Raw genomic sequence first — 288,358 nt, 5'->3', positions numbered from 1 at the left:
CATTTTATTATTACAAAACATAATTTTAGAACTGAAAATGAGTATTAGAATTAGTCAAGCCTTTTTATTGAAATCGAAATTAAAACTTAGAGTCAATGATTTGTTCAAAATACACATCTACTTATTCATAGAATGAACACAGAGAGGGATAAATAAGACTAAGCTGAAAGTCATTAAATATAGGGCTAATACTGAATAAATAAATATACCCATGTTGGCATATGTGTTAGCATTAAATGGTTATATTTGATTTTCTTTTTCTTTTCTGTTTCTTTTTTCTTTGTCTTTATCTTTATTGTTCCTTCTACCCGCTCTTTTCAGTTCTCCTCCCCATCTCACCCATTCCTTTCTTTTCTTTGGAGGCACTGTACTGTGTGGCCTAGGTTACATTTGACATCCTTTGAACATCAGAGAAAAGAATATGTAAGGATTGTTAAAAAATAACAGATTTCATTATTTCATTTTCATACTTGTATACTATGTTCTTCAAACATGACCCCTGTAACCTCTTTCTCTTTCTCATTCCCTGTTTAAACCTATAAAGTTATATAAAAATGATATTTTTGTAATTTATAACCCCTAAAAAAATAACAAAACAGTAACTCCAAGAATATTCTCATAATACAACTTTTTTTGTTCTATTCTTTTTTTTTTCTTTTTGTCGATCTTGGGGCTTGAACGCTGTCCCTGCGCTCTTCAGCTCAAGGCAAACACTCTATCACTTGAGCCACAGCGCCACTTCCAGTAATATTTTATACTGCCTTCACAATCACATTTAGGAGTACACATTATCTTTACACTCAATTGTTTTAAAGATCGAATAGAGACAAACAACCTCATACCTACAGAGGGGAAATCTACAGAGGGGAAAGAGACAACTAGATTTGTTTGCAATAACTTCAGTTATAAGACATATAATCATAAACAATGGAATCACATCTAGGAAATTATAGAGAAATGAACCATAGCCTCTTTTTCAAGTTTATGTTTCATGTATTCAGTATTACTCTTGAACCATTGTTCATTTCACAGACAGCAGAGGGCATCCATTCTTTTCTCATCTTTTTGCTTGAAGATGTTCTGGATCTGTGCTGATGCTGTTTGTCTCTTGAAAACATTTTGTACCCAGTTTTGGAAATTCTTGAATAGTTTGGGCTCAAAGAGGGCAAAAGGTAACAATAATTTTATGTATGAAATGTGTGATAAATTCTTAGATAAGTATTATATTTAAAATTCTAATAGATAAATCTTGATGTTACTGAGTTTCATGTTTAATGAGAATGAAAAAAATAGATACACCTACAATAAAATGTTATGTGTTTTTCAATTAGAATAGTAGAGAATATGGTATTTTGAATCAATAAGATTTATTGGAATAATTTTTTGCAGCTGGTCTAAAGAAAATTATTTCCTGTTTGATATTTTTCACATTGCTAGAAATAGATATTCAGAGATTTTAAGTCTTAGACACATATTACTGTATTTTGTATTAAGGAATCCAGAAGTAAATTAGAAGTAATAAAAGTCACAGTTTGTTCATTTAGAATATATATATATATATATATATATACAGATATATATGTATATATATTAAAGATTTGGTCGACTTTAGAAATAGGACCATAAAGTCTTTTAAAAAATTATGGAAGACTGGAAATTTCATCATTTCTGTTTTCTATCTGTGCCAGTAGCTCACTGTTCTCGATAGGCCTTTTCTGGCTGAAGTCAACTATGACTACCTCCTGTTTTTCCTCCAAGTGCCTCCCATGGAAATTCTTGAAAAATAAGGCAACATTTCAACCCACACTTTAGTGAGTGGACTGGAATCCCTATCCCATTAGCTGTTTCACAAGTGACTCACAGAATTGTCTAGCCCTTGCTTCTCTAACATTTTCCATTCACTGTAAGTTATTTCTTCATCTTACTGTTCAAAATGCTTTTCATGTTTTCCAGCTGAAAAACTGAAGATAAATGAGACATATAGTTTCCAAGTTTAATATAGCCCTAGAGATCTGGTGTTTGGCAGAAGAACAATCTGAAAATGAGTAGTTTGGATACAACTATAAGCTGTTTGGCTATAATTAACTGGATGTGAGGCTAATCTGTGCCAATAAGTGCTCTCTTGTCTTAATTCATTTTTTTTTTACCTCTTGTGAGCTTTTGTGAAGGCAACCCAGAATGTAGATATTTAATTTCAAAATATAATTAAGGGGTTGCTCAGCAGAATAAGGGAATATCTGAAATATTTATTAAATGGAATAGTATAAAATTGGGTTCAATTGGATAACTTGAAGAGATGGGAAATAGTCTAACTAAATAATCTATGCAACCATAACTATTCCTAGTATAGGTTATCATTCATTTGTTTAATGGAGAGATTACCTGTTTATAATTCATAGGAGAGAAATAAACAAAAATTCATAGAAGACAATAAAACAGAACTCTAGGGAACATTGTATTTTTATCAGATATTTCATTAAACATATATACTTATAAAACATATCGCTTTTTAACATTCCACTTTACCAGTAAGTCAGAAACTATGTCTGTGACATAGTAGAAAGATATCCAGAAGATGATTCAGGATCTTGCTAGTGTTGCAGTGGTAGTTGTGGTATGTGACCTTCTGGAAATCCATTATTTCATCTCAACTTCAGAGATTTCTTTCTATAAGCATCAAAGTGACCCACATAAGAAATTCTCCCTGATTTATTATTGGTCAGAATTCAAGAGATATTTTCACATTGTTTTAGCTTATTCTGAAGATGCAGACCTTGGAGTTTTGGACTATTAATAGCTCATTAGGGACCAAGGACTTTACTAGATAAACATAGAGCTGTCAATTTTCAAGTCTTGAGGATATGGTCCAGCATTGGTAGGTCCAGTTTTAACCATAGTCACTGATCTCAAATGCCTGATGTTTACATTCTAGGATAACAACTAGCAGCAAGTTCACTCTGCCTTAAACACTAAAACTAATGTGCCTTGTAAATTCTTGCTATCTAAGCATAACTTATATTTCTGTTAATGATTGGGCTTGAAATAACAGGATATGTTTTGCTTCCATACCAAAATATGAAATGTTCAGGTATTAAAAATAGATTTAAAAGATTGATAACTCATATGAGTCAGCAATACCATTCCTGGGCATTTCTCCAACAGAGCACAAACAAAGCTATGGTAAAGCTACCAGCACAACCATGTTTATTGCAGCACTGTTTACCATAGCCAAGACATGGAATCAGCCCAGATACCCCTCAGTGGATGAATGGATCAAGAAAATGTGGTATAGATTCACAGTGGATTTTTTCTCATCTATTAGAAAGAATCTATTAGTAAAAGAAATGGAGAAAGACTTGAAAAAGTTATATTAACTGAAGTAAGCCAGACTCAGAGATGCAAAGTTTACATTTTCCCTCATTTTTTTGTGTGGATAGAATACCTATTAATCTGTAGTGAACACTTTGGGTGGTATGGAAGTGGTTACAAATGAATGAAATATAATAGATTCTATGGAGAGCTCAAATATTAGAATTACTCTTAAAGTTGAGTTTTGAGTTGACAAGCTAGTCTATGCTTAATAAATCTAAAGGTTTTTTGTACTGCAAATATTTATATTTTGCAATGCTGTTTTCATTGTTAGTCAACATCAGAGCCTTACTCATTAGTGCTACTCAGGGACTAAGGCTGGTACTGTGGACAGCCATCTTTCTAGATGGCTTATCAGAGCAAAGGACTCCATATGAGCTTGTATTAGTATGGAAGTGACATGTATCACTTTGACTCATAATCCTAAACCAGAATAAGTCATATTTCCTACCTTACCAGAAGGGCATCAGAAAATGAAGGTTATCACAAACTTGAAATGGAAGTACAATCAGAAGTATTTTACCAAATACTATTTTACCAAATATAATTGTTCTACTTGACTACAAGTGACAACAGATTTAACAGGAATTAAAAATCTGCCTTATTTTTTGAGGACTAATTATATATCAAATCCTGTTTTAAATGATTTGTACTCAATTTCTGAGTAAATAAATAAGAAAATATAAATAATTTAACAACAGAACATATTTTGCATAGGGTTAAGTGAGATTTCTCTGATTCTAGAGGCCATGTTTTACTTTTTAAAAAGTTCACAGTTGTCAATATTGAGATTAATACGAAGTATATAAAGATGAATATCAAGTATACAAAACAAGTATATCCATATGAATATCTACACATATCCTGTGTTAAATAGGATGCTACTTCAGTCTTCTACTCATTAAAAGAGCTGATAAGAAAATATCAACCCATTAGCAGAAGATGTGTATCTGTAGGTTGCCATATATTATAAGAACCTTGATTCTGGTTCTAATTAGTTAGCATTATTCTTTGTTAACTTGCAGTTGTAACACATATTTAGATAAATGGTGAATGTAATTAGATTAGCCATCAACTCTAGATACTTGTACCATTTGTAGAATGAATTTTAGGCTTGTTTAAAAAATAAACTTCAGAATGATTTTGTTTTATTAACAAAAATTATAAAACTAATATGGAGATGTTTCATATACACTATACATAATTTCCTATTTTGTTTAATGTTTTTACATTAGCCTGGCACATTTATCACAATGAAGAAATGGAAACTGATATACTATAATTAAGACAAGCACTTAATTTATTCAGATTTCCTTACAGTTTACCTCAGATCTTTTTTATTGTTCCAGGAATTCATTTGTGTGTTTATGTTATATATAATAATTCCTGTTGATAACAGTGTTTCATAGTATAGGGTGTCAATTTCTGTTTCTGTTGTAGGAAGAACTCTTAGTTGAGAGAACACCATAATCATTAGTGACTCTTGCTGATTAACTTTTTACTTTAGACTGATAATGCTTTTCATCATAATCTTCAATGCTTCTGATTTCATTTAAATTTTTTAAATTATTATCTTTAAGTAGTTGTATAAAGGAGTTGCCATTTAATGAAGCACTTTATAAATGTACTATATCTTGAACAACATTCTTATCCACCCCTCCCTTCCCACCCCTCACTTTTCTTAATTATGTAGGAAGATTACATTGAGTTTTTGTCTGGGTTCCCCCCATTTTTCCCTCTTCATTCATCTTCCCCTTTGTCATTGACCCCATCCCACCCCTTTTGAGTACTGGCTTCCTGGTGTTTATTATGCTGAACTTTGATTTTGGCTTTCTAAAGGATTATACTTTTTGAGTTTCCTTGACTCTACTGTATTTCAGTTAAAACATTTGTATACACTTGATACAACCCAAAGTATTTACTTATGAGTTTGTAAGCAAAGTCTAACTTCCACATGTAAGGCAAAACCTGGATCCTTTGTCTTTCTGGGCCTGACTTACTTTACCTAAGTTTTTATTTTCTTGGTCTTTCCATTTCTTTGAGAGATACTGAACTTTCTGAATATTTGGGACTAATGCATGTCTGGCCACTGAGAAATATGGATGAGTAATAGCATTTTATTCAGGTTCAACTGGGGATTTGGGGAAGATTTTTCTTTCTTGGCATGGGGAGCTAGATGTGGGATAGACTTTTTGTGACCTTAAGCAATGGGAGATAAAGATTATGCTGTACAGTTTGTTGTGGTGTGCAAGATTGCAAACCTCAAAGCAAAAGCAAGACAAGCACATTTTTTATATCACACCACTTGGATTTTGAGAATGTATTGAAATGTATTAAGCATAGCACTTCCCACTGGTGGTAAAATCATGGCAATGGACAGTCTGCACTCTGGAACATCTTGAAATTTGGCAGGTGGTGTGTGAATGAAATTTGAATATTGAAATTCAAAGGTGGAGAGGAAACCTCCAACTTGTGTCTTGACTACAGTCAGTTTCTTTAATATCTGCTGTGAACTTTGACCCTTTGGACATTCATGGAACTTTCTTATTTTACATTTCTCTCACTCTACTTAACTCTGTCCAGTTTTTTTGTCCTTTGCTTGTTCAGCCTTGCTTCATATGCCTAGAGTACTCCTATCTCAGAACCTTTGTGGTCAGCTGTGGATTCTCTGTCCAAATTATCTCTGCCAACTCATCAGACTTTCTGGCCATATTTGATCTTTATTCTTCTTAATAGCAACTACCCAATTATCAGTTTATTTCCCTTTCTTATTTTCAGGAGAGAAATTACAAAAGATTTGGGACTTTATACATAATTACGTATTTTTGAAAGTATTGTAGGTAGCATAAACTCAGACAATACTTGTCAAATGGATGAATTATTTCTAGACAGTTGAAATGGCCATTTTCATAGATAGTACTTCTGTTACAGAAAATACAATTGTTAATTAAAATTGAATATGAATCTGACATTCATTTTTTAAAAGATATTCTTTACATTATAAAGGAAACTTAGAGACAACTGCCTTTTAATCCTTCTTCAGTCACTATTTGTAGTCTGGGTTTTGGGGACCCTTAAATATTTGGCAAAATCACAGAGCCATTCATTGCAACTTTGGAGTGTGCAGGTCATAAAGCTGTCATTCTTTCTTAGTTATATGTGTGTGTGTGTGTGTGTGTGTGTGTGTGTGTGTGTGTGTGTGTGTGTGTGTGTGTGTGTGTGTGTGTGTATCACTTGGGGCTAGTGGTTTGATGTATAAAGCTTAAGGTTCTAAGCTGCTAGAACAATGTTTTGATTTTCTACATAATTTCTGTTCAGATAGCTTACCCAGTTGTAACACTTACTACTCACATGCTAGTGACATATCACTAAAAGTAACTGTAACTTTGGTATATCTTTGTGAAAAATAGTAGTAATGATAAAAACAAAAACAACAGTACAATCCTGAAAATCTTAGAGTTAGAATTAGTGGTTAATCATAAATTATTGCTTGCTTTAAAAATTATTTTAGTTTTGAATGAGCATATGTTTGTAATATGAGAGTGTTCCATGTGATATTTCCAATCATGCACATAGTGGATTTTGTACAAATTCATCCATCAACTATATCCTCAGTCCCCTTCTCCAACTATCCCTCTTTTCCAATTAGCATTTGATGGACTTAATTTTACTGTATTCATAAACACATATATACAACAGCTTTCTATATGCTGTATTCACATACACATCCATTTATCAGTTGTTGGATGAGGATTCATTTGTCTTGTGAACAGAACTACTATGTATATACATATGTGGGTATGCAGATATCTTTCTTGTATTTTCCTTAGGATAAACCTCTGGAGTCTCAGAGTTGTATGGAGAATGATAAATAGGTGGATGCAGATAGATCTCATGTGTATTATTTGCGTCTTCCTGACTGGCAACAATATTCTTCTTGTAAAACTGCTTGGGTTTTATTCCTAAGACATGTGGAAATCTTGAAGGCTTTAACTTATTCAATATAGGAATATTGTACTTACCAAAATATATAATATATATACTTTCTTAAAATAAAAATAGACAAGATTGAAACATTGTCTTGAGATGTTGCTTTTGAAACTATAATGAATTATAAAAATGCCCTGAAACAAGGAAACTACCCTCTAGGTATGCATTCTGATAGTTTTTGTTTTGTTTTGCAATGCTAAAGATCAAGTCCACGACTTTGTACATGATGAACAAGTTCCTTACACTTTCCTTCCTTCATTCCTTCGTTCCTTTGTTGGTTCGTTCCTTCCTTCCTCTACAGACTCAGCCAATTTATTTATTTATTAATTTATTATATATTTTATTATAAAAATACTGTACAGAGGGGTTACAGTTACATGAATACATTCCTTATTGAGCATTGTTGCCTTCTCCTTGGTTTTGTCCCTACCATCCCTTCCTTCCCCACCTCCCCAACCACTCTCCCCCATCCCCCGATCCCTCCCAAAGTTGTAAAGTTTATTTTCAACATAGTGTCTTGTACATCTCATTATTACAATGGGTCAGCCAATTTAAACTTAAAAAATAATGTCTTATAATATGCTAGTTTCAAAAAATAAACCCCTAAGTTTTAAATTTTGTTTGTATTAGTTTTTAAATTGGTGTTGGTATCTATTTTAAAAATGTTAGTGGTTGAGTTACATGAAAGAAATATATAAAATGTCCATATATAGATATAGGATTACCTGGAGTTGGGAGGTAGGGTACAGTAGCAAGACAAGTAGCCTAAAGAATAAATAGAAATAAGTGACTATTATTGATGATCTGATTATAATGATTATGTGATTATATTGCTATATATGATTATATTATATGATTTTTTCTTTTAGTCCTGGAAAATATGAATCCAAGTCCACAACCTTGCTCTACCACACTAATCCTTTACTTTTTATTTTGTTCCTGAGATAAACTCTTCTATTTTTGCCTGGACTTGCTTCAGCATCATGTTTCTAAGTAACTGGGATTACAGACTTGTACCATTATATCTGGTTTGGAATTTCAATTTTGGGTGATGAAAATATTGTAAATTTGATTTTGGTAAAATTACTCAAACTGTGGATAAACCACAAGCCTCTAGGAGAAGGTTATCTGCCATCCTCTGTCAAACTTTTCTAAAATATAAAACTAAGTAGATAAAACACTGTATTGTTACTGAGAAATGACTTCACTATCAATATTCCAGAAATTTAAAAAGTTTTATTTTTAGTAAATCTAGCTACTACTGCTTTAATATCTTGTCAGATGTAAGATACCCACCCATTCACTTTACAAAGAAGAGGACTGAAGTAAAAGCAGTGTCACTGTTGTTATAAATGAAATGTGCAAGTAATTCTAAAATGGTTTTGTATTTATTCAGCATAAATTTTGTTGATTTAAATATAATTATTATTTTGCACACACACAATTCAACTTTTATTTTCCTGGTAACACCCAAGTGTTCCAGTCTCATTTCTGAATACAGTCCTACAAAGGTTATTTGCATAGCAGTTCTTGATTAAATCTGTTTATAAGAAACTAGGGACCCTCAGGTTTCAAAGGCTGAAAGATACATTGAATTGGAGCCAAAGAATGTGCTGGTAAAATATTTGAGGTGAAATCTATCCAACATTAACATGGATATAAATATGAACTTACATTAACTTTCCTAAAAAATTGTATCAATTTAGTTATTATTATCTAAAATCAAGGTCCCAAATAACCCTTTAGTTCTTACTCTTGAATCTTTTTGGTCTTCTGGGAAATTCAAGCCAAGGCTGCTTGCATGGTCTCTCAGATGTGTGCACATAGCTTTAAGTAAGCAATCTACTTGGAGTCAAGTATAATGTCAGACACAGGTTTTGTTTGCTACCCTGCAATGTTGTAACAGAAACACTAGCTTTTGACCAAGCAATTTTCTTGTATTCTCATTCATTTTCAGTATTGACTATCCTTTTTGTTTGGTTTACTAAGAATGGAAACTGAATATCCTATTTCTCCAGGAGATCATCCTTTAGCAACATACCTCAGATTCAATTCCATCACCTTTCCCATAGGTCATTTTTCATATAGATCATCATGAATACACTGATTAAAGTTGCCAAGACTACCTGATCAGGGAAGCTTAATATGTTAGCTTATCCTATTTATTGTCTTTATGACCAGACTGTTATTGAGGGACAAACCAAGCAAGCCTGTAGTTTTACTTGGTTAGTGGACTTAATAATCATGAATTATGTAGGTAATACATTTAGACAATAAATTGTTGGTCACTAGATTTTCTGTAAATAGCACCTCTGACATAAATTATGATAATAGTTGACTAGGTTACCAGTCTGGGACCTGAAGCCATTTTTGCTGAAAACATAGACCCATTTCTGGGCTTTCAGATGTCTACTGGATGAGTAGAACAGGGTATAAACACTTGGCATTTTTTTATACTATGTTTTTATACTGGACCAGGTTCTATTTAACTTTGCATATAGGCATGTTTGTTTTTTGGGGGAGGTCCGGTTGCGGGGCCTGAACTCTGGGCCTGGGCACTGTCCCTCAGCTCTTCAGCTCAAGGCTAGCACTCTACCACTTGAGCCACAGCTCTACTTCCGGCTTTTTTTCTTTTTTCTTATGTGGTGCTGAGGAATCGAACCCAGGGCCTCAGGCATGCAAGGCAAGCGCTCTACCACTGAGCCACCTTCCCAGCCCTATAGGTATGTTTGTTAAAAGTGCATTAAGTGTTTACTCTATCCTGCTGTTCTTTCAGCAGCTGCAGCAGCACCTAAAACCTTCCGTCCTATCATAAAATCTAGACAGAACCAAAAGGCCAGAAAGCTGTGAATATGGTGTTGATGTGGAGTGAAAGAGAAATTAAGCAGTTTCTGGAATAATCTGATGGTCTGTTAGCCAGCCAACAACGAAGCCAGGATGTTTGCACGCATGTAGTACATCTTTTAAAATTTTGTTTGTTTCCAATGGAAGGCTATCATGCTTTAATGTACCCTAGCAAGTTAATAAATGCTTGACTCTCCCTGTTTTGAGGGGGCCAATGGTCACTCTTCATCAGTGATTTCTTCCTTCTGTTGGAACTGAAATCCCATTAAAAAACTCCCCTTTATAATAATTGCTCCTGGCTCATTTGGGAGACTGAGATCTCATGTTTATAAATCCTTCCTCTGTAACACTGTCCATGCCATATTACATCTGTATAATTTCTATAATTTTCTGTTCTTTTTAATTTATTTTTATTGGGAAAATACTGTACAGAGGGGTTACAATTACATGGGCAAGGTAATGAGTACATTTCTTATCAAGCATTGTAGCCTCCTCCTTTGTTTCCTCTTTAATTTTCTGTTCTTATCTGAACTTTTCTCATGTCTCTGCTACTGATATTCTTAGGGAGGGGCTACCTTTTTCCTGTGTTAAAGCACCTGGTTTTTAGTAGTAAAGGAAATTTTTTGAGGCCCCCACCTTCCTATTTTTTTTATTGTCAAGGTGATGCACAGAGGGGTTAATTATGTAAGGTAATAAGTACATTTTTTGTCAAACTTGTTACCCCTTCCCTCATTTCTCTCTCACTTTCCCTCCCCCACCCTCTTATATCTTGTGTATATCGCTGTTGCATTGGTTCTTTGTCTCACCATTCTGTTGTTCTACTTCTCTTCCCTCATTCAAATAAACCTATATACAATACCAGGGTACCAAAATCAAATACAGTGACAACAGGGGATATATCATAGGGGGAAGAAAATACAAAAGAAACAAAAAAATCACATAGAACATTAAAAATATCAACCACAAAGGAAAACCTCTGTGTCCATGTCTTGGAGTTCATTTTGCTTAGCATCATTTTATATGGTCATATGTACATAGCTATTGAGCTATTCTGCTCGTCTGCTAAGATTATCCTAGAAGTATACCAACTATTGCAAATAAGGGAAACCATGGGACCTATATTTCTTTGGAAGTGGTGCTGGGGCTTAAGTGGTAGAGCACTAGCTTTGAGCACAAAGAGGCTCAAGGACAGCACCCAGGCCCAGAGTTCAAGCCCCACAACTGACAAATAACAAAAACTAAAAACAAAAATACAGTTCTACTCATGGAATTCACCCTCTATTTTTTTTAAGGTGAAGCAGATTTACCAATCCCATATTCAAATACAAGATTGTCACAGTTTTTCTGTCATGTATTTAATCAATGTATAGTTAGAAACATTGACAACTGGCTATTCTTTTAGTGTGTTTTTACTCTGCTAAAAAAGATAATTGGTCTATGAGGATTTGTATGGTGGTGACAACACGGTACATTATACTTTTATTTAAAAATACATCCTGTTAAATAGAATGTGTCTAGACTTTTTGGCTATCAAAGTTCTTTTTATTTCTGAAACCTAATGTTATACTGAGCTATGGCCTGTGAAGTCTCCTATAAAAGATGGTTAAAGAGACCTTTGAAATGACTTTTTTCTGTTTTTAAAGGATGTAGACAGTGGTAAGGGTTTATGCTGATTGCAGGCAATAATTAACACAGCTCTTGTGTTTTCAACCTGTTATTCAACTAAACAAGCCATTCTTGTTCTTTCTTATTTATCTTAATTTTGTGAAGTGCTTCAGTGAGTCTAAGGTCATACTGAGAGCATTCTTTTGACACATTCACATATGTAGATAGAATTTAGTTAAAGTATTTTTGACTAGAAGGTTTTTGTCTGGTTTATCAAGTAAATAATATTAATATGTATTACTTTTATTCATTAATATATCAGTCACTACATTGTATATTTTATATTTGTTACTTTGTTTTATTTCTAAATATGTCCTGTATTATCATCTTTAAAATGGAAATGCAGAGTAAAGTCAAAATAGTGTCACTGAAGTTTTAGAGTGGTGCATAGCAAATCTTAGATTCAAATTTATACCTACTTTACATAGTAAGTGAAACGGCAATCATGAACATTATGGTAACTATTTTATATACTAAAAAAATGGAAAGGTAATAGGTCAAGAATTTGATTTCTAGGTATACTGTGGCAACTGAACAAAAAATTTAAGTCATGGATGCAACAGAAATATAAGTGAAAAAGTATTAAACCACCAATAAGCATGGAAAGAGAAGATACATCATAGAAAACTATTTTAAAGATGCATTGAATATAAGTATTGATTCAGTTTCCCAGAAATTGTATCATAACATGATGTCTTCTATTTAAATACATTTTAGAGTAATTTTCTAAAATTCTATAGAGACTTAAGTGGGTGAAATTGTGTAACCTGACTCATAAATGAGCAATTCCTGAGGAAAAATATCCTGTGGCAATCAAATAATAATTGTATTCAATGTGGTAAGTGTGTATTTTAGAATGACAGTACACATTTAGCAGTCATTTAGAAATCTGATGTCATTCATCAAACCGGGAAAAAATTCCCAAGTTTTCTATCCTTAACCACAGAGGAGGCAATTTACCATAAGTAAGGGATAGGGGATAAGACATCTTACCAGCCACACAATCCAGTAAATAGCATGTGGTGGTCATTACACATACTGAATAAAGTTCCAACACTCATTCAACCCCAGAATTTCCCACAGGATAGAGACTGAGTAATTTGGAGAAAAAATATACAAAAGGTGTTTTGGGCTTCCATTAAAATGTAAAATTCTAAGTGAGCTATGGATGTATAGGACATACATCCTCACAATCCCTAGCAGCTTTGTTAGTAACTGATAGAAGGAATGTTCATTAATATTTTCCTTCAGGAACAGAGAGGTAGTTATTAGGTAATATTTGAAATTGCTGGTATTCCACCAGTTTTGACCAAAACAGACTTATTTTCATAATATTCAAACAATGCAAACACTGAATCAATTGTTCTGTCATGTTGGCATGTTATAAACAATTAAAACGAATATTGTTATTTAGAGACTAAATAGCCCCTATGTTCTGATGTTTTTCATTTAATGTATATTACTGATAGGTTTTGAGAGAAAGATTTAAACTGAAAACCAGATTATTTTTAATATATAAAATTTGCCTTCAAATTACAGAAAGTGGCATTAACTTAAAGAGATTGGATTTTAGATTGGATTTTCTTTTTGTTTAAAAGTATATAATCAAAGCATTATTTAGCATAGCTAAGATATGGATACAACCCAGATGCCCCTCAGTAGATGAATGGATCAAGAAAATGCGGTATATATACACAATGGAATTCTATGCCTCCATCAGAAAGAATGACATTGCCCCATTTGTTAGGAAATGGAAAGACTTGGAAAAAATTATATTGTGAGGTAAGCCAGGCCCACAGAAACATAGGTTCCATGGTTTCCCTTATTTGCAATAACTAGTGTATGTCTGAGACAAGCAGAAACAGTCAGATAAGTTGATGTTAGGTGAAATGAACCCCATGATAAGTAATCAAATGTTTTTTCTTTCATATGATTGTTTCTAACATATTTATAAGATGATTTCTTTGTTGTTTTGTATGTCCCTCCCCCACAGTATAACCCCTGCTTTCACTGTATTTGATGTTGGTATAATTTGTGGAGGGGAAGGGAAAAAAGCAACTTGTTTAAATAGGGATACAGGTGGACCCATTGCAACAATGAGATGTACAAGTTGATATGTTGAAAAACAAACTTTATAACTTTGGCGGGGGGGGGGGGGGGGGGGGGGGGAAGGGAGGGTAGAGGGAGGAGGGAGTGGGGGAGGGGGGGAAGATGAGAAGAGATGGGAAGGGGAAACAAAGGAGGAGGCAACAATGCTTGATAAGAAATGTACTCATTATCTTGCCCATGTAATTGTAACCCCTCTGTACGGTATTTTCACAATTAAAAAAATGTCAAATTAGGAAATGAGGCTTCATATATTTTGAAAAACAGTATTTTCCTTTTATGAAAATAATTTAACACTCATATTTTGCTTATATTTAAAATTACTTATCTAGGAAACATATAAAATTTTAAATCTCCTAGGCAAAATATATATAGTAATAGAAAATAGTAAACCAAAATATAATTAAAAATGGTAAATCAAAGATTATTTTCTGTTTAGGGTGCCAGTGAGGTTTACTGCTTTATGGCCAATACTTGCTTTACTATAGCCAAAAGTATTAATATCTTAGAAGAGCTTATACAACTCAGGGTTAATTTTGCAGGATTATGTACTTCAACCAAAAGAGTAAAAATAGTATATGATGAATAAAGAAATGACATGAATTATGTAAATACAAAAATAATTATACACAAATGCACAAAATAAAAATAATGCCTAAAAACTACTTCCCACAGATCTTGCTTTGCAGAATATGGATGTGTTTGAGTTACATTGTTAGATAGTTTGGCATCTTTCGTGATTCCTACTGCTCTTCTTCACTCACTTTTGAATACAATCTGTGTTCTGTTATATTGTCTCTTCATTTTCCGAGTCACAGGGAGAAAAACATCCATCATACCATCTTACATTGAGTCTAATTTTTATTAATGTTGTGAATGGATCAGAGAGTAATGTACATTTTGGTTATACGTTAACTATTTTTTAGAATTTCACAATAATTCCATAATTTTGTTGGCAAAATGCTTGTGTATATTTGTAGTGTAGTAAAGGTAGCTTGAAATATCTATATATTGTGGATCAGTTAAGTCAAGAATTATTTCTTCCCAATTTCTTGAGTGATTCATACTGATCATGGAAAAGAATTGTTATTCAAAAAGTGTTCCTAATTTCTATAGTTTCTTTTATTTTTGATATATAATGTTATTCAATATAATTGAAATATCTCTGTTTGAATAGTGCTCTCCCTTACCCTCCACCAAACAGATAAACTTGCATGAAACAACTTACATATGATAAAAGGTTCAGAAAAAAAAAATAGCAAAGGAGGAAAAAAAAGTCAAACCAAAAAATGAAAAGACAAAAAACAAAATAACAAAAAACTTCTTGTTTCCATTTCATTTTGATAAACAACATGATCATTACTTGATTTATATAAAATATCCCCTCTGAATTACAAAATGTCATGTCAAAGCAAGCTTTACAATGTCGGTGTGGGGGGGGGGAGGGGGGTATGATTGGGTGGGGGGGAGGGGGGAGGCTGGGAAAGGAGGTGAAGGGTAAACAAAGGAGGAGGCTGCAATGCTTGGTAAGAAATGTATGCATTATCCTGCCAATGTAATTGTAACCCCTCTGTACAGTATGTTCTCAAATAAAATAAAATAAAATTAAAAAAAATATCCCCTCTGTACATTACAGTAACATTAAAATATACTAAAAATATTCTAAAAATAAACACCCTACATCTAATGACCATTCATACTCTCAATGAGCAAACTTTCAAACTGTCTTATCACAAATGACAAGATTTCTTTTTTTTCTTGGTCGTAGGTCCTGAACTCTAGGCCTGGGCGCTGTCTCTGAGCTCTTCAGCTCAGTGCTAATGCCCTACCACTTGAGCCACAGCGCCAGTTCGGCTTCGGCTTCATTTTTGGCTTATGTAGTGCTGAGGAATCAAACCCAGGGACTCATACAGGCAAGGCAAAGGCTCTACCACAGAGCCACCTTCCCAGCCCGGATTTCTTACTTTTTGACATATGCCACATTTTATTTATCCATTGATGGACACTTAAGGCATTTCCATCGTGGCTCATCCGAATACTGTTGTAACGAATATGGAGTAACGTCTCTTCAACATTGCATTTCTGCTTCTATCGTGGTTCATTTTAATTTCTTTTTGCATTTTTTCCACAAAAGAAGAACTACTTTAAATTCTCACAAGTAGTGTAATCAGGGCTTTCTTTGCTACACATGTTTGATAATATCTGTTATTTTTTTTGTCTTGTGGATAATGGACATTATAATAGCTTTAAGTTGACAGTTCATTATTTATAATCACTTTTGTGAAAACTAATGTCTAGAAAAAATTAATGGAAAGCACATAGCTTGTCAAGAAGTAGTAAGTGATAATTTTTGAGTTAGATCTCCAAATGTTCTATGCTTTCTGTCATTCTAATGACTTCCAGGGACAAGAACATAAATATAGTTACATCACTTTGTACAAAATCAGAACACAGCCAGTGTTTTGATCCACCTACTTTGAAATCTAACTTTCCTTGGAATACTAAAAAGAAGAGTTATTTGTGCCTTCTTTGGGTTTGTGGATGGCAGAGGAGAACCACCCAGTCATTTAAAATGACATTGTAGGCATAAAGTTATAATCATTTCACAAAATTGTTGGTCATGATATACATGGAGTATAGATTTTTTTTTAGTTCCTGAAACATCTATGTTATTTGCCCAAGTACTCAGATTAGTACTCAGCTCTCTCTGGATACTTCCTGGATTTTGTTTCAAAACTCTTATTTAAAATCTTGTGTTAAAAATCTAGAAAACTTGGAACAGAGTCACAGGAAAGCCATTATATGGGTAAATTGTGGAAATTTGAATTTTTATAGGAAAATTTTTGTCCTTTCAGTGTAGAGGAGAAAATGTTAGGTGTGATTTATTAGCTCAATTCAAGTATGGAATTGTTTTCCATCCAAGGGAAGGTAATCATCTGCTTTTTAGCCACATTATAGAAAAAATATTGTAGTACTTAAGATGTAGGTTAGCCAAGAATTTCTTTACTATGGAACTGGTTAAGTATTGGAATTGGTAGTCAACCTAATTTATGGAATCTCCTATTGTAGTCTATTAAGACTAAACCTTAGTTTCAGAGCAGAACAAAGTTTTGGGATATGAATAAACACCTTATTTAATATACTTACTTTACAAAGGCTTTTAGAGTTCCTGAATTGAACTACTGAATAGTAAATCTAGATATACTAACAGAATCTTATTTATATAAGATCATAACCAAAAGCTACAAAATTTCTCAATTTTGTCAAGTATGAACATGTGTTTCAATGAAGAATTGTGTGTGTACAGAAGCCACCAAATAGTGGTATTTCCCCTATTTTTTTCTGTTAAAAAGAGGAGATTCATCTTTCCTACTGGCAAGATGTTTTTGAATACTCATTGCAGTTTATTCACAGAGAGAGTATATTATTTTCTGGACATTTTCTTACACTTAAGAAGTTCATTTATCAAAAATATACTTGTCAAACAAATGAATTTTTTGGAATCTCTAGCATGCCAATTCTTATTGTTTCTTACTTCTCAGAGGTAGGATATTTGCCTTAGAAATTGTTTCTATGTGAAGAGTGTGCTGAACAGAATTTTGTCTGATGACTAATGTAAAAATAGCATGCTGTCTGGAAACAATTTAAACTTCTACCACATATTTCTTAAGCAAGAGAATTTACTGGTGCTGGAACTACAGACAACTTTCGGCAACAAAATGAAGTTTGATCCATAGAGAAAAAGGATAGGATATCTTAGAAATAAAAAACCATTTTCTAGTGAAACTAATGCCAATTTTCTTGGGATTCTGTTTGGTGATTATAATTCTGACTAAAGAAAAAAGACAATAACAATGAAGTGATTCCTTCCAAATTTGTTTTTAAAATGTTTTAATCCAAAGAGTGTGGGGAAAAGCAAAACTAGACAGTATCTGAGTAATATTCAGATATGGAAAAAATAGTGATGTGGGATGTTAATGTCAGTTTGGGGTAGGGCGAAAAAATCCCTGATATGTAAAGATAAATTGCACACCAAATAGTCAATAAAAATGAAGGAATCATAGTCAGGAAAGTATTTTTAAAGGATAGACAGATTGATTAAAAACTATGATAATAAAAATATATACAATAGGGGCTGGGAAGGTGGCTCAGTGGTAGAGCGCTTGCCTTATATGCATGAGACCCTGGGTTCAATTCCTCAGCACCACATAAGCAAGAAGAAAAAAGCTGGAAGTGGTGTTGTGGCTCAAGTGGTAGAGCGCTAGCCTTGAGCTGAAGAGCTGAGGGACAGCGCCTAGTCCCAGAGTTCAGGTCCCATGATTGGACCCCCCCCAAAATATACAATAACAATATTGCTATGATGGGTTTGATTGGCCAACTTGATCTGAAAGAGTCTTTGTCATAGTTGGCCAAATGACTGTTAGTAATCTCTTATTTTTGATGTTAATGAAAATTATATTTTCTAAATATAAATTTAGCATAAAACATGCATTGTCTGTATTTCAACTAGCTTTGGTCTATTAAATGAAGTCAGCTTGCTCCTGTAAATCATGTTTATAGGAGTATATAAAACAATTAAGACTTAAGTATCAAATCCATTTTGCTCAGCATTTTAGATTCTTGTTCCCAGTTCTCTGGTATTCTTATTTTATTGCTCTTTAAAAATGATCAATAAATGACAGAAATTAATTACCTTCCTTTCGTTCTTTTCTGTGTTGATCCTGTTTTCTTCCTTACCTATGTCCATATCTCTTCATTTGCAATGTGTTGTTGGAAAAATGAGTATTTTTGTGTACATGTTTTTTGCTAAACATGTGGCACATTAATTGGCTCCATAATATTCTGTTGTATGAATATATTACATGAAATTATGTCCATCCAGCAGATGAACATTTTATTTTTCACCTTTTGATCTTTTTTTTTTAGTATCAGGGGTTTGATCTCAGTATGTGCATGTGGTTAGCTTGCTTGTTTACTGGCTGGTGCACTGTCAAATGATCCCTGCCTTCAGCCTTACATTTCAGTGGTTATTTTGGAAATAGAGCCATGAGTAGTTTTCTGTCTGTACTAATTTCAAATTGTGATTTTGAAATTCAGCCTCCTAGTGGCTAGGATTACAGGTAGACACCATTGTGCCTGTCTTACATTTGGACTATGCTTACAAGTGGTAGTATGAACACTAATGCACCATTTTCTTATATAAACATGTGTTTTCAATTCATATAAGACTTGAATTGTTGGGTCAGATGTTATTCTGTGTTTAACCATTTTTAGGATCCAAAAAATGTGAGACTGTAAGTGGCTCATCATTTTCTCTGCCACTAACATGAGTTTCTCCACCTTCCCACAAACAGGTATCTATCCTCTGATCCCTGCCATGGTGTTGCATGTAAAGTAGTATTATTATATCCTGATTGACTTCTTCATAGCTAAAGACAGTTACCATTTTTTTCATCTGTGTATTAGCTATTTGCATATTTTCTTTAGGAAGATATAAAATTGGATGGTTATGAGTTGAATTGTGTCCTTTAAAATTATTTGCTTAAATTTTAACCCTTGAAACATTTCAGTGTGACCCCTTTACAAAATAGATGGTTCTTTTTAACATATAGTTAAGATGAGTTCACACTGGATTAGAATGGCCTCTAATCCAGTGCCACAGTGATTAATACAATGAATGATTAATTTTCTATGTCTATGTTTGGTCTTTCACCTTCTATTTCATAAAATTTAGGTAAGTACTGAATTCTCTTTGGACATTATTTTTTTTTGTAAGCAATATTCTTTATAGGTTACCTGCCTTTTTGTTTTAAAGATAGCTTTGTTTGGTGCCTCTCTCTCTCTCTCTCTCTCTCTCTCTCTCTCTGTGAGTGAACAAGTAAGGGAGAGAAAGGGAGAGACGGAGAGACAGACGGACAGAGTCACAGTCAGCATCAAAGAGGGAATGGGAAGACTAAGTAATAATTTTCAGAAAAAAACTGAAAGTTGTATTTGGATTGTGTATTTCTTTTTTGACTTATCTTGATTTTTTTTTCTTTTTCATTTGAAGGCTAAGTGGGAACATCTTCAAAGGAACATGATAGTTTTAAATTATTTAAGTATTCAATATTTGAAAACTGTGGATTGAGGCTATTATCTTGAACTTATTCCTTGAATTAATTATTAACTAAATACTTAAAAAGTAATATTGTGGGATGGTAGTGATCTTAAAGAATTACACTGTTAGAGATCTCCCTTGAATCCACCATATTTTGGTCCATATATTTATTTGTGTACACTTGCATACCACTCCAAAGTGTTTACTACACTACAAAGTGTTTACTTATATATGTATATATGAATTAAACCTTCCACATATGAGAGAAACATACATCATTTGTCTCTAGCCTGACTTACTTTATTTAACATGATTTTTTCCAGGTCCTACCATTTCTTTGCAAAGGGTGCAATATCATTCTTTCAAATGGATGTAAAATTTCATTGTGTATATAAAATATACTTTTGATCCATTTGTCCAGGCAAGGGGATGGGTAGTAAATAAAGAGAAGACTGAAAGGAGAATTCAGTCATAAAATTCAATGCATATCCTACAGACTTAAGAAAATTAAGGGAAGGAATAAAGTTGGGAGGATGATAAAAGGGACCCATTAATCACGATACATTGCATTGATCAACTGCTTTGTTGAACGGACACTCCTTTGTTCAACTTCTTGAAGATAATAAAAATAAATTTAAAAAGTAATATGATTAAAAATCTAAAAGAAAATATTACATTTTTCCTGAGATTATCTAGAATATGTATGTTCTTGGTGTTTTTTTGCGTGCTGTTTGGTTTTGAGTACTTTTTTCCTTTTATACCTCCTTCTACTTGGAACTACTTGCCTTTCCCTCTAAAGCTGACTTTTAGGAAGTCTGTTTAGTCTGTTACTATAGCAGTCACTACTGTAATCCTAACACTTGGCTAGAAGTCTAGGGTGATAGACATGGCAGTTTTACCCCAGCAAGTGGCCAAAGTAAAGGATACTGTGAATAGATGGGAGGATGGTTGCCATTTTTTCCCAGAGTCTGTGAGTGTGAGTTACTCTTCAAACGAGTTAAAAGGAAAGGAAATGTAAACTGGTTCATGAAGCCAAATATATAAAGTAGTATTTACTTGAATTTGAGACCAAGACCCAGCTTGTTGACATCTGATTCATATGCATTGTATGATGAAGAAGAGGGTGATTTTATGACTCATATTTTCTCCTGAATAACTGCCAAATTTTCTCCTTATGACTGACCAAATGTCAAATATCCTTTGGAGATTTTCTTTCTTTTTTTTTTTTTTTAGTCAATCTGTAAATCTCATTACTTTTCTAACAGTCTTTCTGGAACTGTATTTGTGTTCACTGTCTCTGATTTTCTCTATTTTCCAGAATATATCTTATTAAGATATTTTTATTATGTATATATTGGTATCCATCATTTTATTTTAAAGTATAATTTTAGCAGACATATATGATTTTACTGTGATAGCCTTTTTTAACCATTGATTCTTACTACCAATTAATGATAAATTGATTGGCATTCATAAGATACATAATGGATTCTTGATGGTTTTAGTGATTGTAAATTATTCTTAGTTAATTTCATCAACAAAAGTTAGAGTAAAGGATCAGATGATAGAAATTCAATGAATTTTTAAAATAATTATAAAAATTATTATAATGAAATAAATGACATATATAGATATATAGATATAGACATGTCAGTTTTTCAAAAAAAAGTTGAATAACTCACATATGTTTGACCTGAATTTTCTCTCTTAAACTTACATTCAAGCCCAGAAAACACAAAAATATCTTTCCTATTTTTAAATATTTCATAGAAAGAGAATAAAAATGTCCATCAGTAAGTAGTTCTCAGGCTTTACAAAGTTCATTGGATGGAAGATTTTCCTTTCATATAACCTGAATTCCTACTACTGTAATGTAATTTCCTATTTTAAGATTCTAAGTAGAGAACATCTGTTCACCATCTTTCTTTCTTTTACCTTTTGCCAAATGTCATTAGCAGAGCACTCTCCTTTGACCATTATTATTCAAGTCTGACCCTTAACAAAATCCTGCATATTTTTGTCTGTGTTGCAGGATGTAGTTCACAAAACAGTAGATTCTTTCTTTATCTAATCCTCCTTATTTACATCATTGTTGGATGTGAAAAGTGGATACATTCTTAGATCACAATATTAAGGCCTAACTTACCTATAAAACTGAGCAGAATACTCTGAAGGTGATAATAAACAGCTTCAGCACAGTTTGGAAGCTGATTCTATTAGTGATCCCCTCATTTCTAGATGGCAAAGCCTCCCTCTGATCATTGGGATACCTGAACAGTTCTATTGCCAACCAGAGACCATACGGTCAAGCTTTTCAGCTGAAGGAACTGGTCAAGGTTTGGCAAGTTGTGCGCCCTGGTCAGCTGGCTGTCGGAACTCAGGTTGGCACCCAGTTTTTTCCATCCTGGATCCATGTAAGCCTTGTTTCACCATATTGCTTCCTGCCCACTTAGCTGTTTTCTGAACAGCTCCAGTTCCTTGTTCTTCATTTTCCAGGAAAAAGAGAACTATGAATGATAAAATAATTTAGAATTACAAGTCTCCCTTTCTATATACAGACACAACTACGTCACCTTTCTCATAATCTTTCATATTTAGTTATAAAAAGGTGTATTGTGTCATCTAGGATATACAATAATTGTTATCTCATAGTGGATACAACAATAATTCTGTGACCAGAATTATTATTTAAACAAATATGGATATTTTCAGGTTACTTTGAATCAATTATCATCTACTGTTAACAATAAAGTAATCTGGTAGATTTATGTCAAACATCTTTTTGTGAAAGAACAGTTATTTAAAATCATGGAAAATATTAAAATTCATATAAATTATTTTTGAATCATATTGAAACATTGTGGGGTAAGTACCAGCTTAAATATTTGAGTTTTGTGGCCCATTGGATGAAAATATGACACGATCACCCTAGTTTAATTATAACTTACAGTGATGAAAATTAAAATTTCAATATAGCAATTACTCCAATTGTACACAGCTTTTTACAATACATGTATATATACTTATTTTGCAGACAAATGGATTAGGCACTTTTTTTTTTGCAGGTCCTAGGGCTTGAACTCTGGGTTTGGGTGCTGTCTCTGAGCTTTTGTGCTCAAGGCTAGCATTCTACCTCTTTTTTTTTTTTTTTTTTTTTTTTTTTTTTTTTTTTTTTTTTTTTTTTAGCATTCTACCTCTTGAGCTACATCACTTACTTGGTGGTAAGAGTCTCTCAGACTTTCTCACCCAGGTTGGCTTTAAACTGTGATCCTCAAATTTCAGCCTCTTTAGTAGCTAGGAATACAGGTGTGAGCACCAGCACCCACCTGGTGTATTTTATTAGTAGAAGCTATGGATGGTATTGCTAGTGGTGGTCATTCTGATAGAATGAAGAAAGCAGCAAGGGTTGGATCAAATTTCTTCATACCCATCTTCCTAGTTCTAAATTTTGTTTCTTAATCCACCTTCTGGAAATTTTAGATTGGAAATCAAGACTGATCTCTTCCTCACTGAGTCCTCAGTACTCAGGGGCCTGAGATACCACAATAACACACTGAAAACATTTGAGAGTATAGAAAATTGCTCATATATAAACACTGAAGGTCATATTCTTTCTCTAACTGTATTTAAAGCTCCATCTGCCCACCCTCTCTATGTTCCGCCGTTCCTCACTAAGTCTGTCCTGTATCCTCCTTGTACTTTTAAGGTATGATATTCCACGTAATGAAATTCTTCCATCTCTCATCTATCACAGTCTTACTCATCTTTCAAATTACTTGCATGCTATTTCGTTTTCATTATGAAAAATTCCTTGATTTGTGTTATAAAAAATGAACAGTACCATTTACATTATCAACTTTTTAAGGGACTTACTTTAATTATATTTATTTTCTATCTATAGCAAGAATAAGTAGCAAATCATGCCCAAATTTTAAAAATTATTTTAGATAGTGATGAATTTTTGGTGCAAAAATATTTTATCATGATTAATATAAATTAATATAATTTAATTTGCTTTATAAAAGTATCACTATTTTCAGAGTTGCCTAAATAATAGCACATTTCAGAAAAAAACCAGTAACCCATCCACTAGATTTTGGATGTTGAGGTTGGGAAACAAATGTTACCAGATGGGTAGAAAAAAGAAATACTACACTTGGTATTAAAATTAGTCTATAAATTTTATTGTACATTGGAAAGAATGTTAAATAACTATACAGATTTTACTCTTAAATAATTAATTGGAGGCATGAAACTTACTTTCATGAAAATCATATTTGAATTAGTCTTTTCACATGTTTGGATTTTATCTTTAAAAAGTTAACATAATCATTTATTCTATTAATCAGTGTTTGAAACTGATGCTTAGATACCACAGCCTTTGGATCAGAGGCACATCTTTTTAATACATGAATAAGAATAGGGATAGACTATTTTCTGGTTGACAGAAGGAGAAGTTATGCTTCACTTTTGTCTTCGATGTCCCAACAGCCATATCCGTGGCAAGGAATGGGGTTTTAGATATCTTTTCTTTTCTGTGGTTTTGGTGAATAAAAATAGCAACTTTCTGTAAGTATCAGAACTAAAGAGAGAAGACAATGTGATTGTTGAGTCTCTGGAAGAAAAAAAGGTTGCATTGATGCTTTCAAAAAACAGGAGTTTTGTTGCTAGGTTGAGCAAGAATATGTGAGGTGATTTACTTCTCAAACTGGCACTGGGTTTACAGTTTTCCTGGCATCTCTTAGCAGTGGAATCCTGTCTCTTGGCTCCTAGTGACGGACAGAGACAGTCTGTTTCTGGTTTAATGTCAAAGGAAATTCTCAGTACTACAGAACCTGGACTGGCATAGTCAGGATGTTAGGATGATAAAGCTGCCAGCAGTCTAGAATATCTGATTGGAATCCAGAAGTAGCTATAGTGCAGCCATCAGCCCTGAGCATGCTCAGACAGGTTTCACCTATTACACCCCATACACACTTGGAAATCTGGGTGGCACAGGCATTTGGCTGGCTGCCGTACAAGGACATATTAAGGGCCTACCCAAGTTCTTGTAGTGAAGCAGTGCTGCTGTTTTAGATCATTGGCCAAGCTGCCTTGAATTTCTAAACTAAGTTAAGCCAACCAATATTTATACCCTTCATAACTGCTGTTTTGGAAACATTCAGATGTCTGCCTACAATGAAATGTAATGCAGCACAAACAGAATAAACAACCATCATCTCTGTAAAATTATAGCAGGGCATGTTCTTGAAAGTTATGATTAAGTTAATTAAAAAGATTTGAGTTTTATATTTTGGGAAGAGTTTGTGAGAATAATGAAAAGTTCAACAATAATACAATAAATTGTATGAACTTAGGATGAGTTAATGTGTACCACTCAGACTACTCCACTGTAATGGGGCTCAAGAAGAAATGCGGACTCCAAGTTCAGTTCGTTTATGGAAGTGAAGAGTTTAAAATAAAGTTTGATGGCTTTCATTTGAATAATTTTCCACTAGGCGAGTGAATCCCCAAATGCTGTATATTGAATTTATTCTTTACAGATACAATTTTGATCCTGTATAAAGCACTAGAAGCATTTCAGAATGATGAAACCCATGAAGAATAAAGGGGAAAAGTGGTTACATACACTACATCTTCACATATGAGCAAGTATGTGATAAGAGTCAAGAATGATTTAAAAAGCAAGTCCTATCAGGAGAGGGAGGGAATAAAGAGGGCGAAACTGAGCCAAGTGCTTTATAAACATTCATAAAAATACAATAATGAAAGTTATTAAAGTTATTTTAAAAGATGGGAAGAGAAGATGAGAAAGTAAAAGAGAGGGTTAAACTTGATCAAAGTTTAAACTTGATCATATGCATGTATGTATCACATGAGACCTCTTGAAAAATTTATACATATGCATGTACACGTGTGTGTGTGTGTGTGTGTGTGTGTGTGTGAACTTTGGAAACAGGGAAATATGTTTGGCAAAGTTTTTAGAGACTTCTGATGAACTTCCATTAAAATGTAAACTATACTAAGTACTCAAAATTCAAGGATGATTAAAATACGTACTTTGAGGTTTTGCTAGGCTTTGGCCAATTGAAATAAGAATGGAAGATGTGCCATGAAAGAAAGAGTACATCAGTAGAAGTAAAAATGTAGTATTTATATACTATGTGGAACACATAATGTATGTGTACTTAACATTTGACTAACTACCTAATTCCACATTTTAAGGCTACAATTTATGGCTAACATTTATAGAATACTTAAGCCAGCATAAGTGGCAAAAACTTGTTTAGTTCTTACCATAGCTTTCATGGGAGGTATGTTGATTGGGTCACTAAAAATGAGAAAATGAATCTAAGGAAAGTAAGATAACTTAAAATCATAATCTGGTAAGTGGGGAAGCCATTTGCAGCTGGGAGTAGATTTCAGAGCCACAGAGCTATTAAATTATTTTGTTAAATTGCTTCTGCTTGGTGATGATAATGCTGAATATTTCCTAGGACTGAGATCTTTTATGTATTAGCTTATTCTGCATTATTCATTTAGCGATTGCCATGTCTCATCATGCTGGTTAAACTCTCTTAACTTCCTGTCATTAAGTTCACCCTAGCCGGGTGCCAGTGGTCATGCCTGTAATCCTAGCTACTCAAGAAGCTGAGATCTGAGGATTGCAGTTCAAAGCCAGTCTGGGCAAGAAAGTCCGTGAGACTCTTATTTCTAATTAACCACCAGAAAACCAGAAGTGGCACTGTGGCTCAAGTGGTAGAGCGCTTACCTTGATCTGAAGGGCCCAGGGACAGGGCCTAGGCCCAAAGTTCAAGCCCCAGGACAACCAAAAATAAATAAATTTACCTAATAATGCTCCCAGAATTACCCTTTGAAAACAAAAGTTTAACTGCTTATATCACTATAAAACAATGATCAGTGTCTGTAAAACAGTGATCAGTTATATTTAAGAATGAACCTAGTGTTATTAGAGTTCTTGATTATAGCCATTCTAACTGGGGTGAGGTGGAATCTCAATGTTGTTTTGATTTGCATTTTTTATGGCCTGAGAAGTTAGCATAACAACAGATGCTGGAGGGATGTGGCCAAAAGGGAACCCTACTGCACTGTTGGTGGGAATGTAAATTTGTTCAACCACTCTGAAAAGAAGTATGGAGGTTCTACACATGGAGCTCCCCTATGACCCAGAAATTCCACTCTAGGCATTTATATAAACAAAGCCACACTAAAAGCTACCAACACAACTATGTTTATCACAGCATTATTCACCATAGCTAAGATATGGAACCACACCAGTGCCCCTTAGTAGATGAATGGATCAAGAAATGTATGTGTGAGTGAGTGTGTGTATGTGTGTATGTATGCATGTATGCACACACACACACACACACACACACACACACACACATATAATGGAATTCTATGCTTTTATCAGAAAGAATGATACTGCCCCATTTATAAGGAAATGGAAAGATTTGGAAAAAATAATATTAAGTGTAGTAAGACAGATCATATATATATATATATATATATATATATATATATATATATATATATATATACACTATTTGCAATAGTATACATCTAGGATAATCTTAGCAGATGAGCAAAATAGCTCAATAGCTATGTACATATGACCATATAAGATGATGCTAAGCAAAATGAACTCCAAGACATGGATACCAGAGGTTTTTCTTTGTTGTTGATGTTTTTAATTTACTATTTAACATTTTTTGTTTCCTTTGTATGTTTTTCCTTCTATTCTGTATCCCGCGTTGTGACTGTATTTGGTTTTGGCACCCTGGTATTGTATTGAGTTAGGGAAGGGAAGGGGAACAACAGAATGGTGAGACAAAGGACAAGGTAGGAACCAATGCAACAGAGACATACATAAGACAGCATGTTGGAAATGATCTGTACAACTTGGTGGGGAGGTTGGGGGGTGGGAAAGTAGGAGAAAAAAATGAGGGAAGAGGCTTATTACCTTACATGTAACTGTAACCCTTCTGTACATTACCTTGACAAAAAAAAAAAGAATGAACCTAGTCTTCTCACTAAATCTTATCCTGTCCATGATAATCTGACTTGAGTCCTTTCTTTACAGCATTGCTCCTGTGTCTCTAGTTTTTTAAACCTCATAAATGTCGTATCTACAATCAAATATGATTGACTCCAAATATCTGGAGGAGTTCTAGAGTCCCTTTAAGAGTGTTATTTTTTATGCCTCTTGAGAATTCCTACAGAGTAAGAGTTGAAATAGTAAGGAAGTAGCCTGAAAAATGATTGAAGTTAAAAACTATTTAAAATTTGAATGTCAGGTGAAGGAGTTTGAAATTTATTAAGTAAGCAATAAAGAACTATTGGCTACTTTTTTTTGTTGGCTGTGGGGCTTGAACTCAGGGCTTGGGCTCTATCCCTCAGCTTTTCAGCTTAATGTGAATGCTCTACCACTTGAGCCACAGCACCACTTCTGGTTTTCTAGTGCTTTATTGGAGATAAGAGCCTCATGGACTTTTCTGCCAGGGCTGGCTTTGAACTGTGATCCTCATATCTCAGGCTCCTGAGTAGCTAGGATTATAGGTGTGAGCCACTGGTACCCAGCTTTTTAAATATGGAAATTCCTCCAGATAGATCTTTGAAAGGATTATGACAGTAAGCCAATTCAAATTCTGTCTGCTTAGTTCATTATGAATTGTCACAGGTGCCTTGAGTACTGGAAATATATATTTAGTGAATGAATAAGTTCTAGACTACCTCAGGTATAAATGCTTTCATGTTATTCTCTTTGCATATTGATTTGATTCTCTTCTTCACACAGTACACTCTTCGTTTTCATTCATTCTGATCAGTCCTTGATTATTAATTGATAATATTTTATCTCTCAGAACAATCATAACTCCTATTCAAGAAATTTATTGCTGTTATTTGTTCTTTAAATTAAATTTGGAATCTCTCTAAATTTGATCACATTTAATCCTTACAAGAACCATTCCTGATAGGTGTCGTTATTCCATTTTGCACCATTGGTGTGCAGAATTCACACCATGAAGCAGGATAGACTTGTGGCTCATTAAAACATACTGATTAAGACATTCATGTGAAGATTATATTTTAATCTCTGATTAAAATGTGATGGCTTACTTTGTCCCATGTCAGCTGCTTTTTCTTAAAATCAAAAGAGTTTGGATAAAGAAGATTCAATAATAGATCTAAAGAAGATCAGGGTTGTGGAGAGATTTATGTCACAAAGGAGGAAGAGATAGGAATACTTGGATAGAGGAGTAAATATTCTGCAAAAGTGTGAGGCTAGTTATGAATCACGATCACTTAAAGGGTAGGAAACAGAGGTATCTACTAAGCTAGAGCTCCCATTACGGTTAGAAAGGAAGAAAGGGATTTTTACACCCTACTGAAGAAAGAAAGGCAAAAAGCAGTAGAAGCTGAAGTTTTTAATTAGAGAAGGGAAGTGGGTGTAGAAAATCTTGTCAGTAAATTAAACTGCTCTTTCCATTTCTAGCTCAAGCCTCTCCAAATTGTCTGATTACAGCTAATGTGGAGCAATCTTCTGTACTTTTCTAGAAATGCAAAATAACCTCCTACACTTGCTACTTTGTCATCTCTTATGAAGCCAAACTACGTTTTAATCCTGGCTCTTTCATTTATTGATTTCATGACGTTGGAAGGTTGGTTAAACTCTTGGTACTTCAATCTTCATCTAACCATCACATACTAAGAATAACCTCATTAGATTTGTGTCAAAAATTAATTGAGTTAATATATCCAAAGCTCTAGAGTTGTGTTGTGTACAGAAATATCAATATCTTCAGTTTACTCATTTGTTTAATGAATTCTTAACCAAGAGTACTAAACAAATGAGTACCCTGGCTCTAACTCAATTGACAGCATGTAATCAAATAGTGCTTCTACTATTTAAATTGATTTATTTCTAAAATAAACAATAGTGCAAGGATACTCGGCTAAGGATGAAACCAGATACAGTAAATAGTTTTAAATTCTTAATTTGGAACTATGGAACACAGTGACAAAGACAATTTATTGTACCTCAATTATGCTCAAATTATTTTTTTGAATAAAGCAATTTGAGATCCTGAATTACCTTAGAAAACTACAACTCACTTCTCATAAATTAGTCAGCTATTGGACTTAGGCCATAACACACACAGTAAGTTCTATACTTCAAGGCTAACTGAAGAGGCAATTCAACCTTTCATTAGTGATAGGCTCATTGGCTTGAAACCTATTACCTTCTTACAATGTGACATGTAAACCACATGAATTTTGATAATATGTAGGCTACCTACTTTGAGTTGTGCTTGAAAATATTAATAATTACTAGTTTAAATTTCAGCAGCCATTGAATTTTATCAAAAGTAAAAATAATCCTGAGATAATATATGCCTACTCTCTCTATATTACTAACTTCATTTCCTGAAAGTTTGTTTTAATAAAACCTTTTTTAGTTTGCCAAAGAAAACTACAAAATTGGCTATTCTTCCTACAGATGGTTAAAAAAGTCAGTACAATTTTAAGTTAAGCCAACTAGTGATTTTTTTCCAACTTCTTTGGAATATTATAATAACCTCCTGTTTTATTGAAACCATCTTTTAATCTATCCGCCAAAATTGCTGTAGGCATGCTTTAAATTATTTTAATGATCTAGAAACATAGCTGCCCAGAAATAAAATGAATATAATATAAAATGGCCAGATATGCCTAGAAACTTAAATTAATACTCAAATGGGAAGAATTTTCCAGAAACTATTGTAAAAGAATATTAGATCATGAATCTATTTCATAAAGTAAAAGTTAAAAAGCTATAACTGACATTAAAAGGTAAGAAAAATGATAATATCATCAGGACTAATTTATAAAAATCACAGATTATAGAAGCAAAATGAACTTGAATATTTTTCAACATTAATATGTAAGTAGATGCTTTAGAAAATTTTTAAGAGACTCAAAATTATGATGGAATCCCTATCAACTATAAACTTTTTCATGTTAATAAATGGTTACATGATAGTAATATTCATCATTTTAAATCATTTTTATTTCATGAAAATGCTTGTAAAATAGATTTGCAATGTTTAGAGAAGTTCTTACACTAACACTCCTGTAATTACTGCCAAATATTGCGGTAGTAAAATACATTTAGAAAAAAAACATATTTTCCTAAGTGTATTTTACTACTTAACATCTCTTTCTTCTCTAATGTTTTCAAATATGGAAAAAGATACAGAGCAGGAAAATTTCTCTAAAATGCCAGACTTCATTGTATAAATAAAACTATCTATTCTTATCTTGGGAAAAGATTAATTATTTATAACATTGAAAATATACTTGCTGTTATGGTAGTGTGATATTTTGTAGATTGAATATTTATTACACTTTTTTTATTAATACTTTAGATTTAGTAGCAAGAAATACATTTCTAAAAGAATAGCTCAGGGACTCCACAGATTCAATAGCAACTCCCACAAAAGTCAGATTAAAAGGTACACATTGCTCATAAAAGGACATTGAAGTGGCCAAAAAGGCTTAGCATTAGTAAAAACCAGAGATATGTAAATGTTAACTCATAAGCAGATGTCACCTTACTTCTGTAAGAATAGCTAATACTAAAAGACTAACTAGAACATTCTCATCAGGATATGGAGGAAAGTAAACTCATGACCACTCTTTGGGAGAATCTAAATTAAGCAGCCATTAGAAGAAAACTTGGAGAATCTTTAAAAAATTAAAAATACAGCACCATATAATACATCAATCCTTCAACTGGTATATATACTAGGGAAATAATAGCAGTATGTCAAAGACATGTCAATAATTCTTTATCCATTGCAGCATAGTTCACAAAATAGTCAAGAAAGGGACAACTTATATGTGCATCACATGAAGAATGGATTAATAAAATGTGGCACTTATATGCCATGCAGTAATATTTTCATCACCACAAAAAGAACAAAGTCCTATCTTTTGCAGCAACATGTATGGAATTAGAGAATATGATAAGAGAAGTAGGCTAGACATAGAAAGGCAGGCAAGTGTAATCGCACTTATTGTGGAAATTATTGATCTCATAGAATTTGAGATCAGTATTTGAGAATGTTGAAATGAGTGACACTGATAAAGATATATTGCATTCATAAATTGTTAAATGGAACTCCTTTGTACAACTTATTAGAAATTATAATGAAAATAAATAAAAATAAACAAAATATTTGAGAGATAATATTTATTAGTAGAGGCTAGCATTAGGGTTGAGGACTAAGTTGAGTTCTAAAATGCAGTTGTATGGAAGCAAAAAGCTCTGGGGTAATATTGCCCAATATAGTGATTATTAGTAACACTCATGATCATTTCAAAAAGCTAAAGGATTTTGAATTTTCATCCTGAAAAATGTCATAAGTGTTTTGAGGAGCAGGCAGGCATTTTTAAACATGTTTATCCTGATTTAAACATATGTGCCTCAGTTATTATGTGGTGTTCATTAATATTTCTAATTTTATATATCTGTTAAAATAAAAATGAGTGTATAATATACCTTTTATTTAGTGAAAAATTCCAATTTTATAATTTTATTTCTAGGTAAATTCCAGTGTATATTGATTTTAAAGTTTGAATGTAAAATATTTCTTCAGATCATATCATTGCTCAATGTATTGCATTAGTATAACATAGTAATTGTATAGATTGTCTAGAGAAAATCTTTCTAAACTGACATGTCATTTGGTCTGCTCATCTGTATGACAAGAATATGCTTGAAGTAAAAGTATCTTATAGGCAAACAAATGTGTTTACATACTGTGTTTTGGTCATTTACAGAGTCTAATATGCATTGTGAAAATAAAAGGAAGCTTAAAGGAAATGTATGTGTGCATGCGTCACAAATCAATGTAACCATAGAGCTTGCTTTGGGTAGAGAGTATATGGTGTATATGCTTATGAAAGTGTATATAAATATGGATATATCTCTACTGATTTGTGGACCTTAATTAAAACAGCTGGGAAAATAGCCATTAATTTCAGATAATGCTTTGTCTTTTTATATTGCTCTTTGGAATTTCCCCCAAATATTTTCATTTCCTATTTCCTATTTCTTCTTTAATTCACTCCATAGCCCTACGCACCTTGATTTTTGTACTTTTCTCTTCTTGAGAAGTTATTTGTCTCTCTGGAAGTGGTGCTGTGGCTCAAGTGGTAGAGTGCTTGCCTTGAGCTGATGAGCACAGGGATAGGTCCCAGGCCCAGAGTTCAAGCCCCATGCCCGACAAAAAAAAAAAAAAAAATCACACAGGGCATACTTCATTCCCCCCAGCATCAACTTGTTACAATACAAGTAGTGAAGTACTGTCTATCAGGGAAAGTTTCTAAGAGACCCAGAGTTTTTATTGACTGATGGTCAAGTATGTAGCTTCTGTTTGGTGTGAATTAAAATTCCAGAATGTATAAGAAAATTTGGTATGCAGCATAAACCATATTTTTTTATAAACTATTTGGGCATGATAGACTATTTTTACTAGCTTGAAAATTCAAGCAAGTTCTCACATGTCAGTCTGGAAAGCAGTAGGAACAGGCCTGTCTATGGGCAGCAACCAAGTCTACTATATTGAAATTTTTTTCACAATTTCCTAACTGCAAATGCTGCTTAATATCATTTCAGTCAATGAGAGACTATATATACATATATATGTCATACATATACATATATATGTCATACATATATATCTATGTCATACACAGTTTAGAGATAGAGAAGATTAAACATCACAATACTGTAGTGCTGGACATTATCTGCAGATATTATTAGATCTTAATTTTGAGTACATGTTCTTTTTGTAAATATCTTTTGGGTCAATTACAAAATGTGCCTTTTCTGTTTTTGTTTCTAGTTCATTGAAAAGTAAAAACATTTTGCTGCTATAAACAGTAAAATTAGGAGGTGGCACTGTGGCTCAAGTGGTAGAGTGCTCGCCTTGAGCTGAAGAACTGAGGGACAGTGCCCAGGCCCAGAGTTCAAGCCCCATGACCAACAACAACAACAAAAAAGAAACAGTAAAATTATAGTTGTATAGAAGAAAGAGAGAATATAGAAAAGTAGAGTTTTTCTGATGATTGTATATTAAAATGAAGCAATAATATTATCAACAAATAGGTGAATGTATATGCATGTCTCTTGACTTACTAATATCATGTAGCTTTGCATACATATAGTACCTCTTGAGCACTTGGGAAATGGCAGCTCCAAACTGATGCCCACTAAGTGTACATGCAATAACTATATTCTAGAGTCACGTGCTGTAAGTGCAAGATAGATGCCCGACTTAGACTTTTAGTATTAAACAAAAATGTAATATATTTTGTTAGTTCTACATTTTTGAGATAGTAGGTATTATCGAACATATTAACATATATATAGTGTTTAAATGAATTCATTTTCTTTTTAACTCTTTTATTGTGACCACAGGAAAAATGTTTTATATGTGGATCATGTTGTATTTTCCTCAGCATGAATACAGATCATGTCATAAATTCAATGATAAGAGACTATTAGTTTCATTTTACAGATAAGAACATTCAGGTTTTGATAAAAAAGGCAAATATTATGTAAGTTGTAGAGGTTTCATAGACAATTATTAGCATAGCTAAAACGAAGCATGTACAGTATATGATTTTAGGTCACATGCTTTTTGCTACCCCTCTACTTTCAGAAGACTGGAAAACATAATCTGTTAGATGTTTAGTGAGTAAGTTTCATCCAAGAGTTCTGCGTTAACTAAGCACTTATTCCCACATAACTCAACAGGAAAAATTTTTCTTGTGTATCTAGGGAGCTAGAGAATTAATGCTTATATATCTTCCCTACTTAAATTTCTACTTAAGTATGCAATCTATAGAAAACAGGATTCTTTTTATTGTAAAGTGATGTTCAGAGGGATTACAGTTGCATAAGTCAGGTAATGAATATAATTTGTTAACAGTGTCACCCCTCCCTCATTTTCTACTAGTCTTTACCCTCCTGACCCTCTTTCCCCCAAGTTATATAGTTTGTATAGTTCATTTCCAACACAGTGTCTAGTATCACAGTTGAATTGGTTCACCCTTTGTCGCACTGTTTCTGTGCTTCTCCTTTCCTTACCCAAATCACATAAACCTATATAAGACAAAGGGTACAGAAAGCACAAATAAAAGGGAAGAAAACAGAAAAATAAAAGAACCACAAAAAGTATAAACAAAGAAACAAAACCCAAAACACTTGATTCCACGTTTTGGAGTTAATTTCAATAAGCATCATTTTATATGATCATATATGATCACATATATGAGTCCTTGTGATCCTCTCTTAAGAATATCCTCCTTTGGTCTCCTTGTGTGAATGTTTAGAGTCCTGTTTATCATATAATTGGTTCAAAGACCTCAATGTAAGAGCAGATACTCTGCAAATATTACAGAAAGGGAGAGAGAAAACATTAAGGCTCCTTGGCACTTGAAACTTCCTTAGTAAAGATCTAAAATCACAATAAATCAAAGAAAGACTGGATAAATGGCATTGCATCAATCTGAGGAGTTTCTGCATGGCAAAGGACATAGCTATCAAGATAAATAGAAAGTCCACAGAATGGGAGAAGATCATTACTAGCTATGCATCAGACAAGAGCCTCATAACTAAAATATGCTCAAAAAATTAAGCCCACCTCCCAGAAAACAAATTCTCAAAGAAACAACAATCCAATTAATAAATAGGCTAGAAACTTAAAATGAGACTTTTCCAAAGAAGAAGTAGGAATTGTTCAATATCTCTGGCCATAAAAGAAATGTAAATCAAAACAACATTGTGATTCCACCTTACCACAGTTAGAATGGCCATGTTAGAAAACTAACAATAGCAGATGCTAATAGCAATGTGGCCAAAAGGGAACTCTACTACACAGCTGGTAGGAATCTAAACTTGGTCAAACACTCTGAAAAGCAGTACAGTATGGAGATTCCTCAAAAGACTAAACATAGAGCTTCCCTATGACCCAGTAATCCCATTCCTGGGCATTTATCCAAAAAGCCACCAGCACAACCGTGATGTTCATTAAAGCATTGTATACCATAGCTAAGATATGGGATCAACCCACATGTCCCTCAGTGGATTAATGGCTCAAGAAAATGTGGTATATATACACAATGGAATTCTGTGCTTCTATCAGAAAGAAAGACATTGCCCCATTCATAAGGAAATGGACAGACTTGGAAAAATTATATTAAGTGAAGTAAGCCAAAGAAACATAGGCTACATGGTTTCCCTCATTTGTAATAATTAGTATGTAACTATAAATCTACAAGTAGATTTATAGTTCAAAGCCAGCCAGGGCAGGAAAGTTCTTGAAACTAATAAACCACTCAGAAAACCAGAAGTGGTGCTGTGGCTCAAGTGGTAGAGCCTTGAGCCTTGAGCTGAGGGACAGCGCCCAGGCCCAAAGTTCAAGCCCCATGACCGATAAAAACAAAAACAAAAACAAAAAACAAGAAACTACAAGTAAACCCAATAGACAGTAAAATATATAAAATAAAACATTATTGAATGATGAATCTTGGTTGGTAGAAAATGATAAACTTTCAAGATGTGTAAACATGGAATTGGGTCTTAAGTAGAATTTTAAAGAAGAAATATATTACCTTTTAAATTGCAATGAAATAATAGAATAGTAATCATATATGTATATGTATTTTTTTTTTTGGTCGGTTGTGGGGGCTGAACTCTGGGCCTGGGTGCTGTCCCTCAGCTCTTCAGCTCAAGGCTAGTGCCCTACCACTTGATTCACAGCGACACTTCTGGCTTTTTTCTGCTTATGTGGTGCTGCAAGCACTCTACCAACTACACCAACTTCCCAGCCCAGAATAGTAATCTTAAAAGTGTAGAACACAAATATAAAAACTTAATTTAAGGGCTGGGAAGGTGGCTCAGTGGTAGAGCGCTTGCCTTGCCTGCAAAGGCCCTGGGTTTGATTCCTTAGAACCACATAAGCAGAAAAAGCTAGAAGTGGTGCTCTGGCTCAAGTGGTAGAGCGCTAGCCTTGAGCTGGAGAGCTGAGGGACAGCGTCTAGGCCCCAGAGTTTAAGCCCCACAACTGACAAAAACAAACAAACAAACAAAACTGGGTGTATAGATATATGGAGCTAAGTGAAAAATTTGTATGGTTCAGTAATTCTTTTATATACCTTAGGAAAAAAGCAATAATTCAGTTTTGAACTTGAGAAACTGACAACTATGTGTTTAATATTATTAAAGGATGACAATGTAAGCACAAGTGATACTGAAAGCATGACATAGATTTTGCAATATACATAGAGTTTACAGAAACCTAGACCATTAAAAAGAGAAAAAAAGCCAGAAAGCAGAAATAAAACAGTACTTTTTCAATAAGTATACTGAAAGGAGGTCAGATACAGTTCATCAAACAGTAACAGAAAGTTGAATGGACCAAATTAAAAGAGAATAATGAGCCAAAAGGAAAATACATTAAGAATAGAAATATAATTAGGCACATTTTCCATTTTCTAAATATAAAAGTAGTTCCATAGTAGCAAAGCTGTGCAGAATGACTCAAGTATCAAATTCTATATGCTTTTCTAGTGATGTCATTTAGGCTTCTTAGGGTCTCAGCCTCTGGTAACTATTTAAAATGTCCATGAACAAGTAGCCATATGGATTATAAATGTTAAATCTGCTTTTATATTATCACTGTTTGCCTCATCATGTGGCTGCATGCAGTTTTACTTTAGGAAGCAATTATTCTTCAATGGAAACATTTGAAACATTATTTATCTTTCCTGAATTTAATTACCTAGCAACAGCCTCTAATAACCTGGAAACAAAATGGAGGCAGCCAGAAGAACAATAGGATTCAGGTGGACCTGTTGCAACAATGAGAAGTACAAAATGTCATGTCAAAACCAGCTTTACAATGTCGGTGTGGGGGGGGGGAGGGGGGTATAATTGGGTGGGGGGAGGGGGGTAAAATTGGGTGGGGGGAGGGGGGAGGCGGGGAAGGGAAGTGAAGGGTAAACAAAGGAGGAGGCTGCAATGCTTGGTAAGAAATGTATGCATTATCCTGCCCATGTAATTGTAGCCCCTCTGTACAGTATGTTCTCAAATAAAATAAAATACAATTAAAAAAAAAATAACTCTATGTATCCTTGTTGCTGAGACTAGGGCTGCTACCAGGTTGATTTTTTTTGGGGGGGTAGTGTCTGGTTGTGGGGCCTGAACTCTGAGTCTGCATGCTGTCCCTCAGCTCTTCAGCTCAAGGCTACTGCTCTACCACTTGAGCCACAGCGCCACTTCCGGCTTTTTTTTTTTTCTTTTTGCTTATGTGGTGCTGAGGAATCAAACCCAGGGCCTCATACATGGAAGGCAAGCGCTCTACCACTGAGCCACCTTCCCAGCCCCTATCAGGTTGATTTTAAGTGAAAGTTTCATTCTGAATTTTGCGACAACTCCGAAATAGAAAATTCACTGTACTGGGAGTCTGTATTGATATAGCATGTGTATATAGACTATCACAATCTTGAAGTTAAACTAAGTCTCAATATTTGTCAGAAACAGAGCATGTTTTCCTCAAGTGTGTTCCTACCCATTCTCAGGAGTGCCAAACAACCCTCTTCTACTTTATCCCTCTTTGTTCAGCAGGTATTTTTCTTTTACTCCAGGGATGTACTCACATATCCTATTATCAGCTGATAGATAACAGCTGTTCTTTTATTTCCTGCTTTACCTAATCATGATAATGTTTCCTGTTGTTCAAAGAACTTGGTCACTCATGCTCACTCAGAAAATTGCTATAGATACTGTGGAAGTGGTTTGCTATTGCTTTTCTAGATTCAATGATGCCTTCATCTATGGCAACATCATAAACTTTGCTACTGATTTTGCTGTAGTCTGCAAACTGCTGCTCAGGTCTGATGTTAAGAGCACTGATGTCTGAATGATCCATTTCTTCTACTGCAACCAAAGCCCTGTCTTCATTTCCAACCTATGCTAAAGCTATTAGAACTAATGTACTCTTGTCTTGCATTGCCAGGGCCTTGCTATAATACTACAATCCTTCCTCTTGGGTTTTTACTCATTCTTTTATTCATCGTCTTCTCTTAAGATGCTCAGAACCCCCGTTCTTTACGTTGCTAGGCATATCATTGAATCACAATTCAGATATCTTAACTTATTCTTCCATTATAGATCAGTTCTTTCTTAAAAGGCTCCTCTTAAAAGGCTGTTAGATAAAATATAGAGCATCTAGCTTTATTTGAATTCTAAGTAAACTGTATTCCTGTATTTCACCAACTGCAACCAAAACATCTTAGACTGAAGTGTTTCTTGGTTTTGCAAGCTGGGATTTAGTACTTGGTGTAACTGACTCTTGGTTATATTTAAGGATTTAATTCAGTTTTTTAGTTTTTGTTTTTGTTAATGATGTCTAATCAGGGTCACATTTGATTTGTTGGCTAATGATATTCAGATTTTCTGGCACCAATTTTTGAGGGCACTGTCTTTATTATACTGTGTGTTCTTGGTGCCCTTTTTATTGATAATTGGTTACATATATGTCATTTTGTATTTGAGCTCTCTGTTACTATCATTGTCAGCAATATTCTGGTTTGTTATTGTAACTTTGTGATATGTTTTGAAATCAGACTGTGGGAAGTCTTCAGCATTTTTTTTCTGTTTCAAGATTGTTTTGGCCATTTGGGGTCAGTGACGTTTCCATAGGAGGTTTTAGGAATATTAGCAGTGGACATTGCATCAAATATTTTTACAACTTCAGGTAGTGTTAATGTTTAAAAATGTTAATTATTTCAATCCATCTTTCCATTTGTGCTTATTTAATTTTATTCATCAACATTTTATAGTTTTTATAGCAAAACTTTTGCCTAAGTCTTAAGGACATTTTTTCTTTTTGATGCTGTTATGAATATAATTATTTTCCTAATTTCCTTTTTGTTTATTTCTAATGTATAGAAAAATATTGTTGTATGCTTATTTTTGCATCTTGAAAATTAATTGAGTTATTATCTGTTCTATTTTTATGTACAGGATTTGGGGGTTCAGATATTTAAAGTTATGTCTTCACAGTAATTTGAGATTTTCATCATCATATTTTTTGCTTCTTTTATATTTTTAACTTAAAATCTATAAAGTCTAATATTGCTTTTCAATTTTGAGTGCATGTGTCAATGGAATCTTTATGTACTAAACAGTATAGTGTTCTAAATCTAAAATGAGCCTTTTTCACACCATAAATAGTTGGATCTTGTTTGAATTTTAATTCATGTATCATTCTATGTATTTTAATTGTGAAATTCAATCAAATTAAATTAAAAGTACTGATATGGAAGAGCTTACTCTTGACATTAATTTCTTCATATATTATTTTCTTGGACTATTTTAGACACTATAGGGTTATTTTCAATATTGTATTATGTCATTCATATGTATTTCCTTTATTTCATTGTTACTTCAGACTATTGCATTTATGAGTTCAAGTTCCTTATAACTATATGTTTGTGCCTGAATACTTGAAAAAAACTCAACTATCACTCCTAGTCTTTATGAACTAAGCTAGAAAAAATCTTTTTCAATCAGCTCAAGTAGAGATTCTAGAAGACCTCTCAAACTCTTTCTTGGATATGTTTGTTTTCTGTGTGCTTGTACATATAGATTACTAATGAGAGGTAATTGCTAGTTTTATTTTAAGAAAATATTACTCTTATTTATTACTCTTGTTCTCTCTCTGACATTTATTTGTATAGAGCAGCAGCATAACACAGAGATCTTTCTTATTTTTGCTGACTTTTAGACATCAAAGTATGTTGTATCCCATCTGTACTAACAGAAATTCAAGACAGAAATCAGCCCCTTGGTAGTCCCGTAAATGTTGGACTGTTGAATATATATTCCTGACTTTATGTTCCTATTGGATTTTTGTTCCTGGATTTATGTTCATCTCTCCTTCCAGAGGAGTGGACACTAGCTGTACTGATGTGGTCACTAGCTGTACTGATCTCTATCTTCTATACTATGGGTCCTTTGGGACAGCAGGTCTAGTTGTCTAGCTCTTCTGTATTCTCAATAGGTCCTGGGAGCCCAATGTATAACGGGGTCTTAACAGTGGTCCAAGACAGAACTCAAAAGTCCACCAACAAGTCAGAACATTGTGTATGAGGTCTAGTCTTATCTTTCCCTCCCCATGGAGAAGCCAGGAATTGGAAGAATCTTCCCAATCACATGTTGTCATGCTAGGCAGAGGGATTATGGTGAGAGGATACCACAGATTTTATTACCTGTTTCAGTGTAGCTGATTTTTCACTCTCCTGGGGTGTAGGTGCCTCTTCTCTTTGTTTTCCATTTCTCAAAAAGGGAACCATAGCTGAGTGCCAGTGGCTCACATCTGTAATTCCAGCTACTCAGGAAGCTGAGATCTGAGGATCGTGGTGCAAAGCCAGCCCAAAGAGGAAAGCTTGTGAGACTCTCATCTCCACCCAAAAGCCAGAAATACAGCTGTGGCTCAAGTGGCAGAACATTATAGACTTACACAAAAAAGCTGAGGGACAGTGCTCAGGCCAAGCATTCAAGTCCCAGGACTCTTAAACAATAAAGGGAGGAGCTGGTTCCTATAATAAATTGTTGCTTCTGTGGGGACAATGAGAGTCTGAGCTTCCTGGTCATTTGTTTGGTGATGTAACTATTCTTCTGTTCAGTATTATATTTTATTTAATGCTTTAAAATGTTTCTTATAGAGGTGTTAAATGTGATAGGCTTTTTAAAGTTGAGCTTTTCATTGAAGTATGATATGTATACAGAAAGTACATATGAGTTTTATTTAACTTAAATAGTAATTTTTCTCTAGCTAAGATCTGTGTAACTAGAACACACATATATGAATAGAATTTTCTGAACAACCCAGAAAGTTTTGTTATTTACTCTCATCAGTGTCATCTCCTCTCTAAATTAATCATTCTTGGGATTTTGAACACCAAAGATGATTTTTTTACTCCAGAAATAAACAGAAATACACAGTATGAAACAATAACACAAACTTCTTTTATTATTCAGTATAATATTTGAAAGATTTTTAATAAGTAACTAGACTTTTAGATTATTGCCATTGATTTATTATTATTACTGCAGGTTTTATAAATTATGTTGTTGATGTACATTTAAGTGGTTGCTGGTTTATTTGCTATTAAGATTAATTCTTCAATGAATTTTCTTGTATATTTCTTTCCTTGAAAACACACACACGTGCGCACGCACATGCACGCACACACACAATGTAACAACTTTTTCTAGACTTCCTGATATAGCTTGGTATAGTATTCACAGAGACTCTAAATGAATTATTTGAATTTGAATACACAGTAAGGAACTATGTATAAGGCAAGCATAGGCCTGAATTATTATTTGCCTAACATCGTGTTCAGACATATGTTGTACTAAATCTTGTATGTGAGATGATTTGGAAGAAAAATCAACTCTAAATCTGTATTGGAATGATACATTTTCCAGCTGGCTTCACTCAAAAGTTATTTGTATGTCATTAATTTCTTATATTTTTATTTGTGGTCCTGGGGTTTGAACTCAGTGATCCACACTTGCTGAGCAAGTGATCTACCACTTCAGGCACACTCCTACCCCCTTAGTTATTTTTCAGTTGGGATCTCTATTTTGCTGAGGGTTGGCCCCAGACTGTGATCTTCCTACTATGACCTCCCATGTAGTTGAGATTACAGGCACATACCACTGTACTAAACACATTGATTGAGATATTGTGTCTATAATATTTTGTCCATGCTGGCCTCAAATTGAATTTCCTCTGACCTCTGCCTCCCAAGTAGCCCTGATTATAAACATAAGCTACTGCTCCCAGCCTGCATAAGTAATTTAAAAAAAAATTTGTTTAGTGAACACTAATGAGATATTTTAGTATAAAACTAACTTATACAAGAATATCGTTTTAGCTAGATTCGCACAAAAGTTAGGTGCTTGGCCTTCAAAATTGATATTTGGGATTTATTTATAGGTCTTAGAGGATATTCATAAATGATCTGGCATGTACTCACACATACTTCCTCAGAATATTTGTGGTGGGTGAGAATTTCTCAGTATAGGAAATTGTACCAGTTTAACAAGAAAACAGCTCACAGGACTAAGGCTGACTTATGCGGTCCTGAGATGTATTTTTCATATGTTCAGTGATGCTCTGCATTCAGCCTGTAACAGAATTACACTGTTAGGATTCTGGAAGCTCTCTCTGCGGGCATAAGTTATTTCCTTTCCTAAACTACAAACATGACTGCTCCTTCTGAGGAGGAAAACAGGCAGGTTTGCCTTGGCAAAAGCCAGATGGCCTGCAGTCAGGCCCTTAAGTGGTTTTTCAAGTGCCTAGACTAGTCTCTTTGAGGATCAGACTTTGGTGGCCGAAGAAGGAAATTCCCAATCATTTCTGTTCTGGCATTTATTCGTACACAGATGTTTCTTTTGCTGTAGCCTTTCCTTTTGTAGGAGAGTGAACTTGAACTGGCACCTTTCCTGGATATAAACAGTAGAAGACAGAAAATACATTTCATTGATTTACAAAGGATTGAAAACTATATTATGAAAAACCACACATGATAATAGTTTTATCACTAAGTATTCCTTATCTATGCTACATAATAATGTTTCTAAAAATATTTCTAATACTATTTTGAAGTGTTTGAAATGCACTTGTACTCTAATATTTCTTAATATGTAGATTATACTTATTAGTCCAAATGAATATAAATCTTAGGAGAAATTGGCTAAACATTTTTATTTCTGTCAGTTATGTCAGGTGAACTCAGATGTAAAATAACATTTTGAGCATCTGATTTAAACTTGAAAGCATGTATTCCTGAGTTCATTCTACTGGTTAGCATTCCTTTTAAAAGAAGAGAAACTTCAGTATCAAAATGGCAATGCCTTATTTAAAGCAATTAAGATAAAGTTGTGTATTATTATTTTACTACTACTACTACTACTACTATTATTATTATTATTTTGTGCTGGATGTGGGGCTTGAACAGGTCTGGATGATGTCCCTGAGTTCTTTTGCTCAAGGCTAGCACTCAACCACTTGAGCATCACACTTCTGGTTTTTTTTTCTGTGTAGTTTATTGAAGGTAAGAGTCTCACAAACTTTCCTGCCAGGGCTGGCTTTGAACCCATTATCCTACTGGGTAGCTACAATTACAGGTATGAGCCAACAGCATCTGGCTTAATGGTGTATTATTTTAAGTGCATAATTCTAGTAATACTGTAGGGCTTTTACAAGGTTTCAAGGCCTACGAGTCACAGGGTTGGTTTATGTGATGATGCAAGTGTCTTATGAACACATTCATATTTCAGAACATAAAAGTTCTCAGGTTTGAGTGCTAAATTGATCTACATCAGAGAAAGACTCCATTCTTCAGAAATGAAGTTGTAGTGTGATTCTAGAGTCATTAATTCATGAAAATTTAACCTAACTTTTTATACCATTAACATATGCCATTTTACATTGTTACTATCTATGAGATAAGATTAGGAGAGAAATGAATTTATCTTAGGTGCGTGATAAATTACAAGAAATGTCTTTTTTCTTTTTCTTTCTGGTAAGTTGTGGGACTTGAACTCTGGGCCTGGGTGCTGTCCCTCAGCTCTTTAGCTCAAGGCTAGTGCTCTACCACTTAAACCACAGTACGGCTTCTAGTTTCTGATGGTTAATTGGAGGTGAGAGTCTCACAGAGTTTCCTGCCAGGGCTGGCTTTGTACCTAGATACTCAGATCTCAGCCTCTTGAGTAGCTAGGATTACAGGTGTGAGCTATTGGTGCCTGGCAGAAATGGCTATTTATAAGACTCATAAATGCTTTTTTCTAAGCTCCATGCTACTTCTTTTTACCTCTTTAAGTTCAACTAGATTTTTATTCTTGAATAAATACATTTTGTCTAATGAAGGTATAATGTTGGCTGCAGACTTTATAACAAACCTGAGCTTTCTGTGTTAATTTTAGCATTACTATTGACCCATTTCTTCCCACCAACCCATTCTCACTCCTAAAAATTTAAGCTTCCATACTTGAGAATCATATCCAGAGCAGTAAAATGAAAATGACATTTTAATATTAGAACATGATACTAATCTCTAGGTTCTCTCTAATAGAAAGGAATTTGAATAATAGCTTTTTAAAAACTTTCATTTATTTTTGTTATATATATTTGTTTTTGTTATATATTTTGAAAGTATGAAAATTAAAAGCTTTGTTGATATCTTTGAGACATAGCTTAGTAGCTGTTAGCCTTTACTCATTAGGCTGATGTGAAAATATAGGTAATATATTTTCAACCTGAATTCGAGGAAGATTTTTATAAAATTCTTTGGATTTATTCTTTCATTCATTTATTCAAGAACTGATTTTTCAAGTACTCATCATAAGCCACCCAGTCTTCTTTATACTGCTCATACAACAGTGAACAAAGCCATTAAAAAAAACCCTGGCTTCAACAGAGCTCATGTTACATAGGAAACAGACAATGATTATAACAAATGAGAATAGTAAGTTAGAGAGAAATAAAGTATATGGAAAGAATAATCAAGCCAAGAGGGGTGGGAAGGACTGAAGGATATTCCTGTACTTTGACCTTATTACATACAACAGATCATCTTGAAGAATACTGGGATGATAACAATTCTTTGATTTGGGCTGTTCACTTATGTATAGAAGATGCCTTGCTGTTTTGTAATTTATAGTGAAGATTGCTTATATGTTTCAACATCTAAATTCAAGATCTTCCTATGTTGGAAATAATGTATTTGTAATGCATAACAGACTAAGTGATATTTGCTTTAAAAAGCACAAATAGCAAATCTTCTCTTCACATTAGCTAACATAGGGATGATAGGATATTCAAACCTAAGAAGAAAATAATTTGTCAGAGCAGTAAATTAGTCATGCAAGTAGAATAATTCTGAAGAAATATTTTTCATATTCATTTTAATTCAAGGAATTTTCTTACTCTAAAATTAACTTAGGAAAATGACACCTACATACAAAACCTTTTAATGAAAATGGAGAACATTGAGTAATTAAAATTGTTTATGAAGTTCCCTGACACAAGATTTTAACACCCAAAGAATAAGTGAGCATTAAGCTGGTGGTAGACTGAGATATTCAGTTCATATTGCATCCAGGAGAAAATCTGTTGTCCAAACATCAGCTTCTTTAGGATGGGTTCATCTGCAATTTCTCTTCACCTGGAATCAAGCTTTTCTTATGGCAATTGTACCTCATTTCAGGCCTTCATTTCAGTCAAACAAGGGTCAATATACTTGGCCACAGATTAGGTGTGCATTCCAGAACTGGCTATATCATTTGCAGGGGTTATTGTAAAATTAAAAGGTAAACTCTGGTTTAAAATTTATTAAGAACTTCCAGAAGCTGATCACATGTAATTGAGCTAAGTACAGACTATTTCTAAGAATGTAGCCTCTTCTTCCATAGGTTGTATGTCTGTGAAGCTGTTGTGGCTCCCTTGTCCTCAAGTGCTTCACTGAAGCTGTTAGGTTTATACTGCCACTTAATCTAGTAACATGGTCCTCTTTCTGAGAGTAGTGTATCCTGAACAAATTTCTTATTTATTCTAAATTTTAAATAAATGATGTAATTAAAAACTTGAAGTTATGCTTTACAGATTGATTAACAGTTCCAGGAACCATGGCATTTCACTTGGTATCAATCACCACTTTACCTCTCCAAGTTACATCAAATGTTTTAGAATTTTCTCCCCCATCTTACCTAAATCACTAATGGGATGGGAGAAAATGGATGGAGAGGATGAAGGAGAGTGACTATGTTCAAAATACTTTATAGACATGTGCACAAATAGAACAATGAAGCTTGCTGAGATTTGCTTGGGAAATAGAGAGGTGTGTGGAAGACAGTAAAGGAAGGAGTGAATCTGATCAAGGTGCACTGATTATACATACAGACATGTCAAATGAAACTTCTAGTACAATTAATTGATGTCAATAAAAAAGTGAAATTCTAGATATTTGGTTTAAAAATGTGACAAAGACCATAAACTTAGTGAGTTATATTTTAAGTATTTCCATTTTCTTATGAATAGTACAGTATCATTCTTTCTGATGGATGAGTGGAATTCCATTGTGTATATATACTACATTTTCTTATTTCATTTGTCCACTAAGGGGCATCTGGGCTGATTTCCTATCTTGCTAGGGTAAACAATGCTGCAATAAACATGGTTGTGCTGGTAGAGTTAGTGTGGCGTTGTTTGTGTGCTATTGGATAAATTCCTGAGTGGAACTTCTGGGTCATCAGGAAGCTCTATGATTAGTCTTTTAAATTTCTTTATTGTCAAGGTGATGTATAGAGGGGTTACAATTACATAAGTAAGGTAATAAACACATTTCTTGTCAAACTTGTTACCACTTCCTTCATTTTTCTCCTACTTACCCTCTCCCACCCCTTCCCAAGTTGTACAGATCATTTCCAACATATTGTTCTGTGTATATTGCTGTTGCATTGGTTCCCCCCTTGTCCTTTGTCTCATCATTCTGTTGTTCTCCTTCTCTTCCCTAATTCAGATAAATGTATATACAATACCAGGGTACCCAAAATCAAATACAATGGCAACAGGGGATATACCATAGGGGAAAGAACATACAAAAGAAACAGAAAATCACATAGTGCATTATAAACAACAACAACAAAGAAAAACCGCGTGTCCATGCTTTGGATTTCATTTCACTTAGCATCATCTTATATGGTCATATGTACATAGCTATTGAGCTATTCTGCTTATCTGCTAAGATTATCCTAGACATACTAATTATTGCAAATAAGGGAAATCATGGGAACTATGTTTCTTTGGGTATGGCTTACTTCACTTAATGATTTTTCCAAGTCTTTCCATTTCCCAACAAATGGGGTGGGGTCATTCTTTCTAATGGAAGCATAGAATTCCACTACATACATACATATGTATATATATATATATATATATATATATATATGCTTGAATATATATAATGCAGCATACAAATATATATATATGTATATATATATATATATATATATATAAATTCTGCAATAAACATAGTTGTGCTGGTAGCTTTAGTATGGCCTTATTTGTGATCATTTGGGTAAATGCCCAGGAGTGGGATTGCAGTGTAATAGGGGGGCTCTCTGTGTATGTTTTTAGGAAATTCCATAGTGCTTTCCAGAATGGTTGATCAAGTTCACACTCCCACCAACAGTGTGGTAATGTTCTCTCATGGCCACATCCCCTCCAGCATCTGTTGTTATTAGAGTTCTTGATTATAGCCATTCTAACTGGGGTGAAGTGGAATCTGGAGTGAGGTGTTGTTTTGATTTGCATTTCTTTTATTGCCAGAGAAGTTAAGCATTTCTTCATGTGTCTATTGGCCATTCTTATTTCCTCTTCAGAGAAGTCTCTCTTTAAGTCTTTAGCCCACTCATTAATGGAGGACAGTTCATTTATTTCTTTGAGGATTTGTATTGGGGGATTTACTTTTTTTGAGTTCTAAGTATATTTCAATATGAGGCCATTGTCTGTTGTATGGCTAGTGAAGATCTTCTCCCCTCATCCCAAAGCCAGACAGGGACACTTCAAGGAAAGAGAACTATAGACCCATTTCTTTGATGAACATCAGTGCAGAATTTCTCAACAAAATTCTGGCCAATCAACTTCAACAATTCAAAAAAAAAATCATACACTATGATCAAACAGGAGGGAGGCAAAGCTGGTTCAAAATAGACAAATCAATTAATGTAATTCATCACATCAACAAGAGCAAAGATAAGAACCACATGATTATCTCAGTCGATGCAGAAAAATTATTTGACAGGATTCAACATCTCTTTATTATGAAGCTCTGGAGAAACTAGGAATCATGGAACATTCCTCAATAAAATAAAGGCTGTGTATGACAACAAAAGAGTCAGCATTATACTTAATGTTAGTCTTTTGAAGAATCTCCATATTGTTTTGGTTGAACAAGTTTACATTCCTACCAACAGTGTAGTAGTCTTCCCTTTTGGCACCATCCCTGCCAGCATTTGTTATCATTAGTTTTCTTAATAATGGCTATTCTAACTGGGGTGAAGTGGAATCTCAATGTTGGTTTGATTTACATTTGCTTTACAGCCAGAGATGTTAAACAGTTCTTAGTGTCTATTGGCCATTCTTACTTCTTCCTGTAACTGAATGCAACTGAATACAAAGTCTACATGTAACTCTTTTATATACTCTATAACTGATATATCTGCATTATGAAATAATGAAGCAAGCACTAGTGGCTTCATTTCTTCAGAACTGTTTTACGAAATCAGATATTCTGGTTACAACATAGTTGCATAAATGCTACTTATCATTTCTTACTCTTTCCTTTTTACCCTCTTTCAGTGCTTACCTTCATCAAATTTTGTTCATTCTTTGTTTTTACTGCTCAGGGGAGTACCTAGTATCCAGTATCTTCTCATGCCTTTCCCTTTAGAAAAGTTAGGTGTTATTAGTTCCACTCAAAAATGATTTTAAAAATTTAGTATAGGAAATGCTACTAAGGCTCAAGAATATTACTGAGTTTACTTAATCCTCAGTAGTATCTTGACATTATGTTACTGTTTTCCCTAATTGAAGGAATGAAGAAGGAATGAGAAGCCTAGATACTTTACCCAAGTTTACACAGCTAATAAGGGACAGAAATAGATTTGCTTGAATCCAGAGTTCGTGATCTTGTTAGACTGTGTTACTATTATTATTAAATAATATTATTGATTTTCCAATGAAGTTGCTATTTAGTCTGATTAATTCACATTACTAACATACAGAACTTCTATTGTGGTACTTCTATTGTGGTGCATTATAGAAATTTTGTTTACATACTAGATTTCAAAGTTGGTCACAAGGCAGCAGATATTTTTATTTTTCATTTCTGAATTCTCATCTCCTATCCTGTAGAGAAATTTGTACCAAGTGAATGAACAAGTTAATGAGTTGCTGAATTGATCTAACAGTAACCAATAGAGATTAGAGATTAGTGACTTGACCCAAAGGACAAATTTCAGGATAGAAATTTCTGATTAAATTGGGAAGTATTTCCAGGCAGATGGAATGTTAAGGCACCACTGTAATTCTTGAGGTCACCCATGTAGCTCAATATTTGAACGTGGGAATTCTCCAGGGAATCTGCATAGCTATATTGCCATCTCTCCTCCCCCTCATATAATTTGAAAGTCTCAATTTTGATTGAGATAGAGAATATGGGTTCCACATGATAACAGTGAGATGTACAAGACACTATGTTGAAAACGAAATTTACAACTTTGGGGGGGGAGAAGTTGGGGAGGTAGGGAGGGAAGGGATGGTAGGGGAAAAACGAAGGAGGGAGTAACAATGCTTGACAGGAAATCTATCTATCTATCTATCTGTCTATCTATCTATCTATCTATCTATCTATCTATCTATCTATCTATCTATCTATCTATCTATCTATCTATCTATCTATCTATCTATCTATAGAGAGAGAGACTGGGTTCCAAACTCTGACCTGCTATATACTAATTACATATGAAAAAGAAATTCCTGTAGTTTTTTCTGAGCCTCAGCTCATTACAATGTTAAAACAAAGATAATGGTATTTAATTGAAAGGAATGTCTTGAGAGCTGTAATAAAATTACACAGGAAAACTTCCCCAGATCTGTTCCTGGTTAAAACTGATAACAGTAGGTGTAAGTACAACACAGATTGAAGCATGAAATCTACCTAAAACATCTCTTTACCTTATTATGCATGTAATAGCATAGTACCTTTCACAAAATTCCAAACTATCATAGGAAATTTCATGTTCACTTTTGAGGATTGGCTGCATTGCTCCATCTTGCACGGCCTCCTGTGGCTTTGTGAAAAAGGGAGGAGAGCCTTGTAAGTCACAGCATTTGTTTTTGCTAAGAACACATGTAATGCATTTCCATCCCTACTAATTTTCACATAAAAATGTTACACTGTTAGTGAATTAATTTCTCAACTTTTTTTTTCCTATAGGGTTTTAGGCTACATTTAGAAGTATACTAACCTGATTATTGAAGAGTTTGCTAACTTTTACTGATGAACATTATTATTTAATTAATGTCATTACAAATGAAACAGAATAAAAATCTTATAAAACATCATTCCTGAAGGATCCCGCACATCCATCCCAGGGGACTATGCAGAGACAGGCGGGCACAGGAGAAAGATTATTATAAGGTTTATTAGAGGAGCTGCATTTTCCCCAAGAGGAAGAACATGGCATCCTTCCCCATCCAGGTAGCAGGAGGGGTCTGAGAGAAGGAAATGAGGTAATGGGATTTCAGGTGCGTCTGGGTGGAGAGAGGCCAGATGTATGTTGGGAACTCCTGGGATGGGAGGGGCTCAGGTCTGAGTGGAGCTGAGGACCAAAGGTGAGCATAATACTGACATTCCCCACTCTGTTGTTTAATAAAAATAGGGTCTACCAGGCTGGGGGGTATGGGCGGAGCTTGTTTCTTCTGGAGCTACTTCCTGCTGTAAAGGGGTGAAGTATTGCTTGGTCAGGTACTGTCCAAGAAGCATCTGTTTGACAGTGGTTGGTAAAGGTCCTCCTTTTTGTATGACAAGTTATCTAAAATGTAAGGCACAATAAAAGGCAAAAAATTGTTAGTAACCCAAGAAAGGAATATGTCATGGAGGAATTGATTTCCAGAAGGAGCTATCAAAGACCTGAAATTGCCTTTTTTCTTTTTGTCTCAGACTGGAGGCACAACATGGTTCCTGACTCCTGGCATCCTGGAGGAGGGGGAGTAAGACTTTTTCTGCTTTGTGATTACAGTAACCTGAGGAGGGGGTAGCAGAAATATTTAAAGGTACCAGAGCCAATGGGTGTCTTGGACTCTTTTGATTACTTCCTGTTGGCCTGGGGGCATCAAGGAATCCCTGGAGCTGGGGTCTTTAGGATCCAGGTCCTGTTGAAGGAGACTTTTGGGAAGATCAGGCAAAAAGCTGATAAGGTGAGAAGGTCAGTTAACATGAATGACATAGAAAAACACACATTGGCCATGGGCTGGAAAAGTTAAGCCCATTATGACCCATAACAATTGTGGCCCATTACAGGAAAGGAGGAATAACTGGACTCAGGGCAGGAAGGCAGGAAGGGGGTGTCTAGGGTCTTTTGGGCAACTGGGTAGGGGAGAGCATAATGGACTGGTTGGGAGTACCAGTCAGAAGCTACTATAAATACAAATAGCAGGTAACAAAGGCAAGACTGTAATTTTCTGTTCAGTTAGAAGGTAGACAGGTATGGACATTAGGTGGGCATGCAACTATTTCTCTTGATCTCCCTGCTCTGAATAATTTTGAAAGGGTAAGCATAAAGTGACTCCATTGAGATTGTCATCTCCTCTTAGTCCTCTCCATGGTTTTCCATTGTCAGGACTGACATTGTCCTGGCGGTGTCTCAGCATCCGTTTCTGGGATGGCTCATCCCAGTTGGCATTTACGGTTTGGACTCAAGGCCTGGGCACTGTCCCTGAGCACTTTTGCTTGAGGCTGGTGCTCTACCACTGAAAGTCACAATGCCACTTTTAGACTTCGGCTGGATACTTAGAGGCCTCCAGCCTGGTTCCTTGCTGATTAGCTGGGAGATGGAGTTTTAGAGGGATTTTTTTTTATGCCTGGGATGGCTATGAACTGTGGCAATAGGAGTCTCTGTCACAAAAGCCCTTTTTATTTCCAATGAAATCAACAAAGAGATCAATGAGATAGAGGTTACCAATAACTTGTTAACAATTGGATAACAATTACTTGCTAGAATTTTCTAATAAAACCCAGTAGATGTTTTTAACCTGTGACTGATTGGCACTCTAAGTACTGCCCACTGCCTCTGGGCAGCCTGTTTAAAGTGGCTTATATACAACATTTAACCCTTAACAAATGTACAGGCCTTGTCTTGGGCTACAGCAGCATATCCTGTTTCACACTCTGGTTTATAAAAGCATTTTCTGGCTGGCAGAAGAACCTGATTTCTAGTGGACCCAACAATGACTATCTGCGTAGGCCTTTAGACAGATGTCAATAAGGACATAATCTCAGCTCTATAGGGTTTGGGATTTATTTTTTACAACCCTAGCTTTTACTGGGAAGTTTAGTCCAGTTAGACCAACATGGCCATTAGGCATGTTTACAAACTATCTTTCCATGACCTCTTGGCTCTGATCAATTTTTGGAGGGCCAAGCTCAAGTAACTCAGGATCTGACACCATTTTTGTCATCCAAGCAATTGCTTGGAATTGCCTTTGGATGTTTTAACATTGCTGGGGTCCCCAGAGTGCCTCCTTCCATGCTGGGATAAATGTAACTTTGACATTTTCCTTGATTAGTTGCTGGGCTTGAACTCAGAGTTTGAGTACTGTCCCTCAGCTCTCCATCTGAAGGCGAGTACTCTGTCACTTTGAACTCCAAAGCAACTAGGCTTTTGAACACTTTGCTGGCAGATTAGAGATGACAATCTCATAGGGACCTTTCTCTGCCTGGGCTGGCTTGTTTCAGATTAACAAGTTTTTACAAATGGCCACTTTTATTCCAATTAAAAGCAACAAAGATGGTCATTGGAAGTAGTTTTATAAGCTTGGTCTTACCTGGAACTTACTAAGTTACATTCAACAAACTTGTCCTGTATTTTACTGTGGGCCTGTTGGAAATTGTTACAAAAACCTATAAGGGCAAACTGGAATAGCAATCAAACAATCGTTTTGGAAATTTTAATTTATCTTTTTGAACTTTTAAAGAAACCTTTAGGACAATTTTAATTTTAAATCTTTTTTTTGTCTGGGAGGCCAGCCACTCCCCACAACTTCCCAAATTTTTACAAAGAGGATGTCATATTAAATCCCTTTTTCAAAAGTTACTTTAATTTGTATTTAAAAATACTTTATTGAAACACTTGGCTATACCCTTCACCTCTTGGCCCAAGGTTTAAATTGGTCACTTTTTCTCTGCAGTCTCAGTTGCTTTTAGGAAATTAGCAGTTTTTTTTTTTTTTAATGTACCAGTACTGTACCAAGAATCTAGACTTAGCATCTATTTTTCTTTTTTTTTCTTTTTCTTTTTTATTGTGAACATACTGTACAGAGGGGTTACAATTACATGGGCAAGATAATGAGTACATTTCCTATCAAGCATTGTAGATTCCTCCTTTGTTTACCCTTCACATCCCTTCCCAGTCTCCTCCTGCCCTCCCCACCCAATCCTCCCCGGACTCCCCCTCCCCCTCCCCCCCACCAAAGTTGTAAAGTTCATTTTCGACATAACGACTTGTACATCTCATTGTTGCAATGAGTCCACCTGTATCCCTATTTAAACGATTTGTTTTTCCCCTTCCCCTCCACAAACTATACAGCCATCAAATACAGTGAAAGCAGGGGTTATACTGTGGGTGAGGGACATACAAAGCAACAAAGAAATAATCTTATAATTGCGTTAGAAACAAATGCATGAAAGAAAAAAAACATTTAAATACATATCTTAGGGTTCATTTTCCTAACATCACCTTATCTGACCTTTTCTGCTTGACTCATACATATACTAGATATTGCAAATAAGGGAAACCATGGGACCTATGTTTCTTTGGGCTTGGCTTACTTCACTTAATATAATTTTTTCCAAGTCTTTCCATTTCCTAACAAATGTGGCAATGTCATTCTTTCTGATGGGACCATAGAATTCCATTGTGTATATATACCACATTTTCTTGATCCATTCATCTACTGAGGGGCATCTGGGTTGGTTCCATATCTTAGCTATGGTAAATAATGCTGCAATAAACATAGTTGTGCTGGTAGCTTTAGAATGGTCTTGTTTGTTTGTTTGTTTGTTTGTTTGTTTGTTTTGGGTCCAGTCATGGGGCCTGAACTCTGGGTCTGGGCGCTGTCCCTCAGCTCTTCAGCTCAAGGCTAGAGCTCTAAGTATGGTCTTGTTTGTAAACATTTGGGTAAATGCCCGAAAGTGGGATTGCTGGGTCTTAGGGGAGCTCTATGTGGAGTCTTTTGAGGAACCTCCATACTACTTTCCAAAGTGATTGAACAAGTTTACACTCCCACCAACAATGCAGTAGGGTTCCCTTCTGTCCACATCCCCTCCAGCATCTGTTGTTATTAGATTTCTTGATTATAGCCATTCTAACTGGGGTGAGGTGTTATCTCAGTGTTGTTTTGATTGGCATTTCTTTTATGGCTAGAGAGGTTGAGCATTTCTTCATGTGTCTATTGGCCTTCCTTCTTTCCTTTTCAGAGAAGTTTCTCTTTAAGTCTTTAGCCCACTTATTTATTGGGCAGTTGTTTGTTTGAGGATTTGTTGTTAGGGGATTTAATTTTTTGAGTTCCAGGTATATGAGACCCTTTTAACTCCTTTCCTAAGGCCTTTTAAAATGATCCATTGCAACAATGAGATGTACAAGACGTTTTGTCAAAAAACAAACTCTACAACTTTGTCTGGGGAGGGGATGGGAAGGCAGGGCTTGTAAGGGAAAACAAAGGAGGAGGCAACAATGCTTGATAAGAAATGTACTCATTTCCTTGCTCATTTAATTGTAACCCCTCTGTTCAGTATTTTCACAATAAAAAGAAACTTTATTAATAAAAAAAAACTAACTACCCATTTTTACTTTGGCTTATAATCAGTTCACAAAGTTTAAAGCAATTTAGATTAAATCACAGCTTCCATTAACAAAGATCTTTTAGTAAGCAGACCACTTGGTAATCTTGAAACCATAACTGTTTACATATAGACAAACAGACAGACAGACATGTATATGCACAGATTATAGAGCTCACTTAGATTTTTAAAATCGACTGTGCAAAGTTTTGGAGTTTTTTGTTTGTTTTTTGTCAGTCGTGTGGCTTGAACTCTGGGCTTGGGCACTGTCCCTGCGCTCTTCAGCTCAAGGCGAGTGCTCTACCACTTGAGCCAAAGCACCACTTCCAGTTGTCTAGTGGTTAATTGGAGATAAGAGTCTCACAGATTTTCCTACGTGGGCTGGCTTTGAACCATGATCCTCAGATCTCAGCCTCCTGAGTAGCTAGGATTACAGGCGTGAGCCACTGGCGCTCAGCAAGGTTTGGAGTTTTAATGGTATTACTTTGCCTAATTATGATGGAACCACATGGTCAGTTTAAAATATAAAACTTTGCCAACAACAAGAAACTTTTAGTAAACAGGAGACAAGACATGAACAGACACGTGGCATAGCATAATGGTGCTGCTGGTCAGGTCAGGGGGAAGGGTCACAGAATCAAGTTGAGTTGGCACTGACTTACCAGGATGCCAAGATGGCTTATCCACCATATGCTCAATGCTAGAAAGAAGAATTAACAGATTTAATAATCTCCATGCTTACCAAGATTGGAAAACCTTTTATCTAAATTTTTTTTGAAAACATTGTAATAATTTTTTACACTCTTGGTAATATCCAAACTTGTTGATCTTTTCTTGTGGGGGAGTTTAAACTTAAACACATCCATTTTTTAAAATCTCAACAAGTATAAACAAGATATTTCTGGGCTACATTTTCCAAGGCTTTACCAAGGCATTTAGCATACCTATCAATCGACCTTTGAATACCTTTAGTTGGAAGAAGGGAGAGGTTACCAGAAGCTAATTTTAGCCCTTAATGCAAGCAGTAGAGTTTAAGGGAAGATGGGGGGTGGAGAGGGAAAGAGAGAAGGGGGGGAGAAGGAGAGAAAGAGAGAGAGGGAGAGAGAGGGAGAGAGAGGGAGAGAGGGAGAGAGGGAGAGAGGGAGTGAGTTTTACCTGCCCCAGCGCTCATAGAGGTGGAGTTTTAAATGGGGCCAAATTTGACTCTGATGGGGCTTCAGCAGCAACCCAAGGCCCAGGTGGCCTTAATGTAAAGAAATTTAGGGGGCTGGGAAGGTGGCTCAGTGGTAGAGCGCTTGCCTTGCATGCTCGAGGCCCTGGGTTCGATTCCTCAGCACCACATAAGCAAAAAGAAAAAAAGCCCGAAGTGGTGCTGTGGCTCAAGTGGTAGAGTGCTAGCCTTGAGCTGAAGAGCTGAGGGACAGCCCCCAGGCCCAGAGTTCAGGCCCCACGACCCGACCCCCCCCCCCAAAAAAAAAAAAGAAATTTAGTGGTGCCCTTTCCACCAAGAGCTCACCACAGAGCATCCCCTGTGGTGCTATTTGGCTCATAATAGAGGTGTGGGGGGGAGGGGGGGCAGGGGCCCTTGTCCATGGTAGGCCATAGCGTGGTGTTAGCTCATAAAGGCCCAGGTAGCCTTACTTTAGAAACATAGAAATAGGAAACCCAGAACTCGAGTACTGGTTGGTCACCTGGGGGAAGGACTTAATTAGCGGTGTTTGTTGGGCAGCAGGTAGGGTGCTTGGTCAGGAGAAAGCTTGGTGGTCCTCTGGCGACCAGAGTGTAGGATCTCAGAATAGGTCCTGGGGCAGCTGGTCGGACCCCCTTCCGATGTGGAGGGAGGAGCAAATCCACCAGGGAGTCTATCCCCATGCCGGCCACCACAAATGAAGGATCTTACACATCCATCCCAAGGGACCAAGCAGAAGCAGGCCGGCACAGGAGAAAGATTATTATAAGGTTTATTAGGGGAACCACACTTCCCCCAAGAGGGAGCACATAGCATCCTTCACCATCCAGGTAGCAAGAAGGGTCCAAGAGAAGAAAGTGAGGTAATGGGATTTCAGGTGCGTCTGGGTGGAGAGACCCACCTGGAGAGAGGGGAGAGCTGAATGCTGGAATGGGAGGGGTTCAGGTCTGGGTGGAGCTGAGGAGGAAAGGTAAGCATAATACTATGCCTTCTTAATTTGAAATGAGACTGGGGACATTTCTGTTTGTAGATGATGATCATATCTCCCACCTGATAAACAAATAAAAAAGTTTCCACAGTATCTCACCACTTAAATATTTCTTTCACTTACATGATTTTAAGTCTTATAGTATTTCATATAACTTAGGAAAATAAGTGTTCAAAGCCAGCAGCTATCAGGTCCTTTTCCAAGTGAAGTCATGTAATTATACATCTCTGTTGTTGCTTAGGGATCTAAAGATCATTTAGCAGCCACAGTTTAAAATAATCAGGGGAAAATCAGTTAAAGACCTTCGCCAGGAAACAGATTGTTGGCAGATTACTTGGCATAGATTCCTCAAAAGAATCTTCCCTTCACCCTGCTCTTCCTGCCTGCTCTGTGCAAAAGAAACAAATCCTTAGATAAATTTGGACCACTGAAACCAGTAGTTTATGCTAATTTGAACAAATTAATTAATAAATCCATTGCCTGTTTGTTTTCTGACAGTTGCCAAGATCTTTAATTTTATCCTTTGAAAAATAATTGCAGAAGATCACCCTGTTTTGGACTAAATCTCTTTGGTAAAAGAACAATGTGATTTGGTAAATTCTTTCTTGAGATGGATTTTTAAAAACTTTAAATGTGAGTTATTAATGTCTATGATGTTGCAACTGTGGTGAGTCAGAAACTCACCATATTTGGATATTCAGTTTTCTGCTTTCAATGGCTTCCTCTGTCTCCCTTTCAAGCTCAATAAATGTAAAATATTTTAACCAAGTGAAAACAGAAGAAAATGTGACTCATTAACTTCTGCTTGGGATTGGTTTGTTGATGTCACCCCAGGCTCCGTGGCCAAATGGTTCTAAGGAGCATAATGAATTCAGGGAATCCTGCATTTCAGTGAGGAACTAAGGCATTTTGTTCTCTGTCTTTGCTTTCCTCCTCCTTTTCAGTTTCCTTCCAAAAAGGAAAAAAAAACCCATCTTGAATAGTTTCATACTTTTCTTGTGTGTCATACCACATACATTTCCTTTTATTCCTCCTCCTTCATATCCCATTTCTCTGCTTAATATATATTTCTTCTGAAGACTGCTATTCTTTCTGGTGGAAAAAGGAACCACAAAAACTTATACTTCACAACTTACAAACTCTGCTCACTCTAGCCTCTTAATTGCAGGCATTATTATCTATATACTCAAAGCTTTATCTGGCTTTATTCTGAGGGCTCTGAAATCTTTATCTCCAATGTCAACTTAATAAAAGACCTAACTCAAATTCAACTGACATCATGCTCCAGATGTCCTTTAAATATCCTGAGTTTAAAATATTTGAAGTTCGGGGCTGGGAAGGTGGCTCAGTGGTAGAGCGTTTGCCTTGCATGCCTGAGGCCCTGGGTTCGATTCCTCAGCACCACATAAGCAAAAAGAAAAAGCCAGAAGTGGTGCTGTGGTTCAAGTGGTAGAGCGCTAGCCTTGAGCTGAAGAGCTGAGAGACAGCGCCCAGGCCCAGAGTTCAGGCCCCACGACCGGACCCCCCCCAAAAAAAATAATAAAAAAATATTTGATGTTCATTTTGCTACCTGCCAGACAGGCAAATGTGAGATTTTTTTCATTGTAATGAAAAGCCATATATATCATTCATCAGACATTGTATCATCAGTCATCCAAACTGAGTCTGTAAGTTGATTTTTACTTCTTGCCCAGGAATATTTCCGGTAATTAGTGGCCGAATACTATTGCTTCATTCTCAGAAAGAGCTCAAGAAGTCAATTCCTCTCTAACTGTTGAAAGAAAAGACTTTGAGAAGACTGGGGTTCAAATCCTGTCTCTGCCACTATAATTTGTGTGATGGGGGGGGTCTATTACTTCAACTCTCTCTTACCCTCAGTAAGATGTATAAGTATAGTAAGATGTATAAGTATAGAAAGTATGTCATAGTTACTATGGCCATAAAACAGTATGTTTTAAGTGGCTCACAAATTTTAATTATTATTATTGTTATTATCATTACTCCAATGGCTGCTGACTCACTTGAATGAAGAAACTCTCAACTCAAACAGTTCCCTGTTCCCTACTGAGCTCTTCCCCTGCTGGCTTTATGTAGTATATGTGACACATGTACTAACTATTGGGATTTTGTTGTAGAATCAAGGGGTGGTAGGAACACTTTGTAAGAAGGAGGGGAGGGGAGCAATTGTCCTTCTTTGAATAGTTCATTCTAGGAAATAAAGATTTAATTAGTAAGAAATTAGTCCTATGATTGCTTAAATTTTCTATAAAATTTTCTATTAAATGTGATATATATTACATAATGTTTTACTAACTTGTAATTCATAAAATATGTTTTTCAGGATAGATCTGGAACAATATCATCTTAAGTGAAGTAAACCAGACTCAGAGATACAAAGAACTTTGGTTTCTCACATACACTGAAGTTAGACTTAACACATATACATCTATGAAAACACATACAAGGTAATATGCATATTTACACAATCAAACTGACTGTGATATACAAAGGGGTAGGTTTCTATGATGAACACATTTAAGAAAATGAATGGTAGGAAGTCTAAACGTGTCTTGTATGGGGGGAGTGAAGGCTAAGAGGAGGAGGTACACAAATGAAGAGATAAATGGTGGGTGAATACAATAATAGTACATATGTGAAATGGCACTAGGAAAATTGAGGAGATGGATGGGGATAGGATAGATAGGAGGGGAAAGGCGCATGATGGAGGGTGACACTGATCAAGATACATTATACAAATAAATGGACACCTTAAATCAAAACCCCTTTATACACCTAAAGATAATGCTTGACAAGAAATGTACTCATTACCTTACTCATGTAACTGTAACTCCTCTGTACAGCATCTTTACAATAAAATAAAATTTAAAAAAAGATTTCAGGAAAATAATTTTTATAAAGTGACTCATAGTGTGGTGGTTAGCTAACAAATCATTTCAAAATGACCAAAGAAATCAAATCCAAAGTTCACTGCAGACTTTGCTGTTGCTGAATTTTACATTCAGTTCATTTATTTTAAGACTGTGGGATTTGGAGCCAGATTTCTTAGGTTCATAGCTCTTTTCTAGTACAGCTGCTCACCCACACTGAAACCTTGATCATGATGCAAGCACCCGCATGCATAATGTCAGTACTAACTGAGATAATCCACATAAAGCACATGCTGCAATGACTGGTACATTTTAAAGACAAAAATCACACCATTAGCTAAACATTTTGCCCTTTAGAATTAGATTTATTTGGGTTAACAAAACAGCAGACAGATAAAGCTAAGCTCAAAGGCAGTGTTCTACAAACTTCTGTGAAAAGGAATTTTGTTTCCTTATGTTATTAGTGTTGTTTCAACATAAAGGTGAGAGGTAAGGATGACTATCAATAAAATCTTTAAGTAATGTGAGGATGTAGTGGCACTTTTGTTATGTCAACAGTGTCATGATACTCTTTTCATGTGAAATTATAATAAAATCACAGTGAGCACAACTGATACAGAAAGATTTATAGTAGTTTTAATTAGCATTAAGATCTAACAACAGATCCTAAGACCTGGCAATTATTCTAACAATTTTCATCTACAAGTCTAAGCTATTAGCCAATACAAGAGTTTCAATCAAGTGTAATTGTTCTTCAAGTGTAGTGTGCTTCAAGTACATCAAGTGTAGTTGTTCTAATTGTTTTTATAATTTTTTTTTTGTTGTTGTTGGTTGTGGGGCTTAAACTCAGGGCCCGGCGCTGTCCCAGAGCCTCTTTGTGCTGAAGGCTAGAACTCTACCACTTGAACAACAGTGGTACTTCTGGTTTTTGAGTGGTTTATTGGAAATAAGAGTCTCACGGGAACTTTTCTCTGGGTTGGCTTTGACCTGCAATCCACAGATCTCAGGCTCCTAAGTAGCTAGGATTACAGGCATGAGGCACTAGCGTCAGGCTTTATACTCTTTAAAGTAAAATGCTTTTGGAAATCAAGAATTAGTGAGGAGTTAGCCTACAGAATGAAATGTACTTCTAATCTTTGATTAAAAATTCATTAAAAATTTTAGGATAGAATCTGAAGGTAACTGACTAATGCTAATATTAAAATTCTGAATAACCAAATAAACCTAACAATTATTGAATCGTGTTTCTAAAATGCTGAACTAATAGGGCATTAGAGAAACATGAACTCATAATAGATTATGATTACTTTTCTAAACTTAAATGTAAGATATTGCATTTTATTGAAATTGCTGTGCCTATGTAACTCATAAATAATTGTATTTTAGGCTACAGGTCACCAGCTTCTCTGAAGTTCAGATATACTTATGGGAAAGAAAATTCCAACCTAAGAAGAGAAATAGAACTATAGAAGTTATATGTAACCTTATAATGAAGCTAAAGTATTATATTACAACTAACAACGTGACATATGTTTTTAGTACAGATATATTACCCTATAAGTTGTTTTAAAATATCAAAATGGCACTTGGTTCCTTAAACTTGCTGGTACATTGCAATGTTGAGTATTCCTTTATATCTAACTCAGCAGTTTTACAAACTCTAAAATATTCTCCTACATCTGTGTTCCTACTTGCATAGACTTTACATCTGCCAAAGCAAATACTGGTCTGCTCCCTGTAATTCTACTACTCCACCAGAGTTCCTCCTGTATTTATGGAATGGGTGTGTTGATTATAAGCTAGAGTTCTGGTGTTTGGTTCTTGACTACATTGTACTTAAGTTCATTCTATATTTTTTTTTGGTTAGAACTTGAAAGCAGTGCCACTTTTAGATTTGGGAGAGTGCAAAGAAATAAGGCAAGGCAATTACATTATGGTCATGATGTATCCTCATTATATGTCCTTGACCTGTATGCATAGTTTAAGTACTCATTCTTTTTCTTGATTCCAAATTTTTATGTTAAAAATCTCCATTACACACTGAGACATGGTAAATTACACAGGACTCTAGGCATTCACACACTGCGAGTCCAAAGGCAGATACTCTTAGGAGAAGAACACCAAGGCACAATGCTTATGTGCATCTGATCATATAAAATAATATTTATTGAAATGAACTCCAGGAAATGGAAACCAGAGGGGCTTTTATTTGTTATTTTTGTTTTTATTTCTTTATGTCTTGACAGAAATGGAGAGAGAGAGGGTGAAAGAATGAAGCAGTGGTACTATCTATACACTGTGAAAATAAACTATAATATGTGGTTGGAGAGAGTGAGGGAAGGGGTGTCACTGTCCAAAAAGAAATATACTATTTACTTGACATGTAATTGTAACTCCTCTGTACATAACCTTTATAATAACAATAGAAAATTAAAAATCTCTTACAGTTTTAAATTTCTATATTAATAGAAATTATAGAATGGTATTCATTTTGACATGTTTCTGTTTCTAGAAAAAATATTTAGCAGAAGAGGGATTTGACATATAATAGTGATAATATATTTTTGAAAACTGGACCATTAAGAACACCTCTTTTGCCGGGTGCCAGTGGCTCATGCCTGTAATCCTAGCTACTCAGGAGGCTGAGATCTGAGGATTGAGGTTCAAAGCCAGCCCAGGGAAGAAAAGTCCATGAGACTCTTATCTCCAATAAAGCACTAGAAAACTGGAAGTGGTGCTGTGGCTCAAGTAGTACAAAGCTCCCCTTGAGCTGAAGAGCTGAGGGACAGCGCCCAGGCCCAGAGTTAAAAAACAACAACAAAAAAAAAACACAACAAAAAAACAACAAAAAACAACAAAACACCTCTTTTGAAGAATAATGAATTTCACTTTAAGATTCGTAAATTCAAGTGTTAAGTGGTGAAAAATAAATGATCGAGGATGTCATTTATCTAGGACAGGTTAGTACAGGAGTTTTTTTTTTTCCTTTTTTGAAGATTAAAAAGATTAATTGTAAACTCTTATTTATTCTTTTTCCAGAAATTAGTTTTCCTCATGCTTTGTTGTGTTCTAGTTTTAATACAAGAAGCCTATTAGTCAATTATCTTGGTTATATTTTTCCTTTTACTGTTTTTTATATCTTTAATGATAACTATATGTGTGTGTGTGTGTGTGTGTGTGTGCGCGCGCGTGTGTGCGTGTGTGTGTGTGTGTGTGTGTGTGTGTTTGTCAGTTATGGGGCCTGAACTGTGGGACTGGGCGCTGTCCCTCAGCTCTTCAGCTCAAGGCTAGCACTCTACCACTTGAGCCAAGTGCCACTTCGGGCTTTTTCTGCTTATTTTGTGCTGAGGAATCAAACCCAGGGCCTCATGCATGCAAGGTAAGCACTCTACCACTGAGCCACCTTCCTAGCCTGATAACAATAATTTTTAACATGGAAGAATTATTAAAAATTAAAAAGTATTTATTTAAAATAACAATAACAACCACTGCATGTTAATCTGAATAATATCTTTTATGAAAATAATTATAGTAACTAAAAAAATAATGAGAAGAGTAACTTTACCATGTTTTATAGATCTCTTTAATATCTGCCTGCTCAGAATTCTCGTGTTGACATCAGATTTTAATTTATTGCCATGTTATTATGGTTATATTATATGAAAAATTCTAGCCTCATATTTAGTTGGAAGACAGAAAATCTCCCACACTTAACATTATGCCCCTAAAGAAAGTATTGGAGCTATCTGGGAGTGCTTAGGCCTTTCTGTGGAGTAGAGGGAGAGTTGTAAGTCAGATTTGTTTTTGAGTCACAAATGATTTAGCACTAGTTGTATAATTTTTGCATACTTTTAATCTCATCAAGCAAATGTTCATTACTTATAAAAGAAGCTTTGCTGGGGCTGAGAAGGTGGCTCAGTGGTAGAGTGCTGCCTTGCATGCTTGAGGCCCTGGGTTCGATTTCTCAGGACCACATAAGCAGAAAAAAAAAAGCCGGAGTGGTGCTGTGGCTCAAGTGGTAGAGCACTAGCCTTGAGCTGAAGAGCTGAGGGACAGCACCCAGGCCCAGAGTTCAGGCCCCATGACTGGACCAAAAATAAATAAATAAATAAATAAAAATAAAAGATGCTTTGCTTCTTAATAAGTGAGAAAATTTAATGGGATACTCTGAATGGTCTTTGTGGTTTCAACACAAATACTTGGGATACAACTGTCATTTGGGGATGTTCTCCATTTAATCAAAATGATGTTTTTTGATACAGTTTCACTATAATAGTTCAGGCTTGCCAAAAACTCACATTGTGCCCAGACTTGCTCAAACTTGGGATTCTTCTGCTTCAGGTGTGTGCCACAATGCCATGCTGAGAATGATCTGTACAGAGTTGTTATATTTGAATAGAAAATGAAAAATCTGGTTCTTTCTTTTTTTCCACCAGGATATCAGATGGTCTCTCTCTTGTTCTTTATTTACAATTCCAAACTCATGCTCTTTGCCCATCCTGGTACAGATGAATGTTCAGTTTGGAGGTTCTTTCTTTCTATGGAAGGGAACTCTTCCAAGTCAAGAAACATTTCAATGCTTGCTGTCCTTGTCTTTTTACCCAGTGGAAATGCACTGCCACTGGCCAAAAATAACTTCAAAACTCCACACTTTATTCTGAAGTAAACAATCAAATATGAGTTAGCAATAAAAGAATAAGACAAATGATAGTTTGCATTTTATTAATGTTTAGAATTTACAATTTCATTCTGAATATAGGTCCTATGCTAACACATGGGACTATGAAGGTACTTTCACTGTACCAAGTTTCAAATAAGAAATTGAACACAAAGGATCTATGGTACCTTCTTCATGTATAATGGTTAGTGAGACACTATCTCAGAGCCAGATCTCATTTCCCCAGGGCCTTACTGACAGAGACAATATTCTGCAGAATGGTCTTTTATGAGATATTGTGCTTCAAGTTTTTAGTGATATAAGCTTTCCTTTCATTATTTCACTTAATATTACTTTGCTTGTACTAGGTATTTTTCTTGCCTTTTCAGTATTTTGAATTTGGAACTGCATTTTTCCTTCCTAAATATTTTAAAATGCTAGTAGCATCATATATTTATATAGGACTGGAACAACATATGTGTTTTAGGCCTCTCTCAGCTATGTGATTTTCGCTTCTAAAAAGGATGACCATGTTAGAATGAGCTTGGAAGATGGGTTGAGAGTACAATATAAAAAGTGGAATTTAAACCTATACGTGTTTGCTGATTCATTTACACACTTTTTCATGTTTGTATCTCCTTTTGTAGCCAAAGACATGTCTTTGATTTTACACCAAAAAAGCCAAGAAGAGTAGTAGAAATGCTGCAGTGTTTTTACTAGAAGAATAATGATGTGAGGCATTATTGATAGCTTTTTGTGCCTTCTTAGTGACAGAGCATTCTAGAGACTTTAGTTCAGTGGCCTATCAATTTAATGAAATAATAAAAATAGACCTCTAATATACAATAATGAATATAGACGTTATCTTGGAACACTGAGCTGAATGCTCAAAGATGAAAGTGTTGATAAGGTTGGGATTTATTAAAGATGGCTCTTAGAAATTTTCTCTGATCATTCACAAATGAATGCACGAATTAATACAATTCTCACGTTGAAAAAAAGTGTATATAAATATAACTCTAGTTGATTACCAAGAAGATAAATTGGCAAATGTTCTTCAAATCTTTTGTTTTAGTTCTGTCTTTTACTTATGGAAAAGAGATTTCAAATGTTTTAATGATAATTTTCAAAATTCTTCTCATTCAAAAAATTGTGCAGGTAAAGATGATGATAAAAGGGAAATTTATAAAATCTCATTCATCCAAAAATATCCTGTGATTGCAATTATTCCAGAGAAAACAAAAGAAGCCTTTTTAAAGACACACAATGTGATCCACATGTTCCTCCATATCCCAAAAGATGATCCCACTCACACAGGAAAGGTAAAACAGCACATTCCCTGGCTGGTGAGTGAAATCTGTGTTAGAATTTACTCTGTGTTAGGAATGATCCATTTATATTTGTAATAAATGATCATATGTACATTTGACACCTTTATCCTTGGGAAGGACTAAGTTTTATATGGGGACTATAATTTAAGGTAATACTTCAAATTAAATGTATACATTGTTTTTTTGCCATTTTTGTGTGTATAGGTTTTTGTTTATGTATATGCTTTAATTAAATAGTAATTAGGAATAAGTGAATAGAATATCTCTAAACATTAAGTGACTGTCCTTTGCATACTTAGAAATGGAAACATTGGCTACATAGTGAATACATTTTAAAATATAACTGCAATTTCAATTACTGCAGTTTACACTTGCTTTAAGGAACATTTGTTAGTTTTATACTAAAATGAAGATTACATGAAGATATTTAAGTAGAAATTTTAATTTAATATTTTTTATTTTAAATCAAGAATGCCATTTTAACTCCTTTATGATTATTAAAAATTATTATGAAAAATAGTATTGATAGGATCCTAATCAGACATTTCTATTTTTTAAAAAAAATTTTGGGTCCAGTCATGGGGTCTGAACTCTGGCCTGGGTGCTGTCCCTCAGCTCTTCAGCTCAAGACTAGCGCTCTACCACTTGAGCCACAGGGCCACTTCTGGCTTTTTTTTTCAGCTTATGTGGTGCTGAGGAATTGAACCCAGGGCCTCATGCATGAGGGGCAAGCACTCTACCACTGAGCCCTCTATTTTTTTATATTAACCAAGGACTGGTGACTATTCCATGTTTGGTGTATCCACAACAGGGAGAAGAATGGATGAATCTTTTTATTACTCATACATTATCTAAAAACTATTTCCATAAAGTTTAGTACTGCATGGTTCAGACATATTGATATCTAGCCTAGTTATTGTTATTCAAACTTTATAACATGTAAACGATAACATGTAAAACAAAAACACGATAGGAATGGTAATTAAAATGGCTAGGGCTGGGAAGGTGGCTCAGTGGTAGGGTGCTTGCCTTGCATGTATGAAGCCCTGGGTTCGATTCCTCACACCACATAAGCAGAAAAAGCTAAAAGTGGTGCTGTGGCTCAAGTGGTAGAGCGCTCATCTTAAGCTGAAGAGCTGAGGGACAGCACCCAGGCCCAGTGTTCAGTTCCCATGACTCAAAAATAAATAAATAAATAAATAAAAAGACTAGTTTGGATACAATTCTTTCTCAAGAGTCAACTTACAGGAACTCCTGCAACTTTTTGCAAAAGCAGAGAATTCCATACTGGAGTTACTGAAGGGGCTGGAGAAGTACTTTTCTCCAACGTATTTAAGTATCTAACACAATGCCAATGGATTTAGAAAATATGCCAAAGCACACCTCATAATCTTCTTGTCCTCTCTATCCCAAGAAAAAAACACAAGTCCTAGGCCATTGCTGCCATATAATTGTCAGTTGTACAATGCAAGAACTCAGAGCCTAATTGGTTGAATGACTTCATATTTTGTTAAGAAACTCTTGAGACTTTTAGAACTTTAATTCTTTTAGGAAGATCTGAAGCAGAGCACAGTTTTTTGGTATGAATGGCCTTTGGTGTCAGTAAGCTTCTAGACAACTTGCCCTTTGTAGCCTGAGTCTCATCCTGCCATCTACATTGCTCCCTTAGGGGAAGCCCTGACTCACCAGTCTCATTTTAGCCACAGAGAATTGTCTATTCCAATACAAATATTAATTCATGTTTCAAGATTTATTAGACTTAAAAATAAATAGTAATGTAATGGTTAAGAATAAAGGAAAGCATTGTAAACATACAGATATAGAAGTGAAGAAAATGAACCTCTTTTACAATAGCATGGATACCATGAACAACATGGATAAATCTAGTAATCAGACACAGAAAACTAAAGAAGTGTGATTCCATTTATCCAACATTTACCTAAAATGGTAAAACTGTGGAGCTGGAAATCAGATGACTGAAGGAAGGAGGGCTTAGGATGAGAGGGAAGGACTGACTCCAAATGAAGGAACATTTTATGGTTAAGATAATGTCCTACAGATTGTGATGGTTGCCTTGATGCACACATTTTCAGAACTGAAAAGACAGCATGTAAAGGACTGTTCATCTAAAAGGGGAATTTTTCTTTATTAGGCATGCCACAATAAAGGTAATATGATAAATAAGTAGAGATACTTAGAGTTATGGTATTTTGAAATTAGGATTTTAATAATGAAATTTTAAGCTGCCAACAACTAAGTGCTCTTTTAAAAAAACACTATTACACTTATTTTGTTGAATCAGTATTACTATAATATTTTATCTATATCAGAAAACTTTCTAATTTTTGACATTTATTAGCTCATTTAATCTTCATAACAATCCAGTGAGTTAGGTAATTGTATATCTATAATGCAGATGAGGAAACAGCAAAAGAGAATGCTTGTAGTGTCTCTAAGAGTGCCCATTTGGTGGATAATAGAGCCAGCACTTGGACTTTGTCAGTTAGGTTCCTGGATTTAAGTTCATAACCAATTTATTTCTCCAGCCTTTTTTCTAACTACCTTTTTAGTAACATTAGGTTACTAAATGTTAGGTTACTAACATTTTAATGATCAAAAACAGTAGAGAGAGAAAGACTAGGATCTGAAAACATTTCATAACCATTCTTTGCATTATATGATCTCTAACAAGTCAATATCTGAATATCAATATAAATGACAATGACAGTAAAACCTATATTATTTCCCTCAGTTATTATGAGTCTCAATGAGTATGTGTTAACTTGAATAGAACATGAATGGTGTGATGCTACAATTGCCAACACTACTTATGACCTTGGCCCACAGGATTCCCCATGATCTCTAATTGTAATTGCATTTTGCCTTAAGGGATACCACAGTATATAAAAGGTAAAATTACAAACATTTATCAAAATATAAAATAACTAAAACATAACTAAATAGATTGTTGAATATTCACATTTTGAATGTTGAGATCAATTTAAAAATTTCTAATATAAAAATAAAGTATGTCTAATTATGTTTATGTGTATAAAATGTATATATATATAAACACTAAGACAGAGCAACATATTTATAAAGTTTAAATATAAACAGCACTTATAATAAATCAGTAGGCATGTGTGTTTATTTACTTTGTAAGATTCGATGACATATGATCATATAAAATACTATTTTACAAAATGAACTCCAAGAAATGGTAGCAAGAAATTTTTGTTTCTGTTGTCTTTTCCTTTTACCTTGTTGGTTAGCTTGTTTGTCTTTGGAAGGATAAGGGGGCACAGAAAAAGTGGAAGAAAGGGTGAACAAATATACCAATGTTACTCGCTAAACACTGTAAGAAAAATGAACTGTACATCTTGTGAGAGGAGATGGGAGGGAAAAACTGGGAGAGAGAAAGGGGAGGGGTTACAAGGTTCCAAAAGAAATGTACTCATTACCTGACTTATATAACTGTTATTCCTCTGTAGATCGCCTCTAAAATAACAGTAAAATATATGTACAATTTATGGGAATATTTTGCATAATTCTGTTTTGCTTCCAATTGTTTAAAAATGAATGAAAAATTTTAAACTAATAAGCGTTACGTAGTACTCTGATCATCAACCACTTGTCAGGAAAAAAGATTGGATTTAGTTAAGGCTCCAAACCTGGATCTAGTCCTTCCTTGATGTATATCTAAATGTGAGTTATTTAGTCTCTTCTAACAGCGTCACATCTATAAAACACATAGCAGAGCAGATCGACATGCAGAGATCCATCTAATCAGTTACATGGTCTCCTTCTGCTCTATTACTAGGTTACCTTCCTTCATTTACCAGGACTATCATTTTCCCCATCCTCAGAGTTAACATATGACATAATTATTGTGCTCACTGCTGAATCTTTCATGTTGGCATGTTTTAAAATTTTTATCAAATAATATGTATTCCACAATAAATACTGGCCATAAATATTGAAATACTGTCTTAAATGTAGGGAGCTTTCAAGAAGGCAGGAGAAACAGATGTGGACAGATGGTGTGATGCTAGAGACATTTGCAGACATGCCAGTCATTTTTACTCAGGAGCAAGATAATTTATCAGGGAGGCAGTGCTTAGCTGTGTCACCCACTTAGTTGGAAGAGATGTTTTTCTTAGTTTTCTCCCTTTTTTATAGCATTCTCAGTCCATCTGCAATTTTATTTTCACAATATATCCTAGATCCCACTGTGCTTCCTCTAGTCTGCCATAATAATCTCTTATTGAACTACAAGGGCTAACTAGCTACTATTTCCCCTTCTTTCTTTTGCTTCTTTATAATTATTTCTCACCAAACTATAAGGTTTTAATAATAAGCCCTCTGTTCAGTCATATATAATACTAGGTATAATGGCTTTCTTTCTACTTATTCAGATGTTTTTAAAGACCTCATGATAAAAGAAAAGATCTTAGATTATTTAGGAGGGATCAATCTATCCATTTTCATCCTCAAAGAAGAAGGTATTTTCTTCAGGCTGTGGCAGCAAGATCATATATGAGAAATGCCATGTTGCTAGCTTGAAGAGGAAGAGCTCATGAGACAAGAAGTAGAGAGGACCTCCTAAAGCTCAAATCAAGGAAACAAATTCTCTCCTAGAGTATTTTTTAAAGGCCTGATGACACTGGTTTTCACTTGGTAAAAGCCATGCTAGATTTCTGGTGTATAGAACTATGAGAAAATACATTTTGTTTTAAGTCACAAAGCCGGTAGTAATTTTTATGGCAACAATAGAAGGCTAAATGCATCACTCCAGGCCATTCACATTTATTGTTTCTTTTGCTCAGAAGGCTTTTTTATTTCAGTTCTACAGTGACAAATAGTCTCTTAAATTTTACATTTCAGCTTTACTGTTACTTCTTTAAATTAGTGTTTTCTTCCTGCCACTAACTCGAAAGCAACAGATGGCTTGTTTTTCATTTTGAAGTTTCCTTTCTTGCAAGTTTGCTTATTTATTTATTGCTGTTTATCTACTCAAGTTTTAAACTTCTTTTTTTTATCAGGAAATTTGCCTGTGTCAGCCACAGGGACATCATTAGTATCCTAAGGAGAGAGGGAAGATAAATAACACTCAGCAGATATTTATGTGAGGAAAGGGAGGTGGTTATTGCAGCCAAAGGTCCCAGTCTGAGTAAAACTGTGAAGCTGCTTTAACATAGCTGGGGGAAAAAAATCTATTCTCTATAGATGAGATAAGAGAAAAGACAAATGAGATGGGAGTCAAATAGTAGGCATCTATTATTTTAAATATATCATTTTTTGTGTTTATTGGATAACTGGGACTCTCATGTATACCTCATACTTAGCCAGAAAATTCTCTACTACTCAGCTGTATCCCCAGTCCCAATCATCCAATGACAAGTATTTGGAATTTATTTTTTATCTGAAAGGCAAGTGTAGCAATTGAGTTGGTGACCAATTAAATGTGGGTGGAGAGAGAAGGAGGAGTCTCTTCTCATGTTTCTCAAGAGGAGAGATTAGAGACTAGGAGCCTGATGGTAGTGGTAATTGGCATAAAGAATAATGGGACCTGAGTCCAATGGACCTGTCAAAGGAAGATGTTCAAAGTAGGCCCTTTAAAATAGAGATGTGCAAGTTCAAAAGGGGAGTTTTGACTAAAGTCATTAAGCTATAGATAGAATAAGGCAATGGAATCCAATAGTGAATATAGCACAGAATAATGGGCAAAAAAAATGGGGAGTGGGGGAAGTCAGATGGTACCACAAATAGGACACCAGAGAGCATGGATAACTTTCTGAAAGGAATTAGCAAAGGAGGTTTGATGAGTGCGGGTCACAGAGGGTGATTTGGGGCCTGGGAAGCCATGGGATGAAAGGGTCTTGGTAAGAAGAAAATAGAATATCAGACCATATGGAAAGGAAAGGAAGGTTTTTGCAGATTGCTCTGAGTGTGGAATTTACAGTACAAGGAAGGTGGGAGAGGGGGGAGTGGGGTGGGGTGTAGTTGTGGAGGTGGGAGGGAAGGGATGGTAGGAGGAAAACAAAGGAGGAGGCAACAATGTCCCATAGGAAATGGACTCATTACCTTACTCATGTAACTGTAACCCCTCTGTACAGCATTTTTACAATTAAAAAATGTACAAAGAAAAGAAATAGTATCATCCTTTGCCATCACCTCTGCTGAATGGGCACACCTGGCAAGCACTTGTGTACATTTTCATTTTCTTAGTTTATAATGCAGGATCCTAAAATCAAACTTGGAATAAAAGCTCAAGATGGAAAGTATTTCACTACTCCTGACTTGTTTGCAAAAGATTTCAAAAGCTCAATGGGGAAGGACGATAGAGATGCTAAAATATCTAAGATTTAATTCAAGCATTTTCTGTGGCCTTATCATACCACAGACTCCTGTTAAAATGAGAAGATATGATAGGAGAGAACTAGGAGAACTGCATTTCTTCTTTCCTTCTTGCTTTCTTGCTTTTCTTTTCTTTCTTTCTTTTTTTTTGGTTGTTGGTCATGGGGCCCGAACTTTGGGCCTGGGCGCTGTCCCTCAGCTCTTCAGCTCAAGGCTCCAGCTCTACCTGGAGCCACAGCACCACCTCTGGCCTTTTCTGCTTTTAAGGTGCTGAGGAATCGAGCCACCTTCCCAACCCGAGAACTGCATTTTAATCTTCCCCAGCTAAACTGTATTTAAATTAAGTCTAGAATAACTGTATTAGTAGACTAATAGTAACTGTTACGATAGTTGATTGTTAGATGATGGTCCAAGCATGCCCTGAGGGTTGTGTATGCTGACTGAGCTACAAATCCACAGTCTTACCTTATTCTCCTCTGCACCTCCAGCGTGGAAATAGTTTCCAAGTTGCAGATTCTATTAATATCTGTTATCTTTTTACATATGTAGAGATTCCTCATAAAATGCTTGAACAATGTGTCAACCCCTTGGTAGATGGTGATGCTGGGTATCTAATGTAGTGTTATAGTAAAAGAGAACTGAAAAATTCATATACTCACTATTGTTTTCCTGAATTCATTTATTGTACCAACACTCGCTTTGAATATTGAACAAGATGGAATTCATGTCCTGGCCTTCCTCAGATATGTACAAGCCATCAGTCAATTGATTTTTTCAGTCCTTATACTGCCCATTCATTTAGTGGGAATAAGGCAGCCTTGTGAACATCAGTGTGGTGGTGAGAAAAGTCACTGAAATGAGACATATTTCAGTGACAACTTATGGTTTATGATACAGGGTTAGAAGGTTAAAAATGATCGGATAGTTGAACACTTCCCTGAACACTTCTCAAGGGACTTTAGTTGCAAATATAAAACATAAAGTATTTCATTCCAATAAGTAATGCCTTACTTAAATGATTTTCACTTTTAAGTTCCTTTTGTCTAAACTCACAGTGGATCTTGATATTGTGGTTTATATTTCTTAGTTTCAGGTAAATTAATTTTTCTCAGCATCTCCATTTATTCCTTAAAGATGATGGTCTTGCTTTTTTATTTCTTTGTGCTATCCTTTCTCTCCAGTATGTAGAGTAGTGCAAGGTACCTGATCAGTGCTAAATAATTATGAACTGTCCAGTCACCCTTGCTGTATAGACAGACAATCCATTCTGATTCTAGAGGATGAAAGGTAATCAATATAATAAATTATTTTGGGTGCACTGAGCTCATTAAAGAGCTTGGCAAACATAACTATGCATAAAGTTCGTGAGTATTTCTCCTAAAGGCATTCACACTGGGACTTTCACATCCCCTGTAGGGTTAATAACACCACAACCTCTACTTTTATGTAGCTCTTTGCAATTTGGAGCTTAGTTAATAGTATATTACTCATTTTAGTGTCACCAAAACCCATACACTAGTCACAGCAAAGCCCTTTTTTAAACAAGAAAATTGGAGTGCACAGAGATAAAGCACTATGTGTATATTTACAAAATTGGTGAGTGGCAGATCTAGGGTTGAACAGAACCTTTGTGCATCCAAGTGCAGTGTGCTTATTTCTCTACATATAAAACTCTCTGGGCCCAAAGGAATCTGTAGATATGGTCCCTTAGCAGGGATGTGGAAAGAAATACCAAAAGTTCTTTTTCTTACTATAGTTTTCTCACCTGAATTGTTACCTGATCTCCTCAGTTTCCTCCAGTGTATGGGGGGGGGGGGGAAAGAACCACCTGAGAAGTGAGACCAGAATCTTCTCTTTGTGATCAAAAGAAAGGGTTAAAATGTGACCCTTCAAGGGATTAAGATGGAGAAGAGAGTCCTGAATTAACCTAAATGCCAAAAACTAGGCTAAAAGGCTGTATTTCCTTCCTAATGTCTTTTCCTAAACTGAATGGTGGAAAAGTTAAGGGGAGTGTGTCTGGGGGAAGGGTTAGGGAGGGGAGAATAGGACTCTCCCTCTAACAGAATTTCTTTTTTAAAAAAAATGAAAAGAAAGTGAAATAAAAGTTTGTGTCTGTTTTTAAGCTCTATCTACGCTTGAAACATACATGACATAGGGAAAGTTCAAGGCACAGAGACTCGTGTTCTGATTTGGTTGTTTACCATCAATCAGACCGTTGCTTGGCAGACACTGGATGGTTATGAGCCTGAACAAGCTGAAAGGGGCAGGAAAAGAAGTGGAGGCAGCATTCTTCCTATTTAAAGCTGCATCGCTTGAAAAAAGTTTCCGCAGACTGTGGTGGAGCTGGTGCTGAAAAGGGGGCTTTGCAGAGGCTGCCCTGGGGCTGGTGCTGAAAGAGGAACCCCCAGCTGACTTCATGGTGCTACAATAACCTTAGAATCTACTTTTCACTCCCAGGAGGAGCCACATGTCTAATATTTAGATATGATGGCAAACTGGGTGGAAGCAAGACCTCTCCTCATTCTCACTGTTTTATTAGGGCAATCTGTCTCAATAACAGCCCAGGAAGAAGGCGACAATGGTGAGTTTGCCTTTTTCCCCCCCCTTTTTTTCTTTTTCTTTTTTTCTTTGCTTCTGGTGTTTACTGTACGGTTTGGGAACTAGGTGGAATGTTAAGTTTAAGGAAGAGCGTGAAGAGGAGGCTCTGGTTTGAAGTTTGAGAAGGGGCTGTCGGATTTGCACCTGGGAAATGGCTCCTTAACACACCCGGGCTGTTTGCAAATCCTGAGATTCTACATCTGGGCTTGAGAGCTACTTTCTGGGAAAGTGGAACATCCGTACTTGCCTGAATGTGAGAGTGGGAAGTTGAAAAGTAAAGAGGACTGCTTAAAACGGAGCCCTAAAGGCACTTTTAATTAGATGAGGTCTGCTCTGTGGGCTGGAGCTCTCAGAGCAAGGAAAGTCTGCAGAAGCTGGGTTAGGGTGGGGTCTTTCTTGTGCGGGAACTTCAGCTGCTTCATAAAATTCTTTGTTTAGCAAAACTTCTACAGCCCCTCTGATAGCTCTGATTTTTCTTTGTCTCTGGGTCCTCTTTCTTGTCTCATCTCAGACTTTAACTATTGTTTCTTTTACCGTTTTCTTTGGCAATGTTTTGCTTACTGAGAAGGAGTCAAGTTTATTTCTCCATGACAGAGGCTGATGGAAGCCAGATTTCTTAAACATTGGTATTTTCCCACCCTGCTGACTTGATTATCAAGACAGTGGTGGTTCCTGGTTGGGTGGAGGGGGATGTAACTTTTTCAGCATGAAGTATTTTAATGGGCATTTCCCCTTAGACACAAGGATTTTTTGGTCTTCTTATTTTTTTTGAGACAAATCTTGCCTAGTTTCTGAATTTTTATTCCATGTAATTTGCATAGTTTAGTGAGCTATATGATTAAGTATAACTGCATAGCTGCTATAGATGAACCATTTGAATTGACTTCACTGATTTTAAATCCTTACTCTTGAGGGTTGGAATTTCAAATACAGACTGCTGCACTTTACTAATAAACCATTATAGATATTTTAGTAACAAGCCTTTAAAGCATAGCACATTCACTAACTTTTATTGTCTTCCATATCTCTTTATCTATACATACATATATATGCATATTTAACCCAGTCTTTGTACTTTTTCAATGAAGATATTTGTAAGATGAATCTGAGACCAAAACTTCTAAAAACTTTTAAAGGGTGAAAATAAGAATCTGGAGATGAATGCTTAAGAATCTTCAGGAATCCCATAGAGGGAGCACTTTCTAAAATCTTGCAACTTTTTGTTATTTTTTGGTTTTTAGAAAATGAGACAATTTATAAGAGCTAAAGTCTCTTGAGTTTCCTTATAATGGCATGGAAAGTAGGTATTGTTTGAAAAGTGGGGAAGATAATGGAACAGGAATTAGAAGTTAGGAAAAAGGTGAACAATGGCAGACAATTATAATACAGAGAATTTACATTCCTCCCCTATTCACAGTGCCAACTTTAAAACTTTCAATACCACTTTTCTCAATTTATAACTGATGACTTATATTTTTAAACTAGGGAAATAATTGGATTATATTAATAAGTTAAAGAAATATTTCAAAAGATTTATAGGATAGGCCATATATTGGGATTTTTAAAAAATGACTCTATTATACTCTAGATATTTCTGAAAAAACAAGAAGAGTTTACTTTTCTTTGATATTGACTTATATAAACATCAGGAATGGGATGTTGTATTCTCCATCTCTGAACAAGCCTTTCTCCCCCAGGATATTAAGCAGCACAGAAGTCAGAATCCCATACTTCAGGTTTTTGAAAGTATAATTTCCTTCACAAGTATTATAAATAATAAATTTCTCAACAAATTCATCTATATAAGAGAATGTGTGTGATAAAAATTCAATAGCAATAAGACTGTATGGCCTAAATTAAGGATAATACAATCAAGAATTCCAGCTATTTAGTGCATTCAGAGCTTTCTAACTTATAGTCTACTTACTTACTTCTGGTTTACATTCATATTGCATGGAAACTTGGAATACTTTATTACCCCTGCTCTGGAATATCACAAGCTCAAAGAAGTGTTAGAATTGAGAAATTCTATGTGGTTTGGTATTTGAGAAAAGTAAACTAGATAGATGCTTTAAAGTAAAGAAATAGCTAAGGTACAAATGCCAAGCAAGTATTTTTTTTTAAAGCTATAACTCACAGACTGTTAAGGTTTCCTTTGTGTGCAAAAATGTTCCTTTGAAAATGTAGAAACCTGTCATTGTATGTAATGTATATTATGCTTTTCCTTTTTATGACTTCAATGTATATTTTCCTTTCTTTTGACTGTGATTTTATCTGAAATGCAAAACATAAGCTTGGTCTCTGTATGAATGATAAAAGTAAGTAAAGTTTCTGGCATTTGGTGCCAAAACAATACTACTTTCCATTGAATGTTCAGAAGTAATTATTATTTATTTATTTTTTTAGTTAATGAGAAACTGAAAAGAGAAAGTAAGGAAATTATGTTTCATTGTAGTTGAACCTAGAAAAAAACAGGGATTCAAGATGACATAAACACATTGTAAGGCATCTCTCTCTTTCTTTCTGTGGTGTGGTGTAGTGTGGTGTGGTGTGATGTGGTGTGGTGTGTGTGTGTGTGTGTGTGTTACAGGTTTTGGAAGGGCCCACTTTCGTTTGTTATATGAGAAAGTACTTGACCATTTACAGTAACTTTTATATTCATAAAGTCTAACATCTAATTATACTTGTTATGAGAAATCATACTTAATCTTAGAAAATAATCTTTGGCATGAATTGTATTTGACACCAGATGGACAATGGAGAGAAGGGAAAATGCAACCAGGTACTGTAAATGTCAGTGTTTCCAGCAGCCAGGCAGGAAACATAAACAAGTAAAGGAAGAGAGCATTTGTACTGGAGATAGTGGGGAATGATGGGACTTGTGGGGACTGAAGATGCCTTTTCACTTTAAGGACACAAACTTATGTTTTCAGAATGTATAGCAAGAGCCAAGTAAAATAGATTTTAGGGCCACATTTGGCTCATGGACCATAAATTTGCAGTACCCACGTTGCAACATGTCACTCTATTCTGGTACCAAGCCAACTTCTGGTTACTAAAAAAGGCTCAGAGTGCATTCTATAATATGGTTTCTTGCATTTTTATGATGTAATATTTGTCATCTATCTTGCTGTAATAAAACAAATTTAAAGAAGCAGATACTTAACACTCAGCACTACTTGGATGCCATCATTTTAAAAGAGACACAGAATGTGAATAACTTATTTATCCATAAATTGTTTTAAAATTGGTACTATTGAAGTAGATACTCTGGATCATGTTGACATATAATTTCTCTTCGCAGATATTTTAATTTAATTCAGGATGCATATAGTTTAAACTAAAAAATCATATGAAAAAACTTTTTTCCTTATGCAAAAGATGCTTTTAAGTAGGCAGTAAAATTTGTACATTGGAAGTCATCAAAGACCCCAAATTTGCATTTCTCTACTTCTATCTCTAGGATATGGACTTTGATGTCATAATTTTACGTAGCTGCTGGAGGCCCCATTCTACATATGCTTTCCATGCACCTGGAATAAGAGACAAAGGTTTTGACACTTCAATTTTTGGGGCACTTTCCTAACTACTATGTAGAATCCTTTTTCATGTTATTACTATACAGGACAGCATTATTCTAAATGATCCAAGGCTCAAGTCACTCCCCATAATGATCATGGTCTTAACACTCTTTATTTTCAAACAGACCTTTATGCTTTGTAATTTTAAGTTTATTTATTGCTGGCTAGAATTTAGTTTTATGGCCGTACAAATCTTCAAGAGAGTATAGGATATTTAACTTTTACTTAGGCAATAGTTGGAATGTATTTTACTCACTGGAGTCTGGAAATGGCTTTGTTGCTCTTTCTATACATACATACAATACAAAATGGTAGGCAAATAAGGAAGAACGAATTTTATGTTTGAGATGGTGCTAATTAGAAAACTGGGATCATGAGAACTATGGTGACAAAATGAGATCTTTCTCAATTATACAGTTGGCTCTGGGTTGAGTGATGCTTCATATGCCATTACTTGGCCTATGTTTCAAGTAAAGTGTTTGAGCATGAAAATTTCGGTCTCATGTTCTTTTCTTTGAGACCACAACACTGAAATATTTAGATTTTCATATGAAAAATATAATAATATGGATAACAAAATTAAAATTCATTTTAACTAATGTATAATTTTGTACAGATTGTGCAAGTGCTATTAGAATTAAATATCATGATATTGTTTGATTTTTTATTCTCTATAATTATATCCATGGATTTGGAGGAATCATTGACAATAGGACATAAAGTAATACAATTTATAGATAAATGTAAGGTCTTTGAATAAAAGCACAGCTTAAAAATGTTTTGATTCAGAATAGAATTATTAAGAGGATAATGATAATTTAGCTTGTCCTTTAAATTTTTCCACAACTGTTTTATGCATATTATTATGCATAAAATTATATAAGATTAATGAGCTGACTCATCCTATGTTTAAAAACTGCTGAGTGCCAGTGGCTCACGCCTGTAATCCTAGCTTCTCAGAAGGCTGAGATCTGAGCAGCTCAGTTCAAAACCAGCCCTGTCAGGAAAGTGCAGTAGACTCATATCTCCAATTAATTACCAAAAAGTTAGAAGTGGAGCTATGGCTTAAGTGATACAGGACTAGCCTTGAGCAAAAAAGCTCAAGGACAGGGCCTAAGCCCTGAGTTCAAGATCCAGGATCGGCCCACTCAAAAATATTAAAATCTATTTTTAGAATTTGCATAGGGAGCAATATACATATTGACAAATTTTGCCTTAAAGATATTAGACTGGCAGCTTCCAAGTTATATCTTATTTTACTGATTTATTTAAAACTAAACCTTTCAAAAGAAACCCAAATATTTCCATTTTATACTGAGTGTAGTGTAAATAAGTAATAGTGAACCAGGGAAATTCCAATGAAGCAATATTTTCCTTATCTACATCTTATCTTTTAGCAAGAAAGCAGTAATGTAAAACCTTGATCCAACCATCATGTAGGAAACATCTGGATTCTGGACACTGTTTTGTTTTGTGAATTTTGCAGCCTACAGACTCCTTTAATCTCACTGGGCTTTTACAGTTTTTTTTTTTTTTTTGCTGGTCTTGGGGATTGAACTCAAAGTTTGGGCAGTGTCCTTGAGCTTTTGTGTGCAAGCCTAACATTCAAACATTTGGAACACAGCTCCATTTCTGATTTGTGGGGAGTTAAGTGGTAATAGGAGTCTCTCAGACTTTTCCTACCCTGGCTGTCTTGGACCCAATCCTCAGATCTCAGCCTCTGAAATAGCTAAGATTACAGGCATGAGCCATTGGCACCCAGTGGTCTTTGCATGCTTACCTAAAATATTAATGAAACAGAACACCCTTGATCAATCTGATAGGGCCTTAAGGGAATCATTGGAGAAATCTACCTAAAGAAAATTTGAAGTACTTAGCTTAGGCACAGGGAGTCATTTCACAGTATGTTCCAGTCATTTCAGGAACAAACACTAGTCATATGTTCTTTATTACTAATACTAAATATTGGAATTGTTTAGCTATTCCTTTTGGGTTGGTCTCAGGTGATTTTTCTTGTTACCCATATCCATAGGGAACTTGCTACATCAATCATGATTTTTCAATGATTCCAACCACTTCTCTTCTCTTTCTCCTTAGTGTATAATCCAGTTCAACTCTCTTCTGAGGCCTCTGGCTAGCTCCCGTAGGAGTCTCTATTTCAGCTTCATTAAAGGATCAGTAGTTTTTTTCACTGCCTCTTATATCTTCACTTCACCTGCTGTACTCTGTATTTGAATTTTTCATTTCACCTATGCTCATCTAGTAAGATGAGGATTCACATTGTGCACCTCTAATGGGTCCATGTCTCCTCAACTTAACAGGCTCTGTTAGCCCTGACCACTCTAGGTTTCCTAAACTTCTTTTTCTAAAACCTCTGCTCCATCTCCTTGACCTGACCCTCTTCATCTTTATCTTTATTCCCAATCCTCTTTTGTTCTTAGCATTTCATTCTTCTCAGAAAATATAGTTCATTGCTTGTCTCTGAATATCCTTGTTATAGGCCATCCAAGAATCTTTACACACTCTCAGAGTATTGCTTAACAGCTACCTAATTGTAATTCTCAGAACTCTCTCTGCAACTTTGATCTTTCACATGAACTTCAGAACTGTTTAAAGTTTAAACTCTCCAGAAGTCCATTAATTATATTCCTTTTAGGACCAGATGATTTGTCTTATATAATACTTTTGTCAACTAATGCCACCAAACCCTCTTTGGACATTCAGTCCCTTACTCATTCAGCAAGGTTCCAATTTATTATAGAGTTCTGCCATTTTTTCTACTAAATATTTCTCAGATATTTTCTTATCTCTACTACACATGCCTCAGTTCATGCCTTCCTTGCTAATCCTATTTTACTTCATTAGTATCTGTATGCATCTCTTTGCTTATTCCCATTGGAACATATGTAGATGCACTCTGCTCTGAGATGAATACAAAGTAAAATCTGATCATATTTCAACATCTTTAAATCCTCCCATTATATATCATAATTTGATGAGAAAGTAATGCTCAAGCTTCTTAGCATGGCATGCAAGAGACTACTTCATGTACCGCCTTCTAGACTTTGTTATAACAGTTGTCATTCGCTGACTCAGCGTTGGAATTGCTTATAATTCCCATCCTCAATGAAAGTGTGTGTATGTGTATGCAACACATTTTGTCTTTATCTTTTAATTCCACCCAGAACTGACACTCATTAATCTCAGTACTCCTTTACCATCTCACAAAACTCAGTTCATCTCTTCTCCATATGACTCATGTTATATTTTCTTTACATAAATCCATTTTATAGTTTTCTTCCTCAATCATATTTTTTATCACATCATTCCCCAGTTTAACAATTTATTCTGATTTGTCAATCAGATCATATGACAGCAATTTGATATGAACTTTTATGTATCTTTCATAGGTTAGATCTAAATTTTAACTGTTCCAACATGTATTTGGGAAGGATGTAGCTATCCAATGCTTTTCCATTCATCGTTCTACTACCTATTGATATTTTTCCTTTAAATTATATTTTAAAATTATATTTAGAATGTTAAATCCCTAGATAAATTGTAGATTCTGGATTTAATGAATATACCTTTCCTTTCAGTATATGATCTCAAATGTTTAAAATGTGGTAGTGTTACCTGGTAGTAAGTTTTCAAGGATATTATTTTCAAAAATCTGAAAAAAATCACATCATTTATTCATTCAAGTTTGATTGAATTCAAATTTAGATTTTGCAAATTATATTTATACATTCTTGGACAACTTACATGCTACTGAGTCTTTAGTTTCTTCATCCATAAAAGTGAAATAATATTATTTCAAGTGTTAAGAAGTCTCATGTATGGGGCTGGGAAGGTGGCTCAGTGGTAGAGCGCTTGCCTTGCATGCATGAGGCCCTGGGTTCGATTCCTCAGCACCACATAAGCAAAAAGAAAAAAGCCGGAAGTAGCACTGTGGCTCAAATGGTAGAGTGCTCGCCTTGAGCTGAAGAGCTGAGGGACAGTGCCCAGGCCCAGAGTTCAGGCCCACGACTGGACCCCCCCCCCCCAAAAAAAAAGAAGTCTCATGTATGTAAATAATTCATATGGTAACATGGCTTCCTGCATATAATTGGAGTTTATCACAAGGTTGTTAATGTCAATATTACATTACTATTAAGAAAAAATAGCAAACATAAAGAAGTCATTGCTGTGGTGGTTTATTATAAGAACCTAGATGCTGGGTATTATGGAAGAGTAGGTAATGTTTCTTTACAAAGACATTGAAGTATATTACAAAACCTAAAATGTAACTTTTATTTTCTGTATACTTTGCAAAATCTATTAGTAACTTTATGAATATGATCTTTTAATATATCTAAAAATGTTGTTAAGACAGAGGGCTCTATTATACTGGAAGAGAGACAAATAAAAGTAGTTTTAAAAGTCTTAGCGACTTCATAATGACGCTGTGCTGTGGAATATCTCTGCCTCTCTCTGGTTTCACACTCCCACACAGGGTTATTTCTCATGTCTCTTCCCAGTATGTGTGCAATCCAAGCATGATCCATCCATGGTCCAATACCACCTCATTCCTGTCTACCAACTCTGTTTCAGAGTTTACTTTCTGAAAATATGATAGTCATAAATGTCTCTTAAAAATTGGAAGCTTATTTTCCACTCTTCCTAGTTCTGGGCTGCATTTGGAATGAGAGGAATTGCTTCACTGCACAGAGATTTACAAGGCAGCTCCCAGGACTATTTGGATACAGTGGTGGGGGTGACCATCTTTTCCCAGATTCTTTAGCAAGTCTATTCATTTTCCAAAGGCTGTTAATTTACTTCATTCCTCCACTCCCGGGAGATTCTTGTGCAATTGATTCCAGAAATCAGAAACCAGTGTAGGATAGAGGCATATTATTCAGACTCACAGTTTTTTTACTTAGTAGCACTTTCCTTTCCTCTTAGTTTTCAAACTTAAAAGAAAAAAAATGATAGAGTTAAGCTGTGAGAGAAGATAAAGGTACAATGTTATGAGAGAATTTATAAGAATAAAATCCTTTAATCTTTGATATTTATTGTGGTTGTGCTGTGGCCATCAGCTTTAGGTTTTCTCATTACAGAATGCTGAAAATATGGACGGTTACCAGAACAAACACAATTTATTTATAGAGATTTAATATTTTACTTTAGAGTAATGGTTGTTACATGCTTATCTGCTCCTGTTAGAAGAAGTTGAAGAACCTTTCAGATTCATACATGATAGTTTGAAAGTATTTTAAAGCCAGTACCCTTCTCATTCTTTCAGAAATTTATATTCCAAAATGGCACATAACATTTTAATTCAGAGCATCCTGTTTCTCACACAAATACTAATAGTTTAGACAGAACATTTGGTGGGGTGGACTCCTGGACTGTCAGTCTGACTACCATGGGAAGGTGAAGTGCAAAGAGTTCTAAGCTTTCTGGTCTTTGCGCATAAATAAAAAATGATCCCAGATTGTATTAAGTAACCCATAATTTCTTTGAGAGGTCAGAAAGACTGTTCTAAGACATGCAAGAGGTCCTGATAAAACTCTTTTGCACATGTTTGTACTGAAAATAACAACTGAAACTAATGTCTGAAGGACAAAAGAAAGTTTGATCATAGGTCTTATGTTCCAGCCTTATGGTGTTATAGTGTTGTATCTTTCTTGGCAAAAACTCTCACTTCCTTCTGTAGTCCTTCCTTACTGCTCCTTAAATCTTTGTTTCTGCTGGTTAAATTGGGCATTTTTTTAATTCCTTTTATTGCTGTTCTATCATACAACTGATCTGAATTTTACTTAGAAAGAGCTCATGGATGCTAGAACCAATTACATTCTCAAAATCACAGGAAGATTTCAGTGAATGTAGGCACCATTTGCTCTATTAATGAAATAAAAAAGAGTGGGGAAATGCTTACAGTCACATCAAATTCTTACTGCAAAGAATGAGACTAAACTGAAAGAGAATTTGTTCTGAAGAGATCAATGAATAAATTCTACTGTGGGGTTTGGTGTTTGTGAATATGATTTATGAAATGTTTATATATTCAGCATAGAAATAATTACGCTTTATATACTTTCTAAACCTGCAATTCACCTTAGCTAGCCCCTGTCTCCACCAACTGTTGTATGGGCAAAATATTGCTAAAGTCTTAGGAACAAAAGCAGGTCTAGTTTTATGAAAACAACTGTGAAACATATGACATTTTAATTTGCTTTTATTTTTGCAAGAAATGTGTTGTCAATCTCCCCCTCTGTTTGAAGGAAAGGCATGAGATTACTGAGGCCATCTTTGCCTTTCTTGAGGTTCATACTGCCTGCCGCTCACTCTATGATATCTTTCAAGCATGGTTTCTTATTAGAATTGCCTCATTTGCTATTAACTTAGTTTTCACTCCATAGAGAACTAATACACTCCATACAGTGTCTGTAGTGCATAACTTTAGTTACATGACTCCCTTGTAATGTCCATCATTATATAGTAATTTGCATTTTAAGATCATTTTCTTAGTATCTACAGCCATGAGAATCAACAGATACAGTTCATTGAAAATCTCTGTGGCCTAAATGGACTCTTCTCACCTACAGAAGGATGAAATTCAGATGTCATCAATAGTCTTCCCTTGTTCTTGGAGGTTTCTGCAATGGGGACATTGTAAAAACGTCAATTTATTAAAATACAAATTGGAATTTTAAGGGTCTTCACAGTCAACTGAATTTTAAGGAACTATTGCCCCAATGAAAAATTCCCTGGAACCATTTAAGAATAGATACCTTACATTCTACTCCTTCCTTCTTGTCCTGCATGCAATGTCTTCCTTTTCTTGTTTTAGGTGATTGAATAAATTAAATCTGCCTTTTCCCCCTGAGAACGTTCAACAGTTATTCGGGTGGGAGGAGGGCAGATGCTTCTGCTCACCTAATTGTTATTCACAAAGCAACACAGGAAAAGCAAACCAGCAAAATCCTAAAAGTGATACTTTTAGCCTTAGGATGTATTTCACATTCTTGGTTGTACATATACACATTTAATTCTTTTTTTTTTTTTTCTTTTCTGTATGGAAAGATTTCACAACAGTTTGCACATTTGGCTTAGGCAAAGTTGTAGGAAAAAAGTAGAGCTACACCTAATTCATAATCCTCTGTTTACTTTCCTGAGATTTGAAGATGTCAAAATAGACTTATTTGAGCCCTGGGGCAACAGTTGGTGAGAGACAGCTTCACCTTCCCCATCATGACTGAGGAGGAGGCAGCTGCTGGAACTTAGTCAGCCTCCACTAACTTGACGTGGCAGTGAGTCCAACAGCACTGACCTGAGTCAGAGGACTGGAATGAATCCTGACTCTACCCTGAGAAACTTCTAAGAAATATAATTCTCTTTGTAGAAAAAAAACAAGCAATATTCTATATTTTTCTATCTTATAACTTCAAAATAAGTAAGTTCAGAGTATTTGTCATTAGTGAAACCCTATATATAGTATTTTTATTTTAGTATATCTTTACTGTGATAATTACTTAGATTCAAAATATTTTTTTCATTAAACTAATTATAATGCAAATAACACAAAGGAACATAAAGTTGTATAGAAACAAAGGAAAGCAGTTTTTCAATACTTAAAGCCTTGGATTGAAGGAAGTAAACATCCTGTTACAGAACCACTTAGAATATTTCCCAGTGCCCACAGGTAGGAATTAAATAGGAAAAAAGTAAGAAGCTCTTTTTCTTGGGGATAACATATTAGGTGGAGAAGAGCAATATGATTTTTCCTAATATGAACAGACTGCAGTCTTTCTAGGAGCAAAATGCAGCTTCCTGGCAGATGGCTGAATCTACTATCATTATTGCATTTTCTGTATTCATGTCTCTCATCAGGAAGCCTGTTTCAAAATCAAAGTTAAACTCTCTGGGGCCTGTTCATAACTTGGTATCTCTTTTCCATGGGTCAGAAGGTAACTTGGAATAAGAAGGTTAGACTGGTGACAAATGTCCTCAGCAATCAGAGGCCAGTGTTTAGACAAAGGTTCCATCATTTCTCAAGCCTGTCTACTTTCTAGTGTATTTTAAGACTCTTGTGCAGAGAGAAACATGCAGTTAAAGAGATGAGCGATTTAACTGAATAGGTTGTTACTTGCCCTCATGAATGAATTGTTGCAATAATTTTAATTAAAACTGAATCTAGACACAGGAAATCTGTTTTCTATTTATAGCTGTATTATAGACTTACTTGGTGCTTCTGTGGAAATGACTTAAATTCTCTGGACTTCAGTTTCTACCATTGTAAAGCCTGTCACTTATTGTCACCTTAAGCCTTGAAAAATTTATGCCTACAGAATATTCACATAATTATATTAAATTGGTTAGATTTGTGTTATATGATGATCGTGAATTGTGCACATTTTGTAACTAGAAGCATTATACATAATGTCTGTGGGTAATATGTTTGTGTATTGTTAAATGGACATTTAAAGATTGTTCCACAGTTATAGCAATTATCCTAACCATGGTTCACTCAAAGACCTTAATATCCAACTTATAACTGATCTGAATTTTAAGTGAATGGCTCTATAACAAAATTTCTAAGTAAAAAGGACATGTTGTAAGAAAAAAATCAAAGTTAAAAATCATAGATTTTTAGATTAGTTTTGCTTTTTACTAATTACAAAGAAAATATGTTACCCTATTATAATTATATGCTGAATTGTTCTCTACTAGTTTTTGGTGTGGCTGGATGTTGAAGTTTAACAGCACACAGCATTGTCTAGATAACTGGTTTGTCTTTGCAATTAAGTGGCTTAGTTTTCCTGACCACATAATGAACTTGTTAAAGCACTATTTCAGTTACCTATAATGTAATAATGATGTGCCATTTATTTTTGGAAAATTTTAAAATATTGACCTTTTGGGGGGGGGACGCGGTGCTTGAACTCAGTGCCTGAGTACTGTCCCTTAGCTTTAGCTTTTTTGCTTAAGACTAGTGCTCTGTCACTTGAACTGCAGCGTCACTTCTTGTTTTTTGGTTCTTAGAGTCTCACAGACATTACTGCTTGGGCTGGTTTTAAACCACAATCCTCAAATATCAGCCTCCTGGGTAGGTAGGATTACACAAATGAGCCACCAATGCCTAGTCAATTTATTTACTTAAAAAAACTCAAATAATACAGATTTCAGCTTGCTTTTCATCACAGAGGGGAAAATTCCCACCAGACAACCCATGAAACCATTCATTTCATTAATGCATTAATTGTATTACTATCTACTGATTGTTCACTGTTTATTGAGCACTGTTCTGAAGATATGGAAACAAACATTTAGCCCTTGCCTCTAAGAAGTTATCAGTCATCAGTGGAGGTATGACAAATAGATCAAGGACATCTTTTGAGATCTGTGCTGTAGTGGAAGTGGACAGAATACTAGGGAAGTCAGAGGAAATCTTTCATTTAATATTGTGTGAGAAGTAAGGGCTTGGGATAGAAGCTTAGGGAAAGTTTCTGCAAAGTATATCAAATCAGTCATTTTTCCATACCAACTCCATTATTTCTCTTACCTTTATTCCATTCTCTCCTATGCATGAAAGTCCTTCAAGTCCATAGTCAAGACTAATGAAGACTTGTTGAAGACTTCATGCGTCATCTATTTTTTTCCTAAACCACAAAATGTCTTCTTTTTATAGTATATTAGTGTATAATAGATTCTATAATTCATTTTCCATTATTGTTGCTTGGCTAATTATATTGTAAATATCATTAACTCTTGGTTATATCCTCTTATCCTTGAAGGTAAAAACCAATGCTCCAACCAGAAAATCAGATCCATAAACAATACTAAGAATATTCTATATCATCAATAAATACCCATGAATGATATTTTAAGCCAAACATACTTCTTTTGTCATGATGGCTCAAAATCAGATGCCTTTTTTCTGTTGTCAGATCATTGCCTAGTACATTCTATCCTGGCCTAAGGTTTTTGTTGTTGTTGGTTGTGGGGCTTGAACTCTGGGCCTGGGTACTGTTCCTGAGCTCTTCAGCTCAAAGCATATGCTCTACCACTTGAACCACAGTGCCACTTCCTGGGTTAATTGGAGATAAGACTCTCACAGACTCTCCTGCCCAGGCTGTCTTTGAACCTCAGTACTCAGATAGCAGCCGAGTCACTGGGGCCTGGCTGGCCTAAATTTTAATTTATGCAGCAACAAACTTACAAATATGAGACCATACTTTTATATAGGTTTGGCTTAGTTGGTGTCTTTTCATTTAATGCATCAAAACTTATAATTCAAATACTGTGATTTACCAATTAATTAAGAGAGTTAATTTTATGTCTTTCCTGTTTTGCTTTTAATGATATTTAATTTTTAAATATTAGTTGTACAAAGAGTTGTCAGTGTCAGTTCTATTCATCCATTCATTCATTTAATATATGGCCCCCAATTAAACTAACCTCTTTCATATATTCCCTCAAATTAATTTTTGCCTGATACATAAGTTTGTAAAAATTGTACATATTAATGGGACATCATGTTTTGATACATGTATGTTTTTCTTAGACTAAACATATCTGTTTCTTCAAACATTTATCACTATATAGTAAAACCATTCAAAATAATTTTTCTAGTATTTTGAGGTAGACAGTATGTAACTGCTGCCTGTAGTCCCTCTACTATGAAAAAACCCCCATACAATAGCTCTTTCTCTTGCTTAACTGCAATTCAGTGTCTATTTATCATCCCGTTGTTTAATTTTTAGTGATTCTAGTTTGACTATATGGATTTACAGATGATTTACTTATAAGAAAAGTTCTGAGAAACATTCACTAGCATGTTTCTGTAGGAACTACAACCATTTCAATGCCTTGAAGCATAAACTAGAAGGTAGGATTTTATGATCTTACTTATTATCAGATGCTCAGTTTTATGGCATTTATTTATTGATTATGAACTCAGTATTTAATAATAGTGGAAACAGTCAACACACCTTGATTTTTCTTTTTCCCACTTATTTGTTAAGAAGCTGAGGTTTGAGAAGAGACTAATAGGACTATGGTTGAGTGAGGATTTTTGTTCTATTTTGTTTTGAAAGACAGAATAGGATGTTTATAGGTTTCAGAAAAGAGTTTCGTGGAGAGAAATAAATTAGGATACAGAAAGAAAGAAACATAAGGACTAACTAGGATATAGTAATTCAAGAGGCAAGAGAGTGTAAAGATGGACAGGTTAACTTTAGAAAGATATTGGAAAGTATGACTGTAGTTCTAAATATGAAGGGGCCAAGAAACAAGTGTAGTTTCAAGTGAAGATGATACATTTGTATAATAATTTGTGGCAGGGACTAGAGTAAATTTAAATACTTTTATTGCCCCAGTTATATTATTTTATTTTTTTGTCGGTCATGGGGCTTGAACTCTGGGCTTAGGCTCTGTCCCTGCGCTCTTCTACCGCTTGAGCCACAGCACCACTTCAGGCTTTCTGAGTGGTTTATCAGAGATAATATTCTCACAGACTTTGTCACAGACTTTGGCTGACTTTGAACAGTGATCCTCAGATTTCAGCCTCCTGATTAGCTAGGATTACAGGCGTGAGCCACTGGCACCAGGCTAAGCTCAGTCATTTTAATGTATCAGTTATATTAAATTTTGTATAGTAGGATGATGTTGAAGACCAACTATTCTACTGATTGTATTGCTTGTCCTAATATATCATGAAAATCATCAGCAAATCATTTGAGAGGCACAGTTCTGGGGTATGAACTCAGTGCCCACCACTTGTTGGTGTGTACTGTACCATTTGAGTCATGCCCCATACACTTCTTCCTGTGATTGTTTTTCAGATAAAGCTTTGTATTTTTGCCTTTGGCTAGTCTTGAACAGTGGACCTGTCTACCTACTACATAGCTGAATTTGGAGATGTGCCTTCATGCTAGCTTGTTGCTTGAGATGGGGGTCTTACTTTATGGTTGGACTGGCCTCAAACTCGCCCATCTTCCCATTCTCTGCCTCCTGAGGAGCTGGAATTTCAGGAGTGAGCTACTAGTTCCCTCTTTATGTTTTGTTATGACAATATTAAATAATGAAAACAGTTGTTGAAAGTACTCTCCACTATAATAATTGGTGTTTCTTTCCCAAATAAAAAAATGTTGTTTTTTTTGAGAAAGTCATCTTCACTCTTTCATTAGTCTCTAATTTATTCTGAAAAGGGTCAAATATTACTGAAACATATAAAAATTGTTTCCATTTTCCAATGGCAAGACTAATGTTCTACATGGCCAGTATTCTATAGTGTATTGATATTTATGTTTATAGTTTTCCACTTCTATAAATAATATCATACTCTATAAATAAGATTCCACAATTCACAAATATATCCACCCTTTTATGTACGTCATATAAGAATCTGAATTACAGATGGGGAAAGGACTAAGTCATGCAGATGTTGGGCAGAGATATAAAACCTACCATTCCCATCTCCCAGTTCAGGGCTCATTAGCAATATCTTATGCAGGAGAGAAAAAGAAAAAAAAAGTCAATTTTAGCCAGTGAGAACACTCTTCACTATGAGAAAGTTCCTTGAGTTCATTTCTGTATTTTTAATGACTTTTGGGAGACTCAAACCAGCACTAGTCATGTAAAGTACAATTCAATGTAGTTTAAATGAAGTTTAAATTTTTTAAAGTAATACTTAAAATTTTATTTCAGCTTATATGTACAATTTGTTTAAATTGCTGACATAAACCTGTTTAATCAAAAAAAGAAATGTGAAAAATGTGAAGTACTTCTACCAAAGAAAGAACAAGTTGGTATAGCCTATCCAAAAGTCTTCCACTAGTCTCTTCAGAAGATCTAACTGTAGTTCAAGCACAAGTTGGATGTCTTTATCGTTCAGGCTGTAAGAGATTTTCAGATTTAAATTTTTTATTTATATTTTATTTTATTTTTTTAGTTGGTTGTCGGGCTTGAACTCTGGGCCTGAGCGCTATCCCTGTGCTCTTCAGCTCAAGGCGAGCGCTCTACCACTAGTGCCACAGTGCTACTTCTGATTTTCTAGTGGTTTATTGGAGATAAGAGTCTCACAGACTTTCCTGCCTGGGCTGGCTTTGAACAGCAATCCTCAGATCTCAGCTCCTGAGGAGCTAGGATTACAGGCGTGAGCCACCGGCGAAGTTTAAATTTTTAAAAATACTCTTTCAACCTAAGAATTTTCAGATAAGCAGGAAAAACTGTAGTGAGGAGGAAATAACCACATATATTTCCATTTGCCCAACTAAGACATTTACTTGTGATGAAATCAGTAATCTTGTAAACTGAAATTAGCATTAGGATGAAGAATGCATGGCAGAGCAAGAGCCAAAAGTAATGTTTGGAAAAAAAATTAATGTATGTTTTATATTCAGTAAGACACTCCTATTAGATTTTCCACCATAGTTTTTTACAGCTTACTAGTTAGAAAATAAAATATTCATTGACTGATTCCCAGATTCCTGGATACTAAATGTCATATAAATGAAGTTTACATTGATACAACTAGATATAGATTTCTGTAGAGAGAAATGATGAGTGTATAGGTAACATCATACATGCAGAGCAAACTAAGCAAAGAACACACATCTAAACAAAACACAAAAGAACCTCAAAAGAGACTGTTTATTTAAAAGGAAGATATTTTCTTCCTGCTGTAGTGACATATTTGACCAATGCATCTGTTCAGTTTTCCTGAGGGTAATTATGAATCAGTTCAAAATTTAGCCACTTGTAGAAATATTTACCAACTGGTATAAATGCTATTTACAGTCATTCAATCTGCTCTAAACAAGTTATTGTCAGATTGTTGTTCATCATAGCAAGAGCTTGGAAGCACCCAACTTATATACCCATTAATAAGTTTAGCAGTGATATATTAGGTTCTTAGCTTTGAGAACTGGTAAAAAAATATCATGTTTCCAAAGCACTCTATGATCTGGATAGGGTTTGTTCTATCCCCCAAAATTCATGTTGTGGAGGCTTGGTACCCAAGATGGCAGTGTTGGGTGGAAAGGGGTACAGTCAATTGGGAAGTCCTTAGAATACTATGGAGGAAGGAACTAACTATGTAGAGGATAAAGAGTTCTTGCCAAAGTTTTAAGAACAATCCTGGGTACTGATTATTCCTTGGGGTTCCTGTTCTGAGGATCACATTTTCCTCTGTCATTGCTCTCTGCCATCAGGCGACACAGCCAAGGATTTGTGTCATGGTGTTGGACTATCAACCTTCAAAACTGTACCGAAATAGACATTTCATTTTTCACAAGGTGAACTTACCTCAGGCATTATCTCAGGTCAATAAGAGCATTGAAGAAAAAGACATTAAACTTTTGGGATTAATAAGCCCTTGGTCAACTCAGAAAGGGGAAAATTAGCTAAAGTTGTTAGGAAGTGACTGAAGTCTCTTCAGAGTCAAAGCAGGTAAGAAGATATAATGAATTGGAAGCCATCAGAATGGTGCCTATCACAGAAATGTGAGGAAAAGATGATGAGGGAAAGATATTGGACCTGGAAGTTTTGGGTTTTCTAATGATCTATGAGAAACTATGGTCCCTAAAGACAAGAACAAGAGTAAAATTTCTTTGATGAGATCTCTTATACATTCTAATACATTGACTTCTGTCCTGATTTTATATCATGACCTTGCAGATCATATACATGACTATCCAGTTAACTCATTTAGTTATAAATTATTTTTTCAAACTAAGGAACCTTTGGATATTAACAAGTTGATTAGTGGCATGAACAGTTGGTGTTTACACTGTGTTAATATATATCAATGCTAAAAATAATGTTAATAAAGTACTATACAAATGTACAGTATTGTGATCAGTGAGTTTAATATAAAATGGCATAAAACAATTGTGCCGAAGATATTTAGCCTATATGTGATAGTGAAATTTGCTTTTCCCATCAAAGCACATCAGTTTCTATAAATTACTGAATGATTAGCTAAAAACCTTTATTTTATAATCAAAATTCAGCAGGGTTAATGTGTACTGTGTTGCAGACACTGTGCTAGGCTATAAGGATACTTATAGTCTATTGAGAGAGAAACAAACACATAGAATGAAAATGTTTAAACCTTTAATGACAAAACATTTTTCCAGTTTAGGTCAGACTCAAAAGATATATATATATATATATTTATATTATATGTGTGCATATATATGAGAAAATTATATGTGTAAATTATATAGATTATATGTAAATAGCTATATAGGTACACTTATATATCCATCTATAAACACTTATTTCATGGTTAAAGAGCTTATTATGTCATTGATGATACAAATATTGCATTACTTTGTCAAACTAGAACATACAAGACATGGTAGGGCATTTTGACCAAACCTTGACGAAGTTTTATTTTAAATAAGTATAGCACAAAAGATTTAGTTCCACCGAAAAATGGCCTTCATTTTGGTTTTTCATCCATAGCACATTGCATTTCCCTTTCTTTATGTTTGGTAAGTATGAAAAGTCATTTTGAAATAGGCAAGAGTCTGGATCTGGATCCCAGGTAGTCTGCTCTGCCTAGTCAGGTTCACGAAATAGCACAAATACCACCTCTTCTAGAAATAGAAACATCCGTGTAAAATAGTTTAAGATTCATAATTGATTTATATTTTTCCTATTTTCAGACTTCTTTGTTGATATGTTCTTATCAAGTCTTGATCTGATAACTTCAGTGTGAGTTGTATTTGGAGCATCTATATTATGACATTCATTTAGGACATTTCACATATTTTACCTATAATTGTAGTTACAAATTTACCTATAATTGTAGTTACAAATTTAACAGCTGACACTTTCATTAATCTGTACAGAATAGTACTTGCTTTGATAATAGCTTCATCTCCATTGTCAGGTTGACAGAACAATTACATAGTTATCAGTTGCCAAGGGTGACTTTTTCATTTTGCTACCAGATATTCTTTTTCAGCTACCCTAGCAACTAATCTTCAATCACATTTCAGCTATTTCATTGGAAATTATTATAGTAACTTGGAATTAGAGCATTTTCACATTGTATTCCCCAATGTGAACTAATAACAGATTCTGTGCTATTTAGAAAGTTTTAGAAGATAATGTTTTACATTGCGAATTTTTAAGATATTCTGTATGAAAACACAGTTGAGAGATCACTTATTTTTAGATATGCAAAATAACTTTTTAAAATTAAAGCTTCAATTTTTTGGGGAGGGTTCTGGTCGTGGGGCCTGAACTCTGGGCTTGGGCGCTGTCCCTCAGCTCTTCAGCTCAAGGCACGCCCTCCCACTGAGCCACCTTCCCAGCCCCTAAAACTTCAATTTTGATAAGATTCTGCACACACACACACACACACACACACACACACACACACACACACACTCACTCACCTGTGCCCCTTGTTGGGGGAAAATATCTACAATCAAGCAAGATATCCAGAAATATTCATTCATTTCATGAGGACAAATCCATCAATATATATCAGAAAACTGGACATATATGCAACTTTCATGTTTTGAAAGGCCTAAGGATGATATGTGGAAAAATATTTAGTATGTTGGTTAGTTCTAAATGTAATATGAATTATAGTTTTGTATTATTTCTTTAATTCTATGATCATCAATATAAGTACTCAAAACTTGATTCCCTAAAGAATAATTAAAAAATTAATTTATTCAACTGATATTCATTGAGTGCAATGTGACAGGCACAATTCATAGCTTTGGGGAAAGAGTGATGAAATCTACGTGTGCCTATATTTGAATTATACTCCAGGGGGTGAATTGAAAAATATTCCTTGCTCTGATCTCAATTACCTGTGGCTATATTGCCTAATATAGAAGAGGAGAATGTACTTTGAAGTGGCAGTGTGGTTGCTGATCATCTGACTTCAAATTAGGGTGATTATCTTTGATTATGTGGCTAGGCCCAAGGGGCATCTTTTAAAAAAATGGAAGCAGAAGAGATGTAGCCAGAAGACAAGACAAGGAAAGCAGGCATCAGAGCCAAAGGGAGAGAGAAAGACATTTGCAGATATTATTCTTATGGTTTGGAAGTCATTATGGGGCATGGATTAAGAAATGCAGATGGAGCCCGACACCAGTGGTTCAAGGCTGTAATCCTAGCTACTTAGGAGGCTGATATCTGAGGATATCTGCCCAGGCAGAAAAGTCCCCATGAGACTCTTACCTCCAAGTAACTACCCAAAAACTGGAAGTGGCACTGTGGTTCAAGTGGTAGAGTTGCTGGCCTTGAACACAAAGAGGTTCAGGGACAGTGCCCAGGCCCTGGGCTCAAGCCCACCACCAGCACCAGTTACCAGCACCAGCACCAGCACTAGCACCAGCACCAGCACCAGCACCACCACCACCACCACCACCAACAACAACAACAAAGAAATACAGGCAGATTCTTGAATCTGGAAAAAGCAAGAAATATGCAGAGGAAATGCACTGAGGCAAGATTTTGATGTTAGTCCAGTGATACTCATTTTAACTTTCTGACCTCCACAGCTCTCAGCAATAAATTTGTTGTTTTTAGACAAGTAAGTTTGTAGTAATTTTTCACTGTAGCAGTAGTATATTATCAATAGTGTCAAAGTAGAAGAAATAGCCATAGAGAAAACAGTGTGATACGAACCCGCCTGATTTGTAGGCTACAAAGTTAGAATGGAATCACAAATCAAAGAATATGTAAATTGCTTTTAGAAGCTTGAAAAAGCAAGAAAATGAATTCTTCATTAAAGCTTAAGAACAAATGCTAACTCCTTGGTTTTGGATAGGGAGATTCATTTTCTGTCTTGCAGATCTATAAGCTAATGACTCCACAAGAAGGAGTAACAAATACTGTCTGTCTAGCAAATGAGCTACATCTTCTTAAACTAAGTTAAGGTCTTCTGTCAATAAGCCTTGAACTTAAGTCTTTATCTTAATCATTATTTTTGGTGCTGCTACACATTCATTTCACTGCATTTTATAATTTAATTAATGGTATTGGTTTTCATCTGTCAATTTCTTAGAGTTATTTCCTCCAAGAAATCTGGAGGCGTGTGTGTGCAAGTATGTGCACATATGTGAATTTTGTTCTTGAATATTTGTCTTAACTTTTCCTTTTAAAATATATTAGTTCAGTGTACTACAGCATTGAATCATAAATACATTATTATTAATGTGATGGAAAATGGCAGAGTCTGCAGTCAGTGAGTCACAGTTTTCCATAGCCAGGGAATATTGGAAAGCTGTTTCTCAAAGTTGATGTGGAATCTCGGGGGGTCTATATGGGAACTACCTTCTAAAGCAAATGCATCTCACCGGTGAAAGTGATGAGGATGATTTCCAGATGTTGAAATGCTTGTTTTGGCAACTGCTACAGAAAACTAAAATATGTTGCCAGAACAACCAAAAGGGATATGAAGCACTAAATATAAAAGGAATTAGGCACATGGAAAGGAAGACAAGCAGAATGCAGTGAGTATAGTACAGGGGATCTAATTGATCCAAGACAGCAAGATTAGGCATTCTTGTGAACTGTATGTAGTGACAGCAGGTCTGTCCCTTGATTCCCAAGCTTGTTTCTATTATGATCTAAGTTATGCTTTCCTAGATCTTCTTTATAATCTATTCTGTAATTGTTGATGTAAATATGGTATAGGAAACTGCTGATAGAATTATCAAACATTATGAGATTAGTGAAATATGCAAGTAGTATCAAGCAGAGTGTCTTCAACTCCTGAGTTCATTGGTTCCTACCATTTGAAATTTTTATTGAGATCCCTACTCAAAATACTTTGATTTTCTTTTTATACTGGGCTGCCTTATGTAGCCAAGGCTGAACTCCAACTTGGAATCTTTGGACCTCAGCTTCTAAACAGCTGAGATTGCAGGCATGAACTATCATGCCTGTCAATACCCTATAAGAGGTTTACTAGAGTCAAATGAAAATATGTGATGTGCAATATAAATTATTTATTTATTTTTACCCCTTCCAAACATTCTCCAAGAGTTAATATTGTATTTTTGTCCAGTAAGAGAAAAACTATATTTTTACAACATACTAGAGATTTTAGACATTTTTAGCTAGATTGACTTTCCTTAAGGGTTTGGAATAAAATCACATAGACAAATATGTGTATATATATATGTATATATATATATATATATATGTAGTTTCTTTTGACAGTTTTACATAAGTTGAAAAATATTAAAATAAAAAAACTATAATTTATTTCTTTTTACAAATAGGAGATAATAGTTTTTCTTTTCCTCCCATATATTTTCTCTATTGATTTTTAAAAGTATACAATTAGTTGTTACCCCCAAATTAGTTAACTACTGATAAACAGTTCAAGGTAAAAGGAATTCTTAATTTCTCTTCACAACTTGGTGAGATATTTTACCATTTCTAAACCATTTTGATTCCCCATTTCTCTTTTACAATACTCTCCTTCTGATAATTTTTTATGAAACAGGTATTTTTCTTGCTATTTCTGGGTTTGATATGGGCCTGAAAAAGCCAGACATCTCTATAATGTTAATGTTTATATAGTTGGAATCTAAACCTTAATTCATGCTACAATTATTTTCCCAAGAGTGGAGCAACAGGAGCCAGGATAACAGGAAGAGATCCCTGTGAGAATCAACTCAGTGCACACCTGGACGCATGATTATGTTTGCAAGGGCAGATTCTGAATTCTGTATTTGTAATCAAGTTACATTATATCTTGGGTTTTCTTAGCTTACCACCATAGCTATCCACTTTAAAAAAAAAAAGAACTATAAATGTCTAAGCATCAGCAATCTAATTTAAAATAATTTAGAATTCTGATTTTTAGAAGTCATAGGGTTCTGACCTTAATTGGTCCTGTATTTGGAGTGAAAACTTATATTCTTAATACTAGCTCTTTCATCTATTAATTGTATAATCTTGATTTTAAATCATGTGCATGAATCTCAAGATCAGTGTATTAAAATGTAAAAGATAAGAATAATTGGACCACCTGGTAATGTGTGAGGATTGAATGAATTTATTTGTTGAACTCCTAGAGTAGATGATGCCCTTCTCAGGTCTACTTGAGAGTGGGAAAAATTCTCCTCATATTCTGTTGTCATTATTTGACCTTTTTCTCTTACTGACTCAAGAGTAGAGATTATGTACACTTTTTAAAGCTCTAACAGAAACAAGGAAACACCACAAATTTTTAAAATATAAATACTAGGTTCTCAGGCTAAAAAAATGCAACTTGAAGTGAACTTCATAGTTTTCTGTATCTGATTTATGACATTTATTTGTCATATTTTGAGACAATGTTTTACTTCATAGTCTAAGCTTGCCTACAACTCACCATCCTCCTTCCTCCATTTCCGACATGCTAGGAATCTTCAGTTTAGACAGTATTAAATTATTAGGGAGAATCAAATTAGAAAATGTATTCATGATTTTTATTGTTAAAAGATAAGGAAAAGATACAGAGGAAAGTATTCTTATGGTCATGCTTAGATTTAATTTATACACATTTTGATATCTTAATGTGGAAAGTGAATAAGCTAATGAAATGGAGTCTTGCAGAAGCAATAGCTTTATGTCAGAAAGATATTACACGCACTGGTGGCTCACACCTGTAATCCTAGCTACTCAAGAGGCTGAAATCTGAGGATCACAGTTCAAAGCCAGAAAGGGTAGCAAAGTGTGTGAGACTCTTATCTCCAGTTAACCACCAGAAAACCAGAAGTGGCGCTGTGGTTTCAAGTGGTAGAGTGCTAATTTTGAGCAAAAGAGCTCAGGGACAGCACCAAACCCCGGAGTTTAAGACCAGTGCCCTACAAAACAAAACAAAACAAATTTATTTTGCAGATTATGTAGACTAATTGTTTGCTATGCATTTATGTTTTCACTCAGAGACAATAGAAAATATGAGCAAAAATCTAGTTATTTTCATTATTGATTTTCTTGACAAAATTTGCAATGCTGATTATGTGTCATTCCTATGGAAACTATTTGTTTTCAGGTACATATTACATATTTTAGGACCAACTATAGCACTATTTGACATAGATTATTTTATCTCAAAGAAAATACATTTTGGAAGTTTGTCTGGGAGAGAATATGGTAATTTTGTTTTATTGGAAATGATGAAAGGATTAGCTAATACCACAGAAAATAAGAATAGAACCAGAGTAGTTATTAAAATGTTTTGAAGGAGTATCATGTGAAAATGGAGATGGACAAATGAAGAAGTAGGGAAATTTATTTTTCTGAGAAGTCCAAAAGTTTAATTGTTTGTTAGAAAGTACGGGTGGGCCAATTTTAGGTGACAGATAATCATTATGTGTTCATTAATTTATATGAAGACTGCTCTGCCTCATGTTCATGCATAGAAACTTTAACAGGCCACGTGGAATTCTCTGTGAAAGATTTTTTTTAGCAGTTTCACCTAATTGAAAATGAATGGATCCTTCTTGAATTCTCCACCACTGGAAGTAGCTGGGAGAGCCCCTCTGGTCATATATGAATACTATAGAAGAAGAAATGGAACCAAATAGTTTCTCCAACACTTCTGACCTGTATACATGAATTTAGTGTTTTAGCAACCAAATATAATTATCTATGTTTATTTCAGTACATATGCCCAAGAAGAATAGAGATTTCAATGAATGGAAGGGTTTGTTGTATGCAGATAGCATTTCATATTCCAAAGACTGTTATTTAAATGAAAGTATTTCAACTTAATTTAGACTGCTTTTCTTATACAATAAAAATTAGCCGGTAGAGAGATACAGGCATTTCATACTCCTATTTTAACATTGAGAATTTTCGAGGACTTATCTCTTAAAATAATCTTTTATATCAAAAAGATGTTAATTGACCAAATAGGACATGGAATTCTTTCCTAATGCACTGTGCTGTGTCTCATAGGTTCTTCATATGGATATTAACAAATAAAAGTTGTATTTATGCCCTGATAACAATTAGCATGAAATCCAATTGCTTCCTGTTCTAGATCATTCATCCAAGTGCTTTCTCTATATGATTTATTGCCCATTAAACTTTCTGAAAAGTACAGTTGTCACATAGGAAACAATTGCAACCTTTTAGTGGCTGAACAATAGCTTTCTTTCATTTGACCTTATTGTGGACTCTGAATCAGTTAGTTTAGTTCATGAAGGCATGTACATTGTTCAGAAATGCTTGCCAGAAATGAGTGATGGCTAGATTTCCGTATTGACCTCATACATAATTACATAAATCAAAGCAAGCTATTGCAACTGAGAATGCTCATAAAAATTTAAAGCTCTTGCATTGCCCTGAGCTTGAAATTACTTAGCCATATGTAACATATATCACTTTTGAAGTGTACAGTATAACTTCTTACTAAGTCTTTACAAACAATATTAATCAATATTAATTAAAAAGGTTCTTTTTTTTTTTTAAATAAACACTATTCTGGAGCTTTTCTTTAGACCAATTTGGTTAAGGAAAGGAATGCCAATGAGAAAGGTCATGTTTTCATTCCTGATGGTAGAAATTTCTAAGGCTGGGCTTTTGAATTGTCTTAGAACCATTAAATTGGTTATAAAAGACAGGGTAGGACTGGGAAGGTGGCTCAGTGATAGAGTGCTTGCCTTGCATGCATGTGGCCCTGGGTTCGATTCCTCAGCACCACATAAGCAGAAAAAGCCAGAAGTGGTGCTGTGGCTCAACTGGTAGAGTACTAGCCTTGAGCTGAAGAGCTGAGGGACAGTGCCCAGGCCCAGAGTTTGGGCCCCACGACTGACCAAAAAAAAAAGACAGGGTAAATGTAGGATTTAGATATTACCTCACCAAAAATATCAGCCATGTTTTCATGTATTGACAGTTTCTTTGTTGTTCAACTCTGAGTTGATAATAATGTGCCAGGTCATTGTTTTTCTTTATGTAAAGCCATAACAAGGTGTCTGAAAATGGAATTTGTAAAATAATTTTAAATTTTCAGATTTTAATTCAATTTGGGTTCAAATATATATGCTCAATGCTCTACCACTTGAGCCACAGCACCACTTCTGGTTTTCTGAGTGGTTTATTGGAGATAAAGAGTTTCATGGACTTCCCTCTCCAGGCTGGCTTTGAACTGCAATCCTCAGATATCAGCCTCCTGAGTAGCTAGGATTACAGGCTTGAGCCACCAGCACCTGGCATGAAGTTATATTTTAAGTCTCATTAGATTCCTTCTAAATCTTGGTAGACTACACTCTTGGCTTTCTTATTGTTCCAGGCTGTGGGCCTCCTGTCTTCTGCCTGTACTGACCCAGAGTCCTTACCACTCTTGGATTTGTACTTATTTTGCTGCACATTTCCACCTCAATGTATCTTTTTAACCTAAACTAATATGTGTGTATGTGTGTAGTTCATCTTTAAAAATATGTTGAATTTAAAAAACTAGCCTCTTTCTGGATTACAATTAAAGAGGATTAGTTCAATGGTTTTAGAAAAATCACTGATATCATCTAAAGTCAATCAATTGCTATGGAAACAATTTTGTATGGAGCAATTATAGTTCTTGAAAGGGCAGTATTTGAACTTTTCTATCTAAAGAAACTAACTTTTGGAATGAAATAATTTTCTGACTCTAAACTAGGTCCCTATGGAAGTCAAAATATATTTCTAAATCTTATGGTAACTTATACTTAAGTAGTTTTGGCAAGATCTTTGTAGATATATATATATATATATATATATATATAGATAGATAGATAGATAGATATAGATATATATCTATATATGTCTCTCTCTATATTTTAACCTGTCCAAATGCCCATTTGACAATGCTAGTTGTTTAGAGGCTGCTGTGTGAATTCTGTTAAGTACAACATTATTCTTTATTTTCTAACAGATTCCACAGCTTGCCTGTGGAAATAAGTTTTAGACTTCTGGCACCTTTACTAGATTAGGTGTTTATGAGGGGGTTCATGTTGAGAATTTGTCTTTTCTGGCTTGGTTAATTTTTTTCCCCACAGTTCACATATCTTGGTCCATTGTTCAGCCTCTTCCCCTAAACTTATGTGTACTTGCTTGTGGTGATTTTAGGTATGTATCACATCAGGTTTTCTAATAAGTGAAACCATGTGTCTTGAGCCATTTGTCTAGCACTTGTGTAATGTATACTTCAAAAGAAAGCTTACAGTTTAAGCATTGAAAGCATCACGTGGATATATCAAAACAGGAAAGAACTAACCATTCTTTGAAAATCTTCCAAATACACATTTTATATTTAGGGTTCTTTGGATCCTGTGGTCAGATTCCATCTTCTCTTTGACATTTTAAAGGAACATCTTATTATTGGCTCTAAAATTCTTTGTAAAATAGTTTTACAAGTAGTTTTCTGGTCTGCCCAATTTCTAGTTTTATCTGATCTGTCACATTTTGGAAACTTTTATTTTTTTCCATTCATTTGGCAAGCTTTTCATTTTATGATTATTTCTATCCATGAAAGCAGCTTTTACAGTAAAAGTTTGCTGTGAAAGTATTTTTTTGCACTCTAGCTAGTTTTTATGATTATGGAAAAAATATACCTTGGGCTTCTAATGGTGCGTTTTAAAAGGGACTCCAGATCTTTTGTGGCTTATGGTGTATTTTATTTTAAACCATTCCTTTTTACTTTTTAAAAACAATGGCCACGTTTTCTTACTAGTAAAATTAAATTATTTTATATGGCATTCCTTCTTTCTACAAATGGGGGTCTAATTGCTGCAAATAATGAACACACAGAAATGGGCACCCATGATGTAGGCTGCATCAATTTCTATTCAAATCTTTCTAGACTCTAAAAATCCAGTTTAAGCAAACAGATCTTTGTAGTCTTCTTACACTTGAATGTGTGTCTGTCAATAAGATATTAATGAAGCCACATGATTTCAGTTTCTTAATTGTTGTTCACTATTCAAATTAATTTGCTTTAAATAGTTCCCTGTAGCACATAGAATGAGGTTCATACTATTCAATTCTGTCATGCTTTGATTCTAAATTACCTTATTTTTCTTTGTTCCCCACAGAGCTGCTTCTTTTAGTTGTTTCTTACAGTGTAATCTTTCACAAATTATATTTTTTTCGTACAATTGTAACATCTCTTAGATCTTTCTGCAGCACACTTCTTAAGTGTTTGTCCGTTCATTGTCAAAAGATGTTTTCACTGGCATCAAGATGCTGGCAATAGTCCCTTCTTTAGTTAAAGTGCATATTATTTTCCCAAAGTTCTTTGGGAAATGGTTCTTTGGCCTTATGTGAAATTATACCATCCTGCTCTGTGTGAATCCAGATGCCAATGTTATTACCTCATTCAATAAGACCACTCATGCCAAGTCTTAGGGAATTTAATAGTTTAAATGTAGATTTCAAATGTTAAGGAAGGGTCATGGTATTAAGGAATAATTTTAAATTTCTTTAAATCTCTCTCCCTTTCCTTCCCTTAATATCCTTTTCTCTCTTTCCGTTTTTCTCCATCTCAAAGGAAATACATTTTTTCCTTATCTCAAGTATTTCCGTAGTCTAATCTTATATTTTATACATGCTTTCTTGTAAACAATATTCTAATCTGCTTTGTTTCCTGTATATACTCCTATTCCTGCCCATAACCATCCATTATTTAACTTACTCTTTGGTGTTGTCTCTATTAATCTATAAAGTTTCAAAAAGAGAGAAAATGTCTTCTTTTACTTTCTGGTCTGTGGAGTTGTGTAGCATTTAGACATAAGTATATATCACAGTAGTAGATATTCAACAGACCAAAGACTTTGTGTGAATGAATCTTAATTTTCAGATTAGTTGAATTATATTTTTTTGAGCTAAAGCCTACATATTACCATTAAAGTAAAAAAGTACAATCAGTACTGCCTTTAACCCATGTGAAAACATAAGCCTGGCTTCTGAACCTTTTGGGTTTGATTAAGATTTAAAAGTTAAACATGCTCAAGTGATATTATATATATATATATATATATATATATATATAAAATACATATATACATATATATATGGAGAGAGAGAATTTTTCATATTATTTTATAAATTTACCAAGCTTTGGATTGGATTTTATATATGCAATTTTATATTATGACTGAATTAAACCATCATACATCATGTCCTTTCTCACTTAAAAAGAGCCTATAAAGGCTAAAGAAGCCTTTATAGAGATCATGCAAATACTTTTATAACCTCCACTGTTACATATATTTAGTGACTGAGAATGGAACTTACAATGCTCTGAGGGCATTTGTTGTTACAGACAAGATATATTTAGCATTTCATGAGGTCCCAAACTCAAAGAAGAGCTAGTTTAAGAAAGGCCATTGTAATAATAGAAAACCAAAAGATGATGAAATATCTTACCTTATTACTTTGGCAGTGCTGAGTTCCTTTTCTGTAGAATATAATTTCCTTTTTAAAAGATATGAGGCATCTGTTCCTACTCAAAACCAAATGGAGAATGCCACAACATGAGATGAGCATGTGGAGCCTGTGTATGGCTCAAATTCTATCTTTTGCTTAGGATATTCTACTTACACAGAGTTGTTATTATATTGGGGTTTCATTTGCTAGAATCATAAGTACCTGCCTTCTTTCCAAATTCGTTCTGATTAAAAATTATGGTACCAACAATACAGAGGATTTTATTGCTAAATTATTTGAAAATTTAAAAATATATAACACACATATATATATACATATACATGTACATTTTATCTTTGTATTATGCTGTTACAAAAATATATTGCACCTTTATTCTTAAGAAGCTACAGTATATCATTATTAAAATCACAGTCCAATACTCTAAATCAAAGTTTATAGTGATAAACTAAATTAAAGTCTATAGTGAGAAAGGACAACTTATTTGTCTACCTTTTCCATTAAGAAGAGTCTTAGTCAAAAATAAAACTTTTGCTTTTCTAACTATGTATAATTAAAACTCCCTAGTGTATACTTACTTACTGATATTGGGATTCTTATTATATATCAAAATATATTTCTTTTCTGCTTTGATTTCTTGAATTGTTAGGAAAACTCTCAAGTACTTTGAGCATCCACACCCCTATTCATAGCCATCTGGTGTGCAGATGATAAATAGAGCGTTAAGTTGTTTCCTTGCTCCCTAAAGGCCTGGAGAACAGATTGGTCTTAAAATTCTATGTTAGTGATCCCTAACAAATTAATCTTCATTATTCTGTCAAATTTTCAGGAATTCAGATCTTCAGTTATTTCTTCTTCAAAGAATGAACACAAAGTATGCTCTGGTACACTACTTGTAAGAGGTTTTCCATGCTGCTATAATGCCTTCATTTTTTCCTTCTGGCTTGTTCATATCAGTTTCTCTGTTCTATTATTCTCATCTATATGAATCGCTTTCATTATCTAGAGTACGTGCTTCACACCGTATCAGGGTGCAAATTGTTTAAACATTTCCCATGTACACTTGGTTCTAAAGTTGCAGTGGAAGGTTGGCCACAACAGATTTCTTTCTCTTCGGTTTTGTAGTCCCAACATAAGGGGCACAATGACTGTTCTTGTGGTAGTTGTTGAATGAATAGTAAATTAATTTTGTTACAGAAGCCTTATTCTAAAAATAAATGTAGGAATGACTATATTAAGATGATAATATGTTAGGAAAAACCTACAATGGGACACATGAACCTCAATAACAAGACAGAACTTTAGGAAACAGTACTACCTTGGATGACCTTAGATTCATGGGCAGGCAGAATTCTTGGGGAAAAAGAAAGGCATCACCTCCTCAAATATTGAAGCCCCAAGCTAGGGCTTACAGCATGACAAAATGAAAACCTGGATTAAATGTGAGCTCCATCTAAACCTTCAGAAGAAGCTTTTGAGATATATAAAAGCTGCAAACACCATGTACTGCAGTCTTCAAATAGTAATACAGACAGTGCATGTAAGGGAAGCTTAGTGTTTCAGGAGCTGGGTAATATCTCACAGTGTGTATGGCATGATGCTAGAGACTAAGAACCAAGAATACTGTTGTACACATTGGTGATAACATGTGAGTAGATGTGGATGATGTTAACAAAGATTCTGAATTGGTACAAGGAGACAATCTTAAAAAGAACCAATAGAGCCCAGTGCCAGTAGCTTATGCTTGGAAACCTAGCTATCCAGGAGGATGATATCTGGGGATCACAATTCGAAGACAACCTGGGCAGGAAAGTTCCTAAGACTCTTATCTACACTTAAACATCAAAAAGATTGAAGTGAAGCTAAGCTCAAATGGTAGAGAGCTAACCTTGAGCATAAAAGCTCAGGTACAGTGTCTGGGCCCTGAGTTCAAGTGTAAATAACAACCAGGATAAAGTGAATGGCACAGTCCTGAAGGCAAAGATGAATTGTTGTTGGGACAAATGCATTTGAGAGCAATTGCTGAGGTTTGAGAAAGGAGATGGTTGAATTGCCACTTAAGAAGCCAGTTTTAGTAGCTAAATTTAAAATAGATTACATGGCAGTAATTGTAAAAAGAAATCTGGATTCCTGTGGTAATAAAAGCAAAAACTAGGAGAAACGAAGGAAAAAATATGTTGAGAAATTCCTGCTTGACTCTTGGTGGTCATAAAATATAGGGAAGTCTGTTCTGGAAGATGAATGGGAAAAAGTAATGTTATAGATTTCTATTCTTTCATGGATTATCAATAATGTAATTATTACTAACCAACAGTTGATACTACCATTTATTGAATGCCTAATAACTGCACTCCATTATTAAGCCTATGCACAATACCTTCTTATAAATTAAGCGAGTAATCTTAAAACATTTTCTCAATATTGGTTTAAAATATTAATTTCAAAGGGTTATTTGATCTCTTCAATTTGTAACATACTCATTTCTATGGCATAAGTGAATTTTAAACTTAAACCATTCTGAATTTTTACAGTTCTGGAAGAATCTCACACAATAGTGGTATTTGAAATCATTTCAGGCAGAATATGTTTTATGTTTGCGGGAATAATTTTGTATTTATATCAGGAAAACTTATACAGCTTATCAATTATGAGTTGATTTAGCACTGAGACTTAACAATAGAATCAATTTAAGTGGATTTTTAAAAAAGTGCACATAATGCAATGTCATATTGATGAATATAAAAATTCATAATTTTTTTCAGTTATTTGACTACAGTGTTGGAAATAAAATATATAGCATATGTAGATATAAAAGCTAAGCATTTGTCATAAAAAACAAATTGGTGATATTTTAGAAGTTTAAGTATATCTACTTTGATGGGTAAACTTTCAAAGTAGAAAAGATTTTAGTATTTTAAGCAATGTTTGTTTAAAATCATTTTTAGGCATAAAAGTAGACATGTAGTTTTAACTTGAATATTTCATCTTAGCTTATATTTATTAAGATGATAGCTTCACAAGCTTAAAGTGTTTACAACTAACAAATAATTATTTCCCATATTTACTGTTAGTATTAAATAATTATTTCCCGTATTTACTGTTAGTATTAATGGAAGAGATTCCAAAAAAGAGTTTGACAATACCTGAGATGGTCAGAGAAACTCACTAAAAGATGGAGAATATAGGAGGCTAAGGATGAATCTTGTTGAAGTAGATGAAGGGTCAATCCAATTAAAATGCTGTATATGCCTGTGTGAAAGGGATGGAAAGGAAAAATCAGAGAATGAAGCAGATAAATACAGTCAAAATATACCTGTATGTAAATATAATAATGAAACTTATTTTTTATTGTGAAAATACCGTACAGAGGGGTTACAATTACATGGGCAAGATAATGAATACATTTCTTATCAAGCATTGTTGCCTCCTCCTTTGATGAAACTTATTTTTTTAATTTATTTCTCTGCTGCTGTAAATGAATTTCTTTTGCCTAAAAACACACACAGTATGGACTAACTTCTCTCTGTCCTTTTCTTATATGTTTAAACTGTAAAAATAGTGTACAGAGGGGTTACAGTTACAGGAGTAAGGTAATGAGTACATTTCCTATGGAGTATGTTACCTCATCCTTTGCTTTTCCCCCTACATCTCTTCCCTCTCCACTTCCCCAACTCCTCTATTCCCTCCACCAAAGTTGTAAAGTTTGTTTTCAAAATAGTGTCTTGTACATCTCATTCTTTCAATGAGTCAACCTGTATCCTTATTTCAGCATTTTGTTATTTCCCTTCCCCTCCCCAAATTAGAAAGATATATATATATATATATATATATATATATATATATATATATATATATATACAAGATGTAGGGCACTGGCATCAAATACAGTGAAAACAGGTTATACTGTGGGGGAGGAACATACAAAAGAAACAAGAAAATCATATAGTACATTTTAAATACATTAAAAAGAAGAGCAAGCAAGAAAAAAACCACTTGTGTCTCTATCTTGGGGTTCATTTCACTTAACATCATCTTATATGCTCATATGTACATAGCTTTTGACCTTTTCTGCTTGTCCTAGACATGTATTAGTTATTGCAAATAAGGGAAACCATAGGACCTATGTTTCTTTGGGCCTGCCTTACTTCACTTAATATAATTTTTCCAAGTCTTTCCAATTGCTACTATCTATCTATCTATCTATCTATCTATCTATCTATCTATCTATCTATCTATGTATCTATGTATCTATGTATCTATGTATCTATGTATCTATCTGTTTGTCTGTCTGTCTGTCTGTCTGTCTGTCTGTCTGTCTGTCTGTCTGTCTGTCTATCTCACATTTTCTTGATCCATTCATCTACTGAGGGGCATCTGGGTTGGTTCCAAAGCTTAGCTATGGTAAATAATGTTGTGATAAAAATAGCTGTGTTTACTATAGCCTTGTTTGTGATCATTTAGGTAAATGCCCAAAAGTGGGATTGCTGGGTCATAGAGGAGCTCTATGTGGAGTCTTTTGAGGAACCTCCATACTGCTTTCCAAAGTGGCTGAACAAGTATACACTCCCACCAACAATGCAGTAGGGTTCCCTTCTGTCCACATCCCCTCCAGCATCTGTTGTTATTAGATTTCTTGATTATAGCCATTCTAACTGGGGTGCTGTGGAATCTCAGTGTTTTGATTTTCATTTCTTTTATGGCTAGAGAAGTTGAGCATTTCTTCATGTATCTATTGGCCATTCTTATTTCCTCTTCAAAGAAATTTCTCTTTAAGTCTTTAGCCACATATTTATCAGGCAGTTGTTTCTTTGAGGATTTGTTGTTTGGGGAGTTAATTTTTTTGAGTTCTAAGAATATTTTGGATATGAGACCCTTGTTTGTTGTACGGCTAGTGAAGATCTTCTCCCAATCTGTGGGCTTTCTATTGATATTGTTAGCTATGTCCTTTGCTATATAGAAGCTCTGCAGTGTCATGCAATCCCATTTGTTCAACCTTTCTTTAATTTTGTTGTGTTTCTGGGTCTTTAAGAAAAATTTGGCCTGTGCCAAGGAGACCTAGAATTTCTCCTATTCCTTCCTGTAATATTTTCAGAGTGTCTGCTTTGACTTCGAGGTCTTTGATCCATTTGGAGTTGATTCTGGTGAAGGTTGATATATAGGGATCTAGCTTTAGTTTTGTACAGGTGTTAAACCAATTTTGCCAGCACCATTTACTGAAGAAGCTGTCTTTCTTCCATTCTTTTTTTTAGCTCCCTTATTGAAGATTAGGTGGCTATAGGTCTGTGGGTGCATTTCTAGGTCTTCACTTCTATTCCATTGGTCCTCAGGTCTGTTCTTGTGCCAGCAACAAGCTGTTTTGATGACTATGTCTTGGTAGTAGAGTTTGAAATTTGGTATTGATATTCCTCCAGCATTGTTCTTTCTGCTAAGGATTGTTTTTGCTATTTGGGGTCTTTTATTTTTTATTATTATTTTTTTTGGTCGTGGGGCCTGAACTCTGGGCCTGGGCACTGTCCTTTGGCTCTTCAGCTCAAGGCTAGTCACAGCTCCACTTCTGGCTTTTTCTGCTTATGTGGTGCTGAGGAATCGAACCCAAGGCCTCATGCATGCAAGGCAAGCACTCTACCACTGAGCCACCTTCCCAGCCCCTTGGGGTCTTTTATTATTCCATATGAATATTTGGGTTGCTTCTTCTATTAATAATGAAGCTTATTGAGGTTGGTTTAGGAAGGAGAAGAGAGGATGAAGAAGAGTGACATAGAGAAAGTGTGATCTAGGTAAATTGTATATATGGACACATTGAAGTGAAATTCTTGTGTACAATTAATAATTTATGCTAATAAAATATGTGAAGAAGAAATCTCTGCATAAAAGTATAAATATACAGAGAGCTTAGCAAGCAAGCGAACAAACAGCACTGGGCTCTAGCGGCTCACACCACTAATCTCAGGAAATTGAGACTGGAGGATTGTGTTTCAAGTCTAGCCTAGAGAAAAGTCTGCTAGGCTCAATAGCTATGGGCATATGATCATGTAAAATGATGTTTATTAAGATGAACTCCAGGAAATGGAAACAAGAGGTATTTTTGTTATTTTAATGTTTTTCCTCCTTTGTCACTATTTCTGAGTTTTGTACCTTTTATCTTGTATGAAGGTTTATCTGTTTGGGGAAGAGATAGGGAAGCACAGACATGGTAGGACAAAGGGGTGAACAAATGCAGCTGTAATACTCACTAGACACTATGTTGAAATAAACTATATAACTTGTGAGGTAGAGGGGTCGGGAGGGAAAACCTGGGAGAAATGAGGGAAGAGGTGACACTGTTCAAAAAGGAATGTATTCATTACCTGACTTACTAATCTGTAACCCATCTGTACATCACCTTTACAATAAAAATTTAAAAAGCGTAACTTTTGGCAGTATTGCCATTTTCATGATGTTCATGCTCCCAATTCAGTAGCATAATAGGTTTTCCACTTCCTTAAGTCTGTTTTAATTTTTTAAATTTTCATCATAGAATTCCATTGCATGTTAACTTAAATCCTAGCTTTTTTTTTTTTTTTTTTTTTGAAGGGGTGGCTATTACAAAAGGAGTTGCTTTCTTGATTTCAGCCTTGCTCTTCTCATTGTTGGAATACAGAAAAGCTATTGATTTTTGTTGAGTTAATTTTATACCTTGCTACTTTGCCAAAGTTTCAGATAAGGTCAGGTAACTTGGGAGAGGAATCTATGGGGCTCTTTAAATACAGAATTATGTCATCTGCAAAAAGGGAGTGTTTTACTTTTTTTTTCCCCAATTGGATCCCTTTCATGTTTGTCCCTTGCCTGGTTGCTGTGGGTAGGAATTCCAATACTATGTGGAAGAGAAGTGGAGAAAGTGGGCATCCTTGTCTCATTCTATACAGTTGATGGGAGTGTAAACTTGTTCAACCACTCTGGAAAGCAGTATGGAAAAAGACTGAACATAGAGCTTCCCTATGACCCAGCAATCCTGCTCCTGGGCATTTCCCCACATGATCACAAACAAGGCCACTGTAAAGTTACCAGCACAGCCATGCTCATTGAAGTATCATGTACCATAGCAAAAATACAGAATCAACACAGATGCCCCTCAGTAGATGAATGAACTCCAACAAATGAAAACAAGAGGGTTTTTAATGTACTGTTTGCAGTTATTTCCTTTTTATTTCCCCACTCCTTCACCTTTGTTTTATTCCCGGTTGTCACTATTTTTTTTTTTATTTCTGAACCCTTTTTCTTATGTATAACTTCATCTGATTTGGGAAAAGGAAGAGGAATCACAGTTAAGGTGAGACAAAGGGTGAACCATTGCAACAGTACTACTCACTAGACACTATGTTGGAAATGAACTTTACAATCTGTGGGGAAGGGAGCTGGTGGGGGGAGTGGAAGAAAATGAGGGAGGTGGGTAACACTGTTAAAAAAGAAAAGTATTCATTACCCTTCTTACGTAACTCTAACCCCTCTGTACATCACAATAAAATTTAAAATAAATTTTTTAAAAAAAAGTGCATACAAAATATAATTGAAAAAGAAGTCTGCTAGACTTCCTCTGTGAAATGACCAGTAATTACAGCTCATGCCTGTAATCCTAGCTACTGAGGAGGCTGAGATCTGAGGATCACGGTTCAAAGCCAGTCCAGGAAGAAAAGTCCATGAGACTCTTATCTCCAATTAAGCACCAGAAAACCGGAAGTGGTGCAGTGGCTCAAGCTGTAGAGCGCTTGCTTGACTGAAGAGTGGCAAGGATAGTGCTCAAGCCCAGAGTTCAAGCCCCATGATCGACCGAAAAAAATACCCAATGAAATGTTAGGCTAGATCCATGGATCAAGTGGTAGAAAGCCATCCAAGAAAGCTCAATTCTTATGTTCAAACCCTAGTGCCTCAAAAATAAAGATAGTAGCTATAAAATGACCACCTATGAAACAGCACAGTATTTTTTTTCTTAGGGTGAGCTCAACTTTAGCTCTTTGGTCCTACAGATAAACTTCATTATGAAAATAAGTGAAACATTGGGTAACAGATGATATAAGCATTAGATTTTATCTCTGACCCAATTGACAGTTTACTACAGGTCGAATATATTTGAAGAATCCAGTGGAAATTTAGCAGTCGATATTTTTTTTTTTTTTTGTAGCAATGGTAAATTCAAGAACTGGGGAGAAAGTTGGGAGATGGAGAATGTGCCAATGTTAAAGCTACATTCACCATATGACCCCTGTGTCTACACATATTACTGGGTGAGAAGAAACTTTTAGTCAGAGAATTGACTAATTTATCACAGTCAAATAGGTACTTCACTGTATATCCACAACACAGTTCTAGGTATAAGAAGAATAAATTTTTCTTTGGTTCTATATTTTGAAAATTGGCTCCACTAATTTGATGAAATCATTTTGCCTCTGGAAATGCTAAACTTTTATTTATAAAATAGGAAAATTATTTCTGCCTCACATATTCATAAGAATTTACCTGATAACATCTGAAAACTCCCTTATATAGTTAAATACCTCAGGAACAGTCCTTATTCTGATGACCCTAGAAGTCAGGTAAAGAATATATTTCCCTTGGATAATGTCACTCACTGATTATTTTTAAACTATTTTTAAGTACCAAATGGACACAGTATAATATTTACACCATTTTCAAATAGAACATTTGAATTCAAATAAATTTACACAGGGTATTTCTATATGCAGTGTGTAGTGGTTTTTCATGAAATTAATCTCATTTATTTTGAGTTAAGAATTGTTAGACATAATTTTTAATTGAAAGAACTGAGCCTTAGAAAGATAAATTACTTAACAAAAAGTCTCCCTGATAGTATTTACTAGGGCTGAGTCATCTGGTGCCAAAAACCTTTTATTTCCTAGTATATATTAAAAATTTTCAATGAGAACTGACACAATACAAAATTAATAGGGGAGGAAGTAAAGAGCAACACCTTTAAAGAAAGTAAGTTAGAAAGTTAAAATGCTGGCCATAGCATTATACATTGTGAGCAACATAAACTTCCCTTTTTCTCTTTCTCATATATATGTTTACAGTCAGCACATCATGTTTGCATAAGCATGCTGCATTCTTTTTTTTTTTTTTTTTCCGGTTCTGGGGCTTGAACTCAGGGCCTAGCTTCTGTTCCTGAGCCTCTCTACCACTTGAGCCACATCATCACTTCTGGTTTTTTCTATTTATGTGGTAGTGAGGAATTGGACCCAGGGCTTCATGCATGAGAGGCAAGCACTCTACCACTAAGCTATGTCCCCAACCACGAATACTGTGTTCTTATCTTTAGTTTGTTGAAGCATAGTGGAATCTCTATGTTTAATGTTCTGTACTATAAACAAATATTTTTCTTTCATAATAAATTGTCAAATATTCATTCAGGCTTAAAATGTATTAACCTTCAGAAAAGTTCCCTAATCTGTTTAAGATTAAGGAAAACTCAATGCCAATGCCTCCAGGAAAATGTTCCAGAGTGGGAATCTCAGTACTCTGTTCATCCCTGCCACCTTGACCATGTTCTTTGTATTGAAAAGTTCTGAGAACTTTTTTTCTCTGTTCTTTGGGGTATTTAGTCAGTTATTTGGAGATTATTTTGTTAATAATCAATTTTTAAACTTCTTCCTTATTTATATTCTTGCTTTTTATAAGAAGGCAGTTTTTGAGTTGTTAAAATAATTGTGCTATGTTATAAGATCCTCTGTTCTTAAAATAATTGCTTTTGTAAAATTTTTGCATTTATAGAAAAATTATAAAAATTAGCTCCCTGATACTTCAGAGCCTCTTTTTACTATCTTATATTGATAAGGAATGAAACAGTGTTGAGACCTTATAGTTAAAGCCCATAGTTCATTCTAATTTCCTTGGTTTTTATCTAGCGACCTATTTCTGTTCCAGGAGGTAATCTGTAATACCTTACTATGTTTATATGGCATGTCTGCTTTGGCTTCTCTTTGTAGTAGCATGTTCTTAAACTTTTCCTGTATTTTATGAACATCACAGTTTTGAAGATCTGTGTCCAAGTTTTTTAGAATGTCTCTCAGTGAAGATGAGCTTTAAAAAAATATCGGGGTGGGAAGGTGGCTCAGTGGTAGAGTGCCTGCCTGCCTTGCATGCATGAGGCCCTGGGTTCGATTCCTCAGCACCACATGAGCAGAAAAAGCCAGAAGTTGTGCTATGGCTCAAGTGGTAGAGAGCTAGCCTTGAGCCGAAGAGCTGAGGGGACAGCACCTAGGCCAGAGTTCAGGCCTCACCACCGACAAAAATAAATAAATAAATAAATAAATAAATAAATAAATAAATAAATAAATAGATTGACATAGGTGTTGTAGGTGTTATGGAAGACCTTAGAGTTAAATCACCATTTATGATCATTTACTATTAGTAATACTAAACTTGATCATCTGGCAATTGTGGTATCTGTAAGGATCTTCACTGAAATTTATTTCTATTTTTTGCTTACTGTACTCTCGGAGTAAAATTTGCTATGTACTCCATATTTAAAGAGTGGGAAATTATTTTCTATCTTCTTTAGGCTGGATTGTATGCATAAATTATTTATATAGAAGATGTATATCATGATAGAGCTACAGATTTTTAATTCTTTTGATTATAAATGCAACACTACTTATTTCATTGATGGAGTTGTTCATGTCTACTCTTGGAAGTTGTTCATGTCTATTCTTTGAATTGTTGCCTGTGTCCCTTGACCTCTAAATTCTTGTGAGGGATCATCATATTTGTCCAAAGGGTACTGCCTGTTTCATTGGTGAATAGTATTAGAAACCACTATCTAGGACTGACAGAGCAAGAAAGCATATGAATGTGTACAAATAGGCATATAGTCTTCTATGAATACTTGAATGATTTATTAATTTGTTACTATTGGAGAAGTAGGTACAGTAGATGAACTTTGGATTTTAGGGCATTTCTTCACAAGAAATTAAATCAAAATATATTAAGGGCTAGGATAAGGGCACAGTTAGACAGAGTTTGGAATTAATACCTTGAAAATATACATTTATACAGTCAGGCTTTAATCCCAGTTACTTAGAAGAATGAGGTTTGTGAATCATAATTTGGAGCCAACTCAGGAAGACAAAAATCCATGAAATTCTTATTTCCAATGAACCTGAAAAAAAGGTCCAAAATGTGCACATGATTTGACTGAAGTGATCAAATATCAGTCTTGAGGGAGAAAAGCCAACAAGAGCACAAAGTCCTAAGTTCAAGTCCTAGCACACTACTTACACACACACACACACACACACACACACACACACACACACACACACACACACACACACACACACACGCACACCACTCTCAGCCTGAAGTCCCTATGTGAAGTCTTTAAGCTATAAATTAGGCCTTCAAATATATTTTGTTTGGCTCACAGAATATTTTGGAAACTATTTCAATTACATCACTAACATGGAAAACTTAAGAGAAGTCAAATACAAATATTGATTTATCAATTCTGTTTAATATTTGCGATCCAAGAAATTCTGAGTCTATGCTATTAAGGACCAATTTCTTTTCCCTCTATGGTGAAGCAAACCTGAGCAAGTATTGCACAAGCTCCATTTCTCCATTCTTTCTACTCTTCGTTAGCTAGGCTTCACTGGTCCTGGATCCTGGGAGCTGACTGAATGAGGTTCCATTATGCACAGGCTGTTATTTTGACTCTAGTAGGGAAGAAAAGAAAATATTTCTTGAGTCCATGGCTAACAAAGTTGGAAAATTAGAGGAACCATTTTTACTGTGTAAGTGAAAATTTCCCCTATTTATTTTAATACAGAAAGTATGACGGTATCAAAATAATACTAGTGTATATTCCAGTGAAAAATAAACTCATCCACTAAATGTGTACTTCCTAAACCTGGCTCTCCAATGGTGACCATAATTCCACCTTCCTGTTATTTCTACCAGTGACTTCCATTAGGTAATATGAACCCACATAAAATTTGGATTTTGATGTGGCCTTGGGGAATATGCTATTACTATATGAAGATACCTGTCATGTAAAAATAGTATTTTGTTTTTTCAAACAAAGTTTAGTATCCTGAACCACCCTGTCTCATGTAAAATGTGAACCATAAATAACTAAAAATCTAAAACCAATATTCTATTGTATTTTAAAAGCACTCTGGTGTTTTAAATGATCATTCTTTTTAGTTTTACTTAAAAGAGGTATAAATGAATAACAAATTTATTGATTGCAAATTGAAATGGAAAATAGAAATAGAAAGGTAACAAGATGATTTATAACTTGTGTTGAAGATAAGCTATGAAGGCATGCAGGAACTAGTGAAATTACTAATAGAGGATTAGTGGTTGGGGGATTACTTTTTGTGTCTTAAAACTGATTATAGCAGCCATATTCACTTTTTATGCTATCCTTAAGAGGTGTACTTGGAATTTGATCCAAACATTTGCATTTGCCCTTGGTTTTGTGTTTGGTAATACTAAAATGTCATAAAGATGTTTTTATTGTGTATTTTTTACTTTAATCATTAAGTGTGAATTTGCTTTATCAGAAACTGTTAAAAATGTAGTTCTTTAATACAGCATAGCAAAGTGGAAGTTTATGTCTATGTTGTCAACTGCTTTAGAGGCCCTAACTCAGAAAGAGATACCTGAAAACAAAAGTTCTCTAGTCTTCAGGGTGTTCCCAAAGTCTAATTCTTGTATGAAGCATAATTTGTGAACTTTGCTGATTCTGTTACCACCCTTTGACTGAAGACTTGGTCTCTCTACTTCCCACTTCTTCTTTTTCTTCTCCTTTGTACTGAGGCTGGAGCCAACTTAGTTTACACTGGGCCACTATTGCCATTGTTGCTATAGTCTATTTCCATCTCTCTGATTCAGTCTCTTTTAGTTTTTCAGGAAATTTGGTCTTCCCTTTTTCTATCTTACTGTGTATACAAAGCAGTAAATACTCCAAATCCATACCATCACTTTCAACAAAGCTAAATATTCCACTATTAGACAATGTTCTGGATTTCTGTGATTGGAGGAAGCAATATATTTTGGATTTCTTTTACTTTGCCTATGTAGAATACTCAACATGGAACAGTACAAACTCCACACTGCTGTTCAAATAAGTACCATCTTTTGCTTCTTTATCCCTACTTAAATATATCAGTGCATTGTTTTTAAAACATTTATCAAGGGATTCATAGTCAGCTAACAATTAATATTCTTTTATTGATTTTGACAGTTCAGAAGTATAGTTAAAATCATATGTTCCTACATATTTTGTTCATTTAAATTTACTCATTTTTTTCAATTTTATAATTATTTTCTGAAAATGTTAAAACATATTGATTAAGTGAAAGTACAATAAATTGTTTTTTAAAAAGTTTTTAGGTATTGGGGGCATGTGCCTGTAATCCTAGCTACTCAGGAGGTTGAAATCTGAGGATCATGGTTCAAAGGCAGCCAAGACAGGAAATTCTGTGAGATTCTTATCTCCAATTAACCACCAGAAAACCAGAAGTGGCTCTGTGGCTCAAGTGGTAGAGCACTAGGCTTAAGCTGAGGATTGAGGATAGCACCCAGACCCAGAGTTCAAGCCCCACAACCAACAATAAATAAATAAATAAGTCAGTAAATGAATGAATAAATAAAAGAAAGCTGAGATCTGAGGATTGTGGTTCAATGCCAGCCTGGGTAGGAAGTCCCGGAGACTCATTTCCAATTAACCATCAAAAACTTAGAAATGGAGTTGTGGCTCAAGTGGTAGAGCAAAAAAGCTGAACTATAGTACCTAGGCCCTGAGTTCAAGCCTGGGACACACACACACACACACACACACACACACACACACACACACACACACACACACACACACACACACACACACACACAAAAAAAAAAAAACTTCAAGGAAGTTTTACTTCATATTGAAGCCATAGCTAATGTGAATTTGTGAGTTTGTTTCAGTTCCTTTCAGTAAAACAAGTTACTTACTTGAATTAACAGAAAGTTTCACTAGCTGAAATCTTTTTAAAAACAACTTTCTTTTTCTCTTTCTTGTACCAAATGATACTGTTATTCTGGAATGTTGATGTGGTAGGAAACTTCTACTTAAGTCTCTAAAAACCAGACAATGATTACATATCATAAAAATAGATGTAAAACGTGGCTTTTCTGGCCTTTTGAGGTCAGATCATTTTTCTGTGAGCATATTTAATCACATGTCTTTACAGCTCATGGACTTATTTTTTTAAATAATAGACATTTTTATATGCCAACCTCAAGGAATGAATTAATAGCTTGTAATCAAAATTTCTTGTTCTCTGTCTTCACCCAAAGTCTAAAATTTGATATTCATGTTTGTTTTTTCAATTATATTACATAGAACATTTGATCACTATATTATACATGAAAATAATGAGAAATATAATTATGGATTTATATATTGACTCTTTTATCTTCTGATTTATTTTATCAAGTATTATCAAGGTAAAACTTTTAAAAAAGTGACATTTGTATGAGTGAAGAAATTTTCTTGGAAGGACTATATAAAATAAGTGAAATAATACTTGGGGATTCTTGGTAACAATTCTAGTGGTTTATTGGAGATAGGAGTCTCACGGTTTCTCCTGCCCCGGCTGGCTTTGAACCGCGATCCTCAGATCTCAGCCTCCTGAGTAGCTAGGATTACAGGCGTGAGCCACCAGCGCCCGGCTCTTGGTAACAATTCTTTCATGCACATTAGGATTTGGATTTTGATTTTTTTCAGACCAAAGTAGATACCATTAGAGTATTTCCTGGAGTCTAATTGCACGAAGAATCATATATTTTCCCTCTACTGAGTACCAACAGATTGTCTTCTTAAGTTTCAAACATTCCTGAAGAGTTTGACAAACAGAAATCCCTCTCTGTATTAAATTGGGCTCCATAGTCCAAAGTAGGCTGGAGGCTAACCTTTTTTTTTTTTTTTTTTTGTCAGTGGTGTGGTTTGAACTTTGGGCCTGCGCGCTGTCCCTCAGCTCTTCAGCTCAAGGCTGGCGCGCTCCCTCTTGAGCCACAGCACCACTTCCAGTTTTCTAGTGGTTTATTGGAGATAAGAGTCTCACGGACTTTCCTGCCTGGGCTGGCTTTGAACCACATTCCTCAGATCTCAGCCTCCTAAGTAGCTAGGATTACAGGCATGAGCCACCAGTGCCCCGAGACCAACCTTTGACCTTAAATCATTTGTAATGTTTTCTAATACTACCTTCATGTTTAAAGATGAGCTAATTAATCTAAAAGTTTTTTCCACCTGAAAATTCATTAAGAAAAAGTTAAATGTCCTCACCTAAATCTCATATTTTCATGAATTTAAATAGACTTACATGGCTTAAAACAAAAAGGAATATTTTTTATACTTTTTAATATTTTATTTTCTCAGGGCCCTCTTTTATAATTTACTCAGTAGTCAGGCATTTCCTACATCCTCGGGAAGACTTGATGTTACTTGTTACTATAGCAATAAAGATGAAATTTCTTATAATAATACTAATAATATATTTAATAAACTTTTATCCCAACCTTTTCTTTTAAATCTTAATATAAATGAAATTTATTTTCTTCCTTGTTGAGGCTATACCTTGGCTTCTAATATTGAGCGACATCCTTAAAGAATTAATAAATAAATAGTAAATAAATATTAGAGTTTCTTCTATTTCTAACAAAAACAATTTCCTAAACAATGTACTGTAATTCATCCATGTTGAAATAAATACTCTAGAACTTTTATGAAATAGACACCATTTATCACCTACCATTTCTGCATGTAAAATAAGAAACTTTTAGATTCTTAAAAAAACATAAATTTTACATGAAACTCTTCTTGTTATTATTTAAGACAGAGGCTTGCTAACAGCTTAAGATTCTAGAATTTGAGGCTTTGGCCTCCAGAAAAGACATACAAACCACATCTGGCTAAAACCATTACTTTATCGTCACCATTTTATTTTTATTCGTGAACAATTTAAGCAATTTGTCAGAATTTTTGCCCCAAAAGAAGTAAAAAGCCATTCTTCAATCATCTTACATATTTCATATTGAAAATGTGAAAATTTGAATTTCTTCAGCAAGTCAGATTAGCTGAAGCCTTTTTGGTAAGATGTAAGGGAGTTGCTGGTGGTGTTTTGTTTTGCTTTTTTCTTGTCAAGTTATGAAAGTTTGGAAAACAAGCTGAAGACCTAGCTAACTGCCTTTCAGCTTCAGACTTTAGCCATCTGTTTTCTATAAGATGGTTGTTTCTTTTTTCTTGTTAAATTCTTGGGGTGAAGTGTTTTTCTTACAATTTCTTTTTTTGCTTTGTGAATTCTTCCCAGTGATGGAACTCACTATGGGACTATAAAGGCACACATGGATTCTGGGAAAGCGTCACAACATACATTCATATTGGAATCTCATTAAAATGATCTAAATTGGAACCTTTCTCAAAATTACTAACACTAAAATATCAACATGTCCTAATGATTAAAGTGATCTTAAGGGCGCTGATTCCTGAAAAATGGATGATTATTGAGAGAGAGATTCTAGATTGGCACTGAGCTATTCCTCTCCAAGTGGACACAGAATCATCCTTAACTAGTAATGATCAAACTAAGGAATGACAGCTTTCTTGTTCTTTTATTTAAAGAAAGTACATCATTGGAAGTGCTGATTGTGAGGACAACAGTAATTGTTTTCAAATCTGGGGTAAAAAATACCATGGGAGCTTCCAAGAAATTCCGATTTCCAGTTTCAAAGCAAAGAATCACTAGAGCTATCTCTAGGTTACAGTACTTAAAACAACAAGGGCTCACTGTGATTGCCATGCAAAACTAGTTTTAAGACACACCAACTTAAAACAAAATCAAGGGTGAAGTTTAAAACAGAAATTTATACCCTAAATTTGAGGGATACACAGTATTTAAAAAAAAACAAACCCACAATTTTTTTTATTGTGAAAATACCGTACAGAGGGGTTACAATTACATGGGCAACGTAATGAGTACATTCCTTATCAAGCATTGTTACCTCCTCCTTTGTTTTCCCTTACCATCCCTTCCCATCTCCCCTGCCCCCCCAGGCAAAGTTGTAAAGTTCATTTTTTGACATAACATCTTGTACATTTGATTGTTGCAATGGGTCCACTTGTATCCCTATTTAAACAATTTGTTTTTCCCTTCCCCTCCCAAAATTATACCAACATCAAATACAGTGAAAATAGGGATTATACTGTGGGGGAGAAACACAAAGCAACAAAGAACCATAATTTTTATGATTACTTTTGGGTAAAATCTATAAATTAAAGAACTGGAAGATTGTAAATATACAGTCTTAAAAGTAGCCTGAAACATTAAATGGCTCTAAAAGATAATACTGGGATTTGTCTCCTAATCTCACAAGCACAACATCACTTACTTAAAAAATCCAAACAAGCCAATACAAGATATATTGGCTGAAGTCACAGAATCTTCTTCTGTGAGTTAAATTTTTCTTCAAGGTACATGTAATTGACTTAAAAAAATTCCTATCTGTAATTAAGTAAAGCATACTTGTGATGCTTTGGACAAGTGTATTGCAACAGTAACAAGCCCAATTAATTGCTATAAAAATTTCTATTGCCTTACAGAGATTTTATTTATCGTATTCCCAACCCTTATCACCATCGTTCTTAAAATCTGTGTGGGCTTCTATTTGTCATAGTACTTAAGACAGAGTCTGTGGAAAATGCAGAATTCCTCTTCTTAGCTTAGCCCTAGTTGAATGTGTTTCTGCTACTGCACCATTATGTATATTCTCTTTCCTCACATCCTACACATTCAGAAAGACCAGTATGGAATATAAAGGTGAGACTGAATCTATACTTCATATAGAAAGATGTAAATGGGATAAGGGAAGTCTGGGCATTTCTGTGCCAGGTAACTATGGGTTTGAGTTTGAATAATGCACACTGACTTTTCATAACACTTTCACGTCTATTTGATGTCCCGAATTTCCCTGGGAGATGGTATCCTGCTCTTGTTTTTGAGATAAGTGTGAGGACCAAAACAGTTATTTGCTAGTGGTGACAAAGCAAGTAGTATTCAGTGCCAGGGTGAAAAAGCAGAACACAAAAGCTTAGGGTGCTTCAACTATTCAATTACCATTGCCTCTTACTGCTTCCCAATGACTAGCTTAAGATTCCAAATATACCGTAAGGGTATATCTGTTGGAAGTGAAAATTCACCCTTTCTCACAGGCTCCCATGGGCCTTTTCTGCTCTTGGCTGGGGGGGTCTTCAACTTGAGCCATGATTCTACTTCCTAGTTTATCCTGCCTAATTACAGGTCAGAGTCTTGAGGATTTAGCTACTCTAGCAGGCTCCAAACAAAGATTCTAAGATCTCAACCTGTGGAGTAGCAAGGATTATAGAGAATCACTGGCCATCTGGCATATTCCTTTCGTGTGTGTGTGTGTGTGTGTGTGTGTGTGTGTGTGTGTGTGTACTCATTATGAGCCTGAGTGTGTGTGTGTGTGTGTGTGTGTGTGTGTGTGTGTGTGTGTACTCATTATGAGCCTGAGGCCAAAAAAAGCAAAGGCAGGAAAGGGAAGTTCATCAGACACCTATCTTCTTCCACACTCCTTAAACTGCCACTCCTAATCCTGTCCCTTACCCCTACCACTCAACTTCTCTTTCACCATCTTCTTTCAAATTTAGTAAATTACATGTAATTTATGGATAAATTTTCCTTTGTTAGTTTTCAACTGATACATCACTTTCAATAGAAAGAAAAAGTGGGAGAAAATCAAGAGGAGAGTAAAAATGTTCAACAAGAAATGTACTCATTACTTCACATATACAACTGAAGTCCTCTGTACATTACCTTGAAAATAAATTAAATTTAAAAAAGAAAAAAAAGAAAGAATAAGCCAGTCTTATAAAATGCTTTAAAATAGGATCCCTTAGTATTCTGGTTTTACTTGTTTTAAGAAGCTTGTATTTTTAATTGCTTAATTATCTGTTTTTTCTTTTTAAATCATTTGGCTATAGATGCTTGGAATTAGAATTGTGTTTTGTTGTTTTGTTTTGGGGTTTTTTTGGCTTTCTTTTAGTAGCTAATGGTACTCAATGAAGACCATCCATTCTTTCTACTCGTGCCCTTAGCCTTCCATGTAGTATTTCTGTGGATAGTGCTTTGGAAACCCCGTTTCTTAATTCTGTCAGGACATTTTCAAGACGTCCATTTTAATTATGTTTATTTTAATGATACTTCCTTCAGGAATGTTAGATTTTAGTTCTATTATTTTACTTACATGCTTTGCTAGGAAATAACTTACTCAGTTTTGAATTTCAGAAGCCAAATAGCTGACTTTCTTTATCCTGTTAAGACATTCTATAAGATGTTACATTTGATATGGTTTAAGTGCCATATCATTTTCTTGAAATCCACTCTTGCTTAGCAACACTGAACAAAATGTAAATTTATATTTTTTATTTTAAGAAATAGGAATAACTGGGGGCTGGGAAGGTGGCTCAGTGGTAGAGCGCTTGCCTTGCATGCCTGAGGCCCTGGGTTCAATTCCTCAGCACCACATAAGCAAAAAGAAAAAAGCCGAAAGGGGCGCTGTGGCTCAAGTGGTAGAGAGCTAGCCTTGAGCTGAAGAGCTGAGGGTCAGTGCCCAGGCCCAGAGTTCAGGCCCCACAACCGGACCCCCCCCCCCAAAAAAAAAAGAAATAGGAATAACTAGAATAAAACAATATATGAACAATTTTAACAGAAATAAATATGGTCAATAGACACATGAAAAATGCTCTGAACATCTCTGGCTGTGAAAGAAACACAAATCAAAACAACACTGAAATTCCATCTCACCCACCCCATTTAGAATGGCCATTATCAAGAAAACAGCAACAACAGATGCTGTTGAGGATGTGACCACAGGGAACTCTAATACCCTGTTGGTGGGAATCATAAGCTTGTTAAACCATACTGGAAAGTAGTATGGAGGTCCTCAGAAAAATATAGAATGACCCTATGACCTAATAATTCCACTCCTTGGTATTTATCCAAAAGATTACAAACAAGGTTACAGTAAAGCTACCAGTACAACCATGTCTATTGCAGCACTACTTAGCATAGCTAAGATATGGAATCAACTCACATATACCTCAATGGACAAAAAGATCAAGAAAATGTGGTGTAATACACAATGGAATTTTATGCATCTATTAGAAATAACAATATTGTATCATTTGTAAGGAAATGAAAAGACTTAGAAAATATATATGAAATGGCCTGTCAAGCCCAGAGAAACAGAGATTGCATCACTTTCCTCATATGTGGTAGCTAAGAATTAGCCCATAAATCTACAGGTAAACATGTATGGTGTTATGCAGTTGTTACAAATGTATTAAATATGATAGATTGCAAGGAGAACTCAGTGTAATTCTTTAGAAAGGCACAAAACTCAACAGAATAAACACCAGGAAAAGGGTATTTGCAAGAGGGTGAGGTGGAACCAAGGAGAGATGGGTAGACAAATGAAGAAAAAAAGAGTAGAATGCAGTTAAGAATTCAATGAATAATACTACAAAATTTAGAAAAGTAAGGGAACACGTGGGATGGAGGGGTGGGTGAGAATGTTAAAAGGGGTGACACTGATGATGATGCATTGTATTCAGGAACTGTTTTGTTAAATAGCATACAGTTTGTTCAATTACTTAAAGACAAAAAAGATTTATTGCTTGACAAGGAAATTTCTCATAATCTCTTATAATTACACAAAATAACATTATTATAAAAATCAACATAATTAGAAATTAGATAGTATACATTTTACTATGTTAGTCATATTGCTTATTTTCTTAATCTTTCTAATCGTTTTTACTCTTAGAATAAATAAAGCACTAAGTGTTAAACAAGTTCCTAATAAATTTAAGGTATAATCTAATTCCTATAAGAATGTAAAGATACTTATTTGTAGAAATCTGAAAATAATGGCTTTTGAAATTTGTCATCCATAGGCTGGCGGATAGTCATGGCTGGGAAAGGGTTCTATATATTTCTTTCATTTCTAGTTACAGTTCACACAATCAATCTGAAGTTTAAGAATTCCAAATGCCAGAATTCATAAGACATAAAAATTTAGGGTATATGGTAGAAGTTTGAGTAGGAAATTTGACATAGGTACAGAGAATAATTTTGTCTGTAAAATTCCTAATCCGGAGCTGGGAAGGTGGCTCAGTGGTAGAGTGCTTGCCTTGCATACATGAGGCCCTGGGTTTGATTCCTCAGCACCACATAAGCAAAAAGAAAAAAGCCAGAAGTGGCGCTGTGGCTCAAGTGGTAGAGCGTTAGCCTTGAGTTGAAGAGCTGAGAGACAGCACCCAGGCCCCGAGTTCAGCTCCCACAACTGGACACCCCCCAAAAAATTCCTAATCCTCAGAAATGTTATTGTTCTGTTCCATAAATCCAAATGCTTCAATTACCTTATTTCCTAGGATTGAATTTCTACAACAGAAAAGTATATAGTGCATATGGAGATAAGCATTCAGTTTCCTCCTGTTGCCAATATATCTTGTGATCTTATAGATAATATAGTCCATTCATGAAGAGTTTGTCCAATACCATTAGCCTTTATAGCGAATGTTTTTAGGCAGAAAATTTCAGAGAAGAATTCTTAGTGATTGCTGTTTCTTTAACACTACAGTCTTCAAATTTTCTCAATTACCAAATGATCATGTTTTGTATTAGAGCACATGATCTCTTATAATATTGTAAAACAAAATGTTGCAAGCACATTTATTCCATCAGTTTTACTTATAGTATTTATAACAACTCAAAAAATCTACTTTGACTGATATGACAATTACCAAACACGAAAAAAAATGGGAGTTATATCTTGTAAGGCAGTTTCTGTTTTCAATCCTTAGACAACCATTACATCAAAAGATTCAAACTTTCAGAAAATGTTGGAAAATACAGATGAATATATCATATTTTAAAAAATACTTAATAATTTGGTTTAAATTTTATTTTTCAATGTTTAGTTATATTGAGTTTCCTTCAGTGGTATTTCAGCATTACCTTCTTAATTTGAATAAAATAGAGAACATGATGTGTTATGTTTGGTATAAAGGAAGTCATGTTTATTCAATGTACACTGACTGAATTTTGGGATAAATTTCATTTCCTATGACCTATATACTAATCTAATAAAGAGCAAAATACTAGTTGATATGTAGTCATTTACTAACCATACACACCCAGTTGCTTGAGGCTTATTCATCTCATGGAGATGGGTTTTCCATAAGCCAGGAAGATGGGTTTCTCAATCAATATCCTGCAAGGCCTCAGGACAGTTAGGAGAAAATGCACCGGAAATTAGGATGAGGGCATTTGGAGAGTACACAGGCAAAGCAGCTACAAAAGCAATATTGACCACTAAGAGTCCAGAGTTGAATTGAAAGAATGAGCTAACACTTTGATTGTGTTTTCTTTGCTTCTCTTTGATAATGAATTTATTTTTTAAAAAAATCATCATAATCTTTCCTTTTTATTATCTCTGTAGCAAACAAAGCTTTACAAACAAAAAAATTTTCAAATTAATCTTGATCTACTTCTTTTCCTTCCTACTTACAGAATTTGCTAGCCATTTCATCAATTTTTGTTTGAAATCCATATTTACAGTGTGAATTGAAAGTTTTTTAAATAAGTTTTTTATTGTTAAAATACTGTACAGAGGGGTTACAATCACAGGAGCAAGGTAGTGAGTACATTTCTTATCAAGCATTGTTGCCTCCTCCTTTGTTTTTCCCCTACCATCCATTCCCTCCCACCTCCACAACTACATTCCCTTCCCACCCCCTGCCTGAATTGTAAAGTTCGTTTTTTGACGTAGCGTCTTATACATCTCATTATTGCAATGGGTCAACCTGTATCCCTATTTAAACAATTTTTTCCCAAATTTCAGCTCCCCAAATTATACCAACATCTGAAAGTTTTATGAACAATTTGCTCTTTTTCTCTTGCATTAGAAGTCTAATTAGCTAACAGAGTGTAACAAGTAAGAAGACATGGTTTCTCAAATACTGACTATGCCAGTATTTTGATCACCTCAGATCCTAAATGAGGATGGTTGCTAAGACTTAGTAGACCATTTTCATAAGGCTCTTAGCATAACTCTTCAAAAACAAGTAAAAGGTATTAATATTTCTACTAACTTGATCTTCCTTTACATGCACCCCATTATACTTTAGAGTTTAACTTGTTTAATCAAATGTATTTATATTTCCAAAACATGTATTTTACTTGATGTCTACATCATATTCATTTTTTCCAAATATCTGTATTTGTCTTCTAGTACTTTTCTGTAACAGATGGACCCATAATGGAATGAGTTGCTTAGAAGGGCAGAAATGTACATCAGGTCTCTATGTCTTCTTTCCCCTCTTCATGAGTTCTATTGAATTTAGGATCTACCACACTCCAGTATGACCACATCCTAAGAAATGACCTCATCAGTGACTTTATTTCCAAGTGATGCTACAACTTGAAGTTTTGCATGGCAGAACTTCACATTAGGGAACAAATTCAGCCCATATACTACCTAGTAGATGATACTTCCCTCATTAATTCCTGAAACTCCAAAGTCATTTCTCAATTTTTTAAAATCCACCTCTAGTCAAAGTCTGCATACCTTCTACCTATAGACTGATGGATTATCAGTTCTCTTTATTGCAGAAATTACTACTTTTTCTAATTTCACCATCACATTTTAACTTCTGGCAGTTAATCTCATTTACTTCCTGCCTGGCTTTAATTCTCTTGTCAGATTATATTACAGAAAGTCACTTATTCAGTGTTCAACTTATTAACTTTATCAAAAATAATTTACCAAATGTCCCTCACAGACCAGGCATTATTCCACAGTCATGGAATACAGAAAATGAAATATTTTTTTACCCTCAATAAACATGCAGACAAGTAAGTTTTACATGTAAACAAGTTGGTATAATAACGTGCTACAGGCATTTTGTTAGGTATATGGACAAAAGTGACAGCAGGGGATAATAAACAAGTGCGAAATTCTATGTGATCAAATCCCAGAAACCTTCCTAGAGGAAGAAATATTATTTTTACTAAGAATTTCTATTAAGAAATCATTCCCTCCTGACACTAACTATTTGGCATGTTTTCCTTATCAACAAGTCTCTATCTTCTTTCCATGCAGTCTTCCTGACTTCTACCATCTAAAATTCCTTACATTTTTAAAGGCTTGCTTAAGAACATATATTTATTTATCCATTTTTGGATAATTTCAGCTTACAGTGGCCCAATCTTTTCATATTTCTTCCACATAATTCCTGATAACTTGTATTTTATAAAAACCATTTGTTACATTGAATACTTGAAGTCATTGGAGAAATAGATGGTTAAAGATACTTCATTTAGGAAGTTAACAACTATTTGCTTAAAATGTCATTATATAAATTTGTTTTCTAAACTAAAATCTCTTCTAGAGTAGTTTGTATGTCCACTATTCATATCTTTCTGGGTATGGGGCAAGGGGTCAAATGAAACATAAAGTAAATAAACTTTTAAGTATTTAACTAACCTAAAAATAGGTATGAGTAAATGTTTTTCAAGTGTAAACTAAGCATGAACCTTAAGCACAGGTATTTGATATCTTTCTTCGCAGTGTTGACTAAATTATAAACGAAAACTCTGACTGAGATGTTGCTTCTTTTAACCTAGCCATTCTAAAATGCTTTTTTTTCTGATTACTTAAAATGTCAAGACAGTGTAATTCAGAATTTGGAGTCTAAATTTGAAAAAAATAGCTGTGGAATTGAACTTGGAAAAACACATTTATAGTTCATCCTAGTGTTTGCCAGAGCAAGTCATCAGCAACAAGTGGTCCCTCCCTGTGTTACTGCGCATTGGCTGGATGGTTCCACTGACTGATGAGCCACAGCTCTCTTCTCCCAAGGTACCTACTGTGTACACACCAGTTGGGTCAGAAACAAGAGTACCATTGTTTTACACTCAGTCAAGGGAAAAAATGGTACAGAAACTAAAATAGGAGCAATGACTTTGAGGAAGTACCAGCATTTCTGCACATCTTTCCTGGCCAGTTGGCCGATAGAAGGAATCTGTTGCCAGTCACCAGCAACAAGCCAGGAGTAACTCTTACATAGCTTGAAAGTGAAATTCTGGTGGACTTCAACTCAGATTTTAATCTTCTTTCTTGAAAAAAGTAACTCTACAAATAATACATGGAAGAAAAGAAACAAGGAAATTATGGAACGCAAGTCAGAGAACTCTTTTGACTTCCATCACCTTTAGCCTAACTGTGAAATATTCCCTAACCCTTAGCCCTGTCAAATATTCCTTAACAACCTGAGTTTGCCTCAAGATTATTTAAAAAACAAAAAAACCCAACCCCAACTATGTTCTTGTGGTCAATTACTGCGAATGCCCTCACTAGCCTATAAGCTTCTTGATGTCCTCAAGAACTACATTACTTTAACTTTGTTTTCCGAGTTCTTGTAAAATAACAGTAAATACATTATCAGCATGAAAGTGTTAGGTTGTTGTCATGTTTAATTCAAATTTAGGTAAGCAAACAGTAAACATTTATCTTTTGATGTTTAAATATTCTTTAGTCAATGGTATTGGAGAGCTAAAATACCCAAGGAAGAAATAATCCACACAGGGCATCTCAAAATTATTATCAGCCATTCTGGGTAAGGGGTCACTGAATACTGTGCTTTGAGGTTTCTACTTTCTCCCCACTGTGTACACAGCCTTGGGATTTCCATTATCCAATAGGGCAATTAAGAACTAGTAAATGTCACATGGTTTTGAGGATAACAGTGTTATTTTGATTTCTATATTTCTTTTGATCCTAGTTTATTTGAAGTCTGTTTTTTCTAATTGTATTTCCAAATAGTTTCAAAGTGATTGAATGTTGCTTTCATTTTGGCTTGTAGGAAATCTTCAGGCTGATGTTTTCATGATTTAGTTATAATTAATGCAAATAAACAATAGGAAAAGACCTCTCAGAATTTACAAAAAGATAGCTGGAATAAGGAATAGACATTCAAAAAGGCTCCAAAGACATATGAAGTAATGAGAGAATGGAATTGACCTTATGAATATCGATGTGAGTGTAAAATTTTCCTAATATACTACTGAAACACATAGGTGCAAAATTATTCTTTAAGAGAATTTCATTGCCTTTTGCAGCTTTTGTATTCTTTTTATTGCATTTGGCAAAGAAACTGGACTCCAAATTTGGATCAGTAATCAAAAGCTTCCTATATTTTTAGATAAATACTCAGTAAAATTTGCAGGATCCAAAAATATTAACTAACTAACTAAATTAATTCTTCTATTTCTTTTGTCAAACTGACTCATTTGTTGAGCTTAATTTGCAACAACCCTTTAAGGCTAACTTATTTGTGATCTCTGGCAGCATTTATTTTTCCTTAAAAGTAAAATCTCAAATTTTATTTTTTATTTCCATTAATAAATGGAAAAACCAAAGCATGCTTTTACTTTACTATTTTGGTGACAGTTAAATAGTAAACAACTTGGTCAACCATTTTGTCCAACCTAAGATTTATATTCCTTAGTTGAATAAATGTCTTATATTCTTTTCCTCTGATTTCTACACTCGCTAACCATTGTATTAGCAAAAAATATTCCATAACTATTTAATTATAAAGAAATTAAAAGTTTTGGAAAACTAAATCATCCCATGCAAACTTAAAGGAAATAACAAAAGTGTACAATTCTCTTATATTTTCTGCATAATCATCATATTTTAAGAATTAAAACATAAATTAAACAATGATTTAATCCAGAATTTAAAGAAGATTAAAAGAAATAGCATTAATTATTAATAATCTAAAACTTTCAGAAGTCTAGCAAAACTTACCCATGTTAACATTTCCTCTATGTCAGAATTTAAATTTGGTCTCTACATGTTAAGTGAAAGTTTCTCCACAGAAAACATAAGGATTTATGGTTAAAATTTTGAATACTATTACTTATCTTTTCACCTAATCACAGTATAAGGAAGTATCTTTGTGTTGTTTTCTAATGAAATTTGTAAATCCTCCTTGAGTTTGTAAAATTAAAGAGAAAATATAATTGTTTTTGGTCTTCTTAACATCTCTTCTTTTTCTTTTCTTTCTCTCTTCTCTTTCCTTGCTTTTATTGTCATTTTCTTTCTACAAACACATAAATTTCCCAATGAATAACTTTGCTGTGCATCTAGGAAGTTATTAGTATAACTTTCCAAATGCTTTTCCAAAGCATTTCTCAGTGTGGCCTTTGAGATTCAGTGCACATTAAGTCTTGACCTTAAACCTGTAATAGCTGAGCTGGCTTTTATATAAAGGATAAACTGAATGTGAGATTAAGCAATGGATTTTAGCTCTGGGATAATATTTACTGTTTACTTAAAGCCTGTTTCCTGCTCTGGAAATGACTTGTAAGATTAAGGACTGGATTTTAGCTCTGGGATAATATTCCCCGTTTTACTTAAATCCTGTTTCCTGCTCTGAAAATGACTTGTAAGAAAATGACAGAAAGGGTACAACCTATTTTCATTTCTGCTTTTCAGTAAAGTCATCTATATTTCCATATCTACAAAACTAATGTAAAAAATGTGTAGATCAAACAAGATTGTTAGTTCAGATAAGTAGATATATACTCAGGTGGAGAAAATTAGAGATCATGCCTTCAAGATGAGAGAACTGGTGCTGTTTCCCTTCTCCCTTTGTCCCAGAACTGAGTTCCAGAGGTAATGGTGCAGAAAATTACAAGCCTTTAAATTCCCTCAGAAACCCTTCAAAGTATTAAAAAGCCATGGCAAGTCAGACGCTGGTGGTTCATGACTGTAATCCTAGCGACTCAAGAGGCTGAGATCTGAGGATCGTGGTTCAAAGCCAGCCTGGGCAGGAAAATCTGTGAAACTCTTAACTCCAATAAAGCACTCCGAAAACCGGAAGTAGCACTGTGACTCAACTGGTAGAGCTCTAGCTTTGAACTAAAAGCTGAGGGACAGCTCCCAGGCCCAGAGTTTAAGCCCCCTCCACCCCCCCAAAAAAAGCCATGACAGTCAATGAATGGGAACAAATTAAGAACTATAGAGCTTGGTCTGAATAAGAACAGTGAGTAAAGTATAATTGAATGAAAGTAAGTACACTAACTTCAATAATTGGGCTTTTTCTTGAATTATTAAATGCTCTTTGTATTAGAGAAGGATGACAAACAATGTAAAATGCAGTTACATCCTTGTAGATTGTAAGTTGTAGAGTTAAGTTGATTCTAAAAATGTCTTACATATTTAATTTTATGCTCATCTTATACATATTTCTCTTAAAATATAAAAATAAATAATTTATTTTAAAAAGAATAAAATGCATGATTTTTAGGATAAACTATCTGAAATGAATAATATTAATAAATAATTATTCCCACATGCTCACGTATGTTTTGCTCTTGTAGTTATGGCCCAGGTGTGAGTAAAGAGCTAAAAGTAGATTCCCAGCTGGGCACAGGTTGCTCATGTTAGTAATCCTAGCTACTCAGGAGGCTGAGATCTGAGGATCGAAGTTTGAAGCCATCCAACCAAGAATGTTCATGAGATGCTTATCTCCAATTAATCACAGAAATAACCAGAAGTGATGCTGTGGCTCAAGTGGTAGAGTTCTAGTCTTGAGCAAAAAGACAGCGGCCAGGGCCAGAGTTCAAACCCCAGGACTGGCAAGAAAAAGAAAAAAGAAAAAGAAAAAAGTGGATTTCCTATACCTATGCAATAGCCCAGGACTGAAGCAAACAATTTTGCATTCAGTAAGGTCTAGATATCTTCTTTATATTCTTACAATTTCAATAGAAAAGCCCCTTTTTTATGTCAGAGTGTTTCAAAATGATTGTACTACCTATAGTGTCTTAAGCCTTAAGCTAATGGTTAATATCAACCAAATCAGTTCATGAAATATTGAGCACCTATTAAGATCTTGATATTATTTTAGGATTTCCTAACATATTAATGAAAAGTAGCAGAATAAATAAGATCTGTCATTATAAAGTTACAGTTCTATTATAAGGAGCTAATAAATACAGAAACTCAAATAATATTCAAATTTGAAAGAGAAAATTACTACATTAGAATGGGTAAAGAGAAATGAAAGAGTGAACACCATGTATATAGTGTTGCATGTGTGTAAGTTCTATACTCAGGATATTGAGACAGGAGCATATGAAGTTTAAGAAGAAAAAAATAAGTATAGGCTAAGTGTCATAATTTTAAAGGTACAGGACGATTTTCATTTTTTATAAGATGGTAGTATAGGTTTCATGGAGAAGTTTACATTTGGCCTGAGATTTCAGGAAATATACCTGGAAGCTGAATACGCTACAATACTGAGAGCTATCTCCACGCTCCATAGAATCCCTGAACACTATGAAAGGAGATGTTTAGTTCTCTTTATTTTGAGCAAGTTTATGGAAAAGAATAGGTAGTAGAACGTTTTAATTCAAAACTGTTCATGTATTTTAGAGAGACAGAGTCTTTTGGTATAGCACCTGTATGTAACTTAATCACTAGAATAAATATTAATTGTATGACTATGGTTTGCCATAGAAATTACCACAGAAATTTTGAATGTATAGAATGTAAGTTTGAGCCAATTCTCTTCATGGTATTTTTGCAGCTGTTCAAGGGGTTGAGCCATGTGGGATATTTTTTGGGAAAGGAGGGGGCTGAAATGCAAGAGAAATCTGAAAGTTGTTCTTCCAGACAGAATTGTAGATGAGCATTTCATGTGCAGTGCATGTAGTTTTAGTTTCACATCTTGGCCACAATCATTTATATTTCCCAATGACACATGGAAAGAAATGTAAGTAGTACTGAATATGAGGATATTTCTCTTTTTTTCCATTTTAAGTAAAGTAAAACCAGATTTTCTAGTTAAATGAAAAGCCACTGTATTTAAAGTTGAAAAACATTTGTGGGAGGATTTCAGATACTACTACTTTCATAGCCAATTTATAAATTTGGTTTTGTTTGGATGTGGTATTGAAATTCTGTGTGTGAATTGCTTCCTCTACCTTCTTAGATTCAAGAAAATAATTAATTGGTAATATATCACCTTTGAATATAAAATGAAATTATCCTTAGTGGGTTAGAAATTTAATTCATTTCAAGTAATTATTTAGTAAAATATCATTGAACATTCTTCAATAATTTTGTGTAACTGTGACAAAACTCTTGAAACAAACAACTTACAAATTTGCTTTGCCTCATAATTTCAGGGGTGGTAGTCCATTGTCTTGGTAACATTGCTTCTGAGCTTATGTGTGGAAGGGCAGAATACCATGGTGAAGAACATGTGGAAGAGCAAAATTGCTTACCTCATGGCAAACAAGAAGGGATCAGGGACAGAATGGACACTGCAAAGACACACTAGTGACCTACTTTCCAAATAAGTTCAACCTCCGTCTAGCCAATTTAGCTATTAACTCAATAATGGATTTATCTATTGATAAAGTTAACACCTTCATGATCTAATCACCTCACAATATAGCCACCATCTGGCCACCAAAATCTGGCACACAACAAATGCCAGTTTACACAATGAAAGAGAGGAGGGTACAGCAAAAGTAGCAATTGGAATAAGTATCCAAAAACCAGGTTTCAATATAGGATCTCATCAGAATGTAAAACTGTGCAATAGACTGAAGAAGAAATATATAATTCAATAAGAAATATATAAATCCCCACCACCTGGTACTCATGCAAACACCCACCCACCTACTATTTCATAGATAAAGCTTCAGGGTTAGGTTGAAAAAAATAATTGTACAAATATGTGACACCTCCCTATCAATTATTCCTGGTAACTTCATATGTTTCTGTTTCTATAATTTTTTTAACACTTTAAGGACTGGATATAGAGAAAGAGAAATCATAAATGTGAGATTGTTAGCATGTATTCCTCAGGGGTGTAAATAGTAAATGAATGCGCTCCTTTGTCTTTCCTTTATAATGGTAAAATGTACTCTAGAGCAGAAGTAAAGAGAAGGTTTCCTGAACTCAATCCATCAGCTAGGGCTATGTGGGCAGGTTGCATCTGTAGCTTGGTTCAGAGAGACACAGAAGCTGCTTTGTTGCTGCTTCCATGGTCCCATGAGCAGATAGTATCATGGGTCCTTCAAAGATTTCTACAGACTGGGAAAGTTTACCGAATGGCAGGCCCTGCCCCCCCCCTCCCCAGTCCCCCTTCACCACCTTAGCCCAGATTAACTAGGTCAGCTGAGTCAGGAAGACAATTGTTCTAAACTATGAGTTGTGACTGACACACTCCTCTTCCTTTCTGATACAGAGGTGTGTACTTGAGATACGGAAGAACCACCATGTTATCCATTTCATTTTAATTTGAAATGGGGGCCTGAATTACATATCTTTCTGTGGGAAGTGTAGTAAGCATTTCAATTAACTAGTTTCTTCCTACCCTCATTTATACACTTATCTCTGCTATCAACACATTTATCAAAGGGCGACTGTATGACCTTAGGTAGAAGATGACTGAGATGAACACTGTCCTGAAGCCCAAGAAGAAAGTGGTAAACATGATGTGAAAAACACTTGTCTAGGAGATGTACAATGATTATATAACTCATGAACAGTCTACATTGTTTCTGAGAGAGAGACCTTTACTTTGATGACACTTGTCTATCACAATTCAATAAGAATGCATAATTTTGTCATACACATATATGTGTGCATATTACCTTAGTTTTCTACAACAAAAATAACTCCAGTTGGCCAGGTACTGGTGGCTCATGCCTGTAATCCTAGCTACTCAGGAGGCTGAGATCTGAGGATCTTGGTTCAAAGCCAGCCTGGCAGGAAAGTCTGGAAGACTCTTATCTCCAATAAACCACCAGAAAACTGGAAGTGGTTCTGTGGCTTACGACTTGAGTTGAGGAGCTGAGGGACAGCACCCAGGCCCAGAGTTCAGGCCCCATGAATGACAAAACAAAACAAAACAAAACAAACCAACAACAACAATAAACCCTCCAGTTAGTTAATGTAGAGCCAACTATCTCTGGGTCAGTCAGTTGGTTTCAGTTTGGCCATTTCTATTCAGACTTCTTTGCCCATGTATAAAAGCTGTGTATGAACAAATGGAAATGCAGGGTGTGGCCCACAGTTGGCAAGCAGTAGTTCTAAGAACTTGGTTTCCAATAATTTATTATAATAAAGTGGTTGGTTTGGTCTGCCATCTAGTGAGTACAAACTGAATTTTGACTATTAAACTTAAAAACAGAAGATTTATGAGAAGACATGAAAGCATATGAGAAGTACAGGACATTAGAGCTGATTTCAAGTAAAATGTGGTCAGACAAAATATGTCTCCTCTTCCTAAGGTATCAGTGCCAGGACTTTTGTGGGGATGACTTCATACTGGATTCAATTTGTTGAAACATTTGGTAAAGAGCAAAGAATTTTGTAGCTTGACAGACAAAAATTAGGCAAATTACAACATCACACAAGTTCAAGAGTGAAAAATATTGTTAGTTCTACCAGCTCTCTTAAACTTTAGGGAAGATAAAGAAACACTAGTAGCAAATTTAAAAGAGAAGAAAAGAAAATGTGAGTAGCTAAGTATAATGGTTTTAGAGCTCTTTGTTCAGATAGTGCAAAAATATTTGTTTAAACAAATCCTTTAAAACACAATGTTAATACATGCAGACATAAACCTAAGCTTTAGATATCAGCTTATATTAATTTTTATGATTTAATTGGGAGAGCCAGGAGGATAAACATTGAAATTTTTATGAGGTCATTTGAAAAATTCTTACATTCTTATTGTCTTGATAAAATAAATTTTTCTTGATAATTTTACTGCGGTTTTTTTTCAATAAATTGGCTACAATGTTGTTTATACTTTTCTTTTGGCTCGGTGTCTCTGTAAGAAACAGAAGGGGCAATATGATTATAAGATGCAAAACCACCATGCAGAAACAAGAAGCTTGCAAGACACACCATGTTTTCTACCCTCTATTTCTGTGTACACAGCTTTTGTTCAGACATGACTTGAGACCATCACTGAGTGTTTGTACCCTCCATGATGTGAGTGGATGCTGTACTGGTGAAGGGAAGGCATGATTGACTGTGAATGTGCTTCTCCTTCTCTTTGCCATTTAAAAACACTCCAATTCCATTTCCATATCATTTTAAATTTAATTATATGTTTTCAGGGGAAAGAGACCAGTGATGAATCAGAGGATAAAACTAGCCTTCAACATTGTCATTTAAAGAAAGTAATACACTGACCTACTTTTGTGCCCCTTGCATTTAAGTCACGAGTCTTAAACTCTCAGGAAGAAAGTGTACTTTTTAATGTATTAATAGAGGACCAGGAGTGTGACTAACCCCTCCCCACCCCAAGCTGGAAGGAACTACAGTAACAAGAGCAAGTTACCTTCTGAAGTGTTTCTCCCACAATTTAAGGACATTAAGATTACAGCTTTACCACATGGCATCTTGTTTTTGTCTTTCATGTCTTCTTTCTACTGCCTAATACCTTTTTTTTGGTTGGTCGTGGGGCTTGGGCTTGGGCTTGACTCTTGGCTTGGGCGCTGTCCCTGCGCTCTTCAGCTCTGTGCTTGAGCCACAGCACCACTTCCGGTTTTCTGGTGGTTTATTGGAGATAAGACTCTCACGGACTTTCCTGCCCAGGCTGGCTTTGAACCGTGATCCTCTGACCTCAGCCTCCTGAGTAGCTAGGATTACAGGCGTGAGCCACCGGAGCCCAGCTGCCTAATATCTATTTTTATAAGAAATATACATATTTGCATAAAATATAACATAAATGGTAATATATTTTACCATTGAACTTCATATTATAATATATGCATTAGAAAATTACATATTGTCTAATGTAAAATACAATTCTGCATATAGTTGATTATTTTATTATATAAATAAATATCGTGTATATGAAACATACCATCTATATTGTACTCCATGATGAAAATATACATTTTGTTTCTTTTTGGGGGGGGGGGGTTGGTCGTGGGGCTTGAACTCCGGGCCTGGGTGCTGTGCTCTACCACTTGAACCACAGCGCCACTTCCAAAAACACACATTTTGAAGGACAGAGTATATATGCTTTCAAGATTTTACACAGAGCCAAGTTCATACTCGTTTAACCACCCATAAATATTTTCTTTTAACAGTAATCTCTCCCTTAGCTGCTACTGCCCATGTTGAGAAACAGAGCAAACTGAGCTGGCATATCTAATTTTTAGAAAAAATTACCTTCTTAATTGCAAAACTTAATGAACTATGTTATATTTAATTTAGCTTCTTAATATAATTGTTCAAAGGACCATGGTTGCAAAGACCGTGATTGAGAAATTTTTATTATTAAACACCCTTATTTTAAATGACAGGATATTTTCATCACAGAACTACATTGTTTTAATCTAATTAAATGTCATTCAATCTCACACTACTTATTTGATGTCAAAATATCAGATTGTGTTTTCAGAATATCCTTACCAAAAACCATATGAAAACATAAATCATTTTTCTCTAATGGCTGTCTATAGTAGCACTTCATACAGAAAGCCAATGATTTTGACTAGCTATTTACTGCACAGTTAAAGCCTTTTGTTCTGAAAAAAACAGGTAGCAAACTTAATGTTCTCCTTATAAATTAGTAGGTAGATCAAATGGATGTAGTGTTTGAGAGAAAATTTCAAATTACCAAATTTCTGTGATTAAAGACCAAATATATGAAGTACATTAAGAGAGAAGGCAGTTTGAAAGTGTTTTTTAGCTTTATTCTAATATAATTCATAAATAAAAATTATATGTTTATTCTTGAGTTAAACTGGAATCACAGTTATCTATAGTTCTACATTATCATTTGATTATACATATATGTCAAATTATTTTTCTAAGATTATAAATATACTTTAAAATATTATATTTTATGAAATATAAAGTTAATGCTATGCAATTAAGTTAGTGAACCATAATTTAGGTTTATTCCTCCATCCCTACCTTCCTTTATTCTTTCCTTCCCATCTTCTTGTTTATTCAACAACTAATTATTAAATGGAGGTTCTATGGAGGATTAAACACCAGAAATGCAATATTAAGCAAAAATATATCTTGTCCTTAACCTTGTAAAGTTTGTTGACTCATAGAGGAGATAAGAAAACTAAAAAAATATTAAATAAATAGATAATACTACTTATATTTCATGAATTACATTAGTGAATTTTGCCTGGTTCTTCAATTTCATTACATAGCACACATGCTAGCAACTGGCACAACAATAAATAGATAAATAAATAAATAAATCTTACAGGAATCACTCTCTGGTTAAAAAACTATGCCATGCCTGTTTTCTATCACTTTTTTCTTCCTCCTCCAGGGAGAAGATGTAAATATTATAATCATTTCATCATGAATTGTGTATCATGTTGTAAATACTAATCTCTGGTTGTCTGTGCAGAAGGTTCTTTATTTCTCAGCCTAGAAAGAGATGATTCATTGTCTTAATTATTTTGCATTTTCCAAATTTCAGAATGCTTACTTCTACTTTTGTTTTCATCCTATTTTTTTAGATGTATTTGATGAAGAAATAGCCTGCACACAGCATGGCCAGATGTACTTAAACAGGGATGTATGGAAACCTTCCCCCTGTGAGATCTGTGTCTGTGACAATGGAGCCATTCTCTGTGACAAGATAGAGTGCCTCGAAATGCTCACCTGTGCCAACCCTGTGAGGCCCAGCGGGGAGTGCTGCCCCATATGTCCAGGAACAGGTGGAGATGGAAATAACAATTTTGGTAAGAATGCCAAAGGCTAGCTCAGAACTGAGCCAGTGACACCTGTATAGCTGTGGACATTTTGCTCACAGCGTTCAGCAATTGAAAGAGTAATCAGGAGCTGGGAAGGTGGCTCACTGGCAGAGTGCTTGTCTTGCATGCGTGAGGCCCTGGATTCGATTCCTCAGCACCACATAAGCAAGAAAAACAAATAACAAAAAGAACCCGAAGTGGCACTGTGGTTCAAGTGGTAGAGTGCTTTCCTTGAGCTGAAGAGCTGAAGGACAGTGCCCAGGCCCAGAGTTCAGGCCCCACGACCAGCAAAAAAAAAAAAAAAAAAAGAGTAATCAGAGCATTTTTTTCCAATGACTTCTGATATTAATGATTTTGCTCTTTTCCTTTATCTAACATTACATAGAAGCAGACAACAAATTCCTATACCAACTTTTCCATAGGGAAAAGTTTCTTTTATCAGTCATGGGGTTTGAACTCAGGGTCTGGGAGCTGTCCCTGAATTTCTCTGTTCAAGGTTAGCATTCTCCCACTTTGTTTCACAGCTCCACTTCTGGTTTTTCTGGTGGTTACTTGGAGATAAAGAGTCTCACAGACCTTCCTGCCCAGGCTGGCTTTGAACCACAATCCCAGCAGATCTTCAGCCTCCTGAGTAGCTAAGATTACAGGCATGAACCAGCAGCACCCAGCTCAAATGTAATTTAGTGCCAAAGCACCCTCTACTACATTGTACTATAAATGTAGATTGCTTATAATGTTGGCTGTGTAAGCCAATAAAATAGATTTTGGGACACTGCATCTTGTATATACATTTGTCTAATTTGGGGAAGGGAAGGTGAATAACTAAACGCTGAAACAAGGACACAGGATGACCCATTGCAATAATGATACCCACAAGACAGTATATTGGAAATGAACTTTACAACTTCTGGGGGAGAGGGGAGTGAAGGGGTGGGGAAGGAAAGGGATAGTAGGAGAACAAGAAGGGAAGGGGTAACAATGCTCAACAAGAAATGTGCTCATTGTCTTACTCATGTAACTGTAACCCCTCTGTACAGCATCTTTACGATAAAATAAAATTTAAAAAATATAAAACAAAACAAAAATACTTTAAACAATATGTGCAAAAGATATTACTTATTTCAGTAGCTAACCTATGCTAGAGAGGCTTGTGTATGTGAAAATATGCTCATATTTATGTATTTCAATTTACATGAGCTTAATATCAAACTTTATATTATTTGAGCAGTCCTGAATGCTGACTGATGTATGTCATCATCAAGATAATATGAAGAAATTATGTTGAAAATCCCATTGAAAATAACAACAAATATAATATTCAATAGTATGTGTATAGAAACTTATGGCAGTAACTTACATCTTCTTTTGACTATCATTCAATGGTAACAATGTGTTTCATAAATACTTAACAATTTTCAGCAATGCGATAAAGGACCACAAGAACTAAAAATAAGACATGTTATAGCTACTTAGCATGTCATCAAAGAAGACTGTGTGCTTTTGCACAAAGTAATTTGGTAATGTTGGTGCAAATATCTGAAAATACAGTAAAATATACAGTTTCCTCTAAATAGCTGGTCTCCAACAGTGGCACTCATTAAGAGGGATAATGAGCCAGGTGCAATTGGCTCATTTCTGTAATTCCTGTTTCTTAGGAGGCTGAAATCTGAGGATCATGGTTCAAAGCCAGCCCAAGCAGTAATGTTTGTGAACCTCTTCAATTAACTACAAAAAAAAATTAAAAAGACTGAATGTCAGTGGCTCACACCTGTAATCCTAGCTACTCAGGAGGCAGAGATCTGAGGATTGTGGTTCAAAGTCAGCCCAAGCAGGAAGTCTATGAGACTCTTATCTCCAATAAACCACCAGAAAACCAGAAGTGGTGCTTTGGCTCAAGTGGTAGAGCACTCGCCTTGAGCTGAAGAGCCGAGGGATAGTGCCCAGGCCCAGAGTTCAAGCCCCACAACTGAAAAAAAAAAAGATACAAAAAGGAAAAAAAAAAGAGGAGAAAAGAAAAGAAAAGAGAAAAAAAAGCCAGAAGTAGAGTTGTGGTCAAGGTGGTAGAGCAGTAGCCTTGAGCACAAAAGTTCAGGGACAGCACCCAGACTGGGTCTCCAAAGGGATACATTACTTTGCTTTTCACAGAAATATTGATCTGAAACAACTTTCTACCTCCTGTTGGATTGATAATTTGTTAAATTCTGGCTACTCAAGAAACATACTATTGTAACTAAATATCTCGTGTATTTTCATAATCATAAAATAACACATGTATTATCTTTTTTGCAGGTAGAGGAAGAAAGGTAAGTTTGATTTTGCATTGTCTCTTTTTCATGATCAGAATTCTTTCTAGTGCTATCGACACAGATCTGTGCATTGACATGATTACAATGCTTTTAAAAGTCCACAGTACCATGCAAAGCACAGTTAAGCTACTAGATAACAGTTCTATTCACCTTATATTCAACTTTGTTCAAATTCCCATTTCTGCTAGAAAGTTGTGAATGCTATAGGGACTGAAAATATGGCTTACTTTTATATTCCTTGTACTTGTAATGTGGACAATACATACTTATATATATATATTAGAATTTTGATACACAGATTTAGAAGAGACAAAAGAGAAAAGGGAAAGAGGGACAGGAGGAATGAAAAAAGAAAGGAAGGAAGTAACGAAGTTAATTCTACTTTGTTACATTTGTAATCTGTCTTCCATTGATTGAGAAGAAAAGATCCATAAAAAATTTAAATTTTTTCTAAAACATACTATTTCTTTCTCTTTATGTAACTTAAATTTCATCCTAGAAACAAGCTTCACATTCATGAGAACAATGAGGTGTTAGATCTATGACCCCAGTATAGCTGACAAGCTAGGTCACATGTCATTTGGATATGATATTCCTATAAAGCAAATAAATTCTTTCTCCTTGTCATTGTCTCAATTTCCTGGTTAAACAACTATTGCATTTACATCTTCATCTAAACAGGATATGTATATATGAGACGTGGATAACTAATTTAAATTTTCTGTACATTTGCTCAGCATAGAACTTCAATAAAGTGATTTTTCAATTAGCAAGATAAAATAATGCTGTGGATAAACAGAGATGTTATAAGAAGGAAAACCTGGCCACTTTATCACTTTTTGGTTCACAGTGCAATACCAGAAATATGTCTAATTTGCAGAAATTTAAGTAAACAATTTGAGTTTTGGTATAGGTCTAAAGAATAAGATTCAAATATGATTTCACAATTTATATATCCAAGCAAGAATCAAATGAAATTTACAAGTTTAAGATTGATTTGAAGCAACCTACATGGATGAAAAATAGATGGCAGAGAGACGAAATAGGAAAAAGAACAATTGCAGTGAGATTGTCCCTGAAATAATAACTTTCCTTCAGTTAGTACAGACCTGACTTGCAAAGAGGCAATTGCTGGGCTGTGTCTTTTACTTCTGTTTTTTAAAGGTAATGAGTGAGAGCTGGGAGATGGGCGTATTCAAGGTAGTAACCTTGCCAACTTACCATGCTCTGCTACTTTACGTATTTTCAATTTTTACCAAGTATCTTCTGAAATTTAAGAGCAGAATAATGTCATAATTTGTTTTGTTCTTAGTTTATAACCACATTGATCTTAATCAACTAAATTTATTTGATCATGCATATTAACCTTCCCCCCAGATAATTACTGTGCTTCTTTTTAAAATATTTGTATTGTGCTAATGGTAGAAATGTTGTGAAGCCAGGATGGACACAGTATGGCTGCCACCATGGCAAATCTACCTGGCATTCTTTGATAAGTTTGTGTAAACCTCAGAAATTACATTTGAAATCTGAGCACCTGAACATGTTTTTCAGTGAATATGAAAAAAATAAATTTATTAAAATTATGGACATATTCATTTTCACATTAACTTATGAAAAGCTTTAATTGATAAAAGCAGCAAAAACAACATCTGTGGCTTATCTAAGATAAGATCTATCATAGAATCATTGAAATCTTTATTATCAAAACACACAATCTGATAGTTAAGCATTTAATCTCTTACAAATAATATGAATTAACAGAATGCTTAAATAAAGTGTCAACAAACTACAATTTAATTTAAAAAGATAATTAGATAATTAACCCCTAAACATAAAAGAAATAAAATCTGCATTTTCCTTGTTAATCTCTTGAGATGGAAATTTTACAGTATTTTTAACAGGCGAGTTTTCCCTATTTCCAGTGAAATAATTCCTCTCTTGTTTGCTAGAATTATTCCAGAATTTTTTCAATATTGTTTTGGCAATCTTTCAGTATCTTGTGTTTCTATCTTCAACTTAACTTTTTAATTTTTTTGTGCCAGTCTTGAGACTGGCACAGTCTGGGCACTGTCCCTGAGCTTCTTTTGCTTAAGACTAGTGCTTTACCACTTGAGCCACAGCGCCACTTCTGGGTTCTTCTGTTTATGTGCTACTGAGGAATCCAACTCGGGGTTTCATGCATGCGAGGCAAGCACTCTTCTGCTAAACCACCTTCCCATCCCCAACTTTACGTTTAAGGAACTACTTTCACAGGGCCATTTCTCTCTTCTGAATTCACATCTATTACCTACAGAGGGGACGTTCCCTCAATCTTAGGATCAGTAACTTTCATCAGGTCGCTTTTATTCTCACTTGAACCTATTATTAACAAGAGAAAAAAAGCTTTAAAATTTTTTCTTTATAAAACACTTTCAGATATAAGATACTATTTGAAATATATTATTAAGTTGTGCTGTTCAGGAGTATAATTTGGTGGCATAGATCTAAAGCTTGTGTGTGTGTGTGTGTGTGTGTGTGTGTGTGTGTGTGTGTGTATTCCTTAATCATAAAGTTAAATTCCAGAAACGTATCTTCTGATATTAGAGATAAACTCAAATATTTATAAAGAAAGATATTAATTATAGTGCTTTTCAAATGTATAAATGAAAGCAAAGCCTTAAAGTTAAATACTGAAGCATTATTTGAACCAGAATTGACAGACACATAGAAAAATGATTGAGTGTTAACAGTAATTATACCCCAGGTGTTGAACAGGATATTTTTTTCTGCATGTTCCTCTACTTTCATAATTTCCTACTACAAAATAATATGTTTTATATGATATATATAAAAGGAGAAATTAAATAAACTAGATCTAATTCCCCTTATTTTCTCATATTTTGGGTGTGATTGTTGAATTCACATCAGTTTTCTCAATTGCCTAATAAAAGGCATTGTTTCATAATATGCTATTGGAATTAGATACACTCAAGAATAATTTGTTGTGAATTTTTCTGGGCTGTAATTAGAAGACAAGAAGCCCATGACACAATGATGGCCTTGCTTAGTACAAAATCTGTTGAAGGCAAATGCAGAAATAACACAAATTGATACCTGTAAAAACAGAAGTGTATAAAGGTATAATTCATCCAATGTTATTTAAACTACGTGCTGGATACTAGGCAATGAATATATAAATTTTGAAATTCCAAAGTTCCAACTATCAAATTCCATCAGCACCTATTATATCTGCTGTATCTGTTAACTTTTTGTTATTTTTTTTATTATTATTGTGAAAATACTGTAAAGAGGGGTTACAATTACATGGGCAAGATAATGAGTACATTTCTTATCAAGCATTGTTGCCTCCTCCTTTCTTTCTTTCTTTCTTTTTTTTTTTTTTTTTGGGTCCAGTCGTGGGACCTGAATTCTGGGCCTGGGCGCTGTCCCTCAGCTCTTCAGCTCAAGGCTAGCGCTCTACCACTTGAGCCACAACACCACTTCCGGCTTTTTTTTCTTTTTGCTTATGTGGTGCTGAGGAATCAAACCCAGGGCCTCAGGCATGCAAGGCAAGCGCTCTACCACTGAGCCACCTTCCCAGCCCCTCTTTTTGTTATTTCTATGCGTATTTTGTTATTTATCTATTTTATCTTTGTTATTAACTATTTGTACTTCGTTGGTTTTAAGTCCTATTTCATTATTATTCAACATCTTTCTTAGACATTTGAGAATTATAAAATTCCACTTATTTTACTGTTTCTTTTTGTAAAATAAGTTTTTGCTCTTCCTCCCCCTTCCCTTTCCCCTCCCCCTCTCCCTCCCCTCTCCCCCCTCCTCCTCCTCCTTTTTCTTCTTCTTCTTTCCTTTTAAAATTATCTTTAAGTAGTTGTACAAAGGAGCTGCCATTTAACAATATAGTATGAGTATAATGCATTTTGATCAATGTTGCTCCTTTCATCATTTTCACCCATTTTTCCCAACCCACCCCTTCCTTCATATTTCTTAATTTTGCAGGATATACATTGCATTCTTGCCTGTATTTCTCCTCATTTTTTTCATTGTCTACTCTTCTCCTTTATACCCCATCTTACCCCATTTGAGTACTATTTTCTTGGTGTCTATTTTGTTGAACTTTGACTTTGCCTTTCTAAGGAATTATAGTTTGAGTTCTCCCTTGAATCTACCATATTTTAGTTAATACATTTGGGTATACTTACATACCACTCAATGTATTTATTTATAAATTTATACTCTATTAAGAAAACAATAAGAGATGCTGGTGAGGATGTGATCATAAATGAGCCTTAATATTCTATGGGTGGGATTGTAAACTTGTTCAACCACTCTGGAAACTAGCATGAGGTTCCCCAAAAGACTAAACATAGAGCTTCCCCATGAACCAGCAGTTCCACTCCTGAGTATATATCCAAAGGAATACAAACCATGGTACAGTAAGGCCACCAGCACCACATGCTTACTACAGTGTTATTACCATAGCCAAGATAGGGAGTAAGCCCAGTTCTTGAACTTTTCTTGCATTTTATCTCTTTGGATTTTCCCCCTCAACAGAACTTTGTCTTATATCTATATCACAGCCATTCCTCTATCTTTTTTTCCCTGTAAAAACTGGCTCAACCATTTTACATGTTTTATGTTAGACTGATTAACTTTAGGACTTGTATATCAAATGAGTGTATTTTTATGAATGCTGTATGACTCTATATCCTAACAATTGATCATTAACTTTTTCTCTTTTTTTAATATGTCATAGAACTTCCCAGTGTTTCCATGGGCTACTGTGATTAACTGAATTTTTTTTCCATAGGGACAAAAAGGAGAACCAGGATTAGTGCCTGTTGTAAGTATATGTAAATAAAATGCTTTAAAATATAACTTTAGTATACTTTTATGTTATTTTTCCTCTTAAAAGATAAAAATTAGTTATTTTGTAAACAAGTAAACAAAAGCAAGATAAAATATATTTAAGTACTTAATGCAATAATTTTCCATATTTCTAACTTCAATGATTCATATGACTAAAGGTACAAAATCATATTTTCATAAATAGGGAGGGTTAATATTAGTAATAGTATAACAGTTTAATGTTCCATGGTTTGGGAACTAAGTTATTCTTTGGTCTTGGTAGATATTGAATGTTATCTCACCATTTTAAAAATGTTTATAGAGATGTATATGTTCAGTTTTCAACCACCTATATCCTAAAAGAATTATCAATCTATAAATGCAAACTATAAATTTTATTTGGCAATGTTTATTGCCTTTAAATCTGCTTGTTTTTCACAAAGAATACTTAGCATTTAAATCACTCATTTTGTTTTTCTTCATGTAAAGTCACTTACACAAATTTACTACATCAAAAATGCCAATGTTTTACATTTATTTGTCTATTCAATTCTATGAGAGAGATTACTGCACTATCAGAATCACCATTTTGCCTTTAAGTTTGCCTTCAAAGAAACAAAAGCACAGAAAAAATGAGCCCTCAGTTCTTGCCAGGATTTGGATGGCATCTTGGCTCCAGCATTGGTGCGCTTAATCATTCTACTAGTTTTGCCTCTCCGTAGTAGTGTTTCAATTTGATAATATCATAATCTACAATTAACAGAAGAAATGTTGTCAATAACTTCCATTTGTTTAGATGAAACATATTTTTGTGATTTTGGTTTTATTCTTATTTGACGACTGATGCTTCTAAATCTCTGTAGAGACTTTATCTTAACAATGTTTTGCTTGTTGTTTAGGTCACAGGCATCCGTGGTCGACCAGGTCCAGCAGTAAGTGCTTTTCTCCACTATTCATGGTGCTATTGTGTTCACTAGGATACTGCAAATTGCTGTGGCATCCCTAAAATGAAAACTGCATATATATGTTAAAAAAATCTTGTTGTTTTTAGAACATCTTGTCTTGAATCATTTTTTAGTTTAGGCATTTTTTTGCAGCAATAAACTCTTTTTTTTTTTTTTTTTTTTTTTTTTGGTCGGTTGTGGGGCTTGAACTCTGGGCCTGGGCGCTGTCCCTCAGCTCTTCAGCTCAAGGCGAGCACTCTACCACTTGAGCTACAGCGACACTTCTGGTTTTTCTGGTGGTTTATTGGAGATAGGAGTCTCACGATCTCTCCTGTCCAGGCTGGCTTTGAACCGCGATCCTCAGATTTCAGCCTCCTGAGTAGCTAGGATTACAGACGTGAGCCACCAGCGCCCGGCTAATAAACTCTTATTCATACAGAATATTTGATTAAATTTTTCTCATCTGTTTAGTTTTGCTATTGGTTATGTGAAAGACCAAGCCACTTGTAGTCACATTGCTAAGTTTATATTGACCTTATTAACTTAGCAAATGTAACAGGAATATTAACAAATTATAAATTAGCAAAAGTAAAAAATAAAGTTAACAAATAATATTTGTTATCTGACTCTGATTAAGAGTGAATTGCTATGATTTGTATAAATTACATATTACAGTAGAAGTTGAGAAATTGCATATGGAAGTGGTTATTTTTAGATTTAGATACCATTTTTTTCTGGTTTGAGTTATTAGCAGAATGCATAGCTGCATAGATGGACAATACACTCATATGCACACATTCATCCATATTTACGCAAATTTTATTCAGTAATTTATTCATTAATATATTTATGTATTGGTGATACTGAAACATGAATTTAGCACCTTATTGGCAGGCCAGCTTTTCATGCCCCAGTCATTTTTGCTTTAGTTATTTTGTGGATAAGCTCTCTCATTTTTGTTTGGGGCCAGACTCCTGCCTCTGTCTCCTACATAGCCAGATGATAGGCATGATTGTGTGTACTATTGTATCAGCTTGTTTGTTGATCAGCCCTCACTAAATTTTTGTCTGGTTCTCATCATCTCATCTCTCTAGTAGTTAGATTATAGATATACATCACTATGTCTTACCCTCATGTTAAACTTAAAATACACAAATTCAACTTAAGTAAAATAATAATATAGTTTGAACCTGCTTACATTAATTCTTGAGAAGCTTTTGCTTTTAAACAACATTGTTGAGCAAGATATATTATGTACACATAGAGTTCCTGCTACTCAGGAGGGTAAGACAAGAGAATTTCTCAAGCCCAGGAATTTGGGGCCAACCTGGACAGTGTAACAACAACACAATCTTTTTAAAGAGTAATAACCACCCACCCTATCCTAGAAGCATCATTTCCCAGTGGGGAAAAAGCCATTTTAAAATACCTTCATCGTAACACCATTTTAGAGAAACAGCTGTTGTTTTGAGGAATGAATAATGGAAACTATGATTTGAAAAATTAAGTAGGTCTTAAATATACAGTGGAAATAATACTATATTTTAAGTTGAGTAAAATATTATGATGAAATGAACAGCTGTTGTGGAGTGGAAGGCTTTTCTTTCCACTGCTTCAACAGGAGATGAAACTTGATGAGCGTTCTGTGGTCATCTGCCGAGGTGAACTCATACAGATAATTCATCATTTGAGGTCTGTACATTTATGGGGTTTTTCAACTCTGAACTCTCAAGTTTTTGTACCTACAAGATAGCTAGAAAATTAGTGATTAATAGACACACTAATATACTTAGTTAATTGTGGTCTGTGATGCTATAATTTTTTGCAGGCCCTCAGCTTTCTCTGTTACAATAAACATCCTCCAATGGACATGTAACTTTGTATGTGCATACCTTTGTTCCCCATAGTGTACAACTGCATGGAATTAGATATACAATATTTCTATTTCTAAATTTCATCTTGTAAAACAAATCATTTAAATAAAAACACTCAAAGTGTAAATGTTTATAGAAACAATCATCATTGTGGGAGGGAAGGAATGGTAGAGGAAAAACAAAGGAGGAAGCAACAATGCTCAATTGGAAATGTACTCATTACCTTGTTCATATAACTGTAACCCCTCTGTATAGTATTTTTACAATAAAAACGTACAAAAAAGAACTACAATGTACTGAAAAAAGAAATAATCATCACTTACTCACTGTTTTAGGGCCCTCCAGGATCTCAAGGACCAAGAGGAGAGAGAGGCCCCAAAGGAAGACCTGTAAGTAGATGGGAAGGGTTCATTTTTTACCACTGGGTCCCAAGAAAGCCAATCTGAACTTTGTTCCCTGAGTGCATCAAGGAGCCACCTCCTTGCCTACATTAAATGCACAAAGAATTCTCCTCATGTGTAATTAGCTCTCCTGATTTAGAGGAAATTACTTTGTTATTATCTTGATATAGTTTGTGATTGTAATTTACTTCTTATCTTGTTTAGACCCAAGGAAGAGAATATGAATTGGGCATGCATGAACGTGTGTGTGTGTGTGTGTGTGTGTGTGTGTGTGTGTGTGTGTGTGTGTGTGTGTGTGTGTGTGAAGAGTGGTGATTAGACATTCATGAAGCAAGATGACTGTTGGCAGATGCTATCTAGAACATATGTTCCTCTGTTAATACGAGCAAAGAGTGTTGTGACAGCAACTGTTTAACAATTGGATTTCTTTCAAAAGCTGTTATTTTAAATGTAGCATGTGCTGATTTCCTTGGTGTTAATATTCCTATCTAGCTGGTTCCTAGCCTCCAGCATTGTATCACAGAATACTTATAGAGGAGGTCTGAGTTTTAGATCTCAAACCTTCTGCAGGGACTGTACTAATTCTATTGCTGTCAAAATGCAGTGTAGTGTTAGAATCATAGGTACTACTTTCCTCTTCCTACTCCCGGTGCCATTAAACAGTGCAGAAGTTTCACAATGTGCAACACAGTTGTTCAGATAATTTCTTTTTCATTGTGGGACATTGAATATCTCCACCTACTAGATGCTTCCATCACCTCTCAGATTGTGACAACTAATAATGTCTCTCAGAGTTTCCAAATTCAGGCATATTTGAAATTGAAAATTGAAATTAACATAGCAAAGTCTTGTGAAGCTATCAGTACTAGCCAATGAGCATAATGAATGCCTTTCATTACATTTCTTCAGTCTTAAATAGATTGCCCAGGTTACAATAGTGAGTAAATAAAACTCTATCAGGAGATAGATAGCCAAGGAGATCTGATTGCATATGTTACTTAATCCCTATGATATATGTGTGTACGTGTGTTTGTTTTTTGTGTGTGTATACGTGTGTGTTACTGCTAATCAGCCCCAGAACCAAAAAGTTCTTCCCAATTCTGTCATGACTCTTTGCTACTTGTGGATGTTGCCACCTAGTGGTCAGAAACAATAATTTATTGTTTTAGATTGCTGCACGATGTGCTGAGCATCTGGACGATGGAAGGGAATGATAATAAATAGAATTTATTTTGCCTTAATATGTTCATTTGTAAATATAAAAATATGTGAAAATGTATGTTAACCTATTTCAAAATCATTTATTTTTAATATTTAATGTCACAAAATTATAATGTTCAATATTATAGTTGTTCTTATCAACAGTAGTCTTGGTTATGTTCACATAATTATGGAAATTTTCATGAAATCAATTTTATTGATTTTTAACTTCAGTTTGTGTAAGACTACAATATTGTACAAGGTATTTTAGAGCAATTTTGGGAAAATACAGCATAGATTCTGAAGTCAGAGAAATTGTGTGTTATCTCCAGATCACACAGAAATATGATAATTATTTTACTAATCACAGATTAGAGGAATTAGAAAACAGTAGCTTTAAGACTACATCACTCAAAATTTTGTCTACCTATCTATATAGACAGTAAACATATTTCCATTTTCATTAAAAATAGCATAGGGAGCTAAGATTATGTTTAGCTCATTTTTTGTATGTGATATTAGATAATTATCATCATTTATCAGTTAAATATTATAAAACATGTTTTTCATGCCAGATTCTATGAGTAAGCCAGATTCTTTGTCTTTGCTACCACTGAAGATATGCATTTCCATGAATGCCCACCAACATATTATCTAGGAATCCTCATTTAGCAATAAAAACCTCTAGATGAAGAGTGTAGCAAATTATCAGTAGCTTAAGAATCAAAAGGGGGTTGGTGTTTGTGGTGTGTGTGTGTGTGCACATAAATCCTGGGGCTTGAACTCAGAGCCTAAGCAATATCCCTGAGTTTTGTTTTTGTTTTTGTTCTTTTTGCTAAAGGCTAGCATTCTCTCACTTGAGCCACAGCTCCACTTCTGGCTTTATGATGGTTAACAGGATATAACAGTCATAACTTTTTCTGCCTAAGCTGGCTTCTAACTGACCTATATATTTCAGTCTTTTTAGTACTTAGGATTAAAGTTTCAAGCCACCAGCGCCCAGCAAATAGAGTTTGGTTTTGATAATGAGAGTAATTTGGTAATGAGAGCTACTTCTGTTTGAATAAATTATTTATTCGACTATTTCAAGAAATAATCTTATATGAATGTTTGAGTATATCAAACTATTAATCAGCTTTATGGTATAACTACTATGCTACTCTTCTCAAACTATTATACCATCATATGCGAACTGCATTCTCTACGGCATCAGTATGCCCTGTATTACTCTACCTGCATCACCAGATCATATTTGAACTGGTGGCTGACCAGTAGACACTCTTTTGTTTAAGGCAGCTAACGTTCTTTTCCTATTAATTACTAATGTATCATTATTCTCAATTCTCACTCTTACTGATAAAAAACATATTGTTTTATAACACTTTGTTCCTTTCCTTTTGAAGCTTGTTACAATTTTTTAAAACATTAACAAGTCAGCAAATACTTGAGAAGACTTGTGGGAATGATGAGGCTAGGGGACTGAGCTTTACAAGAATTGAGGACGTGGCTATTCCCTAAACTGCCTGAGGATGTGGGCTGGAAGGGTGGAGTTTGGCAACTAGAAACCATTGCTCACTTTTCTGAGAACTAGACTTGGCTGGATCATTTTTTGCCTTTATTTCTAATTTTTCATTGGTCTTGTCTATTTTTCAGGGTGGGAAAGGATAATAAAATGTGCCAGCCTAAAAGTACAAAGATTGAAGTGTGAAAATATAATACACATGTACTGAATGTCTAGTATGTACCAGGAACTATGCAAAGCATCAAGCACTTAGAAATAAATATAAACTCAACTCACAGCTCCAAGCCAAGATTACCTCAATTTGAAGGAAGTGGGTTGGTAACATGGTTAAAACAGGCAGATTCATAGTTAGCTGTAATCAAAGACAGACAGTAAGCTTAGAATTTGTTTTTAAATACTTTTGTGCAACAAAGCAAACAAATAAGGAGGCTCAGACTGCTGCTACACTGAAAGCAGTTTTTAAATGATTCTAAGAAAAGTAAGGCCTGGTGATTTACCACATGAAGTAAAATTCTTACCTAGACTATACCCTATAATCGAAAGTCTGATCACTGTAAAATCAACAGTGTTGATATAGCTGATGGTCACAATGGCCTTGAAGAAGGAGATGATTAAAGCCGTACACCAAATACATACTTGATCATGGGTTTTGACTTTCCTGGCTTTGTTTTTCTAGGGTCCCCGTGGCCCTCAGGGAATTGATGGTGAGCCAGGTGTTCCAGGTCAACCCGGTGCTCCGGGGCCTCCTGGGCATCCCTCCCACCCAGGACCAGATGGCATGAGTCGGGTGAGTTGTGTGTAGTGCCAAATGGAGGTAGTGTATTCAGTTATAAGTTTGTCATTATGATTTTTCTTTTGCCGATCAGGGGGCCTGAACTCTGGGCCTGCGCACTGTCCCTCAGCTCTTCAGCTCAAAGCTAGCGCTCTACCACTTGAGCCACAGCGCTACTTCCGGCTTTTTCTGCTTATGTGGTGCTGAGGAATCGAACCTAGGGCCTCATGCATGCGAGGCAAGCACTCTACCACTGAGCCACTTTCCCAGGCCTTCATTATGATTTTTGATGGAGTCAGTTCAGAAAACAAAATGTGAACTGAATGTTTCCCTACTCTGGAATACCATGAAAGGGTCTAGAGAGAAGTGTTGGAAAATTCAAAGGGGCATTTTTCTCAAGTGGTGCTTCAAAGTTTCTCTCTCGATGTCAGTTCTGGGCTCTGAGAATTATTGTTTTTTAGTTATTTTTTATTGTTGTGAATTTTTTCTTTGCATGGGTTTTAATGGACAAACCTTGCTTACTGAGGAGCTAAAGAAGAGATCTGATGCTATGCTTCTGTCACAACCCAGCCTCATAATGTTGACAAAACCAACATCATATCCTCTAACCTGGAGGCTTGAGGCTTATCAGAACATCATGTGTGAGAAATTTGTGTTAGATGATTTGTCATTGTGACAAATTCCAGAGACTTATTTTAGCAAGTAGTTTCAGAGGTTTCAATCCATGGACAGTGGTTCCATTGTATCTGCACCTGTGGTGAGAATATCAAGGCAGAAAAACTTGTTAGTACAAAGCTCCTTACCTATTATGGTGGCGTGGAGGCAGAAAGTGCAAAAGACAGGGCTAGGGCCAAAACACAGGCCCTCAAGAGCACAACCCCTGTAACCAGCCTTCTCCACGGGGCCACCCCCTGAAGTTCCCAGTGCCTCCCAATAATGATATCAAATAATGAATCCACTATTGTATGACTTCACTGATGAAAGAATAGACTTGTCCAATCATTTCCAATCATTTGAGCTATGCATTGAGGATCAAGCATTTAGCATATGAGCCTTTTAGAGGAATGTTTTATAACTAAATCAAAACAACACTAATAAAGCTATCTGATTATTTCTTAAATTTTAGTTTCTTACTTGAAGCATAATAAAATACCTCTGTGGTCTCTTTTGAATTCTTAGTGTAAGAAGTATGAGGCATTTAGTGTTAGATTGCATAATGTAATAAGGGATCTTACGGTATCTGAGTATCATTTTTATTTTATAAAACTTAGCACAATTTCTCAATTGATTGTGGAAGAAATTTCCAACTGTCTTTTAAAAATGCACAGTTTTTTTTTTAGCAATAAGATCTGGAAATTTATATATCTACTGGATTGTAGGTGAACAGTTTAGGAGAGTTTGTTTGCCAAGGGTTTTTTTTTTTTTAATGTGAATATAGGTAAAGCTGCTTTAAATTTTTTAGAACATTTAGAGATTCATTAAAATGTTATAAAATGTTTACACTATAAATAAATGCAATTTAATGTTTGCTAGCCATGAACAAAGAAAGAGGCACAGAATCTCTTTAAAATAGTCCAATATGAAATCTGGCATCTTTAGGACAAATGTTTAAAGACATCTTTTGCGCTTTGTTTCAGTGTTTAGAGTACTCTAATCATGGAAGACAATCAGATAAAGAGGCTTAAATCTGAAATTGATTAGACTGAGAACTAATTAGCATGAACTGTGCTTTTATTAGGTGTCAGATGTTTGTCCCTCTTCAGCTGTTTTGAATCTGTATACTTCAGAAAATGCTCTATGGAAGAATGGTTTATCAAAAGCATACAATGAAACCTACTAGACACTAAGTTGGAAATTGTGGGGAGGAGAGGGAATGGGAACTGGGAAGGAAAAAACTGGGACAGGATGAGGGAGGGAATGAAATTGTTCAAAAGGAAATGAATGAATTACCTATGTAACTGTAGCCTGTCTGTATATCACTTTTACAAAAACATTTTTAAAAATCTCAAAAAAAAGCATACAGCTTGACCAAATAGCTTGAATCTTCCACCATGCTTTACAGTGAAATATTTAAAATTATTCTTAGGAGAGTCATTCTGTAAGGATTACATAAAGTATACATTTTTCAATTTAAAAAGAATGTTGACTTACATCTTTTACTGTGGAAATAATGTCAACACATTGGTTTTTACAGCCATTTTCAGCTCAGATGGCTGGGTTGGATGAAAAATCTGGACTTGGGAGTCAAGTCGGACTCATGCCTGGCTCTGTGGTAAGCATATTGTAAACAACACTGCTCAAAAATAAAGGAAGATGAAACATGAAAAACAAGCTTGAGTTACTTTTAAGAAATAATGGATATACACGCATGCATGCATGTATCCAGCCAGCCAGTTTATCAGTTGTTCCTATTAGCTAAAAGCCCAGTGTAGTTTGGGTCATAGCCATGCAAAGCACATATGGACATTAATGAAGATCTTTATATCTATTTTAGTTAATTCTTGAAGACATGATTTTACAACATATACTTATCACTATCACAACAAAAAAAACTGTTCCTTAATAGTTAAAGATCCATCTTATGATGTTATAGAAATGTTATTTTGACAAAATTTTGAAATAAGTGGTATTTTAATACTATGATTTCATCATTTCGGATATGTTTCAATATTCCTTGGATGTCTTAAGTACTTCCACAGCTCTGAGGTTCTCTGGAAGAAGAGCGCTTTATCATTCTTGAACACTTTTTTAGTTCATCAATTGCCAGACAATTCCGTTTGGGGGGAGGGGGCAAATACCTGGGTATTTGGAGCACTATAATCTCAGTGAATGAATTAACACTTTTAAAACTGAATCTTCCATATTTTTTCTGTCATAATTCCAAATCATTCCAGATTAATGAAATTCAGGCCTTAAGAAATAAAGTCAGACCTCATGAATAATTCCTCCCCTCCCCCATGATTAAGTCTAGGACTATGAATGCCTTAAACATTGTTTATTTGTATATTTTTAAAAAATTCCTAGGGATTTGAGCTTATCCTGTCATGTTTTTCTGAAATAGCTGATTTTTTTTTATCTATTTGAAGTTTAATTTACATATGTGCTTATTTTAAAAGGGATTTTAAACTTCTTCCTAGACAAAATACCTGATCAATGCAAAATAAAATTGTTTTTCTTATGAAATACACTTGATTTTAATTGTCAGGTTTACTTTATAAGCCTGACAATTGAAAAGTTGTAGACATACATTGTCATACATAGTACTGAATATTCTTAAGTCTTTTGCTTCCTTTACTTTCTTTTGGTATAGCTCCGTTTATTTTTCAAGTGAGGGAAGCCTCTGCTGATACTTCCAACAGACACTGTATGTACAAGAAAGAAATAATCTAGGAACCTTTGCCCATTTTAAATGGGTACTGAAAATAATTTAGTCCCTATTGTTGGTTTCATAAACGTTCCATTTAATGGGTTTCTTAACAAGAAGCTGCTGTAAAGCTGCAATATTACCCAGGCTGCTTGATAATTCCTTTACTCAGGCCAAATTTTCTTCTCTTCAGATGTTCTTGTTTAACAGAACCGCCCTATCTATACAAATGAGAGTGTTCTTGTCTTAAAGACACAGGGTGTGTGCAGGCATTTTGTTTATTTCTATTTATGACACGAGGGTATGTCAGTCATCCCAGATGTTAGCCTAGCCTTAATCTCTTCACCTTATAGATGAGATCAGAGAGAGAATGTCACTAGCTTTGGCTTTCAAAGCTTCACTCTTCCAGATTCTAAAGCTGATTCAATATTTTCAACATATTAGTCATCTTGAATACTATGCAACTTTTCTTCTCATTTGTTTTTAAGGGTCCTATTGGCCCAAGAGGACCTCAGGGTTTACAAGGGCAACAAGTAAGTTCATTTTGTTTAAATAACTAGATTATATACTGTAGTCAAGAAAAGTAAAAGCATAAATAAGGTCTATGTAACATGATTGCTTTTGGCTAGCCTGAAGAAATATATAATTGTAAATGTCCAATTTGATTGGGCCATATTAAATCATTCTCACTCACTCATATATGCAGTATTCATATCACAGGTTCTTCATGGTGCTACATTGTTACCATTTGATTTCTTTATATGAGTAACCAACAATACTTGGAATTATGCCTGTTGCTTCTGAGTGAAGAGGTCATAATTTCCTGTTATGATAAAAGTCTCATAATTGAATAATGAATTTATGCAATTAAATCATAAAAGGCCACCTCCAGGGGGAATGGCCACCTTGGGTTTTATTTGTAATAATATGGAACAGTTCATGTTATGTTTGAACAAACCTAATGTTGCAAACTTTCTTTCTATGCCTATCAACTAGCAGTAAACTTGTGACATAAAACTGTTTTACTGCTTGCAGTCATTTAACGGTATTACAAAGTCATTCTTCCAAAGAGAGGTTACCACATTGTTGTCATCATATTTGGAGTATTTTCTCAAGACATGTGAATAGAAACAAGTTTACTGAAGATGATGAAATAGTGATATGGTGATGGTGATAATGACTGTTGCTGCATTCATTCTGCTAGCACTATACTGTTTTAAATATATATCAATTACCTCAGCACTCTAATGAACTATGTGTTTTCGTGATTGTCCTTTTACAGGTTAGCGAACTGAATTGCAAACAGTACCTTGCCTTAGAGTCATAGAGCAGGAAAGTCTGGACTTCCATACTTATACCACAGAGCACATAGAGAGTGTAAGATTTGGCACTTGCTTTTCCTTTGGTTTTCATATATCACATATCTTCAATTTCAGGGAGGCACAGGACCAGCTGGTCCTCCTGGTGAGCCTGGTGAACCTGGACCAATGGTAATGTCAAGTAAGCATGTACACCTGGTTCAACATAGGCCCACTCTTACACTGATGTCACATTTTCCCAGATCCTTTCTAATGTAGAAAAAAATGTCTATCCAGCTTGGGATCACTCTATTATGGACTATGCTTAGCTATAGCTTCCTTACATCAGACAGAATATTTAGACAGTAATAAGTTATGTGCATTTGAGCTATTAAACATGCTTTTCATCTGTTGAGTACATGATCTGAGGGATACTGCCTAAAATTCAAATTATTAACAAGATGATTTTGTGATATTTTATTGTCTCAATTATATTTTATATTATAAACACAGAGAGGTAATATGTACCGTGCATGTTTTATTTTATTACTAGGGTCCAATTGGTGCGCGTGGACCAGAAGGCCCTCCTGGGAAGCCTGGTGAAGATGTGAGCTTTTTTGTTTTAATTTGCTTTGGAGTTTTGAAGGAACTCAGGAGGGGATACAGTGTTAAAATGAATGTTCTGCATGAACTCCCATTTCAATTTCCTAACCTTTTTGTCTTCTATTAAATTCTATTCACCAGGAGACCTAAAGATTAAACTTCACAAAAGCCTAAAAAGGCTTTCACTTTTGGGTTAAATCATTAGGTAGTTTGTCTCTTGCATTTCCCAGGATTTTCATGAAAATTTCTTGTTGAAGCTGGGGGCCAATGGCTAATGCCTGTGATTTTTAACTATGAAGCTATAATCTGAGGATTGTGGCTCAAAATCATCCTGGGCAGAAAAGTTTGTGAGACTCCAATCATCAATTAACTACCAAAAATCCAGAAATGGAACTGTGGCTCAAGTAGTAGAGCATTATATTTGAGCACAAAAGCTGGAGGACAGTGCCCAGGTCCTGAGCTTAAGTCTGAGAACCAGCACAAAAATATTTTTTAAAAATTCTTGTTGATATAATAGAAGTATTACATTAGCAACAACATCTGCTACATCGCCTGAACCAAAAGAAAGAGCAGAATGTGTTCTTATAAAGTCACGGGTTAAATGGAATTTTAAAGCTGTCTTAGAAGTCTAGTACCAATATAGTTCTTGAATGTTGAAAAAAATAATTTAACAATTTTTAATTAAGGTTAATACTCAACTATAGATTTTACTTTAATAATATATGACTAAAGATTAATGTTGAACAACAAGCTGGCATCAGTGGGTCACATCTGTAATCCTAGCTATCCTCAGAAAACTGTTGGAGAAGCACAGTGCAAAGCTAGCTTTGTCAGGAAAGTCTGTTAGCTTCTATCTTAAATTAACCATCCAAATTCTAGAGTGGAGGCATAATCAAATGGTGGAGCTTCCGCTGTAATCTAGAAAGTAAGAGCGCAAGGTCCTGAGTTCAATCCATTATTGGCACACACAGACACAGACACAGACACAGACACACACACACACACACACACACACACACACACACACACACACACACACACACACACACACACACACACACACACAGAGTTAGCTATTAGATAGTATGTAAACCTTGACCAAGCAAAGATATTTTTCTCATTCTGAGTCATGATATTCATTTAAACTGATTACAGTTCTTTTGACCATAAAGAAAATAATCTCTGGTAGTTGTTTTCCTTTGTCTTTTTTACTTGCCACAGAGAAAGAAATAGTGGTAGTGTTTTAATTCACCATCACATGATTATATAAAATTTCAAGGCATATATATGTTTATAAATTTTCATTTTATGAGATGCAGTATTGCTATGCAGCATTGAACTTGAGAACTTTATGATATAGCTTTCTCAGGGCTAAGATTATGAGCATTTAGTAACACACCAGGCTTTTTAAGACAAATCAGAATGTAACATACCTTATTTATTTATTTATTACTATGCTGGGGTTAAACCCTGGACCCCATGCATGCTAGGCAAGCACTACACCTCTGAGCTACATCCCTAGCCTTATGTGTATAGATTTTAATGAAGTTTTTTTTTGGGGGGGGGTCGGTTGTGGGGCTGGGCACTGCCCCTGAGCACTTCAACTCAAGACAAGTGCTCTACCACTTGAGCCACAGGCCACTTCCAAATAAATTGTGTGTGTGTGTGTGTGTGTGTGTGTGTGTGTGTGTGTGTGTGTGTGTGTGTGTGTGTGTGTGTGTGTGTAGATTTTAATGTGCTATAGATCAGACCATGAATCTTTATATCTATTTCTTCTCTCACATAGAAGTTCTACAAATGACAGAATATTGAATGGATTGCTATCAGAAGAGATTTTTTCCTTCCTTCCTCCTTTCCCTCCCTCCTTCCCTCCTTCCTTCCCTCCTTCCCTCCCTCCCTCCTTCCCTCCTTCCCTCCCTCCTTTCCTCTTTCCTTCCCTCCTTCCTTCCTTCCTTCCTTCCTTCTTTCCTTTCTTCTTCTCTTTCCATTCTTTCTTTCTTTCTTTCTTTCTTTCCTTCTTTCTTTCTTTCTTTCTTTCTTTCTTTCTTTCTTTCTTTCTTTCTTTCTTTCTTTCTTTCCTTCTTTCTTTCTTTCTTTCTTTCTTTCTTTCTTTCTTTCTTTCTTTCTTTCTTTCTTTCTTTCTTTCTTTCTTTCTTTCTTTCTTTCTTTCTGTCTGTCTGTCTGTCTGTCTGTTTAAAACAACGCATGTGGTTTTTTTCAGTGTTGAAGATTGAGTCCAGTGCCTCAATCCTGTTAGTCAAGCACTGTACCTCTTGAATTTTGCCTTCAGCTTTTGTTTGCATTTTCTTTTTGAGGTAATGACTCTCTAACTTTGCTAGGCTAGCAATGAACTCACACTTCTCCAATTTTTACCTCCTAAATAGCTGTGATTATAGCTATACACCAACACCCTTAATTACACAAGAACTTGGTATTGAGCACCCTTTTTATTTTCCTGTAACTTATTTGTCACCTTGTTTCTGATATAAACATTTACTTTCTCTGTACCCACTCCCCTCATTTTTTTCCATACAGGGTGAACCTGGAAGAAATGGGAATACTGGTGAAGTAGGATTTGCAGGATCGCCGGTAAGTTAATCTTCATCTATAGAATAATATAAAGCACACTTAAAAAGTGGAGAGCATGGAAATTCATTCTGCATTTATCATGTGCATGTGCATTTAGACATTAAGTAAATGTGACAGCTATGTAGTGTTCTCCTCTGTCAGAATGTAAAGTATGATAGACATTTTGCTAGATTTATAGCTGATTCCAATTTCCTGATCTTCAGTAGCACCATATAATTAATATTACATATTTACCAAACATGAATACTCTTTAAACTGAGTATCCAATATGTAGAAAATAAGATTTTTTTCAGAAGTCATCAGCCTGACCTATTTACAATTCATAACACTCCAGTCATGTTCATGTGTGAGAGAATTTGTTGGTTTTTTAAAAATCAGCTAGGGATAGGACACTGTAGACAGATTTCCTCCTTGCTCTCAGTCCCTAATGTTGACTGAAATTTTTTATTCTTGACTACAAAATCTTATTATGAAGAATTACTGATTGCCAGGCTTCCTAACATCTGTTCCCTTTCTCCTTGACTTTACTGAAGGAATAGTTCTGGGACAACAGGACCTAAGCCACCCTAATGGGGGGCTACACTGGAATGGGGGCAAATTAGAGAATGATAAGCAAACAAAAATCTTCTTGCAGCTTTTCCTATTACTGTTTTCCTATTATGATTTCTCCTGTCTAGAGGTCTCTAAGCTAGTTCAATCTTCATATTACTAGCTTTCTTATAATTCCCTAATGTTTCTTTTTGGTATATATTTTTATTGTAAAAATACTGTACAGAAGGGTTACAGTTACATGACTAAGGTAATGAGTACATTTCCTATTGAGCATTGTTACCTCCTCCTTTGATTTTTCCCATACCATCCCTTCCCTTCCCACCTCCCCAAAGTTGTAAAGTTCATTTTCAACATAGTGTTTTGTACATCTCATTATTATAATGGGTCAACCTGTATCCTTATTTTGGTACTTTACTATTTCCTTTCCCCTCCTCAAATTAAAAAAATGTATATACAAGATGCAGGGCACCAGTATCAAATACAGTGACAACAGAGGTTATACCATGAGGGAAGAACATACAAAAGAAACAAAAAAATCACATGTTACATTATAAATACTTTAAAAACAATAGCAAGAAAGAGAAAACCACTTTTGTCCCTATCTTGGGGTTCATTTCGCTTAGCATCATCTTATATGGTCATATGTACATAGCTTTTGACCTTTTCTGCTTGTCCTAGACATATACTTGTTCAACCACTTTAGAAAGCAGTATGGAGGTTCCTCAGAAGACTCCACATAGAGCTCTCCTATGACCTAGCAATCCCACTTTTGGGCATTTACCTCAATGATCACAAACAAGGCTATACTAAAGCAACCAACACAACTATGTTTATCTCAGCATTATTTACCATAGCTAAGATATGGAACCAACCCAGATGCCCCTCAGTAGATGAATGGATCAAGACTATGTGGCATATATATATATGTATATATGTATATATATATATATATATATATATATATATATATATATATATATATATATAATGGGATTCTATGCCTCCATCAGAAAGAATGACACTACCCCATATATTAGGAAATGGAAAGATTTGGAAAAAAATATATTAAGTGTAATAAGCCAGGGCCAAAGAAACATAGGTCCCATGGTTTCCCTTATTTGCAGATCTGTAATGTTTCTACTATTATGCATAAGTATTGGTTTTATTACATTACTCTCAGTTTACTTATTGAAAACTGATGAGGTTCATGTTATGAATATTTTTAAACAAAGGAACATTTAACTTTAACAGAGATTTGCATAGTTATAAGGATTACTTTGTTTGAAATATCAAGCCAATTCCCCTTATCCCTGCTCCCTCTCCTCTCCCCATCAGCCTGGGAAATAAAGTCAGACAAAAGCACGAAGTGTAGCCATGAACACAGATGTGCTTTTCAGCAGCTCTAGGCTTGAGCCTCCCGTGGCCTGTTGTATTTTCACATACACTCACAGTGTGGTCCTCCACAGGGAGAAAAGGTGCCCTGCCAGCACAGCACAGATGCTCTCTGCAAACTCAGTGCAGCGGCATGTGATTGCACCGTGATGACAGTCCTGGGTCAGCAGAATGCGAGTTCTTTATGAGCATTTGTACATCTGGATCATTTTCTTGTTATACTAGGGATGTGTAATCACTAGAGAATTTTCCTCACAGAGCATAAAAACTAAATAACATAGCTCACTAATTCCCCCATAAGCCTAGGTGGGTGTGCACTGATTTGCCTGTTTATGGGTGAAGGAAGAATAATCTCAGTAAACAGGAATACAGAAAAAAAGGGAAGTTGAAGGAATTTCTTAACTTGAAAGAATTCTTAAACATGGTTATATAAACAGAAGAATTAGTGGAACTTTATTTGTTCAAAGATCTGATTTGATGCACTTTGCTGGGATACTTTCAAAGCATTAAATGTTTTCCCTGCAAGAATTCAAAGAGGAAGTATTGCTTTGATCTTACCTTATGAGTTTCATTTATTGAGTTGCTAATTCATTCATGTAGTAAATAGTGAGTAAGGCTGTAATATATGGAGTAAATGATTTTCTTATATATGTGAGATTGTACTAGAAGTTCTTTTGGATAGGTTCAGGTCATCAGCTGTATGAATGTGAAGTACAAAGACATTCCTTCTTCACTTATTTATCCAATGATTATCCATTGACTGACTATTCATCAAATATAAAACTAAGGGTGAAGAATATGAAGGATAACAATAGTTACTGAAAACTTACAGTAATTGATACTTCAAATCTGTGTTATAAAGATCCACATTTTACTGGTGGCAGTAGTAATATTAGTTCATTATAAAGCCAAATAAATGTGGCAATGAGAAAAAGTATATAAGCCAGTTGTTCATAATTAATTTTAAAAGAGTATAAAAATGTTTCAAGGATCATTTTGAAATAATAATTTCACTGGATTTGATTTTCTAATGCATTTCTATGTTTTTTATATAATATGATTCGGTAAGAGAAATTTAGAAATTACTGAATCAAGAAACTAAACCATCCGTCTATTTCTTGCCTTTGTTTCTGTTGGATATTTTATTTTTTGTTTTGTTTGTTAAAAATTTTAAGTTCACATAGGCTGTCACAAACACATTTAAAAAATCCTAATAATATTAGGATTCTTATCATAATCTGCTGCCAATAGCAGAAGTAATAAAAAAGAAATAAAAAATGTGGCTTTGTACAAATTTATTTATTTACCCTGAAGCATAATACAAAGGAAATATAGTATATATTCACTTAAGTTTTTCTCTGAATTGTTTCTTTAAACCTTTGCACAGTCTTAGTTTTAGTTTTCTTGTTTTAGTTGTTTCTAACTAATAATAGTAATGATACCATTTAAAAGTTTTAAATGATTTGAAAATCAGTAGCACATAACATATCAGTAGCTAGTATTAATCTATATCTTTTTGTAAGTCAGAATTCTATTATATGTTCACATTTCCATTTTGTTTTGGTTGGTCAGAGGGCTTGGACTCTGTGACTGGGCACTGTCTCTGAGCTCTTCATTCGCTCTACCATTTGAGCCCCAGTGCCACTTCCATTTTCTGGTGATTAATTGGAGATAAGAGTCTCATGGATTATCCTGCTGAGGCTGGCTTTGAACCGAGATCCTCAGCTCTCAGCCTCCTGAGTAGCTAGGATTACAGGAATGAGCCACTGGCACTCAGCTACATTTCCATTTTTAACAATGTTTTACTTTGCAAAGTTTTGATCTCCTAGATATTCTGACAGATGAAATATACTGTTCTTTTTTTTCTTCATTAGTTTCTTGGTGAAAAGCTGTGTGTCAGCTAATTTTTTAGGAAAAAGTATTTTGTTTCCTCTTCCTATAGTGACTCTACAATATCCCATCTATTTGTTCTTTTCTCCAGGGAGCTCGAGGCTTTCCTGGGGCTCCTGGTCTTCCAGGACTGAAAGGTCACCGGGTAAGTTGAGTCCCCTGTAAGCCTCTCAAGACACTGTGGTTTACTGAGTTGGTTCTGGCAAAGGATCCCTTTGAAAGGGGTCTGTATGACCCCCTTTGTCAGCTGAAATCACAGTGATCTTCTACATTTGTTTTGAATTTCGAATCTTTAGAAAACGTTTTTTAGGGTTATAGAAAAATAATTTGAGCTCTTGCCATGTACTGGATACTGTGCTAAAGAAGACAATACACAAATGAGATAAGTTTATCCTGCTGCTTCAGCTATGTGATGTGTGACATGATTCAAGAAGTGTGTATGAGGTTGCAGAACATGCCCGGTCAACACAGACTTGGAAGGCAACAGAGTGCTTTGGCTATAACTCAGAATATTTAATATATAACTATTACATATTGTGTAAACACGTTAAATCCCTCTCTTGGTCTCTAGTTTATCTCTTTCTCCGAAAGCAAGGCTTATCTTCAATTAATATTCAGGGATACGTCTCCATTTTGAGTGGCTAAGCTTAAGATCAGAATATTTGTTATTGTACTAGTTACAAAATGCAGCTGTTCCTCAGTGTCCACAGGAAATAGATCGAGGATCCCCTTCCTCCACAGGAATCCCCAGATGTATCAGTGCTCTGGCCCCTCACATACAGTGCCACAGTATTTGTGTATAATTTATGCAAATATTGCCATATACTTATGGTTATTCTTATACTTATGGTTAGTTATAGAATCCATACTGTAAGATTAGTACTAAGTAAATCGCTGTTATACTTGTTGTTTGGAGAATAGTAAATAGAAAAGTTCTGTAAATTTTTAGTACAGAAATAACCATCATCTAGAGTACATGCTATAAAAAAGTTACATTTTCTTTGAATATTTTCAATTCCCTGCTGATGGAATCCATCCATGTAGAAGTTGTGGATAGAGAAAACCAATTGCAGTTGAATTTACCTGTGGATGTAGCTCATATTTTCTAATTATATGAACCCTTTAACTACGTGTTTACTCTAAAGTCAATACAAGTGTTTATCTGAAGAATTAAATTGTTTCTGTATCAAACGATTTCTTTTCAGGGACATAAAGGTCTTGAAGGCCCTAAAGGTGAAATTGGAGCAACTGGTTCCAAGGTAAATGTAGAACATCTAAACTTGACCTTATGAGACACCTAGATTCTGTTTCATGAGCCTGCATGTTTTTTCAGAAGTATCTTAAATAATTCCGGAGGAAAGGAAGGTATAAATAAATAAGTGGGAGAAAAAACTGCCCTACATTTTACTAGCCTTTAATTCTGGGAAATTTGAAGTATCTTGTCTTCCCCAAATTGATTTATAGGACTTACCAAGGGAGTAAAAATGAAGTTATAGTGGGAAACACCATGATATACATATGTGGAAAAGTATTTTATTTTAAAATGAGCTTTTATGATATTATACTAACTTTCAGCTTTGTAGAATTTTACTTGAGCTTAATCAGACATAGGCATTTGGCTCATTTCTTGGCTGGGTATCATAGTTTCCATTGATCTTGTTGATACTGTATTCATGGATTTATTTTAGACTTATTTCTATAGAATTTAATTATTTCAATGTGTAAATATTTATTTATTGTACTAGAGTTTGAAATCAGGGCCTTGTGCTTGCTATACAAGGGCATTACCTTTTGAGTCATGCCTTCGTCCCTTTTATTTTCATCTGTTTTTTTGGATAGAATCTTGTGGTTTTGCTTAGGGACTTACCTCTGATTTAAGTCCTCCTACATGTTCCTCCCATTAGCTGAGACATTCGTTGGGTATTATGCTCAGCTTCTTGGTTGAAATGGTGTCTTGTTAAGTTTTTCCTTTGAACTAGTCTTGAACCATGATCCACATGATTTCTACCTCACATAAGTGGTCCCTAAACTCATTTTATTTCAAGAAAAATATTGATGATAATAACAATTGGCAAAATTATTAGATCTTTCATTTGAAGAACCTTTCTACTGCCCCCTAAAAAGCAATATGATGCTAATATCAATTTTAATTTTTCAAAGTGAATGTTATCTCAATTTCACTTCAGGGTGAGGCTGGTCCTACTGGTCCAATGGGTGCTATGGGTCCTCTGGTAAGTTTCAATTCTTCCTTTCTTTTTGTTTTTGAAAGGTAATTTTAAGTGTCAAATCATTTATGAATTTATGAATCCAAACTATCAGATAGACAAATCTAATATTTCTTTTCTGTCAATATTTTTATTAGCATAAATTATACAAAAATGTTTTATTGTGATACATATAGGCATATATTTATTTCTTTGGCTTTTATTTTCTTTGGTTTTTACATAAACAGAAAGCTGGAGTGAAAATATTAAAAAGGCATAGGGAATATATGTTAGCTATGGAAATAATCTTGGTTACTTAAAGTGAACCAAGAGAATTGAGCCCTTAGAATAAAAGAGGGTCCTTCCTGTAATCACTGTTTTTCTTAACTATTGAATGCCATTATTTTTACATGCACAGTAATCATACAGTAGCTTTGTACATTTGGCTTATTGTATCCAAATGAAATGAAATTAGTTACATAAGAGAGGTAGGGTAGGTATCTTCACAGATTTGCAAACCTCAAATTGCTGCTACAGAGGTTGATGTTGTTAACTAATTATATCATCTCAGTCAAACCAGGCCAAGAATTCAAGTTAAATGCTTCAAGAGATGTTCTTTCTTGTCTGCCATTCACAGGGCCCGAGAGGAATGCCAGGAGAGAGGGGGAGACTTGGGCCACAAGGTGCTCCTGTAAGTATGCCTGCTTCTTTGTATGGTGCTAGAAAGTGGAGTTCACCTCCTTCGATTTTGCTGGTGACACATGCATTTTAAATGAGGAGATGCCTTAAACATATGTCACCTATTTCTCAATGTAAATTTAAATTATTAGTAGTATAGCTTGACATCCTGAGAGATATTAAGAGAATTAATAGTATGCATTAGTCCTTACCCAAGTTCAGTCATTGTCATCCTTTTAATATCTTTTTTTTCCAATAGATATACTCAAGGCTCATGAAATTCTATCACATTTATAGTTACTGTTTTCCCTAAGCCTTCTGAAATGCCTGAGCCATAATATCCCTAGTCCATTCCTTTATACTTCTGTTCTATTTCAGTTCATCTTTAGAGACAATGTTTACCACTGCATTACCACATTGTGCAAAAGTGACTTCCTATTCCACTGATCACCAGTTGATCAGTGAGGAACCCATCTTTAAAAAAATTCAATTTAAAGTCTCCTTTGTTTTTGTGTTAGTTCTGGTACCAATGATCATTGGGTCTTTTTCCAAGGCAATGGATTCAAGTCAGTTACTACTATCCACAAAATGGACTTGGGAGTACTGTTTGTTACAAATTCTATTTTTGAAAGAATGAATTAAAGAAGCAGGGAATGTGACAAAGTGGAGACACTGAAATAAATGTGTTTCTGTTGTAACAGAGTCCTCCATAAATCCCTAGGGGATTATGGAATTCTACAGATTTGCCTTGGATGGAAGTCAATTGTTTGTACTCCATCATCCATCTAAGGGAGGGCAAAACTTTGGAGAAAGTAGCTTTTTTAACAGAGGGTAGTTCCAGCAATAATTTTAACTGAGGATCCTTAGCAACAAGCACTTTCAGCTGAAGAATGAATTCTTTAGTTCTGAACAGGATTTGGATGAAACCTAAAGAATTCATTATAAGTTAATTTCTGTGTGTACGGGTGCTTTTTTTGTTTGTTTATATGAGAATGTTCCTCCTTTGATTAATCTGGCAGTTAAGAAGTCTAAGATGTTCAAAGTCTCATCTCTGAGCTCACTTGACCACAGCTGGCATATTAAAGCAAAACAGAATATTTATATCAGCTTCATTTTCTTAATCTTGATTTTTATTTCTTGTTACTATAAGGATAGATATATTTATTACTGCCTCAACAAGTTTGCATAATGTCTGATTTCATTGCCGTTAGCTCAATAATTTTTTTACCAGTACTTATCATTTATTCTTGTTTCTCAACACAGAAATTATCTATATAGCAAATAATTTATGAAAAATATTGTCAATATAATCTTACCTTGCCAACTTGTCTTTTTTTTTCTCTTCTCATTAGGGACAACGAGGTGCTCATGGTATGCCTGGAAAACCAGGACCAATGGTGAGTTATATTGTTGATTTATATATAATTGATTTATTCTTTCATTTCTACATTTACAAAAATTTCAGAGCAACCCCTGTGTTTTAGATACTTGGAGTAAAGAACATAGTAAACAAATCTCTTCTCTTTGAAAATTGAATATGCTAATTAAAATCATTGTATTATCCTATCACTAATTGCTATAATGTAGAATATAGGCGAAGTATAGACATATAGGGGAGAATGCCTAAACCTGTAGATGAGAAGGGTATAAAGAAAGACAGAATGAGAACATTTCAGGTCAAATATTGAAAATGTAATATATAAAAATGGACCAGAGCATTCTTTCATCCATGGGAGGAGGATAGGTGAATAAATCATGACTTGTTGAGGGAAAGCTAGGAGCATGGAATTGGAATAGCAGACAGGAGCTAGATAGATAGTGAAGGACCATACTTACTATGTTAATGAGTTTTTCACTTTATTCTTGTAGTGATTATTGAAAGACCATTTTAGGGTAGTAATCATAGGAATGTCATGACCAGATAGAACATCTGCTAGTAATTGTCCATTTTCATAAAAAAATAGAAAACTGAATGTGAATATTATAAGGAGAAGCCTAATGGAAAAGTATAAAGATATGAACTAAAATTATTACAGTGTTAATGGAAGCAGATTGCTAAGGATGTCTAATAGCCCTAGTGTATTCGTTTTCTGGTTTGAGGAGTTTGGTGGATGATCTAGTTTATCTAGACTTGGGAATACAGAAAGAGGAAAAAACATGATTTGTTAATTTGGGTCTAAAGTATGAAGAAATCAGTTCAATTATGTTATTGGATATATCAGTGTGGGACTCAGAGCAGAGATTTGAAGTAGACTTGGTATTTATAGTCTATAGGCAATCAATAAAGCTATTGTAGTAGAAGTATAATCTGAGATGAGAAACAAGAAGTTGTCAAGGAATGCTAATATTTCCTGCACTCTACTTTTTATTTCACTATCAGCAACACTCCTACATTTTGTTCCATTTATTCCCAAAGTATAAGTGACTTCTGAAATTCTAAACGTTAACATTCATACTTTAAAAAATCTGAGCTGGGCACCAGTGTCTCACACCTATAATCCTAGCTACTCAGGAAGCTGAGCTCTGAGGATTGCAGCTTGAAGCCCATCCAGGCAGCAAAGTCTGTGAGACTCTTAGCTCCAATAAAATACTCAGAAAAAGCCAGAGATGGTGCTTTGGTGCTGTGGCTCAGGTGGTAGAGCACTAGCTTTGAGCACAAAGATGCCCAGGGATAGTGGCCAGGACCTAGGCTCAAGCCCTGGGACCATAAAAAATCTGAACATATATTAAGCGATTAGTAGTAAGTTATCAGAAAGGAAAAAAAGTATAATTTGCCACATTTCTGACACATCTCTTGCTTTTTCATTCTGTCCCTTTCTTGCAATAGTTGAATAGTTGCCTCAGTTTCTGCTGTGGTACCAATGATATAAATGATCTTAAGAAGCCTATGGATGATGGGACAAAGGGCAAACTAATTAAGCAGTAATACTCACTAGATACTATGTTGAAAATGAACTATACAATTTGTGGGATCAGGAGGGGAAAAAACTGGGAGAAAACAAGGTAAAAAGTGACAAAAAGGTGACTGTTCAAAAAAGAAATGTATTCATTACTTGACTTATGTAACTGTGACCCCTCTGTATGTCATCTTTACATTAAAAAAAAAAGAAGAAGAAGAAACCTATGGAGATGCAGTGGAGAATCAAAATACCTACTCTGATTATTCAAAAACACTTAAATCATCATGGTACTAGAAAATGAAGATGAGTTAATGGTTTTAAATAGCCTAAAAATGTAATGATCTTTCTATGGAATAGTTTCTATGGAATAGTTGATTCACATATTTGTTTTCCCATATGAAATTAAAGAATTTTTGTAGTACTTTGGTTTTGTAAAGAAAGATAAAATGACATCTAGAAGACATTATTCCATATGTGATTGAGATTGGTTCCTTATAAGCTAATAGTGTAGGTATCCTGACTACATTGTCCATGGAACATTTTATTTTGCTCAAATGGGAAAAGTTGAGTCAAGCTACACAAGACAAATAATGCTATCTGTATTAATAAAAACAGAAGAGAGAGAGAAAGAGAGGAGAAAGAGAAGCATACACAGAGAGAAAAAGGCAGAGAGAGGGGAAGAGAGACAGAGAAAAGAGAGATAGAGATATAGAGAAAAATAATTCAGGTCGAAACATGCATAATACTGAAAGATTATCAAAGAAAAATAACTTAAGATCTTTTTTCCTATATGTGGAAAATAAAATAGAATTATATTGTCATTATTTGTCATACAGATTGTTTTTCCATTATTACTCATAAAAATGAAACAAAATAGAGAACAAAAATAAGTCCTATACTCTGAAAGACCTTTATTAATTCAAAACTGATGGTTTTCAAATACAGTCCTCAAAGAAGAACCAGGGTGGCTTAGAATAGGATTCCTAAAGTCATCTCCTTTAAATCAAGCTTTTAAATCAATTATTATACACTATGAATTATTTGTATGTCTTTCCAAATGTAGTACAGTGATAAATAACCTCTTGTCACTGCCTGAAGAAATACCTGGAAGTTTCCTAGGAATTACTTTTATAAAAATGATGCAGTAAGTTTTGTACAAAATGTAGCTTTCTATAAACTTCTCACTTGATTAACAAAGAGGAAGTACTTTTCTCAGGGGGTAATTGTTTTGAATTGTGACTGAGTTAACTTTATTTGGTATAATTAGGAAACCCAATTATTATGTTCCCTTCTATTGAGTATCTTTGAACATTACTCTTTAGATTAAATATTGAAAGGTAATAAAAATAATATTAAATTATCTTTGTGATTTTAAAGGACTAGACAGATTATTCCTATGTGTTTAAAATACAGATTGTTGCCAGAGGATGAAAAAAATGACTTAATTAGATATGGATTAAATACATGTCTGATTACTTTTCTGGTTTTGATTAATAGGGTCCTCTTGGGATACCTGGCTCTTCAGGCTTTCCAGGAAATCCTGGGATGAAGGTAACTGAGTGACATATATCTGTGATACTTGATTGTAATGTTCCCCAACATTATTAGTTGAAAAGTATGAAAGTTATACTTTCATAAAGAAACACCTTAGAGTAATAGTTCCTTTACATGTGATGATAGGGGGACAAAACATATAATCTGTAGTTATAGCAAAAGTACTTTAGTCAAAGGCTCTAATACCAAAGAATTTATTATGTGGACTCTAGTGCCAAACAAATGAAACTGCTATAGGAAATAAAAGTTTTGAACCAAGTTGGAACTCTGTTCTGCAAGAGAGTGCCAGTGAGTAACCAACAGCAGAATGTAGTAAACAATAGGAGGTTGAAATAAAACTGGAAAGAGGCTGCTCTTTCACACAGTGCAGGCCATCACCCTCACATTCCCTTTGCAGCCAGCAGAGTGAGTCAGGTCACTGGCTTCCCATGTGGGAATGGGTTATTCTGCTTCCATTGCATTTGTAGAGTCACTATTTGTTCTTTTTCTCAGTACATTGGGGAAAACATTCAAGGATCACAGTAGAAAGATATTATATCAGATAAGACAATGAATTTTAAGCAACAAAGCTGGATTGCCTTTCACTCTCTGTGCCCCTTCATCCTAAAGGAGTTTCCTTGTCAGATTCAGGCTTAAGAAAATGTGTGTGTGGCTATGGCAGCCCTCTGACCCCTCTGAGCTTTGTCTTCTCAGGGAATTCTGTGTACGTAAAAGCATCTACGTCAATCTATAGCAGAGTACATAATGCAGCGGTTATCCTCATGATATACTCTCTTTTTATTACTTGTGCTATTCAAATTGAGTATGGACCTGGAAATGTAAAGAAACTGACATTTCTAATACTCTTTGAAACATGAGAACCATCCACCCAGATTATCATACATGATCTTGAATGCTGTCTGTAAACTCTGTGCCACAAGAAAGGGGTTACTATAAAATGATATCCTAGTTTTCAATCCCTTCATGGAGAATCCTTTTCCTTCCCTCTCTGATCTGTTCCCTGAAGTCCAAGTCCCCACCTCATTCTTCTTCTATTTCTCTTTTTCTCCCTCCTCTTCCTGTGTGTCTTACTCTATTTCATTCCATTCTTCTTTTCTCCCTCTCCTCTTTCCTTCCTTTATCTGTGGTGCTTCAGATCACACCTGGTGCCTCCCGCATGCTAAGCATGCAGAGTTCTATGCCTAGCCCTACACTACAGATCTTAATAGCACCGCTTCTTTCCCCAATCACCAAATATATCATTATACCAATATGCATAATTCTTTCATTTTTCCTATGACAGTCTCCACAAATAGCTTTGAGAGGAAAAGAAGAAAACAATACATACTTAATAAGCCTAGGCTTATTAGTTAACAGAAAGGAGTTTGTGCTCTTACTTAGAGTTTAAAACGACTAAGTAAGTTTCTTGGCAACCACTGCTTATACAATCATTGACTGTGGATTCTACTTTATACTGCTAGATCATTGTAAGACTGGTTCTTAGCTACTAAATGTTCTTTAGTAAAACTCAAACAGGTAGCAGAATTATCTCTCCCAGAAACTATTTTTCTGTCTGCCTCCTTACCCCCTCCCCTAGCCCAGCCACCATAAAATTCCTGGGTGATTGTTTTTACCTATAATTCTGTTGTTCCTATAAAATTCTGCTGTAGATTTAGTACAAGTGGGAGAGACCCTGTCTAGCAAACTGGGTTCAATCTCCAGTACAACCAGAACAAAAACAAAGAAACAACAAACAAAAAGTCCTTCATTATGGGAGAAATCAGCTCTTTACTATAACACTCATATGTTTCTTAAATTAATCTTTCCTTTGCCTCCATTAGGGAGAAGCAGGTCCCACTGGGGCAAGAGGTCCTGAAGGTCCCCAGGGACAGAGAGGTGAAACAGGGCCTCCAGGACCAGCAGGCTCTCAAGGCCTTCCTGTAAGTTCCTCAGATTTCTAAGAATCTAGTCCAGAAAGGCAGACATTAACTTATAACATCTGACAAATGCAATTTATTTTCCTATGTTTGTTTGAATTCTGAATGAGTGGTTAAAACTCACAAGAAAAAGAATCTCCTATGTTTCCTTCATGTTTTATCTATTTTATAGAAAAGCCAGCTAGTCACAAAAGTATTATGATATAACAATGGATATTTCTTTTTTTTTAACTATGCTTATTCCTGCTCTTGTGAGAGAAAGGAACGCAGGAATACAGCCCCACATCACCACAGCTTCCCACATACCCCCCAGACTTCAATACCTTTTTATTTACTTTTTAGGGTACAATGGGAACTGATGGTACCCCAGGTGCCAAAGGCCCTACGGTAAGTAACTGCCTTTATGCCACATGAGGTTCAGAGGGAAACAATCGTTTGGATATTGGCTGTAGCTTACTATCTACATATCTTATCCTTATGTCATTCTTGCTTTCCAACAGGGCTCCGCAGGGACCTCTGGTCCTCCTGGCTTGTCAGGGCCTCCCGGATCCCCTGGCCCTCAGGGCAGCACTGGACCTCAGGGAATTCGAGGGCAGCCGGTAATGCCTTTTGCAAAGAACTATTCTTCTTATTTTATTTTTTAATTGTGAAAATACCTTACGGAGGGTTTAAATTACATGGGCAAAGTAATGAGTACATTTCTTATCAAGCATTGTTGCTTCCTCCTTTGTTTCCCCTTCCCATCCCTTCTCGTCTCCCTCCCCAACCAGCCCCCCCCCCACCAAAGTTGTAAAGTTCGTTTTTCAACATAGCATCTTGTACATCTCATTGTTGCAATGGGTCCACCTGTATCCCTATTTAAACAATTTGTTTTTTCCCTTCCTCTCCACAAATTATACCAACATCAAATACAATGAAAACAAGGGTTATACTGTGGGGGAGGGATACACAAAGCAACAAAGAAATATCTTATAAATATGTTAGAAACAATAGCAAGAAAGAAAAAACATTTGAGTCCTTATCTTGGGGTTCATTTCGCCTAACATAAACTTATAGAACTATTATTCTTTAGTAGAACCCAACTAAGAGTACCCAGAGAAATATCATGTAAAGCGATACAATGAATGCATAGTAGATAATGTAACTTAACCTAATGAAGGAACTGGCTGAAAGAATTATAAAGTGAATGTTAAATGTTAATGTGTAACTTAGATGGTTAAACTCTAAGTTGGATATTATTACAATGTATTACACATTAATGTTTTCACATTAAATAATATGATCATAACATATTTAGAAGTTGTGCTTATGTAACTTTGTCTGATATCAGTAAAGATATTTTCATTCCACTACTACTTTGAACAGATATTTTGGATTGTGTTTCAAGTATTTTCGATCATACTGATAAATGCTTTTAAGGAATATGCCATATAATGAATGCTAGGTAATCTATGTCATTGACCTAATTTTGGCTGCCAGATTCAAATAACTGAGAAATTTTAATTATTATTGCATGCATAAAAAAACAAAATGCTTAAAAAAATTGCCTCCCTTGAAGACCACTATAAAATAAACTGTTGCCAAATCACACCATATTTTATAAAAATTCACACATCCTTTTAGATTTGCAAAGCATATAATGATTTCATTGTACTAATAATTTAGAGAAAATTCAATTGCTGAAAATTAAGGTTTATATTAATTACCTAGAGCTAGTTGAACTGCCCCTAGTTCTTTTTGTTTTTGCTCTTAGGTTTTGGCATCTGTTTTTTTCCATATGTATTTTTTATTGTAAAAATACTGTACAGAGGGGTTACAGTTACATGAGTAGGGTAATGAGTACATTTCCTATCAAGGATTGTTATCTCCTCCTTTGATTTTCGCCTACCATTCCTTCCCTCCCCATCTCTCCAACTCCTCCCGCGCCCCCCCCCCCCCAAGTTGTAAAGTTCATTTTCAACATAGTGTTTTGTACATCTTATTGTTACAATGGACCAACCTTTCCCTTTCCCTCCCCAAATTATAAAAATGCATATACAAGATGCAGGACACCAGATCAGATACAGTGAAAACAGGGGTTATACCATGAAGTAAAAACATACAAAAGAAACAAGAGAATAGCATAGTGTATTATAAGTATATTAAAAACAATAGCAAGAAAGAAAAAAAAAACACTTGTCTTGGGGTTCATTTCGCTTAACATCATCTTATATGGTCATATGTACATAGCTTTTGACCTTTGTTTTGCTTGTCTTAGACATGTATTAGTTATTGCAAATAAGGGAAACCATGGGACCCATGTTTCTTTGGGCTTGGTTTACTTTACTTAATGTTTTTTTCCAAGTCTTTCCATTTCCTAACAAATGCCCTGAGTTCTTATAACTGTTAATTTCTTATTTTAGGGTGATCCAGGAGTTCCAGGGTTCAAAGGAGAAGCTGGACCCAAAGGAGAACCAGTAAGCATTTGTTGCTTTAATGATAAGATAATCAATATTGTTTAGAAGTATATAATTCAGTATTCTCTCAGGTTTAAAATAAATAGAATTCATAATAGCTTGGGATGAAATAGTTTATTTAATACACTTTAAACTTTGTTAACAAGTTTATTACATGAGTCTTCCAACTACAACTCATTTGTCAAATAGTTCTTCCCTGGTAACTGTGTTTCTGTTTTAATAGGGGCCACATGGTATTCAGGGCCCAATAGGCCCACCAGGTGAAGAAGGCAAAAGAGGTCCTCGAGGCGATCCAGGAACAGTTGGTCCTCCAGGCCCAATGGGAGAAAGGGTAAACTTGAACAATACAACACGTCCTTATAGTTGTGGGAGAATTGCAGGAATAAATTTTGAGTAATAAAGAAAATTAAAGCAGTCAAGAGAAATGACACAGGTGCCTTGAAGGGTGTAGTATGGTTTTTCGGTATCTAAACTGTCTACTCGCGATTTGTTCAGCTACTATTGGTCCAATGCCTGCCAGTTTGCAACTTAGGATATGTTCATGAAACCTGTGGTAGAGACTAGTAATGAGTTTATTTTGATAGAGACATACAGCAAATCAATAGATGAATAAAACAATAATAATAATAGGTGCTCTATACATTTGATAAAAATGGGATGACATCATGTAGAGTAGTTTCAGTTGTAAGACAGTAAAATGATGTTATATTGTTAGATAGTTAAGAAATAGAGTCCTCCTCGAAGACAGTATTTTGGCTGAAACATGAACAAGATGAACCTGAAAAGGAACTTGGAGGAAACATTTTTAGCAGAGAAAAATGGTAACTGCTGAGCTGTGAGGGGGGTGGATGGAGGCGAAGTGCAGGATTTGACACTTTTGAAAATTAAATGAGTTTTCTGTGACTAGCATGTAAGGAAACAAGTCTGAAAACAACAATAATTTCATATTTATACAGAGTTTCAGAGAAATCAATGGCTTCTAATACAAGACAATACTAATGTATGTTGTTAACACCTATAGGTAGTGATTTGGACTCACAATTCATATTAGTTTTCCTTTGTGTTTAATTTTACAATGAATTATGAGGAATATTTTTTTATTTCAACCATGCACCAGTGTCTGATGACTGTAACCCTAGCTACTTGAAAGGTTGAGTTCCAGAAGATATTAATTCAAAGCCAGTCTGGAAAGAAAAATCTGGGAGACTCATCTCCAAAAAGTCTAGCAAAAAGCAGGGCTAGCAGGAAAGTGATAGAGCACCAGTTGAGCAAGGTTCTCGAGTTAAAAAAAAAAACCACAAACATTTAGTACTTACATATTCCTCAAAATTTGAATTTCTTTCTATCAGATTCTTTTTCCTCATACTTATCTGTTATGTTGGTTTCATTACTGCTAAAACTTAGGAGCTGAAAGTAAAAAACAACACATTCATTACAAAACTCTCAGCAATAATTAAGAATCCCATCTTGATACTCTTTGTAGGGTGCTCCTGGCAATCGTGGTTTTCCAGGTTCTGATGGCTTACCTGGACCAAAGGTGAGATTACTACACTCTTGCTGATACTAGTGTTCCACAAGTTTCCATCTATTAGTGTGGATGACATGGAACTGAACCACTTGAGTCTAGTTCTATAAAGACTTTGGATGCAGAGATCAGGCCTATCTACATGTCTTTGGTAACTTTTTTCCCCATAAAGAGTTCTAGGGACAAAGGATGATGGTTAGAAGAAAATGGGATCTTGTTTTCATACTTTCTATAGAAATTCCTGAGAAGAAAATATCATTTAATTAAAATTTTAGACCCTTTCAAAGTTCTGATTTTTAAGGAAAACTCTCAATTATTTGAATGAAGCTTTAACTCCAGCTTTCATTACTTCGTGAGGGAAAAATGGTGTTATAAAGAATGCAAGCTAAAACCAATGTTCAGTGAGAAATTATTTGTATTTTAGTGTATATTTTAACCTCTACTTGCTTTGGTTTCCTGTATCCCTTTTATCCTAACTTGTCCACTTTGCTTTGAAATAGGGTGCTCAAGGAGAACGGGGTCCTGTGGGTTCTTCAGGACCCAAAGGAGGACAGGGGGACCCAGGGCGTCCGGGTGAACCTGGACTTCCCGGTGCCCGGGTGAGTACACTGCTATTACCTGGCACATCACCGGCACCCCAGAAGAAATCCTCCTGAGCATGGAAATTTGTAGTTTTCTGGGATTATAAAAAAATTAGTTTGTTTTTACTACATGGAACATTTGTTTTCATGTTTTCTAATATATTTTTAGATGTTGGTTTGTTAGTTGGGTTATGTATACAAAGCACAGTAATTTCTCTTCCCTTCTCAAGGAAGTATGTGTCAATAGCTTTACCACTTGACAGCAGGAAAAGTTGTTTTTAATTTTTACATTTATTGTTGAAAAATGGGTTTGATCTTTGACACAGAATTCTTGATAAGTTTCCTGAATAGTTTCATTTAACAAAATTGCATTTGAAAGTTACTTGCACTACAAAAGGGACTTTCTATTTAGTTGTCAACAATACAACATTACATTTCCTGGTTAGAGTCTGTACATCCATTCATTCATCAGCAAATTGACAATTGCTTTTCATTTTCAGGGTCTGACAGGAAATCCTGGTGTGCAAGGTCCTGAAGGAAAACTTGGACCATTGGTAAATGACTTAAATAAAAGCCTATAACCTTTGGCCTTTTGAACAGACATAAATTTAAATTTATTTGATCATGAAGATGTTGGTCATGTTTACATATTTTAAGTTATATATTTAAGTCCTCACTAGAAACAAATTCTTAGAATCTATGTATTTTTAGGTAAAAATATATAGATAAAATTTAAGTTGAATGCTTAAGGTTGAAATTTCTCCAGTGGAAAAGTTGAAATGATATATTTCAACACTGGAAAAATTATTCTACTAGTAATAGTCTTATTTCCTGGCATCTTTCCAATTTTGCATGTTGAAGACATAAGTAGGTATGAATGCTGACAGCTTGTGTATTCTGAGATCTTCCCTTATAATAGAATGTGTAAACTAGGAACCCTAAACATTCATTACCACAAAGCAGAGTACATGAAAGAAGGAAAATAACTCCTGTGAGTATGGGGATGTTAAGCAATGTGAAGATGAGACTTAGGTGTACCATATCCTCTATTCTAAATACTCTCAGTACTTCAGCAATTCTCTAATAAGCAAACGACATTCAACACTTTTGATTCATTGAGATAAAAACATGGAATAATTTCAAATTTATATGAGTGAAATAAGCCAGTCTCATGAAGGCAAATGTGTGTTTTCTCTCATTTGTTCAATCTGGGACTGGAAAACATAAGGAATAAGGTCATGAAAACAAAAGGGAAATTACATAAGTAGAAGTAGAAGGGAAAAGGAAAATTAGGAAAGGGATAGGAAAGAATAATAGAGTGGGTAAATATGATCAAAATTCATTATATGCATGAATAGAATCTCATAATGAAAACTTTTATTTTGTGTGGTGACTGTATACTAGTAAAAAGAAATTGCACATGTATATAGTAGACAAACATATATATTTATAATAAGTAAATACAAGTGACAGTGTGTTATATATGTCACTTACATGCTTCCTGTTAATGCTGTAGGGTGCTTCAGGGGAAGATGGCCGACCAGGGCCTCCAGGCTCCATAGGAATCAGAGGGCAGCCTGGGAGTATGGGTCTTCCTGGACCCAAAGGTAGCAGTGTGAGTATGATGTAAAATATTAACCATCTCATCAGAATCCTCATTTGGAGATCAAGATATATTTTTAGCAAGTTCAATGAACTGATTGAATATAATTTTGAATATTTTCAATTTGTTAATTAGGGTGACCCTGGAAAGCCTGGAGAAGCAGGAAATGCTGGTGTTCCTGGGCAGAGGGTAACTTTCTATGTTCACTTAAAGAATAACAAATGCAGAAATCTACACAAATTCTCTCCGCCTCATGTCACAGATTATCTCTGTGTGTTACTAGGGTGCTCCTGGCAAAGATGGTGAAGTTGGCCCTTCCGGTCCTGTGGGTCCCCCGGTATGTGATCTCTTAAATGGCAATGTGTATATGTCTAATCTCTATAATGGTTCTTATTCAAAATATTACTCATGAATAAGTACTGAGGGAAAAGAATGAGAATGAATTTGATGATGATTTTTAATTATAGCTTCTGCTATCATCTGCTTTTCTAGATAAAATTATAGGTGTCATATAAAACTTTTTAAAAGTCTAATGTCAAAAAGGTACTTCATCATATGTCATAGTTGAAGAATATACCAAGGAAAATATGTTTTGCTAATAATATTTTATAATGTATTTTATTTAAAATATTTAAACATAGGATTATACCTAGACCCTTCCAATAACATAGCCTATGAAAGTTATTTAAACTGGATGGTTTTGAAAGCATAACATGCTATGAGGTTAGGTTTTCATTTTAGGATTTTAAAATGTCAGAAATATTTTGGCGTATTTATTTGTTTTTGGGTGGAGCAGTTTAAATATCTTTCTAAAATATTTCTTTGTTTTCTTTGGTCATCCTAGTTTTGAAATCATGATTAATAATTCTTAGAATAAACAATGGAAATATTAATTACCCTTTAATAGATATATATCTATATAACAACAAAGGCTTTTCCAATTCTACTTTTCCATATTTACAATTTCCATATTTACAATTCCATATTTACAATTTCCATATTTACATTTTAGATTTACATAAAAAGTAAATATGTACCATCAGACTCTCCCTGGTTTTAGAGGGTGTGTTTTTAACAGCAGGGACTTGAGATGATAACATTGGATGATTCTTGTTAATTATTTATTATCTAGTGAACTTAGGAAGCATGACTGAGGGGTAAAGAAGAGATCCATAACACTTCGATATTCACAGACACAAAAAGCATGTGTAACTATCTGACGCTGTTTGTGGTTTCTGTTACTTCCTGACTTAGGGTCTCGCGGGAGAAAGAGGAGAGCAGGGCCCTCCAGGCCCCACTGGCTTTCAGGTAACTCTGATTTCTATTTTTTTTCTTGAATTAAATGGGTTTTGAATGCCTTTTATAATACAAAAAAGTAATATCAAGTGATGTGAGATTTCTCAACTCTTCAAATCACTCAAACTTCAGAATAGACAACTGGATAAAGATCAAACATTGTTGTGCAAATATGACAAATTGACTTTCTTTGGAAACAGAGTAAGCCACAAATTATTAAATTGAAAGTAATAGAATGTCCATATATTTGAACCATTTTGCTGTTATTATAAGGTATATCTAGTTTTATTGGCATAATCACCAAAATTTTTGACAAATTAACATTATTTGCTACATATCTTGTACTTGCTAATTATTTAACAGCATTAGTAGTCCTAATTTGTGAAAAAAAAATTCAGAACTGACTTCCAGTGATATTTCAGTAGGCTCAGATACTGTTTCTTAGATCTGTAGAACATTACAAACAAAAGTATCCTAATGCTATAGTTTTCATTTTTGGCAAATTGTGTGTAAATTAAATGAAAATCTCACCCTATCAATAGACTAGCTCTGTCTTTTCGTAAGTGTATTTTGTTTCTTAATGTGTATAGAGACTATTCTTTTTAAAGCTTTACATGTCCACTTGCTTGAAGTGAAGTCTGTATAAATTATAAAAGGTGAACTTTTAACATTGGTAATCTGTGAATCTTTCACAGCATCAAAATTTTGTTTTCTTACTTTTGTTTTAGGGTCTCCCTGGACCCCCAGGGCCTCCTGGTGAAGGGGGGAAGCCAGGTGACCAGGTATAATTTTAATTAATCATCATCATAGTAATAATATTAAAATGATAATATGAAAACAGTAGATGGTTGGCACAACATATGGGTGTTTGAAGTGAAGCTCTGTTTTCTTTATGTGTTGTATCTCTTCCTATGTTCTGTGTTGTATTATTATTTGAGCTTTATAGACTAGGAAAACGAGGCACATAGATGTTAGATAACGTTCCCAAAGTCATACACCTGATATGATTGGGACAGAAGTTGTCTTTTCCCATATGTATTGTATCATAATTACAGTTGTACTAGCTGACATTACAGTTAGGAAAATATATAACTGCTGAGTTCTACATTTATTGGCACATAAATTTATTTTCTCTGAATAATTCACTTGTTTGTTACTATTTATCAAGTCCATTCCATGGATTTGGCTTACTAAATACCAGTCTTTTCTACCTGATCAAATTGAATAAGGACCTTGTCCTAAACTACAAAACAGTAAGAGATAGAGAATATAGGGAAGACAAATATAATAGCAACATGTTTTAAAGGCAATAGTAAATGAGGTTGTATATATGTGGAAACATGGAAGATTTATTTAAATCAGAATTGAGAGTTTAGAGAAATGTGAATTATGAATGATGGGAAACCTGAAAGTAATAGTACTCTAGGAAATGAGACTAGTAAGTATAAAAGTTTGTTGACCGATTTCCATCAATAAAACTTGTCAGTAAATCAAGAGTGCGTAATACTGAAAAGGGTAGATTTGACACTGGAGTTGTGAATCAGGGATCAGATTGAAAGTTTCCATTTGTTCTTCATTGTTAGAGTAATGGAAAAGTGATGAAAGGGGTATTAATTGGGAGAACACCATCAGATTTGGATTTTAGGATATCCATGAAATTGCAGGACAAGCCATATTAGAAGGCGGTAAGATTCTTATCTTCAATTAGCCACCATAAACCAGAAGTGGAGCTGTGGTTCAAAATTACAGTAGAGTGTTGTCCTTGAGCAAAAAAGTTCAGAAACAGCACCCAGTCCCTGAGTTCAAGCCCCACAACCGACCCCCCTTCCCCCAAAAAGTTTTAGTTTAGACTTCGCTGACTGTACTAGTTTAAATTCACAATTCCTAGGAGAGCTGTTTCTTTCTATACATTATATGCTTGAGAAATGTTTACTAAGTTAAGTATAATTGAATTGGTTCTTTTGAATGACAAGCTGGTGTTTGACTTTTCTATTCCTTCCCTGTTTAAACTTTTTCATATTCCATTGGGAAATAAATAGAATATATTCTTTTGTCTCTAAAACAAAACAAATCTAATGCTCCATCTTTGTGAGAGAATTATTTTATCTTTCTCTTTCCAAAAGTCAAACGTTCAAGTAATATACATTTTTTCTTCAAATATTACTTCTATTTATTATATACGATATTGCCTCATTTAGGAAAGTGTACATATATTCATTCTTTTCTATTATGGACTTCTTTAGTCTTCTAATAGTACACTAATAACAATTGAATGCATGATCTGGAAAGATTCCTAATAAATGACTAAAAACTAGCTCAAAGCTTTTTTTCCCTTCATTTAAAAAAAATTAAATTTATAGGGTGTTCCTGGAGATCCTGGAGCAGTTGGCCCACTAGGACCTAGAGTAAGTAATTTTGTTTCATAATTCACTTTGTTTTCCCTTCAACTTAAAAAGGCATCTTTAATCTTAAAGGGGGCTTTATTCAAGCATTCTATTTGTAGGCTAGCGGGAAATCATCTTGTAAGAAATACTTTATCTCAAGATACTCTTTTTATCTAAAGATACTCTACCATACTCTTTAAATTTATGACTTAGCACTAAAATAATAAAATAGAACTTTAGTAATGAGCCATTTCTAAATTTTTTCTCTATTAGGAAAAGTTATGTTACAGAAATATTTTGACCCATTTTTAGCTATGGAATTTTGATTGTGTCAACTTTGTAATGTTATGTTAGGGTGAGCGAGGCAATCCTGGAGAAAGAGGAGAACCTGGAATAACTGGACTCCCCGGTGAGAAAGGAATGGCCGGGGGACATGGTCCGGATGGTCCAAAAGTAAGTAGAATGATGATCTGAATGTTGTAAACTTCTAAAACATTTTCCTATAAGAAACATTGGATGGTACTAGAATGTGTATTTCTTGGTTTTCCAAGATGACTCAATTTTATCACTTTCTCTTTCCATAATTTTTTAAAGAAAAAAATGGTCAGAAACAGATATTTATTTGAATTAAATTCTTTTAGAATAGGTGATCCTGCACATTGTTCATTAATTCACTCATTCAGCTGCCTATCAAAGCCAGGCTCTTTTTATTTTATTTTATATTTTGGTTTTTTTGAATTTTTTTTGAATTTTATTTTATTTGTGAACATACTGTACAGAGGGGTTACAATTACATGGGCAAGATAATGCATACATTTCTTACCAAGCATTGCAGCCTCCTCCTTTGTTTACCCTTCACCTTCCTTCCCAGAGCCAGGCTCTTTTTAAAAAATACTTTTTTGTTGTAAAAATAATGTACAGAGGAGTTACAATTACATGAGTAAGGTCATGAGTACAATTCCTATCAAGCATTGTTGCCTACTCCTTTGTTTTTCTCCTACCATCCCTTTTTCCCTCCCCCAAACTATTCCCCCCCTCGCCTCGCTTTCTCCCTGAAGTTGTAAAGTTCATTTTCAACATAATGTCTTGTACAGCTCATTGTTCCAATGGGTCAGCCTGTATCCCTATTTAAGCGTCTTGTTTTTTCCCTTCCCATCCCCAAATTAGAAAAATGTATATACAAGATGCAGGACACCAGAATCAAATACAGTGAAAGCAGAGGTTACACTGTGGGGGAGGAACATACCAAAGAAACAAAAACAAATCACATAGTCCATAAATTTTTAATTAGTTCCTAACTAGAACTTTTACTGGCAACTAAAGAGAGCTTAAAAAATCTGGGATGACTCTCATGGTGTTGGGCACTTAATGATCCAGTCCCTTATACATGCTTATTGGGGATATTAACTTTTGTTAAAGCCTCCCATGAATAAGCAGAGACAACAAAGAGAAAATTACATAATTTATTAGGAGATATTCCTAATCAAATGTTCCATTTTCCTTGTGTTTGGTTCCCAAATTTCTACTTTCTATATAAAAATAGTCACTTTTTGAGTCTGAAAGTATAATACATCATAAGGCAAAATCAGTATCCTTTCCTTTGAAGTGCTATTTCATGATTGATAGAAGATAATATATCCAATTTTATTTATTTATTTATTTATTTATTTTGTCGGTCGTGGGGCTTGAACTCTGGGCCTGGGCGCTGTCCCTCAGCTCTTCAGCTCAAGGCGAGCGCTCTACCACTTGAGCTACAGCGCCACTTCCGGTTTTCTGGTGGTTTATTGGAGATAGGAGTCTCACGGTTTCTCCTGCCCGGGCTGGCTTTGAACCGCGATCCTCAGATCTCAGCCTCCTGAGTAGCTAGGATTACAGGCGTGAGCCACCAGCGCCCGGCAATATATCCAATTTTAGTATGCATAACTGAAGTAGAATTTTTTCTTATGATAATATGAGAATCCTTAATACCTTTAGGGCCCAGAACAATTGAATAAGCTAAGTTGAATTTAATTACTAAGTTATCTGGAAAAGCAACTAAATACTGCAGGCCCCCTAAAAAAAAAAAAACTGAAATCTTTCTTTTCATCAAATACAAGATCATTCTTATCTGGAAGCTAGTAGCTCATGCCTATAATCCTTAGGAGGCTGAGATCTGAGGATCATGGTTTGAAAATCCAGCCTGGGCAGGAAAGTCTGTGGACTCTTATTTCCAATTCAGTACCAAAACCTAGAAATGGATCTCTGGCTTAGTTGGAGAGTTCTAGCTGTTAGAAAAAACAAACAAACAAATAACAACAACAACAACAAACAGCTCAGGGACAGTGCTCATCCTAACTTCAAGTCTCGGGATCAGAATACACACACACACACACACACACACACACACACACACAAACACACACACAAATAAATACATATATAAATAAGATCTACCTTCTTTATTAGTATCATTATATATGGGAAACAAAAGAAAAACACATTATTTTAATTTTAATTTTTGTTCAATTTTCTCTCAAGAAAAAAATAGAAACATAAACCAAAAAGCAAAAAACAATTCAGATTTTTTTTTAATCTCAAAACTTCAGCTCAGAGACAACCGTCCATAATGCAAAGTACAAGTACTAAGCCAAACTATGTGAAATTTCTGACATCCAACTGTTTTTTTTTAATCTTCAAAATCATTAATTTCATATAGTTCAGTCTTAACATACTGAAATTGTCACTCATTACCTGTTTGCATTAGGGCAGCCCAGGTCCATCTGGGACCGTAGGAGATACAGGCCCACCTGGTCTTCAGGGTATGCCAGGAGAAAGAGGAATTGCGGGAACTCCTGGACCCAAAGGTGACAGAGTAAGTCTATTTTATTTTCTAGTTCATTCTTTAGACTTTCTAATGATAATGATTTCTGGGGCAAGCTTTTACTTTTATCAACAAGCTATCAGTGAATTCCAAGTTATTTGTATATTTATTCTCCTAACATATTTATTGAAAAAATGCACAGATGTGATTGTAGATTCAAGAAACAACCATGAAGACAGCCTTTAAGCTCTTCTCCTCAGGAAGGTTTTTTCATACATGTAGGGAACAGCCAATTGAAGTAAAAAATGGTGTTTCTTGTGTTTTTTCAGGGTGGTATAGGAGAGAAAGGTGCTGAAGGAACAGCTGGAAATGATGGAGCAAGGGTGAGTGAGACATGCGCATTCTTCTAGCTGGGCTAGAAAACATTCTAATGATCGTATGAACTTGCTTCAGTTTTTCAAAATGAAGTTAATTTTTGTCCTACTGTAATTAATTGTAAGTGAAATAAGTATCTTTGTCTGATTCACACTAAATCTCAAATGCCATCATTCTAATCTTGATTTCCAAGTAAACAGGATTAGGTCATTGTTGAAAGAACAAAATAATATATACCTTTTTTTTGGCCTTTGGATTAGGTGATTTCAACAAATGAGCTCACTCTATTTTTTCTTTATAACCATTATAATTTATATTCAATGATCATTTAAAATGAGTTGGTGTGAAACTCCTTCCAACACAGGCAAAGAGAATTGTATAATAATGGAAGTTCTAATGTGTTTCTCAATGTACAAGATAACAGAATTATACTACTGTGAATAATTATTAATGTTTTTTATGCCAATTGTGGGGCCTGACCTCTGGGCCTGGGCGCTGTCCCCCAGCTCTTCAGCTGTAAACCAGCGCTCTACCATTTGAGCCTCAGCCCCATTTCTGGCTTTTTCTGCTTATGTGGTGCTGAGGAATCGAACCTAGGGCCTTATGCATGCAAGGCAAGCACTCTACCACTGAGCCACCTTCCCAGCCCATTATTAATGTTTTTAATCAATAAATTTCACAATTTAAATGTCAAGAGAGATGGTAATGCAAAAAATTAATACACTTTTTAGAAGCAGACATTTAATAAGCTTTTAGTCTTCAAAATCAGCTGACATTTGCCATTCCAAGGATAATCAGACTAGAAGGACAATATTTACAAATATGATTGAATTCCATATTTGTGTGATTAGTCACAGTGGCTCAAACATCCAGTATTTTCTGGAACAGTTTCTGCTATTTCATGAACTATTTCTGTTCAGTAAGATATAGTTTCTGTTAGTTGTAAGTATGCTTTAGAAATATGAACTGTTCCAATTCTCTCTGGAATGAATTAATTAAAAATAGAAAGAAAGAGAGAGGAGGGAGGGAGGAAGAAAGTGGGGGGTTCTGCGGATGTAGCTTAGTGATAGAGTGCTTGCCTAGCATGCATGAAGCCCTGGGTTTGTTTCCTCAGTACCACATATACAGAAAAAGCCATAGTGGCACTTTGGCTCAAGTGGTACAGTACTAGCCTTGAGCAAAAGAAGCTAAAGGATAGTGCCCAACCCTGAATTCAAACCCCAGGACTGGCAAAATAAAAAAGGAGAGAGAGATAGAGGAAGAAAGGGTGGAAGGAAGGAAGGAAGGGAGGAAGGAAGGAAGGTAGGTAGGAAGAAAGGAAAAGAAAGAGAAAGAGAGGGAAGGAGGAAGGAAGAAAGTGAGAAAGAGGAAGACAAGAAGGAAGAAAGGAAGGGAAAAAGGAAAGAAAATGAAATTAGCAAGACTTCATTTTTAAATCAAAGTTAATGTCTATTGTTATATGATTTAAGAGTAGATTACAAAGCAATAGCATATACTCAAATTTCAAATAAATATTAACAGACTAATAATAGGATTTCTGTTCAAATAACCTATATTCAAAGTAGATATTATAATCTATGTTCAAATTTCAAAGTAGAAGTTAACAAATTTTAAACAGGCTAAGAAACTGAAACATTGTCTAAGGATAACTAATATTGAAAAACAGCTCATGTATTCATGTTAAGCTAAGTGAGCTTGTAACATTCTGCAGAAAAAATCTGGAAATTGTATTGGACCAAACAGAAATTCTGGAAACTCTACACTTTATATTATTTATTGTAGATAATGACTAAAATAGCAGGTAAATTATAATAACTTTTGTTTGTTTAAACATGACAATTTTTATATACTATTTTTTGTTTGCTTAAAAGTGACAATTTTTATATAATCTTTTTTCTAATATATTTATGTTTTGTTAATTGACAGGGTCTTCCTGGTCCCTTGGGCCCCCCAGGCCCTGCAGGTCCGACTGGAGAAAAGGTAAGTAAGTCAAACTGTTATTTTGTATACTTAAAATGAGGAAAGCTCATGTTTCCTCTTCCAGAAAATTCTGGGTCTGAGAAAGGCCATCTCAGAATTATCTCTCATATCTATCTACACATGGTACCCAGTATTGTTCAATGGTTTTGTTTCCTACTGCTTGGGACAATGACCACCAAAAATGTACTTTCTAGGGTGAATCTGGTCCTCGAGGTTTAGTTGGCCCACCTGGATCCCGTGGCAATCCTGTAAGTAATAGTATTTTGATATTCTTTGTTATGAAAATTAGCCACACCAAACAATTCATTATTTATTTGCTTATTTTTATATCAATCTATCTATATATCTAACTATCTTCTAATTTCCATGCCTTTTAACTTTTAGTTTTTGAATTACACTTTAAAATATTTTAGGGGTATGAAGTATAGATGGACAATTTGTTTGCCAAATAATTAAGAAACTTTTTGACACTCGTGAACTCTGAACTCTTGTTTAATAACCTATACATTAGTATCATTTTTAATGATACTTCTCAATCAATGTGTCTAATGTCTATAGATACAGTTAGCTGCACAAAATTTTTATAAACCTATTTTAAAATATTCTTATTTACAATAATAATGTATGAAAGTTTAATAATCTTTATTTTCTCTTAGGGTTCTCGTGGTGAAAATGGCCCAACCGGGGCTGTTGGTTTTGCGGGACCTCAGGTATACTTTTCACATATCTCTAATTTACAAATTAACAATGTTCTTGTATATAAAGTAGTTTAAATATTATTATCATTTTTAAGTTACATTAAAATTTCTGAACAGTTTTCTAGGCATTATTCTCATTTTCAATATACTTTTCACAGGTGGCACACAAATGTTTACAGTGTTTGAGCTTACGTATTTGTTATAAAAAATAAAGTGTGCCAGTATGTACTATCTAAATATTTTATTATTTTTTCTTCTACTCTACTTTAATTCTGATTACAAGCATCATTTCACAATAAGTAACCAAATGGTATATTAATATTATACTAATGGTAATTAATGTGTGCATAATCTTACAATCAGTTGTTCATCTCTGTGATTGAACATAGGGACCTGATGGACAACCTGGAGTGAAGGGAGAACCTGGAGAGCCAGGGCAGAAAGGAGATGCTGGATCTCCTGGACCACAAGGGCTTGCAGGGTCCCCTGGCCCTCATGTAAGTTAGAATGAACCAAAAGACATAATTTGAGTCTAGTTCTGATGTTAGAGTGTTCATTAAGCCTATTGTGCAGTAGGTGTCTAATGGGTTTTTGCTCATTTTATTTAGGGTCCTCATGGTGTTCCAGGGCTGAAAGGTGGTAGAGGAACCCAGGGTCCACCAGTAAGTTGCTTTCATACTATTGAGAATTGGTTCAACTCATCCAGATGTCTATTACTTCCTTGCCTCATCAAAGTTAATCTTCATGAAACTTTAACAAGGATTGAGTGCATTACCTATACATTGAAGCAAAAGAATACTTACAATGGAGATCATTTTGTAATTTGAAATAGCCAGCTGCTTCGTGTGTGAAATAAATAATGTATTACCTAAGCAAAAGGGTAAACAGATAGTGTGAAAACGTTTGCATTATATGATTCTGGGAAGTATCTGGTGAATATCCAAGTTAAAGAAGAATAGAATGGGAAAATCTGTGCCCTTTCTACAAACCAATCCAGATTCTTTCTCAAAGAAATGTACTGCATGAGGAAAAATTAAACATATAATTACAATGTAGTAGAGACTCTCATGACCAAAGTTCTCTTTTGAAAAGGTAGAGCTTATGAAAATACGTATAACTAATAAATACTACTTTAAAAAATTGGTCCTATCATGTTATATTCCTAGGGTGCTACAGGATTTCCTGGTTCTGCAGGCAGAGTTGGACCTCCAGGTCCTGCTGTAAGTAGAATTAGTCATTCAAGTCATTTGTAATAGAATGAAAACACACACACACACACACACACACACACACACACACACACACACACACACACACACACACACACTCATGCCTACACATTTGAGCTACTGTTTTTATTTAAATATTTACCTGATTATAGCTTTTTTGCAATAATTCATTGTTATTTCATCAAAAATGTTTGAAAATCCCATATTTCTAGGAGGAGCTTATTTTGAAAATCCTTCTTAGTCCCAATATCAGCTATACCCAACATTTATAGTATCAAGTGCACAAAACAATTCCATTAATTATGATACATCTCTGAAACTCTCCTTAATAAATGTTATTGTAAGACCCAATCAGACAGAAACAATGTTCTATTTCCATATGTGGAACAGAGCTTTATTTATATTTGAAAATTCAATTTAATTTCACTGATAATGAAACCCAGATTTTCTTCTGGAGTACAAATCCACAGCTATGATTTGTTTTGTTTCTGTCTACATAGTGACAGATTATCTCACAGGGAAAATGAACCTAAAAATTTGGCCATCTGCAGAAAAGGCAGATGAGGCCTGTGGGCCAATCCCTTTTACCTGGCTTTTACTTTTCCTTCCTTGATGTTCTTTCCTGTGTTAAACCAGGGAGCTCCAGGACCTGCAGGGCCAATAGGAGAGCCAGGGAAGGAGGGACCTCCAGGGCTTCGTGGGGACCCTGGCTCTCATGGACGAGTGGGAGATAGAGGACCAGCAGGGCCGCCTGGTGGCCCAGGAGACAAGGGAGACCCAGGAGAAGATGGGCAGTCTGTAAGTTTGGTACCTTTGTTTTATGCCATCTCCACTTGCCATATTTTTATGAAATACTTATATAAAAAATCACTTTCCCAAAGAAGCTGGTAAATTAACTAGGTATGTTCCTAAATCCTTTTAGGTGAATTATAGGATTTTTAATTTAAACAATCTGTTTTAAGAAAAAAAAATGTATAAATATTTTTGGAAAAGTAATGAGCATAGATTTTAAAGAACTAAACAAATATATTATTTGTTAAATGTAGTATGTGGCGACAATCAAACATATTTTTAGTGACTAACAACCATTAAATATTAATACATTTAGGATATATTTAGAGACATACTATTTCTTAACTCTTTAAATTTCTGATTTTAGGAGGAGAATATTTCTTTGAATAGTTCAGCTTTTTTCAGTCAAAATTCATATTATTTATTAAATTCTTTGCAGCTAGTGAAATGTTTTTACCTTTAAATAATGTTAGAGACTGAATTACAGCTGTGACTGCGCATATATGTTTAGGTATATAAACTATAATATCTATCATCTATTATAGTTTTGTGAAATGTATATAAACTATATGTATAGCTAGGCGTCGGTGGCTCACACCTGTAATCCTAGCTACTCAGGAGGATCTGAGATCTGAGGATCGTGGTTCAAAGCTAGCTGGGGCAGGAAAAGTGTGTGAGACTCTTATCTCCAATAAACCACCAGAAAAACAGAAGTGGCACTGGGGCTCAAGTGGTAGAGAGCTTGCCTTGAGCTGAAGAGCTGAGGGATAGGCCCAGGCCCTGAGTTTAAGCCCCATGACTGACAAAAATAAAAAAATAAAAAATAAACTATGTATATAGTTGTACAAGTATATAAACGATATCTATTTATGTATCATCTATCTATTGTAGTTTTGTGAAAGAGAACTTTGTAAATATTGAATTACCCATCAAACCATAATCAATCTACTGTCAAATCTGTAGATATGGCTCTGTTATGTAGAAGTAGTAATTATAGTTTATCATCAATATTAGGGTCCAGATGGTCCACCTGGTCCAGCTGGAACTACTGGGCAAAGAGGGATTGTGGGCATGCCTGGACAGCGCGGAGAACGGGGGATGCCGGGCCTGCCTGGCCCCGCGGTGAGTAGCTGTCTGTCAATACTTCACCTTACATATGCAGTGCAATTGGTTCTGAGAGAACTGATTTTTTAACTGAATAGATTAAACTGTTATGAAGTGACACAAATTCTGAGTATATTAAAAACCATTTGATCTTACATGGTAAAAGCTTAACCACCTTGCAAAATCTTTTGAAAATGTAGTTGTTTAACCCTGAGGCTAAAGAAGTAGGCACATAAGGATTTTGTTTTTTGATGAGTTTAAAATCTTTCTTCAAGAATTAGCCAGAAATGGGGATAAACTGATGAGCAGGTGGAAACTTTTAAAATAAACATCTTTAACAAAAGAACTCCTATTTCACAGTAAACCATCAAAGAGAAGAAGTAGTTGAGCTAAAGTAGTATTAGAGGTGAATGTGGGATGAACTCTAAAGAAGGGTTCTGGAGGTAATCTCTTTTTTTTCAGAGGGTGTCTAAGAATGTCATATTGTTGGAGTATAGATGAAAGTTTGATAGCTTGATTTAATGATGGTTTTTAAGAGACTAAATTTTACCAGAGAAGTATTTACAATGCCTGAGGGAAGAAAATAATTATATTCTATATTGATATTGAATGGAGAGAAGGGGGAAAGGGAGAGGGAAGGAGAGAGAGAGAGAGAGAGAGAGAGAGAGAGAGAGAGAGAGAGAGAGAGAGAGAGAGAGAGAGAGAGAGAGAGAGAGGAAGGAAGGGAGGAAGGAAGAGACAGAAAGCACTATGGAGAGAACCCTAAGTGGAAATCTGAAGCCATCAAATGAAGAGTTAAGTTAGAGCAACAGAATAATAAGGGCTGCATCTCTTGATACAGATTCTAGAAGTACAGAATTTCTTTTGTTTCTTCTGATATGCTACAAGGGAAGTAATAAAAAGTCATGCATGAATTCTGTAGGATAGTGGACAGTTATTGATACAGGAGACAATGAGTCACCTTTGGTTGCTCAGAAGTGGTTATTTGTATTTCACTTTCAGGGCACACCAGGAAAAGTAGGACCAACTGGTGCAACAGGAGATAAAGGTCCACCAGGGCCTGTGGGACCCCCTGGCTCAAATGGTCCTGTCGGAGAACCCGGGCCAGAAGTGAGTACTTCATTGAAAATAGCTCTATTTTGTTACCTGGGTGTCAACAGGACAGTTTTTTTTTCTTTTGCATGTAAAAATAACTTAGAATTTTTAAAACTTGTTGCATATTTATCTCGTCTAGAACTAGTGACTTAGTGACTTAGCTTTTGTCAAATTGTTCTGAAGGTGAAAGGACGTGCCCATTCATCTCCTTTGTTATTATTTCATTTTGCAATGGATATTCATCAAAATTGCCAACTCTTATGGTGATAGGATTAATGTGACTATTAAAGATTGTAAAAAGGGCACAGCAAGTAGAGGGCATTTTGCTAAGTGTTGCTATAAAGCAGCATTATGGATGTCTTGTTCTTTTAGACACTTTGGGGTGGAAATCAGTTTTTGACAGGTAATTCGAGAACTTAAAGGTGGTAATACCCTCTGTGAAGTACTTTAATGAGTGAGTCACAGTGTCACTGTGTCAGTAGTTTTCAGGGCTAATATATTAAACAATAAAAGCATTGTTAAGAAATCAATCAAAATAAAATAAGGGAAGAAGGCCATACATTTTGAAAGTAATTCAATATAACCAGAAAACCATTACTTGACTCCAAAACTATAAGAATATTCATTGGAGAAACTCAAGAAGTGAAAACAACATTCATTGAAAAGACAGACAAAATATAAAATGGTAATAATTAAATTGTGCTCTGCTTATTTCAGGTAGTTAAAGATTTGTTTAATATTATGAACCAGAAATGGTTGTTAGGAAATGTTAATTTTAGAAGTTGAAAATATTAGGAACATGATAGACATCTTTCTTCTGCTGAGATTTTTCATATGGTAATTTGAGTTTACAAAAGAGAAGTGTAAAATATGTAGTTACTTTTCTGACAGTTGGGATGAAAGTTTTAATTAAAATACCCAGTTAATTCATTTTTCAAATATTGTTTTACCTAGGGTCCAGCTGGTAATGATGGGACCCCAGGACGGGATGGAGCTGTTGGAGAACGTGTAAGAGCAATGTTATAAAAATCTAGGTTTACCTCAGTCTGAAATCATTGAGAGTTTAGTATTATATTTAAAAATCTAAACTTTCTTCTCATAGGGCCAAGGCAGCTCTGTTTTTCCTTCTGATGACAGTGCTATTCTCACCCTCCCACCCCATGTGTCTCTCTGTTTTTCTGGGAATTAAATTCAGATTCTACAGCAGAACTTGAGCCACATCCCCAATTTCCTATAAATGTTGCCCTTTTTGCCCTGGCTGGCTTTCCACTGGTCCTTCTGTGTTCACCTCCTGAGTAGTTGGGATTATAGGTGTGAACCATCATGTCCAACCCATAACAAAACTCTTTGTAAGGTCTTAAGTTTTAAAAATATTTTAAATCAATAGGGCTTAAGTAAATGGCAAATTATAAAAGCATTTTTATGAAAAGCAGGGAGTATATTGTGTTCTTTTCTGGCACAACATAAAGGCTCTATGAGGACACACACACATACACACACACACACACACAGAATGTTCTAAGTTGCAAAATTATTCACAAAAGTACAAAAGTTCAAATAGAGCTGTGAGACATGAATTTCTCTACTCACTCTCTAAAGTGAATGATTTATAGCCATGTGCTTTCTAAACACTATACATTCCCTGATGTGTTTTAAAATTAAACGTGCTGAACTGAAAATTCTTTCAACTCTGGTTAAAGTTCAGTCCTTTTAGCAGTTGCACACTTGTCTTCAGCTACTCACCAGGCTGCTCTGAAGTATATTATGATGGAGTAGCTCTACCATTTTAAAGATTCCTAATTAGCTGAAGAATTTGAAGCTAAAAACTTCTAATTTGGAGACTTGATCTGCTAAGAAACTAGCTATGCAATTGAAATTTTTGCTTGAGGTACCTTCTAAAATAATTTTGGAAATCTATGAAGACTTGTTCTCATTTTAATTCACTGTCTCATTTATTTTAAGTCACAAAGTTAAATAGTTGTAATGAAGGTAAAAATCTGAATGTGTGCGGGCTTTAAATGAATGTTTTCCCAAATCCTTTGAGTTGGCAGTTTAGCTTCTTCAATTTCTTGTAACTTAGCTACCAAAATTTATCCTGATTGCTAAATGTATCAGTTAACTAGTAGTTGTTAATTCCTGCAAGAGAATGAAATCTGGCTGCATTTTAAGTAAAATAATTGTATTCACACATGTTCACATCACAATTATCTCACCTCTGACTTCTTAAGAAGAAAATATAAGATTATAGGAATCATCTGAATAAAATAAGAAACAGCCTCTTTCTTTGTAAATTCCTCTTAGCTTCACTTCAAGTGAACCCTGTACTCTAGAAACAGCATGATCTAATGCCTAGAACTATTTACTCTTTGAGACGTTGCCTATAATAAAGTTGCAGATGGTATAGTATCAGTTTTTCTCTCATAAAATGTGAAATGGGCAAGTGGGAAAGGGATGTTAAAAAACCAGTTTTCTGAAAAACAAGATTGAAAATCTGGATGGTATATTTCCTTCAAATTTTTCTTTCATTCACACTTTTTGGAGAGACTTTATGAACTGTTAGTTTACAAACACTCCAGACTGAGAATAGCTGGTCTCCTGTACGCTCATTATATTGACTGTGGGAGCAAACGGTGGAATGAAGGGGTGGATGGGAACCACTAAAGGAGTATGATCTTTTTCTCTCCATGTGGCTTTATGAGTGAGCATGTACATGGAAAATACTTGTGTGGAAATAATAGATTAAATGTTTAACAGGCATTTTTCATAATGTGGATAGACAATGAATATATAGAATATTTTTATGGTGGAATAACTGATAAAAAGAATAATTTTAATGCTATTCCTATGTTAGGGTGATCGTGGAGACCCTGGACCTGCAGGTCTGCCCGGTTCTCAGGGAGCCCCAGGAACTCCTGGACCAGTTGGTTCACCTGGAGATGCAGGACAGAGAGGAGAACCGGTAAGAAGGGACTTGATTTCACACTGACAAAAATATACTGCACCATAAGTTACACAAATACATGCAAGCACCAGTCATATGCACTGAGTCATGAACTCATGCAAAGACCTATAAACAGGTAATTATGAATTTACATCCCAGATTAGTCTTTTCTTTCTTTTAGTTATTACCTTGTAGTTCTACAAAAGAGTTGCCATTTAACACAGCAGTTTATGAATACAACATATCTTGATCAATGTCACTTACCCCTTTTAACATTTTCACCCATTCTTCCCCTACTTTCCCCTTCCCTCACTCTTCTTTGTAGGATATACTTTGTATTCTTGTTGTATTCTCCTCCTCTTCTCCCCTTTGTCTATCCCTTTCTCCTTGGCCCCAGCCCACCCCCCTCCTATATCTGCTTCCTTGTGTTTTATTTTGCTGAACTTTGAATTTTCCCTTTCTAAAGAATTACACTATTTGAGCTTTCCCTTGAATCTACCATCTTAAAAATACCTAATTTTGAATAATTAAGAATGATGTAATTCATGGAAAATGTAATAAATATGAATAAATTAAGCAAGTAACAAGTTTTAAATCAGCTTCAGTGATATTTATGTATTACTTTAGAAGTAGTTTTGGAGTCAGCACATTCTTTCTTACTTACATATGGACATTCATCGAATTTCAATAAATTATACATAGTGTATATGTAAGTCACACACAAATATCACACTGAAAGCACGTTTTTTTAAAGTCCTGTGTCTATAGAATATATGCATAACTATTTTTAGATGCTAATTTGTGTGAATCTTTTTCTAGGGTTCTCGAGGTCCTATAGGACCACCTGGTCGAGCTGGGAAACGTGGTCTACCTGTAAGTCTTATGTTTTTTTTTTTCTTTTCTGAATAAATACATGTATTCTTCTTTAAAATGTACTTTCATGGAAAAAGTATGATCTAAGCATTCAAAAATAAGGACAGGGAAAGACTGATCAACAGGTACTAAGTTATAGGTAGACAGAAGCAAAGATTATGTTGTGATATGTCATAGGATAAGCTATACAAGCAATAATGTATCATAGATTTTATACAGTTAATGTAAGAAAAGCCAAGTACATAATAGGGATAACTTTATATTTATATGACTTATGCTAAAAAGTCTTACAAGAAAATGATTTGAAATCTCTTTGTAATTTGAAAAGCATTATTCAAATATCATGCTTCATTTGCAATTAGACTTTCCTGTCTATGTTTTGATCTCTTTGGTATTTATAATCACTTGCGGGTCAAATATCATTATACAGATGTTTAACTATTTTGTTTCTCTCATATGTGCAAGCTAGTAAGCAATAGTTCTCACCCTTATTTATCAAAGTCCATATTCAGGAAGAAAATTATATCTTTAAATTTATGCCAATAAAGCTTTGTTATATTGTTCCATTCAAAAGATTCAGACTAATTTTGATATATAATTTTACATTGCTGCATAGTGAATGAAAACCAGCTTTGTTTTTATTATAAAAAGACTGTTATACTGACTGACAATACAGAAATCCAAATTAAAAACAAATAAGGAAAATAAAACTCAAACTCACAAGGGAAAACTTGTACCTAAGAGCTAGTGGATTTGATGATTCCATCTATTGTTCAATGTGAGTCAACTGGTACTTTAGGAAAACCCTTAAGACAACAGAAAATAATCCTACTCCTCTTGTCTGTTTACAATGATCCACTGAATCTATGGAACTGTTTTTGTTTGCCAAGATCTAAAACAAAACAAAGTATTCAGAGAAAACAATAATAGGAACAATAAAAAACATTTGAGATCTATCAGATGATTTTCACCTCTTCTATGGGTGCAGCTTATAACACAAAATAACATTCCTCATTATGACTTTCTTCTGTATTTTCTGAGGAACAGGATCTCTAGTTTGGGATACAGATATTGAAGATCTGATAAGGATCCCATGCGGTTGCTTTAAAAATGAGAGTGGTTTATTGATGATATTTCAGTTTTATGTGCTTATTTTTTTCTCCTTTCCCAACTGTCATCTTCATTTAGTTCATTTATATCTGCAGATTTCACAAACATTTCCTTCTTCAAGAAAGCCTAAGAACAATACTTGGTTTCATTCCATAGAATCTACTTATGTTAGCAATATTTTAGTTAAAAACCTCAGCTTGGTTGGGAAGGTGGCTCAGTGGTAGAGTGCTTGCCTTGCATACATGAGGCCCTGGGTTTGATTCCTCAGCACCACATAAGCAGAAAAAGCCGAAGAGCTGAGGGACAGTGCCCAGGCCCAGAGTTCAGGCCCCATGACTAACAACAACAACAAAAAAAAGACCGCTAAATTTGTGATAGGTGTTTAACTGATATGTTAGCACAGACTTAAAATGATAGCATTTTAGTAAGAACATCAGATAAATGTTCAAACCCTGAATCTTTGAGAAATCAAAATGATACACTTATTTTTTTTCACTGACCACCTACAACTCCATGGGAAAATAGACACAATTTGGGGGGAATGATGCTATTTAGGTAAGTAAATGTGTTCATTCATGTAAAATAAAGTACAAAAAATTGTAATAAATACAACTCTATAATACATTCATTGATGTACAATAAATTGCAATAAATGCAACTCTAAAAGTTCAGTGAGTTGTACTCTCAAGAAAGTAGTATCGATGGCATTACTGTACTTTTAGGGACCACAAGGACCTCGAGGGGACAAAGGAGATCATGGAGATCGGGGTGACCGAGGTCAGAAGGGCCACAGAGGCTTCACTGGTCTTCAGGGTCTTCCAGGACCCCCTGTAAGTTATTTCTTTACATGCTATTACTCCTTGCATGTGAAAATACACGAGTATATTAACACGTATTTATCGATAAGTACATTAAGCATCTCATTTTAATTTCAAAATTATCTTGGTAAATGCCCAGTTACACAATATAGTTACCTGTATGTAAGGTGTAATTTTGAGGGGAAGAACTTAAGCAAAAAGCTATATGTTTCTATAATGGTCTTTAATATTAGTGAACGCATGGAGACATAGCTGAGATTGATGACTTAGTAGTTCATGATGCTGCATCAATAAAAATATTTATAGAAAAACTGTCAACAAATAATGCAAGATACAAATATTTTAGTAATGTTTTTAAATTTTCTTTTTATATAGGGTCCCAATGGTGAACAAGGCAGTGCTGGGATCCCTGGCCCTTTTGGTCCTAGAGTAAGTAATCAAAATAAATCAGCTTCAGAAGTAAATCATATTTCCTTTGGTGATACAATACAAGTTCTTCACTACCATTTGCATGGTATTGAACATGGAGTTGGTTCATATTCTTTGAAGTTAGCAGCAAATACATGAGAGAAACTACAGAGCAACTAGTTTTAAGTAGACCTATCTTAAATATGGCATATTAGATGTAATAACATGGACCCATGTTAAAGTCTCCCACCTAAGGCTTGTATGTATTTGCCATTCAATTAATCACTTTGGGATCATTTAAATTTTCATTGAACTTTTATTCTTTGAATTGACAAATTGGATCTATTCATAAAGATTTATTTTATCCTTTTAAAAGTACAATATTTTCTTTCTTTTTTCTTTTTTTTTGGGGGGGGGTCCAGTCGTGGGGCCTGAACTCTGGGCCTGAGCACTGTCCCTCAGCTCTTCAGCTCAAGGCTAGCGCTCTACCACTTGAGTCACAGCGCCACTTCCGGCTTTTTTCTTTTTGCTTATGTGGTGCTGAGGAATCGAACCCAGGGCCTCAGGCATGCAAGGCAAGCACTCTACCACTGAGCCAACTTCTTCCCAGCCCCTAAAAGTACAATATTTTCTTGATCCATTCATCTACTGAGGGGCATCTAGAAAATGTGGTATATATACCCAATGGAATTCTATGCCTCCATCAGAAAGAATGACATTGTCCCATTTGTTAGGAAATGGAAAGGCTTGGAAAAAATTATATTAAGTGAAGTAAGCCAGGCCCAAAGAAACATAGGTCCCATGGTTTCCCTTATTTGCAATAACTAGTATATGTCTGAGACATGCAGGAACGGTCAGGTAAGTTGATGTTAAGCTAAATGAACCCCAAGATAAAGACTCAAATGGTTTTTCTTTCTTGCTATTGTTTCTAATATATTTATAAGATGATTTCTTTGTTGCTTTGTATGTCCCTCCCCCATGGTATAACCCTTGTTTTCACTGTATTTGATGTTGGTATAATTTGGGGAGGGGAAGGGCAAAAATAAATTGTTTAAATAGGGATACAGGTGGACCCATTACAACAATGAGATGTACAAGAGACGTTATGTCGAAAACGAACTTTACAACTTTGGCGCAGGGGCGGGGGTTGGGGTGGAGGGAAGGAAGAGGGGTATTGGGGCGGAGATGGGAAGGGATCGGGATGGGAAGGGGAAACAAAGGAGGAGGCAGCAATGCCTGATAAGAACTGTACTCATTACCTTGCTCATGTAATTGTAACTCCTCTGTACAGTATTTTCACAATAAAAATAGTACAATATTTTCTCAGAAGTAATATGAATAAAGCTACTTTGGGGAATAATTCAAAATGGAACCCATGTTTGAAGCACTGAGAAAGTTGCACTTATGTTTATTCTGCCTCTTCTAAGTCATTTTGAGCCTAAAGATAATTGGAATATGTAATCATTTAGACTACAGGAATAATTCTAGAACAAATTGTAAGAATTAATATGAAATATATATCTAAAGATAATATTTCATATATAGAATAGAAAATAGAGACAATTATTATTATTATGTGGTTAATAGAAAATAGTAGAGACAATTATTATGTGGTTTTATTTTGTGATGTAAGGACTTGAAGTTCACTTCTAACAAATGCTTCAAGTTTTTGTCCTTATTCTAAAGTAATTGAACTTATTTGTGATTTGCTTAAATAATTGTTACTAATGAATTAGGAGATTAGCCTATTACAATTTTAACCTGTTTTGGTCTCTGACTGTGCATGATTGATGAATGATTCATGTTTGATGAGTTTGTGAAGGTTTTGAATTACTGCATGACCATTATTAGTTATTAAGAAATCTAAGATATCATTGTAATAACTAAATCTATACAATGCAAATAGTTCTTTGATGAACAGAATTATTGCAAAGTATTTCTACACCAGACCTAAAACAATCTTATTTTCTTTCAGGGTCCTCCAGGTCCAGTTGGTCCCTCAGGCAAAGAAGGAAACCCTGGGCCACTTGGACCAATTGGACCACCTGGTGTTCGGGGCAGTGTAGGAGAAGCAGGGCCAGAGGTAAAGTCACAGGGTTTGCATGCAAGAAATTTTATTGATGCCAGTGGATTGGCTTCCCATCAATACTATCTGTGTTGCCTAATATACAAAAGACTCAATGGACTCTGCTAAGAGTCACACAGAGTTAGTCTGTGCAGGTAACATTTTAACCTGGAGAGTCTATAAAATAGAAACCCAAGATACTCAAACCTTGATTTATGATATCCAGAAGAGCAACTAATAAGTTCTGATTATTTTTATAATTATGCAAATGTTGTTTTGCATTCAATGACAAAGATACCTGTGATGTTTCTTTATTACTTCATAAATGCCAGAAAACAATGAAGTATATGAGATTGAATTTTTCTCTGTTGTAAGTGTTCAGAAAAGATTTCAGTGAAAACTCCTAATAGTCTTCAAGTGAAGATATTATAAAGCTATCAAGTGCATTAGTCTGTATCTTTTCCAACTTCTAGAAAGAATCATACATCTCCCAGTTTTTCCTCTGAGCGAGCACTCGTGTACATGTGTATATAAGCTTCTGCTTCCTCTTTGGTCTATATCTGGTCTGATTTACCTTCTGTTTTGTCTTTGCTCCTCAGTGGAAACTCCATTATACTAAATTTTTATTATTTACTATGGAAATAGTGAATAGGCTTCTGTTTCCTATTGTCAAGAATAGTGCTTCTATTTTCTATGAATAGAAAACTTATTTTTCTGTCTTTTTTTGTGTTTCACTGGCATTTGACAGATAAAAAATATTTTCCCTTTACATTAGAATAAAAGAATGCATGAAATCGTCAAGATGAAAGAGAGAGAGAAAGAGAGAGAGAGAGAGAAGAGGAAGGGAAGGAGGAGAGAGATGAGCATAAAACATCCCCTTAAGAATAACAAAGCATTGACATGAAAAGTTAAATGACTTGTCTGGAGCCATGAAGAAAAGTAGCCAAGCCCATGTTAGAAATGCAGCCTGTTGAATCTCAGGGCTGTGCTTGCTTCTTGAGGTGTGGAGTCTGCACTTCTTTAGATTGTTGCCTAGTTCTTCCAAGTTGCTGGGTTTTTTTTTTTCCTGGTCTTGAACTCAGGGCTGGGCATTGTCCCTGAGCCTCTCTGTGCTTAAGGCTAGTACTCTACCATTTGAGCCACAACACCAGTTCTGGTGTTTATTGGAGGTAAGAGTCTCAGTAGTTTATTGGAGGTAAGAGTCTCATGGACTTTCCTGCCCAGGCTGGTTTTGAACTGCAATCCTCAGCTCTCAGCCTCCTGAGTAGCTAAACATGAGCCACAAGCACCCAGCTAGTTTCTGGGTTCTTGTGAGACAGAGAAGGCAATTCGTATGCATTACCACTTTTATAATTTATCTCATTTGGCAGGAGAGCTCTTTATTTAAATCAATAAAAGGATTAAAAGGAATTTCTTTCAATTTTGTTTAATACGGAGAATTTTTATGTGCACTATAACTAATAAAATGACTGTTGTGTCCCCTTGATTAGGATTTAAAGATTCAAAGAGGGAATCTTGCAGGTATTTCTTGTGGATGTTAACTTGGTATTGTTCAGAAGCAGCACCCATATCATCCTTGTTCATCTTGCGTCCATACCTACTTTTAGAACATGTTAGTGCTACCCTGCTCCAAATAGTTTTGATATGAATGAATATATATGCCTGGCCTTAACATAAAGTATATTGGATTTTTAGTTTAGACATCAAAGCAAATATTGTGTGCTTTACTCTTTATTCATCACAGATGCTGACTTGCAGACACATTGCCTGAACAACAGGGATCATTTCCCATTTTTCTAATCCTATGCCTCAACAGGCCAGCTCCATCTTCTTACAGAAAGATCCCTAGTATCCTGAGATTGCATTCCATTTCCAATGTCACATTGTATATATACAAATATCACAAGTTTAGGAATCCAATACATAAAACAATATATTCAGTAGCCTTTCAATTTCTTTGCAATTAGGGTCCTCCTGGTGAGCCTGGTCCACCTGGACCTCCGGGCCCCCCTGGACACCTTACAGCTGCTCTTGGGGATATAATGGGCCACTATGATGAGAACATGCCAGATCCACTTCCAGAGTTTACTGAAGACCAGGCAGCTCCTGATGACACCAACAAAACCGATCCAGGAGTCCATGCGACCCTGAAGTCACTCAGTAGTCAGATTGAAACCATGCGCAGTCCTGATGGCTCCAAGAAACATCCAGCTCGGACTTGTGATGACTTAAAGCTTTGCCATTCCACGAAGCAGAGTGGTGAGTAGACTTGGACCCATTGGAACAAATTGCATTGTTTCTGATTGTATTGTTTTTAAATGCATTCCAAAATATTTTATTAGCTTTATACTTAGTTATAGACACAAGAAAGAGAGTAAACATGCCACAGAGCTTTTGGTTAGTGGTGGAGTCAATTAACATGGAAAAATATGGAGAGAGATGACATGTTCTGTAATTAATATTCTATTAACTATATAATTTCATTTTTACCTACAAGTCCTAAAATAGCAGTAGTTTCTGCAGAGTAACAGATTTCTGTGTTGGTAACTATTTTGAAAAGAATTGCTGAAGCATGGTTAAACGTATATATTTTTTTACCCCCATGAATTCTCCGTTTTAACAAAATAACATTTATTGTATTATTGAGAGCCAAATTAAGTACACAGTACTATCCAGATTTATTTGGACATGGAATTCCTTTAATGTAGTTTATATGTCTATGATTTGCTCCTTTGGAATCTTTTGCTAGCAGCATGATTTTATCGTGAGGGTCTAAGGTACTTAGAAATACTGCTTCTACCACAGTTGCATGACTGGCATGTACAGTTTGCCCTATTTTTCCATTTTGAATAATTAATAAGACCTAGAAAAGAGGAATGGTACGCCATAGGAAAAAAACCTGTGAAATGTTTAAGAATGTCAATTAACTTTGAAATTGACAGGGAGAGCTACAAATGTTATCTCTGAAGAAAAGACCATTTTATTCTCAACTCTATACCTTCCATTACTCTCATTTTATTTAAAATTTAATATTTATATGTTTCCCTGTATTTATACTCAAACATGCACATAGGCCTAAATATGAACAAATATGTTTATTTGTCCATATGTCCCATACCAAGCAATGCATTGGTATAGCTTGCTTCAAAAATTTCATATGTATATATACTTATATATGAAAATATTAACTTTAGAGATGATTCATAGCTTCTTGTTGTAATTCATATTTTTACTTTAATTATAGTGTTGATTAATGACTTATTACATTATGATTATTTTTTTAAATCTTTGGCTTTAAAAATTTAATGGGAACATATGTATTTTGACAAAACCAATCTCTTGTTGATACCATTTCTTTCCTAATAAAATAAGGATAATAACATTTCCTTCACACTGATGTTTAGAGCCTTACAACAGCATCTAACATGTAGAAAGCCCCTCTGTTCCTAACAGTTACTTTTTCCTTAAAGGATATCATATGCTCTTTAAATCAGGGAGTTCATAGTTGATTGTTATCATAGTATAATATGATATCAAACAAATCAAATCAATTATAATAGTATAAATATAATAAAAACATCTCTGTTATTTTGGAGACTAATAACAATGTTTAAGGTAATCTCAGTTTATTTATTCCTTTGGTATTGGAAAACAGGTGAATACTGGATTGATCCTAACCAGGGTTCTGCTGAAGATGCAATCAAAGTTTACTGCAACATGGACACAGGAGAAACCTGTATCTCAGCAAACCCATCCAGTATCCCACGTAAAACCTGGTGGGCCAGCAAATCTCCTGACAATAAACCTGTTTGGTATGGTCTTGATATGAACAGAGGAGCTCAGGTAATTTAATATGCCTACACAAAATTGTATTCTATATTTTATATTATCTATTGTAAATTTATAGCATTTTATAGAGAGCTATGCTGTTACTGTTAATGAAGTATATTTCATTGTTTGGGATATATTTTCATTAATTAGAATTGCAAAGACATTACTTAAATTAAATTTTACTATGAGATTATCATCTTTTTTTGCTTTTTATTTTTCCATCCTGAGGCTTGAACTCTGGGCCTGGGCACTATCCCTGAGCTTCTTTTGCTCAAGGTGAGAGCTCTACCTCTTGAGCCACAACACCACTTCTGGCTTTTTGGAGTAGTTTTTGGAGATAAGAGTCTCAAGGAGTTTCCTGCTGGGACTGTCTTTGAACCACGTCTCAAATCTCAGCCTTATAAGTAGCTAGGATTATAGGCTTAAACCACTGGCACCTCTCTGATGATCATAAATTTTGAATTATAATTTTTCCCATTGATGAAATACAGAAAACTATATTTATATTAGTTTTCTAATGTTTTTGGTTCTCACTGTGTAGTGTAATTACAGGGGTCTTAACAGAACCGAAAGACAGTTATTAGGAGGCTGGAAAACTGTCAGCAGAATCTTTTACTGACATTGGGCCTTATAAATTAAGAAACCTTCTAAGAGCCTCAGTTTTGCTAGTGTGAACTGAGTGTGATAATACAGAACCCACTGTCTCTGTGTCAGTGTGTTTAGAGTAATACACAACACGTGCTAAGTGGTAAGAATTAGATGATGTGTCAAAAATGGAAAAAAGAATCTGTAAATGTTTAATTTTATTGAAACCTTATAATTACATGGATTGCATTCCTGTTGTTCTGAGTTCTATCATGATGAAATATTTAGAGTTCCATCAGTCCCTGATCTTTTATACTACACTATGTCTATTTCATCTCAGATCTTGTGGTAGCAGCCTAACTCTAACATCTTCTTTTCACCTCTGCTCCTCACCTTCCACCAGAATCCATGCTTACATTCAAGATTATGTGAAAACATGAAGTACCAGTGCAACATATGAAAGAATCTGCCATTATTTAATGAGCAAGGAAAAAAAATTTAACTACTATTATTTTTTCCTGTAGCAACTTCAACTGAGAATGTTGAAAACAAAGCTCAGAATTGAAAAGGAATAACCAAATGCCTACAAGAAATTACTGGCAATTTGCTTGAGCTAATCAAAAAAATATAATTCATGTTTCTTAAGAATATGTGACATTTGGGTCACAATGATTTATCATAACCATTAATTTCTAATTCTTACTCAAATTGTTGGTAAATGTATTATAAATGTTTTATATATAATCAAAGCAGTTTTTTAAATATTTAATCTTCCTTTGTAAAATGATTATTGTTATTGGTTTTAACACCTCATTTGGGGTAGTAAGGAGAGATTCTTACTTGTGAAAATCCAGACATTTCAAGATTTTAAAAAATTGTGGTAAAAATTTTTTTTATTGTGAAGATACTGCACAGAGGGGTCATAGTTACATGCGTAAGGTAATGAATACATTTCCTATCAAGCATTGTTTTCCCCTCCTTTGTTTTTCCCCTACTATCTTTTCCTCTCAACTGCCTAACACCTTCCTCCCTCCACCCTACCCCGCAAGTTTTAAAGTTCATTTCAACATAGTGTCTTCTACATCTCATTGTTACAATGGGTCAACCTATATCCTTGTTTCAGCATTTTGTTATTTCCCTTCCTCTCCCCAAATTAGAAAATGTATATACAAGATGCAGGGCACCAGAATCAAATAGTGATAACAGGGGTTATACCATGGGGGAAGAACATACAAAAAAATCACAAAGATCATTAAAAACAACAGTAACAAAGGAAAAAACCTCTTGTGTCCCTATCTTGGAGTTCATTTCGCTTAGCATCAGGTTATATGGTCATATGTACATACCTTTTGACCTTTTGTTTTTGTCTGGTAAGACTATCCTAAACGTATACTAGTTATTGCAAATAAGGGAAATCATAGGACCTATGTTTCTTTGGGTCTGGGTTACTTCACTTAATATAATTTTTTTCCAAGGCTTGCCATTTCCCAACAAATGAGACGGTGTCATTCTTTCTGATGGAGGCATAGAATTCCAAAGATATTTTTATATGTGTTATATGTATAGGTAGAATCGTTTATTTTATAACAACAAATTAATACTCTCAAGAATGATTTGGCTAAACTCAATGTGTCTGTCACATATCTGTGAGGCATATGAGACCCTTCAGATTGTTTTAACAGAGACTTCGTTGTTGTTTTTTGTTTCCTTTTTAGTTTACTTATGGAGATTATCAGTCACCTAACACAGCTGTTACTCAGATGACCTTCTTGCGCCTTTTATCAAAAGAAGCCTCCCAGAACATTACTTACATCTGCAAAAACAGCATAGGATACATGGATGATCAAACCAAAAGCCTCAAGAAAGCTGTAGTCCTTAAAGGGTCAAATGACTTGGAAATCAAAGGAGAAGGGAACATTAGATTTAGATATACAGTTCTTCATGATACTTGCTCTGTAAGTACTATTTGAACTACATCGATCTAGTTGAGGAAAAATAATTCACTTGTATTAAAATTACTGTCATGGCATTTGAAGTGTGGCAGTTTTACCATATATATATATATATATATATATATATATATATATATATAAACACATCTGCATTTTGTTCATAGTTGTTCTTTAGGGTGAACTTGAACATCTATTAGTACACAAAGAATGTTAGAAGTATTAATGCGAAACAGTAAAGAAAGAACTGGACTCCTAGTATTGGATACACATATTTTTCAATTCTGTTTGGTTCTTCATGCAGTAACTCATTTCCAAGTATACAAAACTGTGATTCTAAAGAGTATGACCAGTCATTGTTTTCTACCTCTTCCCACTTGTATGATATTATATATACATACACATACATGCATACATGTATATACACATATCTGTTTATATACATGCATATATATGTATATATACATATGCATATATATGTTGAATGATGAATTATAGATTCTTTTGTGAAAAACCAAAAGAAGTTTTTATATATTGTTACTGATTTTTGGGTAGCAACAAAAAAAGGAAGAAGGAAGAAATGTCAGCAATGTAGGCTAGCTCCTCATTTTATATAATCAGTTGTCTGATACTTAAACAATGCTGTAAAAGATTTTGCTTTTACTTTGTAAAAATTATCTGGGGAAGTTTCTGTCTAAAATGGAAAACTTTGAGGGGAAAAGTATATACTATTAACCTATTGCACCATTTAATTACAGAAGCGAAATGGAAATGTGGGCAAGACTGTCTTTGAATACAGAACCCAGAATGTGGCACGATTACCCATTATAGATCTTGCCCCCGTGGATATTGGCAGTACAGACCAGGAATTTGGTGTTGAAATTGGGCCAGTTTGTTTCATGTAACACAAGCCCAGAAACACCAACAATGAGCACCACAATCAATGACAACCATCACCCTTCACAAAAACTGACCGTTTGAAGTTGATCCTGAGACTCTTGAAGTAATGGCTGATCCCTCATCAGCATTGTACATATGGTCTGAAGTGCCTGGCCTCCTTTTCCTTCAGAATATTTATTTTACTTACAATCCTCAAGTTTTAATTGACTTAAAGTATTTTTGAATACAGCAGTTTAGGTTTAAGCTGATCAATGACAATGACCACCTTAAAAGAAAAGTAAACTGATTAAATAAATGTCTCTTTTCTTCAGTTTATTTCAATGTAATGAAAGAGTTGCTTAGTATTTAATGAGGAAATTCTTCTTCCTGGCGGGTAGCTTAATGAGTGGGGTATACAAAAACCATGACACGTTTTTTATTTTGCTTGGCTGTCATTTGAAGAAATAGCAAGCAGTGCCCTTTTGTGTCAGATTATCAATGAAAAATGAATCAAAATAATTGAATCTTGTGATAGAAACCCACATACATGTCTTTATTACTGTATTCCTATTACAGAAATTCTTAAAAATATTTCAGCTTCTCATGATCTTAAATCAGTACAAATTGTAACTCATTTATTTCTTCAAATTCTGAAACTTCGTTAAGGGCTGATAAATTCAATAGTGCCTTTGTCCCTTTTGATACAGTCTATCAAAACAGATAGAAGTAACACACACACACACACACACGCACACACACACACACACACACACACACACACGCCACTTAACACATTTTTATTTTCTTACTTAAGGGACATTGAATACAAATTAATTGACACATACAAATACAAAGACCCAAGTTGAGACTCATCCATCTGTACAGAATCGTTATACTGAAGCCTGTAATGAAGAAAAGATCTAGAGAAACATTGTGGCGTTGACTATTCAAATGTGATTATTGGAATTAGTCTATTTGGCCTTGGAACTTTTATAGGAAAAATAACCCAACATTTCTTAGCATGAGCTACCTCATCTCTGGAAGCTGGGATGGACTTTCTATTCTTGTTTATATTTTAGATACTGAAAGGTGCTATGCTTCTGTAATTATTCCAAGACTGGAGATAGGCAGGGCTAAAAAGTATTTTTATTTTACCTTTAATGATGGTGCTAAAATTCTCTCTATAAAAGTCTATAAAAATAAAGATTGTTTCATCAATACCATTTTGTGAAAACCGAGCTGTTAGACTCCCATTTCTGAAGGAAAGTGCATTATTCCCGTGCCTTTCCCTTGTCCTCCTGTCATATTGTATCTGCAATGCCTTGTAAAACTGCATGTTTCCTAAACAAGAACTTGTAGGGCCCCTTGTGTCTCAAGAGACTTTTTATTCTTACTTGCATTTGTGGGCTCCATTGTTGTGTTTTTTTTTTCAATTTAAAAATAAACAGCTGGGGCCATCTCCAAGGACAAGCCATGCACACAATTTTGGTCATGTATCTCAGCAAAGCATAAAATTAAATTCACGCTTTTCTCATGTCAGTGGTTTTTGTTTTGTGGAATTCCTTTGAACTTATTAGGTCTGTTTATTTCCCAGTACTGAAAGATAGATTGCTGTGGTAAATTTTGCTTAGCGTATTTTTCAGACATGGAGCAAATACCTTACATCATGTACATAGGCTTACAAACAAATATCATTCTATGGCATTACTCACAAAGACAATATGACAATGTTGTCATAATCTAACCTTTAAAGTATCAGAGTAGCATTATTGACAATAAGTACAAGAAGTGAATTTTCTATGGTTGAATAAACTGTTAATAAAATACATCTAAAATATTTCACATATGAGTTTAGCCTAAATATTTTCAGTTTATTTTCAATGTTCATTTTATATTTATTTATATTTTATATTTATAATTACTTGTCCTGACTTGATTACTTAAGCTCTACATCTTGAATTTGACTATGTAGCAGAAGATACTTATGAGTTTTCTTATTTTTCAGATAGATGCGCCAAAGTAGGTGGTGATTATATTAAGTAAAAAATGCTAATAATTTTGATATACAGAAATATCAACTGTTACTTTTAATGTAGAGCTGAGAAATGCTTTACATAAAAGATTACAGACCCCATTCGAAAGCCTTCAGATTTCTTACCTACATGCCAGGTCTATAAGGTCCCATTAAACTAATGAATTTGTTTTTATATGCCCCCAAAAGTACATTAAACCCCACATAATTGAAAGTGAACTAGTCTACAATTGGGGAGAATAGAGGTGTTAATTTATTATTAATTTATTTAAAACACAAAAAGGTCCCTAATCACATAAATGAAGTAAAAGAAACAACAATAGTAAGGAATGTGCAAATGATGCAGAAAAAGTACAAAATGCATGACAAAATGGAGAAATTGGGTCAGATTCAATATCTGTTAAAAACTTAAAAATTCCAGGAAATTATAAAAAGAAAAAAATAGTACTGCCTTCTCAAAAATGTCTATGTCAGGAACCCTGAAAATATGCAAATAAAACAATGAACAGAGCTATCATCCTCAAACTCCTCATTCCCTGGTGAATAAGAACATCTCGACATTCTTTTTTGTTTTGAAATTTTGAAGATTTCAGGATTCCATAAGAATAACCCTTAACTGTTAATGTAAGGGCTGAGGTCCATGTCCAAACCAAACCATGTCCAGTGAGAAATAAGCCAAAAACTTATAGAGAAGACTGGGGTATGCCTATAAGGTGAGTTTAAAAAAAATGGTTGACTCCCTCAAAAGTAGTTTTCCAACCCCCTTTCTCATGTATTCTCCAGGGTTGTTAGTCCTGTGGCTCAATGTGATTCTCTTCACTTCGAAACTCAATACACTCTCATCACCTGCCCTTACTCATCACCTTAATTACTATCTGTAGCAACAATTTCACATGTTCCAACTTCCTCTTGGAACTGGAGAAACACTTTACTTAAACATTTAAATCTCTAACAATATTTGGGTTTAAAAAATATGTATACTTCTGAAACAAATTCATGATATTTCTATCTAAAAGAAATCCTAGGTTCAATATCTCAGAAGACAATCACTAATCCTCATCTCTAATTCATTTATATAGCTGGAAACCAGAGTTACTCTTGTTCGCTTTTTCTTTTTTATAATTTATTTATCAATTTATTATGGAACTATTATCTTGGTTATTTATTTATTTTTTATTATGAAAATACCACACAGAGAGGTTACAATTACATGGGCAAGGTAATGAGTGCATTTCTTCCCAAGCATTGTTGCCTCCTTTGTTTCCCCTTCCCATCCCTTCCCATCTTCCCCCCCCCACCTCTCCCTGCCCCCACACCAAAGTTGTAAAGTTCACTTTCGACATAACATCTTGTACATCTTATTGGTGCAATGGGTCCACCTTAGCTTTTTCTCTTTCATTATGCTAGAGTCACTGCTAAAGATTTTTAGTCCTACTCCCCATTTTTTCTAAGAAAAATTTAGCAACTTAGAAAGCAACTCATATTAGGGCTTTATTTCCACTTCCATAGCAACTATCTTAAAGCACATAATTAAATTATTTTCTCACACCTGGATTGTTTTGTGATATCGTTTTCAAACATTTTTTCAGGCTTCCATTCTTGCCCTGTTCTGACCCCTTCTTCCTATGTAACCACAATAGGGAGATTCAAATGTAATTCTGAATATGTCATTTATTACTCTCCCCAGCATGACAATATAATGTATACACTCTCTTAATTTGATGGCATCTGAAGACAAAAATCTTCAAACTAGAAAGTACTTAAATAACCTGAGTCCTCAGCCTTCATTATGCTACTGTCTTCCTGGCAACTCGTGACATTTTAGCCATTTCCCTAAAAATTACTTGATTCCCTGTACTCTCAAAGGCTATTTTTTACATATATTTCATTCCTTTAGTCTACTTGTTCTCACCTTTTAGAGCTCAGCCCAACACCATATCCCCACAAGATCCTTCCTAGCCCTTTATTCCTCATTGCAACCCAGCTGAGATATTTTCTTCTTATGAATTTGCTTGTCATTCTGTGCTTTTCTGTCATAGCACAAGTTATCATTCTGTAGGGTTCTGATTATTGTATTGGTAAGTGAATTTTTATTTATTGTATTTTTTAAAAACAAGAACTGTTTACACAAGACCTAAAACTGTTTTTAGAATTCTTTACAATACAACATACATTCATTGACTATGAATGATTATTTATAATATGAAATACCGATATTATATAGATATAGAATCTATATTATATAATTTAGATCATGATATGTTCATATAATCTCTATAATATATAAATTATATATATAATTGTATATATTATACATTATATATTATATATTATATATGCTGTATACAAACACATCTAAATAAAGTACATGTAGAGTGTATTCATGCTTGAGTTTTGCACTAGTGTATTGTTAATTCTGTTTGTTTTCAGACAGAAAATACAATAGAAGAAATAATTTTTACCCAATAGCAACATACAAGAAATTTGCAGAAATTGATTTTATACTGACACGTAAAATAAAATTAATGATAAACTTGCCTTATTGTTTCAAATAGAAGCTCAGTATTTAGAATGGAATTTCTTAATAGGTACACATAATCCTATTAAATCTTACTCATATGAAGTCTGAGAAAATCATTCTAAAGCTCATTAGAATGAACATATAGAAGAAAAGTGTTAAGGAATCTTCCTCTAAAATAGAAATGGTGACTACAGTGAGACACTGACTTTACTAGATACTAAAAAGTAATTTAAAATCCCTCTGATCATAGAGGAAAAAAGATATTTAAAAATAAATCTCTCTCTCTCAGATTTTATTCCAGTACAGAATTAGACTTTTTGTTATAGTATGTTGACAGACATTTGTCATTTGAAAGCATGTCATATTTAATATTTCATCAAAAGTTTCTAAATGGACTGAGTTTTTCAATCTTTAAAGCACTAAATACACTAGCATAAAAGTTATTGGTTAATTTATCTTGAAATAAAAATAAAAACAAATGCATGATAATATATTGCTAAAAGATTTTAGATTCCAAAAGTCATGTTAAGTGTGTATTATAAACTCTCAATAAGGATGCTTACAACATCTTCAAACTGGAAAAATGCAATAAATATCACAGGAAAGCTTTAATTACACTTTATTTGGAAGAACAAAAACAATTACATTAAAAATTCTCCAAATGTGCAAGGATCTTTATAGGTAATTAGTAAAAGTCATAGTATATATGATAGCAAACCTGTGGAAAACATTCAAAATTGTAAGATATAAAAAGGAATAAATATAAGATACTAAGTTCTGTTGATCAAAATCTGATAAATATTAACATTTGATAGTATCATTATCCTTGATTCTAGATATAGGAAAATGTAAATACTTTGTATTTCATTACATTTAATTGAGGGAAGTGTAGTATCATTTTCTCTAATTGGTTTATTCACAGTTACAAGAATTCTGAAGACATGAACAGGCAGGAAGAATGAATCGACAAAAGTTATCAGGGTGGCCTCTAAGGCAAACAACTGTATCTAATATCAAGTAACATCATTATTTATGAAACAAGCATAATATGGGTTAAGGGAAAGTGTAATAACATGACAAAAACAATTCACAATAGTGGCAAATTAATTTTGACTATAGCTTGTGGGTTATCGTTATGGGTACATATTTTCAATATGGATTTCATGGCAAATATTGATTTTTTGCTTTGGAATAGAAATGATTATCTAGATGATGATTTCTATGATGGTTTCTACAATTTAGTGGATAAAACCATTCAACATACCACCTGAGTTGTATAAAAATATGGTGTTAACAGTTATTAATGGGGGGAGTTATAGAAGGAGCATAGAATGTTAATCTGTAAAGTGGCTTGAATATAGAGAGTAGACAAAATAAGAACTACTAAGGAAATACTTCTCCTTAAGCAGTCTTGAGGCATAATGACAGTGTAGAAAGTATGAGTTCAACGAAAAAAGTATGCTACACATAGTAAGAACATAAAGATATGAGGCTATTTGAAGTCTTGCTTACTTGGGAAGCCTCTAATAGACTAAGGGTGGGACATACTTCTAAAAGAGTAAAAAAAATTATCATAAAGGCACTGGTGTGTAAAGGTAAAATGGTAGAAAATAATTCTAAAGGTGTTCTTAGGAAAGTTTTTTTAGGGTGAACGTGTAACCGTACTCTCTACAGGGGTCTCAAAAATGAGAGAAAGATGTGTATGGCTGTCATTAGTGAATATTTTATTCATTTTTGTGAATGAGCCAAGGTTGTTGAAAATCGTGCATGCAAGTCAATCTCTTGGAACAAAATCTGAACTATCAAAGAATATCAATAGAACTTAATGCAAGATACTGAGTTGTTTTAAGCAAAACACATTTTGTTACTGGATATTAGAAAGGTTACCTTGGCAGTGATACTCAGGAAGAAAATTTCATGGGAATGAGACTGAAAAAAAGATTAGTTAGAGACGGTATGTTAGAGTGTCTTTGAGAAAAAGAAGCACAGAGTGAAAAGTCATTGTCATCATGGGCAAAAGAGAGCTGCATTTGGGGAATATTTCAGCAACAAAATCAACAGAATCTTATGAAGAGTGAGGAAGCAAATGCTTTAGTTTTCATACCTTCAATTTATATAGCTCTGAAGAAAGTAATGACATTCCCTGAGACTTAGAATAGAGAAGGGGCATACTGCAGATATGTGTCTAGGAGCATCCTTCAGTAGATCGACAAGCCATCACAAGGAGTAGATGTTGGAGCTTTGGATGTGAGTGGAATCTGTTATGAAGGCTGTAAATAGAGAACAATGAATCAGGAAGAGATCCCTGGGCTATTGATGTTTAAGGGAAATTGAGGAAAGAGAGAAAAGTTTCATAAATAGTAGGAATATTACCTTTCAGTTATAAAATCCTGAAAATGCTGCTATTAAAGCTAAGTGAACTTTGGAAATGAAATCCTGAAATCACCTCTTATGTGTAATCCACTTTCTCAATTTCATAGTTTCATAATTGAATCCAGAAAACCATCAGGAGGAAATACAGTGGATGATGTAAATTCTGGATGAAAATTAAAGTAGGCAAGAACCTTGGTGAGACTCTATGAACCAGAGAAACAAAAATACTAATTTAGCAAAATACTATATAATTTGTGCTAATGATTTTCTACTAGATTTAGTTTGATCACATAAAAACATCAAGCGATACTTAACTCACCCTCATGCCTTATCACTGACTATCATATAGTTTTAAAAGCCCTAAAGATAATATTTATTTTTATCCAAGAAGGTGCCTTAGTATAATTTATGGGATACTTAGTGAATGTATATGCATACAAAATAATGATAGTGAAATGCCAACTACACTGCAAGGAATTGGTCTATACATATGTGAAATAAAAAATAGACACTCAAATTGTAATGAGTATAGCAAAATAGAATGCAATGATCATGTGAACTATTTTCCCAGCAGTTGAATTCCTTATGAGGTAGATGTTATAATGAAAGGCAGCTGGAGATACAGAATATTCACAATTGTTAGTATAATGAGAAAAATGCAACATAAATTGAAAACATCTGCAATCAAAATTTGAACCCTAAAGATTCATGAGATTTTGAAATTCAAACCCCTCCCTGAGCCATCTGACATGCTTCCTTGAATAACACTTGGCATTATAGGTTCTTTAGAGAGGGATTGTTTTTACTTTTCCAAACTGTAATTTTGCTAGCTCAACTCATGACAAAATTCAAGACAATGATTTGGGCCCGATAGCAACAATGATGTCCTCCTTCTATTCTGATTCTCCTCTGTCTTCATAGCCTTTCTTAGATCTGAAAATAAAAGCCTCCTTTTCTTAAAGCTATTAAAGGCCTGAAAATTTTGGTAAACTTTTGTCTGAATCCTCCTGCTTACTGTGTATACACCATGCTCTCTATCCTTTCTCCATTTTGGGAAAAGATTTGCTCCCTAAGGGCTTCTTTTTTGGAGCCAGATGATTTCATCGGCCATCTGTACAAGAATAATTTCCAAATCTACTTAGTCACTTCTGACCCAGTACTTTGCAATCAGTCACACATTTTATCATGTTCAGCCACCCTTCCAAATGAATCATTGTCGTGTTGAACTGCCACGTAGGAAGCTGTGAGAAAGGCTAGGCTAGTGTTGTGTAACTTTCCACTTGGTTCTCATGAGGAAGAAGCATCTTTGCATGACTTTTGAAGTTCTTTTCTGCTGTCCCCATTTTCCCTCCTTCATCTTGTTTCCCAGCAACTCTTTCTCAACTTTGACCTTGTGAAAATACACTAGATCTTGTTAAAATTCTTGTCTCATCTTCCTTTCTCTAAAGTGCAGTTCTGGGTTTCTAGCTTCTTCAGTGAATGTCTGCTGGGTTTTGAATTCACTTTGTCTCTTTGAAATACATATTAAGTCTCCATGAAACAGAACTATATATGGGGCCTATAAGAAGGGAACAGGGATCTGAGTTATTCCAATCACATGACCAGTTAAGAAGTTACATTTTTTTATGTTTAAAGTGGAACTGCTGTCAAAAGCCAGATTTACTGTCTCTAACTTACCTGCTGTTTCTTAACACACAACACCTTGTGCCACCTCAGGATTCTGTCATCAGCAAGATCATCACCAGATGCATCCCTTTAAGTCTGAACTGGTGACTTGAGCCAATAGATGGATTTTTAGTAGCCTCCACATTCTGTGGTATTGTGCTATTAACAAGGGCGAACAGGCTGAAGCATATCTTGTCACTGATTATAAATCTGAGTATGGCCCTCGACATTTCCCTTTTTTGTGCTCTTCTCAAGCACCAGGTTCCTAATGATATTTAAAACCTTTATCTCTGTCAGATATCATATGCATCACAGGCACAAGGCCCTGGGTTCAATTCTCAGTACTATAAAACAGAAGATAACAAAACTTTGTATGGCTCCACATTAAGAAGAAGATAAAAGAAAAATGAAGCACCATTTAGTTACTCTTAAGTTTTCTGTTCTAGACTATAACTGCAACATTATCTTTTACAATGCCACCTTGGGAAATATATACCCCATCTTAAACTGGACTAACGTAAAGTACCAAATTTAACTCTGTCACTTTGCTTATAGTAGTTCCTGAGGTCCTCCTTTCTCCTTCTAACTGAAAACATTTTATTCTTTAGTCTGCCTTATTTGCTACCTACTGCATGAACATCCAAATAGACATTGTTCTTTCCTTGTATGTTCCTGTGTGTGCTTCTAATAGTTTAAATCTCTGTAAGACAAACACTACATAGTGTCTATAACATGACTACAGTATTTGGTTCATTAGGTTTTTGCCAGATTTCATGGTTTTATTTCTCTGAATCTTCTTAGCAATGGATTTGTCACCTTTTGTGGACTTACGGTAATGATTCCTGCTTTTAATTCTTTTGTTTCTTAGCCTGAAATTCCTTTCTCCATCAATTACCTAAAACATACTCCTTCTTTACTGTGGTCTCTTTAAAGACTATCCTGATAATAACATTATCTCTGTCCATTTCTTTTTTTCTGATCTACTATCAATATGTCTTAAGGTTTGTCCAGCAGATTTAGTATTTTATCATCTTGAATGCTTTTATGTCATGCCAAGTAATCTCAACATATCTCTCTCAGATGACACATTTCTAAAGAGGATCAATCACATACAACATTCTCCAGAGTGTTTACCAGAGTATTGGATCTGAAGCAATAACTTTATAATAGACATGGTATATTGTCCATCCATATTTCCTCTCCAATGCTAAAGCACCAATCTGCCAGGCACTTGGAATATTTTTTATTGAGTACTGACAATGTGTCTCACCGAGAATTTTCCACAGTCACTAAAATGAAGCCTGAATAAAGTCTTTCCAGCTTTCAGATAGTAGCCCACAGAAAGATAGTTACACAAAGACCCATTCCTCTTGCTGTAAACTAAACACTTCCAACCTGCCATCTCAGTTCCAATGTATCTTATAGGAGTCTCTGAAACCTTAGGGTCAATTACATTCACACACTTTCTCTGCCCAAACTTGTCTTTCTCATTTCCTTAAGAAATTTGCATGAACATAAATAACATCTTAGGGTCTGCTTCCATGCTACTGAACCTAAGTAAATGCAAGCTGAGATTTTTTTAAACCCCTTTATTCAATGATGAAATCTCTCATTTTCAAGATTCTAAAAAGTATAAAATGTATTTCACATAATTGCTAAACTGGTGGGAAATATAGTAATTCCTTTAAAAAATTTATGGAGCGAAAAGGACACCCTGACTCTTTTTAATAAGTATCATGTCAACTGTGGCCAAATGTCAGTGCATTTGAGTGAAAACACCCAGGAGCTGTAAAAAGAAACATGTTTTTTAAAGAAAGTTTTAAGAGATGAGAAGAAAAATGAGTGAAAATATCATCAGAGAAGAATTTGTTTTGAAAACATTGGCCATGGCTAACAGTTTTCTTATACTTTATATAATATTGACTCGAGTGACTCTAGAAGATTCTGAAATCATTCGGTGTGGCAGAATGGAGAACATGAAAATTTTGGAAAACTTTCATGTATGCCTGGTTATATAGAATACTGCCCCAATATTATGTTATCTTAGTGAGTTATGATTCAATGGAGAATAATGTCTTGAAGAAAAATATTTCTCATAGTTTCTGGCTCAGTTATAAAAATAGGAGCATTCCTTTTAGACAGAAAGCAGACAAGTATGATATTAATGTAAACTAGATAAAAGGAAGGTCCCTTTGATGTAATTTTTAACTTCTAATCCATTGCTCTTTTAAAATAAGCTGTTTTCTAGACTTTTCCTTATTATGCCAAAGTCAAATACCTTTATGGATAAAATATCTTATATAAAGAAAAAACAGTATATAAAATTTGTCTCAATTATGCCAGTTAGTGCATCTAAGGCTTGAAGGAAATATATCTACTGTTATGACAAAAGCATAATAAATTTTTCCTCTTAATACTTTTCTGTATTTTAAAAATACACTGTAATGATCATACAAAGGTCATCCCCAAAGGTATGAATAAGCTTTCTATGGCTGTGACAAATTACCTGAGATAGTCTGTTTCTAGGAAGAAAAGTTTATTTTGGCTCCAGAGTTTTCAATCCATGGGCATTTAGTTCCATTGTTTTATAAACCTGTGATGGGCAGAAGCATTATGGCTGGGGTTTGGGTTGAAAGAAAGCTCTTTTGATTCATGGACAAGAAGCAGGAAGACAGGATCAGAATAAGAGTTCAGAGACAAGATACACTATTCATCTCAGCTACTCGGGGGTGGACCTTACACGAAGTCTGAGGCCAGTCCACAAAAAAAAAGTAAGACCATTAAAAAAAATAAAGGAGCATGCTTGATAGAGTACTTTACTAGCAAGCAAGAGACTCTAGTTTAACTCTACTCCTCAAGACCCATCTCTTCCAACTCCAAGTTTCCACCAACTTCCAATAGCTCATTAAATTATAGATCCATGTGGCTCAATCTTTTCAGGAAGCCAAAGCCTTTATGATGGATTACTGCCCAGTGACTTTGTCTTTCAATATTGCTTCATTAGGCACCAAATCTTCAACGCTGTAGATTTTATAAAATTTAAGATACAAATAATAGCACCGTAATAAAATAAACTTTATTTCATAAAAGGAAGTCAAAGGATTTTGACTTCCACTTTAATGTCTTACTTTAGCATTTTTGTTTTTTTTAATAAATATTTTATTAACTTTAAGCAGTACAAAGGAGGTGCCATTTAACAAGAAGTTTATAAATACAATGAATTTTGATCAAGTAACCCCTTTCAACATTCTCACCCCCTTCCACCTATACCTTCCCTTACTCTCTTTAGTTTTGTGGTATATACAATGAATTTGACATCTCCAATCTCTTTCCACTTTCATTCATCTATATCTCTCTCGACTTATCCCCCTCCCATTTGGATGTATCCATTTCTTGCTGCTGATTTTGTTGGGCTTTGATTTAGTCTTTCTAAGAAATTATACTATTTGAGCTCTCCATAGAATCTATTATATTTCAGTTAATTCATTTGTTACCACTTATATATCAATCAATGTGTTTACTTATAGATTTATAGGTACATTCTATCTACAACAAATGAGGGAAACTATGAAACCTCTGTTTCTTTGGGCCTGGCTTCCTAAACTTAATATAATTTTTTCCAAGTCTTTCCATTTCTTACAAATAGCACTATATCATTCTTTCATATGAATGAGTGAAATTGTGTAAATATTATTGACGTTGTGTATTATGTGTATAAATGAATCAAGTTGTGTGTATATTCCCCATTTTTTTTTTTTTTTTGTTGGTCGTGGGGCCTGAACTCTGGGCCTGTACACTGTTCCTCAGCTCTTCAACTCAAGGCTAGCGTTCTATCACTTGAGCCACAGCGCCACTTTGACCTTTTCTGCTTATGTGGTGCTGAGGAATCAAACCCAGGTCCTCATGCATTCAAGGGAAGCACTCTCCCACTGAGCCACCTTCCCAGCCCCATATTCCCTATTTTCTTGATCCAATCTTTCTTTGATTTGTTGTGTTTCTGGATCTTTACTTAGAAATTGTTTTTAATAAGTTTTTTGTTGTAAAAATACTGTGCAGAGAGGTTATATGAGCAAGGAAACGAGTACATTTCCTATCAAGCATTGTTGCCTCCTTTGTTTTTCCCCTACCATCCTTTCCGTCCCCCACCCCCAGCCTAATAATTGTGAAGTTTGTTTTTTACCATAGTGTCTTGTACATCTCATTGTTGCAATGGGTCAACCTATATCCCTATTTAAACAATTTGTTTTTTCCCTTTTTCCCCCCAAATTAGACTGACATCAAATACAGTGAAAAAAGGGGTTATATTGTGGAGATTTTTTAACTGTGCCAAGGAGCCCTAGTGTTTCCTTTACCCCTTCCTGTAATAGTTTCATAGTTTTGGGTCTTGGCATTTCTATCTTCTTCAATTTCTATCTTTAACAACCAGGACAGTTATGAGGACAGAAATTCATTTATTTTAGGAATCCCTTGAGACTAAGGTTTAATTAGTCAAATGTGTTAATAAAAATTTTTTGTTATTTTTCTTATTTTTCTTAACTTTTCTGGTATTTTCTTAGTTAATTCATCATGGTTTAGTATTTCATAACTAACTCCCACACATTCTGCCCAGATTTTAAACAGTAATGAAATAATTAAATTATCCCTCTTTTGTATTTGAAGGCTTTCTTCTGAGTTTGGCCTTCAAATTTCTACCCCCTGAGGCAGTCTGGGACCTAATTGTAGTTACAAATATGAAGACAAAAAGCTGTAGTGGGAATGAAGTAGGAGGCCAATTGACTATTCCTTGTAGGCATCTTGCATTTTTAAGACAGTAGAAATAAACTAGGTAGGGATTAAGGGGATTTAATTTTTTTGAAAGCTTCAGCAAAGATTTTCTTTAGTATAATAGGATTAAAGTATGGAGCAAGAGAAAGAGGGAGAGGGAGAGAGAGAGAGAGAGAACAACATTTCCTGGTCTCCATGAATAAAGTAGGAGTAAAAGACTCAAAAAATGGCAGCTATTACTTGTTGCTACTTTTCTTTTTAAAAAAAATTTAATTTTTTTTTATTGTGAAAATTCCAAATAGAGGGGTTACAATTACATGAGCAAGGTAATGAGTACATTTCTTATCAAGCATTGTTCCCTCCTCTATTCTTTTTGAGGTGGAAGAATACATTTGTTCATGTCATCTAGTAACTGCCAACCATTTGACAATGGTTTGGGGTGACCAAGATAGGTGCTTTTTTGTTTTAAAGTATGGAGATGTTTCTGGGCCTATTTAGATAATAAGATAAGCTTTGGGCTTTCTTTCCCCAGATAAACTTCTCCTCCTGCTATCTCTATTCTTTTCAGATTGCCAGCATTTTATCATGTGAAGGAGAGGATGGATTTATGTAGTCCCTTTTAGGTTTCTAGTCTTAATAATTTAGAAATTTGGGGAAAAATAAGCTTAAATGCTTTTTCAGTTGCTTTCTGGTTTCAACTTCTGAGTCTGGCCCTTTTTGTATTTGTTAAGAATAGTATTAACTCCCTATCTCCTCACCCTATATATCCTGCTCATTTCCTCCCTAAATGACTTTGGTCTCTTTGAATCTTAAAAGGGGAGGTGGTGTGATGGTCATCCTCTATAGTTGCTTTCTGCTGAGAGTGGACTATTATGCCCTATATGGGAAAAAAGAAAAAAAAAGTTGTTTTGAGATCTAATTAAGGAGATTTTAGAGGAAATTGAGTTGGCAGGAAATTTAGTTGTCAGGCTTCCAGGATAAAGGTCAGAAGACAGACACGATCAGAGCACAGCAAGTTACTCTTTTTACTAACAGGGAATTTGTTCACTAAAAGAAATATGTGTGAAAAATCATTCTCTAAAGATAGTTTCCCATATGGATAGCTGAGAGGATTATTTTATTATATTTTGTGCTGGTTCTAGGGCTATAACTCAGGGGCTGTCCCTGAGCTTTTTTGCTTAAGGCTGGCACTCTATCACTTGAGTCACAGCTCTACTACCGGCTTTTTGGAGGTTAATTGGAGATAAAAGTTCCATAGATCTTTCTTCCTGGGTAACTTCAACCACCATTTTCAGATTTCAGCCTCCTGACTAACTAGGATGACTGGCATGAGCCAATGGCACCAAGCAAATAAGATTCTTTGAGGATGAGAGAGGAGTGGGGGAATAAAGGAATCATAGAAACAGTAAGCATAGATGAAACGTGTTGAGTATACGTGTTATTTACAGAAACAACATATAGGTCCATATTGATGGTAAAGATGGCAATCTATATCCAACTGTCTTCTATTTTAGATGTAATAATTAAAATAAGTTCACAGTGACACTTTATGGACAATTTTGAATACCACTTGGAGGGAGAAGTTTGATTTTCCATCTTTTAATGATTCACAGGGATAAGATTTTTTATTCCTTAATGAATCTGACTGTTTCTATTGTAAGTTCTTAAGAGAAATAAGTTTTATTTCTGAAATGTAAATCCATATGGAACAGCATCTAATAGTTTTGAAAAACTACAAAATGTAGAATTTTGCCTTTCACTTTTAAATAAAAAATTTAATGTCATGGCCTACCTATTTGTGTCATATTTAAAGAAATGTACTAAATCTGGAAATTTTAGGCCTAGGGCCGATGCCAATAAACATTTAAGTCTGAGGAATTTTCTTGTTTTCCAGTTTACCCAGGTGTTTACTATCTGGTTCTGGGTTGCCTCTTAAAAGGTCTTTGTTTGCTGAGCATGGGTGGCTCAGGCCTATAAATCCTAGCTACTCAGGAAGCTGAGATCTGAGGATTGCAATTCAAAGCCAGCTCAGGCAGGAAAGTCCATGAGATTCTTATCTCCAATTAACGACCAGAAAACTGGAAGTGGTACTGTGGCTCAAGGGGTAGAGCGCTCTCCTTGAGCTAAAAAGTTTAGGGACAGCGCCCAGGCCCATGAGCCACCAAAAAAAAAAAAAAAAAAAAAAAAAAGAACACAAGTGTTTGTTTTTATTTTTCTTGCTTGCTATTGTTTCTAAGGTATTTATGAGGTATCACGTGATTTTTTTGTTGCTTTTTAGGTCCCTCCCCTATTTTCACTGTATTTGATGTTGGTATAATTTGTGGAGGGGAAGGGCAAAAACAAATCTTTTAAATAGGGATACAGGTGGACCCATTGCAACAATTTCGAAAAATGAACTTTACAATTTAGGCGGGGGGGGGGGGGGGGGGCGGGAGGAATGTAGTTGTGGAGATGGGAGGGAAGGGTTGGTAGAGAGAAAACAAAGGAAGAGGCAACAATGCTTGATAAGAAATGTACTCAGTACCTTGCTCATGTGATTGTAACCCTCTGTACAATATTTTAAAAAAGGGAGGGTGGGACGGTGGCTCAGTGGTAGAGTGCTTGCCTTGCATGCATGAGGCCCTGGGTTCAATTCCTCAGCACCACATAAGCAGAGAAAACCGGAAGTGGCGCTGTGGCTCAAGTGGTAGAGTGCTAGACTTGAGCTGAAGAGCTGAGGGACAGCGCCCAGGCCCAGAGTTCAGGCCCCACGACCCGAAAAAAAACACACAAAAACCCATGAAAGGTCTTAGTTATCGTCCTAAAGCCAGGGACCCAAAGTCTATAAAACCCAGTCCACTTTTAAGTAAATTTTGAGCTGTTCTGTGATGGTCGTAGTATTAAGAAGGCCTTTTATATGCCTTTTTACAGTTTTAGTCAAGGGTTACTTCCCTAGATAATTTGTCATTTGTTTGAATGATCTAAGCCTTTTGTGTAGATGTATTATCCTAGAGACCCACCTCCCACACCAAAAATTAAGGAAATCATCTCTTTATTGGTCCCGTGGGTTTATAAAGGATCTTAATTTTCATGTTATTATTTTATTTACATTAAGCTTAGTATTTGACATAACATACTGAACTAAAAAATCTTGTCTCTGGCTATTTTCACATCCTATGTGATATTACTGGGTGGGGGCTGTCTTATGGTCTTATAGGGATCCTATAAGTATAGAAATTTCATATGAAACAAATGCCTACATAATTTTTTTCAACACCCTCAGCTTTCTTTATGCATATAAAATAAGACAAATATTTCCATGTAAATAAAATGTCTAGAAAGATATACCAGAGACTGTTCAAATTGACTGCTTCTAGGTTGATGTATAACTGCTGCAATTGTTAAATACAAAACATTATTTTTCCTACTTATATAAATCATAAGATCAAGTATAAAATGCAATAATGATTTTTTATTTTGATAACTAAATTAATAACAATTTGTCTGGCCCAAGAAACCAATGGAGCAGTTCATAGAAAATGCCTTGCAATCATTTTGAATAGTTTTGGAGATGTTTGCTTATTTTTTCATGGACAAATAAAATTTGTATATATTTATCATATGCATATGATGTTTTCAAATCAGTATACATTGCAGAATGAGTAAATTGAGCTGATTCACATATGCTAACTCATCGTTATTTTAAGGTTAGAAAACTTTAAAAGGATTCTCCTTCCAAAAAAATTGAAAATATAGACAACGGTTTAGAAATATAGTGTAGTGGTTTCATCATGTTGCACAACATAGACGTTTGAACTTGTTCTTGTTATCTAACTAAAACTTTGTATCATTTGACAAACATCTTTTAAACCTCATCTGACCCAAAGCTACATCAGACTCTTCTAAGAGTCTGACTTTTCTAAATTCCACATCTAGGTAAAATCATGTGTTACTTGTCTTTTTTCCTTACTATTAAGGAGTTTCAAGGCTAGAACAGCACTTTCTGTTATATTATCAGAATTTTCCTCTCTGCTAACTTCCATCTTGGGGAAACCCTGACTCTGAGGGATTGAACCATTTGAACATAATACCCTAATTTTGATTAATGCTGCAGAAGTTATATTAAATATTACCTAAAAACTACCGGATTTCCTGGGGAGCACTAACTCGATTCTAACTATATCTTGTCTCTTATTCTTAAATCATTAGCATTACCAATTGGTAAAGTTAGAATTTGATCCACTTGTAAAAGAAAATCACTAGCGTAAGGTTATTAAATCTGGGAAAAGTGACAAAAACCAGCAGTGTTTCATTATGATATTTTATTATGGGTGTCTTGTAAGGAAAAGAAAAATCAACAACCACATACAAGCTTACAAAAATTTTAGGACATTGTATTATTGTGACAAAAGCAGCCCTATATTTGTTTTTTTGTTGTTGACTTTCACAGGTAAGGGGAAAGAGCTCTCTGTGACATGCCAATTACTCTTTGTGACAGAAGACAAGTACAGTTATTGTGCATTTATGCTTTGAATTCAGGACAACAATTTTGATGTTGAGTTTTGAAAGTAAAAGTACATTAGCACCATAACATGTGTCTTTAAAGCCTTCCCAAATCTTGGTGACCTTTACCAACAATGACAAGAAAAGGGAGCAGCACCTTTGAAAGCACTTTATATCTAAGATTAAAGTGGTTGTGGTTTAGAAATATTTCTTTCAGTTCTTCCACCACACTATAATTTTTACTAGTATTTTAAGATATTAATCAACAAATTTTAATAAGTTTGGCCAGTTTCTACAAATTTCTCAGTCTTTGGGGGACTTGGAATTTATCTGTTTCTGACCAGTTGAGGTAGTTGATGTAGGAAGGTCATTCTTAATTTCATGTTTGATTGTTTCAGAAAGATTTTCTTTTACTGGCGAGCATAGTCATTGCTCTGAACATGGCCTAGGATCCAAAGAAGGTAACACAATGTTATTGTAAGAGTGTTGAAGTTTATTTATTATAGCACCATTGAGACATTTTGAAATTGGAATTGATAAAAAAATAAAAGAAAAGGCATTTGAACTGTATTGGAGGAACAGCAAAAATGGTATCTTTTTTGGTCAAATTACACTCTTTCCAAAAATTTTGGAAATAAATAGCTGGAATTTAGTTGGTCACTTGTACTGGTTGACATGATTAGAACAATAAGAACACATATGAAATGCGATTTTTTTTGCTGGGGCTTCAGAGAGAGTTTGGTTTATAAAAAGCAAACAGGGCCAACGTCCACACCAAATTCTTGATCAGGACCACCAACATCATAGGGTGCAATATCTATAATAGGTAATCTCATGGCCTTCCGTGTTCGGTATTCAAAGACTGTTTTGCTCCATTCCCCAGTGTGTTTCTGTAGAAAGAGCCAAAATGTATAGATGATTATAACACAATAATTATATAGATAACTCCTCCAGTGGATCAAGTTGAAAAACCTTTTTGCATCAAAGGAATAATCAATATGTCATATTATTATATTCTGTACATAAGAGACCTGCCATTTCAAGTTGTAATACTCCTACTTGATAAGCAACATTCTTAAAATCAAAAACCATGTGAGACTTTAGGCTAAACACATAAGGGCTATTTCCTTAATCCAGCCTGCTTTCTGGAGGCCTGGTCCTGGTCGTTGCTACCAGGCCTATAGTTGATTTACTAAAAAGTGGTAGGTTACCCATAATGACATCTTCTAACCCTAGAACTGATTTCTTTCTTCATTCATTAAATGGTGATACAAATTTGAAATTTACCTTATATTGTAAAAGAACAGATAATTTGATATTTAATTCATATGATGTATATTATTAAGATTGTATAAGAACCATGCCAGTTATCTGGTTAAGTTATTATGGATTTATATTTCATTTACTCTTATAACAACCAGTTTCCATTTGGAAATTAAAATCTACTGAATTGTTTTAGTATCTAATATTCTATGAAACAGAAGATGCTATATAATTAATATATGATATATTTGGCTTACTCTATTATTTTTATTTTTTTCTTTTAAAAGTTTTTTGAGCTGGGCGCTGGTGACTCCCACCTGTAATCCTAGCTACTCAGGAGGCTGAGATCTGAGGATCACTGTTCGAAGCCAGCCTGGGCATAGAAGTTCCCATGAGACTCTTATCTCCAATAAACTATTCAAAAAAGCCAGAAGGGGCACTGTGGCTCAAGTGATAAAGCGCTAGCCTTGAGCACAAAGAGTTTCAGGGACAGTGCCTAGGCCCTGAGTTCAAGGACCAGGACCAGAAAAAAAAATTGAATGATTACACTAGAATTTCTGAGTGAATTATAATCCCCGAATATAAAGCTTTTGTTACTTACAGTGCAACCATCCTCCAGGACTGTGTATGTGAATTTGCTATTTCCTTCAGCTTTGAATTCACCTTCGTTTGACCCCATCAACTTCAAGGCTTTTTTCACATTTCCACTGGCCTGATCCATGTATGCAATGCTATTCTTGCAGTGGTATGTGATGTTCTGGGAAGCCCGGCTGGAGAGAAGTCGAAGGTATGCCAACTGTACATCCAGGACATCCTCAGGAAGCTCAGGATTGCCATAGCTGAACTGTAATGGGTACAAGTAGAACCAAGTTAAATTTAAATTCATATATATTCACATATTCATATATATATTCTCTATATATTCATATATAGATAATTCATATATATAGAGAGAATGTCACAGTGAATGTCTTAAAGATCAATAGAACAATGTTTGCATGCAAAGTAATTCCCAGTGGTTTAGCTTTCATTGAGTGGCAAGTTATGAACATATACTCATCTGAATATCTAAAATCATTTGGCTTCTGTTTAGTAACTCAGTAACTTCTGAAGACTGAAGGAGCAAAAATGTTAGGTAAGTAAAGATGACTTGTTTTATAGGATATATCCTTTCTTACCTGAAAGCCACCATCCATAGACTCTCCAAACCAAACGTGTTTCTTCTCAGCACCTGAGTCTGCCCACCAGTTCTTACGTGGAACACTCGCAGGACTGGCACTGATACATGTTTCCCCAGTCTCCATATTACAGAAAACTTTAATGGCATCCATCTTGCAGCCTTGGTTAGGGTCAACCCAGTACTCTCCTGAGAAGTCATGAAAGAAGGACAATGGAAATTGCTTATAAAAGATGTAGTCATAAAACACACACCAGAATGATTGTGCTTATTTGGTGAGACATTCTTAGTTTTGACTGCTAATGTATTTATACTTATATAGAGAGATGCATGTTTAGACTGAAATTGCTGAGATTAAAAACTTGGTTATAACTATAGGCAGCACTGAAATATAATGACTTGATTTTGAACAATGGTGATAATTTGAGTCAAGAAATATTGATTGGTATTGTATCTGTTAAGATAGCTTCTTTCTAAAAGATGATTAAACCTTTAATGTAATTTTGCTTAAGGTGTATCAATATATGCTATCCAAACTGACTCTGGTTTTCTGTTTTAAGTATTTTCCAGAAATTTCTGAGTAAAGGTACTAAACCAGGTCAATATATTTGAAAACTCGAAATAATTTTGCTTTTCCGAAAGAACTAATGTAGATATGAAAAGTCTCAGATTATTGCAATAACCTATTCAATTTTATATACTACTCTGGAAAGCTCATTTGGTTCCAAATTTGAAAATTTTAGTAATTATTACAATAACTTAAATAGTAATAAATATAAAAATTCATAAATTCAGTAGAACTACAGAATATTAGAAAATAAATTAACATAAATTACAATTATGTATACTTCATCCTAAGAACACAATGAGATATAACTACTTTGTCACACAAATCATTTTGTTTATGACAGTATTCAAAAATATGCCCAAACTATGTTTTGTATTAAAATGTCTACAAAACTGCTTTTCTATCTTCAAAATATTTTTAAATTATGTTTCACTTCAAATATATCTGCAGATTGTTTTTTTATGAAGTCAAACATTTTCAATTCAATTAGCGATCACTTAAATAGTATTTTGGATTCACAATGTTTTCCATCTCCAGAACCAATGTTCTGTCAAGTTCTAACATGAGCAGCATGTTGCCATGCTTGCTAAAAACGCTCAAACTTACCACTCTTGAGTTCAGGATGGCAGAATTTCAGGTCTCTGCAGTTCCGCGCTGGGTTTTTACGAGAACCGTCAGGACTAATGATGCTTTCTATCTGTCCATTCACAGATTTCAGTGAAGACATGATCTCTTCTGTGTTGATTTTGAAATCCATTGGCTCATCTCCATAGTATGGTGCGAAGCCACCAGACTTTTCGCCTCCCACTCCAGCAATGGCAGCAGCTCCACCACCGCAGCAAGGACCAGGGGCACCAGGTGGTCCAGGAGGGCCTGGTTGTCCTGGGTGGCCTGGGGAGCCCTAGAATTGGGTAAAGCATACATCACTGAGGAATATGCCACTATTCCAGGGAAAGACATTAAAGACAATTCACACAACATGACATAATTATTTTAATAAAGATTTATTTCTGTGCTTTTATAGTAATATGATAACCAATCTTAACTCTACTTCATCACCAACATATGTATTATTCCACTCTGAGAGAATCAGTATGGTTTAAGTACAAATTGTATTCTGGAATTCCTTCTAAGTAAAGTCAGCCAACAGCTAAGAAGCAACACCTAAATATTGACATGACAGGCTTGAGTTAGAGGGAATAAAGTTATGCTTCCTAGATTCTTTTTCCAAATTTATGATTAGTATCCTTGAGTTGATCACTTAGCTTATTAGTTCCAGATATCTTATATGCAATTTGTAGAGAAAATGTTTCTAATCAATTTTGCCCAAGGTTTCAGGTGAGAAGGCATTAGAAATAAATAAATAGAGTAAAATAGAGATTAAGAATGTTTTGAAATTGTAACCACTCTGTATAGTATTTTCACAATAAAAAATAAATTAAAAAAATAAATGGAGAACTTAAAAAAAAGAATGTTTGAAAAGTAAAATGCATTGCATATGTGCAATCATTATCATGATAATAACTGACAGAGGTTAAATGTGAGACCAACACTAGTATCATTCATTTGGTTATGCAAGATGTCATTACTGTGAAATAAGTTATTGAAGTATACTATATGATGACTTTTTAAACTTCTCCATGTCATCAAGAATATTTTAAAGTATCTTTTAATTCCTAAATTAAATTATTACATTGCATTCAATTTAATAACTCCATTTAAAAACACTGCATGGTTTCTCAAAGTTTGAAGGTTATAGCAAATTGAATAGGCAAATCAATAAGTGATGTCTTACCTCAGACCCTCTTTCTCCTCTGTTACCTCGAGGCCCTGGTGGTCCAATGGGACCTGGGTGTCCACTTGTTCCATCTTTGCCGGGAGGCCCATGGGGTCCAACAGGTCCCTAAAAAGTAATCATGGTGTATCACAATACTAGAATACATGCTGGTTGTACAAATATTTTAAAACAGGGATCTTCCAGTGTATTTCTGAGATACTTACTCTGGGGCCTGCAGGTCCTGGACTTCCAACTGCACCCTGGTGACCAGCAGCACCCTAGAAAACAAAACAAAACAAGACAGAAATCACTTCAGAAACTGAACCTGTAGACCAGAACAAGAAACATGGTGATCAGGTTGGCCTCCATAATTTGATCTTTCTTCCATCTCCTGTTCTTGATTTTATCAAGTACGTGGGGAAATCCATTTCTCATTTCTTCCAGCATGTACTTTCTGGGATGAAAAACATCCTACTCTGAGGCTCTAATATTCGCCTCACTCACCAGCTGAAATTTAGTCAGAGATTTTGTAACAAACAATGGATGCGCTTACTGGAGAACCTGGGGGTCCTGGATTGCCTGGGAATCCTCGATGTCCTTTGATGCCATTAGATCCACGTTCACCAGTTTCACCTTTGTCTCCACGTGCACCTTGGGGACCCTTTAGAAATATATTTCAAATTAAGATCACAACCATATGCATATTGGAAAAAATGCATATTAGCTAGAAATCCCCATCACAAATACCTCATATGTGGAACAATAGACACATGTGTACGTGTGTGTGTGTGTGTGTGTGTGTGTGTTGTGGCTGCTTTCCTTTCAGATGGCCAATTGTATGGAATCCCCATAATTGATGCTTATATCCTTCACCCCAAGGAACATTTAAAATCAGAACTGTTTTCTATATCATCAAAAATGGTAATTTATATTAGTTCCAAAATTATTTATATTGTCTTATTTTCCTGAGCATGCCAGAAAATAGAATATCTGCTACATTTTAGAATGGGTTAAAAAGAAATGCCAAACACATTTTTAAAGACAAAACTTACAGGAGGACCTCGGGCACCAGCAGGACCTGGAGCACCAGATGGACCAGAAGGACCCTACAACAGAAACAAACGACACAGGAAACACATCTGGAGTTACTACAGGCATTGATACCATTTTGGTGTTTAAAAGGTTAATAATTTCATTGTGATTACAGAGAAACATGCATACTATTTTTAGAAATTAATATTGTCTTGTCCTTTGTTTACATCTACACAGGAAAGCTTGAAAAAGTTCTATTAATTCAGACTACATCTCCTCTGTTCTAATTAATACTGTGTCATATTTTAGCAAGGAAATCTTCACTGGTGACTGCCAGAATCTTCTGTTTTATTAGGCATTTGCCTAAGAATGACTTTCCTAAAAATTGTAATGTAAGTGACAGCAAGATTTTGTGGGGGTTGGAATATTTGACAGATGTCTTCTTGTGAGAATGTATTCATTGAGAGAAATACACACTCACACAAAGATGGTGCAGCCCAGCTCCTGTGGCTCATGCCTGTAATCCTAGCTACTCAGGAGACTGAGATCTGAGGATCGCAGTTCAAAGCCAGCCAGGCTGGAAATCCTGTGAGACACTTAACTCCAATTAACCACCAAAAAACCCAGAAGTGGCACTGTGGCTCAAGTAGTAGAGTGCTAGCCTTGAGTTGAAGAGGTGAGGGATGGCGCCCAGAATTCAAGCCTCACACTGACAAAAAAGAAAGAAAAAATATAAAAATGGTGCTTATTTGAACTCACAGTTTCTCCTCTGTCGCCACTCTTTCCAGCTGGACCAACAGGACCAGGTGGGCCTGGGTGGCCTGGAGCACCGGGGGCACCAGGAGAGCCATTTTCACCACGATCGCCCTGGGAACAAAATCAGCAGATCCAACCTCAACATGATGATCACTTGCTTTAATTACACAAGCCTACTGTATGCTTATTTGTTATACCTTGCCACCAGGAGATCCATCTCGGCCTGGGAGACCATCTGAGCCAGGGTTTCCCTGATTAAAAAAAGAGAGAGAGAGAGAGAGAAAGGAAATCAATTTTCTCAAAACTATAGAAGACTCTCTCTCTCTCTTGTTATCTCTTTCTCTCTTCCTCTCTAATTATTATGTATCTGAGGCTGTCCTAAGACTCATTATAACCCAGTCTAACTTCAAATTCATGATTCTTTTGTCCGAGGCTTCTACTGGGATTACAAGCATGTAATGACTTAAGCCATGTATTCTTGACAGAGACACAGATTTCTCAATGGTGTTGAAAATTAGTAGGGGACAAAAAAAATTGTGGCTATTATAATGGGATTTGGCCTTTGAAAGAGTCACAGAACTGCTGTAATAAATCTGTCTTAATAAATTCTCACAAGGTCATGTGAAGAGAGTAATTAGGAAAAAAGTCTAAAGAAGATACTTATAGAAGAGGAGAATTGCCATCTAAACTGATAATAAAAATCTACAAATTAGCTTTACTTAATTATTTCACACTATCTCAAAATATCTCATTGAACCCTGTGAGTGTATGTAATGATCATTGTAAGCTTAAAATAACATTTATTTTAAACTAAATAAATGAATAGAAATTGACTGAGCACATATAACCCCTCAAGTACTTTCACCCAGGAAAACATTGTAAATTAAGCCTCTCTCCACTACCTTGTTTCCTAATTTAGCTAGAATCCACATTTTCCTCATGAGTGATTATTTTGGGGTAAATGTTAAAGGGTATGAGGCTATCTATGTTGCAACATAAAAAGAAGGTTAGTATAGAAGAAAGGAATTTTGCTACATGGTCTTACTTATTGTTTGGCATTAGGGCTCCTTGGACCTTTCCTTACAAATATGGCCCCACTCTGACTGGTTGAACATTCTCTTAGAATTGCTACTTACATCTCTTCCAGGCTCACCAGCTGCACCAGCCAGACCAGGAAGACCCTGGGGTCCTGGGGGACCACGTTCTCCATTGTGGCCACTTGCTCCTGGCTTGCCACTTTCACCCTTTATACAAAGGAATAAGAGACATTTTCCTTTCATTTAAAAAGCTACTTAACACTGTTCTATCAGATCTCATTAATTCTCAGAGAAAAATTCTTTTTTATTGGATTCCTATTTTCTTAACACTATACCTTCCATGGGAAAGCAAGCTTCATATATATATAATATATTTACTTGCTCAGTGACTTGGGAGGCCAAATGAATGTGTAGTTACACTGATTTATTTTGAGTATATTCTGAGATGTAGAAATAGTGTTACAAGATAGAAGTAATGATGAGCCAGCATGGAACTATAGAGTTTGTTTTTGTTGAACATTTATCTCTTTCTTAAGAGGCACTTAAAGTATCATTAACATGAGTACTATTACACCATTTAGTGAATGTTTATTTAAATGCAAAGGACTAGGTTTTGATAGTGAGAGATAATCATTAAGTGTAAAATGACTTCAGCATCACTTAAAATCTTTCACAGATTCGGAAGTTCAGCATGGTTCCCTTTCAAGACTAATAGCAAAGACTGAAGAACGCTCTTAACTTTGCTTACAGAGATGTTTGAAAAGGCCAGATTATCTTTATGTAACATCAGTTTACTTGCGTTTCTGTTCAGAATTTGCCTATGATTTATATTATTTGTGGAGTCTATAGTCATTTAATAACGTTTCCGAAAAAACAAGAATAAAGGTTATCTCTTGAATAAGTTGTACTTATCTGAGGAAACCTTTTCCTATTTGATATGAAGCCATCTGCAAACGTTATCAAAGGGAGGAAGAGTCGGGTGAGAGATCACAGCACTCACCTTGATACCTTGAGGACCAGGGCTGCCCCTGGGACCTGGCATGCCCGGGGGTCCAGCCAGACCACGTGCTCCCGTAATCCCTGCAATTCCAAGTGGGCCTGGAGCTCCCTGTTAGAACAGAAAATGAAGACTCAGCTCTCTGTATGTGACTGTGTTTTCTTTCATTGAATTTGTGATGAGGGGCAAAATCGTCTTGTCCCTCGATGGAACAGTGAAGCTACTCACCGGAGGGCCCTGAGCACCGGGTGGTCCCTTCTCTCCAGGTTGACCCGCATCACCTTTTGGTCCAGCCACGCCGGGGTTGCCAGGAGAACCGCTGTTACCTGCAGGGCCTGGGGGTCCATCTTTGCCTGGGGCACCACTGGAACCTGGGGGCCCTGGGTTGCCCTATAAAGAAAGTTCGGAAATTGCATTATTTATCATGAAGAAATGAGCTTTTTCTTGTAGCTCTTACCTAAGTTGAAACTATTTCATAATGGGTCCCAGTTGATAAATAGAAATGTGTAAGGTCCTCAATCTTACAGATATAGGACATTCTTTCTGAAACACATAATGAGAGAGAGAGAGAGAGAGAGAGAAAGAGAGAGAGAGAGATTTTGAAAAGCACTTACATTATTGCCGGGAGGACCAGGAAGACCGCGAGCACCAGGAAAGCCAGCAGCACCCTGTGGAAGGATAACACATTTTTCTAATTTCAAAAGATAGAATTACACAACAAACAAGCCCTAAAATAAATCTAAGTTATCAGAAATATGACAGGATCTGCTTTCCACCTTGCAGTTATTGATGGTTCGTGTTTTTCTTACACATAATTCATAAATGAGTAATTATGATTAAATACTGGCTGTATGGCTTTAATGTTTTTAGAATAGCCTTTATACAGGTTTGTACCAATAAATGCTTTTGAAATAGTTCAAAGTATAATAGATGTGACGTTCAATACTTACAGGACCACCGGGACTGCCACGTTCACCCTTCACACCTTGGGGGCCAGGAGGACCCTGGGAAGAAGAGGTAGGAGGAGGTGGGGATTAGGTATAGCCTTAAAGTAAAAATTTGAAAGAAGCATTAAGTTTTTGAAAGACAGTAAGTTGCTAAAATTAGCTTATAAACGTGTAAGCAAATGCATTGGGTAGTAGGCATGTGTATACAAATGGATCTACCGAAATATGGTCCATTCAAGGGAGAACTCCAATGGTGTAATTTCTTCGAAAGGCAAAGTTCAATAGAATAAACACCGGGAAGTGGGGACTGGAAAGGGAAGCGGTGAGTCCAGGGGAAGAGAGGTAGATGGACAAAGAGGAGAATGAGGAGAATGCAATCAGGAATTTGATGTATATTCTACAAAATTAACAAAACCAAGGAAGCGGTGATTTGGTAGGGATGGTCAGAGAGTTGGAAGCGGTGACATTGGTCAAGATGCACTGTATTCATAAACTGCTGTGTTGAAAGGTAACCCCTTTATACAACTAAAGAAAATTAAATTAAATTTAAAAAAAGATGAAAGTGACTTGAATGGGGTCATATCCAGGAAATGGGATCCAAGATGCAAATTTAGAATTACATTCCTGTGATAATTACACTCTATGGCTTGACAAGCAATCTCACTTGCAATAATGAATTGTTGATAAACCCAAGTGTTTTCTGTGAGAAGGCTTAGCGAAAGGACTTACAGCTGGCCCAGAACCTCCAGGGGGTCCTGCGACTCCAGGGGGTCCTCCTTCCCCTTTCTCACCAGGAGCACCTCTTTCTCCTTTAGCACCAGGTTCACCATTCTGACCCTGCATGCAAAATGAACATCAAGTAAGCTAATACTCTTTGCAGTAAAACTGCTGCTTCAATCAAAGAAGAATAAGAGGCTCGTGGAACATATGTCCCAGAATATTCATTAAAGTCTTTCTGTGAGAGAAGACAATCATCAGCAGAGCAAGTATATGCTATCTGTCCTTGGGGAGAAAGTCTTTCTTAGGATTGAGCATCTGAAAATCAGCACCAGAGAATTCCCTTGAGGAAAAAATGGATTTAGAGTAAATTTTCAATCCTATCAGTTGGTAATAGAAAAAGCTTAAACTTTTGGTGATTTAAATTCATGGTGTTGCTTTATCCTTATTACCCAGACTCAACAGAGGCAGGAGTTTTGTTTTGATTGTCTAACGATTGAATATGGGGGTAAAATAAGCAAATAAAACAACGAGGCTCAAATAACTGCTAAAGAACTAAGTGACAGAAGCAAGACTAGAAGACAAATGTATAAGTCTGCTACTTTCTCAGCAGGATGGTGACTGGGTTGAGTGAGAGACAGGTTTAAGTGTTCATACTTACAGGAGCACCTGGGAAGCCAGCAGGTCCTGGAGGTCCAAGTTCACCCCTCTCACCCTGGATGGGAAAGTTTCTCATTAGTCAGAGGGAAGGTATCATTTCCCACCAGAGTACACATTGTCTCCTGCATTGTCTCATTCTCCCTTTAATCAGGAAATGTGCTAAGTTAAGAAGCATGGCTTAACTTCTGAACTTCTCTCTACTTCTCAACAAAACTAGGAGTGAACAATGATGGAAATAAGAATTCTCTCTGTGTCTGTTTATTATTTACAAGAAAACAATTTAAAATGTATTTCAACATTAAGTGTTTCAATTTAAAACACTTATATAATCTGTGAAACATAAATATTTAAAATGTAAGTGGGCTAATTGAAAATAATAAACTGTCTTAAAATTTTTGCTATGCATCTACCCTGAGTCCTAATCGTTAAATGGCAAATTATAGATGATTTAGGTAGAGAACTGTATAAATAAAATTAATTAAATAGAGAGATTAGGTAGAGAATTGTATGTTGAAAAGGAATCTCTATCAAAATTCTGTAAGTTTGAGAGACAGTCATGTACAAATAAATATTGTCCTTGTTCAATTATTATAGTTCTCCAGCTTATTCCTTTAAAAGATCATAATTTAAAAATTATATCTTGTGGAGTTTAGATTTAAGAAAGTTAACATTCCCTTGTATGCTGTATATTATTAAACATAGAATCCTAAAATTGAGCCTCAAGGGCATGGAGGGCAGGTAAAACAGGAAGTACAAGCAGCAAAGGCTTATATAGGGTTAGAACATGTTGAAAATATCTCTGATTCTTACAGGGCCACCACGTGGTCCAGCTATTCCTGGAAGTCCAGGAGCACCACCTTCACCCTAAGAAAAGAGAAAATGAATAACAATATTACCACTGCCTTGGGTCTAGTACATTCAACAAAAGGTGTTTTATTTTTATTTTCAATTATTGTTATTTATTACCTTATCACCAGGTTGACCAGCTGGACCAGGGGGACCAATAGGACCAGTAGGACCCTAAAGGAAATATATATAAATATAAATAAATATATATACATATATATACAATTTTGGAGAAAACAAGACCATTTCTCTTATTAATCAAATCAGGTGTATATAAACATATCATTCATCTAATAAAGCAGATTACATGATTTCTGTCATGCCTTGAAGGATATGTTTATTACTCAGAAAAATACTGAAGAGTTTAGTAAACACTTGGTGATGGTCCTAGAATAGTAAAATTGAACAATAGTTTACTCACTCCTTTATTTTGATTCTACTGAAGAAAATGAATAGTATGTGATATAAGATCTTATTGTAACAGATCTTCAAAAACAAAGTACAGTGCTTTATCCAACTGCTTGAAATTTATAGTAATTCATTTAACTATACAAAATATACTTGAAGATATTATATCTTTGAATCTCAAAATTTCATGTATTAATATTACCTATATTATATCAATGAAATGTTAGGCATCTTACATTTTTTCAGGAGAAGTATCACTATGTGGCCTACATTCGCCTCCAACTTCTAGACTCAATTCTCCTTCCTTATCTCCCTAAGTAGCTAGGATTACAGACACTGCACCCAAACTAATCACCTTTCTTAAAAAGAGTTTAATGGTACCTTTCTAATCTGTGAAGAGAAATATATCTATGAGTATTTTAAGATATGTGTGATAAGTATACGTATGACCTGAGCTAACTATGTTTAATGCCTACTGAATAAATTTTATTGCTTTAAACATCTTTTAAAAAATAATTATTGATACAAAGGAAATTTCTAATAAATGTACAGAGAAACCATTTTTGGTTTAATTTTCTCTAATGTTAACATTTATAAAATTATATATAAGATCAAAATGACATTGGAACAATTCATACAGATTTTACCAGTTATATATATATACACTCATATGTGTGTATATGTGAGTGTGTGTGTGTGTTATGTATGTGTAGCTTTATCCAGATTTTATCACATTGGTAGCTGGCCTAATAACTTTCACTATCAATATACCCAAATGTACCGTCACCCACAGTTCTCTGCAGTCACCTCTTCAAAGTCTTATCTGTCTCCCTCTCTCTAGTTCCTAACTCTCAGCAGACATTAGTATGTTCCCCATCTCCTGAATACTACAGGAATCACACATTTTATAGTCTTTTGAGATTAGTTTTTCATTACTTGGCTTGATGCTCTTAAGGTCTGTATACATTACAGGGGTTGATAACTTGTATATGTATATTACTAGTGAGTATTTTGTGCTGCAAACACAGCATAAGATTAAAATTCTTATTTTTTAAAAAATGTTTTCTATCTAATGAGCAATAGTGATTTGATTTTAGTGACTTATATTGTTAACTTATGGCTCTCATTTTAGTTTTAAGAGCTTACCATTGTTAGGTCACTGTAGATGACGTTTATTTTAAATCATTTAAACAATCAAGTGATTTTGAGTGTTTTAAAAAAGTGTAAAGGTGGTAAGGTATGGTGTCATTTATTATACATAGCTTTGGGGAATAATAAAATTTAAAATAGGGAACTGTCCTATACCATGCATAATTAAGGCTGATTTTTCCCAAACTTACCCGGGGGCCGTCTTTTCCTGGAACACCATCAGCACCTGCACTGCCTGGTTCACCCTGTCAAACAAATATGATCAGTACAATACTTTCAGTACAAGCACCCTCACTGCAACTCAGCAAAGAAAAGCATCAACATGGGATTTGTTGGGATGCATACTAGGTTGTGTAATTCAGTCATTCTTGGAAGCCATTCCAAATTTCACTTACAATAAAATGATAACGTTAATTTTGAAAACAGATTACTTTCCAACAGGGTGGTTTTTCTCTTAATCAACAATGTCTGTTTTATTACATAATAGAGTTAAAAAATAATTCAGTACCTTTTCACCTTTTGGACCCGGACCTCCAGGACCTCCTCTTTCTCCAGGCATCCCTTGTAAACCAGGGGAACCAGCCGTACCAGGTGGCCCAGGGGGACCAGCAGGGCCCTGCAAATGCACGGTAAGTAGTAAATCACAAGGGAATGAAAATGCATTTTCAACAGTCTAGCAAAAATAAACGTTGTGAATTTACCTTTCCTCCTTCCGGACCAGGGGGACCAGCTCCACCTCTAATTCCTGGGGTCCCTGCTAGCCCAGGAGGTCCACGTTCACCAGGGGCTCCAGCATCACCCTGTCATAGAACCATGTAACATCCACATTAAAAAAAACAAGATCCAAAGCCAAAGAAAGACATCATAAATATTGTATACTTTTGACATGGGCCAGTAGGTCATAACTTGACTTTTGTACTTGTGTAGAACTTGTAATGGCTGTAAAACAGGTGATTAGTTGTGTGGGGACATAGGTATTTGTCCACTTAAATGCTAGTCATCCTTGAAACATTTATTATTTGGAAGAGAGTATTTTCAAACTTCCTTTATCAAAATAGCTTTCCTATAGAGAATCAATCATTAGCAGTATTTTTCCTTGGATATTTCAACCTGGCTAATTCTGTACTGCTTATTAATATAAAAAACAGAATCTTTAAAAATGAAGTGAATTTAACAGATTACAAATGTCTGGCATTTCTCTAATTGGAATCAAGAAACATTTGCAATGCTGTGCTGGACACACTAAAATGTATTACTAGTCAATTGTTGTATCACTTATTGAAGACGATAAGAAATTGAAATATCACCTTGCCTCCAGGAGCTCCAGGAGAACCAGCTTCACCCTTTGGTCCCTGAGAGGTAAATATTACATGATTAACTGTTTATCATAGTGGTTACGTAAGTATAAACTACACACACATATTATTTGTTTGTGTATTCAGATTTTGTTTATTTATTCAGATCTTGAGGATCTGCGTTTCTTTCAGTTTTTTTACTTAATGGCAAAAATTAAACTCTCAAGGTTAAGACTTACATTTTAAATGCTTTGTTTGATAATATTTCAAAACTAAATGTCAAAATTTAGATTATCGTGGCATGCAAAAAATGCAAAAGGATTGTTACTATTTGTTCTTTTGATTTCTGAATTGGAATGAGTAGAATGCTACTTACTGCTTCACCAGGTTTTCCATTTTCTCCTGGAGGACCACCAGGACCAGGTAGGCCCTGCAAAGAATTGTGTTTGTATTATAGGATGACTTTATGCATTGCTTATACAAATGTAAGCAATGTAAACATAAGTAAGCACACTTCTCACATGTAAACATATCTATGCAAGTTATTAAAAATGGTTTTCATATCTTTCAAAAATATACATTTTGAGCTATTAAGATTCCAATGACAGAAATGAGGTAATGATACATTACAAACTTGTGTTTATCTATATTTTCAGTTGATATACATACATGTACATAATTAATGAATATGTTAAGATGAACTTAGCTATGTAGATTTATATCATAAAAATAATGTTGAGCATATGGAACTACTATATAAACTTAATTTTTAAAAATAATCTAGTATATGCATCCTGGCTTAGACTTAGAACATTGGTTGATTGGTTTATTTAAGTATGGCAGACAGACTCACAATTAAACTTCTAATGAACTGCAATTTAGTAGGTCATGAAACTTTGAATAGTCAATTTACTCAAGAAAAATAACTTTGAATGTAAAGCATAGAATTGTCTGCTAAACCCAAGTACCCAGTGGCATTTAAAGAATAAGGTCTTACTTGTAATCCCTGTGGGCCAGGAAGTCCTGCATCTCCCTTGTCACCAGATGGCCCCTATGTCAAGAAATATAATAATTAATATATTCTGTTATAAAATATATTATATATTATATATTATAAAACATATTCCATTATAAAATGTACTTTTATAGTGAGTGTAGAGTTGACATCTCAGCAAGTCTCAATTTAGAAAGTAAGAATATGAAGAGAGGGGAAAAAAAGCCTGGGTTATGGAAGTCACCCAAAGCAGACAGGTATGACATACATTTAATGCCAGCAGCTAGCTGGGTGAATAAAACAAGTGGCACAATTGTTTTAATGAACTGTAATGATATAGTCATAGATCATATGTTTTTTTGAATCCTAATGCCTTCCCTCACTCAATCCTACTTTGCTCTTTGATTTATATAAGTAAACTTACAGTAGGTCCTGGGGGACCCTGAGGTCCAGTTTCACCATTCTTTCCAGGAGGACCCTAAAAATAACAGGAAAGTGGGATTAATGGAGATCACAGAGAAGTCCTAATATTGGGGATAGATAAGTGTATTGATTAGAAGGCCAAAGATAATTAGAAACGTCAACATACTGGAAGGCCAGGTCCTCCAGGGCCGCCTCGTTCTCCATTCTTACCAGGAGCACCCTAAAAAAGCAGACAGCATTTACTAATTCTAACAAAAATCAGTAATCTTTTGTTTTTTTCTTATTTTCAATCTGCTTCTCTCTCTTTCTCTCTCTCTCTCTCTCTCTCTCTCACACACACACACACACACACACACACACTCATAACCATTTACACATGCATCATATACATTTTCCTGTGATGTGGAGTGCAGTCTGTTTAGGTCATCTTTACATTCTCATGTGGAAAGTCTGTTATCTGCCAAATGCCTATTAAAGATAAGGATAATGGTAACAAAGGATAATGATAGGATAATGAAGGAACTCACATCATTTCCTTTAGGACCAGGGAATCCCATCACGCCAGGCTGACCTCGGGGACCAGATGGCCCAGGAGGTCCAGGACGCCCACTATCTCCTTGACTTCCCTAGGGAAAAGAAAAATTTCATTCAGCAAGGTTAGCTCAAAATCAGACAAAGATATATCTTATGTCAAGTGTAGTCCCAAATACCTATTATGTTTTTTTAACTGGGTTAGTAAAATGAATTTTTTAAATTGTACATACGGGAGGCCCTGGTTTTCCATCATTTCCTGGTCCGCCGGGGCTTCCAGGTGTACCCTAAATAAAAAGTCAGTTTTCAGGTGATTGAAGATTTAAAAAAATTAGAAATTCAGCAGAACCTATTGCTACAATTTTGAGATTTTTCATTTACATATATAGGAGCATATTTGTTCATCATTTTTCTTTTGGTCTATAAATCATCTTAGTCAAGTGTTTAATTGTGTAGCTCCTTGATCTAGATCTGTCCTGTTTTCTTAAAATAATTTTGTTTTGATTTTCTCTGAGCCTTATAAAAGATGTATTTGGACTTAACTACTCTTTGATCCATCTTCATTTCCCTTGCGTACTTTCTTCCGAAATTACAATGTCATTTAATCAAGAGTTTCTCCATACCCTCATTCCTGGAGTTCCAGGGGCACCATCTCTGCCAGGTTCTCCAGCCACACCTCTAGGTCCAGCGGGTCCTGGACCACCACGTTCCCCAGCGGGACCCTAAGTTGTGAAATATATGAATGAACTTTAAGAGAGTCTTTATTGACCTAGATAGCAAGACTATTTAGGTTATAACTATTGACATTAATTTGTCTCATAAAACGAGTTGGTGCATTACTGACATTCTATCAAACCACAATTGAAGCAACCATGATGATCCTCAGATTTTAAAACAGAGTTATTGAGTGTGACACTATATTTATGTGTATTTAAAGCCAAGTGTCTCTGATGGTTTAAAAAAAGAGCTCTCCGGCACTTTATCTTTTTCATGAGATGCTGCTCAGATAAGTGGTCTCCAACTTATAGGTGGAGATCAAATGGCTTTCAATAGTTGCAAAGCCAGGAAAGTGGCCATGGAAGGCCTAGAAGTCAGTATTTTACAAAGGGAATTACTTTTTTAACTCTAATAAATTTCTCTCCGATATTTAGGTTTGCATTAATGAAACACTTACATAATACCTATTTGTAATATTAACATTTAGGAAAATAGAAGCTAGAGTTTTCTACCTTTTCTCCTGGAATGCCATTTGGTCCTGCAGGTCCTCGGAATCCAGGGGCACCCTAGAAATAAGGAAAGTCAAACATTTTAGTCTAAAAGATTAGAACTTGTTCACAGTTCTTGAATACTTCATCCAAGGTAAAGTTCTGAATACCATAATTGCTGAATACCTCATCAAAGTCTCATTCGATGACATGGTGTTGCTTTTCATTTAGATGACCCCTGACTAGAAAACCTACCCTTTCTCCTGCGGCACCTGGAAGTCCATTTGCACCAGGTTCTCCGGGTGATCCATCTTTGCCATCTTCACCTTTAGGTCCTGGAATACCTGGGGAACCAGCTTCACCCTAAAACAAAAAATGGATGTAAAATAAGGCATCACAACTGAGTCAAGTTGTAAAGTAGTTAGCTGTTTGTCTTCTAGTTATGTTGCAATTTTCAAAGAAATAACCAAACCTGGGGCTTAGCACATTGAATCACACTTGAAATGCCATTCTGAAGGCAGAGATTTAAGGATTATCCATCAAGATCAGCCAGAACAAAAGTTAAAGTGTGACCTCAACCGAATAACTGGGTGCAGTGGTTTGCACTTGTAATCCCAGCTATGCAAGAGGCATAAACAGGACAGCTGGTGTTTAAGGTCATCCCAGACAAAGAAAAAGAAAAATAAACAGAAAGACTAAAAAAGCAGAAAGGGTTGGTGCATGGACCAAAAGGTGGAGCATCTAGCAAGTGCAACACCCTGACTTCAATCCCCAGTACCAAAAGGAAGAAACAAAGAGTGAAAGAAAAGGAGAGAAAGAATGGGGAAAATGGAAGAAAAAAATAAATCAACAAACAATAGCGGCGTCTGTTGTGGCAGTACTTACACGTTCACCTCTTGCTCCAGGTTCTCCTTTAGCACCATTTTTACCAGGTTCACCCTAAAAGTGAAATCAAATCTTGGCTTAGAAAGAGGGAAGACTTGAATAACAAAATCACCACCAGCCAGACCTAAGTGAGTGTTAAGACCGAATGAAACCACTATAAATGCAAGTGAACAGGAGCAAAAGAAATGCAATGAATCATTTTCATGAGCATTAAACCACGACTTCAGATAACAAAGGAAATAAATCAACTTACTGCACTGCCTCGCTGTCCAGGAGCACCATTAGTACCAGGGGGTCCTGGAGGACCTCTGGCTCCCATTAGGCCTGGAGCTCCAGGAATTCCAGCTGGGCCCTAAAAGCAGTCCAAGGACATTCACATCAGCAAAAGTTGAACTCGACTGACTATTTCACTTACATTTCACAAAGGAGCATGTGGATGAGACACCGAGGTTGCTTACCATTTCACCTTTACCACCAGGACTACCATTGTTCCCAGGAGGGCCCTAGAAGAGAGCATATTGTAACTAATGCTCATATTGTATATTTTGAGTTTAAAGTATAATTGGAACACATCATGTGTAGTAAAGAGGTGATTCTTCTAACCATAGTTCAACCCATGAAATGTAAAAAGGGTTATCATTAGTTCAATAATTTGAAGATAATATGCACTTGGTTTAAGTCATTTAAAACATCTATTATGTACCAATAGATTATTAAAGAATCTATTATGTACCATAATCTCCTATCATAAAAATTCATAATTGGAGATTATGGCACATTTTTCAAAATATCAGATAATTGTACTACCCATCCTCCAATTTTATAGAAAGATAAGACTTGTGGGACCCTTCCCACAAACTACCATATTCAGTACTCATCCTATAAGTACCTTTATGACACTAGTTATTTTAGGGTACTAAACAAAATTTGTACATTGTATTTTATTTTTCTTGATAGAAGCATTGAAATATTTGTCAGTATGTGAAAAGTATACCAGAGTCCTTATTCTCAAATGGAATGTTTGATACTTACGGGAGGACCTTGAGCACCAGCATGTCCTTGAGGTCCAGGTTCTCCTCGTTGTCCAGGGGAGCCATTTGAACCAGGGGACCCTGCAGGTCCAACTTCACCCTGACACATAAAACCTCAAGTAATTAGTTTTACTTGCCACTTTTAATCCCTTTTCAGCTCTGATTAAATGTATCTTGCCTCATATAGACAGTGTATCACTAGCTATGTACTATAATTAGTGTACCCCTACAGTTTAACAAAGAATATATGCAAATAAATGGTAAATATACTCATGACTATGTGATATTTGTTTCTCAGAAAGAAACTGGTAAAAGAAGACATCAGAAGACATACAAAGAGTGCTGAATGCTAGAGATAACACTTCTTTAGAATCAAGCACAAACATTTAAAGTTATGTATAGGTATGAGCTGTTTGTTTGACTGGTTGGAAAAATGGGTTGCAAAAAGTAAACTGATGCTTTGTATTGTCTCCAAGACATGTATTCTAAAGAAACTCATGCTTACCTTAGCACCAGGGGATCCAGGGAAGCCTGCAGTTCCAGGGGGACCAGGAGGCCCCTGAAAAAAGTTAAGTAGAATATTCAGAGCTCTTAATTAAAACAATGACTTGTATTAGTAAATCATAAATGGACACATATAAAATATAGAACATATATATTCAAATAAAAGTAGCATTTGTCATTCATGGATAAATATTATATGGAGAAATAATGTGGTAAATGAAAACCAGAAATGTAAGGTTAGAACATTTGTATTCCGCCTTCCTGCTACCATAAAGTCTGTGACTTTGTATAGAGTACTTCATCCTAAGGTTTTGTACTCCCATTTACAAAATCGAGATAATCTTACTATCTATTCTGTATGGCTGTTTTAATTGTGATATCCATTATTGGAGGCTAACTAATGCTGTGGATATTCTGTATGGCTGTTTTATGATATCTATTATTGGAGGCTAACTAATGCTGTGGATACCATATAAATGTCAGCAAATATAAACATTTTTAAAAACTTGGATTTTGCTTTTGGTCTCAGATGTTTATGTGTCTACAAGTAAAGTATTACAACAAATCAATCAATTTTAATCTCTAAATTATAAAAATTTGTCAACATGAAGAATGTATGTATGTATATGTATGTGTATGTATGTACATATATATTACTCAGAGTTATATAAACATAAATATTACTCTGAGTGACATATATTACTTTGTAACAAAAATATAGAGACAAAGTCACTTACTGGCTGACCGTCGCTACCTCGAGCACCATCATTGCCACGAGCTCCCTAAAATAAGAAGTTTGTCTTAAATATTTTCTTAATTATGAAAGACTTATTATACGTAATAGTCTGGTTAAATTAAACCCAACTGAATTGAGTCTTCCTAGAGCATATTACTAGTTAGAAGTTTTGAGAGTCAACTTGTTAAAATCTGACATGCATCCATGATCCAATGGAGATGTGGTTTCTGTATTTGTAGAAGGCAATGAGGACATAATGGTTCTAATGGAATATGCAAAATCAAGCAAAATGACTCAAAAATTCAAGAGAGAGCAATTGTGAAACCGAAACACTTTCCATATACTTATAGCTAAAATGTTCCTGTGGAGATTTTGAGTGCAGTCTTATAGAAATACTCACTGCAGCCCCAGGAAGACCTGGCCGTCCTCTCTCACCAGGAGCTCCTCTTGGACCCTGCAGAGTAAAATGGATGATTTTATGTTAAACCTGACATGGATAGCAACAGTTGGTAAGAGGCAAACCAAGTTTGAGTTAGTTTAGTATTAATCCTGAAAATTAAATAAAGAGCATGGTTACCTGGGGCCCAGGAGCTCCGTTTTCACCCGGGAGACCATTTTCACCCTGCACATAGGCATAGAAAGCATGTTACTAATTTGTTTAGCAGCTAGGTTCTTTTATAGTTTCAGAATATTGTATGGATGAAAATATTATGGCAACTAAAGAAAAAATTCATTACCAAATAGCAAATTGTTATTAATATGTATTTATGAAAAAATCTTATCTTTTAAAAACATGGAGACTAAACAGACCCCCCCCCCTTTTACATGTAGACTTTTCAAGTTTTTAGCTTATAGAGACTTTAATATCTCAGATGACACTAGTTTTTAACTCTTGGCATGTAGAATTCAGAGAAATATAAGGAAAAGGTTAAGCTCCATAATGTATATCTTGCCTATAGTTTAAAAATGCAAGCGAATCTTCTTACAAGAAAAGGGTTTGGGAGGGTTTACCTTTAGTCCAGGAGCACCTGTTTCACCCTTTTCACCATTGCGTCCATCAAAGCCCTAGGAAGTAGACAAAAGTAGACAAATATTAAAATATATTAACAGCACAGAATAGTTGATAAACTTTGCATTCAATTGTATTCATGAGATTTTTACTACATAGCACTCTTTGCATTGCTCATTTAAATAATATACACTATCTTAAATCGATTCAAGACATTTGACATTGACTTCATAAGAAAATAAATGCAACTAATTAGAAAGTACTATATGGTCAATCAGAAAGTTGATTTAACTACAACAGCAATAAACATACCTTGCTGTATTTTATTTATACTAAGTTGATATATTTTTCATTCAGTCAAACCTTCTTAATTCATTATGAAAAAGACGAAAGTACTCAACTCAATCTATAAATTATATTAACTAAGTCCATGAGAAGAGCATAATTTATAACATATTTTCTGTTTGTGATAAGACCAATTACCCTTTACCAATACTTTCCATATGATTAAAATAATCTCAATATTTTTATATTCTTTTATATTATATATATTAGTTTAGTCAACAATGCAAGTTGTTATTTTTTAAAAAAAAGAAATAATAACAAGTAGTTGTCAATCAATTATTGTGAGCAGGTACTCATTTGTTCAACTAAGGTGACTGCACAACTTAAATGTAAGTAAGTAGAACAGCTTACAGTCAAAAAAGAAATTCAACTTACTCTGTGTCCTTTCATACCCGGGAATCCAGGCATGCCAGCGGGGCCTTTGATACCCTACAAGGAATGGATGAAAAGATGTTATGGATCTTCAAGTACAATAAGCATGTGGTAGTAAAGTGCCTTCTATTTTAAAGCTTAACAAATACAAATAATTGTGCAATAATTTTAATTTATCAGAATTGTGACTAATTCACCTATTAGGTATAAAAGACTTACTGGAGGTCCAGGTAATCCTCTCTCTCCAGGTCTTCCAGGTCTCCCTGATTCTCCCTAAACGGAAAAATAAAGAACACTTAAGGGGTATTGTACAGCAAAAGTCATTGTAACCAATGAGTGATCTAATTACTGTTTTTCAGGAAGAACTCACTAGTAGAATTGTTCTAAACCTAGGTTGAGAAGTCAACCAAGTAGTAAGATTGAGTAGTTTCTCAGACCTTTCCATTGATATAGAAAGAGAGGAATTTGCCATTGAAAAATAAATAAGAGAGGATGGCATACTTTTAAAGGTGTTTATAAGTCTGCAAGCCTATAAGGACTGATGTGAAAATTTTCCAGTGTAAGACAGAAGAAACGCATTCCTTCTCTAGTTAAATGATAATATCTCTAGATGACACTTCTTGACAGTTGGAAAGCATTGATGGGGTTCTGTTAGTTTAGAAGTCAACAAATGGTGTCTATTGATGTGAAAATATAATATGGATAATCCACTACTGCTATGAAGTAAAATAGTCTGAGAATATAAGCGAGTTGTTCATGGATTTTCCTTCTGAGGTTCTGGTGTATGGCTCATGATGCTTAGAATATTCAGGTTCAATGTTGACACACCCTACCCTCCTCAGTTTTTTAACACTTACATCTTTTCCAGCAGGACCAGAGGGACCTAAAGCACCAGGAGGTCCTGGAGGGCCCTAAAATAAGACAATAAAAAAGTATATTTTAAATTTTTGGTTCCATTTTATTATTACATAATAAGCATCTATTTTGGAAACTAGTTTCAATAGCTTTCATCATGAAAATGATACTATTAATATATCCTTATTTTATCCATTTCTCTTGTTTATTAAACTTACTGTAACAAACTAAAAGCATCATATACCATAGCATAAAAATTTCATACTATGTATACATGTTCATACAGATATTTTTTACACTTTTGATATATTGACTATAAATATACAGGTATTTCTAAATATATGGAAATATTTAGGATCTTTAGTACATTAAAATAATCTTACTTTACTTCTTATTTGCCTGGCAAATACTTTTGCAGGGCTCTTTAGATTATGTTTATTTTTAACTACATTAAGATATATGTACACTGGTACACATATCTGTACACATATGTGTACATAAAATTAAATTAATATTTAATAGAGTTTGTGTTATTAACTCTGGGAAATGGATTATTGTGATCACTCACTAGGAATCCCTAAGATCTTTGGATCCAATGCAAGTATAATAAAATGGCATCTATTATAGAAAATTTGATTAAAAACATGTATACTCTGTAGGAATATATGGATGTTTTAGAAAATAAAGTTTCCAGTAAGAAATCAAATGATCTCTATTGTATTATAAATTTGTTAATGGTAATTGTTACTTACTGCGGGACCAGCTTGTCCAGGCTCACCGGGGGGACCTTGGTATCCCGGAGAACCCTAGTGAATAGAATAACTTGTACATATTTTCAAAATAACACAATATTCATATGAATCAGTTATATCTTCAAGGTGGTAAAAATAAACTCATGCACCAGAATTTGTAAATGTATTAAGGAAAGTTTTGTTAAGTTTACTAAGGCTAAAATCCATTCTTTTCAGGTCAGAATAAAGTTAATGCATTCATTTCATTGAATCTAAACAGTCTAAAAGGAAAGCCATATTACAAGCTAATATACAATTTAATTTTATCAAGTTCTTTTTCAGCATTTAGGCTTGAACTTTGAAATTTATGCTTGCTAGCAAGATATCCTATTTACTACTTATGCTATATTTTCACCTTTTTGATTTGGTTATTTTTGAGATTGGATCTTTGTTTTACCTTGTACTACTTGAGCCTAGACTCAATCTACCTCTTTTCCTTCCCAACAAAGTTAGGGTGGCAGGTGTGTGCCACCACATCTTGTCATTGCTTGAGATAGGGCCTTGTGAACATTTTGCTAGGCTGATCTCAAACTGCCTAATCTCTGCTTCCTGAAAACCTAGGATTACAGGTATATTACCTGTTCAGCCCCAAGTTGTGAATCACTAATTAGTGTAGGAAAAAAGGAAGTAAATATAAACTTTAAGTATGTAAAAAATGTAATCATTTTCTCCATTGTGAATACAAATCTTAACTGGGACTATGGCTGGTGGAAGGGCTAATTATATCACAATCCGTAGTAAATTGATTTGTATATTCGTGAAGGAAAGCATAGATGTATGGTTATACTTACAGGGGAGCCAGGATGACCAGAGGTACCAGGAGGTCCTGGGGGGCCAGGGGGACCCTGAAGTAAAAATTTGAATGATCAGTACTAAGCAAATGGATATGAAATACACTTAAATATCACTCTAAATGAAATTACACAAGAATCAATCAAAATTGTCTTGCAAAATGCTGACCTTATCCCTTAAAGATTATCCTGAGCTATGTAGAAACTAATTTATTTTTTGGCAGCCAAACTCAGCATGGAAAATAACTATCTCTATACTATAGGTTCTGTGATCAAAAATCTCTAAAATAATTATGTAAATCATCCCATAGATTTATAACTATATTTATGTAAAATATCACAGAATTAGATTGACATGGAGATAAAGAATTATGCAAGAGAATCATCATACATCAGACATTGTTATACACTTAAGTTTATAGCACATTGATTTATCATCAATACAAATTAAACTAAAAAGCCAGTTTTATAACAGGCTACTTCTAAATACCAACAATGAAGTTATTCAACAATATTTAATAATTAAATTTTCTACCATGATCACATTTCTAAAATCAGTGTTACTTAATTTTTCATATCTTATTCAAAATAGAATTATAGCATGTACATAGCTTGGATCCAATGTTTATGTAAATTTATATAATTCTCCTTGTGGCTTTGAAAGATCAAAAATATCACAGTGGAAACTGTACAGTGTTTTTGTTTGTTAGTTCTCTCCCCTCCCCCCATTTATTTTATAACCAAGGATGTTAAACAGGCTAGTGAGATTTATTGGGTAAAATTTTCATAGTCTGTATTTGGAGAAGTCACAAATATGAAGTTCAGTGGTATAAACAATGATCTATAATCACTGGGAATTTAGTGACATGCTTCACTGTCAGTAATAGAGAGGTCTCCTTCCCATTGGTCCTCTTGAGAAGCTATTGCAAAACAAGACTCATTTTCATGAATCACTGTCCCTACCTACACATGTTTAAGTTTAACGCTCTTCTTCATTTTCTCTTATTAAAACTCTAAGTCATTTATATTGAAGAGAGCCCAGGTTCAAAGGTCAATCACTATTATTGAATATATATATATATATATGTATATAATTTAACAAATCGAATTCTTGAAACATTTCTATTTGGTTTGAGAATTGGAAGGAGATGGATTTACATTGGATCACTATCAAGAAAATGACATTACTATCTAGAAACTGATATAAAGTGAAGATTCTAAACAACTTGGGTAAGAAAGATGAAAAGTGGAAACAAAAAGAAACAACATGGGACTCAAATTAGAGACTATAGGAGTGTGACACTAAAGCATTGAGGTGGGTAAGTCCTCTGACTCAGCTGGTCAATAACAGGAGAGGCCGTGAGGAAAAACTGAGTTAGGTTAAGAAAAAAAAAGGTAATGTACCCATTTTCTTTCTGCAACCTTTCAAGAGAATAAGCTACATTGTACAGTTCAAAAAAGACTATATTTCTAAAAGAACTTCCCTCAGGACTTAATAAACACAAAGGCTAACTGATACTCTAAAATGCACAGAAACATTGGTACGTACAGCTGGCCCAGGATAGCCACCAATTCCTGCTCCTCCTACTCCAGACTTGACATCATATGAATCATACTGGGGAGAATAGTTCTGTTGTAAAGAAATCAAATAGATAAATATAATCATTTTAATATTAACATCATAGTTCTTTTCAAAAACATTTAGTTCTATGGAGTATTATTGTTCCCTGGTAGCAGATGTGGTATGTGTTCATTACCTTGTTCACCAGGTCTCTCTGTGGCTTTAATATGTGGCAAATTATAGAAATGCTTGTTTAAGATACCATCATTTCAACTGTGTTCAGTGTTAATCCCCTCAAATTAAATCCTATATTTTTTGTTTTTTTTTAAATCCTATATGTTTTTATTGAATCACTATTCCAAAAATTTTACATTATTATAGAGGATGTGCAGAATATTTGAATCTGAGAGTCTTGAGATAAAACTTTTGATTTGAACTGAAAAGTAGAGAATTAAGATGTCTTCATCTCAGTTAATAGAACAAGTCAAATTTAAATTCTCTGACATATGCTTAATAACCTACAGGTTGCACCAAACAATAAGCATCTTCATAGAAAACAAATTAAAAATAAGAAAGTTTCATATGATCATCGAATTTATTTGGAGCTTATTTTGACTCCATATCCAGATAGTTCCTACTTGCTTACCAGCATAAGAATGTTAGACAATCTTCTTTGCTAAGCAGGGCCTTGTGCTTGTTTTATTTTATTGCTCTATTACCTAACCCAGACCTCTACGTTGGATTTTTATGAGTTATTTTGAAGATAAAGTCTCCGAGATTTAATTTTCCCTCCAAGTTGAATTTGAGCTGAGATTTTTCATCTCAGCCTCCTGAGTAGCTAGGATTACATGTATGAACTACTGGTGTGGAGATCTAAAATATTTTTGAAAAGCACTGTTTTAAAACTCATAAATATTTGTGTCTAAATGTTGTTTGAACCATGAGCCAGACGCTTTGCTGTATTTATTTGTTTGGTCATTTGTTTTATGTGCCGAGAAGGTCTGGTGCTAGTTCTCAGGAGAAGGATTATGGTGATGGCTTAGTAGAAATAGCCACCTAGGTATGAACAATCCTGTCTATTTGAGGTCAGTAAACAATGGTCACAGCACTCTCACTGCTTTGTGCCCAAGCTTTCAGAGACCTTACCAGTGGGAGTAGAATTTCTCAAATATAGTGAGTATCTGAAATACCCACTGAGAAATTTGGAAATTCTGAAAGGAGATAGTACCAATAGCATTAGCATTAGGAGAAAAAGGGACTACTTTTACAGCTCACAGAATAGTACCCAGCACATATAAAGAAACCAAATAAAGATGTGTTAAGTACACCAAATAAGAGAAGAGTTACAAACAACTTGCAATTGTGACATGTAATATATGCTAAATGAATCAGGTTCTGTTTACTTTTGTAATTTATTACCTGGCCAACCGTAGGACATGACTGACAGATGCCAGGGCTTCCAGGAGGACCTGGAGCTCCTGGTTGTCCTGGAATACCGGGGTCACCATTTCTCCCAGGAATACCAGGTGGGCCCTAAAAAAAACAAATCAGAGACAACAAAATAAGCAATAGGAAAAGACACAGTGATTCAAAAGTTATCAGGTTGTTTTTTTGTTTCTCTTTTTTACAGTATTAGAAATCAATACAAATGATATATTTTCTTGGGAATAAATATATGATATACCAAACTTGTGAATAATTTAAGTGTAATACATTTCTTTGTACAGGTGCTTATGTTTTGTTTTTCTAATTGGTGATGGGATAAAAACATATAAAACTTGGAAAATCCAAATCTTTGTATGTAAAGTTACGGATTTTCAATGTGTGCCATTTACCATCAACTTGTGTGTCCACTATTCAAATATGAGAGGCAAAAGGGTAGGTATGATTAATAAAAGTTCAGATATAGAAAGGATATGGAAAGAAAACGAGCCAGCTGTTCCCTCAGTATCATTAGCATTAATTGAAGGATGCTGAAGAGTCTTAACTTACTGGATCTCCCTTTGGGCCTTGAGGTCCTTGGCCATTAACTACAGGAGGAGCCTAAGAAATGGGAAAGACAAGAATTAAACAAAACATGGAAACCTCTTTCTACAAACTATGGCACAAGTTCATAAATTCACATCTAATCCTTGGTTATACTTTACACACCAACATGACTGAGAGAGGAACAACTTCCATTTCTTTTCAAGCTCCTATTATGATAGAGGATATACTCATGTGTTTAAATATGAATCTTAGCTTAAATCTTCTTTTAACTCACAGGTGTTGAAGGCTGTGGGCAGACTGCACAACATTCTCCAAATGGAATTTCAGGATGGGGGCAATCTAAGGTTTCTTCGTCACATATGATGTCATCGCAGAGAACAGATCCTGAGTCACAGACGCATATTTGGCACGGCTCTGGTTTCCATACATCTCTAGGCTGATAGAACTGACCAAGATGGGTGCATCCTTCTTCATTATCTGGAAAATGAGTTAGAGGATATAACATTTCCTTATGTCCTGTGGAGATGTAGCTTTCTTATGTTAACTTGAATATTTACAAGACTAAAAGTAGAGTTTGGAACAAATGGTTTCTCCCTTTCATTAGCAAAGCATATTTTTTTCCTACATAATTTTCTAGGTAGTCAAACTGTTCAAAACACAAATCTGTTTATCAATATAGAAGCAGCACATCATACTCAGTTTTAAGACAACAGACATTTTAAGTTTATTTATAGTAAATAAAGACCAATGGATATCACAGAGCAGGCCAGCATTTGTTATTAATGTGCAATTGAAGTTAAACCTTAGTCTAAATCAAATGCTATTCTTTTCTTTAACAGCAGATGGGAACATTAAACAAAAACAAGGATTTTTTGTTACTAACTCTGAAGACCTTCTGGATTTTATTAACCTACTTGAGAAATACAGGGGAAAATCTTGGCAGTATAAACCTCTACCAGATTTTCTTGGGAAAATGTTAACAGACTTACTGTGTGTATTGAATGTCACAGCTAGTTTCGTTGGGCATCAGTAGATCAACTTTACAGGACATAATATATTGTATCTCCCAAATGGATGTAAAGAAGTTTTCAAATTGTCAAAATAAAAGATATTTATAAAATCAACACTGGCAAGGAGTTAGTAAAAGCAGTAGGAAAAAATATAAATCATGACCATATGTATTTGTGGCTTAAAATATCAAAAAATCATACTTCAACCAAAATTTTATTTTTGCTAATTATATGCAAGATACTGAAATTTCAGCAGTTATTAACAATGAATCAGCTTAGGGGCTGCCAACATAAAACCTGGTTTCAATTCTTACAGCTTTAGCTGGGATTGTGGTAACATACAATGTTAATTATCAAGAGTGTAATGACAGTTTGCCAGTCACTGAGCAAATAAATATGTTTCTAAACATCTGTAAAGATTTTTTTTACAAACAATGGGCTATTAAATACTTTTGTGTTTTTGTGAGACAGTGAAAATTATTTTCTCAAATAATGCCTGAAGAAGGCCTACTTTGAAGTTAAATCATTTACAAATATGTTCTGTTGACTAGTGGCCACCATGCCTTCCAGTGGTCCTTGAAGTTCTACTGAATGTAGAATTTCAAAATGTATAGACTATATGGGATATCAAAATTGCTTCCCATTTCCTTGTGTATGTAAGGACACCAATTTGCTTTGAAACTTCTTGATAGATTCAAGAAACTTAAAATCCCTTCCTACTTTGTGTTATAATTTTCCATTGTAATAGCTAATAAAAGCGTGAGAGTTTGCATGACATTTTAAACAGGAAACAAAGGCTCAGCTTCTTCCATATCTGAAACAGATGTATGAGAACATGGGGAAGATATATTTATCTAAAATATTTCATTATTCTCTAACAAAAAAGACTGAATACTAAAGGCTTACCTCAGTTCAACTGAAGTAGGATTTTTGAGTGATTTTTTGGAAACATATTTCAGAGAAGACTAAATAATCTTTTCTATATTATGAACAATGATAATATGAGAAAAGGCTGACATTAAACTCATTTCTTTTCTCTAAGTAGAACTGACATAAAAGGATGTAGAAAAAATTGTAGAAGAGCGTTGCAAATTCTGAGATAGAAAACTTCAATAAAATTATCTGAACCGTATTCTTTCTTCCATCTTTGTTTTGGTTCCCTTTTTCAAAATGGGGGCCATTTTTAACAAGTCTTTAAATCAACATGAAATATTAATTCAAATTAGATTCAGCTCAAGATTTTCCCAAACTGCCTCCCACTCCGTGGAAAATACTGGTAGATAATGTTTATTATTCTTTTAGCTCTATCCTTCATTTATTCCTTCCTTCTTTTCTTCCTTCTTTCCTTCCTTCCTCTCTCTCTCATTCTTTCTTTCTTTCTCTCTCTCTCTTTCCTCCTTTCTGTCTTTTTCTTTTCTTTCTCTTTCTTTCTAAAACTGGATCACAATAGCTTAAACAGCTATGGAATACCAATGGCAAAAGTTTCCTATGTTAACTTGTCCTAAATTCACAGGAATCTTTCCCCCATTTCTATTCATCTTTCTAATTTCTATCTCACTGAGAGAGTGATCTCACATAATCAAAATACAGTATTTTCCATGTGCTCTGAAAAATAAAATTGGATAAATCAGCACAACACTGACTTATTAAATCTAGAAATGAATTTGTTAAAATTAAGTCCAAGTGGCATAGTGGTTTAAGAGATAGAGCGCTCACCTTGAGCTGAAGAGCACAGGAACTATGCCCAGGCCCAGAGTTCAAGTCCCACAACCAATAACAAAAACAAAAAATTAAGTCCAATGTTATATCAGTAAAGTTATTTAATTTCTTTTTTCTTAATTTCATTAGAAACCTTCTTAATGTTCTTTTCAAAACACAAAAGCCCCAGAAGGTTTGATGATATGTATCTGTAATCCTAGCACTCAGGAAGCTGAGTCAGGACAGTGACTAACTCAAAAGAAACCTGGGTCAAAAAAATCAATGAACATTTTTAAAAAATACTTAAAAAATAAACACCAAATAAAAAAAATCAACCAACATAAAAAAACTTAAAAAATAACACCAAAGCCTTAGTATGAAGATAAACTTATTGTTGTATTACTTTTTGCTTCAAGTATATTATGATTTACCTGTAAAACATGAAATTGTACATATTAATGGGGTATAATATATTGTACAAAAACACATGAAACTTTGAAGAATGTTTAACTCAGGTTTAACTCAGGTGATTTTCTCAAATGTTTATCATTTTATTTTGCTGAAAATTAATAAAATCCTTTCTTCTAGTTTCATGAAATAACCAATACATTTTCATTATCTAGTCACCCATGTATGTAATGGCGCACCAGATTTCTTGATCCAATCTAATTGCAAATTGGTACCCACTGCTCTCCCTCTATTGTGCCATACTCCCTACTCTCCTCAGCCTCTGATAACCAGCATTCTATTCTCAACTATGACATCAGCTTGGCAGGGGTAGGAAGGGTGGAGGGTGTTTTTTGCCGTGCTTATGACAGTTAACATGATGTATATATAGTCAGTTCACTTTAGAGAGCTATGTTGTTTTGACTAATAAAGCAAAATTAATGAAGACCCAATAGTTTCAGTAATTTATTTCATATCCATTTGAAAGAAAGATGGGTGTCCTAAAAAGTAGTAATCAGCCCTTTCTCTTTTTCTCTATCTAGATCTCCTTTGGTGAAAGAATGGAGCTTTGAGTTGCTTCCTCTAATGTATTAGACCATATATGGTTAGCAGTGTGTTTTATTGGAAGCCAAACTTCTTGCAGAGATGTCTATAACCTTAATTTTAAGTGCCTAGTTATATATGGAAAAACGATGACAAAGCCAAGGGGAATATGTGTTGTTTTTAAGAATTAAATGCTCTAGTTAACACTTATAATAGAAATAGAATAGAAAATGAGATTCATCTTCCATAAGTCTTCTCATATTATTCCTTTCTTAGGTAGCTATTTTCAGAGTAACTTTGCTGAAAAAATTAAGCCGAATACTTTTGCAAAATTACTGAAAGGCAAATAATTTCATTTTTGTTACAAGAGAAATGAATAGATTTCCCAGTACTTCTTTTATTGTTGCTTAATCTTAGTCTTCCTGTTCCAATTCTACCTCCGATGTCATTTGGTGCCCTTAATTAAAGGGAGGTTCTGAACTAGAATTACTGCTTGTTACCACACTACAATATTTTAGGGGGGGGAAACACACTTCCTCCTTAGCACCTGAACTATAAAACAGAATGTAGCTAACATATGACATAATTCACATTTGCCTGCTTTCTTCTAGCTTTCTTTCAGAACTTCAGAAAAAAACAAAACCAAGTAACACTTTTTGAAATACTTAAATCACACTTTCATGGTGGCTTTTCCCTCCATTCTTATGGTGTTAAATCATGTTCCATGGGAAGAATCTTTTGCTGTGACTAAATATTAGTACAATTGTGTTTTTCTTAATATCATTTGGGGAGTAAATAAAATATTCCCTAAAATATCTTAAAAAGTTAATTTAGCTTGAGTGACAGGTAATATTTTCTTTCTGATCTTACTGAATTCTTTCAAAATCTGGAATATTAAATATTTATAGGTGTTATATAAATTAACTTCATATTTTTCTATTACTTTAGAAAGTTGAAGTTTTTAAGTGTTCATGTGATTTCCAAATGAGATATGTTTGGTTTATCTTTAAAATGATAGTACCAATGTTTAGAAAGTATAATTTTTAATTAAATTTATTCTTTATGTTATATACTGATCAGACTAATATAAAAATATGCCAGAGAAGTGAATGAAAGGATTTTGAATGAGCAATCTATTGATCTTATAAGAGGATAATTTGAACTTTAAAATACTAGGGTTTTTGGTTCATATCTATTTTACCTAGCCTTCCAAAGGCTGAGATGTGAGCAGTACTAATTGTCATCTTATAGATGAAGAACCTGTGAAAAACTGTAATTTTGTCAAGGTTAGATCATCAAGAGTAAAACTAAGACTTGAATCTAGGAAGACTGTCTCTAAATTTGATACTCTCGATGACAGCATTCTATTCTCTTTCTGTTCTCAAGAAGTAGGTAGGATTAAATAGGCCAACTTCAAAACTCTGTTCCATATGGTTCTGAAAACCTGGATGTTTAAAATAAGAGACCTAAAAAACAATAACAACAGGCTGTTAAGGGATAACCATTTTCTGCAACCCATCTTTCTCCTTGGTTTCAAAACAGGAAAATACCATAGAGAGTTGACCTCTATTGCTTATTTTGTCTTGACCTTATGAAAAAGAGCTCTTTCTGATAACATCCAGACCACCAACAGAATGAACATGTGGCTCGGAGAAGCCCAACCTACATTTTACTGGATGCCAAGGGTAGGGTTGTACCAGATAGGCTGCTGTATCCTGGGAAATAGTATGTGAAGGATGACTCATTAAGACATTAATTTTCAGAAACTATACTTACTAAAATGATTCATTCAATAAACTTTTAACTTCATTATGATTTTTCCTTGAATGTGTCTTGGGCATTATAAACATGCTAGGAAATCCCTTGAATGTGTGTTGGGTATTATAAACTTGCTAGGAAATGTCAAAGATAATATCTATGATTTTAATTTGCTTGAGAAATCTAATCTCTATTTGTTATCTTCTATAAGGAAAATCATAGAAAATAAGTCATTAAAATATATGACATTTTACTGAAGCAGCTTTCAAGGAAAATTTAACTTTTAATAATTTACAGGTCATTTACTTTTCACTTTTAGAACTTTAGGGCCTTTTGCCTTTTGACCTCTTTGAATGTTTCATTTTGGTCATAAAGATTACATTTTAAACATCAGTGTTTGACCCCAGTCATGGAAAAAAAACAAGGGTTTGATTAGTTAATCTGAAAGGAATCCACTTCTGCTGTGTTTTCATTAGGCACAGACAGAATTTCTGGTGGTTAATGTTACTCTCCAAACTGATGTTAACAAATGATTTGTGTGAAAGAAGCTATGTCATTTTTTCCATTGCCATCTTGATATAAAACAGGCAAAGCTTTTTGCAGTGAAATTCTGAATTTAAAAAACTGTTACATGATTTCTTTTTCTGAGTGTGGAACAGTGAAATAGCTTCCTCCCTCTAATGAAAATTAAATAACTCTTTTTTTTCTTTTCTCTTCCTGTCCATTCTTTTTTTTCTTTTCTCTTCTTTCTTTTCTTCCTTCTTTCTCATCCCTTCCTCCTCCTGGCCCCCTGCCTCTCTGGCTCTCTCAAAAACTGTTCGGTGAGGCATTTCCAGAAAGTTATTGCAGACTTGGAAACTTTACAAATGTTTTCCATGACTAGCAAAAGCAATAACATCTTGCATCTTTAAAGCTTTAACTCAGAAGCAATCCACTTTAACAGCTTCAAGTTGGTGATCCCACTTGATGTCACAAAATAAGAGTTAAGCTACATACTCTTTACAACTCTGCACAAAGGAAATATCATCCAGAATAGAAACCATGGAGTTTCATTATTTAGCATCTTCTTTTTGAGTGACAACTCAAGGCCTGACCTAGAACAGAAGGTATGGGTTGGGGCTTTCCTGAACAGTTGTCTTTTAGCCTTAATTGTTATTCTGATAAAATTATAGACAATAGTTGTTACTTAAAAAAGATGTGATCATGATTAAGACAGTAACCCAGAGTCAGAATGATAGTTAAATGACATTGACTATGTTTTTCCTTCTTTTCCAGAATTGTTCCAGAGAAGTTACTTTCTCCTCGTATAATCCTGAGCTCCTGGATTCTAGAGTTAAATACAATTCCTATACTTTTAGGCCTTTAGATCGTCTGATGCAGAATACTCTAGGGATGGCAAAAAATACAAGGCATCAGGAATGAATACATGAAATGTGTGTCAATAGTACTTTATTTCTCATGTACATTTTCACTGAAATAGTAATAATTTTTGGTTAGATCATAAGCTTCTGAAGTTCTTCTTTAAAAATTTACCAGTTCAAAAAATATCCACCCATTCTCAGTTTTACAAATGTGTGAATTCATGTATTGCCTTATAATTTTTAGTATATCCCTTTAAGGACACATAATTACAAAATAAGTAATGTCTTCTATTCCAGAATTATCTATCTAGCATTTAAAAGAATTTCGATTCCAGTCTTCGCTCTTTTTTATACACTCAACTAACACACAAAATCTGTTTGATGACTGATACTTAGAAAGCTGAATAATTACATATTGTCTCCTCTTAAAGGTACAATTGTTCATGCTACATTTGGTTCATTTGCTCATGTTGCAGTAAGCTTAAGTGTTTAACCTATCAGTGGTATATTGTTTAAGCAAAATGGAAAATAGTCTCTCAAAACATTGAACAAGAGTCAGTTTTCTGAGTTAACTCACAGGTTTGTATGCAAAAACCTATTAAAGGTCCACAGTTAATTTTGTTAGAATTATCAGCATAATGCAATATAGAAGCTCAACTATTAGAGTATACTTACTTAAAATGGTTTCCCTCTCCAGCCAAATGAAGCAAGATTACTTCATAGCCTTTGTCTATACATCTATCTATATAAAAAGCAACGGGCAATATACTTATGTCCAGTAAGTATGACATCAGTCTTTTGAATATGTGACCAAAAAATGATTCTTACTTTTAAATTTACTTTTACAGATTCTTGGAATGTTTGTATCATATGTTCGTATGTGTGCTTGGAAACATTTAAACAGTAATATTTCAGGGGCTGAAGAATTTTAGTAACTTATAATTTTAATAACATATACATTGTTTTCAAATCTCTTCTAAGATACTGAGCATTATGCCTGTATTTGTAGTACTTTGCCTGTCAGCCACTAGGTGGCACGCCTTTGCACTTAAAATCTGGCATGTTTATAAACCACAGGAAATATAAAACAGACCACGTTTTTCCATTGCTGGAATAAAACTCTTGAATAAAATAAAGCTTTCACAAATCTGTAAGAAGACCAAATTTTTTTGCAGATACATGTTTTATACTCCAGAAAACTCCTATGAGAACACTACAAGTTAATTTTTTTTTTTTTTAGTGCTGTTCTTTTTGTGGGCTTGCTAAAACATATTCCAGACAACCAACCCAGAGGTACATCATTGTTCAGTGAGCTCCCTGTCTAGCACCTCCTCGTGCCTCCCCAAAGCTTATCCACAGGAAGAATATTCTGATACAAAAAAAAGAACAAAAAACAAAAAAACCAAGTGAATGTAACATAAACTGTCTTAGAACATCTAAACATCTTTTTCACTTCAAACAACAAAACAAAATGTAAGCTGAACAAATTCCTTTTCATCTTTGATAAAGCTTAAAAGCACACAAACAAAAAGGAGAAAACAGAAAAGGAACTTATGTGATGTCAAGATTATGTAGGCATCCAACACTCTTCTTCTCTATAGATGGACTGAAAAACAAAACAAAACAAAAAAACTATACTGCTTTTATCTTCCAGTTCTTGGAACTACTAGGTACCTATGAACATTAGTTGTAATCTTGAACAAGCCCCCCCAAATTGGTAGTTTTTTTTCAATATTTGAGAACTCTTCCCCTCCCTCCAAAATTGAAATCTTTCCTGGGGTGTGGAAGGGTATGAGTCACTTGGTATCCTAGGGAAGACCTGGAACTTGTAGAATGGCATCTTACTATGCCACTGGAAGAAAAGAAAAAGGAAATAAAATGAGAGGTCAAATGAAGAGAAGCAAGGATGGTAGAAAAATAAAGCAGATGGAGGCTTGAAGGCCCAGGGGAGCAGGGAGGGAGTGGCCGGGGAAGGAAATGCAGAGGAGGAGCAAGGAGGAGAGGAGGACTTGCCTGCAGTGGGGGTTGGGTGATGAGTGAGGCAGGGAAAGGGGGGGGTCCTGAGGAGCCAAAGGGGGTGGAGAAAGGAGGAGGAGGGGAAATAGAGGCAGAATGGCTGAGGAGAAGAGGAAACTAATGAACAAGGAATATGGGTGGTTCTCTTCTTTTGTGGCTATGAGCTGACTACAATTAAAGAAATGACTGAATATTTCCCTCCACCCACACTTGCATACATTTTCTGTGAGAACATCAAAATTATTCGAAGTTATAAATAGAAGAAAATAATTCTCATACAGTGCTTGGAAAACTTTAGGTTTAACAAACATATTTGCATACAAAGTTTGTTATGATTTATTTTACTTATCTTTAAGCTTCACATTTAAATATTTATTTCTAGGAACGTTTGTTCTCTTAATTTGTCCAATATTTTTTGACTATAAGAAAAATATGACTCTATAAGAACATTTTAATTTAAATAATTGACACAAGTGGTATTATTTTGGGAAATAAGAGCATGGAAACGATCCTATCTTCTCATTAGAAAATATAGAACGTCAACCTTTTTGAAGTTAAACAAATCTAATAACTTTACCTTGTTTGTAGAAAAGTCAAAACATTCCTGTTGAAACATTTTTTAAGATATTTTCTTACTGAATGTAAATGCAGTTAAGCAGAACATGAAGGCAATAAAGGCACTTAACCATAAGCTATTGGAAAACTGGATTAATTACTCTTGAATTTTCTTGAAACACAATAAAAACAAGAATGAGGAAACATTTTTAGCAATATGTACTTATTTAAGGAAGAGTGATATTTTGTTGTTGCCATTTTTAAAATAAATCTAAAATAATTTTAATAATATGCACAATAATTACCATTAGATTGTTCTTAATGTATATTTGTTTTAAATATATTATCAGTTTGCTCAACATCCTAACCTCACAGAGAACCAGCACACAAAGGAGAACATAAAACTAATACAGGGGTCCAATAACTTCCAGACTGCCCAGGGAAACATTCCAAGATGTTAACAATCAAGCCTTTTAAAGCTATTTTACTAAGTTTAGCATAAAAAAGAAGTTAGTGCAAGCAAACATTTACCTTAAACAACTACAGAACTTTAACATGCCAATATGAGGTTATTCTTTTCTAACACAAATATAAAAGAAGCAAAACTATAATCAGTATACCATTGAACAATTGGAGGCTTCTAAGAGGAAATTATCTTTCAAGAGGCTGATTTTCCCCCTTCATACTCCTTTATAAGGAGAAGTAAAGATAAAAAGAAAACAACCACCCATAAAGTTTGTTGAAATCTGTACCTACTTACTTGCACCAGTCTGTTGTGCCAAAATAACAGTGAAGGGGTGAAGCAGAGCAAGAAGGAACCAGCTCCCCTTTTGCACAAAGCTCATCATGTCTAAATAGCAGACATGAGACTCTCTGTGCAAAAAGGAGAAAAGCAAAAGCAGTTCAAAGTAGCACCATCAGTTGTCCCCTGCCCTTCAGCACCGGGCCCGTCATAAAACTCAGCCACTGAGATTCCTTTGCTTTGGCCTTAAATAGGAAAAAGTTTGGCTTCCCTCACTTTCCAGCCCCTTTCTGAAATATGAGAGCAGCACCCATCCCCTTAGCAGTAAAAAGAAATGATTAATATTTCTTTTTCCCTTATAGAGGACAAACCCAGAGTTAGAAAAGCAGCACATCTGGTGATTGTGTGCATCTGCTGATGCAGAAGTTTGTTACGTATTTTAGTCTTACTTATATGTTTGCCTAAGTTAGGAACCTATACAGAAGTTCTCTGCTGCATGACAGGGTGTAAGAATTACATGGATTCTTTTATTTTGCTCCACAAAACATTAGTAACTGCAACAGATTTTAGAAGATCCCAACTGCCTTTCTCAGGCATGGCTTAATCTTACACACTTTATCTTCCTGGAAGATTTTTATACTGAGATTTTTGCCAAATCTCCCCCCACCCTTCCGACTGAATTTAAATAGGGGAATTGTAAGTGATCAGCTGTTTGCTTCATCCACCCACCACTCATGCCGGATGTGGAATTTCAGGTGATTGTCACAAAACTAAGTATCTGAGCTATGTTTGAATGAAATCCTACCAGATTCTTATCTGTAACTGTTTCTATTTCTAACAAATTACCTTAACAAGCCTGAGTGCTTGAGATTTTCAATTTATATGCTGCTTGAGAAAGCCAGAACAGTTTTTTTCCTACAGAAAAATCCAGACTTTTCATGTCTTGAGTTTATAAGAAAGTGGAAGAAAAACGTTTAGCACACTGATTAGCAAAAGAGTATCAGATGAAATTCTAATTTTACCTTCATTACTATAAAGAATAATATAAATATTTCTCCATTTAGACTTTTGTATATACTTTGCAAGTTGGTATCTACATAGGTTTCCATTGTATTTATGGATATATCTAAAGAATAATTTCTGGATCATAGTCAATAGAAGGTAAAATACCATTACAGATCTATGATTTAAAAAAAAAAACTTTATAGGGTGGGTGGGAAGATTGCTTAGTGGTAGAGTGTTTGCCTACCATGCATGAAGCCCTGGGTTCGATTCCACAGTAGCACATAAACAGAAAATGCTGGAACTGGCGCTATGGCTTCAGTGGTAGAGTGCTAGTCTTGAGCAAAAGAAGCTCAGGGACAGTGGCCAGGCCCTGAGTTCAAGCCCCAGGACTGGCAAAAAAAAAAAATCTTTGTAGAGAAAAAGATACTATTCACATGCTATTACTTTTAAATAACCAAGATACTTCTTGACAATCTAATCACCAATCTATTTATTCCTTTACTTATTTTTATAAACTGCATCTAACATTTCAATTTTAATCAAGGCTCATTGCATTTTTTTTGTTTATGCCTGTATATCCAAAACTTTCTCCATCTTAAATTATTCTCAAGGACTTAGCTCAAAACTTTCCTTCTCAGGGAATTCATCTCTTCTAACTCTGTTTCCATCTGTCTCATCCTTCTAATACTTGTTAATTACTTTCTATTCAAATTGTGATATATATATATATATATACATAGTTGATAAGCACAGGCCCTTGTACAGTTGGCTGTTTATTTCCATGGTCACAGGGAGGACAACCCAAGATGTTCCAGTGTAGATGACATCATCTGAAATGGGTAAAGAGAACCAGAACACCACCAACCTCCTGTATGACTTCTGTTTTTGAGATGGAGAGTTGCTACCAAAGGGAAAATCAAGTAATTGCTGAGAAGGTTTGCATATATAAGTGCTTTGACTGTATCATAGTAGAATGAGTAGGGTAAAAAATATCATTATACATCTTTTTATCTCCCAAGGTCTTCATCATATATTTGAAAATATTGTTTAAACAAATTCAGAAACATTACTCATGTGTCTCAAGGCATTGTGGCCTATGCCTGTAATCTCAGCTACTCAGGAGTTTGAGATCTGAAGATCACAGTTCTAAGGGTTCTAAGCCAGCCCATTCAGGGACTTTTATCTCCAATTAAAATCAAGGAGGAGAAAGGAGGGGGGTGAGGAGGAGGGGGAGGAGGAAGGGAAGGAGGAAGAGGAGGAGGAGGAGGAGGAGGAGGAGGAGGAGGAGGAGGAAGAGGAGGAGGAGGAGGAGGAGGAGGAGGAGGAGGAGGAGGAGGAGGAGGAGGAGGAGGAGGAGGAGGAGGAGGAGGAGGAGGAAGAAGAAAAGAAAGGAAATGGAAGTAAGAAAGCAAGCCAGAAGTGGAGCTGTGGCTCAAATGATACAGTGCTAGCCTTGAGCACAAAAGCTGCAGGGTCATTGCCAGCCCTAAATACATACACATCTATGTAGAGTATTACTCTTACTGTTTGAGATAGTGAATAATAGTTGAAAATCTTTTCTAACATTTTTATTAAAATTATTTTCTAGTGTGAAAAATTTGAAATGGTAATTGTACTAAACGTTTTGTGCCTTAGCTCATGTAAATTTTCTATCATATTTTTAATTATCCTAAAATGTTTATTTTCACATAATAGCCCTATTTGCTTCATGAGAAAAATTCTTGATTGATGTGCTCATAGTTAACGTTAGCTGATTGTTTGCAGATGGGATCACTGCTATATATTAAGATCTTCAGAAGAAGTCTGGAGGACTCATTCTTGTGATTTTTTTTTTTTTGGTCGGTCATGGGGCTTGAACTCTGGGCCTGGGTGCTATCCCTGCACTCTTCAGCACAAGGCAAGCACTCTACCACTTGAGCTGCAACGCCAGTTCCTGTTTTCTAGTGGTTTATTGGAGATAGGAGTCTCACGGTCTTTCCTGTCCAGACTAGCTTTGAACCACGATCCTCAGATCTCAGCCTCCTGAGTAGCTAGGATTACAGGTGTAAGCCACCAGCTCCTGGCTCTTGTGATTTTTTTGATTTATCATTCTTTATTATTTTGAGGTCTTTCACTGGGATCCAATGTATTCTGTGTCTCAGGTTCGACAGGTAATCCTTTGTACATGACTCGGACAACTATGGATGTGAGCTGATATGAAAACACACACTGGTGAGTCCTACTGTATAATCCAGATGCTGATGTTATCTAGGCACACATTTTTTTTGTCTATAGATTTTTTTTTACTTTACTGATGTTAATCAGAATGCACAGACATGTCATTTAGCTCTCAAGACTGCATCTGGAGCTTTAACACGAATATAAGTACTTGCACTAACTAATACAGTGTTTTAGCCCTCTAGTTTGATGAAAAGACTATCTGGAAAAGATGAGGTAAAGCAAGGGTGTGGCAGATGATCAAGCAAGACTTCAGATACTTTCCAGTTCAACGGACAGTGAAGTTTGGGGGAGATGGGTAAGCACAGCTACAATGACCTCTGTAGGCTGTTGAGTGCTAGCGGTGCTCTCTACAACAGCATGAAGAAAACCATATTTTTTCTATCTTGCAAAACACATGGAACAGAAGAAGTGTGACAGTTCCAGCCAAAGGAATGTTTCATCATTACAGACATAATATGTATTTCAAATCACAGTAAGACTAGTTAGAACATAGCTAGTTATGTCAAAAAATGAACTTTACAACTTTGGCACAGGGGGAGATGGGAAGGGATGGGAAGGAGAAACAAAGGAGGAGGCAACAATGCTTGATAAGAATGTACACATTACCTTGCTCATATAATTGTAACCTCTCTGTAAGGCATTTTCACAATAAAAAACTTACTAATAAAAAAGAACATAACTGTAATGATATTCACAAATATGTACTGAATCCATAACAGAATTGTGGCCTAGAAATGGATTAAAAAAAACAACACAACAGTAAAATACAATGGAAATTGTCTTTGCTGTTTTTAGTCAAGTGATATTCCTGGGTGTTGCTACATTGAGATTGCTGCTGCTTTAAAAAAAATTCAATGAAGAGTAATAGTACCTACCTGGACCTACCCCTGCTCTTACTTTTCTTAATTTTGTAGTATATGCAATGAGTTCTTGACTGCATTCGACCTCGCTTCTTCCCTTTATGCATTTATTCCTCCCCCCATATTTTCAGAGACATGCGTATCAAGTCCTTCAAGATAATTTTCTTTAGTTTTTTCTTACTCTTCAGGTTCGGCATCATTCTCCACATATTGTTGCTCCTATGTAACTACATTAAAGAATACTTCATTTTGGGGCTGGGAAGGTGGCTCAGTGGTAGAGTGCTTGCCTTGCATGCATGAGGCCCTGGGTTCGATTCCTCAGCACCACATAAGCAAAAAGAAAAAAGCCGAAGTGGCGCTGTGGCTCAAGTGGTAGAGTGCTAGCCTTGAGCTGAAGAGCTGAGGGACAGCGCCCAGGCCCAGAGTTCAGGCCCTACAACCAGACCCTCCCCCTCCCCCCCAAAAAAAGAATACTTCATTTTACTCTAGAAACATCACTTGTGGCTAGAGAGGTTGAGCATTTCTTCATGTGTCTATTGGCCATTCTTCTTTCCTCTTCATAGAAGTTTCTCTTTAAGTCTTTAGCCCATTTATTTATTGGGCAGTTGTTTCTTTGAGGATTTGTTGTTGGGGGATTTAATTTTTTGAGTTCCAAGTATATTTTAGATATGAGACCCTTCTCTATTGTATGGCTAGTGAAGATCTTTTCCCAATCTGTGGGCTTTCTATTGATCTTGCTAGCTATGTCCTTTGCCATGCAGAAGCTCTGCAGCTTTACAAAACACACATTTCCTTGACCTTGAACAAAATAGTGTTCAATGGGGCAGTTAATTTGTAAACATTATCTCCATTCTTATATGTTCTTTTATATTATTTGTTATTAAATCAGAGGCTGTGAATTCCTGTCTTTGTATTTTGCAGCTGCAAATTGCTCCAAGATTCACTAGAAGTTCAAAGAGATTATGAGACGCTCAAAATTAGTCATTGGAACTGGAATTAAATAGCACACTTTCCATAATTTTACAATATTTTCCACATGGATTAGTCACTGATTGTGGTAATGATACTTTTATATCATTTATGAACTTAGTGAATATAAAACTAGCATGTAATTTTGTTTTACTAATAGGGCAATGAGAAAAGGTCAAAAGGGTAAATTTGAAAACTTAACTGAAAAAAAGGCACTATCCTGATTTTTAGGTGTTAATTAGTAATTGAATCATTTCCAGTATTGTATGTAAGTAAAGTACTCTATCATTTGAGCCATGCCCCAGACTTTTAGGTTTTGTTTATTTTTCAAATAATATTTCATACTTTTTGTCCAGGCTAGCTTCAAACCACAATCTTCCACTGTCGACCCCATTAATAGCTGGGATCTAGATACATACCACAAGGTACTGGCATATATGCATTGTATATGTTTTTGAATCATGTTGGAGGAGTATGAAAGGTAACATGAAGATGATGAGACATGAATGAAAGTAGGAAAGGCAAAAAAATTAATTTCAATGTACTCCATGAAAAATTGAACTGCATGACTTGAGGATGGGATGGAGAAAGAAGAGATGGAGAGATGGATGAAGAATGCAATAAAGGAGTTGCAATCAAGATTCATTGTACTAGTAATCTGACTTCTGGAACTGAAACCCTTTTATGCAACTACTTAATAATTAATTGATTAATTAATTACTATTTTAAAATATTAACAAATGAAATTCCAGGAAAATTCAATTGCATAATGAAATGTAATTTGTATCTTTTGTCCCTTTTAGTCACAGAAGTGGATAAAGTTCTGGCTTCCTTTGTATGTGCACATAAATGTATTAATTTGACTAGTAGATTTTTTTTGGTCATTGAAAGGAAAACTTCTGAGCAGTGACTGTTGCAATTGTGAAGCTTTTGTAGCTCTATCATCATGTTCTGAATGAAGTCTCCATACACTTAGCATTCCATGATGCCTTCCTATTTTATCATCATTGTCATTATAATTATTTTTAAAATAATTTCATAGATCAGTGGAGCTCATTTCTTTACCTAACAAAAAGCTCATCCCTTAACAATATGATTACTTCATAAATTTTGTAAAAGTGACACCAGCTGGGATGAAACATCTAGTAAGAGTTCAGGAGTTCCCTTTTGGGGCTTTAGATAGTTTAATCATTCTTGGGATTGAAGTTCCACTGCAAAAAAAATCCCACTAGACTCTATCAAATATAATTTGTCATCTGAGTCATACTTAGGAATTTTCAGCAGAATCCAGCACAGCTGCACTAACTCTTCAAACATAGCCAATTCTGTCTGGAGATGAAAAGAAGGTCCACATCACCATTTTCTGATAGGAGTCTGAGATAAGTCAAAACCAAACACTCACACTGAGTGCTTGAAATGGAAGCTGATTTTAATTGCTATCAATGTCCATTATCTACATGTTCCTTATACATTATATATATATATGGATATAGCATGTAAAACTGTGTAAAGTTCATTGCATTATTGCATCACTGCTTATAACATCCTACTTTTATATTTAGTCAGAGTGACCATTAGAAAATAAACAGAAATAAAAGTGAGGCATATATACACAATAAAGTTATATTCAACCATAAAGAAGAATGAACTAATGACAATTGAAGAAAAATGGATTGAACTAGAGATCCTCACATTATTTCATGTCTTCTATGTAGAATCTCAATTATTTTTAAAGCCCATGAAATTAGAAGGGGGACTCTTCAGGAAGATCAAAGGAAACATGGAAGAAAAAGGAGGGTATGCATATGATATTACATGCACTTATGAAAATATCATGATGAAGTTCATTGAAATATATTAAAAAAACAAAAAATTATTTGTAAAGTGTCATACTCTTTGAAGATACTCTTGGAAAGATTCAAATTGGATAAATGGAACCTTTTGGTCTTATGTTACAGCATGTTTACATTACACATTGTGTTTCCATTTTTGGACTATGAATCAAAGAAGTGTACCAATAAAGATGATTAGAGCTACAAAGTAAGAATCTATGTGTTTTGTTATGTTATTGGCTTATATAACTAACAGTTCCAACATTAGAATTTTAGGGATAGGATGCTAAGTCAGATGGTCCTAAGTATTGTCTGAATTTTTGCCTTTCATGTAACAGTGCCTGGTTAAGTAGCTTATCTGTCCATTTAAATTTTTTATACACTTATTTTACTCTTTCTTATTTCCTACACTAAAGTCTGTTTAAAACCATGCAAATAGAAAGCATGTTCTTTATCTCTAAAGACACTGATAAAGGTAAAATGATTATAGAATTATGATATTGGTATTAATATATAAGCATTTCTTAATGCACAATGTACGTACAGGAGGGAATGAGTAGGGTTTCATAGATGGAGTGTGGAGAATGATGAAGGGGTAACCCTGATTAATATGCATTATAATCATAAATTGACTCATTGCATTTCAAGTCATTTGTACAACTATTTAAAAGTGATAAAAAGTAAATTGAAATTATTTCTTAAAAATTCAAAAAAAAATTCTTAGGCTCGGGCTGGGAAGGTGGCTCAGTGGTAGAACGTTTGCCTTGCATGCATGAGGCCCTGGGTTTGATTCCTCAGTGCCACATAAACAGAAAAAGCCAGAAGTAGTGCTGTGGCTTAAGTGGTAGAGCACTAGCCTTGAGCTGAAGAGCTGAGGGACAGAGCCCAGGCCAAGAATTCAGGGCCCATGACCAGAAAAAAAAAATATCTTAGGATCAGGGGCTGGGAAGTTGGTTCAGTGGTAGAGCACTTGCCTTGCATGCCTGAGGCCCTGGGTTCGATTCCCAGCACCACATAAGCAAAAAGAAAAAAGCCCGAAGTGGCGCTGTGGCTCAAGTGGTAGAGCACTAGCCTTGAGCTGAAAAGCTGAGGGACAGTGCCCAGGCCCAGAGTTCAGGCCCCATGACCGGACCCCAAAAAAAAAATTCTTAGGATCAGTATTGAATAATATTCTACCATCACCTCTTCAGTTTGTAGATATTAGAAATACTGCATGAAGTGACTGAGTCAAACTAATCCAAGAAGAAATTCTATATAAAATTTTGTCATCTTGCTAAGGGCTGGTGGCTCATGCTTGTAATTCTAGCTACGCAGGAGGCTGAAGACTGTGGTTTGAAGCCACCCAGGGCATAAAAGTCAGTGAGACTAATCACCAATAAATTACATGCACACACACACACACAGACACACACAGACACACACAGACACACACACACACACACACACACACACACACACACACACACACACACACACACACAGAGTCAGAAGTAGAACACTAGCCTAGCCTTGAGCAAAGGAATCTCAGGGACAGTGCTCAGATCCTGAGTCCAAGCACAAAACTGGAAAAAAAAATTATCTTGGTCACCCAAAGTGCTATTGTTTGGATAAATCCAATGAAAAGATTAATATTAGTTTATTTATTTATGACCAACTATTCCCTTCATTTTGTATCTCCCCCTAAATGCACTTTTAGATATTTCTTGTACGCAGTTCATGATTCAGACATAGTCTTCTTAGTAAATTTAATGGCTTTATTTTTACCATACTGTATTTATTGGTGTTGATACCATTGTTGTTGTTGTCTTTCCATCTGGATTATATTTGTTTCTCTTCTATATGTTTTTAGGTCCTATGATCTTTGAAAAACTTATTCCCTAAATCATTTAATCTACAAAATCTCTCCGATAAATAATTTTTATTTTCACCATGCTGTGTTATCTCAGTTCATATTTGGGGTTTATCTTCATTTTATAACCCATGATAGTTTCTATAGGGCTTTGTGAGTGCTAGGTGATAAATAAAAATCAAATAACATGGGATTTAAAACATGGATTCCTAATCCTCAGAACACATTTAAAGTAATGCTTTCTCCATGTATCATTTAGAATTTTTGTCATTTTCAATAAGTTAATTATTCCCAGTATTTCCATCACTCAGAAAAAGGAAGATCATTATTTCCAGCATAAGGAGTCTTTGGATTTATAATGGACTTTTGAAAACTTCCAGATGTTTTAAATTTATTTCTAAAATAAAAGAATAAACAAAGGAACTGGTTAGCAAACAAATTGAAAGCAGTCAAATTCTATTCACTACAAGTATTAAAAGTAAGGAACCACTAAAAAGGACATGATTTGTAAAATGGTAGAAAACATAGTAATCTACCAAGGATTATAAAATAGTATGATAGAAGAGTAATGTTTAATATGAATTGAAAATTGAACTGGAAACAAATAATTTTAATCATAAGACTAATATGTTCCAAAAGGAGTCTCACGCTATTTGTTGAAATTCTTGTCATTCACTTTGATTCCACTTGCTCGTGTGTACATGTGTGTGTATGTGTGTATATATATATGTATATATATATGTGTATATATATATATATATATATATATATATACATATATATATAGGTTTTGAGGTTTGATCTTAGGGCCTAAGTGCTGTCCCTGAGATTTTTTGCTAACACTGAAGCCACAAATTCACTTCCGACATTTCGGTGGTTAATTAATGATAAGATTGTCATGGAAAGCTGGGTGCTAGTGATACATGCCTGTAATCCTAGCTACTCAAGAAGCTAAGATCTGAGGATCACGGTTCAAAGCCAGCCCAGGCAGGAACATCTGTGAGACTCTTACCTCCAACTAACCATCAGAAAACTGGAAGTGAGGCTATGGCTCAAGTGGTAGAACTCTAGCCTTGAACTGAAGAGTCGAGGGACAGTTCCCAGGCCCAGAGGTCAGGCCTCACTACTGGCAAAAAAAAAAAAAGAATCTCATGGACTCTCCTTCCAGGTTGGCTTTGAACCATAGTCCTCAGACCTCAGCCTCCTGTATAGCTAAGTTTACAGGTATGAACCGCTGATGCCTTACTAAGTTTGAAGTAGAAAAAAATATGCAAAATATTGAAACACAACAATAAAATACAGATTCCTTATTCAAAATTCAAAGCTTTGTTTTGTGTTGATTTATTGGATTACATTGTCTAGTGAACTGTAGAACATTTAATCAGTTTAGGTAAGTATACACATATGCATACACATACATGTGCACATACAGATATGCACATGTGTCAGGTAACAGTATTCTAGAACTGTCTCCTAAACATAAGAATTCAATTGGGTTTTGGTTGTTAGGAGGCCAGTTTCAAATTTGGCAGGCACATTGACCTAGATTCAGCATCAGGGTTGTGTCACCCTAGATGACTGCCTGGTGTCCAGCTGAAACAATCACCCTGAAAACTCCAATTTGGGTGTGGCCCGCAAGGGAGATAAACAGCTGAAGGTCAGCCTCTGGATGTAATATGTAGTCAAACTGAGTAGGAAAGTGTGAGAATTTCCTATTTTTTCCCCGTTTCTTAACCTAAAGTACTGCATCTAGCCTGCTTGTAGGGTGGTAATGTGTTTGGTGATTCCCTAATTAAGAAGAATTTAGTATCTTACATTAGAAAAATTTATTGAATTAAGACATCATTTAAAAATGCTAATAGGGTTCTAGTACCTATTCAAAATGTGATTAAGAATTAATTAATCCTTTGAAATTATACATCTATAGAGGGAGGAAAATGGGAGAATACATCTTGGGAAATATTACAGAAACTAACACTAAGTTGGAAAAAGACAACTTTATATTTTTACTTTTTGCTATAGTGAACATCAGGAAAAAAAAATATGGCCAGACAGTCAATTGGGACAGCATGACACACCACTGGAAAAAATGACTGCTGAGTAGAAAATTATAAGAAAAGTAAAATCATTGTTGAAACCAGGTTAGCATACCCTGCTCAAATTATATCTGATTCTCTAGACACTTCTTTTGGAAGAATCCCCAAACAAAAGTACAGAAATTACATAAATGGTTTTCCAGGCCAACCTTACTGATTTAGTGTGCTGCAAGTTGCTTGCAATGTTTCTCCAAGTAGGAAATCCAGGAAAATTCCTAGGGGTTGTGGATTTTGGAATGCCATCAAATCATTAATGACTGAAGTCACCCTAGTTAGCAAAATGCTTTCTAACTGTTGTTAAGAGTGTGACAAGTGAACCAGAGGTTACAACCTCAGTAATGATCACCAGTCAACACTCCTGCTTCCCTGAATATCCATTTTAGTGTTACTTTCCTTCCTTGTTTTTCCCAGTACTATACTGGAATGGTTAACTCTTCTCCCTCCTTGGCCAAGAAAAAACAGAGATAGCATTTCTCATTTCCTCTTCTTAATAGCTTAGTACTATGAAATATAGGTATCAAGATTTGGGGATTAAAAAAAACCTTAATCCTTAAATACTGAAGACTGATAAAAATATGAGCCAAATAGCCACATCCCAAGCTACCTTCTGTATGTTCTGGCTTTCATTCATTACAATAGCTTACCTGACTTTTCACAAGTATTATTTTATATATTCTCAAAATCCATAAGGTCCATGGTGTTAAAGTTGGTTTCTTTTGATCAGCAGTGATTCTCTAATACCTAGTACATGGTCAAAAGGAGCATTCAGACGTATTCACTGATAATATCTTGACATTCTGGCAGAATGTCATGGTGCAGTTTTCTAACTATAGCAGTATTTTTCAGGTCTAACTTAAATATTTTGAGCCAAAATTTAAAGTAAAGAGCTCCCAATTCTTAGTCTCACATACTGGCTTTCTGTCAGTCCATCACATTTTGTAATAAAAATATCCATTTATTAAAAAAAATACTTATGGGGCTGGGAAGGTGGCTCAGTGGTAGAGTGCTTGCCTTGCATGAGATCCTGAGTTTGATTCCTCAGCACCACATAAATAAAAAAAAAGCCAGAATTGGTTCTGTGGCTCAAGCACTAGCTTTGAGCTGAAGAGCCAAGGGACAGTGCCCAGGCCCAGAGTTCAAGACCCATGACTGACCAAAAAAAAAAAAAAAAATTAGGAAAAAAAATACTTATGGCATACTTCTTCCACTGTATTTGATGTAGTTATAATTTGTGGAGGGGAACGGAAAAAAAACAAATCGTTTAAATAGGGTGGACTCATTGCAACAATGAGATGTACAAGTCGTTATGTCGAAAAACGAACTTTGCAATTTTGGCGACGGGGGAGTGCAGGGGAGATAAGGGGATGGGGGTGGGGATGGGGGGCTCATGGGGGGGAATGGGAAGGAATAGGAAGGGGAAACAAAGGAGGAGGCAACAATCCTTGATAAGAAATGTACTCATTATCTTTCCCATGTAATTGTAACTCTTCCTTACAGTATTTTCACACACAAAAAAAAATCAGAAAGAATGACATTTCCCCATTTGTTAGGAAATGGAAAGACTTAGAAAAAATTATATTAAGTGAAGTAAGCCAGAACCAAAGAAACATAGGTCCTATAGTTTCCCGTATTTGCAATAACTAGTATATGTCTAGGACAAGCAGAAGAGGTCAAAACCTATATACATATGACCATATAAGATAACGTTAAGCGAAATGCACCCCAAGACGGACACAAGTGCTTTTTTCTTTCTTGCTATTGTTTTTAATATACTTATAATCTACTATGTGATTTTTTTGTTTCTTTTGTATGTTCTTCCTCCATGGTATAACCTCTGTTTTCAATGTATTTGATTCTGGTACCCTGCATATTGTATATACACTTTTCTAATTTGGGGAGGGGAAGGGAAAAAAAACAAAATGCTTAAACAGGAATACAGGTTGACCCATTGTAACAATTAAATGTACAAGACATTATGTTGAAAACGAACTTCACAACTTGTGGTGGGGGGAGGGAGGGAGGAGTTGGGGAAGTGGGGAGTGAAGGGATGGTAAGGGAAAAACAAAAGCAAAAAAATAAATAAAGACTATTTATTCTGGGAAAAAAATCTTAGAATTCTTCCCAAGTTAAGGAAACACAAGGAAACTCAGATGATTTGCCAGTGGCAAGTTTATTAACATTTTTCCCAAGGCATATCTTAATTGATCTGTTTATTTTGGACCTTTATCCAAGAGATAACTTTTTTCTCAAAACGTATAAGCAAAAGCTTAGCCTATAAATGTTAGTTTATGCAGACAAATGCAAAGAATAGGATTAAATAAGTAATGACTCCTAGAATACAAATAGTCTCACCAATAGCTTTCACAGAATCAGCCCCCCAAAAAAGTCATTTAGGGAACTTTAGCCATCTTAAGATACACCCCTGAAAATACTAAATATGTTATACATGATGTAGTTTCTGGCTTCAAGGCTGTTCAGTGTCTGTGTATTGAATGAAATATGAAATGGGCTATGTGTTTTGGTTTTATAATTATGAATTGTCATGGAAAAATAATTGTAGATATCAAAGTAGAAAACATTTAATAGTAACAACAATAATAGAAAATTTCAAATATATACATATGTATGTATTATATATCATACATCATATATTACATATATTATGATATATAACTATACCTTAGTACACACACATATACAGGTGCAAGTACTAATGTATACATTTTATTTAATTCACATCAATTTTATGTAACTTTTTTTTAACCTACCTTACTAATGAATAAACTGACTTTTCTAACACCAGATTTAAATTCAGGAAGTCTTCTCTGGCATTGAGTGCTGAACTTAGTAGCTCTAAGTGCTTTTTAATATCCCAGAAGTGATATATTCAAATGTGCATTCTCCTCCTCAATGGTACAATTTTGAGCGTATTAACAATCATACTTAATTTAGTTTTATTGTTACGTTTGAAACATTAATGTTTTTGAAATATATTATTCTGCTAAAAAAGAATTTGTTGTAATTTGTAGGGAATAACAGATACTAAGCAATGTGTTATATTGCTAGCAAAATGACAAGACGTGACTATGAAGTGATTGTCATTTCCTTGCATGTCTTAGGAAATGTTTTAAACTCTATTCCCATAGTATAGTTGCAAAATGCTTTTGAAGAAACAATGCGAGGATGTAATTGAAGATGTATTTTTTCTATTTTTGAAAGAAATAAAAGTAAATAGAAAATCTCAAGTCAGAATTCTAAAGTCAGGCAGACACTCTGAAAACATTACAGAATGGAATAGGAGAAAACCTAGGTCTCCTTGGCTCAGGCCGAAATTTTCTGAATAGAGACCCGGAAACACAACAAATCAAAGAAAGGTTGGACAAATGGGATTGCATAAAGTTGCAGAGCTTCTGCAGGGCAAATGACATAGCTAGCAAGATCAATATAAAGCCCACGGATTGGGAGAAGATCTTTACTAGCCATACAACAGACAAGGGACTCATATCTAAAATATACTTGGAACTCAAAAAATTAAACCCCCAATAACAAATCCTCAAAGAAACAACTGCCCAATAAATAAGTGGGCAAAAGACTTAAAGAGAAACTTCTCTGAAGAAGAAAGAAGGATGGCCAATAGACACATGAAGAAATGTTCAACATCCCTAGCCATAAAAGAAATGCAAATCAAAACAACATTGAGATATCACCTCACCCCAGTTAGAACGGCAAAAATCAAGAACTCTAACAACAACAGATGCTGGAGGGGATGTGGACAGAAAGGAACCTTACTTCATTGTTGGTGGGAATGTAAACTTGTTCAACCACTTTGGAAAGCAGTATGGAGGTTCCTCAAAAGACTTCACATAGAACTCCCCTATGACCCAGCAATCCCACTTTTGGGCATTTACCCAAATGTTTACAAACAAGACCACACTAAAGCTACCAGCACAACAATGTTTATTGCAGCATTATTTACCATAGTTAAGATATGGAACCAACCCAGATGTCCCTCAGTAGATGAATGGATCAAGAAAATGTGGTATATATACACAATGGAATTCTATGCCTCCATCAGAAAGAATGACATTGCCCCATTTGTTAGGAAATGGAAAAACTTGGAAAAAATTATATTAAGTGAAGTAAGCCAGGCCAAAAGAAACATAGGTCCCATGGTTTCCCTTATTTGTAATATCTAGTATATGTATGAGTCAAGCAGAAAAGGTCAGATAATGTGATGTCAGGAAAATGAACCCTTAGATATGTATTTTAATGTTTTTTTCTTTCATGCATGTGTTTCTAACGCATTTATAAGATTATCTCTTTGTTGCTTTGTATGTCCCACCCCCACAGTATAACCCCTGCTTTCACTATATTTGATGTCAGTATAACTTGTGGAGGAGATGGGGAAAAACCAGTTGTTTAAGGATACAGGTGGACCTGTTGCAACAATGAGAAGTACAAGTTGTCATGTCCAAAACGAGCTTTACAACGTCGGTGCGGGGGCCGAGGGAAAGGGGGGGAAGGAGAAGGATTGGGATTGGGGGGGAGGGGGGAGGCTGGGAAGGGATGTGAAGGGTAAACCAAAGGAGGAGGCTGCAATGCTTGGTAAGAAAAGTACGCATTATCCTGCCCATGTAATTGTAACCCCTCTGTACAGTATGTTCACAAATAAAATAAAATTAAATTAAAAAAAAGAATTCTAAAGTCAGTGTAAGAGTCTTTTTAAGTTTTTTGTCTGGTAGAAGTGCTATGAATATACAGAGAGGAGTGCATCTTATTTTTCTACTGACCTATATTTTAATCCTCTATTTTTTTTCTTAGAATCTGCTGGGATAATCCAAGTTTGACAGTCAGTGTCAAACTTGCATTATCCAAGTTAAAGCATAAAGTGAAAACTTAGGCTTTCCCCACCCTGAGGGCCTGTCCATGTTGTAAACTGTACAAAATGATTCCATCCTGACAGTGCAGAAATGAACAGTTTCCAGCAAAACTCACATATGTGGCGGGGATCTGTCCCGAAATGACATACTTAGGCAAATATTTCCAAGAAGATCATAGGTTTTTCTTTACAACACAATTCCCTAGACTTTTCCACATTTCTCAGCTTGGTCTTAATCAGTTTCTTTCTTTCATGACTTTGCAAAAGTAATCTAGAAAGCTCGCTCTGGGACCTCATGCCTGGAATTCTAGCTACTCAGGAGGCTGAGATCTGAGAATAGAAGTTTGAAGCCAACCTGAAAAGGAATTCTGTGAGACTCTTATCTTCCATTAATCATACACACACACACACACACACACACACACACACACACACACACACACACACACACACACACACAAATAAAAGCCAGAAATAGAGTTGTGGCACCAACCTTGAATACAAAAGCCACAAGACAGTGCCCAGACCCTAAGTTTTAGGCAAATGCCTATAATCCTGGCTTCTCAGGAGTCTGAGATCTGCAGTGAAAAGTCAGCTCAAGCAGGAAAGTCAATGAGACTTTTATCTCCAATTAACCACCAAAGCAACAAAAATGGACTTGTGGCTCAAGTTGTAGAGCACTAGTATTGACACAAAAACTCAGGGACAGAGTCCAGACTCCTTAGTTTGAGCCCCAGGATAGGCAAAAAAATGAAATAACATAAAACATAAAAATAAAGATAATAAAAAAGAATTTATCTTCTTAACCAAACATAATGTTATTTTATGCCAGGACATAAAGGAAATTCACATCCAAAGAGGGTTTTATTAGAGTCCTATAAATTACTTAGAATGATAGAAACATAGGATATATAAAATTAATTTTGCTAATATTTCTGTTGTATGTGATATAGAAGTTCCTACAAAACTTATTGGACACAAAGAACACACTTGGAATGTCATGATGGTGGATTCAAATATAATAGTTGTATGAGACATATGTAAAAGTATTTTCAAACAAGGATATGGTGAAAGAATTGTGGCTACATAGTAGTTGATATAAAAAAACATTAAGTAGTTTTAGTTCATTGTATCAGGGAAGGGACATTCAAGCTCATGCCTCAGTCCATTTATCAAACAAGCAATTATTAACTGTTAAGCATCATACTGGGAATAAGATCTAGTGCTAAAACATATATGCCCATGTTAAGTCCATAAATTGAATTGGGGGTTGACAATTAAAGGAATTATTTCAACTCATAGTGATAAGGGTGGTGATGTGGGTCATGGGAAGCCTACAAAGGGCATTTGTCCTTTACATGTCTGTAAAGGACAAATGAGTCTTCTGGAGGAAGTGATATCTAATAATGCTCCCTATTCTTTACTGGTCTCATCCAAGTATACTTTGATTCCAATGTAGTCTGCTCTGTAGCAATCTTGTTAGACATTTTTGTCCTCTGGGGGGAAAAATGAACCCATTTCCATTTCTAACCTCCTTAACCATCTATTCTAATCCTATGAATGTAAAGTTGTTCATCCATAGATGAGAGTCCAGAGATTTTTCATGACAAATAAAGCAGTAGTTTATGTTGGACACCAACAGTGTGTCTGGGAGAAAAATGTAGCACAGAATGTAGACTACTCTGGCTTTCTTATTTCTAGTTCACAATTCCAATTTTTTCAATACTCTCAGATTTGAAGCAAACTTACCTTCACAAATTATTTCTCCTGAACAGGCCCTATGCTACAGTTATATAACAAAGGTTTGTTAGAAAAAAAAAACAAGATGTTTCAGTATATAATATATTAGTTGAGGCATGTAATTATGTAATGCATTTTAGTAAGAGTTCTATTTCAATGGCCATTCAGGCAGTAACATATTTGCTTCTCCCTTATACATGGAAGATTGATGACACCCCTCTCCCCCACCAGTAGATGGCTGACACTTTGGGGAGCACTGAACACTAACTAGACATAGACATTTTCCTATGTCTATGACTTTATTATTAATTTGTAACCTAGGCACAATGAGAGACTTGCAGCAAGAACAAATAATAATGTACAAGAACTAGAGCAATAGTCTGTAATAGAAAATACTAAGTATGGTTTTAACTTTTTCAATTTGAGTTGCTTTTATATTCTTTTTTCCCTTTTTGAGTTGGGGTCTTCTGAACTATCTTGCTATGCTTCTTTGTCCTTCTTATTTTCTTTTTATTTCTTAGTATCTTTTTATTTGCAACACCAGTAACTGATTGTTTTGATTCCTTACTATGAATTAAGTTTTCACTTCTTTGTAGCTTTTCTTTGACATATGAATACTGACAGCACTCCTACTTTGGTGCTTTGGAGCCACATTTAAGTAAAATAAGGGTTACTTGAACAAAGCACTGAGACTCGGTGATATCAGTATGATGAGGAACCACTGCTAAATGACTAATGTGAAGGATGTGGACGGCAAGGATGGGCTGGACAAAGAAATGGTTCACATTTCTGGTAGCACTGAGTGGGGGTGATAAAAGATTGCATCATGTTACCCAGAATCTACAATTTTGAATTATTCACTTTTGGAATTTCCCATTGAGTATTTTCAGACTATGATTGAACAAGGAAATTGAGTTCCCAGACAGAAAAATCAAGGGTGATTAGATATCCTTTACATATAGTAAAGGAGATCTTCAATTTCTTTTCTCTTCTCCTTTCTCCTTCCTTCCCATCCTCCTTCCTTCCTCTCCCTTCATCCTTTCCTTCTTTTCTTTCTTTTCTTCCTTTTCCTCTTCTTCCTTCTCCCTCTCCCTAAGATTCTTTAATTGATACATATACTTATACACTTGTATGGCTTTGTTTTCTTTTCCCTTTTTCTGGATCACTCCTTCCTGGAATCTGAAAGATAATCTTCTTGAACCTCTTTGGTCTTGATGAGGTACTGCCCTGTAAAGTGCTTATTCCATAGCTGGATTTTAAATTGGACCATCTTCACTGTCCCTCTTCCTTTTCTTTCCTACTTTATTTTACTTTTCACCACTTATAGTTTCTAATGTACTATATATTTTACTCATTTTTATGATTCTATCTTTATAACTGGATTACAAATTTCAGAAAGCTAAAAGCTTTTGTCTGCCTCATTCTCTATTGCAGCATCAAGTGCTAATAATCAAACCCAAGTACTGATAATGACAGGTGACAAATAAGTATTTTTTCTTTTCTTTTTTTTTCTTAGTCGTGGGGCCTGAACTCTGGGCCTGGGCACTGTCCCTCAGCTCTTCAGCTCAAGGCTAGCACTCTACCATTTGAGCCACAGCACCACTTCTGGTTTTCTGGTGCTTTATTGAAGATAAGAATCTCACAGACTTTCCTGCCTGGGATGGCTTTGAACAGCAATCCTCATATCTCAGCTTCCTGAGTAGCTAGGATTACATGTGTGAGCCACCAGCACCAATCAAGCATTTTTTAATTAGGGAATTAATTTAAAAATCCAAGTATTTATTTCATCCTTGATTTCTTCCCTGAATGCTAACACATTTCCTACCACCCATAGGTTGTATTGTTTAGGTACTAATGACAAGGAATAGGTCTATACAGTAGAGATGTAAGTTTTACAAAGTATTTTTATCCATAAATTAATTGACTCTTCATATGCAGAATTTGTGGATACAGAGAAGAGTCTACAAGCTGTTGAAAGTAAAGAAAGACCATGGGGCAAATGACTAAAAATAGGTGTTATGGTATTACATGTTTTTCTGTCTCTAAAAAGACAGGACAAGATTATCCAGGAAGATAAATCACTTTATCTTAAAAAATTAAATTAGATAATAAAGACATTTCTAAATGTAGAGAAAATATATCAGTAGTTTTCTCTTGGTCACTGCCTTTTTCAAATTTATTTTTATTGTAAAGGTGATGTACAAGGGGGTTACAGTGGCATAGGTCAGGTGATGTATACATTTCTTTTTGAATAATGTCATCTCTTCCCTTGTTTTCTCCCAGGATTTTTCCCTCCTGATCGCCTCCCCCACAAGTTGTATAATTCATTTTCAACATAGTGTCTAGTGAATATCACTGCTGAATTAGTTCACTCTTTGTCTCGCCATTTCTGTGC

At 34.9% G+C, this 288,358-nt stretch overlaps 2 protein-coding genes across 2 annotated transcripts; one reads left to right on the top strand and one right to left on the bottom strand.

The window, feature by feature from the left end:
- The first annotated feature begins 75,367 nt into the window (after positions 1–75,367).
- On the top strand, positions 75,368–213,434 carry Col5a2 (collagen type V alpha 2 chain). Its single transcript, XM_069995626.1, has 54 exons — positions 75,368–75,840; positions 141,478–141,702; positions 144,004–144,017; positions 148,828–148,860; positions 149,765–149,797; positions 152,019–152,072; positions 155,483–155,593; positions 157,773–157,850; positions 159,431–159,475; positions 160,379–160,432; positions 160,794–160,847; positions 163,379–163,432; positions 167,358–167,411; positions 168,472–168,525; positions 169,453–169,497; positions 170,108–170,161; positions 171,501–171,545; positions 174,546–174,599; positions 176,423–176,521; positions 176,861–176,905; positions 177,019–177,117; positions 178,921–178,974; positions 179,198–179,305; positions 180,458–180,511; positions 181,000–181,098; positions 181,581–181,634; positions 182,597–182,695; positions 182,819–182,872; positions 182,967–183,020; positions 183,938–183,991; positions 184,708–184,761; positions 186,340–186,384; positions 186,718–186,816; positions 189,107–189,214; positions 189,493–189,546; positions 191,465–191,518; positions 191,713–191,766; positions 192,175–192,228; positions 192,606–192,713; positions 192,825–192,878; positions 193,383–193,436; positions 194,082–194,243; positions 195,252–195,359; positions 196,344–196,451; positions 197,391–197,444; positions 199,288–199,395; positions 200,197–200,250; positions 202,083–202,190; positions 202,554–202,607; positions 204,562–204,669; positions 206,619–206,910; positions 208,307–208,494; positions 210,783–211,022; positions 211,775–213,434. The coding sequence occupies exons 1-54, from the start codon at positions 75,744–75,746 to the stop codon at positions 211,919–211,921; spliced, it is 4,500 nt and encodes a 1,499-aa protein (XP_069851727.1). The 5' UTR covers positions 75,368–75,743; the 3' UTR covers positions 211,922–213,434.
- A 16,109-nt stretch (positions 213,435–229,543) lies between these two features.
- Col3a1 (collagen type III alpha 1 chain) lies at positions 229,544–268,723 on the bottom strand. Its single transcript, XM_069995625.1, has 51 exons — positions 268,532–268,723; positions 258,658–258,860; positions 258,387–258,437; positions 257,814–257,927; positions 256,383–256,463; positions 254,834–254,887; positions 254,004–254,057; positions 253,254–253,307; positions 252,616–252,669; positions 252,400–252,453; positions 251,682–251,735; positions 251,248–251,292; positions 251,071–251,124; positions 250,672–250,716; positions 249,936–249,989; positions 249,432–249,530; positions 248,858–248,902; positions 248,653–248,751; positions 248,400–248,453; positions 247,770–247,877; positions 247,539–247,592; positions 246,933–247,031; positions 246,543–246,596; positions 246,306–246,404; positions 245,945–245,998; positions 245,780–245,833; positions 245,359–245,412; positions 244,738–244,791; positions 244,374–244,418; positions 243,768–243,866; positions 243,575–243,682; positions 243,258–243,311; positions 241,630–241,683; positions 241,474–241,527; positions 240,665–240,718; positions 240,016–240,123; positions 239,290–239,343; positions 238,954–239,007; positions 238,568–238,729; positions 238,343–238,450; positions 237,442–237,549; positions 236,503–236,556; positions 236,309–236,416; positions 235,570–235,623; positions 235,071–235,178; positions 234,742–234,795; positions 234,536–234,643; positions 233,347–233,641; positions 232,174–232,361; positions 231,597–231,839; positions 229,544–230,622 (listed from the first exon to the last, which is right to left on the bottom strand). Exons 1-51 carry the CDS (start codon positions 268,617–268,619, stop codon positions 230,476–230,478), a joined length of 4,407 nt encoding a protein of 1,468 aa, XP_069851726.1. The 5' UTR covers positions 268,620–268,723; the 3' UTR covers positions 229,544–230,475.
- Positions 268,724–288,358: the final 19,635 nt, after the last annotated feature.

The sequence above is a fragment of the Dipodomys merriami genome, unplaced genomic scaffold, assembly GCF_024711535.1.
Source record: "Dipodomys merriami isolate MVZ:Mamm:240054 unplaced genomic scaffold, mDipMer1.0.p SCAF_49, whole genome shotgun sequence".
NCBI classification, from domain to species: Eukaryota; Metazoa; Chordata; class Mammalia; order Rodentia; family Heteromyidae; genus Dipodomys; species Dipodomys merriami.
The sequence above is the reverse complement of the archived record's forward strand: the minus strand, read 5'-3'. Positions and strand labels throughout refer to the sequence as shown.

Excerpts from the sequence above, each read along its gene's own strand:
- Col5a2 (XM_069995626.1), top strand. The coding sequence starts at position 75,744 with ATGATGGCAAACTGGGTGGAAGCAAGACCTCTCCTCATTCTCACTGTT. Across the intron at positions 148,861-149,764 it reads AACCAGGATTAGTGCCTGTT|GTCACAGGCATCCGTGGTCG; the intron begins GTAAGTATATGT and ends CTTGTTGTTTAG. Across the intron at positions 183,992-184,707 it reads CAGGCCCCACTGGCTTTCAG|GGTCTCCCTGGACCCCCAGG; the intron begins GTAACTCTGATT and ends CTTTTGTTTTAG.
- Col3a1 (XM_069995625.1), bottom strand. The coding sequence starts at position 268,619 with ATGATGAGCTTTGTGCAAAAGGGGAGCTGGTTCCTTCTTGCTCTGCTT. Across the intron at positions 249,990-250,671 it reads GAGGTAGCGACGGTCAGCCA|GGGCCTCCTGGTCCCCCTGG; the intron begins GTAAGTGACTTT and ends AACTTTTTTCAG. Across the intron at positions 238,730-238,953 it reads CTGGTCCTCCCGGCAATAAT|GGCAACCCAGGGCCCCCAGG; the intron begins GTAAGTGCTTTT and ends CTTTCTTTATAG.